We start from the raw sequence: 244,031 nt of genomic DNA, 5'->3' as shown, positions 1-244,031 counted from the left end.
TATGACGCATGTCCCGCCCCTCCTCCCTGAAACAGCCAATCATCTGCCAAACCGGGAAATGTATCAAAATCCCATCGGCTTTTCGTCGAGGGAACCTGGGTGATGCTAACTTCCGGGTTGGCCTAAAAAACACGTCATCCCCGCAGCATTCTGTTGAGTTTCACGACAGTTTTAAGGTTCTCTGATTGGTTGAACTGACGGTGTTACATCACGTCACGGCATTCTGAATCGTAAACAAGGCTGGCGTTGTGAAACTTTGTGAAAAGATAGTAGACGTTTACCTGCAGGGAAAAGGGTGTTTTAAACCTTATTTTGGGGCAAAGTCACCAAACCTTTACAGCAGTTTTTGTCAGATTTGTCTGGTGATTCTATACATTAAGTTTTATGTCCTGGTGACAGTTGACAACACAGTAATGACCATTCTACCCATTCAATTAGAGTGGAGCTGATGGCTGCCGAGTGGTGAGACTTGCTTAGAAGGACTTTAGTGTGTTGGGTTAGCATGCTAGCCAGCTAGCCCTGGGTTCATTCCCTCCTGTAATACCTCTTTGTACCTCAAGATGCAACAGTGAGTCAGTGTAATGTCCAGTCTGCCCTGAGTCCAACATATGACAGGATGAAGATGTAGCGCTGCCCAAAGGACAAGAAACCATGTTCAGCAACAAAGAAAAGAAGTGGTAGAAATACAAGCAAAACTTCTAGACTGAAAGTAAACAGTTGTTAATGCTAACGTTAGCTATGTAGCAAAACTCACATATGCAGTAGCACTTTTAATGGATCAGCCATTTAACCCAAACCACCACATTTCCTCAAATCTTTCGTTTCTTATGCTTGAATGTGTTTTTGCAGCATCCGAACACATAAATCTAAACTTTGATCACAACCTGATAAACATGAGGAAGTCTTCCCTAAACTGATCAGGAGAAACACTGAGCTCACAGCGTTACAGTGGCTCACCTATAGATAAACTGACAGCTTATACAGATGGAGCCTCCTGGAGTTCAGAGGACTGACTGTGAGTTAAACAGCTGCTGGTTGCTATAGTTGCCAGACTGAATGCTGTGCTGCTTTGTGTTGGGCAACACAGGCAACCACTCCTCACATTCCTCTGTACTGGAGCTGTGAACACACCCAGCAGCAGGTTATACTATGGAGTCACACACAAATGTACACATGCATTCAAATGGCACTTAGTTTTATCTGATTAACATCTTTTGTTGTTATGTAAGGGAAGTTTGTTGTTTGTGTAATGACTTAAATGAATAAATTAGAATATAAATAAGTGACTGTTTGTCTGAAAGTCTTAAGTTTCAGGTTTCAGGCCGGTCTGACTGACCTGAGGAGGCTTTTAGGAAATCTTTGTCTCAGTCTGAGCTGATAAAAATGCAGCACGTGGCATTTTATCAAGAACAAACCACTGCACACGCCTGCACATGAGATTGATAGGTGAGGACTGAGACAATAGGCAGTCCAGTCATGGAATCCTCTATAAGGTGTTGCTGTAGATTTTTTCCAAACTGATTACTATTAAAATCAGTTGTAACCCACATAAATCTAGTCTAAACACAACACTGAATTAATGTCATGTTTCAGTCTACATGGGATGAGCGTTTAATCCTCTAAAACAGCGCTGAAACACTTGGTCAGCCGATTTTATGTTCAGAAAATCAATTTAGATAATCGACAAAAGTTACATATCAAGCAAAAATAATCAAAAATTGTTTCTGTGTATATAGTCCTGTTTATATTGTTCATAATTCTTTATATATCATCTTGTTTATATCTTATTTAATTGATGCTGATTTAATTTCCCTGCTGTGGGTAAAATAAGAGAATATCTTATCTTGTCTTATCTCTTCTTATTTTATCTTGTTTTTTTATTGTACTTTCCACCACTAATTACTAAGCAATAAAATGTGAACTTTTGCAGTTTATTGCAACATGTATGGTGAAAGTATTTTTTAAATATCAAGGTGACTGGTGGATGTTTTCCTCCACAAAAAAATATGAGAAAAATCTGAGATATGATCACACCATCAGGCCCCTGCTGGAGTCCTACTGAAGTGTCCTTGAGTAAGAAACAAATTGTGACAAAGTAAAAAGGAGTGAGACATTATCTCTGTCACAGTCAGTGAGTTTCCATTCCACCTGTTTAACGTCCATTTGCCCTCTTCTTCTTCTTCTTCTTCTTCTTCTATGGTTTAATGGCACCTGGTTGGAGAATTTAGGTTCACCAGTTGTTTATCTTGATGCAGCCATTTCCTACTAAGTACATGACGGCAGTGGTCGGTATTTCCTTTGACAGATTTTCTGGAATTTCAGTTGAAATCTGGCCTGAATTAAGATGGAAACATCACTAGGCTGTTTCAGTGCCATATCTATTTCCCACTGGAGACCTCCAAAGTGCAGTCTTACTCAGCTTCCTCAGAGTTTGTGTCATCTTACATGGAAATTTTTCTTTCAAGAAATTTCGTCGGAAATCAGCCCTGTCAGAGTTAAACATTAAAATCTTCTTGTAGTACAGACACAAATAAAAGCCTATGAAGAATGTAACATGACTAAAATTTGGCTTAAATTGTATTATACTATTCCTATTTAATAGAATGTTACGGCCATAAAAAAACAGGGGTTTTTTGGTTTTAGTTTTACCCCCTGTTAACATGATAAACACACGTGATACTGTCAGAGACAGTGTGGGATTAGATGATTTTTCCAACCTTAAAACTCCACGTGGAGCACATTATTAAGTTAATTTCATCACCGCATACGTCTGCTCTGTCTTCCATGGCTGTGAATCACCCAGTAAAGAGCTGTACTCGGTCTGTTGTGTCACCTGTAGTTCAGGGTGTGACTGCAGTTAGAAGAAACGCTGCATATAGGAGCGTCCTGGTGAGACAACCTTTACTCACACTCTGATAACTCCCACTGTTGCAATAACTTACATAAGGCATCTGAGGTGATGTACTGCTATAGTTATGCAGCTAAATCACAAGTCAGCATTATTCTTGTAAACAATTTCTTAATGTATTATTGCGTTAATAGATTTTTCCTTTTTTCATCTCGTTTGGGTACATGACTAAAACTTTTAATTTTACTGTATCTTACATGTGACAGTTAACAAATTTGAATGTAATCCAGGTCTTTTTAATTCTCTAGGTAAAGGATAAAACCTGAAGATGTTATGTTTCTGCAGTGAGGCAGATTCTGCACGTTCAAAATCTAAGGCTTGGTTTACATGACAACAGTTTTTGCGTAGAATAATAAACGTTTGTTGTGGTTTGGCCTTTATTCACACAACAATGGGTGGCCTGAAAATGCCAAACTTTTGAAAGCAGGTTCCAGAGTGTAATCTTTTGAAAACGCCTATCTCACCAACTAGTTCTGATCAGGTTTACTGATTTAGAGTCTCTGTGAAGCTGTACATTGAGCCAACTTGACTGATCTTTATCATGTTTATCAAGTCATGATAATCCACTCAGAAGGCAAAGGTCATCTTGGTGGACCCTCAACACCGTTGTCATGCAGATTTCAGACTCCTGCCATCAGGGAGGAGGTACACATTTCCTCAGAAATCCAAATCAAACAGATACCTGAGATCATTTGTTAGCTTAGCTGTTGGGTTCTTGAACAAGCTGTAGGTCTTAACTGCCATCACATGTACTTTAACAAAGGTCAGATAGACTTGGTTTTATTTATTCTTATGTGTACAAGTTGAGGTAATGTTTGCAGACCAATTTCCCCAAAAAGCCAACACTGCAAACTGGTCTACTTGTCTTCTTCCATGACTGTACAAAATTTCATAGGAATTTTTGTGGTGGACCCAACGACCAACAGACAGACAATCACTGTCATCCCTAGAGCCATACTGCTAGAAACATCCAAGCTGAAACTGACCCCTCTGTGGAGGGATTTTCTGTCTTCAACCTTTATTTAACCAGGTGCCTCAGATGAAAACAGATTTTTCAGGAATGATGAAATAAGCAAAAAAGCATAATCCTGAGACTAACGTGGAGGCTGACATGAATATTGCAAAATACCCCCATTCAGCAATGTACGAGGACAAGAAATGCTATCATAAACAAATAAGAAGGGAGTGTGACGGTGAAGGAGCAGAGGCAAATAGATGATTTGTTCTGGGTTTATTCTTATCTGCAGGTGAGTTCACAGAAAAGTCTCAGTATCACAGTGGAGACACTGAGACGCTGTAACTCTGTGTAGGGTCACAGAGATACAACAGATACATTAGTTTTATTCTATTATAATCAATACATAGAGAGAGAAAATGTTTTGATGAGTTTCTTTTACTGAAATACCGAATGAAATGCAGATAACTACAGCTGCAAACAGTTAGGAATATCTCTACAGTCCCAGTTTAGAATAACTTAAGGTCGTCTGTTTGAATGGATTTAAATGTCCTATATTATGATCAGCGTTGATTGGAATTCTCATGGTTTAAGGTGGTACTGAGGAGGGTGGGGAGGGTAAATGGACATACAAAGGTGTTTGCCTTAAAGATCTGAGATTAGATAAAACTATTGTCCCATCTCTGACAGGCAGTCAACACTAGTTTCCTTATAGAGGTATATGCCTTGAGTGCCATTATAGTTTCAAATAAATGGCTGTTTTTTATTTAACATAACCAGAATGTAACGATACTGTAAATGCAACAGCTCCTCTTTGCCTTATAAAATGTTTTTTATAGTTTTTTCCTGATCTGACACCTCTATAGTGAGTAATTAAGGGAAGACAAAAGTCAATGGGATTAATTCTCTAGGAACCATGAATATTAGGACCAAAGTTTATGGTGATCCATCCTATAGTTGTTGGACATTTCACTTAAAACAAACAAAAACAATGTCAGCCTCATTAAAGTCATTGGGAAACATCCTCTGGGAACCTTGAATGTCTGTACCAAACGTCATAGTTATCCATCCGATAGCGGATACTGACATGGGATGCAAAAGCCTCGTTTGGGACGAGAATATTCAGGATTAGGAATAAATCATTTTAAAATACTGCAACTGAGAGTTATGTGGTTTGTTTGGAAAGTTGGTTGTAAATTGAATTCTAGCTATTCATCCTAAAGAAAACATTTATGCCAAATTATTTTGACAGTTACGTAATCCCTGAAAATTCATATTTCATGTAGCTGATAACATTCAGCCCAAACACAACAACCAGAGAAACATGCTGGAAGATAATCTGTGTTGACATCAGTGCAGCTTCTGGAAAACATCCACCAGCCACACCTGATGATTTGTGACAGAAAACCTTGTAACTCTGCCAGATTCAGGTGAAAGAATTCAGCAGAAACTCAGCAGTCCTGGAAAAAACCCATCAGATGAACAGCAGCAGAGACCTGGTCAGTGTTTACAGGGGAGACGAGGTCGGACCTCCACCCTGAGGTGATTTACTGAGCTCTTTTTCCCCCCTCAGTAAAAACAGAAATTGAAAGTCCAGGCTTAGCACAAATCTGAACTTTGGACTTCAAAACCAAGCTAAAGGCTAAATAATGCAGAACTGGGATGAGTTTAGCCCACACTTTACTCTATATTTAACTCATAGAAAAACTGAAGTACAAAAATGATAAGTTGTATTTTCATGGAGGGTTACGTGCCATAGTTTATAGATGGTGAAACTAAAATCTATAGATGAAGGTAACAACAGGAACAAAGGAACAAAACTGTAAAAAGCAGAGATTCAGGTACAAGTTACAAAAGTACTGAAAGCTGCTGATTATGTTATAATCATTATCAATAACAAAGAATAAAGAAAATAGCACAGTTTCTCTCGTATTGTCTGCACATCCACAAACTATCAGAGACTTATTTAGTTAGAATTTCTGACCATAAATAAACATCTTAATAAACCTCTTTACAGCTCCACACCTGCAGAAAAACTAAATAAGACTCTGATTTCTGTGTGGTCTTTACACCTTGGTTTTCATATGGATTCTGAACACAGAAATATAATCCATATATTGCTGACATCCGGGGCTCTAGAAAAAAAGTCTGACTGACAGATGCAGGTGAGGTTGACTCATTGGTACAAAAGCTGAACAACTGTGTGAGAAAATACCAAGTTCCTGGATAAGAGTCAAAGCTATGAACCAGTGAAATATAAACGTAAGGAGAGAAGATGACTACAGCTCCCAATGTGCATTTCAGTCCAATCAGAGAGCTTAAAATGATTATACATGTTAAAAAAAATCCTGTGTGGAAATCTGATGTAAGTGGTTCATTTTAAGATTCTGAGTCAGTTTTAAGTTAATTCAGTAGCAGTGATGATGAAGAACTTGGATTTTCCTACAGCTCTGATTCACTTCTCTAGCTACAGCAGCAGAGGCTCATGGGTATTATAGTGTTTAGCACCACCTAACAGAAAAACATGCACTTGATGCTTATTTCCGGAGAAGAAGTCATGTTCCTCTGATATGTTTTGTGGTGAACCCTTTTTCAAATGGCCTTGATTATCCTCTTGTGGCCTTTATTTGAAAAAATTGACTGATGTCTAACCTACTTTCCCTTCGATATGAGGTGAACTGACATCACTCTCTTTTGCTTGTAGGCAGAAAGAGATGAAACTACCTCGATGAGTCAAAACAAAGTGTCACCCTGAGCTGAAAAGAGGGTTTTTATTGCAGAGGAATCATCGGCTCAGGAGGCAATCCCTCCAACTGAACAACCAGTTCCCCTAAACTCATGATGTGATGTGTAACCTGTCCAGGCTTGCTGCAGCAGGCTGGTAGCATAAAGCCTGTAAACACCAGGGATTAGTGTCAAGTGGGGACTTCATTTATTCTCGGAATTAAACAGGAATGACCAGAGGCACAGAAAAAGCTGTAGAAGGACTGAAGATGAAAAAGAGGATTGTGGAAAATGTGGATTTTCACAGCTGTTATTGCAAACCACTGGATATCTACAAATAATAATCATCCATCTAAATTGAAACTGAAATTAGTTGTCCACTTTATGATGTTCTCAACCTGTTCAGGGACACAAAAGACCTGCAGCTTATCCCAGCATGCACTGGGTAAATTGACTTATAAAGATACATTGACACTTACAGTCATGACTTTGGTGAAAATGTCCGTCCATTTGAAGACCAGGAGGAAACTGGAGCATCCGCAGAAAACCTGCACAGACAAAATTAGCTTGTAATCAGAAAATGTCATCCTGACTGAAAACAAGGCGAAACAGCTAGCCTGGGCCTGTCCAAAAAAATAACCAATATCTCTAAAGTTCATTCATTAATACACTGTATGTCGTTTGTTTAACCTGTACATAACTTGTAGGTTTAGGGGGAGTTACCAGAGGGGCAGTGGTGGGTATACACAGGTGTACAACATACCTGTGGCCTGAGGAAGTTATTTTACAATATTACTATTATTTTAAAATAACTTCTTTAAAGTACTAGTACTAGTACTTAGTCATATGATCACATTGTTTACATTTCATCATGCTTAATAAGACTTCTGGACGTTCGTGTAACTGAATTAACCTGCAGGTGTCAGTGTTTCTTCTCGTGCCATATTAGGTACTTTATTTATCCTTCTGACAACGTTGCTTATAATTAATAACTCCGCCTCTAAATGTGATGGTTGATTGGGAAAATTCTAGGTTGACTTACCGAGCTGCTGTTGTTAGGTTTAGTGAAGCCAGATAACGGAAAGATATCCTGAGCTTGTTGAACTTGCTTCAGGCCTCTGAGCTGACAAAGGAACAAAGGAAGGGCAGGTTGATTGTGGAATTAGGTGCAGGTGTGCAGAGACCAGGTGACTGCAGGACTGATTGGAGAACAGGTGAGGGGATCAACCACTGGAGGGAAAAACACACAGGAACAGGAAGCAAAACGATAACAGGACAGAACAAGGAAAGTAATTTCAAAATAAAACAGGAAATAACTAAAGAGTCTAGAGAGTTACACAGGCCTGTAGTAATATGTGATGTATTGTTAACTGAAGTAGTTAAAAGCTCCGCCTTAGCCAGATATATCTTGCTCAGGCTTCAGGAATCCGGTAATATAACTCCTTAAAGGCCCTATGAATGTTAAATTCAATATATGTAACACAAGAATATTTTTTTCAGAGTTTCAACTTTCTGATTTTTGATTTTACAGAATAACTGTTGCTTCCTGTTACCTAAGTAAAACTATTAATGTCGGACTTTCACACGTCATTACCCCTCCATGGCTGTGAAGACTAAAAAGAAAGAGGCATTCAAAGCACTGCGTTATAAAAATGGCACATTTATTGCTACAGAACGGTCATGAACATGAACGTCATTGAATCACTACAAGATGAGAACCAACAGGCAAAGAACGGCCGACTGTTGGGGCTGGTACGAGGAAGAGTAAAACCCTCAGCACAGAAACCGAAAAGAACCCGTTCCCCAACATCTCCAATGATCTGCAATCAAAACAACATCAACAATAACGGCAACCATAAGGACAATTATAACTATAGAACATAAAAAAAGTAAAAGAATACAACATTAACCGTAAATAATTAAGAAAATGGAAATGTAGAAAAAAACACTTGCACTGAAAAATACACTGAAATAAAGAAACGAGGCACTCAGCCACACACTGGGAAAAAAGTGTAACTGTTTTTGTTATGTGTTTTTATTTTTTCTGATATTTGTATCGTCATCTGTTGCCGTCTGCAATAGGACGTCCCACACTGTGACCTCTTAACCGTGACCCATCACACACAGGAAACCCCGCAGGCTCGTCTTCAGTAACACATGGTTCAAATAAAACATCTTTAAATATAATAAAATAAAGTAACAACTTATTTTTAACAGTCACGTTTGAATATTTTCAAAACACTTACAAAGTCGAATACTTTATTGTAGTTGCTCTGTTTTCATACAGTAATCTAGCTTTCATTTTTCTCCACTTATTCTTTTAAGTATTCTTGGTATAAAACGATTGCCTCTGCAACATAATAATAATTCATATATGATTAATTTAGTTTAAATTTTGCTTTTATAATAGGGTCTGCCCCATGGCAAAAGAGCACAAGACAAAAGAAGCTTAAGCAAAAAGCCCAGGCAACAGGGTGCTTTGTATTTTTTTCTTCACTGAATTGCATCACAAAGAACAAGAAGAAAGCAAAAGGCCACCGTTGTTTTCACCTTCACTTAATGAGTGTAATACTGAATAATGAGGCATGTCCTTGAAAATGACAAACGATACTTACAGAGAGATAAAGACTGACTCAATACGCAGATGATGCACCGTCATCTCAGTCAGATATTTAGTTGTGCTTGTTTATACTGTGGCTGGAAACTACTTTAATAATTTATCAATTATTGAATCATACCCTAGTCCAGAACATCTGAATCGCTGCCCACATCACAGATCTGTTTAGTTGTTGTTCTCATTGAAGGCTGCTTTAGCCAGCTGGAAATGCAATTGACCAATCAGAACTTAAATGGATGGATTACAACCCTTAGATTTCTATAAAATGAAATCTAAATTTTATTCATCTTTGTGAAAAAAAGGCGTCTTCCGGTAAAAAACAAGCCCAAGCCTGTCTGTCCAAGCAGGTTATTACACTCCATAGTTACATTTTATAGGCAACCTCAAGTTGCATGATTATAACAGCAACAAAAGAGGAAGTCAGGTGAAGAAGAAGTGGATAGATGGGTTGAACAAAACAGAAGACTGTTGTGGAGGTGGCTGTTGTTTATTTCCTGGTTAGAAACCAATGTCACTGAGTCATCTTCTACAACCTTAAACACTGTTAATTATTGTAATCATGACGATGAAAGTCCTCTAACCTTAGTGAAGTACTTATTTTATATTTTAAGCCAAACCATGATCTTTTCCCTAAATTAAGACCAGATTAAACCTTACTGTTCTTTTTTGGAGTTATCTTTCACCACCCAAATACAATGGAAGGTTTGATTTCCATGTTGTACCTTGTTTATTGAACATGTGTAGAAATGAAAATGTAAAAATTGAGACGTGACTTTAGCAGTCTGCGCTCTGTCCTAATTCTACTGTCGAAATTACACAGCTGACTAACAGGACTGATTGGTGACTAGATTGCTAGTTATCAAAATACAACATGTATTCCAGTCAGCTTTCAAGTTGTTGAAAGGTGTATTATTTTTATGGTTTCCCCCTGCTTTCAGTCTTTGTGCTAAGTTAGACTAAACACATCATGGACCCCTTTCTGCCACTGGACACACACAGATAAAACTGATACCCAACTTCTGATCTGACTCTAGATGAGAATGTATGGAATAACTGGTTGAAAAACAATGGCACTAATAAACCAATAATCCAGAATTTACTGAAATGCAAAATGTGTAAAACTCATTAGTGTTGACTATGGCTTTTACTGAACACTGATAGCACATCATTTAATGAATTTGAACTTCAAATACTACTTCATAAAACAGAGTTGCTTAGGACACAAAAATGATATTATTTCTGGCTTGTACATTTCAGGTCTCAGACCCAGACCTGTGAACTTTACAATTTATTAACTGTCAGCTTTGTCAGGACAACTTAATAAAAACTCAAATACTTGTGTGGTTCAGTAATCTGAGTTGGAGTTTTCCCCAATTAAGACATATACTTCAGTATAAATAATTGGTACTGATTCATGAATATGAAACTGGAAAAGACATACTGATCAAGAAAAGACTAAAAATACTGGGAGGAGTTTTAACTTATTTTAGCTTCTGGCAGGAACTATGGTAATTGTATGTAAAAGAAGTGGCACATCAACATCCATACTGATCATTTGTATGATTGTAAAATGTTTTTAAAATTTGTTTGTGTGGAAAAATACAAATCTGAACTTACCATTACGTAAATGTGCCTAATTTCAGATTTGTTGTGCTACTGATGTTAGGTAGTGCTCATCTCTGGTGTATGCTGAAATGCATTTGTTCATTTAAATGGGGTTAGCTGGGGTTAGGAAGAAATACATCCTGTTTCTAACATTGCTCAGAAAACAAAGGACAGGAGTGGCCATTTTGAATTCAACTCATTATTGCAGTAAAACTGGTACAGAGTAACAGATTACAAAGCTCATGGCACAGTCACTGAAAAAGAGAAATGAGGTGTGTATGTACAACAAGGAGGGAAAAGAAAAAAAGTTAACATTTTGGCTAATAGAAACATCAGGGGTAACATAAAAATGAAGATACTGTAATTCGGGAGATGACTCGATTATACAACAAAGAGAAAATATGAAATGAAGCATCGTAAAAATAACATTACTTAAAAAATACATTTAGCACTTACACTGACAGATTCAATCCTAGTGTTTAACCAAGGTCCAATTCAAAGCAGCTTTTCCTTTTGACAAAAAGCTCAATTTTAATGGCAAACACTGAAGAGAAATGACTGAAACTGTCTTGCACATTATCTGATATCTTTTTGGGGAAATAGCTGATAAGATTGTTTGCTGACGACCTGCTGTTTTATATTAGCAACACTCCAATCCTTTACAGAATTTTCATATATTAATCTTGAATCAGGTGCTGAGGGTCTTTCATTTAATCAACATTTACAAGCCATTTTGAGGGAAATAAATGCACAGGAGTCAGAGCCAGCCCACAGCCACTAAGGGTGACAAAGTGAATTGAACACGAGCAATCTTTGGGTTCCTCAGTTTAGCTGTTGTCATAACATTACGTATTGTTTTGAGTTATGGTATCCTGTGTTTTTGATTAATATTTATTTTACAGAACAGTTAGTCTTTAGGTTTATTTTTTTTCATAAATGTTTTTTTTATTTTATTTTGTATTAAATCAAAAGAAATCCTTCACAAAACCCCAAAAATGGCTCGTGCTGGCTCTGACAGGAGTGATTGTTGGTGCAAGCAAAGACAATAATTTGACTTACACCTCAGATGTTCGGCAACCAAAACCACATACAGTACTGAGCACCACTGACTGAAACTAAAAGTTGGCACCTGGCTACTGTAACCAGACGAATACAACCTCACTAAAACTCAAAACAAGTTCATCATCATCATCATCATCGCCTCTCACTGGCAAGCCCTCACCCCACAGAAACCCCACAGAAAGTGTTTTATGACTATTTACACATTTCTCTGCAAAAAATACAATTAAAAATGGTAATGTCATGAGGCATGAAGAATTAAACGAATATCAGATATCTTTTATGATTTATGATTCCTCCCTTACACCCTCAAAAATGTTCCCCACAGATATAAACAAATGTTAAAAAAAAAAAAAAAAAGATTTCGGAACTTTTGACCTCACTACATTTTCAATGTGACACATTTTTTCAACACACACTGAATTTTACTTTTTCATCTTTTAACAAAAAAACCAATACAACATATTTCTAAAACACAAAATAACAACAGTCTACATGTAAAAATATAACTTTTACATACACAATTTCAAAATAATGGTAAAGTTTGCCATTTTGTTGCATACAATTTACAAACGTCTGTGTGTTGTTGCCTTGGATAGATAGCAGTGAATGGAGCTGATGGAACTCCAGTCCCATTTTGTCCTGCGCAGGGTGCCGTACTAGTCAAGAGGGTGTTGTCATGGCAACAACAGAGAACACAACAAAGTCAGTTGAAAATTTATAACACTGAGGGGCCTCGCCAACTTCTGCCAGTTCAGTCTTTGAGAAAATAATTCCTCCCCAAGCAAACACTCCTTTGCAACAGAAAATAAAAAAATAACAGAAAACGGCACCCTCCTTATATATTGTATATATTTTTTGTACATTTATATATAGATTGATTTATTCAAATAGATTCTTTTCCAGTTTCCGTGCCTTCCTGTTGATTGGGTAAGATTTTAACCGCGTCAAAATGACCACCGACAGAGAACAATGCTGTCGGATAGAGAATTGTATTGTATTTTTTTGTTTTGTTTTTGTTTTTATTTTGTTTTTTACATTTTCTGTAATAGACATGTAAACCAGAACAGACAAAGAAAAAGTAATAAGAGAAAAGATTTGTCTTAAAAAACAGAGAGAGAGAGAGAGAGAGAAAAAAGAAAATCTTTTACAACATACAACCACACACTTTGTACTGAAGACTACATTGGCTTATGGACAAGCCGATCAAATATTGATAAAAAGCTGATAAGCTATAATACAAGAAGAGACGCGTTGTTCACCATGGAAACAGGGCTGGGGCTTGGAACAGGAAAGTGAGGTTGGGGGGTTATGGAGGACTTTGGGGGGACTGGGAAGGGGGGGGGACTGGGACTGGGGGGGGGGCTCGTTTTGCTAAATCAAGCGTCTGTCCCATTGGCTTAAAGCCAGAACACGCTGTCTACTTACATATAAGCGTACAGTACATTAAATACAGTTTTGTTTTTTGTTTTTTTTTATCCAAAAAATACTTTTTTTTCCTTTTTAGCTTTTTTTAAATTCCCAGGTCTGGTAAAAAACCTGACTGCATAGAACCTAATGACTAAGAACAGGTTTCCCTAAGCTTGCATCCTATTAAAAGACCAGGTAAATCTCCTCCTCTGGTAACTCGAATGATATGAACTCTAAAAAGGCACATTGGTAGAAGTGTGAATGTTCAAATTGCATCTGTGGGACTGCTTAGGAGGGGCGAGAGGCTGGGGAGGGGGGCTAGGACTCTCATTCAGGGCTAATAAGGCTAGGGTCAGCAGAGAAGACAGTACTGGGACTGGGGATTAAACATAGGCCTAGATTGAGAAGGGTTTACATTGGGGTGAATGTGAAACAGGGCTTTCAGATTGACACCACAAAACAATGGACGTTCTTGCAGGTATTCCAACTAGCCTTAAAGTTATCCTGTGCTGATTTATTTAGTCCTGTTTCTACCTGGTTGCAGTCATGACTTTTGTCACCTTGTCCTGATCCTGTCACTTTCTTTCCCAAACTTGTATCACTCAGAATTCAAAGGGATCATTGAGCATCTATGCAGGAAAACTGGGTAAGTCCAAGTACAAGAGGCAACACTTTGAAATTCTGAGGGAATATTATTGGCTCGGCCTCTGGATTGAACCTCTCTCAGATGTATACTACTCATCTTGTTTCAGCTGATTCAATTAAGCATATTGGTAACAAAAATTCATGCATCTTGAGCAAACCATGATGATCAAAAGGACTGGGCCCAATTGTGGTCTACCTCAGGCATGTCTGGTTGTTAAGTTCATACCAAACTTATGATGAATGCTTGATTCTGGGGACCACCCCTGGCCCAAAGAAGCTGAAAGCTGCTAGTTTGAAACCCTAAAACCATGCCTAATCTGGCTGTCATATATGAGCCAGAGTCCGCTGACATTTGGCCTGCTTCACATGGGAGCACCAATTGTTCTTTTGCTCATCTGCAAGCCTGACTAATCTAGCTGCCCAAACCTGAAACCAGAGCAGCATTATGCACCAACTTCTTCCTAACATTCCTCCCAACTCCTGTCCAACACTGACATGTAGTTTTCCAGTACCAACCTCTTCTCTAACATGAATCCCACTGGAACTGAGACGTTGATGATAGTTGCAGCAACAGTCACCTCAACAATGACTTTGATTTGTCCGCTATTTTGCCAAACACCTAGTGTCGATCAGAAAGCCCCATCAAGGTTGGTACATGGGGCAGAGGAGAAATCTGAAGTTGGGGTTAGAGGTTTAGAGTTATGATTGGACAGACACCGAACCAGGAAATGAGGGAATCTAATGAATCCAATACAGGAATGCTTTGACTACAGCTGCTTGGCCCCCAGAAAAAAATTAGACACCCGTCACCCCAATGATTGTTCCCTTGCTTCCCCTGCACCGTCATCACCATTTAGACCTCTGGATTCTCTGTTTTTCTTTGTCTCCCTCGACCTCCAACTCCTTGGGATGATGGCCCATCTCAATCCTGCTTTCCCCTTCCATGACTCCCCCCCACCTCCTGTACTTCAGGCCTTCAGGACATCGGGAGCACTCGATTCAAGTAGAGCGATTGTGATTCAGGGAATGTGCTAAATGTGGAATAGAATTCACTTCAGTGCTCAGTCCAGCCCTCTTCCCTCTATCTGTCTTTTCTTTCATGTGTCCATCCTCTCAACCATCTGCCCAGTCATAATTTCATTTCAGGATCAGTTTGAACACCAGTCTCAAACTCTGCCTGCTCTGCAGATGCTGCTGAATATCCGACAAAGAACTCTGATTCGGGATGTTTGCTAGAGCTTTCTGTTTGTTATTGTTTTTGCATCAGCACTAGAAACGTTTGACAACAACCTCAGATGAAGATGTCAAGAAAAGCCTTGCCTTTCTGCCGCATTTAGAAGTACACTTTTACATTACTGCATGATTCTTGCTCCCTGTCTCTCTCCTGTTATTCCTCTACCATCAACAATTTAAACACCCCAAACCCTCTGGAGTCACTCACTGATTGATTGATTAATTGATTGATTCTCTTAGTACTCTCTTCCTCCCAGTAGATACACACGGGCCATTTGGGTACAACAACTGTTGAGGGTTTCTGTATTTGTAAAAACTTTTCAGTTGTACAATTTTGCAGTCTGAAGAAAGTCAACGTGGCTATTAGCATGAAACATAAATGTTTGTATTTATTTTACACTTACAATCTAAATGTTAAGGAGGGAATGCGTCAGAGGGGGAAGAACGTGTTGCCCCTTTTTCTTGTTGTTGTCTTGTCTCTTTCTTAGCAACCTTAATAAGTCAAAAAGCATTTGTGAACTTTTTGTTCAGATCACTCAGCCATCCAAGCACCTCCGAAAATCAATAGGGTCACAACAGATTTTACTTCCTGATCTCTTCTTCATGTTAATTTATACTTGAGGATGTGTGGTTTGTAAGGGGATGTATGAGTGTGCAGCCTGCTTCTGGTGATACTTCCTGGAAAGTTCCTGTTCTATTTCTTTCTTTTTTTAAGTTGTGTTTGCTTTGCTTCTCCGTGTGTATCTATCTGACTGGTTTGCATCCAAGAGGAGATCAGGCACAGCTTCATCCACAGTGTGGCGTTAGATTGCCATTCAGTCAGAGATGCGCTGAGGCTGCGTTCAACAACAGCTGCGCAATGTTGCTTTAAAAAAAAACAAAAACAAAAATCTCTTTAAACACTTTGTGATATGTTTTGTTCCATTCTGAACAACCCTATCCAACCCCTAGCCTCCTCATTGCCCGCATCCAGTTGCACTTTTTTTTTAAACGAGTTTTTCATCATTTTTTCCTTTTCTCATATATATATACTATATATATTTTTATATAGAACCCTTTTGTTCTTTAAAACTGGGAATGCTGATAAAACAAGTAGTACAAGAAGAATTTCTTGGATGATGTGATTCCAAAGACTTTTGTCCATAGCTGTCACTTCGCTTGAAAAGCTCCCACAAACTTCCACTTTGTAGCAGCCATGTTACAGCGGCCATTTTAACGTCTCCACAAAGTAGCATCCAGTTCACTTCAGCTGGAGATGCAAAGTGACGAAAGCGACTAATGTGACTCTGCAGTTTGTGTTCTTGACAGAGGAGGGAGACAAAGGCGAAGAGGACGATCAGAGACGACAGACGAGAGGAGAGAAAGAGGCTGATCTGATTGGTCAGGCTGAAGCAACAACGGGTTTGATCGATTGCTGGGTTGTCATGGAAACGCCGTCAGAGGAAGTGGTCACTCATCATCTTGATGAACTCTGGCACCTTAGACCTAGAAGGGACAAAGAGAACAATAAAGGAAAGGAGGATTAGTAAGGAGATTAATACGCTGCACACACAAACATGCACATGGAAAAAAAATGGTTGACTTTAACTCTAAAGCCTGACTAGTGCCCCCTAGTGGCTGCAGTTTTTATTACATTCCCACAACAAGAATAGAGCTAAAAATATTATATTTGTGCTATCATAAGTGAAAAAAACTCATGGAGTGCCTTGCCAAGAACCACCAATTAATTTGGAATTATCCTCTGGTGACAATGATTTTCAGCAGTGAATTTCATGATATTCTGGACAGTAGTTCTTGAGATAACTTTCTTTGGACCAGTCTTAGTTGGACTAGTGATAGAAAGATTGTTTTGAAAACACTCCTTGTTGGTGCATTCAAGGACCCTCCAAAATCATTTGAAGAGTCCACCACATTTGTTGGTGCCATAGTCATGTGATACAAATGTCTGAAAATGGCCCAAAATTGTGTCACATATCTGAAGTTTGTGGATTTTTTCCAACAACAGATCGATACATTCTGGATGTTTGAGTTTGTGAATGCACCACCAAAGAGCATTTCCAAGTTCTTGCATTATCTGTGACTGTAATATAAAACACAGTTATTTTCCTAGAAATTAGCATGTTTAGCAAAAAAGAAGCTTTACTACATTAACAGTCAAATCTACAGATACTTAAGGCATTCAGCTATGTTACAGTAGAACGAGGAAGCCGGCTTGTGGCACAAATACCAATAAATCTACAACAATTTGGGTCTTTTGGTCATAAAAGTGTTGAGAAATGATCTGAAACCATGAGTGGTTTTGTCTTCAGTCCCTCCCACTCCTTATCAAAGGATCTTTTGACACCTCAAGACTACAGAACATTAGCAAACAAGCACATTTAAGTTGCTACATGACTCACATGCAAACACAAATACAAATCTGACTGTTGAGAGAAAGCAAAGTTGTAGGGCCAAGAACACAAAGGACACATTTCCAGTAAAAAGCATCGACAAACACAGTCACACATTACACACATTAAAATCACACTTACTGCCAATCTGTTGTTAAAATGTACCCAGACCAGACAGAAACTAACTCATGTTCTGGCTTCTGTGTTTTTTCTTTTGCCAGCCACAGTATAATCAGCTTTGCCAGACTTTTAACTGTCAGGAACTGAACAACGTTTCTCTACAAATTAATTCAACTAATCGGTGACATTTTTTTTTTTTTATCTACAAGACATGTTGTCTGTGTAGGTTTTAACTCCCTTTCTTGGCATTACAGTGACAGTAGCATAAATGACAACACAATGGGGTGATTTTGTTTATTTGGCATCTTTTACATCAAGATACCAACAAAAGAGTGAAATGTAAATCTGCTTTACTTTATAGTCACAAGGTCACAAGAGAAAAGAGGATTTATTTACTATCTGTATAACTAGAGTTTGTACCAATAAAAATCACCTAAAATTAAAGCTACTCATAAAATGAAGTAAATCAAATCAGAGCTCTCACTTTTTGGAGGCAATGCTTAAATATATATATATATATCTACGAACCTTTATTTTCTAGTGAAGTTTTTCTTGGTGCTTTTGCACTTTTATTTTAACAGTTGGACACCAAACAGGAAGTCTGTGTTCTAAACCAATGCTTTGACCCTGGTAAAATGTATATTTTGGTTTTGTGATAAGAACTGAATAAGATTTCCAATTGTGTTGTCATTCTGCTCTAATCCTAGTGGTTAAAACGTACACAAACAACATATCAATGGATACCAGACAACTGATGGACAGTTGATAACCTATCGATCTTTTGAGATAACAGTTGACCCTGAAATCAGGGTCACTGGAAGCCAAACTGTGACAGTATAAAAGTTCATATTTTCTAGTAACCTAAACTTATTTATGGAAGGCATGTTTTGTTTGCCTGTGATTTCCAATTTCACAGCAACTGATCGGATTTACAAAATGATCAAAGTTTCTGAACTGGTTTCTGAATCAGAATTCTTTGGTTTTGACTTAAAGGTACAACAGCAGATTAGTTTATAAGTGAAATCTTCTGACCATTCAGGGGGGAGGAGATGTTGCTGCGTTTTACATTTGTCCCATGGGGTTCGACCCATCGCCCATGGCGGCGGCGGCATGGTGCGCGGCAGCCAGCGAGAGGGGGGTCCCGTCCGACGTCACGGTCACCTTCTCCTCCTCGCGGCGCTTCAGACAGGCTGCCTTGGGGTTCAGGTTTCGCTCTGGAGGGAGAAAGAAAGAGAAGAGACTTCTTATTGCTAATGTTTCTGGTGTTTCCTGTCTGTGTTTTGAGTCTTTTTCTTTTTTCAGAGAGGTGTTTCTTCCAGCTGGATCACTAAGAGTGAGACTAAAGCCAGAAAGTTCAGCCTGGTTCAACACAATCAACAGGTGCCACTGCTGCCCTCTTCTGGACCTGCTGGAGCACTACAGGAGCTGGCAGTCTAATTTAACCTCTTGAACCATGATCTTCACCATAATCTTTGCTTTAACAGGTTTAAAATTTGAATAAACTTCATGACACTGTTCTGGCTCTTCATTAAGGCTCTGTGATGCCTCCATGAAATCAAGACCCATGTTTTTAGTGGCTACATCATTCCATCAAATGGAGATATTCAAGATTTGTTATGGATCATTTTAGACACACTTCCTCAATGTGGTAAATATGGCTGGTTCTTTGAAACGTTCAAAACCTCTACTAGAATTTTAAATAGTTTCAACAAAGGTTATCTGTTCAGAATGGGCTTGTGAAGACGAAGAAAGCTGTGACTGAGACAAAAGCCTGTATATTTTAGCAGGCATAATATTTTCATGTTGTAAAACATGTAAAACATGTTATTTTATCATTTTTAATTAATGATGCTGTCTTCATCCTACAGTTTTCTCATTATCAACAAATAGACAAGAGAAAAATCTATTTTCAGTGGTGCTAAAAAGTAGCAAATCAGAAGTCCTGTGTCTGTATCTGAAACTGACCTCGGACTTGTTGCTCCAGACTGAGGATGACGGCCACGGCCTGGTGCAGGATCAGTAACTTGGTCTGAGGTTTGTCACTCTTCAGGTGCAGCTGGACCATCCTGCCCAGCTCTTTGAACGCCTCGTTGATGTCGCGGACGCGCAGGCGCTCCCGTGCGTTGTTGGCCATCCTCCGCTCCCTCTCTCTCTCCATCTTCTGCTCCGGAGACAGGTCCTCGTCGTCGTTGTTGCTACATTGGCCAACGAGGAGGATGAGGGGGAAGAAGAGGAGAGAGGAGAGAGGACACAGGGGATGAAGACAGGAGAGGAGGAGGAAGGGAAGGATGTGAGGATGAAACCTCACCTCGTACGTCATGCTAACACAGTGACACCTGAAGACTCTTTAAATTAAAAACAAATTATATGCGGTGTTTCACAAAGAGCAAGCTTAAATTGTCCACTTTTTAAATGGAGTTTGGTGACTTTCTCTACAGATAAGAAAGAGTGAACTACAGTTGCCAAAGTGTAAGAGATGCAAACATTAATTTTAGTCTTAATTATTGGATTAAAATGGCTGAAAAAAACTTTTATCAGAGTTTAGACTGTTTTTAGAAATATAGCTGAAGTTTTAAAACCTATTGGATTATGGGTCTTTACCCAGTCAGTTAATGCTGGTTTCTGAGGCCCAACACCTCCTCCTCTCACTTATTCTATGGTCAGTTGTAAATTGAGACACAATTTTAGCATGTTGACAGTCTATGTAACAATGCAGTATCATAGCAGAGATCTGAATGTGTTCAAAATGTGGTAATGTAATATTTCTTCATCCCAAACAGAGACTCACACTGGAGACTCATTTGGTTTTAATCATACTATTACGCTGTGCAGGATTTTCTATGGAGCAGATTGGTATTACGATATGGAACGGGCTGGGGCTAGCTGGTTAGCATGCTAACTTCAGTAGGAGAAAATAAGTGATAGAAATAGAGGGAAAACAAGAGTTAACATTGGTGTTGCTTTCCACCTCTGAAGACAGGAAAAAAATTTGATGCTGAACTTGCAACTTTTCTTCTAGACTGGTAAGTAAACAGCTGTTAATGCTAATGTTAGCTACGTAGCGATAGCAAAAACTTGCATATAGCACCTTTATCTAAAGCTGGTGATTGTGACTAGAAGAGAAAATGCAGAAAAAAGACGTGTTGCACGAGGTCAGAAAGACGAAGAAAACATTTCCAAACCCTGCACCACAGCACATCATCATCATCATCATTATCAACATCATCAACATGACCGCCACCATCATGTCTGGGTTTGGGATCCAAATGTTTCTGATTTCAGTCGACCTCCAGGTGAAAACTAAACCTGATAAACTGTCTGTTTATCGTTGGAGGGATGAAGGCGGCTCAGCTGCAGACAGGACGGGAAATCAACACTGGGACCAAAAGCTGACACTTCTGATGTTTCCGTTATTTCAAATCGAGTGCTCATAAAATGTGGAATTAACTCCATTTGGTCCTCTCTTTTTTTTCACTAACGATCATTTCCAGCGTTTCTATCAGTGTTTATTTCCCCGTCCTGACCGTGAGGCGGCACCTCTTTGAGAATATTGACTGTGGGCTCTACTCTCTTGTGTGAGAAACAGTTAAAACCAGGCTCAAGACCATGGAGAGACTTTTGGGATCAACCAGGACCTTCAGTGTGTCCACCAGGAATCTCCTCTTTTTTTCATTAATAAGGATCAAAAGCAGCCATGTTATGAAAGGAGAGACGCCCTGGCTGGACAGTTATTTCATGTACAAGAAGTCTCTGTATTAACTCATGTATTTAGCTGCTTCTCATCACAATTGGTCACTTCATCAAAGTCCAGAGGCTGGCTCCCAAAACACTGATGAGTTAAAGTCCTTCCTTGTGTCCTCTCTCTCCACAAACTGCTGATTTTTACTTTGTCGTATGCGAGCATGTGGCTGTATTTATTTACTTTAAGTCAGAGAAGCAATCGAAAATACTCCATTACAAGGTTTATCGTGGAACAAGGAAGGTCTCTGAACCCAGAGGTGTTTTGGGAAGATGCGTCCCAGCCCAGCTGAGGGTTTTGATGGAAGCGAACGTCTGAAGGGTGGGCGGGGTTACCTAGATCTTGACCTCTCAATAGCTTTTAACTCCTTGCCGTCGACGTCCTCCTTCTTGGGGTCCAGGGGCTTCGAGTCCTGTAGGAGGTTCTCGTCCCCCTCGTCCTCAGACTTGATCTCTGAGCTGACGGAGGAGGTGCTCTGGCCCTGAAGGCCTCCGGACAGAGCTGCAGGAGGAGAAAAGAGAGGAGGGGTTAAACATTAATTTGAACGTTTTTATTTATTTATTTAGCTGCTGTTCGTCCCTTCATGTGCAAGTTGCAGCTGAGATGCAGACTTGTAGCAGAAGGTGCTGCTAGTCTGAAACCCAGGCAGGAGTTAATTGTTGTTATTTGCTCATTTTAATTGTCATTAACTGTTAGTTTCTTCTGTTTTTCCTCTTATCCACAGCTAATTCTCCAGTCGAGCCCCAAGATGGCGGCATGGCAGAGCTGCGGTGCAAACGTAAAGCGTCAGTACCCTCTGCCTGCCTCCCTCCTCAGCCGAACAGTGCAGTCTTTATTTGACGTCTGTATGGATCCGTCACTGGGACGCTGCCAACATCTCAGTCAACACAAAACACACACACACGCACACATCTGTCGGCCATTTTGGATCTCCGTTTGCCTGACTGGAGGCATTTTGTGTGCAGCTTTGAGTGACGGCCTGTGTTTGGTTTGTGTGTGTGTGTCTCTTTCCATACAATCGCTGTGTGTTTGTGCATAAATAGCTGCATTTAAATGGACTTAAAAACTGTGAAAAGTGACTTTGTGCCTCTGAACGTCTGAGTGAAACCAGACAGAGGCAAACTGACATCGAGAGGAGACTGAACACAAAAATCTGGGGATACACCTCAGTTCGAATTAACGCAGCTTTCCCACTTCGTCTTTCCTCTGTCAGTCTCTACACTTCCTCCTCGGTACTTCCTGGATTTCTCTGCAGCTAAACACAGCTCTCAGTGTGTTTTAAATCAGACTGAATCAGGTTATTTTGCATTTGCTGGCAATGAACTTTTGTCCCACAATGCATTGCACAAAGGAAACAGAGGAGCTGCACAAATCTGCAAACAATTTAAGGCCATGAGACACATTTTTTTTTTTAGTTTATTTAGCAAATTAATACCATTATAGTTTCTAATTTTAATGTTGTTGTATCATTACAGTGACTACTAGTTATTTTTAATGCTGTTCTTGCTTTTGTTGTTTACTCTTCTGTAATCCTTAGTGTATTACTTTTCTTTATGTTTACTCCATCGTAAATAAAAATCTGTTAGAAACAGAATAAGATTCTGATCATTTATAAAAGGAAAGACAAGTTTTGTTTACTTCAGCTGAGATTCTGGTCTGTGTTGTTTTTCTCTGTGCTCTTATTCCTGGTTTAAAGTGGGAAAAGGTGACACACTGTCAAACCACAGCCACACAATCCTGATGAAGCAGATTAGCGGAGTTTTTAAGCATTTAAATGAATAAATAATGCCTAAAAGAACAAAAAAATTCAATCAGGAGCTTCAAAAATATTTTGTGTATGGATGCAGAAGTATTAAATCTTTCTCTTCTTGTTAAATGTTATTTGATTTTCCAAAGTTGTAGTTTATGTGTTGATGATTGTGGATCATGTCATCAAACATTAGAGTCGATTTCTCATTCATAAAAAAAATTAAAAATATAAAAGGGAAAAGTATTTGACAATTCAGCCGCCAAGGACCCCAAGAATTACACTGGATTATTCTGCACCTCGTGATTTATGTTCGACTTTTAGTGCTTTGTACAATTTGTGTAAACCAACCCTTTAAATTATGTATGAACAGTAAATCTACATTCACTTAAAATCCCCCCACATTCCCCTAGAGAGATAAAATCTGTTTGAGTATAAATGTAATGCAAATCTGAACATATTACAGTATCAAATTAATACAAATGTTTACTGATCAGAATTGTTTTAAAATTCAGAGAGAGCTCAGGAAACTGCAGCTCTGCCAACGAATCAGCTTCTGCTGCCAAAAACATTTTAATATCCTTTATTTACAGTCTCCACACACGATGAAATGTGTGTGTGTGAGTTATGGACGGATGCAGGAGTAACTTCTTCTGGCTGAGTGTGTGTGTGTGTGTGTGTGTGTGTGTGTCTCTCACCTCATTACACACTTGGCTGTGGTTTGCTGCCGGCTGAACTTTGCTGCCAGCAGACTCATTTTCAGCCTTTAAAAAACGAGCTCAGGGCTAATTTTCTCCGCAGCTCGCTCATATACACTTCTGCTGCTCCACATCCATATCACACCGTGCTGTATATTTGTTTACCCTCCTCGTTAAAGTCTTTTTTTTTTTTTTTTAAACGGCTCGGGTGGCAAAGTCGAGGCTCGCGAGCTGAGGTCTGACTTTCTCAACTTTCTGGGACCATTTCCTCATCTTCACCTGTTTCTTTTCCCTTCATTTCTCATCTTTTTCTTTTGTTTCTTCTTAATTTCCCCCCATTTCTTTTTATCTCGTCTTTCCCCTGCATCGTTTTTCATCTGCAACTTGTTTGTCTTCATCTCTTCTGTCATTACTGCCTTTCCAACTCAGCCTCTTTTTCCTTTTTGATCTTTTTCTTCTCACATATTTTCCATCTGCTCTTCTTTTACTCATCTTTCTCAGCTGTGTCCTTCTTAACATAATTTTCTTCCTCTTCCTTTACACTATATCTTTTTCTCTTTCTCTTCATTTTCCTGCATGTCATCACTTTTTTTTATCTGTCTCTTCTCTTGTTTTCATCTTCTTTGTTTTATTTCATGACCTTTTAATCTTCATCCATCCCTGGAAATTTCATGTTTACTTTTTCTTGACTTCCTTTTCTCTTTTTTACCATCTTTTCTGTCCTCCTCATCCCTTCTTTTTCTTTCCTACACTCCTTTTTTGTCCTCATTCTCTCCCTCTTGCTCACACATACATATATCTTATACATACTCACTTTCTTTTTACCTCTTGCTCTTCTATTTCTCACTATAACTGTATTATTATCAATAACAACAATAATAAATGTTGTTTTTTAGTGTTTGTGTGAGTGTGTGTGTGCACAAGTGCATGATGGGATACCAGCCTGTGCCTTCATGGAAACACACACACACACACATGTCCATGAACAAAAACAACAGATGTCAGTACAGTGTGTCCATCACCGACTCTTTGTTTTTGTGTTTCTGGTTGTTGTTCACGAAATAAAACTTCTGCTACAAAAGGCAAAGACAACACACGACCGCCGCCACTTCCTGTCGTCAGCGTACGTTTGAATTGAAGTAACAAACAGTATTTTTTTGGAGGGGGTGGGGCTTACCGCGGTAGGGGTCGGGCTGGCTGAGGTCTGGCGAGGTGGCTGACTGAACGGGCAGCTGAGGCACTGGCACCTGACCCGCCATCGAGTGTCCGCCGCGCAAACCGCCCACGCCGCCACCACCGCCGCCGTCTTCTCTGTGAGAGCCCACCTGGGAAACAGAGGGAGGAGAAGAAGAAGAAGAAGAAGATGTGAGAGGGAGGTTTTCATGCGAACAAGCAGCTGCTCTGATTCTGTCTGAAGAATAAAAAAAACAATTTAAAAAAATGGAACCTGTTTCAGATCTGAACTGATGGGTTCAGGCTGCTTTGGGCTTTAATTTCTCTGAACTCTCTGGGACTCGTTGTGTTTAATTATATTTATTATTTTTGACTGTGTTTATTTTTTAAAACAGCTCAAGAAATATGACATTTTATTTTGTTATTGTAAAGGTCCAGTAGTTTCTAATAAGAAGAATAAATTGTGCATTTATTAGGGTCTATTTTTAGCGGCGGATTAATCCACACTTGGTGCTTTAATGAGTATTTACAGCAGCAGGACAGTGTGCGTGGGAATGAGTCAAAATAAACTGCAGCGTGTGTTCGTGGTGAAGAAGGGAACACGTCACCCGGCGCAACAGTCTGACTCACTGATGTGTTTTTAATAGTTTTTGAAAACAATGGAAGCTCTGACGTTGGATTTATACTGCAGTTGATCAGATGATTGCATTCTGTTATTGGAGGTTAATTAGCTACGTGAGCATGTATTTTGGTTGTATAACATGTATATGTTATATATTATGTTTCTCTTCTTGTGATTAAACCTGTTAAATTATTCTTTTAACTTTATATTTTCACTTGAAATGTATTAAAATAAGTGAGATTTTGTTTTATATTTATATTCTGCTCATGTACTTTCCCTCACAGTGGCACTTTTATCATTTAGAAATCATTTAATTGATCCCATAATTACACCAAGTATTTAAACTATTAATTATTTATGTATTCTAGCTTTTAATTTATGTTTTATTGACGATAATGCACTGTATTTTAAACACTAACACTAACAGAGCGTTATATGACCACAACCAAGTATTACTGAATTTCTTTACATTAATTTTGTATAAGTGGAAAATGGAGAGGATGAAAAACCTCCTGTTTTCAACATTACACAATTATAAAAGTAAAAAAAATGACACTGTAATTGTTCTTTCTTTCTTTGCTCCTACAGATGTTGTAGTTTTATCTTTGGCCTGTTGAGGGCATCCTCTACCTTTCCAAGTCACTGAAGATCTCCATCTGTCACACACACACACACACACACACACACACACACACCATTCCTCAAGATGTTTTTTTTTTCTTCTCCATTTTGTCCTGTACAGTTCAGCTCAGGTAGTAAAACTGTGCTCAGACTGACTTGTACTTGTGTGTACCTGTGTACCTGTGTGTGTGTGTGTGTGTGTGTGTGTGTGTGTGTATCTGTCCAAATTCATATCTGCATGTCTGACATGTATATTTACTGTTTTTCTTACTTGAGTGTCTCCTTGTTTTTCATGTGCGTTTTCAATGAAATACTGTAGAGTGCATGGCTGTGTGTGTGTGTGTGTGTGTGTGTGTGTGTGTGTGTGTGGTTGGCTGAATCCTATCCATCTGTCTGCCACACACACACACACACACACACACGACAGCACAACAACTGACAATTATCTTAATGCCCATATGTTTAATTGTGGGATTTCTAATTCCCAGAGCACCGAGCAGCTTCCAGCAGGGACTCACTGTTTTGGCACGAGATGGGCTCGCTTTATATATGTGTGTGTGTGTGTGTGTGTGTGTGTGTGTGTGTGTGTGAGATGCCAGCTTTCTCCTTGCATCCCGTGGTTCAGAGTAGTCTCTCTCTCTCTCTCACCCTCCTTCTCCTGAGCTTTGTTTTACTTTGAACATATCAGCAGGACAGTTGCTCGATATGAATCCTGACATATATTTAGATCTGTTGTACTGTAAACAGTAAATAAATAAATACCGCGTCAAAGTTCTCAACAATAGGAGGCCGAGCGACAGCGGGGACGCAGTGTGTGTGGGTCCTTAATAGCGTGATAATCAGCCTGAATTGCCATTTCATTTCAATCCATTATTCAGCTTGACATTGTGCTCATGCTAGCTGTTTTCTGTTAAGGAATGGGGGGGGGGTTGTTTTGCTCTGACCAATTAGCATTGAGTGACATATCCTTTCAGCTGATGGTGGTGGTTGCTAGGAGGGAATAACTCAATATTTGCCCCATCGATCAAATAAATTTGATGATTTAACAGTGATTATTTCTGGAAACTGACTTACAACCGCCTATGCTAAGTTTCTGGCTCTGGGTCTTCATTCTTCAAAGAGCACTTCACCAATTTAGCAGAAATTGTTGGACTCATGATGGAGAGGGAAGAAGAAAATATAAAAATCCCTGCACAGCCTGAGATACTGAGTTTTTTATTCCACATATTCTTCTTCCTCTGTCAAAACCTGGCACCTGAAGTGTCCACAAGGCAACTCAGCCGCAGACTCAGGTGGGTTAGGCTAGTAGCGGCTAATGCTACGCTAGCGGCTCAAGTCTCTGGAGTAGAGATGAGGCTACAGACATCTAGGTAAACTCATGTCTTTCAAAATCCACACCTACAGATTATTATTTATTTTGAAAACTTGTAGCCCTTAAACCCAACTGACGTTGACTCAAGTGACATCACTTAAGGCAATCTATAAGACGTCACACAGCTCCCTCTGGAGGCACAGAAGGTACAAACGTCTTGTAGACTCACAACTTTCTAACCACACAACACCTGCTAGATATAGCTAGACATCATTAAACATGGAAATAGTGAAGCATTTTAAAACTAAAATATATTTGTGTGGCATGTAGTCGTACCTGTAAACACTCGCCTACAAAGCTATCAATCGGATCAACTGCTTTTCCTACTAGAGGATGCAGCTTCCACCGGGCCCCAGGTTATCTCTTAAAGTAATTTAATTACGCACATCCTCATTTAGGGATTTTCCACCATATTTGTACCAGAGTTCAAATAGAGCAACAACTTCAGTCAGTGTAGACCCTGCCTTAGTTGATATGTGTGCAAATTGCCTAACAAATCTGTAATTAATCACATTATTAAAACCAATTGACAGACAGTGAGCTGGGGAATTATGGGGCCCATGGGGGTCTAGGGCCTTTAGGCAGTTATTTGATTTCCTAATCAGCCTCAGAAGGATAGTTTGACTGTAAAACAACAGAGAATATCTTGTTTAGAAGCAAATAATTTCAGGATTTTTAATTTTTGCAGCAGATTAAAACTGGTATAATTCAAAATTGTTTTTTTATACATGAGGCAAAACTGTTACTCTGATACAACTAAATTTTCTTCTAGATGACAACATGCTTATATTGTGTTCATGTTTTCTTATTTCATCACGCACTTATTTTAAATGTCATGTATAACGTTCGTCTTCACTGTTAATAACTGTAGTGTAAATAAGGTTGTTTTGAAAATGAAATCCCTCTGTCTGTCTGTTAATCCAGCTGGCTGACGGCGAGGTCGTGCCCACCGCATGCTCTCGCTCCGTGCAAATATCACAAAATGTCGACCTGTTTGTCAGTTGTGTGTCTTTGTGTGCGAGTCTGTCCACATGTCTGTTTGCTCCCTTATTTATCATTTGCCTCTTGTCTTTCTTTCTGTCTTTTCTTTCCGTTCTTCTGCCTTTCATCACCGCCCGGATTCCCAAATGTAAAATGGCAGCAGAGAGGGGAGACAGAGAGGGGCGGCGTACATTTTTAATGGAGGGCTTTTATATTTTAACGAGCCTTCCTTCTTCTCTTCCTTAATTTAGTTCAACGAGGAGGGAAAATGAGGAGACAGACGGAGGAGAAAAATATAAATAAATCAGACAGAAACTGATCTGCTGCCGGTGTGGCGCCAATATTTGCTGCCACGCCTACTTACCCCACCAGGTTCAAGGCATCTGATTGGACGGATAGATAAACCTCATCATGCAGTGAAATGCTTTGATTTTTACTGTCAACAAGTAAATTTTGTTGATTTTTTCTTTTAGCTGTGGCCATGAAAAAGTTAGCAAGACGACCCAGAGTTGAGATTATTTTGTTCACATTTGTTTTGGTTTGTTCAGATTTTTGTCAGAGCTGCGTTCAAGGACACTCAGACATCTGTGATTCGAGACAAGAAAAAAATACTGTGAAAAGACTAAAGTCAATATTGTTTTCTATTCTTTCTTGCCTTCAAAAAAAAAAGAAGTTGCTGTTGCAGCGGCCAACTCTCAAAACTTAAGATGTCACAGTGTCCTTGAATGCACCAACTGCTCTTAACTGTATTATCAAAGCTCCAACAACACAACAAAACAAACAGTCTTGAAAACTTTCCTTGTTGTTGTGTTCAAGGACCATCCTCTGTAAGCTGATTTTAGTAGAAAGTTATTTGTATTTGTAATAAAGCAAATAAAACACACAAAAGGTAAAATTAGACATCATGTGTCCGGTGGTGTGTCTGGGTCTGATTCTGGTTCAATACTGGCCACAAAGAGATGAAGAAAAAGGCAGAAAGAAAGAAAAGAAACTCTGGACCGACATAAAACATTTCCTGCTGTTAGAAGAGAGAGCAACACAATATGTGCACGTTTCATCAGGGTCACTTGTGCAAAACACGTTGCTCCGTCTTTCACTTGCAGAATATGTTTAAATAAATACCAAGAAGTTTAAAGCTTCTTTGTTTTATTTTGTTTTACTTTTTGTATGTTTGTCTTCATTGCTGAACACTTTTCAATATTTTAGTCTGGGAGATATAAACATCTTTTATGCCAGAGTGCGTCAAAGAATTGTGCTTTAAAACTTTCCTTGTTTAGACAGTGGATATTGTTAGTCAGTGAATAAATATACATTTTGACCAAGAATTAGCAGATTTTGAAAAGTTTTGATGCTCAAAAAGTACTGATGTTTATATGCACAAATATACCAAATAAAAACAAAATATATTTTGTCTATTTGTCACTTTTTCTATTCTTTTATCTGCTGTTTTTTGTCTCTGTTTGTGTGGCACAGATGTATATAAATGTCATTTCAATAAAGCAGATAGAAAAAAAAAATAGAAAGCGCCAGAGCAGGAGATAGAGGAGGAGGTGCTGAGTAACTGTCATCTGCAATGTTGTTGATCAGTGCGAAGTGTGTTCATTTAAAATGCGTGTGTGTGTGTGTTTGTGTACCAGTGCACTGATTACACAGGAAGAAGAGAAAGAGGGAAATTTCTGGGTCAAGAGACAACACACACACACACACACACACACACACACACACACACACACACACACACAGAGAGATTTGTCATGCAGTTGTAAACAGTTGGGACAAGTCTGTGTCTGTGTCTGAGAGAAGAAGAATAAACTCTGTCAATTTACTAACTCTGCAAATTGTAATATTTCACCCCGCATTAGATGGATTTCTGCAATTTCCATTTGTCGTTTTCGATTATTGTCGCAGTCTGTGAAAGAAAAAAAAACCCACACACCTCTGTGAAAAGAAAATTTCAGAGGAGGAGGAGAGGAGGAGTCCACTTTGGATTCTCATCTAAGATGCCATATTTGCTCAATTTCATTATGTTACAGAGCAGACTCAGGGTGATGCTACATGCAAGATGTCAATCTTGTCCTGAAAGGTCAGGGTGTATCCTCTGAGGAGCAGGAAAATTTCACAAAATTACATTTTTATATATGAACAAACACATAGGTTGTTTGCTCCTACCCTACCATGGCGCACCTTTGTCGCCATGGTCCTGCGTTTTGTCGACTCGTCCAACCACTCCAACCTCCTCCTAACACAAACTTTGTTGCTCTTGATACTACGTCACCTGACTTCCTACTTTGCTCCTGTTATAATCACTATGGCCACTAGGGGTTTCCTGACAGCTAAACGCAACCACAGGTCGTAATAAGCTGCTGCACAGACGACCTATGGGCTCGTTTAACACATTAATTTAATATGTATTTTACCTCTTATTCCCTGACATTGGAAGAGCTGAAAATTTCTATGATGAACAGACTAGTTTTGGCTTCAAAGACAGTTGGAGAACCCTCCTAACAGCTTGTAACGGCTTGTAACTTGTAAAAAAAAATGGAACAACGCACGGACATATGGACTGACAGTGAGGTCCAGGATTTATTGAGTGCATCGTGGGAAATATGAGATTTTGACGTTGCTTTACCCACCGCCGGCTGGCTAACGTCACTTCAACACTCCTATTTGCAGGCAGGAGCTCCCCAGATCTGTTTGGTCCGAAAAACACTTAACGAGACAAGCGAAAGTCGTAACTACCAAGAGGACCTCTCAGTTTTGTTCTCTGTAGTGAATGCAGTGCATTCCTGCAGATGTACATTATATATTTAAACTGGAGTCTACATTGGTCTGACTTTATAACACACACATGGTGGAACAGTCTCAGAGCTGTACAGTCTCTCCTCTGTGCAAACTGAACACTTGACAGAAAGCACCTGCTGCAGCAACGTCAACACACACACACACACACACACACACACACACACACACACACAGAGCTCAGTGTTGAGGTTGGACTTCCATGGGAGGAAAAGTACAGCAACATTTTCCAGAAGTGGGATACGTATGTATGTTTTTTTTTTTTTTTTTTTGGTAATTTTCCGTGTAATGAACAGAGTGAAGAACGACAGACTCCTCTGTCGTGTATAATGTCAATTTTAAAAAAAGAAAGAAAAAGGAAGAGAAAGAAATGAAACAGAGGAAAATGGAGGGAAGGGAAAGAAAGAGGTCTGAGGAAATATGTCATTTGGAAAAATGTTCTTCTGAGGTGAAAATGTTTTTGTCAGAGCAAAATCCATCTGGATAATCTGACAATGGTAAATGAAGAAGAACTGAGGTTTTATTCTTGTGTCCTGTGGCTTGCTTTGTTGTGACAAATTTAAAATATTATACTGAAAGTTTAAAGTTGAAAATTAAAGAATGTTTATTTACAGTATTATGTCATGTTTATATTTTTATTAAAAGTCAACTCAGCGTCTTCTTACTGGCCTTTTTCGGGAGCTTTCAGCTGCACCTAAAGAATTGTAAGATGAAAGCTCCAGAAAAAGGTGAGTAGGTGGAACTTAATAATCTTTTGATAGTTATTCAATAATAATTCAAATATCTTTAGAGTTATGTAACTATACGTGCATGCTAAAAGACATTTTGCATCCATTTGATCTATATTTTATGAGCTTTTTTGTCCCAGTTTTTCGCATTTCCATCTCTCGACCTGAGACCCAGACCCATGTTGTATTAAGCAATTATCAAGGCTGTTAAAGTTTATTTATCTGCTCATCTTCATGAACACGAGGCTGCACACAAATGCCCAATGATCACAACCTCTTTTTCCGCATAAATATTCAGATCACACGGCTTTTGAATACAAACAGTGAAGGCAACCTGCACTGAAACATCATTACCATACTATAGGGCTGTAGATTAGCATAAAGACCTGTAATTTATTCCATCAGGAACATATATGTTGAGTGGAAACACAGTGGTGTGTTTATTAAATGAATGGTAACTATATATTGAGAGCTTTTCTGAGAACATTATGTTTTTTTCTTCGTATTTATGGTTGTTTTCTCTGTGATTATCACCAGTTAAGCATTAAGTTTTGCTCACTGAATAAATTGGGAGCATAGCAATCTAATTAGAACATAAACCTGAATAAACAGAATAAACCTACACGTTGTATGTAGTGCTACAAATAAATAAAATCATTTTAGGAAATGCAAAGAAACTGTCGCTGCTCCTGTTTGTTTCCTACCTGTTTCCACCGGCTATTATGCAACATGGCCACAAATATTTGGACGTCCTGTGATAACTGAACGTGTCTTTCCAAACCTGAGGCATTAATCTGATGCTTTAGCAGCCTCTGTTTTACTGAGAAGGCTTTTCACAAGAATATACAAGCATTATTGTACTGGACGTAAACGGAGAGCGGTAGATTTCCATCAGCTTATAGGAGTGAATTTAGTGAAAGAGAAAAGAGAGGAGATGCAGAGTATTAAAAGGCATTAGTGTGTTTTACGGAAAAGTGATGCAGATTATGATCCATTACACGTAATGTAACTCTGCTTAATGGGGAGAGGGAGGGAGGGAGAAACATTTCTCTCCCTTAACCTTTCCCCTCGTTTCAGGAGTCACCATCCACACTGAGCTGAGATGCAGTAAAATAACTGGCGTGACTTAAACACATCATCAGCAGCAGACAGCAGAACAGAAAACACATTTTAAAACCTTCACAGAGAGTCTGGACGTTCGTATATTATCCTCCTCTTCAGTTTGTTTTAAAGCAGATCACAGTTAGTTAAATGTCACGTCACTTTTTACCTCTGCTGTTCCTCTGTTTTCTGGTGTTTGCAGGGATCAGACTCCTTAAAGTGGCAACAGAAAACTTTCCCTTCTAACATTTCCAAGTGAAATTAATGTTGCTGCAAAGAATACCACCAGGAAAACATAGCATTAGCAACATGGCTAACCCTAGCAGCCTGGCTACTGGTGAGTCCAAAGCCAGAAACAACCAAAAGTACACCAGAAACTTTCAATTTATAAAACATTTTCTTTCAGTTTCTGGTTGTTCAGTTTCCTCTGGCTTAATTTGTGGTGGTTGTGAGGTTTAAACAGCTCATAAAACTTGTGGAAATACATTTCATTATTAATTATTTGCCTTTTTTTAATGCTTTAAAGGCAAAAAAATTGCACAGGGAATAAAATTAGGTTAGAAAATACAACTTCCAAGACAACTTCTGGTATTAACTTGTGGTACTTCAGCTGAATACAGATAATTTTGTTGGTGACAAAATGACGTTTCTTAAACTTCTAATGAAAGCAAGGCTTACAGGGAAACCTGTCCATTGCCACTTTAGTTTTAGCTTCAAAACTGTAACCGCTGTATCAGTGTGTTGTATTATTTATGTATTTGGTTGTGTGTGCGATGCATTCCTGTCTATGTACGCTGTATGTCTCTCTCCCCCCTCTCCCTCGCTCTCTCTCCTTCTCTCCCACATCAGTCTACCACCTGTTTTCCCAGAGTTATGACCTCAGCCTGCAGGCGTCTCTGCCTAACACTGCCAAACTACATACAGCTGTGTGTGAAAGACAGAGAGAGAGAGAGAGAAGTACATGAGGATGAAAACAAAAGTGACAGAAAATATATAATGAAGTAAATATGTAATAAAATGTGTGTCAATAAGAGAGAAGACAGAAAACAGAAGAGGGAGAGAGAGTGAGTAGTCACAGCCATGAGGAAGTAAATGGAAAAAAAGACATAAAAAGAAAAGAAACAAGAAGTCAGAGAGAGAAGGCAAAGAAAAGAAAGAAAAAACAAGTAGAGAGGGGCTGAAGAAAGGAAGTCTGGAAAGTGAATGAATAAAAAAATGACAAAGAGAAGAATGTGGTGGAAAAGAAAGAAAGAAAGAAAGAAAGAAAGAAAGAAAGAAAGAAAAAGAAGTGACTGTGCATGGGAAATACACAAATAAGTCTGCAAACACAATGGCTTCATTTTAGAGATGACATCACTCCTTCCTCTCGGTCTATTTTTTCTATTTTCCACTCTTTTTTTTAGTCTTTCTATTGAGTCTCATCTTTTCTTTTGGTTCAGACTTCCTGTTTCAAATTCAAACAAGCTTTATTGGTATGACAGAACAAGGAAAATTATTAACACTGACAGATTATAAGCAATACGTCTATAATTTAGTTTATACTGTTTGTTAAACAAAGTACAAACATGCTACACATTCTATACTATGAACTGTATCCAGACCTGGATATATATCAACCTTCAATACTACTTAAACTACTAGTACTACACAGTAAAATACCAAAAACATGGCAGTGAACATCTCATCTCTTCTTCTTTGATCATATTTTACACTGAACCAATTTGTAACCAAGTGTTTTAGTCGCTGTTAACCACAGTTTATTTGCCGTGACCACCCTCTTTCCTTCACATTAATCACGCTGTAATTGCCATAAAAGAAAACAATAATTTAAAAAACACTGACACATGACGTAAAAAGAAAAACAGTGTTTAATGTTACTGAGGTTTTATAGATTCGTCCACAACTGACGTACTAGCCTGGTGAGAGTTGAGAGGAAAAGTATAATTTTGGTTTAGCACCAAGACTTTTCTTCTTCTCCACACCATCATTAGCTGAGGCTCATGGGTATTGTAGTACTTGGGTCATCCTCAAAACCTCTCTTGCATTTTTATGTTGAGGAACATAGAGGAGATCCTGAAAACAAAACTTCAAAATGGGAATCTATAAGTAGGGAAAAATACTTCAAATTTTACTGCACAATGGAGGTGAGGCCCCACAATGTGAGTGATCTGCCTGGGTCCCCACAATGTCAGTGAACCGTCTGGGTCCCCACAATCTGACATTAACCAGCGCCATACACTCATCCAGGATATTTATAAGTCAGTGTATATGAGTGAGAGCAGTTATAGGGCTGGTGTGTTTTCAGAGTTACAGTAATGAGTCTGTTTTTCTATCAGCCAATAATCCACAGCCCAAATAAACACACACACACACACACACCACACACACACACACGAGTCCTAATGACAACACAAGCAGCTATTTATGAGAGCCTGCATATGTGTGTGTGTGTGTGTGTGTGTGTGTGTTTTTAAAGAGTCCATAAGTAAACCGTGGTTTTCAGCACACATCCTTCACTCCACTTTATTCTCTTTTTCCACTGGTCGCATACGTATGAAAACAAGTCGTAAAAAGTATTTGGAATCATTTCAAGATTAAACTGAAAAGTAGTTAATAAAAACATTACCTTTAGCAAGAGGTAAACTTTAAATGTTTTCTTGGGCTAAACCTCCAAGTCACTTCATTAAGTTTAATGCCAAATTTGTATCTGAGGGGGGATGAGAAGAAGTGTTTAGAACGACCTACAAATGAAGCTGAAAAGTAGTTCTCAAGTATTTCCCCTCAAATTTTAAGCATTTTCTTTGCCGCAGACTTGAAATCACATCATAAATCCAAACACATAGCTCTCTTTATTCAACACCTTTTAAATCTGTGTTAAAAGTTTTGAATATTAACTAAAGACTAACTAATAAAACAAGAAATCTTCTTTCCTGAAATGCTGGAATGTGTCCTATCAAACTTAAGGCAAAGTGAGGAGTTTTCTTGAGCCAAATTTTTTTCCTGAAGTTTGGTTACCTTAACTCTAAGTGCTGTATTTCCTTATGTAACTGACTTTTCTTTTCCTCCTTTATATAGCATCTGAAAAAGCAGATATCTGTTATGTAACTTCTCAAGCTAAAGCCTTTCTTATTTCTTTAAACTCCCTTTAAATCACTTAAATATTTCCCAGGGAACTCTTAATAACTATAAAATATTTTCAAAAACGGAGACCTTCAAATTACTACAAATTACTCGTTTGGTCTCCACCAACGCCAAAATACTAACACTGCAAAAAAAAGTAGACAAGTTGATGCATCAGTCGAGAGGACAAGAAGTTGATTCACGTTTTGTCAGTTGAACTGCTGAGTCATTGTAGACAAAGCACATCACAGCAGGCTGTAAACTACACAAACCGAGTGCTGTCTCAAGCCACAAAACTCAGTGGTGATGCTGTCAGCAGCCCGGCAGGCGAGGCACTGCGGGGTGCACTAGAATTTTAATAACTGAGACCTGAACAGGACGCACACTTTTACCTCCACTGACTGGGCAAAAATCAGATGCTTTCACACGTCAGACGATGAACAAGGACGTTAAAAAGTGAGTCTTACAAGTAAAGCATGAACCAATGAACCCCAAGCACCAAAACTACTACTAACTATGAGCTAAAAGCGGCTAAAACACTGCTACAGAGTTAGAAATACAACAAAGACATGCAGGCAAGAAAGGACGATGACGAACACGGTGAGAGAAATATTCATGTGTTTATCCAAGACAATGATGCAGCACTGACCTCCAGGAGAGAGGGAGATGGACAGATGTGCGTGAGAAGACGATAATCTCAGTGGGAGCTGGCCAACGCACACACAACACACACAAAACTACACACACACACATACACAACCACTCCCGTCTACCACAGGTGCTCTCCATTTAGAAAATAACACTTCAAAGTAAATACTTTAACAAAAAACAGCGAGAGCGGTGCAAAGCTCCTGAACTACTGTCATGAGGAAGAGTGTAGAGCTGCTGGTGCCCCCTACAGGCTGCACCACTTATTGCAGCCTTAGTACAAAACGTTTGGACAGAACAAAAAGTGGACTGAGGGGAGGGGAGAGAGGTGTGAGGTGGTCTTGTGTGTTAGTTTGAATGAACATCTGGTGTGTGAGCACACATGTGAATATGGACAACACAAATAAACAAAGTAGGTCTGACTGAACATTTTCAGGCATCTGAATGTGTTTATACTGGTTTTATAATGCTCTCTCTCTCTCTCTCACCCTCCTACATCTCCTTATGTCACACAGCTGTTTGGTTCTTTATGTTTATTGTTTCAAGTTGACAAAAAAAAGCCAAAAGCTTTAAATATGGAAAACATTACTGCCGTCTTACTTCATGTTTTCAATTCAGCCTCCTCTCCACTTGTTTCCTCTCCTTTCTCCTTTCCTCAGGGCTGAGTATGAATATTGTGTTTTTGTAAATGACCTTGATATGTTTCGGAGGATGTGGGGTGTAGATGGGTCTGTTTGTAGTTTTGACTGATTATTTGTCTATGATAAGTATTTTAAATGTTCTGCTTTGATGCAGGATGGACTGGATTTCTCTTAATCTTCTTAAAATACTAAATTCTTGCCACTACACAAATCACCACGACACAAAAACAAGCTCTCGGGGTCCTACCATGAGGGAGTGTCTGTTGGCCGACAGCAGTCCCGTCCCGTACCCGCTGCCCAGAGCACCCATGGCACCATTGTGCGTATGTGCGGCCCCGATGAGGCTGTGCATGTCGCCATGCCCGCTGGTCATACCCGTAGATGGTCCCACCGCGTGGCTCCGCAGGACGTGGATGGCGTCATCCAAACGCTCCAGGCGGTCCTCGATACGACTTTGCTGCAGAACAAACGGGCACAGAAGAACGTCAGAAACCTGTTTTCTTTCTTGTGTAAACTGATGTAGCAGAAGTTTTATTTAGAGACAGTAGCACGTACACTTTTCTGCTGTCATTAATACTTTCTAAAGCACCAAATGTGTATGAATCAAGCCCTGAAATGCTCAGGGCCATGGAGTGGTGCAAAGAACTGGAAGGTTGTGGACTGTTTTAAGGAAAAAACTATCACACTGTTACTGTGTGTTTATGGCTTGTTTACGTTTAATAAATTGAGCAGACTCTGTGATCAGCACTTTGGTGATCAGTGTTAGTGACAGCTCGAGGTGCAGACTGACGGTTTTGGATTGAAAATGCGTCACATTATTATGGTCTTAATTTTTTAAAAATTAAGAAAATCACAAACAGATGTGAGGACTCTCTTCTCAGGATCCTGTGTGGCTGATTTATTAATACTTAATAAATCATGTATTGACAGTTTGTTTGTCAGATCTCGACATGAACACAGTGGTTTTGTGTGTGCAAATACCAGCGAGTGCAGCGGAGCCTCGTAGTTTGGCGATGATGCTCCCTGTCCACCGTTCCTCGACCAGACAGCTGAACTGGCAGCTAGGAGAGAGGAGACAAGGAGACATCGTAAGGAAAAGAGACCAGGGAGGGGAGATGTTTAGTAAATTCTACGGCCATGGCGTCACCTGCGTCTCATCCACTACATGCTGGGATTCGCTCCAGCCTCCTGTGACCCTGCACAAGATGGATGTCTGAGAGTGGATTAGAGCCAAAAACCTCCTCTCCTCTTTTATATGTCGAAAAAAAAAAAAAGGAAACCACTCGACGTACGGCGCCAAACACAACACAAAACGTCTTTACACATGAGGAGTCTTTCATCGTATCCACTCATGGTGCTCGGACATAATAGGCACAGAGATGAGGCAGAAAAGACAAAAACAAACCAACTCATATCTCGTAGCAGAAATGCTAATATCAGGCTTTTGTTTTTGAAAAGGTACAAGTGGTTGATTAGCATGGGCCCTCTGCAGAATAAACAAGCTTTGTGTCTCTGTTCTTTTCTGCTTTTGTTGTTAGACGGCGCTCTGAAGGGTTGTATCTGAATCGACAGGTCTCATTAGCTGGTAGACAGAAGAGAGACGGCGACTTATGTGAATTTACATTAATATGAGGCTCTGAGAGACGACGGGCTGGTGCATGGAGACAGTCCGACAACGTTTAACTTTCAGGTTAGAGACAGAGATATTTTTGTAGTCCAATCTGGGAGTTAGCAACACCCTGGTTTCCTTGACAAAAAGCCAACTACGATCATCAGATAATCTTTACTGTTCTGTTGTTTGAAGCCTAGATACAATCTCCAGGAAGAAAAAGCTAATGTTAAGCTAACGAACTTCACCACTAAGCTTCCAACTGGTCATTTCATTTAGCTCTGAGCTCTTCTACAAAAGCCTTTCTTAGAAAGTTAGTGATAGTTTGAAAGAGCGTGAGTAGAAACACAACGAGGCTGTAAAGGTGGACTGATGAGTAGATGGGTTTTCATGTTAACGTCCCCGACAACCTCTGTAGTCTCATTTAGCCACTCGTTAGCAACCGCCTTTTTTAAGACACGTAAAAGCTTCAAACATCAGGAGTGGGGGATTTACTGACCGAGTTTTATGTCGGAGAATAAAACCTGAAAATGTCTTGAGCTTGTGTTAAAACCACAGACCTTATTTCAGACATTTAACCAAAAACTAATTGACTTTGGGACGAGGGAACAGGAAGTGCTAAAATGCTAACATGCTAACTTACTTCCTGGATTTAGGACCCATTCCTTTCTTCTCTTTCTTATCTCTTTTTTCTCTTCTTTCTCTCTCCTTCCTCACGGTGCTCCTCTCTCCCTTTGTTCCCTCTCCTCCCCTCCTTTCCTTTATTCCCTTATACCTCCGAGCATCTTTCTGAGGCCCTCCGTCCTTGCTCCTTCCTCTTTTTTTGCCCTCACCAGCTGCTCTCCCCCTTGTAACTCTGATCTCATCTCATTAGCTCATGTTTCTCCTTTTTTTATTGTCTTCTCATTTTGTCTCACAGTCTTTTCTCTCCCCTCTCTCCTTTATTCATATTACATGCTCATTTCCATATGCTAATTAATGAATAATCACCTGGGTACATTCATGTGCAAATACAAATATATGTATTAAACGGCGGGGTAAATTATTCTGAGTCCAACACTGTAAAACACCCTCGCAGAATTAGCCTCGGATATCAATTTGCATGTAGTTTGCTCTAATAGGCTTCATTTCTAATTTGTAAAAAGTGGAGTAACTCTGACACAATGATAAACACCAATTATGGTTTAGCAGGCAATATCCCAGGCAGCTATAATGACGAGGAGGAGAGGAGGAAGAGGAGGGGGGGTGTTCGTGTTCGCAGAGCCGGTAGGTTTGTGAACAATTTGTCGAAGTGGTGCTCGTAATTAAAGCTATCAGTCACAAGGCGTGGCAGAGAAATATCAAACGGTGTGTGTAGCAGCGACAATTAGAGACAAATTCGACACAACTATTATTAGGAAAAGTCATTTTTCACTTTAAGGAGCGGGAGAGTTTACAACATCAGCCGGGAGGAGAAGTAAGAGGAGGAGGAGGAGGACGGAGAGGAGACATAACGATTATTAATGTGTCTTTATGGTTTTCTATTGACGCTAAACGATTAGCTTCTGATAAAAAACTAAATTCACTTTAATTTTTTTTTGTTTCTTTTCTGTCTTTATCTTAAGAGCTGTGTCCAAGTCTCAAGTCATTTGAAACCAGTTCAAGTCTCAGTTGATTTTAAATAAGTCCCAGTGAAGACTCATTCATTTGAGAGAAGTTCGAGTCAAGTCTCAAGTTACTCAAGACAAGGTCAAGTCAAATCTCAAGTTATTTCAGTTCGAGTCAAGTCTTAAATCGTTTGCAAACCAGTTCGAGTCTCAATTGATTCTGAACAAGTCCAAATCAAGTCTCCAGTCATTTGAGACACATCCAAGTCAAGTCTCCAGTCTCCAGTCAGTCAGGTCAAGTCTCAAGTCATTTGAGAGCAGTTTAAGTCAGGTCTGAGAAACAGTCGAGTCTCAAGTCCTCGTCCTAGTCTTAAATCAGCTCTGCTTCTTGCTTCTGTGTTGGTTTTGTTTGTGCAGGTGAACGCCTCGTGTTTACCTGTGAGGGAGGGCGGGGAGCCAACTGGGGTGGAGGGATTGGACGAGAAGCTGTTGTTCGTGTGGTCTGGAGAGTAAATCTGGAAAAAACAAAAGAACAGTCAGCGACAAGTGAAGCTGTGAATCAACATTAATCATTATTAGTTATTCTCAGATAGAGACGTTTAATCTTAGAGCTAGTTTTGTGCATCACAGCTCTCATGTAACGTGTGAGATGCTAACTATGCTAACAAGATGTGGAAAAAGTCGAACATCTGGACTAACTTACAATTTGAGAAGATGATCCCCAAAAATTCGAGTGCCAGATACACCAGAGGACACGAATCTACGACAAATTTATCACTTAAAACTGGCTAATGTTAGCCTTAGGTTACCAACTGTAGCTAATTATGATGTTATTGTAGGTGCATGGACTGAACCAGCCCCTCACAAAAAACACTGATTTGTTTATAGGCCTACATATGAGCAAATGATTTTTTATGAGCTCTGGCTGTGATTTATTTTACTGCACATTTTTTAGCTGATTCATCCAATTTTTTGTCCTCGTCTCCCCTTCGCCGAAGCTTTGAAGCCTCAAAGACGGTATTTAGGACGTCCCCTGATTCAAGGACTGAGCAGGTCTCTAAAACCTGTATGTGTGAATGTGCTGTACTTACCGATGCGAGCGCTTTCCCTAAGGCGTCTCCTGTCTGAGAGCTGCTGGCTGCTCCGCTCTGTGCTCGGTTAGCTGTGACACACACACAAAGGAAAAAATTGGACGTATTCTTGTAAATAAGGATGTTGTTGACTACATATTTTAATTATTCTGTCTATTGTGCGCCATCAGTCCACGCTCAGACCGGCAACACGTGCTCATTAAAACTGGAAATTACACCTTTAGCTTGGAAGCTGTAAAACTCCAGCTTATTTTCATGAGTTCATTTTGTCTTAGACGGCAGGAAAAGCTCATGGTGTTGCTTTCTGGACATGCATTCAACTCAAGAGGCCTCTCTGTATCGTGGACTCCTGACGACTGGCTGCAGTCCCCTGATGCATCTCTTCTGCGGAGCTGTTTCAAGAGAGTGGTTACGTAAAAATTGTCGAGCGTCCTCTCTTTTTCGGACTCTGTGTTCCCTCAAAAGGTCGGTCAGCACTGCGAGGGCAGTTTTCCGAGTGGAGCAAAGTTCACCCGAGCTGAACGTTACACACAGACGGCAGCGATTCTACTCAAACGAGCAGAATCCAGTAGAAACCGACATTCATTGTCTACATTTATACACATTTTTAACTGATTGACGGCATGTGTGTGTGTGAATGCTGGAGCTAAATACGACTAAATCTGTTTCACACACTTGAAGAGCGCTGAGGCCAGAGAGGAAGGAAGTGACCTCACAGGACCAGATGAGCGCCCACACACACAAACACCCCCCCCCCCACACACACACACACACACACACACACACTCTGACATGCTTACAGCTCATCCCTCCTGATAGCAGATCCCAGATGGAAAGTTTACGCTCGCACACACACACACACACACACACACACATATAAAGCAGCAAAAACAACATCCTTTCATGGCAAATGAATCCATTACATAGATTGGCAGGACTGGACTTCTTTAAGCAGTTAGAGAGGGAGACAGGTAAAGAGAGAGAGAGACAGGAAGCAGCATATGTTTTGGGGTTAAAGCCTCACGCCACTCCACTGGCCTAGTAAACCATCCAAGGGATTACTGTTATACTCACACACACACACACACACACACACATATGGACACACAAACACACACAAACTCAGATCCTGACTTGATGCATAATTTAGAACATATGCAGGAGAAAATCTTTTTCATAAATGAGAGCTTACAGTCGCAAAGGAGGGGAGCATTCAGAAGATGAAACAGATTTTTATGTTGTTTTTTTTTTATGTCCGCGTCCATCACCTCTTCAGAAAGAAAAAAAAAACCTATGTATTGTTATTTTTCCTGAAATATACTGTGACATTCATGCTAGTAATACACTCACCGAGCACTTTATTAGGAACACCTGCAAATTTTTGCAATTAACCAATCAGTCGAAGCAGCAAAATCCCTGCAGATACAGGTCAGGAGCTTCAGTTAATGTTCACACCAAACATCAGAACAGGCAGGAAAAAATGTGTCTGTTTGATGCCAGACTGGCTGGTTTGAGTTTTTAAGAAACGGCTGATTTCCTGGTATTTTCACGCACGGCAGTCTCTGTAGAGTTTACTGAGAATGATGGAAAAAAAACATCCAGTGAACGCCTCGTTGATGAGAAAGGTCAGAGGAGAATGGCCAGACTGGCTGGAGTTGGATCATCAGTTGAAGACTGGAAAAACAATCCTGACAAAGACTATTGTGAGTACTTAATAATGTGCTCAATGAGTGTGTACACTGAGTACTACATACTGATTTTCATACCATAAGTTTTTGCAGTTAGTATTCGCGTTGTGTGCAAACAAATGTTGCAACAGTGAAGAAAATACTTATTTTTCTTTCTGAAGCCGTCTCATCGCCTTTTTCATTTCTTTTCTGGTAGCTCCTCCATTTCCTCTGAGCATTGCATCATGGGAACATCAACAGCACAGTAATATTTATATTTTAGTTTGCATACTTTTGACTTTCTGAATAATCATAATGACATAAGTTAATGGTCTTTTTTCAAGAGTGAACACACAATAGAGTCAAAATCAAATTCGGGAGTTGCTGGTGCAGTAACTAGGCCATGATCCCTCAACAGCTTCCCACCAATTGTAATAAATGGAAGGTGAGACCGAGCCGGTAAAGGGGATGTGGTTGTACCCTTAAATTATCCATTTATATTTAATTATGCAGACTTAAAATGATATTACAGCCTCTCCAAGGTGACAAAGAACAGTGGCTGTGATTCATGTCATTTACAATCGACTCTAACGGTCACCGTGGACAAAAATTCACATGTAATCAAAGACAAAGAAAAGCAGCAAATAACTGTAACTGACATGAATCTAGTGACCACAGATGCTTCTCTCTGTCTCTGGGAGAAGAACTTACTCACTTGTTTACTAGTCCAAAATCAAGACTGAGGCAGAAAAAGGGCTGTAAACACTGCGAGTCTGTGTTTGACTGTTCATGTGTGTGCACACGTCTGTCATATGTTTATATTTAAACAACAGCGTCATGTTTTTTATTAGGTTCATCTTGTGTTTACACTCATCTACTCTGGCTCATATGTGTGTGTGTGTGTGTGTGATCTCTTTGAGGAATGTTGGAGATGTCTTCCCATGAAAACAAACTTTCAATCTGTTTCTTATTGCTGTCCTATTTGTTCTACGGGACTCAAAGCAAGGGGTCCATATGGCATGCTGTGTGTGTGTCAGCGATGTCAAGGTCGAGCCAAAATGGAGTACAAGTGCTTCTCTCAATTCAGTTATACTCAGTTTCTGACCGCCTGCCTTCTCCTCTGACACCGAAATTTACTTTTAAAGTGGTTTGAATCATCTGAGACAAATCACAGCAGGAACAGTTACAACTGGTTATGTGACAGTAAATTAAAAATGTGGTCTCCTGACTGACTGGAAAGGACTGGTAATGTTGTCTTTCAAGTGATAACTGTGAGTCAATCATCTGTGGATTCTTCCAGAGTCAAAACATAAACACACAGCAGTGAGTGCACCCAGGCCGGCAGTCTGAGACGACAAAAAATCAGTTTAACAATCTTGTCTGTTCACAAACAGCCAGTAAAAGTTGCTGCAGAAGGTTAATGGTTAGAATTAAGTCTTAAACACAGCAGAGCTTTTTAAAGTCAGTGTCAGTCCAAATTATAAATTGCCAAGCTGCAGGTCTGTCAGGTCTCTGATTTTACCAGGTCAAGATGTGAGACTTGAAGTCAAGTTGTTAGGAAGTCAGGTGTCAAGTCTCTCGGTCAAGTCCAGGTCAAGTCCAAGTCTTTATTGTCATGATTTATGTCTCTTTAAGTCCATGTCTGAAGTCTTAAGTCTACAGCTCTGACACAAGAAATTATTAAAGACATTCAAACAAGCAAAAAATATCTTGATGTGAATATGAATTCACATTAATAATCACATGCTATTAGCTGTTATGCTAACAGCTCTGTGAGGCTGTGAAGCTCAGTGCTAAGTGCATGCTAACATGCTGATGTTAAACAGTTAGCTTAATGATTAACAAGAGTAGTAGAAGAGTAGCTAGCATAGACTATAAGCAGCTAGCAGTAGGCTAGCTAATGATGCATGCTGACATATAAGACTGAGACTGATAGTCTAACATGCTAGCAGTGGAGTGCATGCTAACGTCCTGCAATGAACAGGTAATGTTTACCATGTTTATAATTTTGTTAGCATGTTAGCATTTGTTAATTGGCACTGAACTCAAAGCATAGCTGAAGCTGATGGGAACGTCATTGGTTGACGATGGTGAATAGAAAGTTAAGATCCCAAATTTAATGGCAATCCAACAACAGTTTTTAAGGTATATCAGTCTGGACTGTGCTGATAGCATGACTGAAACTGTGACGAATACTGAATATATTCCCACCAGCGTTTTGGAAGCAAATTAAACACTAAAAGTTAACATGTTAATCTCTTAAGTAAAACAAACACCTTATGTGATCCCAGCTGTTTTTATTTTCTGTCCAATCAGACAGAAAGAAAGGCGGTTCCCTTCTTCATTTAAGTCTGTATGGACATCATTAAACTTGGAATGTCACAAATGAAATGGATGCTTTTCTTCTTCACTTAATTAATGACATCAGCTAATGTGATTAGCTACACCGCCTGCTGATTGACAGCAGATGACTCTGCAGTTGCCAAACACCTTAAGACGAAGCCATCGACGCCTCAATTTCAGTTTTAGAGCTTAGCAGCGACCCTTTGCTTCGAAAGTAAAAACACACACAGGTGTCTTACCCATGATGCTGTCTGTGCCGTTGGTGGGGGCGGTGCAAGAGGCAGTGCTGTAGTGATTGGCTCCACCTCCGCTCCCTCCCCCTCGGTGGAAGCTGGACATGGGAGGAAGGCTGGAGCTGATATCTGCAGACGAGTGCGACGGGTAGCTCTGCAGAGGAGACGAACAGACTGAGATGAAACTACAACATAAACATGACAAACTACTGCAAAACAGGAAACATTACATAAGAATAAAATAAAAGGCAGCGGTGGTTTTGTAAACATAAATTACACAAAGCTCTTGTTAGTTTAAAGGAATTACCTTCTATTGACCTTTGGCAGATTTAGAACTTTACATTTGGGGAGAATTTATAAATGTATTTCATGTGACTAAATGTTTAAGCTCACAGACAGTAAACCACAACACAGCCAACTGAAGATAAGTGGAAAAATACAGCATGTTGAATACATTCTGCAGGGAGCCCATACAAGAGTTTAATACATTATTGACCACTGATTGACTTAACAGATGTTTGTTGCTTATAAATCTATGTCTTTACCAGAGTTGTGGCCATGATTTTAAAATTCCATAACTTTCAATTACTAGAACTTTCAATTACTTGGGCTTTAAAGTTTGTTTTCATCAGTCTGGTTTCCCATGTCACTGGTCTGACAAACCACCATCAACAAATGATTCAACATTTCCCCGTGTACTCGTTTCATTAAACAAGGATCCGGTTTAAGTTTTTTCATCCAAAGAAAACCATGGTCTGAATTAGCTCCTTCTTTAACTGTTATGTGAGGGTATTTTCAGGAATGCCCTGAGCTTTTTATGCCCATTACTGAAACGTAAGCCAACACAAGTGTCACAGAAGGTCTAGCTTTTTTCTGGTCATTTTATGCTCTCAATGTAAAAGCTTTGAAAAAAGCTTTGAAAAACTACCATTTTCAAGGTTAAGAAAGAACCTTTAAACCTCCATATTCAACATGCAGTATACAAAATATCTTAATGTTTTTTTTCCATACATCACCATAAAACTCTTCTATCTAATTCTAAGAAAAATGGATGGATATGTGTGGAAATTCATGGATTTAAGGGGAAATCAAGAGAACTGAAAACCAGTTTTGTTGTCTCTAATCTTCTTAACTGGGCTATATGTAAGTTTCTCTGCTGCTTTTACAATACAAGAGGTTGGAATACGCCCTCTGAGCAGTGCTACTTCTTAAGGACAGTCTGGATGCTACAGTGAGCTGTTATCGGAAAGTAACGAGACAAGTTGGCTGGGCTGGTGCTAGCTGACTAGCATGCTAACTCCAGTGTTGGTGTTACTTTCCTCCACTTGGCGAGTAAAGGAATAAAATTTGGTGCTGAACGTGCAACTTTTCCACTAGACTGGTTCGTAAAGAGCTATTAATTCTTAGGTTAGCTATGTAGCGATAGCAAAAGCTAGCATATAACACCTTTAAAGGCCTTTAAAAGTTATAACCTGTGTCACAAACCACACAGACCCTGGTGTTGGTGTAAACTGTGATTGACGGCTCTGCTCACCAGTCTGTCGTGAGGGTGAATCCCGCAGTAGGAGGAGCTCTGGGCGGGGCCGTGGGCTGAGTTCCCGCCCCCCAGCATGCTGCCATGGTAACCTTGTTGGCTCATACTGCTACTACTGCTGCTCCAGGGATCCCCACTGTGGTGACCATCTAACAGAGACACAGAAAGAGAGATGATTTCAGATCAGTTTAATTTTGATGCAGTTTTCTTTCTATCTGGGAGTTTAGTATTCTGACCCACTTTGGGGAGTAACCTCATTTTGGAAAACATCTGTTAAATGGGACACCTGTTTCCTTTCTTCAAGTTTAAGCATAACCCGGTTAACACAGATCTGAGCTGGACAAACTTGTATAATATAACGGGACCTGGTTCTGGTCAAAAGCTTAACTGCAGATATCCACAGAAATTATTCTTCAGACACAGACCCAACCAAACAAACCATAAATAAACATTAAAATGAAAGTTTGACACTTTTGTTTCCACCTGAAATATAAAAATGTCAAACTCAAAGAAGCAAATGCATCAGCCTGGTGCGTTATTCATATGTTACAACAACATTTCTTTTGACGATTCTGCTCAAAAAAAAAAAAAACATGCATGAAAAGGATTGTACAGAATTGTCTGGAGTTCAGAGATGCACAAAATTAACTCTGATAACTTCTACTTCCTGTCAAATGGAGCGCTACTGTGGGAGTCTGTATTTAAAATGCTGGCAAAGCTGCACTTGCACATTCAGTGTGAAGGGAGGGTTTATCTGACAGCTGCAAAGTTAAAAAAGAACAACCTACTGACATCTCTGTTGTCACCTACAGCACCTGCCAGATCAGTACAGTATCTGGGAGGATATTACAACAACCGCTAAGATGTACGACTCAAATCTTCAGCTGATTTCCATCTAAGAACATCTTTTAGCTTTGGCTCGGGGACTTTAAGCTCATTTCATCTGTGATCCAGTATCAACAGCGAGCTCAGGAATCTAGTGGTGGGAGTTTTGATGAGGGACAGACCCTGTGTGTGTGTGTCTGTGTGTGAGTACCTGGCATAAAGAATGAGCTTGGGAAGCCAGCACTGGGAGGTTTGGAGGAGGGATAACCCGGTGAGTCCCTGTTGTAGTCGGCTGTACTGGCAGACGGAGCGTACACCTGCAACGCAAACACAGAAACACAGAAACACATCGTCATTCAGAAGTCTGCACACAGATCAAAATACAACTTGTTCTCATCAAAAGAAGAAAAAAAAAAATCACAGTCAAACACAAACCCAAAACTTCCATTCTCTCATTTTCCTCTGAGACTCTGCAGGAATCACAGCGAACTCTCTGAGCTGCCGGTCTTTCTCAAACTGGAGAAAATACGACAGCTGCTCCGCAAACTTTGCCTAACAACCACTAAAACCAGTTTTGGAATAATAAACAAACAAGTCTGCAATATTCTTTCATTTGTTAAATATATAAAAAAAAGGATTAGTAAGTTAAAAGACTGTAAAAATTAGCTTAATTTAAAGTAAATGTTTGAATTATTTTACAACATTATTTTAATTTAGCAGATTTTTAAAAGTTAAAAATTATTTTCAAACCTTAAAGTAAAAAAAAATATTTTTTTAATAAAAAAAATCTGCATATTGATAAACATCCTAGGCTAAGCTTAGATTCTTTGTTTGTAAAAAAATTGCTTAATTTTAAACCTTTGAAACTTCAAAAGAAACTACATTTTTATTAACATATATACACGCTACATTTTGTAAAATTAGTACATTTTTAAACTTTTATATCAGATTGAAAATATGTAAATATGTTGTTTTCTCAAATGTGATGATGACATAAAAAAAGCTTTAATCATAACAAATAAACTACATTTTAAAGTTTTTATGTTGTTTTTTTTTACGTTTAATGTAACATTTAAAAACATACATTTAGTTTTATGAGTTTAAAACTAAAGTAGTAGCCATGGTAACCACATCAGCTGTATCTACAGTCTCAACCTAATGCTGCAACAACTACAACATATTTCCCGACACATACAGCAGCCACAGCCCATCCTCTCCCATTCTCACTCAGACTATAGTTTGATGACTAACAAGAGGAACAGCGGGGGAGCGGCCGTCATGCAGCAAACATGCAGTAAAATGTGAGAGCGCGAGCAGAACCAGCAGAACCCATCATCACTCAAAACAGGTGACGTTCCTGCTCGGCTGCATGAGAATGCGATGCCTGTGTTTGGTCATGCCTTCGACTGGGGGTCCCCACAGCATGCCTCAGTGTGTATGTGTGTGTGTGTGTGTGTGTGTGTATGCATAGCGTGCGAACACTCAGCCATGACGCTAGCTCGCGCCGCATGACGCAAACCCTGGAACAGCTGTTGAAAGTGCTCCTCTCTCTCTCTCCTCTATCTCCCCCACTGACTCACATTAAAATAAAGAAGAAAAAAAAAAGCCCCACTCCACACAGCTACACCTAATCTACCTCGATCCCCAGAAAAAAAGACATGAGTTGCTTTGTTAACTTTAGAGTATTTGCATATGAATGGATCACAGATGTGGTACAAAAATCTCATGATAAAGCACAGAGAGAAGAAATAAAAGGAAAAGACTTGGGGGCATTATAAAAAACATCATCTCACTTCCCACACTCCCTAAGAGAAATTATTAAAAACAGAAAACAGCCTAAAACTCTTTCAGTCAAACAAAAACCTCCTGAGTTTTTCCTTCAGATCCTTAAAAAGGTTGCTGGTTTGCAGAGGCTTTCAGCTCTTACTTGTGAGGGGTGGGGGAGGAACTGGCACTGATTTACATTTGTGTTTATTGTCCTTTGCTCTTAAAAGTAAAGGACATGATGTGACCACACTGAGGGGGAATCAAAGGAGGAATCTGAGAGACTCGAGACTCATATGTGCAGGACCATGATTCAAGACTGTGTGGATTTAAATGTCGACCCCCTACACTACATCCTCTGACCTCTATGGTGTACCAAACATCCCAGCTAACAGCACAGCAACAGCCTTGGTGTAGCTGCTCATTAAAGCAACACAACGTAACTTTGCCGAGCAACAGCGCCCTCTGCAGCCACGAGTGGGAATTAACTCTTTTGGGCTCTGAGTCTGAGCGGTTAAGTGGTTTTCATGTACAGAGAACCAACCGGAGCTCCGACTTTCGCTGAACTGAAACACTGCAAATGGTGTATATTACCCATGATCCCCTGCTTCTGGAGCAGGAAGTGCTGTTGCTATAACAAACACACCAAACTCCATTCAGGATTCTTGATATTTTCAAAGTTTCCTGGCTGGATATCCGAGATGAACGCTGGTTTCTAGTGACTTTTAAGTCTTTTTAACACATGGCAAGCACTGTTGCGACTTAACTGCCTGTAAATTATTTTCAGTAGATTGTTTATTGATTTATTATTACATATTTATCAATCAGTGTGACCACCAGCGTTTCACCCATCAGTCTCACCTATCGATACATTATCCAACCTTTTCTGGGAGTAGATTTTTGCCTGAAATGACCACACCAGGGGATTTGCATGTTTTGTCTTAGCCCATTTGTGATCAACACCACATCCTAAAAAATTACATTCATATTGGATTAATCTGCACCTCATGATTTCCATCCAATGGTAGCATTCAGTGCCAGTGCCCTACAAGTAATAAGGTGGAAAGTGAGGGTTTTTTCCCTTGTCATAGACAATTAAAGTCCACCCTTTTATTTTATAAGACATGGACCTAAAAAAACACATCAGATTTTTTCAGATCTTTCAAATTAAATTGCACTTTAACTGCATTGAGTTTCAGCCAGTAACAATAGTAGAAGAAGATACATCCAAGAACCTACAACCACACAGCGTGAGTTTGAAAATATTCACCAGATTAAACGTATAGGCTAAAGTAACTTGCAGTTAAGGAGCTAAAACTCGAAAACACACAAGTATTGTCCTTTAAGTCTAATTTCAAACCCTCCATGTGTTCATTCTGTATTTTGTGGCTTGCAATAATTGTTCAGCTGTCAAGTAAAAGTGAGGTAAAAGTCGTGCTCCAGAGCGTAGCCTGGTGTCGGCTCTGTTTACTTCCTGAAATCGACTGATCGTGGAAAGACGCCCACGCAGCGATAAAACGCCACAACAATCAGGATGTCGGACGAACAGAGAACACTGGGAACTGTGGGAATGAGGGGCTGAGGTCAGGAAACACCCACCCACATCTCACACATACACACACACACACACATACACAAACTTGCAAATACACAGACACTAACACACAGATGTAAGGTGCTAAAAGAATCTAATCAACTGGGAGAGGTCGGTAGCTTCCCACAATGCACCTTGCATGAGTTTAAGGAGCCATATCCTTCAGTCTCCACATTCTCACACAAACACACACACAAACACACCCACAAGCGCACACACAGAGTCTGTAGATGTCATTAGAGCTAAACTAAAATCCCCTCAAACTTCCTCCTCCTCCTCCTCTTCCCCTCTGAGAACTGAGTTTGTGCTCTGATCATAAAACCACATTTATTGACCCAAAGCCTGTACAACAAAACACACACACACACACACACATGCACACACTGAAGCATACACACACAGGCGCACGCAAACGCACATGCTTGTGTTGTTCTTGTTGAAAATATTTAGATTTATGTCTCATGTTGAGCAGAAGGCATATTTTCCCATTGAATCCTGTTAGACTGGTGACGAAAGACAGTGATTTGTGTGTGTGTGTCTATGTGTGTGTGTGTGCATGTGTATTTAAGTGAGAGTGTGTGTGTTTGTGTGTGTGTGTTTCAGACAGACAGAAACAGGTGCAGAGTGTGTTCAAGTCTGAAGAATGTCGAGAGACACAATAACAACCTCACTTCCTGCAGTCTGTAACACACACACACACACACACACACACACACACACACACACACACGGCAGTATCAGTATTCCCACAGTTAGGAAGCAGACCTTGAGCTAATCAGAGAAACCCTCGACCGTGTTGTCATTTCAGCGACGACTGGCAAACCACAAACCAGAGAACAATAATGTGAACCACAATAAAAACCCCAGTGTATGTCCAATCAATAACCTTCATATGGAGCCATTTTCCATAACACGTCTCAGTCGGATATTCCCACAAAAACCTTGTGTAATGTCTTAGGTCAAATACTTAACTGTGTGGATATAATCAGTTGAAAATACAAGGATTTCTATTGCCAGTCGAACCAGGTGTGGAAACATGCAGTGATATAGAGTATAAACCAGCCACACCGGAGCTGTGTGCCGCAGTAGAGTCATAATAGAAACCAGTGTGACCAGGTGTGCAAATGTACAATTTGAATCACAGAAGAACAAGTTTTCAGTGCCGCAATAGAGAAAAGTTGAACCCATTGGACATAGTTCTTGATGTAGAATAGAAAACCAATAGAGACAAGTGGAACCACTTCTGCAAAATCCCTGTTACACTCATTCTGTGATAGAAACATAGTGTGAACGAGCAGAACCAGTCTAAGTCTGAGTTACAAAAGAAGAGACTGAGTTGAGTCAAAGTTGAGTCTCCATTACGAGAGTCCAAGTCGTTAAGGTTGGGTCTTAGCAGTGATGGTTACTGACGGTTGAATAATGTGGTCAATGCTTGAGTCCAAGTCCAAGTTAGTAGCGCTCAAGTCATGAGTGCAGTTTGAGTCCAGAGCTCAAGCCACAACTAAAACTCTGTATTAAAGCACAAACACCAGTGGAACCAGTAGAATATAAGCTCCATTGAAACCAGTAGAACTAATTGACTGTGTGATGATATAATGGGGCCTTGTACAGTATGAACAGTGACCTGTATCCCAATAGAAACAGCAGAAACAAGCTGTTTGCACTACACAAGTCTCAGAGCCAGTTCCTTATTAAATGTAACTACATAACATATCACAATAGAATCCAAATTGAAACTAGTCAGACAACTCCTGAAATACAACAGAAACAATAGAAATCAGTGGAGCCAGTTGTGTCCAATAGCATGCAGAAATCAGTCAAACCAAGTCTGTATGAAATAACAGAAAGACAATAGAAACCAGCAGAAGCTGCTTTGTACAATGGTTCTTGTATCACCACAGAAACCAGTAGATACAAACCAGTTGAACCTGTTGCATTCTACGACAGAATAAGGACAGATGACCCCTAATAGAGACCAGTGGAGCCTGCTGTGTAGAAAACCCTGAGAGAACCCAGTAGAGGCGGGTTGTGTAACCCTCCCCGCTGTGGTGTGACATTTGACGGATCTTCACAGAACACGAAACATCACAGATTTCATCAAAGCTTCGCCGTGCGTCGCCCCTGGCAACAACACGAGAAAATAAAGACGCATTCCACTGAAAACTGATTCCTCATGGAGCTAACAGCGCACACAACCAGCTGTGCAACTCGCTGACCCGAACCACAGGTAGAAAGACAAAAATAAAATGTATTAAATTACTGAATAATAATCGAGAAAAAAGAGAGTGCAATAATGTTGTGACAATAAAGGAAAAAGAGAGAAAAGAAACTTTACTTTCTCTGCTGTGTTTCAGTTCTAACTTGTTGACAGTGATGGAAATGCTGCCGGGCCCTGAAGGATTTTGTTAGAAAGAGACTGGAAAAAAACAATAGAACTAAATGAAATGCTAAAAGTTGGACAGAGATGAAAAGACAGCAAACGGAAACAAAAGGGAGAAAATGGAAAGAGTAAAGAAAAGAAGAAAAGGAGGGAATTTTTTGTCTTTGTTTAGTGTTTGATGCTTCTTCTCTCAAGTTATTGCCTCCAAATGTGGGGAGCATCTGTCCAACCTCTCTCGTCCATTAGCTTCCTCCACTCTGACAGAAGAAAGGAGGGATGGATATGAGGAAGAGGAGAAGGAGCAGGAGGAAGAGAAGGAGCTCTTTCTGTTCTTCATCCTCCTTTTCTTCAGTTCCTTTGACTATACTGAATGTTTGTACCAAATTCCACAGCAATCCATCAAATGTCAACCTCATGGTGACACTAGAAGAAAAGTACAAAGATCACCAAAGTTATTGGGGTTCATCTTCTGGGTACCCTGAACGTCTGCACCAAATTTTATGACAATATACCCAAAAGTTGCTGAGATATGAACAATCAACCAAACACTAGACGCAGCCATGAAGCTAGAATGGTTAAAAAATGGCAGCAACTTATGTTTACATCTTCCAGACAAGGATTTCTAGAGGTGGAGGTTCACATTTCACTTTTAGTCAGTGATGGTTTTACCCATGACGGCAATCTGTTCAACCTTAACCAAGTAGTTTCTGGTGCCTAAACCTAACCAAGCGTTAACCATAATCATGACTCCAATGCGTCATTTTGGAAGGCAGTGACAAAGCTTGTTGAAAATGGCGCTTAGTAACAAACTACCAATGACTTTTCACCAACAGACTTCAACAGGACGAGCCCACATCTGACTATTCGGCTCCTGACTTTTTCACACGATGTCAGGATGTTACAGTTATAAAATCTTCATCGGAGCGGAGAGTATCAGAGCAGCCGACAGAAACTAGTTGCACCGGCCTGCCTCATGCTGTCCATTGGAGTTTTAAGTCTTGTGACAAGATATTTTGAGACAAGACTCGATTGTAAATTTTACAGCCTGCCACACTGTTGCACCTGCATTACTCTGTGTGTGTCATGAGTCAATTGACATTTTGTGAGTCGACTCGGGGTCTTCTTGACGGATGCTTTAGGGTGCAACCCTCGTAGGAAATTACAACCAATATTTTTCAAGATTTTCAACATTTTATACACATGTGCCAACTAACCTGAGGGAGCAGATTTGTGGGAAACAAAGGAAAACCAATTACTTTTGAAACTTCAACATCAACTGAAAATTAAAACTAAAATCATAACGTCCATGTTGATGACCAACAGATTTGTGTTTCGGAAAACGGAACAAGAAACAAATCAGCATTTTGTTCAGTAGAAGACTTAAAAAAATGTTCCCGACTTGTTTCTCTCTCTCACACACACTCACACACACAGTTTACCACGCTTCATCCAAAGCAGATGTGCTGGAATGTGAACACTCAAAGGAGCAGTCACGAAACCTCTTGACAGACACACACACACACACACACACACACACTCTCTCTCTCTCGCGCACACACACACACTCACACACACACACACACACACACACACAGTCGGCTGCACCTGTGCCTGTCCAATTTTTTCTCTCTTTGTTTCGCTCCCTCCCTCCTCCTCCTCCTCCTCCTCCTCTCTGTCCTCTGCCTCTCTCATTTCCAACAGGCTGGTTTCACTTTCATCTCGTCTTTATTCACCTTCACACAAACAGTTTAACACCGCGGGAACCGAGAACAGGCGCGGGAAAAAAAGAAAATAAAAGTCTGCAACAACACACAATTTTAATAATTCACGAATAACCGAAGTCATTTATCATGTCGAACGTTATCTGGTTCCAGTGGTTATCAGGGTTTTTTCCTGCTGCAGTATTACTAACATCCCGTCTGTCCGTCCACTGTATCCATCTCCTCCTCTCTCGTTTCATCTCCGTTTACCAACTCACGCCGCTGCTGCGCTCCGAGCCGAGCACCGTCCAGAAGGCAGACGTGGGAAAGCAAATCAAACGCGCCGCAGACAGATCAAACATTTTTTTTTTTTTTTGGGGAAGTGGACAGGGTGGGGGGGGGGGTTCTGTTTTTTAGATGTATTTTTATAGCGGGAGATCTGAGTCGCGGCCCCTGAATCCTCTGAAGGTTAATTATGCTCCTGATTCAAAACACATGGAGGGAAAAACTGTGCGTGTGCATGTGTGTGTGTGTGTGTGTGTGTGTGTGAAAGCGGAAGGAAATCCCACCCACCACCTCCGAGCCGAGCCCTTTATTCTACCAACCTGCAATTGCACTAATGTGAACCAGATGTACACACACACACACATATATATGCACACAAACACACACAGAGGTTTGAGCATGGCTGCCTAATTGACTCCATATGATGCAGCAGAGAGAGAGAGAGAGAGGGAGAAATTAGGAACGAGGGAGGGAGAAAGAACGTAAATAAAGAGAGTGAGGAAAGAAACAGAAGCAGACGGAGAGAGAGAAAGAATAAGACTTTTAAAACGCGTCACAGCGTCTTAAAAATAACGCAAACATTTTTTAAAAAGTGTAAGAAAAAATAGAAAAGTGACAGAACGAGAGAAGCTCGTGTAAAGACACACACACACACACACACACACACACACCTGCAGAAATACTTGTGTGTGTAATTGAAAACATGCAAAGCCTTCACACACTCGCAGCTGAGTTTCATGGACCGAAACACATTCTTCAACTCACTTGTAACTGAACACACACACACACGCACACACACTCCCTGTGGAGCTCAGGCTTCCTGTGGCTTGATTAGAGCCCCCTATGTGAAGACAAGTGGACTCAGCGTGTGTGTGTGTGTGTCTGTGTGTGTGTGTGTGTGTGTGTCTCTTAGCGTGGTGCACCTGTGACTGAAGGGGGGTCGAGTTACTCAGACAGAAAACACTGGGGGGCCGGACAAAGAGAGAGAGAGAGAGAGAGAGAGGTGCGACACATGAGTGAGTGTTAGCGGCTGTGAATTTTTTTGCATTAAAAAAGTGTGTGTGCAAGTGTGTGTGTTATTGGAGAATGAAGAGTGTGTAAGTGAGAACAGGAAAAGGATAAATTGGCCTAAGTGTGTGTGTGTGTGCAGAATAATACTTCAAGGCGGAAAAAGGCGATTCATGACTTCCGCACACACACACACACATTTACAACACTTTGGTTTCAACAATCAAACAAAATTTCCATTATTTCTAATAGAAAATCTATTTTTCTGTCCACTCCTCCTCCTCCTCCTCCTCCTCCTCCTCCTCAGGCAGCAGACTGTTTATCTATTATTTACCACTATTCTCCATCAACAGTAACCCAGTTAGCAGCTCCTCTTCTCTTCAGCTTCGCACAAACACATCGTCGTCGTATTACTCTGCAGCTTTTTATCTATTTCGTGACTTTTTTACGCTCGACCTCGGCCTGTGACTCAAACTGCTGAATCAGCTTTAGTTCCTGTAACATCTCAACCAACAGAAAAAGGATGTTTGATGTGTGTTTTTTTACTCAGGTCTGATAATGATGGTTTCCAGGAAAGTATGGTGAGACACAGGGTATGTTTTTTTTACTTGAGAGGCAAACACTTAAAGTGAGTCATTTTATAGAGCTTAGTCCTGAATCAGAAAGAAGAGTAGAATAATGTAGACGTCTAGAATAGAAAAGGAAGAAATGGAGAATCATACAGAAGTAAAGAAACTGAAGTAGAAAAACAGTAAAGAGCAAAAAATAAAATGCAAAAGGAGAGAAATACATTTCAAAAAGAAAATCAGTAACTTTCCATTTTCTAGTTTTTCCATTTTGCAGCTAATTGTGTGAAAGAAAAAAACAGAAAAAAATAAAGACAGAGTAAAGAAAATAAAGCAAAAACAGGTGAAAAAGAAAAGAGCTACAAATTAAAAAAAGCAAAGGAGATCGAGAAGCTGCGTTCACACAAACAAAAAAAGAGAAAGAAAGAAGTGAAATTTGCAAATTAAAGAAAAACAAATAAACAAATCAGTAAAATAAAGTAAAGAAGCAGGAAAAGAGAAAAAGAAAAGGAGTAGCAGTCCGGCTGTGTGGCGTGTTTACACTGTGGCCTGTAAATGAATTCAAGATGGCGTCTGGTCTCACTAGGAGCCACAGCATCAAAGAGTCAGACAGCCAGTGAAGTCCCAGCACTTTAATTGACCACTAATTACCCTGAATTAACTCTAAGACTCTGTGTGTGTTGTGTGTGTGTGTGTGTTTTCTAGGGGCTTGTCTATATATATTTTCTGATAATGTAACTGTATATATACAGTGTATGTGTATATTCACTGAGCTCAAAATATGATTTCTGCAGACGACAAACAACTTTCACTTGAGTTTTTCTTTTTTCTTTTTCCACATCTCCGTCCGTCCGAACACCAGGACAGGAGCGTTTGTTTTATAGCACGGAGCCTCCCTGCGTTCACGCTGCACGAGTACTGACTTACACTACTCTCACACACTATTATAGATTCTCCAACTGTTTAAAATACTTCTTCTTTCATTGAAGACTTTAAGATGAAGAGAGAGAACAACCGATTTCATTTTCATCACAATCAACCACCCTCGACTCCTTAAATAACTGACTGACCACAAATATTTAGCGTGGAATAGCTTTAAGTTTGATCTCAAATTGTCACTAAATTAGCCGAATAAAGAGGCTAAATTGCTATTATGTTTGTTTGGTGCAACCGTCCTGTTGATTTAAGAGTTGTTATTTCTGTACAAGGACCTCTCGTTCACCACTCTGCTGCCATATGCTTCAGGAATGTAGCTAGCTACGCAACAAGACGATAACCATTCATAATCCCACTGACTAAGACAGTTCTTCCAGCTGTAGGTGTTAACACCAGGCGTGAATGTCGATTCAGAGGTCTGGAACCAGGCTGCTGCTGGTTTCCCGTGTCTGGACCTGATTGCTGCAGCATTTTCAGGACCAACAGCAGGATATTCTCACTTTGACAAGACTGTTTGTGGAGTCAATTATGAACTCAGCGGGAGAAAATACCCCAGCAGCAAACGACAAATTCTTTGATATGAGCAGAGCGCAAAAAACTGGAGACAACACAAAACAACAACAGGTCAGAAACTGCTGCGACAATCCTGGCTTTTAAAAAGAGAAGCAGTTGTCTGGGTCAAGGTTATCGAAGAAAGGCTGAACCAAAGGCAGCTGGACTTATACTTGAAAACATTTCACCTGTCGTCCAGGGAGCTTCCTGAGCTCTGGGACTGAGGGTTTCCTCAAACAGAAGAAGCTTTTTGATCCAGTTTTGTTCGATTCAACCCGTCTTGGATGAGAGCATTCTCTAATCTGCCACCTCTAAGGTTCGGCTTTGTTTAACTCCTTGGTTCAGGTGGTCTCTGCGGCGTTTTAAGCTCATACAGGTGCACCTCTAAACTTCCTCATGTACCTGACGTCACTTATCAGGTGGAAAACATTTGTCGCTTTAAGCAGAATCGCACACGTCAACAACAGAGATGGAGACGAATGACGACGTAGAAAAAGGCAAGAGAAGTTATTAAATTCCATCTACAAGACCCGTTTCCTGACGATTCCTCTAACTGATACAAAAAGCGATCGATAAATCAGTAAATCAATACTTTCCTGATCGTCTGCAGCTCGTCTATATGTTCTGTTTGTTTCTGTTTCAGTGTTTCATCCAGATTGATGATCAAACTAATCCAATCTATGTGTGTGTGTGTGTGTGTGTGTCTGTGTGTGTAATATCACAGCCTTTCACATCTCCTTTCCCAGGAAATTGAGTAGGCTCACACACACACACACACACACACACACACACACACACACGGGATGATTTCAGTGATGGGGGAATATGGAGGCTCATAGCGAACATAATGTGGCTTTATAATGTCCCCCCTGACACAGGAAATGGCCAGAGGTCTGGGACAGAGTGTGTGTGTCTGTGTGTGTGTGTGTTTTTGTGAGTGCGTGTGTGTGTGTGTGTGTGTGAAAGGAGAAATACCCATCAGAGGAAGGAAATAACGAATCGCACTGCGGCTTTTCAGAACACCGAGGGCTCCATGAATGTGCACTTCGACACACACACACAACACACACACACACACACACACACAGCTGTGTATTCACATCACCACTGATCCTATGAACCACATATTTTCATATGATTTCCTCGAGGCAGCATGAAAGTTTCAACGTCAACTTTTCTATTGTTAATAAAGTTATTCTTCTTCTTCTTCTTGTTATTGTTAGTAGTAGCAGCAGCAGCAGTAGGAGTAGTATTATGTCAGAATCCTGGCTGGATTATAAACTGGTTGAGTAGCACCTGACCCCACTGTTTCAGACTGTGACGATTTAACTTTATTTATGAATAAACTGAAATAATAACAGCTTTAAAACTGGACTTTGACACAGGAATCGTCTACAGTGCACAATGGAAGTTTCCTCACAACACAGCAACTGACCAAACAGCAGCTGCCCTGCCTTTAAAACTCCATCCTGGTCTCTTCTTCCCTTATAATTTAATGATTTTCATATTAATAAAGATGATTTTTGCTGCGACATCACACACCACAGACAACCACAAAGAACCAGCAGCTGCTTCAGGGACAAAAACTGTCATTAAACAGAGAGTTTAAATAAAGAATCGCTTTGTAAAGAATGTAAAATTAAAATTAGTTATGAGGCTGCACGTCAAAGTTTCAACTTTGATTTTTAAAACAATAAAAGAAATGATAATAAAAATGAAAATAATAGATGTTGGTCTGTTTTGTGTACATGTGTGTGTGCAGTCCAGCCTCAGTGTGTGTGTGTGTGTTTTCCCCATCTGTGCAAGTGACAAACGAGGCGGTTTGTGCACGCCTGTCGGCACACGTGAGGACCATCACTGTGTGTGTGTGTGTGTATACAAGGTTGTGTGAACTATGTGTGTGTGTGTGTGATTGCATGCAGGTTTTCAGGCCGGAGAACAAAAAAACATTTCTCTACAGGTGACGGCTCTTTACGAGTCTCTTCCACACTCATTTTATTAGCCTCCCATTTTCCTTTCAACCACCAGGACGTTTTTGGGTTTTTTTTTTCCGTTCTGGCAAAATCACCACACACATTTTCCTCCTCTTTCTCTTTCTCTTTCTCTCTTTCTCTTTTTCACCAATTTCCTTTGATTTAATTACTGCCACATGCTGCCGACTGCCAGCGATCGTTAGCGAAAGAAACCGTCTCGACCAACGCAGAGTCCCGACAGGCCGAGGAGGGAGGACGACGCACGGAAATAGAAAACACACACAACACGGAGGCCTGGTTATGAACAAACACAGACGTGAAAAAGAAAAGACAGATACACAAATAGTTCTAAATTATTACACTTCTGACAGCTCAATCCTTTAGAAGTTTAATTTGAGTCCAGTGGCTGTTGGTCAACAAAAAGCTGTTGCCAATTCAGACCATCATTCCTCTCTTTCTTTTGGCTTTTTCATGTCTGAACTGAAACAACATGTACATCTGAGAGTTGTTGGATTGTTAGCATTAGCTAAGCTAGCAGCCCCCTGCTAATAGCCTTTGTGCTAAGCTAGGTCAGGAATGTGCACACACGCTGGTAAACTCAACATGATGAAGTCTGAGACCCCACACAGCGAGAGAGACCATTACAAAACCTGATCCAGACTGAATCATCTCCTTATCCCACATGTCTGTTCCTGTTTGGCGAGGACACGAGGAAAAAGTGTCTCTGTGTGTTTATGTGTGTGTGTGTGTGTGTGTGTGTGCATTTTGTCCAACTAACGCTTTCGTTCTTGCGGCAGGTCAGAGGTCAAAGGTCAAGCCACCTGCTGCAGCCGACAGAGATTCAGCAGTCTCGTTCAAGGGCAGTACGGCGAGACAGATGCTGGGTGGAATTAGGAATCTGAACCTGCACCCTGCTGCTTCATCATCAGAGACTGACACTGTGAGTTTTACACAAGAAAGAAGGAAAGAAAGAAAGAAAAAGAAAGAAAGAAAGCATCTTCTTTGTCGCAGGGAGACAACTGCCGGACGTTAGACAAGCAGAGGAGAGACGAAAAAAAAAAAAAACACCACAGAGGTAAAGAGTTGGTGTTGAGCCAGTTGGCCGTCTGACAGCTCATTAAGTGCTTCTATAAATAATCAATTGATGAAGTAATTAACAACAATCTCTAAGTTTCAGAGAGACGCACAGAGAGAGAACGTTTCACTGTCCAACAAACACATAAACACAGCTCCAGGTTCGACACGACGTTCGAGTCCCGGACCTGCAGCACGTGTCCCTGAAGTGTAACCTGCATTTAAACACATCACAGTTTGTGTCTTATTCACGCAAGGAGCAGGCCGAGCCATTAGGGAGCAACTTGAGGGGCGCGATGTCTTGCTCAAGGGCACTTTGACACAGGTATAGACTAAGCACAGTGCTGCTACACATCGGAGAACACTTTAAACACTGTAACTGGTCCTGAAACCAGTGATTTCCCGACCCTTGACCTTTAATCCCTGATCACTTCGCAGTGCACGAAACAATCCTGCTGAGAAATCTCGATTTTTAAAAGTAATTCACAACTTCACAACAAATTTTTAGAGGTTCAACGAGATCTAAAGCATCTGATACTTCACAGGCCAAAGGCAGAAATTAGATAATAACAAGATATTTTTCTCTTTTTTGTCCCTTTAATCATCTTGGGAGATGATTTACCCTGAGATCCCGAGATGTGAAAGAGGAAGAAAGAAAAAAATGGTTAAAAGGCCAAAAAACACAAAAGAAGAGACAAACACAAAGGGAAGGAGCCACAGAGAGAAACCGTCATTTTGATTGGTTGTTTGCTGCCACCATAACAAACACACTCGTCACACACACACAGGCACGTACAAACATGTTCTCTCAGCTGGCATGATGGCAGGCGGCCCGACAGCCAATCGAAACGCCCGTTGCAGGGCACGCGGCCAATGAGACCTCTGCTCTCTGCGGCAGCCAAGCTGTCAGGGTGAGAACGAGAGTGTAGGAGGCAGCAAGTGTGTGTGTGTGTGTGTGTGCGCTGTACAGCACACACACACACACGTTTATACTTCTGATCACGCCGTCAATCACTTTATATTTTCCGGTCGTCTGAGTGAGTTCAGGGGGAAAAACGTTTCTGGTTTTCGTTTCAATTCAAAGACGTTATTTTTTGAAATTAAGGTTTATTGTTTTATTCTTGTTTTATTCTTGTCTGTTTATAATTTAGTTTTTTTTCCTTTAATCACAATCCGACTGCTTCTACATTTATTCATGCTGTTTTCTTTTACCTGTGATGAATTAAAGTTGCATCTTATTTTTACTCTGTGTTTCATTTTCGTGTAATTTTTCTGTTTGATGTCACTTGGCGGTCGTCCACACTCAACCTGCCCCCCCCCCCACACACACCCCACTCATTATAAAGCTTCATAAATAAATAATCGCTGTGTAAATAAATTAAACTGATGTCATGTACAGTCATGAAGGTCGGGAGTCGAACACGTGTGCATCACCCTGGATACACATGGGACGTCCAGTCTGCTGAACACACTAAAAATACTGCACACGGTAAAAAATAAACCTCATATAATTTTATATTTCTATTGTTTCTATTTTTAACTCAGGACTCGTTTGTGATCGAATGTGTGTGTAAAATCTGAGGTGTGTGTGTGCTTGTGTGTGTCTTCATTATCTCCCTCTAAGATGGCTGCCGTGGCATCTCAATCAGACTCCAACTCAGAAAGTTGGGAGCGCTACAGTGCGACCGGCGTCACCGGAGCACTGGGTCACAGGGACCCCGTTGCCGAGGCAACGCGCCGGCAGGCACCTAAACCGAGCCAAAAAGCTAAGATGGCTGCCGTGGCGTGTTAATTATTGAAGAGGGTGCAGACGGAGAGAGAGAGAGAGAGAGTCGGGAGCTGAGCTGAGAGCACGGCTCGCTTCGTGGGATGCTGGGTCACTGTGATCCCGTTGCCACGGTGACGCAGGCTGGCGACAAGGCGCCAGAGTCTCAATCCAACCACCGCCGATGTTAACTGTGGCTGGCAACACGGGAGCATCCGGCACGAGCCACCAAACCAAAAACCAAAGCAAACAGCTAAGATGGCTGCCGCAGGAAGTGAGTGACGACCAGAGACTCAGGTCACATGACAGGAAACATTCACCACAAACATATAATGTCAGTCTTTAATATACTTAATTTAATTTAAACCTATAACAACGAGTTATAGTAACGTATACGAGGCTGTTAAGTCCTTTAAATGTCCTCATTAACTTCAGTTTTAACAGTAAAATAACATCACAGGCTTTTAAAATGAAAATTAAACTTCTAATGTCGACTTTGAGGGTCACGACCATTTTCAGTTTTAATAATCCAAACAAAAACAAATCTTAAAATTGAGTAAAAATGCATCTGCTCTGATTTTTTCATGATCATAAATCTACAGTAAAAGCAGAGTACAGCAGATACAGTTACAGAGATCGAGCCCTGCTGCACTAAACACACCGACATACATTATCACATTTAATCCTTCATCTTCGTCATTTTGGCTCGCCGGGGATTTTAACCTTGACCTCTTCGTGTTGAGAGAGGCCGTGCAGCCATTAGACCAATCCGGCTGCTGGCGGCATTACATCACTGGATCTTGTCTTCATCGTACCGCATTCACGTGGAATAATTTTAAAGGGGATTTCAGCTCAGTTTGATAGCGCTGACAGACGTTAACCTGCCGACCTGGAGCAAACAAAATAAAAACGTCCTCTGTGTGATGTTGGACGGATTCAAAGTTAGGAGAAAGTTATTTTTAAAGGTTTTTTGGGAAGAGATCAAGGTCAGAAACCTGCTTCAGAGGTGCTTGAATGTTTCCTGATGCTCAGCAAATCTAGAAAAATTAACTATGACAGCAAGTTTATGCTGAATAAATCACAGAAAATGAGGCTATTTTCCTGCATGGAAAGTTGTTCTGCATGTCACGCTTCAGCAACAATTTACACAATATAAACATAGTTCAAATCTAATTAAGAGAGTTAAGAAAAACAAGATGATTAAACACAATGAAATTATGCAAGATGAAGTTAAAAATGCAACAGAGACCTGAACTGTGTCCCACAGATGGGACTGTCAGTTCTTTACAGCAAAGCTCCATTGCTTTACGTCTGCTTGACCCCCGGTTCTGAATCAAAAAGGGACAGAAATTCAAGCTGATGTATAAAACAGTAAATCAGTAAATAGAAGCCAGAGGATGCGAAGCCGCTCGATACTTTTCCCTGAGATGTTACTGGCTTCTCAGAGGCCTCGTTCCAAGAGGCCTGACAGCTTAAATCAAGCGCACCTTAACCGGTTCAAACGGAACGGACGGTTCACTCCGAACATCTGATTCTGATCCCGTTCAGCCCGGTGATCCATAAAAATGTTAATAAGGATTAGAGTATCGGCCTCCTGTGTGGACTGACTCACTGCGCTCTGGTCCTGTTTCCACTGGGCCTGAAAACTGACTCAGTCATCTCGATATTATCTGTGCCTGTCTGGGGCTGAAACAACACTGAATCGACAAAAAGAGGGATAACACAAGGGGAAAAAGAACATGGGGTTCATCCTCTGGGGAGCAGGATAGTGATCAGTAAATGTTAAAATCCAGTTGTCCTCTTAAAGATTGATGATTAAGCAATGGTTACTCCAGTCTGATGGTGGCACGAGAGGAAAAGTGTTCAAATAACTTGGTTCAACCTCTGGAGAGAAGGAATACTCCTGATTTTATTGTTAACAGTTGGATATCTCTTTGTGTCAAACTGTAGGATGAGCTAGTGGACTTGTTAAAGGATTTGGAAACTCTGATTGGTTAGCTTCAGTTATCATCTTGCAAAAACCAGGTCCTCTTCAAACCGTCTGCTCACCAGGGACCACTACTTTCAATCAGCAGATGCCTTTGTTCAAAGCGATTTACATTGAGTGCAGAAAAGCTGAAAGTGGTGATTACAAGAACAAGAGCATAAACACAGCTTGTGCGCAACTAATGCCAGATGAATCGACGTAACCTACGCCGAAGGATTACGGCAGGACGGCTGTAACCGCTACCCATAACCCCTCACGTCGAGTATAAATCCAGTTTAGATTAGAAACTGAGCGGTCTTTCAGGGAGGAATGAAACGCTGACTATCAACCCAGCTTAAATTAATCAACCAAAAGAGGGAGCCCAGAGGAAGAGGGTGTAGCTTTGTGCTAGGTTAGCTTACTAGCATACTGAGAAGTCTTTTAACGGTTCGACACATGTTGTTAGAAATCTAGTCAGTGATTGGACGCTGCGGCTGATTGGACTTAATCACAACGTCACAGCAGGTTTATACTGAAGAGAATACAGGCAAAAATGTGTTGAATCATTTCTACAAAACACTCGAGATCTGATATCCGACTGAGAGGTGATCCAGCTGTGTCGGACATCGCTTCCAAGAAACGGTCGTCTCATTTCTCTGAAAAATAACATATTTGCTGGTGTCTTTTGTTGCAGATTTTCCTTGTATCACTCCTCACACTTCTTTAGTGCAAGTGTAGGAAACATTCAATCGAGGGAATTGAGATCTTCCCTTTGTGATCATCAAACCGGATGGAGCCGCCATTACAATGTCCAAACCAGGAGCAGGCCTCTTCCTCTAGTTTCAACCCCTATAAATCACATTTGCTGACAACTACAACTGCAACTGAGTATTATTTTCATTATTATGTCTGAGCAACAGTCCCAAAACCAAAGACCTTCCAATTTAAGAAAAGAAACAAATCTGCACATCTGACAAGTTAGAAACAGCCTAAGTTTGGCATTTTTGCTTTAAAAAACACCAAATAAGACTTTTAAAAACTGCTTAAATCCAATCTAAAACCACCTCTTCACTGCTTTCCATTCACTTGAAATCACCTCAGAAGAGAAATACTGTCGGTATTCAAAGAAATTAATAGAAAAAAATCTATAACGTGGACCTGTGACCCCTTGAAAACCACCACAGGAGAGGCAGTTTTCAGCAGCAGAGTGGAGACGCAGCCGGTAAGAGTCTCTAATAGCCAACATATGGAAGCTCGCTGGTTGCCAGCAACACAATCAGGACTGCATTATTTGGCCCACACTGGAATAATAAAGGAGCTAGATCAAAGAGCTGATTACTTCAGCACTCCAGAGCTGCAGGATCCTTTTCTGTTTGTTCTTTCTTTATGTCATCTTTTATTTCTCTTTGTTGTCTTTGACTCATTCTTCCTCTTTTCTTTTTCTCTCTACGACCAGGTACAACCCTTCCACTTTTTTTCTTTTTCTTTTTTATGTGAAAACGAGCACCGTATGGAAGCTGCAGAGCATCTATCATCATGGTTATTGATAGAGAGATGTGTGTGTGTTGGCTGGAGACGTATCTGAGGACAAACAGCAGCATGAAAATCAAATTTAAATCAACGGGGAGAGAGAACAGACAACGTCATGTCGACCAGATGTTTGATCGCATGTCCAACCTTTTCCTTAGATAGATATACAGATAGATAGATAGATAGATGCCGCTATTAGCGTCATTATTAAAATGCACATCTAAAAAGCTCAGTCTTTTTGTTCAGAAGATGCAGAGCCGAGCGTTAACATAGTGACAGCAGGGGTTGGAGCTCCAAACTGTTTCTCAGGCTCTGTTATTATGTGTGTGTTTGTGTGTGTTTGTCGGTGACCTATTTGCATGCAGCCTGGCAGCACCAGCACAGGACAAAATGGGCATCAAACCAACGGTCCTCTCAGCGTGGCACACCGACGATCAGTGTCTGTGTGTGTGGCCTGTTTCTCACACACACACACACACACACACACACTGAACCACTTTGACTCCAACATGAAACAAAACGCATTCTTCAAAAATAAAATTAGATCATGTTGCTTTTTGGTGTCAGTCGTAATTTAACACAGGGAGAGGTGGTAACACTGCAGGAGCAGGAACACAACGTCCTGAACAAGTTAGATTTCATAAATTATATGATAGAATCCAAGGAAATTAGTGGATGATTTGTGGACACACAGGAAGGGCAGTTTTAGGATTGAAGATATTTACTTGCTCTCTGATGTTAAGCTCCATAAAAGTTACAAGTTTAGAATAAACAACAAGATAAAACAGGCAGAGTAACACAAATCCCTTTATAGCACAGTAGTAGATTTATGTTAGAATAAAAATGAGGGTGGTTTGATTTGCAATTGTGCGGCAAAAAATTTAAACAGACAAGTTTTAGCTGAAAATACAAACTGTAAATTCAGATAAAAGACAGTTTACAGCCTCATGTTTGTAAAAGTGAACTAATTTTATGATTAAGGAGCTGATACCTGGAGGAGGTTTGTGATGAATAGTGTCAACTGTTAAATATTAAAGACGTCAACACTGACAGCTCATAATGCTGCTTTCAAGTACGACTCCTGAAGTCACATTTTCAACAAGAAAAGACAAAAAAAGATTGTCAGTAGATAAGTGACAATAAAAATGGACTTTGCCTTTTTCTGTTTTCACAAATTATTCTCTGTTTCCTGCTTTTCAGCATCAGATTTGGAGTTAAAAAAGGTTGGCAGAAAACTACAGTAATAAATTAAAAACTTAATTTTAACTTCACTGTGTTTTGATGTTTTTGTTAAATCTCTGTAACTGTGTCAGAAAAATTACATTTCCACTCATAAAATCATGGATGCAACATCAGTGAGTTTCAAGTGGAAGCTGCACCTGAAGGCACCACACAAGATGGAGAGCGAACCTGCAGGCCTCCAGCACCACAAACAAACAAAACCACTGATTTCTGTGTCGCTGCCACTGGAGCTAAACTGCTAACGGAGCAGCTACGTGTTAGCGGTTTGAGCTAACTGCCATTCAGCTGCACTGTGCCGCATTGTGTCACAGTTTTGTTGTCTTGTTGTTTAAAGTGTGACAGCTGTCCAGTGTTTATCAGCAAGTCCATGCAGCCTCCCTAACAGCTCACCACAGCATGACTGACCCACTAAAACACACACACACACACACCCTTAACAAAATGACAACCGCCCTATTTTCCACTTTGATAATGAAGACTGGGTGGGTTTTATGTTATGTGTGTGCAGAGGGGCTCTATACTGCAAATAAGTGTGTCCGCCCTGGTTTAGAGTGGTGTGTTATATGCACACACACACACACACACACACACACACACACACACAACACAGCTTTTCTTTATTCTCTCGCCAAAAATGTTAACTTCCTTAAGCTTGCCTTTCTGCTGTGAAGCCTGTGCTTAGAACATATGAGAATAGGCTTTAGTGCACACACACACACACACACACACACACACACACACACACACACACACATGGAAGAAGAAAATCCAGCATTGAAAATCACCAGTGTTCCCAGCGAACAGTAACAGGAGTGAAGGTCTGAGCGGCGGCGAACTCCTGATCACAGATGAACGACGTACACAGCAGGAAGAGAAATAAGAGCTGAGGTGATAAATGTGGCACAGACAGTGTTTAACAACAGGGCAGGACATAAATACCCCAGCTGGGGGGAGAGGAGATTGTTATGTTTTAGAAAATTTAAGCAGAGTGAGTAAAACTGAAGTCACGTCGCTAAAACTGGATCTGATCTTTTTTTTAATGCCCCTCACTTCAGTCTAAAAGATTTTTTTTCCCTGGGTTTTTCCTCTCAGGCTACACCACATTAATTTGATGAAAGTCTGATGAGAGGAACACCTGCAGCAACTACTGAGGGCTGCAAAAAGTCAACTTTGCACACAAGAATTCACATGTCCTCCTGCTGCAGCATATTCAGGACGTTTATTCGCTGTAATCAGGAACAAAACTCTGCGACACAGCTGCTGAACTGATCCAGAATTAGTCTAAAACCCAAAGGTTAAACTCCTTCTTCACCTCAGCCTTGAACGCATCGCAACAACCCGAAGCTCTCTCGTCGTTTCCTACAGAGAAACAAGCCAATAAATCTCGCTGATGCTAGCGTTAGCTTTACTAGCTTCATGTAGCGAGCATTTAGTCTCTACGCCTGTCAGATGGATTGAAAGAGATGTACGGCCAAATCAGCCACAGTCATGGCCGCCTAGAAATCCAACATGGCTGCCAGAGGGTTTGTTCTGTGCAGAGAAAAGGCCTCTACACCCTGATGGTCAGTGTGGAGCAGTCAGCCGACCACACACACCTCCCATCACCCCAGTCTGTCTGCCAGCTGACCTCCACCTTCACAGGTTTGATCAGGAATCAAACCTGCAACCTAAGCGGCTGAGAGCCTCCGTTTCCCCCCTCAGGCTCGCGGACAGGTCAGCGTGGAAATTCCCAGCTATCCAAAGAATGCCGAGCCATTCCTCTCCGCTATCTGCTGCACACACACACACACACACGCACAGATGACTCACTGTTCGACTATGTGTGTGTGCGCACATCATTTTGGCAGCCGAGACCTTCCACATGAAGGTCAAGGATTTATAAAGACGGAGAGAGAAAAACTGACCAGAGCCTCTGTTACGCAACCTGCATATTATCAACGAAAGGCAGACGATTGAATGTTTATTTTCACTGTTTTGGACGATTTCCATGTGTTCATCAGCAAAGGTCTGGGTTATAAAAGCTCACAAAGACCAAATATTAAAACATTTAACTGATTTTTGGAGAAAGGAAGCAGGAACAGGGTTAAAAACGAGGCTTTACTGTGAATATAAACACATGCATCAGTGGATCAATCAGTGCAGAGAAGAATTAAAAATAAAGGGAACACCAAAAAAATCCTCTCCTGAATCTTCTGCTGCAAACTGAAAAATAAAATCTTGCAGTTTTGATGTTTATAAAATGAATTGAATGAACCTGTAAAAGCACCACTTCCTCAACAAGCTGCACTCTCAGCTCACTCCTCTCTCCTTCAGCTAAAAATAAAACACCACAAAACAAATAAAAAGAAAATAAAATGGACCTGATGCTGCATGTGTTTCCCCCTCCTCTCCCTTCCCTTTTTATTTCCTCTGATAACCACGAACATCACGCATCATTTAAAGCTCACAGCCACACAGAGCGAAGCTGCATTAACCCCCCGACCCTAAAACCACACGTTAAAAACACACACAAAACAGGAAGCAAACAGTAAGTTTTTTTTTAAGAACTTGCAGGCAAACGAACCAGAACGAACCAAACAACGTTCACTGCTGGTAATGAACATAATCTCACACCTTTATGCAAGATTAACCAAGAAAACGTCTCATTATCACACGACACATCAGCTCCTCATCTGACGTTTATACATCAAACATGTGACAGCGATGACATCACTAATGACCCGCTAATTAGCCTTTCCCCCTTCGTTAGCGACCAAGAGCGGGAAGAACACAAGACGCCACGAAGGAGAGAAGAATATCACACGTCTGCAACACGATCCTGAGCAGGTAAAATAAATCAGGGAAACGTCTCAGCTCTTCATCTGCATTTCTGTTTCACAAAATGACAACAACTACGATAAATTCGTCTTATCATCAACATTTTTTTGTTATTTGTTTAATTAATTATTTAAAATAAATGGCTGCAATTATATTTTATATTTCTTACACAGGTTTGTAAGATTTTCTCAGAAAAAACCCAAAATATCAGAAGATAAAAAGAGATTTTAGCTCAATAATGACAAACTATCAACTGGGAATTATTAGTTTTGTGTTGTGTAAAAATAATGTTGTATAATACAGTTTAAATATTATTTAAAAAATAGAAAAACAGAAGCAGAAATGACACAACTTGATGATCAGAGGTGTGTTTGAATGCATCACACACCTCTGTGAGGATGACTACCTCGACTTACAGGTGGTCAGTGAACGCATCAGTACAGTTTTGTGGTATAAAATTGTACAAAAACACAGTTTGTTGTGTGAGGATGACAGTGTGTGTCTGTGTAGAGTGTAGTGTGTGTGTCAGTGTGTGTGTCAGCAGCATCAGTGTCAGATAATCTGATGCAGAAGGATTAAAGTTTAAGCCTGAACGGTGTGTGTCCAGCTTTAAATCAGCCGGACGACACACACACACACACACACAGAGACACACACACACACAGAGACACCCAAAGAGACCAGAGACAAACTGAATGACCTCTCTGACAGGGCAGCACTTTACACACACAGACACACACTCACATTTTGAAGCATAAATGTGTCATTGTCGAACACAAAGAAAAGTTGTGGAGATAAAACACTGATTTTTGTCCTCCAGCACAGGATGGAGGGTAACACACACACACACACACACACACACACACACACACACACACAAACACACACACACTGAGAGAAACTGACTGTTTAATAAACTACAAACACACAACGTCAGAAACTTGTGTGCTCACCATCTACAAAGATTTTTTTTTACACACATATTAACAAATTCAGACACACACACACACTCATACACACAAACACACACACACAACAAAGTTTATGCTTGTACAACAACAGCAGGGACACATGACCACACACACAAAAACACACAAACACACTCAATAAAATCATCTTTTTTTTTTTTTTGAGTTGTTCAAACAGAAAAACTCCAGCAGATGGAAACACAGGCCTGCACACACACACACACACACACACACACACACAATGCGTCTATTTATAAAGTTATAATTGCGTAACACGCTGTGCTCTAATTCCAGCCTACTGAGCACACAGGATGTCCACACACACACACACACACACACACACACATTTACTACTAAACCTGTGCTCCTCAAACTCAGAACGACACGAACACCATAAAGAAAAAATAACACACACACACACACACACACACACACACACACACACACTCTGCTTCCTTCTGTGGTTTGAGTCGTGTTGATTTTTAAATGTCGGAGCATCGTTACACAACACTGCAAATATTTAATAATGTCTGTCAATTAAATTAAATCCTCGTTATTTATTATGTGAAAATACTGAAACTGATTCTTTACACGTCGATTTAAAACATCCTCCTTAAATCATTTTACTTTTTCTTTAATGTTTTGCGGTCGGACTTTATTCTCATTTAAAAGACGTTAATTTATTTAGACTTAAATACGACAAATATTCCTGATCAGTTTTTACAAAGGCAGTTTGACCTTTGACCTCAGCTTGCCTGGTTCACACTGTCCAACAGCTAAAGGACTGAAACAGAAGATTAAAAGGAAAAACATAAATGTAATTAAATTCAGTGACTGAAGCTGAAAATCCACTAAAATAAACAGAAATATTTTCATTTTACATTCGTTTAAAAATACAGAATAAGAAATATAATTTTACATCCCCAAAAAAAAACATGACTCTATTTTTAAAATTCATTCTTGAAGTGTTTGGTTGTTTTTTTTTGACCCAGAGAAGCAGCTCACGCTAAATAAACTGCAGACAAACAGAATCGTTAGTTTAAAGTGTTTAAAGTGTGTGTTTCCTGTAGCTGCACACTGAGAGCGGACCGCAGGATTTTGGCAGGCGGCTTCAGGACTCTCCTAATTAAAACTTACTGAATATTCAAATGCAGCGTTAGCATAACAATAGCCGGCTGGCCGGGCCGGCTTTAAATGAGGCCTTTTGTTTTAGCCGAGCTTTCTGCTGCCTCATTAAGCCGCTGGAGCTTAAGTTAGCGAGCCGACAGCAGCTAACCGAAGCTCAGGCCTCGGCCCTCGCCCTCCTCCTCCTCCTCCTCCCTCTCTCTCCACCTCCACCCTCCCCCCACGAACCAAAGCCCCGATTCAGCCTCTGTTTGGTCTCGCCGGGGCTGAGGCTCGCTGCTGCTGCTGCTGCTGCAGATCTGTCCGAGCGTTTCTGTCTCCTCTCTAAAACCTCCACCACTCTGCCCCAGTTTCCACTCGCTCCACTCCTCCGCCTTTGCCTCTGTAACACACTCCCGACTTGGCCTGAATCTGCCTCCACACAACCGCAGCGCCACAGCCACCAAACAGCCACAAAAAAAAAAAAAACACAGGACAGGAGAAGACGAGGGACGCCGTTTTATCATCGTGATTCCCTCTTCCCGCCAGTGGAGGACGGGTGTAAACAAGCTGTGACACAGACAGACAGAGTGAGACAGGGGGGTTAAAGTGAAGATAGAAAGGAGCTTGGCACCGGATCAACACCGTCGGCACAATGTGCCATCCAGCAGCCGGAGCCACCAAACAAAGCGGCGGTGCCACGCCGAGCCCCCGCAGCATCGCCCGACTAAAGAACCCCGAGCTCCGAGCAAAAGCACGCCGGGATACAAAGAAGGCCCTGAGCTCGGCTACGGCAAGAGAGCGGATTCAAAAAATAAAAATAAAAATGCACAAGGGTCCAGGGCCAATGGCTGACAGCGCGGAGGAGCGTTTGGATGGACGGACAGTCGAAGGCCGGAGACCCGACAGGCGACGAGCAGACAGAGGACGACTGTTGGAGAAGGTCAGCGGCGGTTTGCAAACAACAGAGGCTCTGTTTAAAAACCATCTGAACACGTCACTGTTAGTTTTACCTTTAAAACTCTGATCTAAGGTTAAAGAAACGTCAAGAAAATTTTTAAAAAAGTGTGAATCTTCTGTGTTTAATGACAAAAATAAAACGTAAATATGGAGGATGTTTGAAAGAGCTGAGATGGAATCAGACGTCGTTTACAGATCGAGGTCATGGGTCAATAAAAACGACACAAAATACACAAATAAAAAATCTAATCCTGCGTTTTCTCTCCAAAATTAAACTAATTCAAAGTGTCCATGTTGTTTTTTAAACGTCTGATTGATGAATCATGTCAGAGGGCCTTTAACCTGCAACTTCACACCTCCTCCTCTTCTTCTTTTTATTAATTAAAACCCTGTTTAACTGGATTATTGTTCACATAATATAAAATATTGAAATGATTCTTTATTCGATGGTTTTTCCTGCTGTTCCTGTCATCCTCCTCCCTCCGTCCTCGCTGTCATCTCCTCTTTACTCCCCCCTTCTCTTCCCTTTCAGCTCCTCTACAGCGACTCAGAGTCAAAGGTGAGACAAAGAACACTTCACTGACAGGTGAATGTGTAGGAAATCCCAGCCCTTCCATCTTCATTTCCACCTGCGGCTCGCAGACATTCCTGCTTTTTTCTTTTATTCTCTTTTTTTTTTTTAAGTCGAGGAAAACCAGTGAAATTCATTCGCTCCTCGCTTCGCTTTTACACCCTGTTTCCTCACCCTCCTCACCCTCCTCACCCACCACAAGTCTCTCTAAATCACTTCCCCCTGTTAGTGGTATTTTACAGGTGGGGGTTAGTGGGAGACAGACAGACAGACAGACAGGTTCATAGGAGGTCAGACAGCTTCAGACTTTCTCAGACGTGTTTTTCTTTTTCTGTTTTATAATTTGTCTTTTTTAATCTTTTATTTTTTTAACCCGACATGTAAGAATTACACGACCTGTAACTTTCCCTCCATTTAGTAGAATTTATAGAGTTTTAAAGGCATAAAAAGAGGCTGAAAAATAAAAGAAATGATGAGAGAATTTCACTGATATTAAACTAAACTCTCTTATTTTCCAGCTTTGCTTTAAATCCACGTATTTCCTCGGTTAAAGGTAAAATTACTGAGCGTAAGAAGAAATCTGGAGCTAAATTATGAGACTAAAATTTACTGTTTTTGTAAGAGAGAAATGAGAAATATAAAAGGCCTAAAACCCCACGTGTGCCAGAGCGAGAAAAACATGAATCCAATTCAGCAGCAGGGTTTTTATTTCTGCTGCTTTCACGTCCGTTTAGAAAAATTAGAAACAAGCGATTTTGATTTTACAGCTGAGTGTGGAAGCAGCGGACACAGAGGTTTGATCTGGGAATATTTTTTTTCTAATAGCTGAGGTGTGGGTGTAGCGGAGACACACACACACACACACACACACATACACACACATATATACACGCGCGCGCGTTTGTAAACACACATTCATCATCACATTTCAGAGTCTGTCCAACGTATTTATCCAAACGCAACACACACACACTCTCTCCCTGACACACACACACTTTTATTCCCCTCGATAAACAACAGCCACCTTTTCCAAAAATAAACCCCGACACACACACACACACACACACACACACACACACAGAGCGAGTCACACTCCGTTCGCGCTTTGACGCGCGGCGGCGGCGGCGGCGAACCGACGCGCTGTTAAGTTGGTGCGTAAAAAGCGACACTCTTCACCTTCACACCTCCTCTCCCTCTCTCTCTCTCTCCTCTTTTCTTTCCCCCCTCTCTCCCTCTCTCTCTCTCTTCAGCACACACACACTCTCTCTCCCTCTCTCTCTCCTATGTCTCCGTCTGACTCCCAAACCGAACCGGAGGAAAAAGAAAGGAGGGATGGACGCGTGTGTCTCTTACCGCTTTGCCGTTGTAGTAGTACATCAGTGAGCTGCCTGTCATCCCAGGGATGGTGTACGCACAATACATCGTTCCTCTCCTCCGCAGAAAGACGGAAAACTCTATTTCTCCCTTCTTCTCTCCGCGTGCCTCTCTCTCTCTCTCTCTCTTGGTTTTTACGCTCCCCCCGCCCCTTCTCTTTATTTCTTCTTCTCTTTCTTCTTCTCGAACTTTTTTTTGTTTTCCTTCCTCCCTCTCTTCGCGGGGATTTGTTATGATCTCAAACTCTCGCCGCTCCGTTCGCGTGCTCCTGCCTGCGCGTTTTTTTTCCCCGCCGACAATTCCTTCAGTTGCATTTTCCCATATGGCCGAGCCGAGGCACGCGGAATATGCAAAGTAGGCAGAGAGAGAGAGAGAGCAGTGCCCCTCCCCTTCTCTCTCTCTCTCTCTCTCTCTCTCTCTCTCTCTCTCTCTCTCTCTGTGAAGCGCACGCACGGAAAATGTACGGAAAGAGAGAGAGAGAGAGGGAGGCTGGAACGTGGAGTGCGCGCGCGCTCACACACTCAAACACACGGTACAGATGCTCGCGGACACGCTCGCGGTCGCCGACACTCTTTCAACTTTCCACAGTAAATCTGGAAGCCATCCCTCCCCTCCTCGCGCGGAGCTGCAGTTCGCCGCGCGCCTTTGAACTGAGCCGAATATTCACTTTTTCCACCGCTGTCAGACCCCGGCGCGTGCGCACACGTGTGCGCGCGCACGCGCTCATACACCCCTCCTTCTCTTTGCTCCTCTTTCTCCTCCTCCTTTTTTCTCCCCTCTCATCTCTTCTTCTCAGCTCCTCCCTTGTTTCCTCCTCTCATCTCCTTCTTCATCTCCTCTCCTACTCTCCCTTCTTCCCTTGTTTCCTTCTCTCCTCCCTTGTTTTTCCCCCTTCTTTCTCGTTTCCTCCCTTCCTACTTACTCTCCTCATTTGTTCCCTCGTCTCCTCCCCTCTCATTTCCTCCTCTCCTCCCTTGTTTCACCTCCTTGTTGCTTCCTCCTCTTCTTTCCCGCTTCCTTCCCTTGTTTCCTTCTCTCCTCCCTTGTTTTTTCCTCTCCTCTCCTTCTTCCTTCCTTGTTTCTTTCCTCCTTTTCTTCCTTGTTTCCTCTCCTCTCAGTCTCAATTCAATTAAAACAGAATTTCATTTAAATATTGTGATGAGGTGATATTGTGTGGATTTACAGGTGATGCTGTAATGGTAGCACAGTTTGCTTTTTTACTAGACTACAGCTTATTTTTTAAATTGAAACAAACAAACAAACAAACAAATATTCTACCGACAGAATCTGACAAACAGATCTGCTGCATAAAATATTAAAGTCCCGTTCTGCTCTTTACACCCATTTCCTTTCCTTTTTTCTCTTATATAACTAATGCAACTTCTTCTTCTCTTTATTTTTCTCCTCCCTTCTTCTTCTGTGGTATTTTGTGTTGTATTCAAATCCCTGACGTGTTAAATGTGAAATTTAAAAAGTCAAATTAAACTCCTGAATTTAACTCCGCTAACTTTCCTTTATAACTCTGTAAAGTTGAGCTCATTTTCTTTAAAGGAGTTTAAAAACCTCACTTCCCTGAATAACAAAGTGCAGGTTGCCACGGCGACCAATCTACCTGCCACCACCTGACGGCGGAGCTATAACCGAACGTTATACACGAAATGTCTGATTGACTGGTAGGCTCAGTCAGAAACAGGGAGTTCATCATCAGTTACAATGAATTTTAATAGACAATGGTAAAATCAACTGAACCTGGCCAGTAGGAGGCGCCATAAACACCTCCAGTTTACTCATCTGAGTGACTGTCTGAGGAGATTTGCTTTGCTGTGGCCTTTTATCTCAACACATTGTGTTTGTGGAGCTGCTCGGCTGTTTATTTGCAACGCGAGAAGAGAAAATGAAAAGTAAACTTTAAAAACAGCTCAGATCCTCTGACACTTCAAGTTGGCTGTTACGATAAGCTTTAACATTTCTGGATCTGCCTGCAACAAGATGCACACAGAGAGGCGTATATATTACCCATGATCCTCTGCTTCTGGAGCACAGGACGTGCTGTCGTTGTGACAAACACACCAAACTCCATTTAAAATTCTTTACATTTTAAAAAAACTCACTGGATATCAGAGATAAACGCTGGTTTTCAATGACTTCTACGTCTTTTTAACTCGTCCACAGTTCGGCTTTACTCTTGCTCTCGCTGCGCCTACATTTCCCATAATGCAACTCAATTTAAAATCCTGCCTGGTGAACAAACACGTCTTTTAAAACTGCAGTTCAGAGTCCGATCTCTGAGCGCGTGCCGAGATAACCCTGATGACATTAACGTGTGTGCAACATGTGTAGAATTGGTGGAATGCTCCTTTAAAAAAAACGCACTGAAAGAAAGGGGGGAGGAGGAGAAGGGGGGAGGGAGGAGGGAGGAGGGGGAGAGAGCAGGCAGTTACCAAAACAGTCAGACAGACAGTGGTTCAGTCTTCCAAATTTCATATTAACATCGTCATCATTCATCCTATTCAAACAAATAATAGACTCCAAAACAAGCAAGCAGACCTCCCAAAACTCTCTCTCTGTCTCCCCCACTCTCTCCCCCTCTCTCTCTCCTCTTTCGGCTTTAATTTGATTAAAAAGCGAGCTGCAGGAAGGGGAGGGAGGGCTGATGCACATCTAATAAGTGGACCATCTGTCTGCAGCGCTGGCTGGCTCCCAGCATTGTACCCAGCCAGACTGCATGGGAAATGAAGGGAGAGATGGAGAGATGGAGGGAGGGGAGTGGAGGAGAGGGGAGGGGAGGGATGGAGGGAGGAAAAGGAGTGCAAGTTTGGGGGGAAAAAATATAGAACCCAAAAAGAGTGACCCGGTTGAGGCAGAAGAAGCAGAGACAGCATTTTTAATTTTGTCTGACGCTTGCTTGGTCAACAAACCTGCAGAGGAGACGAAGAAGAATGAAGAGAGGAGGAGGAGAGGAGGAGAGGGAGGAGAGGAGGAGAGGGAGGAAGGAGTCTTGAAAGGAGAGCATTAGAGGAGGAGGAGGAAAGGAAAAAAGTGAGGAGAAGAGAAGAAAAGAAGAGAGGAGAGATGAGTGAGGAGATGGAAGAGTGGAAGAAAAGGGGAGGAAAAAAGAAGGGAGAGGGGGAGATAAGAAAAGGAGGGAGGAAGGAGAGAAGAGGAGATGAGAAGGGAGGAGAAAAAGGTGGGGAGGAAATGAGAGGAGAGATGAGAAGAGGAAGAGTGGAAGAAAGTGGGTGAGGAAGGGAGAGGGGGAGAAAAGAGGAGAAAAGAAAAAGAGGGAGAGGAGAGGGAAAAGGAGGGAGAGCAGGAGGGATTGAGGGAAGGAAGAAGAGGAGAGGGAAGGGAGGAGAAAAAGGTGGGGAGGAAAGAAGAACAAGGAGATGAAGAAGGAAGAGTGTAAGAAGGGAGGCAACAAGAAAAGGAGGGAGGAAGGAGAGGGGAGGGAAAAGGGAGGGAGGAAAGGAAAGAAAGAAAGAGAGTCAGAGTGGAGGAGGGGGAGGAGGGAGGCGGGGGTGAGACAGCGAGGGAGGAGGAGAAGAAGAAGAAACTCACTCACGCTGACCTTTGACCTTAAGGTAGCGCAGTCTATTCACAGAGCTCAGCTTTACACCTCCTCGCGATTTAAGGTGGACCGGAGACATAAATAGGACAACAGCCACTGCTTTCACAAACCACCACCTTGAACCGCCTTAAATTATAAATACTATAAAGCACAGAGGTCAGAGGTCAAAGGTCCTCTTCCTCTTCCTCCCTCACCTCCTACTTCCTCTTTCATCTCCTTTATTCTACCTTCTCCTCTTCCTTCCTTCTTCCCCCCAAACCTCCCCCTGCTCCTCACCCTCAACACCCTCCTCCTCCTCTCCATCTCCTCCTTCCCATCACTTGTTTCCCCTTCCTTCTTTCCTTCCTTCCTTCCTTCTTCCACTAACCTCCTTTTCTTCCCCCTCCCTCCCTCCCTCCTCCCTCCTCCTCTCTGCGGGTGAGACGTCAGTTAATTCGTGGTTGAATTATAATCTCACATTTCATCCTGATTTCACACTGACAGGATTTTCCTTCACATTAAGACGCTCAGTTGTCAATCTCTCTCTCTCTCTGCTCCTCCTGTCTTTCTCGGTGTCTCTCGCCCTTTCTATACATCTCTCTTTTGGTTTCACAGTTCACTTTTTCCCCCGTTTTCTCAGCATCTTCTCTTTCTCCGTCTTTCCCTCCTTTTGTTCATTTTTTATCTCTTAATTTCTAATTCTTCTCTCCCTCATTTTACTCTTAATATTCTTCCTCTTTCTTTTCTTTTTTTCAGACACGGAGGAACACAAGTCATCACGATTAGACACTTTCATCAGCACCAACATAGTCCAGGTGACTGTTGCCTGTATCCATGGTAACTGTTGGGTTTCTGCCCAGAAGTTCGCATCGCCCTGGTTCCTTCGACAAAAAGCAAATGGGATTTTCCCACTGGGTTTCATAGTTTATTAAGTTTATGACACACATTTAGTTCATCAGATAATCTTCACAGATGAACACTGTTGTGTTGTTCGAAGCCTAAATCCAATCTCCAGAAGTAAAAAGCTAATGTTAAGCTAACAAATTTCACCACTAAGCTTCCAACTTGTCATTTCATTTATCTCTGAGCTCTTCTACAACCTGCAGCTTGTGTTAAAACCACAGACCTTATTTCAGACATTTAACCAAAAACTAATTCACTTTGGGACGAGGGAACTGTTAGCGCTAACATGCTAACTTACTTCCTGGTTTTAGTATCATTCCTGCACCACTCTATCCCTGTGACTCAAACTGCTAGTAGCCACTGAAAGCGACTTTTCCTGCTGCAGATTCACCCAGATATTATATTACAGGTGTAACTGGAGGCTCAGGTGTGGCCCACACCTGGCTCACTTACATTACATCACCCAAAGCATGATGGGAACCCTGACCCAGCAAGAAATCACAGACGAGTGACAAAATAAATGAGTGATTGTTAGCTGTATCAGAGCCAGAATGTCCCACCAACATGGTTCTTACTGTAAATCACACTCTCCTCTGCTCATTCATATACAGATACTTCTACTGTGTTTCTATTTTTAATAGAAATCTGTCACAGGGGATGTCCTAACAAGTAAACCACAGCATCTTCTAATGTTTCCTAATTCAGTAGAGAAGACGTGTCACGTGACTGCTGAGGCTACAGAGGTGTTGTAAAGAGTAATGTAACTAATTACTTCTCTTGAGTAGTTCTTAGAGTTATGTAATTACTTTTTATGAGCAATCAATAATAATCGATTACATTTTTGCCATTTTTGAATAGATAGATAGATGAGAGAGAGAATGAGAAAAGAAAGAAAAGGAGTACTTCCTTCTCTCTCTGGTGTAATCAAGATAAAAAACCTGACATGACCTCAATTCTGACGTAGAAAATCAGACGCTAATTTTCCTCCGAAATACAAACTGAGAGAGAGAGAGGGAGAGAGAGTTTGGAGAGGGTGTGTGTGAGCGTCTGAAGAAGGTGTGTGTTTGTCTGTGTGTGTTTGTGGGAAACGAACGAACGAACGAGCGCTGCTGCACGCTAATTATGTATGCATGATTTAATCTGCGACTCAATAATATGCAAATATATTCATATGTTAGTTTCTTAATTAAAAATGCAAAGCAGCCCTTATGGTGATTTTTCTGTGATTTTTCTTTTCAGCCTAACAAACGGAACATTTTGAGAAATTCAACAAATTGGGAGGGAAGCGCGACGGCGGGGGGCCGAACAGAAAAAAATAAAATAAAGAAGAAAAAAACAACAAAAAATACGTCCTACTTCAACTTCCTGTAGCTGGAGAGTAAAGGGAGTTGGAGGAGGAGGAGGAGGAGGAGGGAGGGGGGGTTAACTTGTTGAATGGAGGCGAACTTTCTCATACCACCTTAAGAACATTTCAAAGACGATTACAGAGAAGTTTCCAACTTGTAAATAGTGCTCATGGTGTAATAACAACCCATCTCATGTCAGCTAAAGTCTGAGTTAATTAAACATCAATTGATTGGATATAGACCCACACTGACAATACACAGTGTTGCATTCAAATCACAGCCACTCATCTGCTTTACATACACGTGTCCAGTTACGCTGGGTCTGTCATGGTCATGCTAAGCTAACATTAGCTAACCACCTGTTGGCTTTTCTCTCTTTTTCAAACTTTACATCTGACAGTAAAGTGCAAATGATCTTCTAAAAAGACTGAAATATCTTTGTGCTTTTTGACTACAAGCTCTTAGTTTTGTGAAACATCAGTGTCACTGGTTTCAAGGAGACTTAAGAGACTGAATTTATCTAATTTTTTAAAAATGTATTTCATTATTTTAACTTAACATACATGTTTGCTAATGTGCTAAATATTCTGTGTTTAAAAATAAACTACCTTCACATTTCCGATTATGATGAAGCATATTTGCACATATTTGAAGTTTAAATCTTAAGTTCATCTGGTGACACAGGTCTAGGTGGAAAGTTGTCAAACACTGTTCAGACCTGAGATCAGTTTCTCGGTCGTGGACCTGGTGTGAAACCCGCTGAGCGCCTCATCCAGCGCAGAGAAAGGCCGGCTCAGTGCTTTGTGTTCAGGTATACTTTACACAGAGCGTGCTCTGAATGAAAACAGTGATTAAAGATGAAGCTAATCCGCACCACCAGCGTTCGTTACAGTCACATGACAGCGTGTGTGTGTGTGTGTGTGTGTGTGCTGATATTTGGATCACTAAAGCTTTGTTGAAGCCTCATTAAAACATGTTGATTTTTTCTTCTTTCTTGTCACAAACACTCCTCTTTATTCTTTTATCCTCTGTTTCAGTTACTGCTGAGTGATTCTCAAGACCTCCTTAACCCCTGTGCAGAAACTTTAAAACCAGCTCTTCAAGCTTTAAAAAAAAAGAAGAAAAACATCATCAAGATGCAGAAACTGCACGATAAGAAGTGAGGAATAAAATGGTTTTGACAGCTTGTCGTGTTAAGATCACAGAGCAATTAGCTGTCAGCAGGTACCGCTCCCTAAATAGTGTTTGGTGTTGTATTCAAGGAAGCTCAGACATCTGAGAACTGATGAACAACTACAAAAATGCACAAAAACAATAAAGAAAATATTATATTCTGAGCAGAAAATAATAATATCAAAGATAACTTCACTCCGAAGGAGGAAAAAATAAAAAGCAGGACTGAGTTTGACATTTCGCTGCAGCTGACAAGGACAACTGAGAAATATTTAACACATTATCAACAACTTAAAGCCGTTTTGTCACCACAAGTACAGACTAATGTGTGTGTGTGTGTGAGACAACATGTGATATTCATCGTAGCCTTGGAGCAAATCAGAGTGTCGCTCTCTCTCTCTCTGCTGCCTGTTACTGCAGCCAAATATTTGGGCTCAGGAATGCACAAGGGAACATTCACATCTGCAGCAGGCATTTGTGTGTCTGTGTGTGTGTGTGTGTGTGAAAGAGAGAGAGAGAGGTCTTTGTAGAAGCCAAATGTCCTCACAAGGACAGAAAGGCAGCAGACATCTTCGGGCTGAGGTCATTTCATTGACAAGAAACCTTTGAAGGGCTGAGGCAGTTGCAAAAAGGAAAACTCAAATCCCTTTATTGAAGTAAAGGTCAGATGCTGAGTATCCACAACGAACTGGCCAACTTGGCAAGGACATGTCTCCACCAGTTTGTTAGAGTGGCCTGTTGTGGGGGGGGGGGCTGCTGCTGGTGGAGTACAAATGATTAAAAAATTGCCTCACCAGCTCTGTCAGCTAAGAGGGTCAGCAGTAATTAGTTTCACTGTGATAAGCTAACTATAAGAGCAAGCTAGCATGATGTCGATGGGGCTAGGATATAAGCAATCCAGCAGAAGTGAACAAACTGTATCTGTGGAGGTAGCATGCTAATCAAACAACAGCTAACAGAGAACATACCTAGCATAACATTAACAAGATTTGTGTATTACTGATCCGACAGCAGCTAACAGGAAATAAACCTAGCAAAACATTAGCAAGGTTGGGTATCTCTGATTCAATAGAAGCTAACAGGTAACAAGCTAGCATACATTAGCGAGGTTAGCATATCACTGATCAACAAACCTAGCATAACATTGGCAGCTGGGTATCACTGATCCAATAGCATAAAAAAATCACAGAATCAGTGACTTGAAATTATAACTGAAGCAAATGTGAGTTTTTTAATCTACCATTTGTCTAAAACATTTTAGCAATTTAGCATAAGCAAGCTACTCAACATCAGTTAAAAGGAAACAAACTTTGATCGCAGCAATCCAAAATACAGTACAATGTTAGCATAACATTTGTGTTGCTAAGCTAACCTCAGTCCAACATCAGCTAACAGACCACAGAAGCTAGCATAACATTAGCAAAGCAAGAAACTTAATCCAAATGGGCACAAAGCTAACATAGAGTTAGCATGGCTAAGCTATCACAGCAGCAGCTAAAAAAAAAAAAAAACAGACCTTGCACTACAGAAAAGACCAAGTTAATCAAAACTGTTATAATATTTAAATGACTTCTAGGCTCAGGTTTTAGTTGGGTTAAAATCTATTAAAATCAATTTAAGTGAACTAAATGTCCAGATGTTATAACTAATGTGAGCTTCTCTGCATGTATATATCCATGTACTTTGGGCCTAAACATGGATATACCGTGTACATTATGTGATTATCTTGTTTTGTGGCCAACAAAAATTCTCTTTGGGGAAAAGAGGCTCTGCACAAACAACACGTACACAGCAATACACACAAACGGACGCCTTGTAATTCAATTAGCAGTTTCCCATCTGACACAAAATGGCGGCTGTGGTGCAGCAGTGTGGGACATTGTGGGGCTGAGAGTGAATAGCTTATACTGTATGAACACGACACGCTATCATTGTTATATATCAGAACAGAGTGTATTACAGTGTTATATTATTACAGTTTAAGTCCTTCATGTTTTTGCAGCCTCTAGGTTTCACTTGTCACCTGTAGCACGAAGCATCGGTGCTGCTGTTAAGGTTGCAGGACAACAACAACAACAACAAACAAAAACAACAACAACAAAATAAACACAACATTTTCTTTCTTTTTTTTCCGAATACATGTCAAAGCTGCCTCTCATCCGTCCCTGTAGCCTCTTCCTCATTTCATCCTCTGCCAAAGCCCAGTACAACACTGCTAATTTGGGCAGCATGCTAACACACAAACACACACACACACACACACACATTTTCAGCACCATTCACACGAGGAGATGAGGTCATTGTGTGTTTTTATGTTCTTCAGATGGTCGTTTATATAAAACTGAAGTCAGTTTGATAATTCACTTTTATTCAACTATTGTTAAACAATAATAGAAGAAAGTGATAAAAGTGACCTTCTTCATCTTTATCACTGTGTGTGTGTGATTTATTTAATTTATAGGAAACAAAAGAGAAGACACACACATAAGATTTAATCAAAATCAAACTTTCTGTTGCTGTTAAAGGTTTGTTTACATCTGTAATTCCTATTTTATGTATTTATACACTGTGAGCATGTGGACAGAGGTGGTTTGTTTAAGGCTCTTTGGTTTTTAATGAAGGGAAAACTTTAAGAACAACATCCCTAAAGAAACGGTGTTGAAGAACTTGATTGGTCCGAGCTGAAGCTGAATGGAAAAAAATCCCTGCAGCCACATTTTTTTTAAATTAAATGTTTAGTGAGGCAGATTAATGCATGTGTTTTAAATGACACAACTTTAAGATAAAGCTGAAATTTTGGGGGTGTCCACATACTTTTTTATTGAACCTCACATATTGAAAATCAAACAAGTTAAAGACTGCAGCTTAAAAAAAAGAGTCTTATCTATCAAAGACAAATCAAACTCATCTGCTCAGAGTAGAAACACTTCACAGTGGTTGACTGGTGGCTCCTCTGTGCTACCTGTGGCCGCCTGAAGGGGGCAGTATGGCTCACCAAACCGCTTCCCTGGACCCCCCACCACCACCACCACCCTCCATCCTCCTACCCCCCATCCCTCCTCCACCCGCGGCCCACCGGGGACTGCCGGCTCTCCTACTGTGCCTTCTGCAAGACCTGGCTTAATTTAATTAACGCTGTCGACTTTAAACAAAACCACATCTGAGCCGAGGAGAGAGAGAGAGAGAGAGAGAGAGAGAGGGAGAAGAAAGCAGGAAATAGCCAGAGATGGGAGCACAGATCGGCCCCGGTCAGATCGCTGAGAGGATTTAATCGGCTCAGGGTCTGAAAATATTTCACCTTCGAGGAGTCTGGGTTTCAAATGCAAGACCTTAGATGAAAAAAAAAGTTTTTAAAAGACTTCCAAGGATTTAAATGACCAATATCAAAGGAAATCAAGGTCTAGGGAGCTGAGGATGAGACTCGTCACACTCTGGATCCTCTAAAGTAAAAACTAAAATACTAACTGATCAGCTTCAGGTAAAAACAAAAAAACCACATGATTTTATGGTTGTTTGGTTTGAAAGTCAAGTCTTTCATCACTGGGTTTGATTTAACAAGCTCAAACAGACACTTGGCACAATGATCTGTGTTTGAGAGATGATGATAAACTATTTACAGAAATTAAAAATGATGTTGAATTGGGAGGAGGTGATGGTAAATTTTTAAAGCACTTTAACAACCTGGATCCTGCAAAATTTGTGTTTTGTTTTCAGGATATTTTGTAAATAAAGTACCTGAAACAGTAATTTGTTAAAGATAATAAAATACTACACTGCAGGTAAAGATATTTAGAGAATTATTGATTGATTTTAAAGCAAATTGAGGAACTTCAGAGCTTCTTTGACTAAATAAAACACAGATTTTTCCCCCAAATCACACACTATAAAAATCAATAAAAGCTGCACATATTTGCCTTTGATGCACTGAATTATCCACAATAAAGGCATAATTTATCTTATATCAAGTCTCCTAGTTATTTTTTGCAGAATACATGCTTGATAAAAATGGACACATTGCAAATTTAATGAGGAAATTTCCTGCTTTATATCAATTTTAGAGCCAAAAACATCAAACAAAAAACAATAAACCTAACATTTTAGATTAATGTCACATAAACAGGTTCCAGTTGATTAAAAATATAAAATAAAACTTTTTCTTCAGCTGTGTGGTGGAGTTATTTCATATTTAATCAGCTTCACATGTAAACTCTCCCTGAGCATCAATCAATCACATTCACAAACCAGTTTAATGACTGGTCCCAGTGTCACCATGAGAGAGACACACACTCATGCTGACACATACGTATCATCTTATTTCTTTCTCCTTTAATGGCTTCATTTTCATGGTTTCATTACGGCCATTTTTGAGGATAATCTTGATACGTATGAGTGTGTGTTTTGTTTATTCAGTGGGCATTAGCAAAGCTCTGAGGACGAGCTGGAGACTCTATCAGCCCGAACAACAAATTAACTAAAACAATGATATCTAAAGGAAAAAAAAGAAGAAAAAAGGCTGTTATACTCCCAACACCAACAAAGACAAACAACAGCGAGACGGCACTCTGCAACCTGCTAATGTTAGCAACTGATGCCTAATTTCCTTTTGATTACAAAGACGTCCCACGCTCTCCTCTCAAGTGACGTTTAATTGTTTCTCAAAGTAAATCATCAACTCAGCAAACTAAATTTGACAAATAACAATAACAAACTTGCAGCGCAGGGAGACAAGAGGGAGGGAGGTGGAGTGGGGGTGGGGGGTGAGGTGGAGGGAGGGAGGGGGGAGAGAGAGAGAGAAGAGAAATGAATTAATTAAAAAAAAAAAGACCCATCGCCCGCAGTGGATGTGAAAGAGAGATGAAAGCAAACAGACAAGACTTTTTGCCTTAAATGAAGTGTGTTCATAAGCCGGAGCATATGGGAGGGCAGCAGCACAACAGCAAGAAAAACAAGTTGAAACGCACTGAAATCTGAAATCCATCACAAAGAGTGTAAACGACAATCAAAACACACAATAAGAGAAATGAAGAGAACTGTTTGAAATCTAGAGCAACAATAAAATATGTAAAAATGGCAACAAAATCAAGTGAAAGACACTAAAATTACACCAAAGATTTTGCAGAGAAAATTTAAAAATTGGTGCTTCTGTCCCTAGTGGCCACAAGTAGTCACTGCAGCTTCAATCTCACTACATTGAATACACAAAGCGCAGAAAGTAAAACGTGATTTCATGATGTTTCATACTAATACCTCACCACTTTCAAGACTTTTTGCATGTTATTTTATGCACTTTTGGTTAACGTTAAAAAAAAACTTGGTGCGAATTGACTTGTGTGTTATTTATACAATATTTCATGACTATGTACGGCAGCACATGTGCAATGCGCTAAAGTATCTCCCTTTGTGGTTATAAAAAGATTTCAAAACTGATAGCGAGGACATTTTGCTCTAACCTCACTTCACTTCAAAGGGCTGTTTGAGGGTTTAGGTTAAAGGACAGGTTCAGATTTCCTCTAATATTCAAACAATACCAATCAATCGATCAAAGTTTATCGGTATGGCTCCTTTCATACAGGTTAGTGCAGTTCAGATGACAATAAAACAGACTAAAAATACAAAACAAATAAAAATGCTGACAATTAAATGATTAAATAATGACAATTAAAAAAAGTTGGACGATAAATAAACGAATAAATGTGTAAATTGTACTTAATCAAGAGGTAGGTCCATACTGATTGTTAAGTCGTGAGATTAAATTGTGATGGATAAAGTCTGTTAAAATTAGCCAAAGCAAACATGAGTTTTCATCAGTCGGTTTAGCCAAATCAGCTGGGTATCATCCTCCTCCTGGTTGTTGAGTGTAGGTTTACTGTCCATCCTAAATCAAACTAAAAGGGCGAGTCCCTGGAGTCCAGAGAGAGGAGATAGCGATCAGACTGCTGAGGCCTCGTATTATCCTCGCATGTTCGGACTTATAAGAGTCTGAGAACGGTGTTTACGTGAAGCTATTTCTCTCACAAAGAGAACTTTTGTTTTTGGCCTCTTGTGTGTCGCACACACACACTCACGCCGACACACACTTACATTACAGGCATTCCTATGTGAAGCTGTGTTTGTACTCAGAGCAGGTGCAGGCAGAGAGAGAGAGAGAGAGAGAGAGAGAGAGAGAGAGAGAGAGAGAGAGAGAGAGAGAGAGGTGTGTGTGTGTTATTTCATATCTGTGGTTACACTCTCAGTGTGTGTTGATCTACAAACCAGTGACGTCCACCATCCTTGATTAAACAACAATATGAGACGGTTCTGCTTTATATATTTGATCCTTTTTCCAGTTACTCTCTGGTATTTCTTCTTTTTCTTTATTTAAATTCCATCAGTCTGCTTTTTATTATAAACTGGTTCAAACTGCAGCTCATGTTGTGTTATTGTAGATTTCACTACTTAAATCCAATGAAATGTTCATGGCAATGTCAATAAATATGACCTTTGACCTTTCTGCATTTTGAATTTGAACATTATAGCAGCTTTGCTTTAATGTCCAGTAAATACTCACACAGACTAAATACTAATTACTACCACAAAAAATAAGAATTTAACTAATAGTTAAATAAAATAAATATAAATTAAAATTTGCTTCAAGCACTCCCAAAATTAAAAAACCTTTAAGATCTGTCTCGTATATAAAAATGCTTATTAAACATATGTACATGCATTATAAAGTGATTTTATGGGTATTTTATTCTCTATCCAGCAGTATTTACTCATTAATTGAATCTAAATTCATTGCAAACATTATAATAAGTAGTATCAATGCGATATTTGTTAAATTATCCTGTGTATTCTGGATTAATGTGACTACTGCATTTATAACCCCTATTGTTAATATTTATGTCAAAATGAACAGGCTGTAAATGAAGCAGAAGAAGGAACAGAAACTGTAGTAAATAATATGATTGAAAACATAAATTAGAGAGTGAATGTTTAACATGTAAAAACTGATGACTGACAGCAGATAATGTGTTGAATTCATTTGTTCATTACAGATTAAATACTGAACCGACAGCAGCGTCCAGTTAGATCAATATCAGAGCTCCAATAAAAGCTTTAGAGGACAAACATTCAGATTATTATCTCACTCCATAAATCAACTTACTACTGTCGTCAATTCAAAACTACATTTGAAGACAAAAGGATTTCAATAAGCTTAACTGATGTTTGACTTACACAAGTGCTGCCTGCAGAATTAACACACATGAAATCCCCCAGAGTATTTCTAAAAATGTAAGAGAGGCAAAAGCAAGAGAATTGAAATAAATCAAATGAATGAAGAGTTAAAAGTTTCTGCATTAAAGAGTCGAGAGGAAAAAAAAGGACGACGACAAACAGCTCTGTCGGCTGCTGGAGGCAGGAATGAAAACACGATTCAGCCTCGTTGTTGGTTGTTGGCAGCAGGTTTGGAGGCCGGACCATCCAAAAGAAAAAAAAAAAAAAACTCACAGAGGAGCAGGAATGTCCAAACAGATACTTGAATGCTGAGCATTAAAAGACAAATGGAAAACTTGGGACTGATCTGAGTTAAAAAACAAGCAGCTGACAGAGGTTATGTGTTCAATCCCTTCACTGAGGCACAACAGTGAATTTCATATGTGAAATTTTATGAGATTCTGATTAACAAATACAAAACAAATCATCAATATTCACTGTTGGATTCATGCACACGAACATTACACAAACACCACAGGCAGTAAAACTCTTTTAACTCAACAAAATAATCTTAACTTACACTGCATCATCATTTACTTAACTACAGGTATTACTTTGGTTTACTCAGGTGCTTTTAGTCCAGGACTGGGCGATAAAACAATAACGGTAATTATCACGATATAATTTTATATCGTGACATAACATCATAGAATTTTCCTCAACAGAAATATAGCAAATGGTCGATATGATTTATTTCATGCGTAGATACCACTGTATGCATTGGACAAGCTAAGACTTTATCGTTATAATTGTTTTTCTACGTCAGATTTGCGAAATGTTTCACGTTTTATCATGTTCTGACCATAAAGAATAGTTTAAAAGTTTCTTCCATTTTCCTTTTAAACTCTGACAGAAATAACATTTTGACATTTATTGTGGTTAATATTGGTATTGATTGACATAAAAAATTTAATTGCGATAACATTTTTCGCCAATAATTATTTAAGTCCACGTAAAATATGGCGTTATCTACCTACAGTATGTTGTTATTTTCAGGATAAACTACCCTGAAATGCCATAAAAATGTCATATCCGTAGTTCGTGGTGTGTTTGGGGACAGTTTTTTATAAGAAAAAGGAACATTAAAAATTTTATCGCAATCACTGTTTTGGCCACATTGCCTAGCCTAATTTTAATCCATGCAAAATATGGTATTACAGTATTTTGTCATTTTCAGGATAAACAACTCAGAAATGCTGTATTAAATGTCACATCAGTGGTATGTTTGAGAACAGTTTTTTATAAGAAAAAGAACCAAAAATGTTTTTGTCACAATATTTTTGGCCATCAATATGCCCAGCGCCTATTATTTTCAGGATAAACTACTATGTAATTTGAAATTGTTAATATTTCATATCATACATACAACATATGAACAGACATAGGAGGGTGTCATGCTAATGAGACATTTTGAGCCTTTGTAATGTAAAAAATATAAAATTGTTTTTTATATTTCCATTTGGATTATCTGTATTTTTTTCCACAAGGGGACTGAATTGGCTACTAGCACTTCCTGTTTGCGTGTTATAACCCTGCATGTACAAACAACAATACAGAGCTGGTAATACTACAGTTTTTATTGTCTAGCACTCAAAGTGTGTTGCAGTCATTTGGTCCTCGGGCAGCAAAGTTTAGAGTTCCTCTTCTCCGACTAAAAAGAAAAACCCTGAACTAAAACCAAAACCAAAACAGAAGCGATTATGAAAATGAACACCTGTCAGCAATCTGATGCTTTTTCGGAATAAAAGCCAGAAACTGCAAACAAGGCCTCGATGCTCAAACTGACTCATGACACGACAGAACCTGGGCCGCCGCCGCTGCCACCGCCAATGCTGCTATTCAAAGACACCTAAACTAAAAATGGAACGAATTTAAACCCACAAAGCTCTCGGTTCAGTTTCTGCTCTCTGTCATAACTGATACTGGTGCCAAAAAAACTGCCTGTGAATTTATTTTTTAATTTTTTTCTTTTTCCCTGCTGCAGTCAAACCACTTCTCCATTTCACAGGCAGCAGGTCCTCTCCTCGTTCCTTTTTCTCTTGATGCGAACGGGAGGAAGCAGCGAGGATTACTCACATCACAGGGGTGGAAACAGAGAGGGTTACAGCAAAGAGAGAGAGAGACGGAGATGGCTCAGAGTCCCCACGGACATGAAGGCAGCACGAGTACATGCAGATCCAAAACCTGGTATCACATGACTGTCAACAACCTTTTACATACATAGCTACTGGTCGGTCGGTCATATGGAGGTGTGACCGTCTTGTGTGGCACAGAAGTCAAAACTCGGACCAGGCTTCTAAACCTGCTGGTTTTGATTAAGCTAAACTGAAGTCAGCATCCCTGCATTCAGCGCTAACTTTTTCAATATTTAACCGAGACCACCATCTTGCAAAAAATTACCCAAAACCACAAGAGAAAATCTGTGAAAGTGTGGCTGGAAATGCACCAGGAAATCTAAAAAATAACCTAGTAAACACAAAAGACAAGTTTTTTATTCCTCTTTAGAGATGAAGATGTCAAAGCCTGGCCACAGCCAGCGTTTAGTAAAAGTTTCATAATCACACAGTTGGTGGAATTCTGAAACTGAGGACGCTATTTTAGCTTATTAGCCGTGTAGCGCCATCCACTTCTAATTTAACTGCTATACAAAAGAGACACACAGTTACAAGGCTTTTGAATAACAGTTTAAACAGTTCGTTTCAAGGGCTTTTTATCCTCTTTATTGATTGAAAACGATGCAAAATCCCAACAGGAGCGACTGTGTGAGCGACTAGCGTTAGCATGTTACTGGCTGGTTGGTGTGTTTAGCAGTGAGTCGTCCAGTGGGTCACTTTTTAACATGACTGGACCTTAAGAAATGAATAATTATGAAGAGTTTGGAAAGATGTGCTGTTAATTTGTATCAGCAGTGCCACATAATAATTAATAATGAACATATTTCATTAGTTTTCCATCCTGTTACAGCATCAGGAACATTTCGGTGAACTCAAAACATCTTGTTCAGGAAACTACCATTGTTTCTTAATCTAAATCCAACCATGGATGCATGATGTGAGCCCTGATGTCTTTGTATAATCACCACCCACCCCAACCAGTTACAAGAACATGGCACTTTATGGACTTAAAAATGCTGTTTCCTTCCAGAGAGTGTGTTTCCATGCAGGTGTACGTGAATGTAATTTCTAGGAGACAGTATAGGAAGTATAGGAATGTTCAGTATTTAGTCACTTTGCAGTTGTGTTGATGGTTATTTCAGATTAAAATAAAGATCATGTTTCTTTTCTCCACAGGAAACGTCTTCACACAACAACAACCTGTCAAACAAACCACACTTCTTCCTCCCTGCCTTTTCTCACCTCTCTTGCTTTCTCTTCAACCCTCACCCTCCCCTCCTTAACCCCACCCCGCCGAGGAAAAAGGGGAGGAAGTGAAGGGTGGGTGGGGGGGACACAAAGCGAGCCGAGGCCACAGAAAGGCGGACTCCTGCCGAGCCAAAGACGACGGCCGACACACCGTACATTCAGCCGTCGTTAACTGGCCATTAGGGAGGTCAGCATGAGAGAAAAAGACTCTCCACATGTAAAACAGCTTATGGGCAAAACGTGAAATAAATCTAATGACACACGAGATCTGCTACTGAGCTTTATCCTCATTATCAGTTTCACTATAAGGACAGAAATACACCTTCTACCTGTCGCCAACATAAATATTGATTCAACTCTTAACTGATCAAACTGCAGACGAGTAAAAAACCAGGAAATAAAAAGTTAAATATGTGAAAAATCAGCCAACGTTTGACCAGAACTAAAAGATGTTCAGTGTGTGATGATATAAAACGGAGAAAATCAGCTCGTTTCAGAGGACGGACCGAGCAAATGTTTGGTGTTTGTTGTGGTAAATCCCTGCAAAGATCGGCCATTAATTTCCTGCCGACTGTCGTCATCGTCGCAGCATTTTTTTTTTTTTTATTTGGTCGACTAATGTCCCTGGATCTTCCTCCTTGATCTGACTGAACTGAGGCTGAGTGTTAGTCCTCCATCAGCTGGTGAGAGTTTCTCTTCTGGTACCCATATTTGACATTTCAAAGCCGCATATAAACATGTAATAAATGGTTTATATCACATTATAATGCGGCTGTAACTTCTCCTGTGGGTGTGGACGAGTAAAACACACTTTTATGTATTAACGTGTGTCTAATGCTAAACATGAGGATGTGAAGTTGAATAGATTTCTTTTTAGTTCCCCTTTTTAAATTTAGAAGAGTATTCTTTGTGTTTTAAATGCTGGGTTATTTATTCTGGCTTGAAACTCTTCCAGCTGATTCCCTAAAAACAGGAGCCGACAGCTGTTTGTGTCCAGCTCGCCTCCGACAGGATCATCGTCGTCTTCGTCTCTGGAGTCACAAAAACCCGGGCGACGTTTGCTGTTTTTCTTTTTCTACAACTTTGTGTTTTCTCAGGGCTTTTTCCCTTTCAAACTGAAAATAAAACCTCACACAGACCCGAGACTATTGACAGAACCAACCAAATAACTGATAAATGAATCAACTAATCAATCAAAAAAAAAGAAAAGTAAGCTCTGAAAACCAAAGCTGATGTTTTTATATGTTCGTAGAGATATCTGTGCAGCCAGTCATGAGATAAAAAGATGTCTAAGTTTCTTTATATTTAGAAGAACAGATGAATATTTCAATGCTGGATTGTTTATTCTGGCATGAAACTCGTCTCCAGTTGACTCTATAAAACCAGGAAGCGACAACAACAAAGCCGACAGCTGTTTGTGTCCGGCATTTTCAAATTCACCTTCCCCCTTCCACCTTTCCTGCGACAAAACCAGCTCAAACACACACACACAGGAGCCTTTTCTCCAGCCAGCGACACACACTCGAAGCATCACAAACACTAATAATAATGATAATAATAAAAAGGGGAATAAGGGAGTGTTATCACTTACTGAGGACGGCAAGCCGGGAGGGACCTTCCGCACTTTTTTTGTGTGAATGTCTGAAAGAGAAGAAAACAAAACAATACACGAGTGTTTAACAGGACATTGCTCTCTTTTTTAAAAAAGGAAACGCTCTGGTTCTGGTTTTGTTTGAATTTAATCGACCACCCAAAAAGGAAAAAAAAACAACAAAAAGAGCGAGGCCACTTTTCCCACCGCCGTCGATGCATATATATATATCTTTACAAAAGAAAAGCTTTTCACCACAAAACAAGCGACACAATAAGATGCAGAAAATAAAAACAGAATTAGAAAATAAAAAAAAAGGACAGGGCTGATGTTTTTCTGTTTGGTTTGATAAAAGGAAGCAGGGCAGCTTTTGACATGTTTATATTACTTTTCAGGGTTTCTCTCAAGGGGAGCGAGGGAGCGGTCTATTAACTGGGAAGGTGAGACTTTGATGGAAAAAATGAAAGAGCTTTTTTTTCGGGGGGGGGGGTGGAAATTGGCCCCGAGTCGTCGAAATGTGTCTGTGTGTGTGTGTGTGTGTGTGTTTGTGTGTGTGTGGTGTGTGTGTGTGTGTGTGTGTTTGTGTCCTCTCAAGGCTAACGCTACCAAGGCTACATGGCAGCCACTATTGTCCTGCTTTTTAAAAGACTTCCCTGTATTTTCTTTTTTCTTAAACTCCCTCCGTTTGAAAACACACACACTCACACACACACACGGACAAACAGGATGGTCACGCAGTCACATGGACACACACACTCACAATGTTCGGCCTTCTGAACAGCCATGTTTCAGAAACAACACACACACACACACACACACACGGCCGCTGTGAACTGGGATTTTACCGTTCAACAAAGTTTCTGTTTGAATCTGAATCTAATTCTTTATTCCAGCTGTTTTCAGCAAAGATCTGCAGCTTATTATTAAAAATACCAAGATTATAAATAAACGAGTATTAAAAACAGGTCTCTCTTTAAGAGGAAATTAAAGGTTTGGGCCTCTAAACCTAAAAGAAGAACGACTGTTAGCTCACGACCTGAACGTCAGGATTCATTATTCAGCAAAAAAACACTAAAAATTAAAATAAAAACATCTTAACGAGGCAGTTTTATTCACTAATTCAGGCTGAATTTAGCAAAAGTGTGTATCCAGAAAGACGACAAAAGAAGGCGACACATTATCAGGATCATTATGGTTCTTATTTGTGAGAAAACAACACAAGTTTTAATAAGTCTCATTTAACTTAAGTCTCGTTTAAGTTTAAGGAGAAATTGTTGTTTATTAAGTGACTGAAAGAACCTGAACTTTGACACCTCATTCAGCACTGTGTGTCTCCTTCAGCTTACATTTTGCTAAATAAATGTCAAACTGTTTCTCTTTATGCACAAATACAAAGTTAAACACTCAAATTTGAACCAAGATCAAATAAATCTGAATTTACACCACCTTCACTATCACTTCTAGTTTCTAAGGAATGAGTGTTCATTAAATTTATTTTAAAAATGCACCTGAGACTAAACTAAACTGCAGGTAACTACTTATATTAACAGTAGTGATGTTTCAGGTTGTGGTTAGCAGAGATGAAACTAAATACTCGAGGCCTCACGTACACACAAAATAACTGTTTTAATTATATAATAATAATAATTGCGACACTATTTTTCGTCAGTATGGAGGCTGTACTTTGTTGTGCTGTTTAATTGTGTGATTTTATTACATTAGAGGCGTTCCTAATATTTTGATCACCTCTTCTACTCACTGTTAAGGTCTATTATTTTCAGTCACTCATTATGAGAATGTATAATGTGAGTGTGTTGGCGGCGGCGGCGGGGTCTCACCCATGGTGTCCATATGCAGCGTTCTCCTCCGCGGGTTGGAGCCGTAGTGCTGGTAGTACTGACCGGCTGGCTTGGTGGGCGACGCCGCGCCCGGACTCCCCAGACCCAACTCGCCACCCAGTATCGACTGGTCGGGAGACACAGAAACAGACAGAGACACAGAGAGAGAGAGAGAGAGAGTGTTAATCTAACAGTGATCTGGCAGAATCATGTGATCTTTGGTGGAAAGACGAAGCAGAAAATAAGAAAACAGCAACAACCAAACATTTCTCTGGGTTTCTGAAGATGCCAAGACAACAGTTATAAATATTTGTCACTGTAGTAATGAAACTAATCAACACACAAATAATTTCATCACAAATAAAAAACTAAAATACTGGCCAGTCTGTTTGACAATAGACAGTTTTTAGCTTGTCGGGGACTATTTTCTGCGGCGAATTTATCCACATTTCATCCTCTAGTGACTGTTTTCGCTGTAGTAAAGTGTATAATATCAGCTGATAACACCAAAATGTTAAAGATAATAAGAAAAAAGAAAAACTGAGATGATTTGACTCAATGTGGAAGTTCAAGAAGTTGATTAAAGTAAATTTCAGCTGTTTGATAATTTCAGTAATCTCTATTGGATTTACTTTTTATTTATTATCCAAAATAAATCAGGGCGAAAAGTTGGAAGGACGTGGTTTTGAATTAAGTCAGAGCATTAAAAGCATCTGAAATATTGATGATCAAACACATTATTGATCTGTGGATTGTCTATTAACACTTGAAATGTTGTTGTGGATCAAGGGAAACTCAAATGTTGAAGACAACTGGTCGTCAGCTAATATAAGAAGAGATGGTATCTGATATATTGATGACTGGATATTGATCGCTGGAGTGGAGGTTTGACAGGGATAATCCGGAAACCTCGTCTGGATGTTCAGGTAAGTAGGATGTAAAGTAAAGTACCTCTAATACTGAGTTTAGTCAATCAGAATATTGATCACTGATTTGTAAATGGAAGCTGTGAACACTGACAACAACAGCAGGTTACACAGGAGTTACTGTAACAACCAGTTTCTCTCTTAAAAGCAGCGTTTACATCAAAATCAAAGCTGAAATTCCCAGTGGGAAACTCCATATCTGCTCAAACATATCTGATAAAGGTGTGAATAAGAACATGGAGCCTGAAAAACCGCCCATCCCATGTGAAGATAAGATGTTACTTCAGGTGGGAAAACTTTAAAAAATGTAAATATTTACCAGTCACTGTTGGAAAAATGTTCAAATGTCTGAAATCTAATGCTAATTTCCCACCTTGGTGCATGTGTGTGTGTCTATGTTACTGCCCTAAACAGTGAGTAATTAGTTAGTGTAGTGTAAGCAGGTGGGTATGTATGGAAGTCCAAGTGTGCCAAGGTTAAAATAAAATAATTTATTCAGATGAAAATGATGTTTTCCATTAAAAACATAAGCTAACTCATGTTTTATGAATTAAAAAATAGAACTCCAAAGCTAAAATAAGACACTTAAAGTTCAACATGAATAAAAATAATAATAAACGCCTGCCCTTTAAATGTGACCTCCAGGAACAGATCCTACCTCCGACGCCTCAAACCGAGCCGATAAATGAGAAACGAACCCGCGGGTCGCGACGGTGTTTTACCTCCATGAGCGCGACCTCATGCTGCTCAGCGTGGGGGGACGACCTGACGGCTCCACAGCTACAGACTCTAACTCCTCCACCTCCTCCTTCCTCCTCCTAACTCTGTTTACGGCTCAAACTTTGCAAACCGCTCACACATTGTCCCGCTAATTAAGTTCAATGATTTCGGCTGCAACAAGTGGCGTCTGGGTCTCAGACTCGGAGAGAGAAAGAGAGAGGGAGAGACGGGGAGAAGGATGGAGGAGAGGGTCATTTTTTTCTTTTAAGTGGCACAAAAAGTTAGCAAGGAGGAAAGAGGTGAAAAGACCCCCCCACACACCTCCTCCCTCCTCCTTTAAATAGACTCCACCACCACTCCGTTAAGGATTTTTTTCCCAGCTTTCTCGTTAAGTAATTAGTGTGCAGTGTATTTAAAGCCGAGGGTGGAGGGTGCTGGATGTTTTTCAAGCTAATCTGAATTCAGATCAGCGCGTCCCATCCCCTCTCACTCTCTCTCTGCGGCTGAAAACAAGAGTTAGCTTGGCAGTGCCGGGCCAAAGGAAGGCTTTTCTCATGCTAAACAGGGCCTAAGTAGGCCAATTACAGGGCCAGCCTCGGTCTCGGAGCCATTCTCCGGCTTAAAACAAAAGGGCCCTTGTCTTAAATAAAGTCAGTCACACACACACAGAAAGAGAGGGAGAGGGAGTCAGACACAAAAGCACACACACACTATCACACACCAATTCAGTGTTTGTGCATTTGTGTGTGTGTGTCAGTGTGTGTCGTCCGTCGGGGGGTAAAAGGGGGTTCCCACTAAAACAAAAAGGGTCTCATTGATTGTGGCGCTTTTCTTTCTTTTCTTTTCTTTTTTCTTTTTCTTCCAGGACTCGAGCATCGAGCCAGGCCGGACGGTCGCCCCGGCAACTAGACGAGGGCGGAGGAGAGACAAAGTGCCCCCATCTGTCTGTCTCTCTCTGTCTGTCTGTCTGTCTGTCTGTCTGTCCCGTCTTTCTACCTGTTTGTCTCACCGTCTCCGTCAGTTTCACTTCATTACACACCGTTGTTCGCACCGAGATGGAGGTGATAAACAGGGTGTTCCAGCAACGTAAGGTCGCACAAAGTTTTGAAGAAGCTGCAAGAGTGAAGACGTGAGACTGTGTGAATCAGATGGACGGGGACCTTAAACTGTACAAAGTCCAGGTGAGGTGAGCAGAGCAGGTTGTTCAGAGAATTCACAGTGAGCGTCTAAACCTAAACCAAAGAAATTAACGGAAATAAACTGGAAATTATAAATTATAGGTTAGCCTTTAACAGAAAACGTAAATTTAGTTTGGAAAAAAAACCCATCTTGTAGCATAATCTTGGTCAAAACAACCAGATTTCATGCAAATTCAGTTGAGTTCCTCCATCACATGCACAGATCATTTATAAAATCCTGCTCACTACAGCATCTGAGCCCACAGATTAAATCCAGTCAGTCAGTCTGGATCAGATTAGGGCCATAAATATATTTAGCTGGAAAATCTGCGATGCTAAGTATAAGCTAGCTAACATCATTTCACTGACAAGAGAATATGTTTTATTCAACATTGTTTTTTTCTTGTTCAATGTAAGAATCTATTGAAGTTCAGAAATAAAATCAAAAAGATCATTTTAAAATGTGTAAACAAAATGTTTATATTTATGTTAAATTACCTTAATTCCCTTAAATTCTTGTTAATTCCAATATATTCCTGTTAATTCCCATGGAAAGTTTCCAGATTCAAATATTTATAATTCCCCATCTGAAATTCCAGTGAAAAAATTCTCTTTGCATCCCTGATTTTCAGCAGGTGAGAACATGTTGATTGTGGGAAATCGAAGCAGCAGAGGCCGAAATATCGAGTTTTACTCTGCGTTCCTTTTACATCGGAGGTCGGAAGTTGAGAAGTTGGAAAAACATGGACGCTTTGTTGTTGTTGCTCTTTCGAGGTACTTCAGAGGATCGAGTAAATTTGTTGAAACGTTTGAGAGAACGGTGGCATAATCTTTTTATAATGTGACCAAAATGATATAGAAGTCTGCATGAACACGTAGGAACTAATCAAGACTTTGACCCGTCGGTGGCGCTAGAGGAAGTCAGAAGATCGCTAAAGTCCATGAACGTCTACGCAAAATCTCACATCAACCCCTCCAATAATTTCTGAGATATTTGAGTTTAGAGTGGCGAACTGTACCTTTCTGATTCCTTTCTTGTTTTCTCTCTGTCTCAATCTTTCTTTCTTTCTTTATTTTTCTCTCTCGCTCACTGAGACACAACCAGAGGTCTGTTTCCTCACAGAGCTGACTCTGCCTCGGATCCCAGCTGCTCACAGAGACCATATTAACTAAGATAGATTACCAGAGAGAGAAAGAGGGGGAGAGAGAAACTCAAAGGAAGAGAGAGATGAAAAGAGAGAGGAGGAACAAAAAGATGAAAATGGAAGATTGAGTGATGTATATACAGTATAGGTGGTGGTGGTGGTTGGGGGGGGGGGGTGAGTAGCTCCCCTTTAAAAGACAAATTCGTCGTCATGGTGATGTCGATGTCGTTTTTATGTTTACGTCTGTACAGATTAAACAAACAACATGCTCATTTGTGACTTTTAAATGTGTTGACAGGTGTGTTTTTGAAGCAGGCTAGCAGTTTCCCTCCGCTTCCAGTCTTTATGCTAAGCTAAGCTAACCTCCTCCTAACTCCACCCTTGCAGACGATCGATGCTCTCATCATCACGATCAGAAAGACAATATCTCTTATCAATACAGTGTAATGGTTTTATCTGTTCCCACTCCCCATTACTGCCCCCCACCCCCCACCCCACCCCTCCAACTCCACCCCCACCCCCCACCCCTTGTTTCCTCTCTCCTCATTCTCTCCTTCTCCCACTCGACCCTCTGTCCTCATGTGACTGAAAAAGCAAATGCTCACATGTCATCAATTTCCTCCATCGCAAATATGAGAGACGGAGAGAAGGGGGGGAGAGAGGGGGAGAGAGGGAGAGAAGGGGGGGTGGGGAGAGAGAGAGAGGTAGAGGCAGGAAGAAGTCATTAATTACCAGGAAGTGCTGGCGAGGCAGCGGCGCACCTGTATGCCAGCTTCGCTCCAGCTGACACACACACACACACGTACACACTACCTAACACACACTGTCACTCCTGAGGGAGCGAGGCCCTGAGGCTGCTACCTGAAACAGTAAAAACCAGCAGAGACTACGAGTAGAACTGGACTCACAGGACCAGAACATCAGGCATGATTCACATCCAGTGGTTTACTCCAGTAAACGCCTGGTTTACAGTAACTATGCAAGTTCTTATTGATCCATTTTATGTTGATCAACTTATATCCTCAGCAATTACCATATTCATAGCATCTATGGTGACATTAAACTGTATTCAGGGTCTGATTAATCCACTCAAGGGGAGAAAATGAGCTGTGGACGAAACCTAAAACATCAGTCGTCTGTTCAGTGCTGCTACGTTATGAACCATCCAGCCCTCCTCAGGTCGTCCAGTGACAGGTCTGCTCTCTGTCCCCAGAGTCAAAACTAAACATGGAGGAAGCAGCATCTCTGGAACAAACTCCCAGAGAGCTGCAGACCTGCTGAGACTCTCAGTTCTTTTAAATCAAGGCAGGAAACCTTTCTGTTTCCCCTTTGCCTTTTATTCTTATTTTCATTTTCCATTTCACTCTTGTATTTCTTATATTTATTTTCCATTTTTCATGCTTGTACTTATTTTTAAATTTCCATTTGACATGTTTTTATTTTCCTTTTAACTCTAGTAATTATTTATTTCCTATCTTTTCCATTTAATTCTCCTTTTTCTTATTTTTATTTTCCAATTAACTTTACAAATAAACTTGCCTTGTGTTGTGTTAACAATCACATGACAAAGATTACAGCGCAGTAAGAAGACAGGGAAGACATTAGGTAGGTTTATGTCCAAATGAAGCACAAACAGAATTTGAAGATAATCTGCAAAAGAAAATGCAGAATAATGTCCATCCACTACCTATAAGGTGAATGTTAGGAGTTAGCTGGTTGAGATAAACAGCTGGAAGCTCTGATTGGAGAGTCAGGTGCCATTAAACCACCACAGAAGAAGAAGTTAAACACCTGAGGGTCAGCAAAAATCAGATTTCCAGTTGCTCTTTAAATAAATGTAAACCCTTAAAATGAAATATAGTCCTTTCTGCAAGATGAAACCTCAACATTAAGGTCTTTATCTTTTCAGTTTACATTGTGTTTCAGTGGTGGATACACCTTTACCTTTACCTGTGTGTAATTTATCATATTACCACATCCTAATTGCAGCAGAGTGAACAATGAGCGTTGCCGCCCTCCTCAGGGTCCGGGGCCCAGGATTGCCCAGTTGGTACGAAGTGCAGTAATAACATAATTTGTATATTGGCTCATATATTTATCTTTGCCAAAACCTTCAAAGTGATACAACAATACAGTCATTCTTTTTCTTTAAAGAACAGGTTGAAGTTACTTTTAATGGAATAAATGCAGATTTGATTGGCAGAAAGCAGCGACACATGCAGGGAGAGATTTCCTGCAGAGTTTTCCTCTTTTTCTTCTTCTTTCTGGGCCTAAACTTGAACATAACGGCAAATTAAAAACTAAATTTTTAATATGTGGTTGTTGTGTTTTTTTCATGCCATCTGCTGGATATGATCAGATGAAGGGGAGTTTTAAAAGGGACAAAAATGTTTAAATAAATGTTGTTTTTTCTCTGATTGTTTCATGATGACAGCTGAGAGGGAGCGTCAGCTCTGCATCTCTGTCCAAAGACGGTTAAAAACAACTGTGTTCGCCGTTCAGTTTTCTTGAGCAAGGCACCAACACTGCTCAGGGTTAGAGGTTCAATTCCCTCCAGAGTGATAAGGAGCGTAAAATTGTGCAAAGATGGCAATTTAAATGCGGTTAAAGACGGTCGAGTACACGACATTATCAAAGTTAAAGATGGAGATGGCCAATCACGTCGCAGAACCGCCACAAGAACACAAACATACAAACAGAGCGGCCATTCACATCCGCAACACTGGAGTCTCTGAAACACCTGCTGCTGTGGTTGTGTGTCTGTGTGTGTGTGTGAGTGTGTGTTAGAGTGATGTCAGAGCATGAAAAACCACAGGGACAGATCACAGCAAAAATGAACACACACTCACACACATCTGCAGTAGCACTCGCAAGCAGCGAGGGATCGACTAGCCAATGACAACTTCCTCCATCTTCTAACTCAACAACACACACACACGCTCACACACGATAACACACAAACACACACACACAAAGCAGTTCAAAGCATTTTTCCTTAATTAGCGTTCAACGCTTGGCTTGACAAATAAATAGCGATCATTTAAGAACACTTAGAGAGGAATCAGACAGCACATTACACCTCACAATATCTGGCAGCTTCCTGCACGCAGTTAGAGCTGGGAGGGAGGGGAGGGAGGGGGAGAGGGGGAGGATGAGGGGAGAGTGGGGAGGAAAGAGGAAGGGAGGGGAAACTGTATTTCAGAGGGGAGGAAATAGAGAGAGGTGGGATGGAAAGGATGGGAGTCGAATCGGGGAGACAGGTAAGTGAGGAGCAGAGGGGAGAAAAAGGGGGGAGAAAGGGGGAGGGAGGAATGGGAGGGAATGAGTGAAAGAGGTAAGGAAGAGGTTAGAAGTAAAGAGACGTAGGGATGGAGAGAGAGAGGGAGAGAATGAAAGATGAGAGGGATAAAAAGATGGAGGAAAAGAGGTGACAGGGAAGGGAAGGAAGGTGAGGAGAAGGAGGGATGAGAGGAAGGAGACGAAGAAGTGGGGAGGGAAGGAGTGAAATAGGAAGGGATGAAAAGGAAAAAGGTAGGAGACATGTAGCTGAAAGCAGGGAAAGATACAGAGGGGGAGAATGAACAAGGGAGAGGGATGAAAGAAGAGAAGTAGAAAGGGAGAGAAAAAAGGAAAGAAAAGAGGAACAGGGTGAAGAGGAGGAGGAGGAGGAGGAGGGGGAGAGAGAGAGTAAAAGAAAACAGAATCAACAGATGAAGACAGGAGGAGGAGAGGCGACAGAAAAAAAGATGGAGGGATGGAAGAAGAGGGAAGGGTGGATGAAAAAGAGAGAAAGAAAAGAAGAAAAAGAAGAGAAGACAGGGATCACCATGGAAGAAAAAGGAGGAGACAGGAAGTGAGTGAATGATAGACAGAGAGACAGATTTATATGTAGAGAGATGAAAAGGGAATGAAAAATAGACTTCCCCCCGTGGTGCCATCTTGAACTGATCACTCCCATCATGCATCAGTCCCCAGCTGACTTCACTTTGTAGTTCTGGAGACATTTGAGTCATTAGAACCAGAAACAAAACCACAGGCAGGAGCATAGAAATAAAACGCCCGAAACCTTACACGATATATTAAACACATCTTTAAAGTGTGTTCGGCTGCAGTTCCTCCACTGTCCACTAGATGTCCCTTCACGAAAACTGAGACTGTGTTGAAGTAAATGGAAAAAAACTCTCAATTATTTATTTCCACATTAAGTTTGTTACCTTGAACATTACTTTCACATCTTAAATGGGATTTTTAAATATATTGGTCCTTTAAGACGATATTAAGGCCTAACGCTGCGTGACAGTCGTGGGAAACACTTCGGAATTATGACATCTGTGCTGACGTGAATTCGGGAAAACAGAATTAGGATAAAAATGGACGTAAACAAAGCTGGATTTTTGAAGAAGGAAACGCTCTCGACGCTTTAGCTAGATGTCAAAGATAAAGTGTTTTTAGTACAACTCCAAGAGATAAGACGAAAGACGATTACATTATGTATCATGTTGCAGACTGAAACAGTCCGAATGGTCGCATGGATGCATTTTCGGTTTGTTTTTTTTCTTGTAACGTTTAATTACATTTTTTTTTCTTTCCTTTAAAAAAAGTTCAAGACCTGTGGGTTCCAGGAAGTTGTTTCTTCATCTGTCAGAGCTAAGAATCCAACAGAAGGAAACACACATGAAAAATATCAGTCTGCGTTCCCACATCTCACAGATCAAGCCTGGATTACTCATCCATCTCATATATATGTGTGTGAGTGTGTGTGTCGCATCAGTACAGGAACATAGAGCGTGTGCATGCGTACAAGTGTGTTAAAGTTTTCTGAACGTGTGTGTGGTAATATTGTGTATGTGTGTGTGTGTGTGTCAGCTCTGTAGTGTAGGCGTGACAGCTCAGCTCTGCTCTGTGTCTGTTACCAGCTGTTGTACTTCACTCGCAGTTTCTGTGTGTGTGTGTGTGTGTGTGTGTGTGTGTGTGTGTGTGTGTGTGAGACAGCACAGTGTTTGATGTTCGACACATCAGAGCAGGGAGAGGGTTAACTTCACTGCCAGAGATAGAGAGTCGCTCCCTGTTCTGCCTCCATCGTGAAACCCGACGACAGTCAGTGATGGAATATGTTTTCAAATCCTTAGGGTCAAACAAGCAACATCGTAGTGTGGAAAAACTCCATCAGCACCTGGACAAAAGGTCTGAATCCGCAATAAAAAGAAAGATAAAATGGTTTGCCAGCTAACGGGAAGACCACAGGAGTGAGGGGCATCCCTCCCTTTGATACCACAAGTATAAATAAGTATAGTACAAGTAGAAAAGAGACGGAGTTTTACTTCTTTCTTGTGTCTGTGATAAAGATACAAGACATGTTCAAGTACTACTGGGTAAATATGACTTGTAGCATCTTAGCATTAGCAAGATGTGAAACTAGACTAAAGGCCTTTTCACACGGAGGATGTTTTTTTTGTGCAATTAATTCACGTCGATTAATTACTCGAACTGTTTTTTTTTTTTTACACAGAACGCACTTATGGCAACAACGCAATGTAATTTTTTTTTCTTAAGGAGGTCAATTTTTTCAAGCTTTTGTACCACGAGTAAAGGCGTCACAACCAGGCTGCTCTGGCTCAAAGGATCCTGGTAGTTGGTCCTAGCGTCCCCGACAGGACCTCAAACTGTCCCACTAACATCCTAAAAATATGTCAGCAAGGTGGAGCTTCTGTGGGCGAGTATTTCGCACTTTTGCGTTCTTTATTCACGTCACACTGAATAAAGAAAACACCTTAAGAGTCCACAGCCATGTTGGCATCTCTGTGAGGCACAGACGCATCCTTGTGTAAAACCATTGCACTTTCCCACAAGGATTACTGAAGAACCAGCACTGAAACTCTTAATGATTTAGGTTATGTTATTTTACTAGACATTCAGACTCATTTTAACCTTAATATTCAGCTGTAACTGTGTCATTTATCTGAGAGAAGCCAAACTGTGTGATTAAAAATATATGTTTCTCTACGACTGAAGGAACCCAGTAGCTCCATCATAACGTAGAGACACCGGGTGGTCCTGACAGTCTCTCACACACACACACACACACACCGTCTGCTGTCATAGCTGAAGTATTAACGTACACACAGTGTGCGTAAGCCCAGCAGTGTGTGTGTTTGTGATCGATAGTAAAATAAAATAAAGTGTCGATCTGTGCGGCCAGCAGATGAGACTAAACGACGGACGAGAGTCTCCTGAGAGCAACCAGCAGCTGGATCTGTGTGTGTGTGTGTGTGTGTGTGTGTGTGTGTGTTCAGAGCTGGAAAGCAGCTGTGAGTGAAACATCTCACCACACACAAAGATGGATGGATGTAATGTGAGTTATTTATGATGTATTAAGATTATTCAAAATGATCTAAAAATATTATTTAAAGCAACATGATGTGATTATTTTACCTTATGATAACAGCTTCAAGAGTAAAGCCGAACTGTAGATGAATTAAAAAGACGTAGAAGTTATTAAAAATCAGCGTTCACCTCTGATGTCCAGCCAGGAAACTTTAAAATATCAAGAATTCTGAATGGAATTTGGTGTGTTTGTTGCAGCAACAGCACTTCCTGCTCCAGAAGCAGGGGATCATGGGTAATATATACACTGTTACAGCTGCGTTTGAATTCAGTGAAAGTCGGAGTTGGATAGGTTTTGATTTCTGTACATAAAACCACTTAATAATCACTTGTGGCTGCAGAAAATTACATTTTGTTGCTTTAAAATAAATACAGTTTCAATCGACTTTTATTGCTTCTCTTTCTTCTTCCTCCTAAAAAGTCTCATATTTAACACTTTTTCTGTGTTTTATTTGACATTTTAATCAGCAGAAGAGGATGTATTTGTGGTTTTAAGTATGAAAAACCATCTCAGTATAGTTTTACATCTCTCTCTCGCTTATTTCTGGAGCTTTAGCAGGAACAGGGCATTTTATGTCTTCTCTTCTGATTGGCTGACTGATTTCTGAGTGACACACAGCCTGGCCAATCACAGGTGACAGACTATAGTCACCTGTAGCTTAGTAAAAATCACAGCTAAATGCAAATGGCGGCTACAGCTGAGGAAAGTTGGAGCTGAAATGAGCCGAACAGACGTCAAATTCAGACGAAAACGTTCTGGTTTTTCAGAAAAAATAAATTTTAGTCACTGGACTCTAATGTTTCTATCTTGTGTTTTGTTTGCATTAGATACAGGTGCATATAATAAACTGCTACACAATGATTATCATACAAACTATGGTCTGGGCAGCTTTATTAATATTTCTGTCCATATAAACAGTCTTTGACTCGCCCTTGTTTTTTCTTCCTACATGGACTTCAGACCAGCTGTTAGTGGGGTGGGGGTGGGCTGGGGGGGTTTGTACTTCCTGCTGCTACCCCATTGGTCAGAAAACAGCCAATGGGGACGGGGCTCGAGAGGACAGGACAGAATGAAGTGATGATGAACGCACACATACGCCCTCGGTAACCAGATTCCACTGTAAAGCCCACGCACAGGAACTGTCGGTCCTTCCAGAGGGGATGAGGACTGTTATTCACACAATCACACACACACACACACACACACACACACACACACAGATGCCTGGCCTCCATACTGACACATTCCACAGATCTGTAGGGGAATTGCATCTCGACAAGAGAGTGAGTGAGCGAGAGAGAAAAAGCAAAGCAACGAGGAAAAACAGGATTGACAGAAAATGAGAGCTGAAATCAGACGATGATTTATTTTACATCGTGATGTAAACTAACACACTCAACAAGTGAACACTGAAGGCTTTTTTTAATCTTTGTAAATCACCTGTTTCAGCTCTATTTGTGAGAGGAGGCACGAGAAAACCAGCAGAGAAGACGACGACACATTTAGCAGCCTCAGTAAAAAACAGATCTGAAACATTAATAGGACGACGTGTCATCAAAGCAGAGCTGTATTAACATGTAAATACTGTAAAGGTTAAAGGACTTTTCATTGGGTTTAGATTATTATCTTCACAACAATCCTAAACACAATCTCCAGAAGTAAAAAGCTAACGTTAAGCTAACGAATTTCACCATTGGTCACATGACGTCAACGTCTCCACCACTAAGCTTCCAACTGGTCATTTCATTTAGCTCTGAGCTCTTCTACAAAAGCCTTTCTTCTTAGAAAGTTAGTGAGAGTTTGAAAGAGCGTGAGTAGAAACACAACGAGGCTGTAAAGGTGGACTGATGAGTAGATGGGTTTTCATGTTAACGTCCCCGACAACCTCTGTAGTCTCATTTAGACACTCGTTAGCAACCGCCTTTTTTAAGACACGGAAAAGCTTCAAACATCAGGAGTGGGGGATTTACTGACCGATTTTATGTCGGAGAATAAAACCTGAAAATGTCTTGATCTTGTGTTAAAACCACAGACCTTATTTCAGACATTTAACCAGAAACACATTGACTTTGGGACGAAGGAACCGGGAGCTAACATGCTAACTCACTTCCTCGTTTTAGAACCCATTGCCGAAAACATCCTGAGCTGAAACATGCCAATAAAAATGATATCTTAAGAAAATACAGTAATTTCATATTACATTTAAACTCCAAATCATTCAGATTAAGTGTTTATTTTCTGCAGAAACAGTAGCTACAAATTGAACAACAAACCAGTACAACAACAACGTGCCACAGTGGCCACATGCAAGAGCTTTTCCCTCCTCTGCCACTGCATGAAGAAATAACCTCAGGTCACCTCCACAGGGACGATCAAACACTCCCGTATAACCACTCAGACGTATTAAAACTGAAGAGGATATGCTGGAAAGCAGAGCTTCAAAGGATGCATTGTGTTTTCACACCTCAAAGACAGTGTACCTTTATATATATATATATATATATATATGTACACAGGGAGAGAGAAATGACAAGCAGAGATAATGACAGACAGACTCTCCCTCTCCCCAGTCTCTTGACCCATCAGAGAGGTGCGGAGGTCAGAGGTCAGTGTGTTTCGAGAGCCCTCAGAGCGTTTAAAGGACCAGTTCAGCTTGTTAAGGACTGATGAAGAGCGAGCAGGAAGCCGAGGACGGCGCACCTGCTGCCACTGTTTCAGCAGGTGATGGAAACTCGACTCTGTAGTGTAGATTTTCAGTCGTGTTGCTGAAGCCAAGTGGAGCTGCAGAGCTTTAATTACTAACACTACTACTGATATATGACTTATAATGTATATGATTTATATTTATTTATTATTTCTTTAATTTTAATGCTGTTAAATCACACGCACGCTCGCTTGTGTGCGTCTGAGCGAGAGCAGATATGTGGTATGTGCATATTTACATACCTGTGCTTTCATGCAAGTGTGTGTGTGGGTGAGTGTGTGTGTCTTCTTTAGTAGGTAAATGCAGCTTCTAAGCTCCTCTGAAACCTCGCAGAGCTTCAAAACGAAGCCTTCAGCACTTTCCACTGACTGATTTAGGTGAGGGTGTGTGTGTGTGTGTGTGTGTGTGTGTGTGTGTGTGTGCAGGGTTACAGGCTTTTTTCATGTTGCATTCCACCAGAACCTCACATTCAGACCGCTGCTGCTGCCTCAGCTGTAGCTGCCGGCCCACGACTAACCTACTGATCTGTGAGGCGATAACTGGATGACAGGCATGCTTTGGTGTGGCTGCGAGTGTGTGTGTGTGTGTGTGTGCAGCCAATACAGTGGCTTTGGCTTGGGTTGAACGACAGAGTGAAGAAGGAGGGAGAAACTGAGAGGAAAAAAACGATGAAAAACGGCAAGATAAGAAGATATACAGTGAGTGAGAGAGAGAGAGGGTGATAAGGGAGGATCATCTTCTCCCATCCCTTCGTTCTGATGATGTGGGTTTTTCTGCTTATGTAGACAGACTGTCCCTTTAGATGGCTTTAGATAGCGACGCCAGGCCATGTGTGTGTACCAGCTATATATTATACTACCCATGAGGGTGGTTGTGCTGTGGTTATGGGAGTTCAGGTGATACTCTCAGCAGCTGTGAAGCCACAGAAATCCCCATAAAGCGAGGGAAGAGCAAACAACATGCTGATAATTTAGCTGCTCTCTGAGCCTGTAAGGCCAGAGCTAAACATGTAGAGTTTGTCCTGAGGGGGGCGCTAGAGAAAATCTCCTGGGGAGGAAAAATGAGCGTACTCTTACGATGAGGAAAATGATCATTTGTGGAATGAATCGAGTGCCACTTTAAGCAGCTATCAAGCTGGAGTCAGAACACAGTTAGCGTAGCTTATCTTAGCTTAGCATAAAGAGTGGGAGCAGGGGGAAACAGCCCCCTGGTGGCTACTAATGTGCATTCAAGTGTTAAATTTTCTGATGAAGTTTGGTCTTAATTTGTTATTTGATGCTCTAAAAAGGGGGTGTGGCTTCATGATCGACAGCTGCGATTGGCTTGTGATTGGGTCAGGCAGGTGTATGGTCGCACAAGATGTTCTCATCTAACTCTCAGAAAGAAAGCAAATAAACATACTTCCAAAAATACCGAACTATTCCTTGAGTATTTAGGACAACTACCCAACTGAGGTTTGTCAAAAGATCGTAGCTAAAAGAAACTATCTTTGCCCTTTGGATGGAAGACAAGAACACAAGTCTCTGCAGTGAAAGTCAGAGACTTGATGAAACTACCAAAGTCAGACTGTATCTCTAATAAAAGCCATTTCACTCTTGCGAAATTGCTGACTACTGTATCTCCCTGACAGGTGTAAAAATGCTCGTGGCATGTGATAACTAAGCTTTAAAGTAACTGTCAAGTCAATTACAGTGCGAAACTCAGCGGTGTCAGTCACCACAGAAAGCCCACGACTCTTAACAAAGCATCAGCAAAAGAGAGGTGAGAATCATGACAAGTGAACTCCGCCTAATGAAGAAGACCATGTGATTTGATCAAAACTGCTTTATTACTGTTAATGGACCTTGATTAGTCTTTAGCTCAACCTTTACGCTCTAGTGCTCAGGAGAAAAATGGAAATATGTACACCCACAAATTCAGGGCAACAGAACAAACTCCATCTTCTTGATGGAGATCATGTGGTATGATCAAAAAGCTACTAAATGGACCTTGTGGGGAAGATGTTTCATATTTGAATCCTCAAGTAAAATAAACATTAAATGGTGAATGACAATGAAAAGTAGCTTAAATGATCATGTTTGGCATCTAGTCCATACAGCAACTACATTAAAATATGTTTGCATTAGTGTAGTTTCACTTGCAACTTAAATAAGATCAAATTAAGTAGAAATTTTAAAGATATATTAATGAAGTTACACCCATGATGTTGCACAGTCAAACAACAGACTCGGTCCCTCTCCATCCCTGCAGTTCTCAGTGTATTCATGCCACCTTCTGCCAGCAGACGATGGGTTTTTGGAGGGGGTTTGGATGTTTTTTAGGGGAGTAGGGGCTGGCTGTTTGGGGGGAGGGGGGTTGGGCTCATACTTTGGCAGGAAGCCATGTTTTCCCAGCCCCCACCACTTGTATAGAGCTAGGGCAGAGATTCTCTATGAACCTGACAGGTTCCTGGTTTGCACAGCTAGTGCAAACAGCCAGTTCAGTCCAAATACAACCACTACTGCTAAAGACAAAACAGGTATGTTGTGCAGAAGGTATACTGTTTTTCAGACCATTAGACACTGCTGGACTATCACTCCATCCAATATAAAATAAGAAATAAATGAAAATTAAAAACAGCATTTAGCTCAAACCATATGTTAATGAACCTGTTTAATAAAACCAGAACTGCTAGAATTACCTGAGATGTTAGTGAAACCACTTGTAAAGAGAATAAAATCTCTGCACCAAACTGAACTAAAACCACTTAAAACTCCAGGACTGGGTGACATCGGAAACTTCCCAATCAAGGCCAAGACTGCAACCACTCATCACCAATTGTGCTACATTCAGGCCACAAATCCTAAAGTCTCAAAGTTGTGGGTTTCAATCATCAGATATATTCCCATGAGATACATTCATGATCCTCAGAGAATGAATCATTACGTCTTTGGCGATCCCCTGACTTCTTATCTAGCACTATAAAGAGGTCAAACTTCATTTTTTCTTCCAACTCTTTGGTTTATGAGTAAATAGGGAACCAAATATGGTTTTAGACCTTTGAAATTCTGACCATTGGTGGTTGTGTCCATGGTCAAGTCAAGTAACCCATCATCCCAAACAGAAAACAAACAATTTTAACCTGATGAAATTAAAATAAAATGGCAGTTCTGTAAAATTATCAGACTAAATGTTCTGGAGCTACAGCTGGAAGAAATTTGCAGATCTGTGGTTGCTACTGAGCTCACAAACAAAATTACAACGTGTAAATGTAAAACTTCCCTGCTCTAAATAAAACAAAAACTGGAGCCAAAACGTGGAACCAAAAACCTAAATTATCTCAAAACGCCAATGGTGGAAACGGTTTGGTCAGAGATTGGTGGAATAAACTGGGGTCACTGGAAATCTTCCTGCTGTTAGCATGAGCTCATCCTCCCCTCTAAGTGTTTTTTTTCCCTCTCTCTTTCACTAACAGCCGAGGATGAAGCCAGAGGATTTTGGACTTCAGCCCAGCATGTAAATTTATCTGCCATTTCCAAACAATTTCCATCAGGAGCCATTCAGACTGTGTAGCAGGATAATTTGACAGCAGCCCAGTAGGAAAATGGCCAGTGAGGCAGTAATGTTTGATTTATTTCATATTTTTGTCCTCTATGGTTTTCTGTAGCTTCGTACAAAGGCCACAGCTGGATATGAGAGGTGGTTATAAATAAAAGATCAGCGAGTCGCTGATAAATGGATGGTTGGATGGATGGATGGATGGATGGATGGATGGATGAGAGAGCGATCAAGTCAACAAATGGACTGCCAGATGAACAAATGAATAGAACAAGGAATGAGTGAGTGATCAAATGGATAAATTAGTCAGAGGGTGATTAGAAGAAGAAATTGGCAACAACAAAAGGACTGATGAATGGACACATGAATGAGTGAATGAATGAGGGTTTGATAGCAGGCTGAAATTTGTCAGTGGTCTGTTACTAAACCACCTAACGGATGAAAAATGGAATGAATGAATGGATGGATATGGGGTGAATAACTGGATAAACCACCTAATGAGTGAGCGATTAAATATTAACATACTACCCCAAAGATATATAAGTAAATGAATGAATGAATCCAACACCTGATGAATGAATTAATGTATGAGTGAATGAATGAAGCTGCGATTGAATGAGTAATCATGTGGCCCAATGGAATGATAGTTGTACAGCGTAAATTGTAAATTGATATATCAACTCCCTAATGGATATATGGGTAAATGAATGAAAGGGTGAAATGGGTCCGAGGATGAAATGATGGGTGGATGAATATGTAGAGTAATAAATGGACAAATTATCTATTGAATGAATGAATGACTGAATGAATGAATGAATAGATAAGCTGTCAAATGAATTACCTCAGGAGATTATGAATGAATGAATGAGCAGATACATAAACACAAATGAACACACACAACCCATGAAACCTACGCATACATTAACGAATGAATGAAAAATGGTGCAGAATAAATGATGAAATTTAAGTTATAGCAACAAGAGAACTGACTACATGAATCAAATGAAAAAAGCAGTAAATGAGTGAATAAAACTAATGAATAAGTGAATCTATAGAGGCTCAGAGGACAATTCAGACTCAATCACAACCAGCAGCTATATTTAAGTCAACCAGTGGAAAGACGTCTGTATGAAAACTATTCCAGTACAACTGACACATTTGGCATGAGGCAGATATGACTGGCATGTTGTTTCTCTTTGTGTGTCTATGTACGTTCACAAGACTTTCGAGGCCAAATCACGTCCTCATGACAGAAAAGAAGAGACCAAAACTAAAAAAAGGGAAGAAGGTCTTTTTACTTCTTAAATCCAAAAACTACCACAAGTCCTTCGGATGCCACAGTGGGATTTTTCCTTCACTTTACTTTTTACTGCATTCTCTTCATTCACAAGGCTTGACAGTAACGACCGCCCAGCTGCCCAGGGCGACCACGTCTGGGACCACTGTCAATCTTTCTGTTTGGTTTGATCGCCCTTGTTGCCAACCACTTCTCCAGTTATTAGACAGAGCCTCTCTAACCACCACTGCTGGTGTTCAACTCCAAATCACAAAGACAGACCCTCATGCTTGCCCTTCAAGTCAAGACCAATCATAGCTTGTCACTTTTCACTACATGAGTGATGCCTTTTTCACTCTTTCTCCGTCCCAGTCTATAGAAACAGGATCAGTGGTGTGGATGTGCAGCTTATATACATGTGTAGAGAGGTATAATGCTCTGTCCATTTTAAGGTCTAAACTGTGCTATGCTAGCAAGTTTAACTGGATGATTGATCGTAACGTAATCTTGTGTGAAGGTGGATGTAGTATTCTCCTTTTAATTAAGCCTAAATTCAGACTAGAGTGTGCAGACACAACCTTTGCAGTGGAAGCGTCAATTTTGAATTTTCCTCAAAAAATATTTTTAGAAATGATATCTCAAATTTGAATAAGTCTTCCTTTATATAAACTTTATATACAACTTTTGTTGCTGTTACCCTATTGTCCATGTCAAAGTACCAATGTAACAATCTTCATATAGGCATAATGATCTGTAATATCTTTTAGCACAACTTTGCAATGAAATGCACTTGTTTGATAAGCTGTAATTAACAGATGCTGGAGACTAAAAGAAAAATAAATCCATAACATCAGACTCAATCGACAGGTCCAACAGCCTGTGCTGGAATGGAACGTATGTGATTTTTATAATTTCAAAAACCAAAAGGTGGTTTCATCAAATTACAGCGAGCACATCAAGCCTCTCTCTCTGTTTAATATGCCACCAGCAGAATCAAACGCCAACATCTGTATAGTTTTTTAATCATCGACATGCATCCTCTCATGGATGCATATGGTCCAACGCAAGAGAACCGAGCAGGAAAGATTTCAGTGCAGATTCTAATCCCATCTATTACCAAAGTCCTCGCAAAACACCTGGTGCCACCACTGATGATAATATATTCCATTTAAAAGAATTAATCCTTACTGTTAAAATTAAAATAATTTGCTTTATGAAGTTGGGAATATGTGATGAAGTTAGACGTCTCTCTGGAAAACAAAAAAAATGTTTAAAAAAACTTTTAACAGCTGTTGTTTATATTAGTCATGAAGATGATTGACACATAAGACGCTGAGAGTGCTCTGTAGTTTTTATTATGTGAACTTTGAATAACTGATGATAATAAAGCAACTAAATTGCCTGTTGTTGCCGCTACCCGAATGACTTAAAGACACGAGAAAAGTTGAGAGGAGGTGATGGTAACTTTTCGGGAGAGGGATTGGCAAATGACCCAAAAACAAGAGGGTGATTTGTGTCAATCCCAATGCAGTTTTCTACTCTACAAAACAATGAATAATAATAAGAAAGAAAATGTCTAATGAAATGTGATTTGGGATGCCACGCTAACTGTTAATAAAACCCCATGTTTGCTTGAAGGTTGTAGCAGCTAGCTGCGCAGTGGGAGTTGTTTGAATGTAAAGACTTTATTTACATCAGGATTATACTCTGTTTATTCCTTTCCACATTCTCTTTTTCTTGGTCTAACAATGCAAGTACGGAGGGATGGTTGGACACCAACAATCATCTGTGTTTTCAGGGCCACGCCCACTTTCCAATGATCCAATCAAATTTAAGGGTTTGGGTTTTATTCAAATCCCGACCCAAACCTCATGTTTCACTGGAAGATACATCACACTGCAAACTTTCACTCTAACTTTAAGAACACAAATTTGACCACATTATCTACTTTCACTGAGGAAACTACAAATGGCTAAGCTAACAAGCTAATTCAATCAGGACAATGTAGGCAGTCAGCCACATGCTAAATGCTACTCTACTCTGACCTTAGAGCTTTTTCAGTCTGTCCTTGATGCTTCTAATTGTTGTAGAGGTATTTAAACATACCAGAGTTAGTTTTAATCAACAGGACGTCAGTGCTTTTCACCTAAACAAGTATTAAGTCTCTGGGACTGAGCATCCTCTAATGACCTCAGATCAAAACCCAAACAGTTTCCTCTGTTTTCCTTGGTATGTTTCCAGCTTTGACACATACACACAAAAACAGCACTAAATCAGAGCAACATACTCACTCTGCTTTGAAAATAAATAAAAATTTACAGTGAGACTGACCTGGTGGCAGTGCGGGTTTGACTCTCTGCCGTACAAGTACGAACTCCTCTCCGTTTTACCTGCAGCAGGAAGAGAAGAAAAGAAAGGACAGGGGGCAGTTAGCAAAGACAAATCTGTATCTATACAAACAATTTCATTCACTACAGTGGAAAAGAATTCATCCGCTCATTTAACACTTAACTCTGTGCAGCCAATGAAATTACAAACAATCATCTGTCCATCCATTTATCCATTCATAACTTCATTCTTTCATTTTTCACTTCAGTTTAAATCACTGTCAGTGCTGACTGAACTTCATTCATTCATACATTCATTTAGTAGATACTGGATAATTTAATCATTAGCTGCGTTCAACAACCAAATAAGCAGTCAGTTTGATCATTCATTCATTCATCCATCTATATTTATTCATTCATTCATTAACTTACATACATTTAAGGTAGTATCTTAATATTCATTCAGTATCTTCAGTCCTCCATTGGCCTACCTGATCACTCACTCAATTCTAAGGTTATTTAAGGTTAGTTTAAACCACTATCAATGTGTTTAAAGTTAAAATTAAATCACTGTCGATGTCGATTGAACTTTTATTCTTGTATTTCTTCATTAAATTCATTCAATCGCTGATATTTGCATTTATTCTGATAGAAGATAAAATGTTGAAACTGATATTTAAATTATTGATTGATCAATTGATTCATTTTCTAAGTATTATTCACCCACATTAAAATAAAACAGCATGAATTTTGATCTGTTTATCCAGTAGGAACATACAGTAGTTTCCCTCACACAGTAAAAGTGTATTTTAATTTTTCTTCCAAAGAAAAGAAACATTCACAGTCAAAGGATTTTCAGTAGAAAACAGCCAAAGCCAGTTTCCCTGATCAGAGTCTTCACAGTGTGAGTGTGTGTTCTGTATGTTTTCTGCTCCCAGCTCAACGACACCGACATCTGCTCTGCCTGCGATGCATAGATCCATATACAGGAAGAAAAACTCCTCGTGTGTTACAAGATGGAGCTTTGAAAACAGAATCCGCACTTTCATTCTCCACTTTCTTTTAGGTGCAGATTTTGTTACTTTGCATGTATGAGACAAAACAAACCAAGTCTGAGGCGAGGTATACAAAATGTAATCTGTCTTAGATCACCTTTCATGTTATAACATTTATCATTTTGTAAAATTTTAAGGCATCTCTTTCTGGAGGCGATCTAGAGGAGGAAATTCACCTTCAGGGTTGATGAGATATCTTTCCTCCCCTTCTCCCATCCCACTGGATAATTATTGGTCCATAAATAGAGACTACTGAAAAACCATCTAGACCCTCCGAACAGAAAACATCCAGTTCTCGATCATGTTGCTCGTGGCAAAGTTTGACGATTACGAGCTGAAGTCCCTGCTCAGACTCTCCGGACACCGCATTCCGAGGACTGTACTTTTTCCGCATAAATTTCACACTGAGGGTTCAGACACTTACATAAATAGCGACCAGTAAATATAGTTCACTATAAGAGGTGTGATCGAAAAGCTGAGAGACTGTTCCTGTTGCAAAAGAATGACGGTAATATGCAGGCAGCAGGTGGAAGCGGTAACTTTCTTGGATCTATGGCTATGACCCAAAGACCAAACAACAGTCTTCGCGATCTAGACAGAAGACTATGCGTAATGCTTGCCTTTTTTTCCGACATTCATGGGGTTGTGCTTCCAAGAATTCGTTCCCCAGGGTCAGATGGTCAACGCCAGGTTAGAATTAGGCACAATTTGTGCTTGTTATAAGCGCAGTCTCAGAACTTTTTGATCGCACCTCATATGGTAAAGAACAGTCATTTCAGACATGACCCAAGTGCCCTACCGACTGCCTTGAAGCAAAGACGATGTAAGGAACATTGGAAGATCCTCAAACACCATAGCAGCCATCTAACAACCACCCAAAATGCTCTGAGAGATACTTGCTAACCATGCTACGCAATCACCTAGTAGCAACATAGTGCAGGAGTAGGTGAAATATCATTTTATATCTAATTACATATCCATGTATGTCATAATATAATACATTTTCAGGATAATCGCTAGCAAAACTTTATGATGACAAGACAGAAATGTTGGTTTCTGGGTACTTCATTACAATAATATAAAAATCCTTAACTCCCAGAACGTTTCCAATTTTTTTAATCATGTGACTTTCAGTTTTAGAGCTGGTGTACAGGAGGTTAAACTCTGCTCAGACCATCTAAACAGTGCACACCATAGATACCTTGGTGAACAGAAGATAAGGACATGAAAGCTCTTGATTAGTTCTTAGATATATTTCCTAGTGTTGATTCTTTCCTTTAGAGAGAGCAGGTGTCTTAAACCCTAACCTATGGTACGTCTGATATACAGTTTATGGCAGCGAGAACAAAGAGCACAGACGTCCGCACCTTCCCAACTGTCTTTACAGAACATCTTTTGGTCAAACATGTTTAAACATGTGTTTGACTAAAAAAAAAAAAAAATCAGACATCAGAGCTCTTTAAACGCAGGCCAAGAATTGATCAGTGCACGACAAGAAGGTGAAGCCTCTTTGGCAGGTAAACCGACCATCGTTTTTTTTAATTCACGAACTGAGCGTGTCTGGCTGTGAAAGAGGTGTCTGATGATTTTTTTCGGAAAAAAATGCAGCGGCCCCGTCACTGCGTGTAGACAACAAAGCTAATTTCCTCTCCAGCTTCTGAACAAGCATTCCTCTCCTATCCTCTCCTCTCCTTTCCGAGCCGAGCCACCGGGACCGCTTCGATGCCTATTTTTACCACACAGACCTTCTTTTTTGGATAAAACCTTAAATCTCCAGCCAGTCTAAATATCAAACCACGGTTAGTGTGTAATTACATTCTGCGGTCGGTGCAGCCGTACGAAATGAAATGGAGGGGTTTCATAGCGAGCGTATGTGGAGGAAAATGAAGCGTGTACGTGGTGAAGGGTTTGAATCAGGCGTGTATAGACCAGCACTGAATACATGCCAACATGGTAGTCGATGCAGAAGAGGTTGATAATTACAGGCGTACAGAATGGGAATGTGGTCGACTGTGTATGTGTGTGTGTGCGTGTGTTTTTGTGTGTGACCGATGCAGCGGCCTCGGCTTCAGCTACGACTGATGCCAGCTGGACCGGTTTGGCACGTATACAAAGACTCCCCCACACACACACACACACACACACCACACCACAACACACACACAAAGTACTGGAAATCACTGGCACAGATGCACACACACTCACATACGTACAAATGTGTACAATATACATATATATAGCCCTGTATACACACACACATGCAAATGTACTTTTGCATGGTACCGAAATACACAGAAGCACATGTGTTTAAAAATACTAATTCAGGACCGCACACACACACTCTCACTCTCACACAAAGATCCATTTAGATTTGACATTGCATACACGTCTGCAAATTACCACATCCTGCACAATTAAAATGCACAATTTCTTGTCAAAATTCTAAATATGGGGATAAATGTTGTATTCGACATGAATGAACAGTCTAATATAATCTGCTGTAATTTTATCATTTTTAATTTTTTTGCGTGTCAAAAGGTTATAACTTTACAGAAAAATGTGACAGATGCTACAAAAAAAGGTAAATTGTTTTTCATCTTATGGGCAAAATAATTTATTTGTTTTTTCTTCATTATCCGACACTTAAATAAAAAAATTAAATAAATGTTTTAATATTTTGTATGGAAATTGGTGATACATTCATTCTGTCATGCAAAACCTTATTCTTTTGCAAATAGAAAATGGTATTACGTCATATGTCTTGGGGACAATAAACTACAAAACATTACACAGCATGATTTACCATTAATTCATTGATTGTTCACTACATTAACACTGAGTACTCAGATATATTTTTTCTCTATCAATGGGAAATAGGGCCACAGAAAATCAGCAGGAGGAGCAATTATCAACCTCATTCATTCATACCTTCTTTTGTTTGTTGATTCATCCACTAACCTACTTATCTATCTCTTAAAATGCCTTAAAAGTCCCTTAATACCTTACAATAATACATAAATAACAAGAATATAAAATTACTTTGTCTAAGCACAGACTAAAAAAAATTAGAGAGATTACAATCTGTGCACATATATATATATATATATGCTTCTTAAGGCCTGTAATAACATTTCTATGTGTTTTTTTCTTTAAAAATATTTTTTTTATTTTTTGAATTCCTGTTGGCAGCCACAACAACAGATGCACTGCCTTTAAAATAATAATAATAATAAAATACAAGTATATTATTAATTACAATTAAATTGTAACCTATATTTAAGTTAGACAATATCAACATTTTACCATTTATGTTTACCTGAATCATTGGGCATATTATTCTTACATTTATAAACCAGGATAATTTTTCTGTAGATAAGTGTTAATCAGATGTATGGACGTGTGTGTGGCTCCTGATACTTTACCTAATAATTTCCATAATCATTTACACAATTATATATGTCTTGTGTGTAATTACATTTCATTGTCAATGCAACAATGGATAGACTTGTAGAACGTATACAATATCTCTCCCTGTAATTGTCATTAAGGTCGCATACATAATTATTTTTAATTAAATCTGAAGCAAAATAAGCAACACAGTGAGATTTAAATTAAATGCTTGTAATGTTCTTTGTAAATTTTAGGATTAAAGTAAAGTAAAAAAAAACAAAAACAGCATTATGTGGTTTTGTTTTGTAAATACTGTAAATACTGCAGTGTGTTGTGGTGCAAGTACAGTAAGATAACAATGATCCAGCTACAGAAGCTGCAAATATACAGATACCACAAAAAAAAATGAAGGAATTGAGGCTTTAACAACTGTACAACCCCAGTTCTTTACTTCTGTCCAAAAGCGTTGACCTTTTCACCTACAATGTCTCTGCAGCTGAGCTCGTGTATTACACACACACAAACAAAAATCCCTGGTATTTCAATTTGGCTGTTAAAGAGAGCAGCATTAAAGAGAGAGGAAAAAAAACAGGCAGGGACGGAGCAAAGCAGGATGGGAAGGGTCAGCCTCAAGATCATACACCCTGTCACAGTACGCAGTGAATGGACACACAAACACACACACACACACATATTTCCCTGCCTCAAACTGGAAAAGGCCATTACTATATCACAACAGAAGAGTTTATCAGTAATAATTTTTTTAAAATGTCACTGATGGATATTCATTTTCTCCTCAATCATAGCCACATAATTGAGTTTTATATTTTTCAGCGGAAAAACCTGCTGTGATCTATTTTTAGACACTTAGACACAGGAAAACAAGCTACTAGGATAAAATCTGACCTTTTTCTTACCATAAAAATTAGATTAATTGCCTCATTTTGCTTGTTCTTTGTCAAATATCATTTAAAATCCAGTGTAGTAAGGCTGATGTTAATGTATTTGGTCATTTAGTAAACAGTTTTGTCTCAGTTTAAATCAGACAACACACCATATCATGATCTTTACCCAATATTTTCACCTTTTTAACACAAAAACATGCAACACATAAAAGATAAGGAGAATGCAGTGAAAAAAATCTTCATCTGGGAAAATTTAATTAATTACACTTAAAATGACAAAATATATTCAGCAGTCCAGCTCCGGTCTGTTTAAGGACACAGTGTTCTCCGATGCTATCAGACTACCTTGGATCAAATCCCAGCAGAACCTCTTCTTGTCACCCTCCCTACTCTCCAAAATAAAAACACTTAAAGGGACTTCTCTGGGTTCATCAACCTCAGAGGCCTCTTTTACGAGCTGCTTTTTGATCTGATGTCAGATTAATTTGATCTGACAGTACTTCAAGGGCCTCTTATCAAAGTTTTTAGACATCAGAGAGAGTACCTTCAAGAACAACTTGTTAAAGGGACATTTTAACGCACACAAAGATGTGAGCAAGGGCTATGCAACACCGGAGGAATCGTCCAAAACCCTACTTGAAGGGGGTGAAGTTCTCAAACAACAACAATGCTTCAAATAAAACTGAAGCAATAGGGGTTGTTTGACGATCTGTATAATCTATTCTTGAAAATCCGGCTGTTTTGAGGAACCTCAAACCAATTATATACTTTAGCCTTTGTTAATTAAAGGACTCAACAGTGCCTCTTTCAACAAAAATGGTAGTCCAGGTACGTTCTTCATCCAACAGCTTCATAAAGGACCATAAAAGAACCCTGCTTCCCTCAAACCTCATCAACCTCATGAGACTTATTGCCGCAACTGTTTTCTAAAAGTTTGATTGAACTAGATGATACTTACAGGAAGTCATATTAAGGTTTGGGGAATCAAACATGTTGACAAGGACCCACTAATGTGGGAAACCGCAGCACATTCTTAGAAAACCTTACTTAAAAGGGTTCTCAAACCAAGACAGCGCTTCCTGGAACTTTTGACATTTGGTTGTTCTTTGAAAACTGCCTTTGTGAAACCACAACAGAACAGGGGTTCTTCAACCTCAGAAGGTTCATTAGAAAACTGAAACCTGACATTTTCTACAAGCTTTTAAGAAATATTCTAAAGACTTTCAAGTCTCTTTGATCCACACATTTCTAACATTAAAACAGTCACCTACCCTTGATATGTCCTTTGTGCAACCGGTTTCAAGGGCTTATGAATCCTGGAGGTATGTTTAGATTGAACACAAAGAAAATTACAGATCAGGTGATTACATTTAACTTGACTGCAAAGATTTGAATTAGCTAAACTCATTTTCTAGTAAAAATACCAGATCATTTGTTTGTTACAGCTTCTCAATACAAAGATGTTTGTAATTTCCTGCATTTTATATCGTCACTACCTGATAAGCCTGGGGATTTTGGACTGATGGTGGAATAAAATCTAGGAAACCGCTGATACTGATGACCAAAGTAAGTGCTAATTAGCTGCCATGTAACCACATAAGCATACTGGGTTTGAACCAGATGTAGGATTATTGCTGCTGTCACCTTTTTATCTCCACTCTCAGCTGTCAGACAAAGGCCTCAAAATAACCTAAACACAAACACTGGACTGTCTCAACTCTCAAAAGAACCCCCTGAAAAGACCGTTTCCTAACCTCGACTCCATTTCCGCCAATCTCTACATCTCTGTGAGGAACCCCCCGCAGTGACATTTTTTCTCCCCGAGACGACGAACCTAAACAGGCTCATTGGCTGTGAGGGGGACCCCCAGACGAACCGCCATTTGTTAGAGTGTGCTGGCTGCAGAGGTACAAAAGGTGGAGGAGGGGAGGTCAGCCCCACTCTCCGCTGTATAAAGCCCATAGAGAAGTCGGTGAGCCAGGAGGACCAAATCTCTGCTAATCCACAACACCAAGAGACAGAGAGGAAACACAAATCAGCTCCATTACAAGCTGAGAGCTAAGAGGAACCAGGACGCTCTGACATTACACAACTTATCAAAAGACCCATAACTTTCTTTTATTAACCCAATCTTAATTTTCATCCAAGAAAAACCTTGAACAAATATTTTACCCATTTTAAAACAAATTTAAGGTGGCAGATCATAAAACACGGACCTTGTAGAAATCATATGACGCCATAAGAATTTTGTCCAGACAATTTTTTAACAGATGTGGACTGAAATTTAAAACTACGCTTGGATTCAGGAGCTAAAACAATAAAAATCTAGTCTGTCGACAAAATAAAAAGGGACAGATTTATATTCCAGAGCGATCATGAATTCCATCATCACCAACCAGGTCAAAATGAATGTTTGCAATTTCTTAAAATAGGTGGAAGTCCCCTCTAATATTCACCATCTCAGCTAAATCACTAAAATGACCTTGTGTTCCTCAACAGCTAAAATTCCCAAAGTAAAACCAGACTACTGACAAATAAATAAATTAAATTGATACTCAAGGTGCAACTTTTTCACTTGCTTTTCTAAGGCTTTTAATTGCAGTTTCTTTACAAGGCTGTTTGATTTAAGACACTTGCTGTGGTCACCGTTTAGTGTATTAAATCAGTGAGTGATTAAAGGTAGGAAGGATTTAAGGATTTTTTTTTAATCTCCACGGCCACATTATGACATCATGTTGGTGGATGTAAACATTCAAAACATATATATACACTGAGAGCTGAGAGCTGAGAGCGGTTCCTCGGAACATGATGCTTCAGACTCTTCTAAGCACAAAAAAACGACGTTCAGTAAATGAGAGTAAATGTAACTTATTACTTCCACCCCTGAGACTTACAGAAGACAAAACCCAATACAAAACCAGAGAGAGCAAACACTCATAACACATGATCCAAACCCAGAGACACACTTACAGTGTGTTTGTGTGTATAAATAGTGGATTCTGTTGGCCTCGCCTACACAGCAGAAGCCCACAAACCAACATCACTTTGTACTCTGGTCAAGTCTGCCTCCTCGAAGCCTAGAGCGACACTCAGACCTTTAGTGTTACAGTTTTCTTTTGTCACACTGTTGCAACATAAAGTGTTTTATTGTTGTTTCTTTTCTATTTTACATTTCTGATTATTTTCTCTCACTTTTCTTTTTTCAGTTCATCATCATAGGGTTTCTTACAGATGGGTTCCAGTAACTGTTTTCATTTCAAACCCTCTGTGGAAAACAAATCACTTTTTTCGAATCTTCACTTGCTTATTTCAGACAAAAGAGACAAAAAGTCAGTGTTAACTCACAGTTGTTAACAAGACTAACATGGCCAACTGCCTTAACTTAAATGTTCTAACTTGTAGATAAAGGGGTCAATGACAAGTCCTCTGCTGTCCATCAGTAAGAACTTGTGTAATGTTTTATAACTTGAGAAGGACGAATAGAACAATGGATTCGATAAATGGATTTAGAACTGGGTACAGATCCTATCAAGGCCCATCTCTAGGGACACTCCAATTATCTAGAATTATATTTTCATGAAGTTGAGGGACTTACAAGAGATGGATAAAAAAAAAGTAAACAGTCAAAATCTGTGCAGCAGACTCACGATTTCTAGTTCTATAGGACAAAATCCATAAGCCACCGGATCCTACTTCTCCTGTCTTTTACATGAGGTGGTCAGGGTGGATGCTGAGCATATAAAGACACCAAAGACCAGAGTTAAACTTCTATGTTCCATGTGTTGTTAGATGTAGGCTATTAACACACTTAATTAAAGTGCGGAAAAGATGGTAGCTTTGGTTGAATCTGACTACAAATGAAGGAATCTCTGTCTGTCTGTCCACTGATTTCTTCGGCAGCAGCTCGTCCGATCAACTTCAAATGTTGCAGGTGTGTCGCTGAGGGCCTGAGAAAGTGTCGTGTTGATTGTGAGGTTTTTTGGATGAACAGTTCTTGAGAAAAAGGGGGAACTACTTTACAACGGCAGTGCGGCACCCAAACAATTTAGAGCATACACAGGCCAGGGTTTTAAGAAAGGCTGAACTCTACTATGACAACACTTTCAACGGCATCACCAAGACACTACGGTAGTGGAGTGAAGCAGTCAAATTCAGCAGTGTAATGCTCAGGACCTAAGAAATGACAAGTATGAAGTTGTTTAGTTTATGCTCTCAAGAAAGCTACAAGGAAGAAGGAAGCTTCTTTCCCTTTCCAGAGACAGACAGAAGAATCAATTACACTCCGAATATTACAGTAATATCTCCTTATCAAGACAAGGCAAGAGTGTATTTTCTTCCTCATTAATTAGTTCTTCCATGATAATGTTAATCTTAATTAGTTAAATAAAGTTTCATTAACTGCAACACAACAACAAAGTGATTACACGAGTAAATGCAACAACACAGAGCCACAGATCATCAGTTGCTCACATCAGTTAGAGATAAGGAGGAAAGGAAAGGAAGAAAGGAAACAAGTAAAAATAGGGATCAAGAAAAGAGGGATGACAAAATGACAAGAGGAAGACTAAGGAAGTAGAGCAGAAAAAAAATGAGCAAGATAAATAAAGTTAAAGAGAGGATTATATTTGATTTAACTGACTGACAAGAAAAACACAAAACAAACAAAAAAAAAAGATAATGGACCATCTCTGTCTGCAGGCTAACACCGATCTCACAGTTCAGATGAATTAAAAAATATAACAGCACATTATTCTGCTGCATTATTACATAACTACATTTCACTTGTTAACAGGAGGTCAGTGAGTGTTTGATGCAGTTTAATCCATTGATAATTGTGTGTTTATCCACTTCCTGAGAGATGTGACTGATGACAACAATAAAATTAACAAAATAAAACTGTTAAGCTTTTCATTTTACACATTTTTCACTTTGCCATTTTTCACTCCATCCAGACATAGTTTTTATTTACTTTTTTCTTTAAATATTATTTCTCTGTTTGACGTGCTGTTTTCAATTAAGATTCACTGAGAGAAAATATATGTTTTATGAGTCAGTGCCAGTGTCTACTAATTTGACATCTATTAAATCCAATTCCATTTATTTCATTTTTAATTCAGATTTACCAAGAAGAAGAAATAAAGACAGGGGGTTGCTCTAAGAATCATAATTGAAGTCCATTAGTTTATCCTGGTAGTTATTTATTTATTGACTTATTCTTACATGATTTATTCAAAGTCACAAAGAAATTTATCTGAAAGTGTTTTTTTGTATTAATTCAGTTATTTCTTCATTTGTTTGTGTTTTACGCAGATTCAACTTGATAAAGAACAAATAAAACACAAGCTAAAGTTGTTCTATGACATCTTGACACTTTGTTTTGATCGGTTTTGTCCATCACATTCAATTGGGGATTTTTAATTAGAGTTCATTCCAGTAAATTTCTTTTATTGTTTTTATTTTTATTTATTTAGAGGTGGAGCTGCTCTAAATGCCAACATCTGTGTTTTTCTTTTGATTGAGTTTTGTCCATCACGACATCTATCACTCCATCAGGTCCTCATTCAGATTCATCAGGAGGAAGGGGGAAAAAAAGAAAAACAACGAGATGGAGTTGTTGAGGAACTCGCTTGTCGACGTCTAGACTCTTTCTTTCAGGAGCTGAGAGACACGTCGAGTCTTTCTGCGCGTGAAAGGAAACACTCGGAAGACGTGATCTCCTCTGACATCCATATAATGAGTCCATTTTAATAAACTATGTGACTAATAGTGCGATTTGACGAGGATGGCGAGATGATGAGAGGGAAGAAAGGGAAGAGAGAGGAGAGAAAGAGAGGTGGGGAGGGGTGGAGGAAGATGGATAGAAGAAGGGTTAAACTCCCTCTTCCTGCATGCTATGTGTGTGTGTGTGTGTGTGTGTGTGTGTGTGTGTGATGGGGGGGGGGGTTGGACTGTGCAGACATGAATCATTCTGAGCGATTCAAGCGTTTCCATGACACCGCCGGGCACCGGTCCAGAAGTTTCTACAAAGTCTGAAAGGTACCCACACACATTAACACACACACATTAACACACACTAACACACACACACTCTGAAATGATCCTGCCAGCGCTGAATTTGAAATAATCTATATATTTATTCATGCCGTTGTCTTCACATGTAAAGCGTAACATTTTTTGGGATCAACATTAATTTAACAGACGATGGTCGATGAGTAACCATCGTCTACTCCCCCCCCCATCCCTTCCTCAATCCCAGCAGGCATTGATTTCTTGGCACTGGAGCGAGTGAATACATCAAACAACAGATGAACGTATACGAGCGACAAGGACGACTCGAGAGACGCGGCATCCAGCTCACATCTGTCGGCTTCTACCTTCAGCCATATCAGAGACTGACTGGACCTCGACTCGGAGCTGAGTCTGATTCTGGAAATTAGATGCTGTCTTAGTTTCATTTTTATACATGAAAAGTATCTTTAATTTAATTTTAATTCTCTTTAAAATTCATTTAAATAAGTAAAAATAGTGGAAATAAATTGGAAAACACTGCTACACATAAACATAGAGAGTACTGCTTTTTTTGATAAGTATAAGAACAAATTTTATCTTATTTTCTGCACAAAAAAACATTTAGGTTTTAGTTTACACCTCAAGCAAAACACACAACTGTTGTTGTTTACACACAACTGGTGGTGTTTATCTTTAAAAATCTACTTTGTAAAAATTAAAATTTTGTAAAAGAAGCACTAAAGTTATGTGGTGATACAGAGATTTAACCTTTTACTTTAATATTTTAAAAAAGGTGGTCTGAACTTGTTTTCATCGAGTTCATGAACCTCGAGGGGAGTAATCCATGTTTAATATAGTTATACTGCATCCTGTCCTGCAAGTGCAGTGCATTCTGGTCTACAGCGAAGCTGCTGCAGTGCATTCTGGTCTACCGAGGCTGCTGCATGGCACTGTAAAGTGCTGTAGTTCCTGTTCTTATGGCATTAAAACTAGTAGATTTTTAACTGAAAGAATACAGAGTTTTCTAAAAGCGATCAAAAAAATGTGATATTAAGAAATGACTTTTCACACTTTCAGATTTTTAGGTAAATATCAAATCTAATCTCTCTGGTTTGAAACAAACAAATGAATCTGTTTTTTTAACATCAGGAACTGCAGAGTATTTTGTGCAGACCGTTTCTAAAAAATGTTGAAAGTACTGTTTCAACTGAAGAAACTATAAAAGTAATATATTGTGGACAGTTGTTGTTGATTATTTGTGTATAATACAGGCACTGTGTCCAGCCCACACTGGCTTATGAAAGAACAAATACACGTTTCAGTGGTGAAACAACATTTGTCACAAAAGAACCTAAATTACAACACAAACTCTAAAAAGCTGAACAGAATAGTTTGTTCTCCACAGAAACCAAAAACAACATCTGCCAGAAAAAAACAACAAAACACAAAACAAAACACACAAGTCCAGTGTTTTAAACTCATCCAGCCAGAGAAACCTGCTGAGACGTATTTCAGATTTATTTCGCAAATGCTGGAGTTTGTTTTCAACCTCACGCAAACCTTTTCCTCACCTGGGGAAACGTTAAACCTCAATGTGTCTGAAACATAATGGTGCTAATGCTAAAGCACCTGCACATACGCGTCACCTGTATCCATATTCAAGATTTTATTCTGATTCTGAGCAGATTTTAGTGTTTTGTACACCAAATACTATCGACATTTAATATGTAGTAAACACTGCGTACTATTAGTATGTGATGCAGAACTGTGGCACAGTTAGAAAGTGTCCATTTATCTCCAAAATGTTCAACTTTTTAGAAAAACTAAAGCTTGTTTTCAGTTATGTGGCCACGAATCTTTGCAAATATCTAACTTAGTTAACCCTTAAAAGAGGAAACATACACTGTATTTGATAACATAAAGAAAAACCTGAATTTTGAAGTTGTATTTTTCTAGAAGACCCTAGTTTTGCATGTATGTGTGGTTGTGAAGCTGCAGACGGATTAAAATTCAGCAGCAGCCATGACACTTGTTCCCCGTTCATGTGAATGAGACCCAAAGAACAGTCCCCCCACTCCTTCGCCCCCCTCCCTCATTACCAAACAGCCTTCATTATCCAACACCCCCCCCCAATCACTCACACACACACACACACACACACACACACACACACACCCCTCCTCCACCCTGGAATCAATAGACAAACAACACAAACAACAATGAGGCAACAAACAGGGCGACCACCAAACCCTCCAAACAGCAGGACTTCAACTATATTTCAAATTAATATTCTAAAACAGCGTGGTGTGTTCATGGCACTGCAAAAAAAAAGAGGGAAAAAAGAAAACTCTTGTTCAAGCTGCAAAGACGAAAAATAATTCCTTTGATTTGAGATGTCAAATTTGACCTTTTTTTAAAATATTATTTTCTTGCGCAAAGCTTTGGTTTTTCGTGAAATAAAAACGTCAGCGATTTGCAGAACGGAGTGTGTACGCGAGTGTGTCGCTGTGCGTTTTTCTATATATGTGTGTGTGTCTGTGTGTTTGTCTCAGACAAAACAGGGGCTGCTGAAATGCGGCAGGCACTGCAGATTTTTGTTGGCTGGCTGACAGCGCCGAGCCGGTGCCAAGCCCCGACGGCGGAAACGACTAAAAGACGCATAAGGCTGGCATTAGAGCCCCAAATCTTCTCCCCCCTCACCACCGCCGCCGCCACCTCCCCTCTCTTCCATCCCCTCCTCCTCTTTTCTCCTTCTCTTTTCTCGCTCCGTGGCACGGCGTTTACTTTGGTCGGGGTCTGACTTGATTTGGCAACATTCACATCCATCCGTGAATTTATCAATCTGTCTTTATTTCGCTCTGATCTGATGGGTAAAAAGGGGGGAGGCAGCAGAAAACATGGCACCTGAAATATCGCAGGAGGTTGCCGCGTTGCCGCGTAGTTTTTTGGACATCACCTTGTTTCGTGCTCCAGTTTAACCCCCCATCCTTCTTTTTATAAGTGTCGCTGAATGAGAATTTCAGAGGATTTGATTCTTTCCAGGGTTTATATTTTTTCTCCCCCACCCCAATCCCACCACCACCATATCTGCTGCCTTTGTCTTAAGGATTTCGGGCAACACTTCCACAAATACCTCGGACACAATAGCATCTGGAGTTACATCCATGAGGCACTGAGCCCATGTTCCTCCTAAAACCTAAAACAAATGAAGGAAACAACATACTCCAATTATGCTCCCAAGACAATAAAAAAGACACAGCTAAAAGAAAGAAAAAAATCTCCTGTAAAACATTCAGGATTACCTAAAAACTACAAGCCTGATTCTGTGTTTGGAGTCCATTATTGATGGAACAATATTTAGCGGCAGAGGAAACAAAGGCGGGATGCTCCAGTCGTAGCTGTAAATTGTGTTTGGGTATTGTTGGGCAGACAGATGACGACTGCTAATGTTGAATTAAAAAGGTTCTTAGAGGTGGATTTAACACATTTCCCTCTTGTCTTCGGGGTTGAAATAGAAGGTGAACGACGGCGGGGAGACAAAGAGAGAGTTAGAACGAGAGAAAAGGTGTGAAATTCTGAATTAGCGGCACAATATGGAAGTATTAAAGTGCGGCACAATGAGCGGCGAGAAGCGAGTGTTGTTCACTGACGCTGACTGACTAGATAAAGACAACGTTCAGGCTCACAAGGTTTTCATGTGTCAAACGGGAACAGGCCAGAAAAAAAAAAGAAGGTTTAACACCTACGTGGCTCGTTTCTATAATGTAAAAATAGAGGTACATGCTTCCTGACCCTTTTTTTTCTTCAAGGAAACACTCTCACTCTCACACTAACCACTGAAATATTATAAAGTCTCACCTATGTTCATGTGAAGATGTTTTTGCTTGGTTTGCAGTCACAGGTTCTTAGCAGAGTCTGAGTCAAACATACCAATATATTGCTATTTTCAGGATGAGTTTGGCTGTGAATTGATGGCATTTTTTGCCTGTATGTCCTCAGGTTTTCAACACATGGGAAATATCTGCTTATGAATGGATAGAGGAGAGTGTGAATGTTTCAGAGATGTATGAATCATAGTTAATTAAAAAACTGATCAATAATGTGTATTTATGTATATTTTCATTCATATTCTCATTCCTTTCTTTTCCTATAAGGCTATGTTAGTCTGATGTTGCCATGGAGCCTACATTTGTTTACATTTTAGTTAATTTGTACCACTAAAAACTAGCAATTAGCATTTCCTTAGCAGTCCACAATGTAGGAAGGAAGCTAATGGAGCTACCAATGGCACAAGAGCTAATAGAGCTAATAGAGCTAACGGGGCCAAGGAAGCTAATGGAGCTACCAGTTGTGTAAGAGCTAACAGAACTAATGCAGCTAAGAAATCTGAGCACTAACAGAGCTAACGGCTAATAAGGAAGCTAAATAACTGAAGCTACCAGTTGTACAAGAGCTAACAGAGCTAATCAATCTGCAAGAGCTAAAAGAGCTAATAGGGTTAACACAGCTAAGGAAGCTAAAGGAGCTACAAGTTGTACAAGTGATAATGGAGCTAATAAATTTGAGAAGTTCGCTTTCAAAACTATGAGGGCTAAGGAAGCTAATGGAGCTACTAGTGGCACAAGAGAAGCTAACAGACACAGATCTAAGATATATATATATATATATATATATATATATTATTTGTTTGTTTGTTCTGATTTTCAGCAGTTTTGACTCAGTAAATAGAAGCTTTCCAAAATGGAGTGACTAATTTAACGCTTAAGAGTTTTTTGATGTGGTTTAGCGATTTAAACGGACGGAATAGAAACTGTGACAGTGTTTTTCCTGCCTCGTTCAACCACTTTGTCTCTTTCTCTCTCTGTGGGAGGAGGGGGAGGAGGAGGGCGACCCCGGAGAGATGGATGATGGGTCAGGTGCTGTCAGACTGGCGGGGTCAAGGGTCAAAGGATCCCGGGGTTCAGCATCACATTCTGATTTTCTCCTGTCACTGTCATGGCTGCCTGTCTCTCATCATCTCTGCTCCTCTCCTCTTTCCCTTTTATCCCCTCTCTTCCCTCCTTCTTGGCCTTTATTCTATTTTCTCTCCTTGTTTTTTTTTTTTTAATTTATTGTATTTGGAAGCTTTTTATATTAGGTCCATTTTGTTTCTTCCTTCCATTACTGTACGACTGGGGAGAATACAGAAAAGATAAGCAGCCATCTTCCTTCCCTGAAGCAAAAGAAATCTAACTTTAAGGTTTTAAAGAAAAAAAAAACCCTAAAAGTAAAATGTAAAATCTTACAAAAACATTTTTTCCTCCCCCGTTTTCTCTCTCCTGCCATCAGTGACAGACCTATTCCTCCTCTTCCCCCCACCCTCGCTCCCAACTTAATACCTGTATTTAGACAAATGCAACAGTGCTTCGAAACACCTGGACGGCTGTAATGTGAGGGGTAACCTATAGCTGTGTAGATCTGGGAGTCGCTGATCTGCTCTGTGTGATTTCGCCGCGACCACCTGGCTGCAGAAATAATGACATATCTGCTCCCACACGCTGTTCGGGAGCCGGTGATCAGAGCGGGCTCCATCGCAGCGGGGCAGACCCCACCTGACACCATCACACGGCGAGGGAGAGGAGGAGGAGGAGGGTTGGAAATAGATGGACAGCAGGAGAAAAGATGGGGGACGGACGGATGGACGGACGGACGGAGGGAGACATCTGAGCGCCTACGTAGAAACTAAGAGATTGCTGTCATCTGCTTTTCCAAAGCAAACTGCGCACAAACAAAAATCTAAAAAGTTAATACCCATATCAGCTATGATAACAATGAGACTTCCACTGTGAGCTTCATTAGGCTTTATTACAATTTGCTCACCACAGGTCAGAAATTAAAATCAGTGGCAACCTTATTAGCTCAAAAGAGCGTGTCATCATTATTTCATTGGCACCTGCAGAAAGGCAAAGAAACAAAAAGTAGAAGAAGAATAAAATCTCTAATTGGCTGAGACCTTAATTCAACTTTTCTTAACCTTAACCAAAAGAATTATTACGTGATTAAAGAGCTGAGTTTCACCATCTTGCCCCGGCACAGGAAGATGACATCAACATTCTAATCCCGCCCACAAAGATCTGATTGGTTGATTCATCGTCCAATCAGGGACGCAGCCGTTAATAGCACAACAACAGGACTATTTAAACTGCTGAAAAAATAAGAAACCTGCTGTTTTAAAGCTGAAGCTGACCCATTGCTGCCTTGCTCCACCTGCTGAGGGCAGAGCGGGATTTGAACCGGTCACCCTGGTGTTAGATTTGGGGCAGTTTAACACTGACAGAGTGGGGGTTTTTTTCAGTTCTTTGTCAGCTCTGTTCCCATTCAGTGTGTGCCAGCAGAGACTCTGCCTGCTGCTTTCACATGGCACTGCCCTGGAAGCGTGGGAAAAAAAAATGGGGGAAAAGCTACCACTTTACCCTCGTCTGCTGCCATGGAAACCAACCAACCGTCAGGATATTAAGGCAGGGAAAAAGTTTGTAGGGCACCCTCCCGTTTCCCCTTGCACCACCACTCCTCCTGTAGCTCTGTCTTTATTTGTTAGCCTTTTGCTCCTCACTCTGGTCCTCCTCCATCACTAGTCCTCCAACCTTGATGACCATTCGTTCGCCCCTACCGTCACATAGGACCTGTAGGAGCGCTTTGTTGTCAAAGTTAAGGTTGGGGAACTAGGGGTGGGCATTTGAATAAATATCCTTGATCAATCATCAGAGAAATTAACGGTCAATTATTGATCAGTCATTATTTTTTAGACTGAAAATGCCTGAATCAGAAAATAGGCTACTAGAAGAAGTAGTAGCCCAACAACAATCCTCTTAAACAAAGTTGAACTGACAGAAATCAAAATAAAAAAGTTCAGTGGCGAACAAATTAACAAACCACAGCTATGACGCTTGTCATAAACACAACTGAGAGTCTGTTTGCGACAATACACACTTACACGATACATAATTATGTATCTAATATTATTAAATATTACAGTTTGAGTTGAAATAAATCCTTTATTAAGGGTAGAAGACTTTTGTCATGGTTACAATAATAAATGTGGTTAAGGCTGCCAAACGGTCACAAATAAATGAAACAACGCTGATGATTGGTTTCATAATCCCGTCGTAATCACTACAGCCACTAGAGGGCGCTTGACAACAGGACGTAGCTATGGGGCCTAATAAGACGCTTGCGTAGACGTTCCTTTATTTCTCATATTATTTACTTTTTCCTAAATGTTTGCGTAGAAATTTGGACATTTAACATTGTCTTAAAAACAGAATAAAATAATGCGGAACAGTGGCTGCGACTAGGGATTGTTTTCATTGTTCGTTAATGATTGTTTTTGTTTTGTTTGGATTATTTCACTGATTTTTGAAACTATAAAATGTTCGTAAAGTGAGAAAAATGCCCATCATGGTCTCCCAGAGCAAATCCTCACATTTGAAAAGCCAAAACCAGAAAACGTGTGATGGCTTTCTGATGACTAATGATCATCACAACTGCTGTCAATTGATTAATCGCTTATTAATTGATACATATCTATTCAGTCATATTGGATCTAACATCACATGAGTCTTGATTCAAAGAAATCGACCATAAGAGTGCATCAAAATGAAGGAATAATCAATCAAGCAATTAATAAATTAATGTATTGATTGGTCAGCGTCTGTTCTTTGGGTTTTCTTTGCTCATCCCCTGATTTTCGTTTATTCCTGTGTTGAAATGGATCTCCAGCCAGCGCCCTGTCTCCTATAATTATACTGTCTGTGTGTGTGTGTGTGTGTGTGTGTGTGTGTGTGTGGCAGGGGGAGCAGGTGATTGGTTGGCAACAGCTGGAGAGAAAAAGGAGAACACAGCTGCAGGGGGAGAGGAGAGGAGGAAAGGAGGAAGGAGGGAAGGAAGCGGGAGAGGAGAGAATCTCAGTCTCTAACTCACACTGATCAGCTGCAGGTTAATATTGATCCAGCTTATTAAGAGTGTATGTTGTCACTTAAATTAACTGAAAAATGCTTTGATTTTGAGTAACTACATTTAAAAAGAACATTTCTTCAATCTTCATTTTAAGCATTGAATCAGAAATGTCCCACAAATCAACACAACAGTGAACACGGTAACTACTGCATTCAGCCTGTAAACGTCTGACTGAAATCCTGTAGACCATGTGCTGAGCTAATATCATGACACAATGAAGAATTTCATGAACATGGGCCAGATCTGTTGTGAATCAATAAAGTTTCAGTGTCAGTCTCTAAACTCCTACATTGTGCATATTTGCTAATTTAGACTGAAAACAGACTGGAGGTTAAAACATTGCAAGAACTTGAACTTACTGTTCAATTAGCGACCAAGCTAAGCTAACAAGACATAGTTGGCAAGCTTGTTAGCCTGGAGAGCTTTATTTTCTCTGTTAAATAAGTTTTTACTGAATGAAAAGGTGTATAATGGAAAAACAAAATGGTGGAGACTAGCGCTGGTGAGTTAGCGGTTAGCCGCAAGTAGTTTCCACGTCACAGAATCTCTAGAGCTAAATATTTCGCAGTGACATGCAGTCATTTCTCTGCTACTTTCAGTAGTGACCAGATCTTAACCTAGGAAGAAACGCAACAGTGCCACAGAAACCACACCACCCCCTAGTGTTTTGGAGGTGTAATTGCAGAGCAACATTTGTGTTTGAACAGTGAGTTCTTCCTTAAAAAACAAGTTGTAGCTTCAATGCTAACAGAGTAACAGTAATAGTATAACCAGCAACAGCTCCAGTTCTCTCCGAGGTGATGGGTATTAGGAGTTTGGCGCAACATGTGCTGCCTGCAAGATTTCTACATAAGAGTTAATCATCCTGTTCCACATTTTTCTGCATTTGTGCTACATCCTCAATACAATCTGAACAGACACGTTGTGCTCTGCAGGAATTAAAGCACCTTCTCATATTAACACACAATCACTGTCTCTTGTCTCGAGTCTTTGTTCCTGCTTTTCACCCAGTGGATGCAGGAAGGATGATGAGGAGGACGAGGGGAGGAGGAGGAGGAGGAAGAGACTTCCTGTTCCTGTACTCTGCCCTTTCTCCTAAACTCGGCTCTGCTCGTCGTTTTTGTTTCTGATAATGATTTCTGAGGATGATGGGAGACGCTGCCAGGGATTAACTGAGGGGTTCGGATACTGCGTGAAAGGGAAGAGGCTCCCGGATCTGTTCACCGATTGGCTGGGGGGGGGGCTACGACGCTCTGCATCGTGACCCGAGCTTTTCGGATACTAATATCTCAAATATCGGAAGTGGTTTAGGATGAAAAATAAACACAAGAAGAAGAAGAAACAAGCTTTTGAAAGCCAATAAAGTGACTGCGACGTCGTCCAGGATGAACGAGGCTAAGTGTGTGTGTTCAGCTCATGTAAGGGCTGATTTTGCTTCATGATCCCTCATCCCACAGCCGAAAGCATCGGCAGCCATTGTCCAACACACACACACTCACACACAGAAAGACAGCAAGCAGCAAGCTAGCGCTTAAAGCAAAACTGGGCTTCCATGGCCATCCATTATCACTGACAAGCTAAATGTACCATGGTACACCATATGGTACAGAGAGAGAGAGAGAGAGGAGAGAGAGAGAGAGAGAGCAAAGTGAACTAGAAGTATTGGCTGGGAGAGAGAGAAGAGGAGGAACTGGAAGAATAAGGAAAGAAAAGAGAGAAAATGAAAAGAAGGGAGGATGGAGTGCATTACAATTAAGGTGAGGTTTTTTTTAAAGCAGCATTTCTGTGGTCTGTTTAAGTAATAATCTACAAAACCATGTTTTCTGTCTTTCTGTTATTTGTACTTTTAATTTCATGAAACCTATTTTTTTAATTTGCTGCCTGCCTCCATTCAACCCCCAGTAAACCCCACAACAAAGAAAGTTTGACGAGCTGCTAATAAAGTTTTTTGAAACATGTTTACCACTTTGTTTTTACTCATTTAACTTTTTAAATGTATATCCTTTAATGGTCTGGATCATGTCTCAGTTACCCCATTTACACATGGGCAGAAATATGTAAACATATGTGACTGTTGTTAAGGAGAGCGTTACCGTCTACTTCCTCTTCTTCTATCTTATTTTTGTTGTTGTTTGGGTCCACGCAAACTTAAGGAGGAAGTGATGTGAGTGAGACAGTGGGATCAGATCTCAATTTGAACACTAGAGACACGTATAAAAATGCAGGTGGAAATGTAATCAGATTAAAATCAGATCTAGATACAACCTGGATGCATCTTAATGTCACGTGTGAATGAAGGTTTTCTTGTTTTTACACCACAATTCAATCAGAATCTGTCTTTCCTTTGGTCATGTTAGGGTTGGAAACTAATGCTGATTCTGTGGAGATAATTTCATTGTAGGTGATTCATATAGAGCATTATTTGTTTCTCTGTGGATCCAAAAAACAACAGCACCACGACCAAATACATGTGTTTGTTGTATGAAACGAGTTATTTCTACTTGTTAAATCTCAGTTCAGTCGTCTTAAAGGCCACATCCTCTTAGTCCACGTCCAACAGAGGAGGAAGGACGAGGTGTCATGGCCGCCGCCTTGACAGACTCTCCAACCAACCAATCAGAGAGCAGCACCTGAACGTCTCAATGAAAACAGAAAAATCTGCAACGACGAGAACGACGACTGTGTGTGACACTTCAGTTTTTCTTCTTACCTGTGTGTGTCTGTAACACACACACAGACAGACACACACACACACACACACAGTTGTGAGGCTGTTACCTAAAAGCTTTGCCACAGGAAACATCTGTTCAGACGAAACAGTTCAGTTTAGACAAAACCGCAAAGAGGGCACCAGCGCGCACACACACACACACACACACACACCACACACACACACACAGTTACAGTAGATATAATGCAGTAGCTGTGATACACTGAATAATTGCCGTAGTGACACATCAGAGATATTTATGTAATTTCTTATGCAACACTGACTTCACAGGATTTCATTACTTTTTCACAGCGATAACAAAAACACACACAAGATACACGACACAAAAAATCTGGTTTTAAGATTCATTCAGTCTCCAAGAAAAAGGAAAACTGCTCAGGTTAGAGGTCAGAGGTCAACTGCAGAGCAGCGCCCCCTAAAGGTGGCAGGGAGTCCGTGTTTTCTTGCTCGAAAGCACTAAAATGCAAAGGACATTTTCACAAGCACAAGGTGGAAAAAGAAAGGAAAAGACAGAGAGAGAGGAAAAGGGGGAAGAGGAGGAGATATAAAGGAGAGAGGGATGGAGGGAGGAAAAGACAAAGGAAATGAAAGAAAGAAGGACTGAAGAGGGGTGAAGGAAAGGAAGGAAATCAGCAGAACGGGCTGAAAACAAGAGGAGAGAGCAGGAGGAAGAAATGAAGGGAGGAATAAAAGGAGGGCAGAGAAGGATAGAAAGAGGAGTGGAGGAATAAAAGCTGCAGGGAGGTAATGAGGGAATGAAAAAAGGAAGGAGGAGAAGAGGGAGTAAACAAAGGAGTGAAGGAGTGAGGAGGAGAGATATGGAGAGAGGAAGGAGGAAAGAAGCGATGTAAAGATCGACAAAGATGGAGGGATGAAAGGCGTTTAGCCCCACCCGGCTCTGCGTTTGAAGACATAGAAATCTAACACACCGAAACAAACTGAGCGATACAAATGACGTGAATGCATCTAAAACGAAAAGAAAAAGAAAAGAAAAACAGGATCTGCCAAAATCAACAAAACCAACGCAACACACACACACACACACACACACACACACACACACACAGAGGACACATCATGTTTTCACTTTCCAACATCCAAATGTTGAGTTTCCTCTGAACAAACGACTGGTTTGTTTCAACATTTTCACTTTTTTTTAATTCCTCTGTTGGTTCTTTTTGGATACCTCTATTTCCAGGGTGCACACACACACACACACACACACACACATATACACAAAATAACACACACTCACACACACAGCCAGTTTCACAACAAAGACAGAGACTGTGCCATGCTGCTGCAGAGGGGGCAGTGCCACGTTGGCAAAGCCCAGGGGGCAACTACTATCTCGTGCCAACACTTCATACACACACACACACACACACACACACACACACACAGACAGACACACACTCTCACACATGCAGAACACACACACAACATATCAGTATTCCAGCATCGTTGCAGAGTCGACTCCTCCGTCTGCTTTGTGTGGCTTCATGTTCGACGCTGCGTTTGTTTTTCCTGCAAAAAACTACGTTAAAATGTTTAAAGCTTTTGACGCGATTCATCAGCTCAAACGCACCTTCACGTGTTCGTTTCCACACGTGTGCATCCAGAGTCTTTGTGTTTCGACAGTCTGAAAAAACGTCATTAGTGTCGTCACTGCATTAAATGTATTTTTTGAGCGTTTACTTAACTTTAACCAGACATTATCAGGAGGTCGAAAGCCGACGTACAAACAGCACTTTACAGAGATTATCCTGCTTTAACCTGAACTAAACCGTCTAATCTGTAGAGTTTTATTCTTCCTATGAATTAATGTGCACGCTCCCTCTCTCCCTCTATCGCTCTCTCTCTACTGAACTCTACATTCTCTACTATTTAAACCTGACTTAATATTGCTGCAAGATACAAATTCACTCCACATTTTAGTTCGAATATGCTTCCTTCATATATTCAAATAATGTATTAAAATCCATGGCAGGTCTAGACAATGCAACAAGTCCAACAACTTAATAACAGCTTAATGTTCCTTATTTACAAATTAAGCACTGGACTTAAAGGAAAACTCTGGTATTTTTGAACCTGGGCCTTATTTTCCCACGTTTGGGTGTAAATGATTGATAGGGACAAAAATCTTTGCTCAGATTGTTATTTTAAGTGTCTGACAACATTATAGATAGGATTCCTACAGAGACAGAGCTTTTTATTGAAGCGTAAGATCCTTTTTCTGTAACCATCGTTATATATCAGTACCAGACTCCATTGACAAAAATAGTGATTTTAGCGAGCAGAACACAGGAGCTGCTGGAATACCACTGCCTCTATTTGTTGGTTGGTTTGTGTTATTGTGTGGTACTTTTACTCATGAAAAGGCTCTGAATACTTCTTCCATCACTGAAAGTCACACAATAACACAAACACACTAACAGATGGAGGCAGCAGCATTCCAGCAGCTCCTGTGTTCTGCTCGCTAAAATCACTGCTTTTGTCAATGGAGTCTGGTATTGAAATAGAGTGATGTTTCTAGTTTAACAAAAATACCTGAGTTATCTTTTTAAGCAACCTGACCTTGATGACACTGACACTGTTAACCAGGACTACGACTGAACAAACCTGATCGAGTATGATGGGGTTTTTCAGCTACCATAGTGACGGGGCACAACAACCACATAATTACCACAAAACCTGTGAGACAGACCTGCAGATCACACTGACAGCGTGTTGTTGAATATTGTTATTATAGAAGCTGGGGACAATTACAAGCTGCTGCAGAGTGAAGAGCAAAATATCACCATTAAGCTGTGTTCAGGTGCCAAACCACAGATACTGTTATCTGTCAGTATCATCACAAACACACACACACAAATTAACTGACTTTTACAAAACTTTAGTCAGAAGTCAGAAAAAGATGCATTGTCTGAAATGGAAAACTTGTCTACTAAGTACAGGAGGAAGACATTATGTTAGTCTTTCTCTTGTTCTTTTTCCACCCACTGTTAGAGACAAAAGTATGTGTATGTGGACTGAGGAGAAAATTCACTGATTGATTAAAAATAAAAAATAAAAAAGAAGCAGATAACTTAACATTCTTCAAGAGACATGTAAAAGAAACTTCTGTCTGAGGACTTACAGTAACTACTTTTCTACCGTTCTGACCATATTGCCATTTTTCTGTCGCTATTTTTCAAGAATAGCTTCGCTAGCTAGCTATAAAGAGGAAGTAAGTTAGCACGTTAGCACTCCCATTTCCTTTGTTCCAAAGTCAATTAGTTTTTGGTTAAATGTCTGAAATAAGGTCTGTGGTTTAAACACAAGATCAAGACATTTTCAGGTTTTATTCTCCGACATAAACTCAGTCAGTAAATCCCCCGCTCCTGATGTTTGAAGCTTTTACGTGTCTTAAAAAAGGCGGTTGCTAACGAGTGTCTAAATGAGACTACAGAGGTTGTCGGAGACGTTAACATGAAAACCCATCTACTCACCAGTCCACCTTTACAGCCTCATTTTGTTTCTACTCACGCTCTTTCAAACTATCACTAACTTTCTAATAAGAAAGGCTTTTGTAGAAGAGCTCAGAGCTAAATGAAATGACCAGTTGGAAATTCGTTAGCTTAATGTTAGCTTTTTACTTCTGGAGATTGTGTTTAGGCCTCAAACATCGTAAGAGTTGTGTTCATTTGTGAAACTTATACATCTAAGATTTATATGTAAGAAAACAAATGCATCCATCCATTAGCTATACCTCCTTAAGTGAATAAAAAGCTAAAAAACATAACATGCAGAGGACGTATAAGTGCTCAAACAACCTCCATCAGTGAGGCAGGATGAGGTGTTTGCTGCCTGGGAGGCAAAAATGACTCATTATATTGAGTTTGTAGTAGTTTAACAGGTATCATTCCTTCTAGAATAAAGCTAACTTTTAAATTTTATTATTAATTAATACATTTTTAATGCAACATTTCTTTTTTCCTCTGCTCTTTCTCTTTTCGTACTCTATTTCCTCACATCCTTTCTTTCTTTATCGCTCTCTCTCTCTTTCTATCTCACTCTGCAAGCTTTTCTGTAACTTTCTGCATCAATACTTTATTCCTCCACATCTCTCTCTCTCCTCTCTGTTTATCTGTCTCTCTCTCTTTCTCACTGCCTGTCTTCCTTTCATCTCTCTCGCCATCTGCCTTCCTCCATCTCCATTTTCCTCTCTCTTTCCCCTCTCTCTCCTCGTCTCACCCTCTCTCTATGTCTCTCGCCCCTCCCGCTCGTCTCCCTAAAAACTTGGCAGTGATCCCCGTCATGTTTTTTTTTTTTTTTTTCCCTTCCACTCCTCGTTTGGGGGATTGCGAATGAATGCGATCCAATCTAGACCTCGGCTAAGAGACATGAATTTTCATTAATTACAACCTTGTCAGCAAAAGCATTATGGGAGCTGAATATGAAAATGCTAATGAGGGGAGCTCATTTGCATATTTTTCTTTGTTGGAATGTCATTAATTATTACGTTTTATGATGATGAATGCAGCTGTCGATGGCTGGCGCTCCATGCCTAATTAGCTATCAGAAAATCCTCCGATCAAAAAAATGGATAGGGATCCCAAACTTTACTTTTCATTCTACACCTCTTTCACGTCCTCTCTTTGTCACTCTATCACTGTTGTTCATTCACAGTTTTTCTTTCCATCATAAAATACACCTCCTTGCATTTATGCTCGTTCTTTCCTATTTTATTTACATCTTCTGCCTGTATTTGCTGCTGGAAATGTAATTCCCGAGGAGTCATCCAAAGGGATCAATAAAGTCCGTCTAAGTCTAAGTCTAAGTCTAAGTCATTACATCCCTCCCTTTCTCCTTGTTTCACTTTCTCTAAATTACAATTTTCTTTCTTTGCCTTCACTTTTTATCGTCTCTTCTTTCTTTTCCCCCTTTAACCACCTTCTCTGTTTCTTCCTGATTTTTGATGCTGGATTTTTTTAGCTTCCCAAGATCTAATTCTTTCAAAGGATGTGTCTTACAGTGCAATTTTGGATTGATGACCAAGTTTCTCTTGCCATTGTTGGCCTTGATCTAGCACAGCCCAGAATCACAGAGTTTACAGTGATATCAGACATAGCTCATGTAGTCGTAGTCCTGTTAGTCCTTGACCTTTAACCATTAAGTCCTTGCAGATCCTTGCTTCTTTAAGTTTTTTCTTTTAGTTCTATTTTTATACCCAGCTTCTTTAGCCCTTTAGCTTTTAGCGCTGGTGTTGTCATCTTTCAACCTTAGCTCCTTGTGTTTTCAGTCCATATTTGCTCAGTCTTACTTTTTTGTTCCTGCCACCTTTAGATATAGTCCTTCAGTTCCTTTGACCTTCAGTCATAGCTCGTGTCTCTAGCTTCTTTAGCTCCACTCCTTGGGTGTAGCTCGTTTAGCATTCTGCAGCACTAGCCTTCCATTTCTGGTCAATCATCTCTTACTAATTTCCCCTGTAGTCACAGGTCCTTTATGTCTGCTTGCTTTGGCTTACAATTATACAGGCTTAGCTTCTTTGTCCTGGGACCTTTAGCTCTATAGCACTGGTTGCCTTAGTTCCAGTTCATTTAGCCCTGATCATTTGGTTGTAGATCCTTTAATCCTAATACTTTTAGTTCTCATTATTAACCTTAGCTTCATCTTATCTGAGACATTTGGTACTTCAGTCATAGCTTCTGTTTTCCCTTGTTTGGGAGTTAGCTAGCTTGCCTAGCCCTTCAGCTACCTCAGAACTGGTTCATTATAGCGATACCTGCTCTTTAATGGTGTCTACTCTGGAAGCCTGAGTTGCACTAGACAAATCAGCTTGACAATCTCAAGCTACAAAGTGTTAGCTTGCTAGTTAGTTAGCAGGATAGCAATGACATTCTTGCTGAACAGCTAAAAGTGTAAAATTGCAGTTAGCTAATCAGATGTGTTTGTAATTATCTCTTGATTATCTGAGGAAAAATCCAATCAGATGAATCATTCATTAAATGATCAGTTTTTAATCAGAAATTTGTTGTCTCTGTCCAGTTCTGAGATGGAAAAGTTTGACAATCAGCTGACCACAGCTACTGTTGCTCACAAGCTGCGACATCCAATATGGCTACCAGAGACCACATGCTACATCACCTGAACGTCCTGTACTGGTGTCCATGTCTCTCCTCAGGTCTCCCTTTTGTTGTTCTTCTATCTCTTCTTTCTCTATTGTCCAAAAAGAGCAACAATGAGGACTTAACAAATCCCCCCCTTCCCAAAAAAAAAAAAAAAAAAAGCCACTAACGAACACCCCCCCCCCCCCCCTTCTCTCTTGGCTTAATGAATGCCAGACTTAATTAGAGCACCATGATGTCAGAGGCATTAATTATCAGTTGGCTTCGTTTCAGAAAACACACACTGTCTCTCTTTCTGTCTTTCTCCCTGTCTGTCTCTCGGCCGTAGTTTCTCTCTGCATCTCCTTTTCTTTATTCTCTTTATCTTCCTCTTGTTCTTCTTAGTTCTATCTTTTCTACGTTAACTAAGTTTGCTGTCCCTCGAGTTTAACTCTGACATTTTCTTGGCGGGAAACACAGTGACGGTTACTCCCGCAACTGCATCGGTTTGGTATCTTAGTGACTTGCTGTGCAGCCCAAGAGGGAAAAAAGAGGTACAGAAAAGGGTGTGGTGATGCAAAAATCCAGTGGTGCACTGCAATACTAGTGCCAAGAATTAGCAACGTTATGCCTGGCTCACCGCCTGCATCCTCGGAGCAGGTCAATTGCCCAGAGCACACTTATTCAGTCAAATCACACCCATGTAAACATCCCTAAAATCATGCAACCCCCTTGTTCACTTGTCTTTCCACTTTTCTTTCATGTTTATCAAATGTGTAAATCCTAATTTCTTCTCGATGTCCAAGGTAACTTCATATTGTGATGAAGTTCTCTTGGATTCCCAGTGGGTCACAATGGGGAGAGTCCTGTGTTTACGGGGGTGAAAGTAGAGAACACAATTGGCCAACACACCACATAATGTATGATAATGTATTCTTTCTGATCCCAGCCCATTTCCAAGTTCTCCACAGGTGCACCAGGTGCTCCTGGCTACAAAAATACCAAAGTGCATTTGCCCCTGGTGCACAGGGTGAGGTGCATTTGACTGCACTGTGCGCCGTACCGACAGGTTCACGAACGCAGGGCCCCTGGTGGGTAATCCATTTTGATTTACACCAGTTTTTGAAGTGGTTCTAAATCTGATACACATATGATTTGTGGCAATAACACGCCAGTCTGAATAGTCACTTTTACAAAGCATTAGTGGTTTACTGCTGATGAATTCTGAAGGACAGCTTAAAGAGCTGAAGGCGTCCAATGGATACTGACATACTACTATATTTAAGTGCTTGTTTTAAGCTGGATTCCACCAACTCCTGAGGGAAATATCTGTCTCTTTAGCTGCTAAATGCTCCACTGTGCCCACCAGCTAGTCTCTAACTGTGTGTCTACAGTTGAACAGGTAGTGTTCAGCCGCTTTATCAGAACTTGTTTGCTGAAAACTGTTTCTATGGAGAGACTGAACCAAAACAGTAAATGTGCTGCAGAACCAATACTATGAACTATCTCCTGGAAGTTGGCACTCACTACTGTTATTTTAATTAATAATGTTTTTCCTCTGCTGCTCACACACTCCTTATAGCAGCTTAGTAAGCCACTCTTTATGATTCTGGTGCCTCGGTGGAATGGACACCTGTGATGAAGGGTGGCATCAACACAATGACAATGAGTGTCTAAGCTGAAGGAAATAATAAATAAGAAGGTCCAACAGTTTCTTTTGTTTGTCTGCAAAATCTTCTCCCAACATGTTTAATCTCATCTTCTTTGTATTGACGTGCCAATGTTTGCCCCTAAGCCAAAATAATAATAAAAAATACAAACTGTGCTTCTATTTAGGTTCTTTTTTAATTGCAAAAATTCAGAAGGGGTGGATTAAAATGTTACGGGGGAGAAGAACTGAACAATAATACAGAGCCAAACGTTCGTGGACACCCACATTTGATTACTGCACATGTCAATCCAAAACAATGTGCATTAATCTGCTGCTATAATAACCTCCACTCTTCTGGGGAAGCTGTCAAGACTGAGCCACGAGATCAGTGGCACTGCAACGATTTCACGAATATTACATAGGTGAAAAAGCAATGTCATATTTTTCAAAAGGAGGTAGGTTTCTCTGAGCAGGGAGCTCAGGCAGGACCTCAAACTGTCCAACTTATGTCCTAAAAATATGTCCACAACCAGCTGTAATGGAGAGCTTCTGTATATTTGCAAGCGAGTATTTCACATTTCCGTGTTCTTCATTTGTGTTGCGTTGTACATGAAAAACCTTTACCATCATACCATGTAGAAAATTTGTGAGACAAATAATGTCAGATTTCGCAGTTTTGTTCTTATAGTGTGTGATGTGCAACGAGAGGACCAACAGAGCCACACCACACACTAACAGATTCACCACCATCAACCAGAGTCTGAACTCTCAGAACTCCAAATCTTGCAACTTTAGAATAAACAAACATGGCGGACGACGATGTCTCGTTTGTTGTGTTTCTGTCTTCAGTCAGCTTGCTTCCTAATTGGCTATCGTTCACGATGACAATCTACAAAGTGTGCTCGCCTTTCCTCAGTGTTCAACAGGATTTTCGTAAACACTGAACATGTTTAATATTTATCGGAGCAGATCGGGGAGGGTAAAATAACTCTTAATATAATAATTGAGCTGAATATCTTTAGGTGTGTATCCTGCTTAATATCCCTGCGCAAATAGAAGAATAACAATGGCAAACTGTCGAGCTGTGTTTGTGCTGCAGACTCATCAAGTTACGTTGCCATCTATTGGCCTGGCATGCATACTGCAGCGTAGGAAAAACACAAACTTCATCCCAAAGGTGTTGGATGCAGCTCAGGGCTGTGTGCAGGTCGGTCAAGTTCTCCCACACCAAAGTGGAAAAACCATTTCTTTCAGTGACATGTTGAAACAGGAAAAGACCTTCCTCTGACTGTTGCCACAGCTGGAAACACACCATTGTCTGAAATATTATTGTGTGCTGTAGCATTAAGAGCGCCGAAAAAAACACACCATGGCCCACCATTTCTGAAAACGAGGTTCTAGGTTCTTTAAGGCTGTGGATGTAGCTCCTGCCTCTCGCTCTCAGATGATAAAATACAGTTCATCTTTGGCCTCTGGGAGCCACAGTTATAACTGAAGAGCTCTGCCTCTCTCTCTCGCTCTCACAATAAACATACTGTTTCATGCTGCACATCTCTATCTCACTCTCTCTCACCTCTTCCACACAAACAAGCACTCTCTCTCTCTACCATACAAACACACACACACACACACACACCGTAGCGTGGCTGGCCAGATGGGACTCTTCCACATGACCAAGCCGATCAATCAACACTGAAGGGCCCAGGTGCTACTACGCACCATTTCACAGTCTGTCACACACACACACACACACACACACACACAAGTTGTACACACACATAGCAGCAGAGACATGCAGAGATAGAAAGATAAAGGACACACACACACACACACACACGAGGAGGAGGAGGAGGGAAAACACACACACAGTGCAACATGACTGACCCGAGCTTGGTCTCTAGAGGCCTCATCTGGATGGATGACAGAAGATGGAGAAGGAAGGTAGATAGATAGATAGATAGATAGATAGATAGATAGATAGATAGATAGATTTTAAGTCGATATGTGATTGACAGCACAACAATTTTGACGACTAATTAATCAAAATATGCCAGAGTTTAACTAACACCAGCTTCTCAAATGCGAATATTTTCTAGTTTTCCCTTTGTTTTATATTAGACTCAACACCTTGGGATTTTATGAGTGTGGGTCACACAAAACCAAAAAAATTAATATGTTAATATGTTGTTTTTCACTGTTTTCTGATCATTTACCTGCTAAGAGATCAATCAGATACTACAAAAATCATTTTAAAGATGTATTAATAATGAAAATAATCCTTGGTCACCAGCTGACCTAACCTGCTTGTCCTGGGCCTTATTTTCCCATTTTTACGTCAAAGTGTGTCCACTAAAGCACTCAGACATTATAAGTGTCTGAGAACATTATGAATATGATTCCTACAGAGTAAGATCCTTTTTGTTTAACCAGAAATATTACTTTATAACAATACCAGACTCCATTGACAAAAACAGGAATTTTACCGCGCAGAACACAGGGAGCTGCTGGAATACCACTGCCTCCATCTGTTTGTCTGTTTGTGCTATTGTGTGGTACTTTTACTTATGTAAAGTATCTGAATACTTCTTCTGCCACTGAAAGTCACACAATAACACAAACACTGACAGATCAAGGCAGTGGTACTCCAGCAGCTCCCTGTGCTAGGCTCTGTAAAATTCCTGTTTTTGTCAATGGAGTCTGGTGTGCCGCCACAAGACTAGATTTTGACCAGTTGGAGGGCCTGTGTGACCCTTTTCAAGAAGAGATAATTACCTCTGACACTTCTTCAAGGAACCTTAAAAGTGATCCCCCACCCCACCCTGATCAGGAACCTGATTCGCTCCCCGATGATGAACGTTTTACATTTCCAGCCCTCTGCCCTCTCGCCTTGACGAGACCCATTATTACTACGTGAGATCTAATTACACAGACAATTTACACGTGATACGCAGCCCCTTCAAAACAATAATATACTAAATGCTCCACAGTGGCTCGCATTGTGCGTCCGCCGGCAACGCAACTGAAGTCAGCGCGGAGCTAATCAATGCACGACATCCATTCAAACGTACTGAGAGAGTGAGACGATGGAGACAATAGAAACAAAGACGCTGAGGGCAGAGCAGGAAATAAGAGACAACGCTTTATTTTAATCTATTTCATTTATTCTTATCTGTTTTAATTCATTGTATTTACTGTTGTATTTTAGCTTTCACAGCTTTCGACTGCGTCTCATGGTCTTCATCTGGTTAATGGAGCTGGTTCAGGTCTGAGCTGTGATAACAGGTTTTCTATTTGACCCAAAGATCGTTTTTGATTTAATTAATTTTATTGTTCATCATTTAAGTCATTTATCAAAAAGCTTTCCTCTTTTCCTTTCCTCCCTTCCTATCTCCTCCCCTCTCTTCTCTCTTCCCTTCCTCCCCTCCTTTCCTCCTCTCTCCTCTTGTCTTCTCCTCTCCTCCCCTCTCTCCTCACCTCCCTTCCTCTCTCCTCCCCCCTCCTCCTCCTCTCCCTTTAAACATTCTGAGCACAGAGATCCAGACCCAGGAGGGAGAGACAGGGGGACGACCTTGGCACCACACCCAGCTGAGGTGAGGGGCTCCTGGGGTAGGAAGGGAGATGACGGGGGGTGGAGGAGGTCTGGTCTCCATGGGGAAAGGATATTCAAAAAGAGAGAGAGAGAGAGGGAGGGAGAGAGGGAGGGAGCAGAGGACAGGAAAAGGAGAGATGAAGAAGAGGAAGAGGAAGACAGAAATGATATGATGAGTCGAGTGCATGTAGTGAAGTGAAAGGAGAAAAAGACTTGAGAGAGAGACAGAAGAAAAGAGAGAGAGAGAGAGAGAGAGAGATGTATTTCTATATAAAGTGTCCAGATGTGACCTCCTCAGAGGGGGTCCAGCCTCGTGGCTCAACACTCATTAATAAGGTCACACGGAGGTGAGACAGACGGCTGACTCACTGCATTTCAACAAAAACAACAAGAGCAGGAGGAGGAGGCTCAAGATCATCAGGTTTTTATTCACTGTATGTTTTTATTTATTTCTACCTCTTTGCAATAACCTTTTCAGACCACAACTCGACAACCCCCTGCTAGAACTTACATTTCCTTAAAAAATAAAGTCACACTGAACGTGGGATTCCAGTTTTGGATGATTTCTACAGTGGCCGGACATTAAAACGTTTTCAGCCGACTAATTTATTATTGTTTCGAGTCCTGACACTGTCAATTTTTATAAGGTTTTAGCTAAAATCTTAAACCAGATGAAGGATGAAGGTCTGGATCTCAGAGGAATGATGTCCTGGTTCTCTCAAACTCCAAGAGCGTCACAGAGAACCTGTTTTATTCAGTGTTTTTACTGATTCTAATCAGCAGGTCTATTTGTTTTGAATAATTCGGCTCCCAGTAAAAACTTCCTGAATGAAGAACACTGACGGGAATCTGAACCTAAAAACAGTTAGCAACAGTTCAGCTAACAGCCTCTTACTGACATCCTGGTCTCAGAAAAACACAGATTTTTAACATGAAACTACTTTATTCAGTATTTTTACTAGTTTTAATCATCAGGTCTGTTTGTTTTAGAGGAGGAGACCTCTCAGGATAATTCAAGTCCCAGTAAAAATCTCCTGAACTATCAACACTGAACGTATCCTAACCTAAAAACAAGCTGAGCTAATGTTCTTGCCTGTGCAGAAAAGCACCAGAAAAACACTGGTTTTTCCATGAAACTGTTTTATTCAGTGTTTTTACTGATTCTAATCAGCAGGTCTGTTTGTTTTGGATAATTCGGCTCCTGGTAAAAACCACTGAAGGAATCTGAACCTAAAAACAAGCTGAGCTAACGTTAGCAGCCGCTCAGCTAACACTGAAGGAATCTGAACCCTACAAACCAACTGCCTCCGTCTCCCAGCTGGACAAACCCCGTCCTCTGTCGCGTCTCCTCGGACAAATAGTGTCTTTAAAAAGCTGCAGAAGCTGCTTTGCATCGGAATCAGACTGAAGCCCCATCAGATCGTTTATTTATAACAGAGGAGAATGTGCTTACAGGCTGAAACCACTGAGCCTCTCATTTACTATGTAGGTGACAGTTACAGTGGGGGTGAGCGGGGGAGGAAGGGGGGAGGGTAACAGGGTGGTGCACCTGCTCTGGATTGCAACTAAACACAGGTACGCACACACAACCTACACACACACATGAAAAGCTGCCTCAAAGTTCACACGTCAGCACACACACACACACACACACCCATCTACATGTACCGTCATTCATACACACATGAAAGGCAGCGTCACACACTCGTTAACAGACATGAAGACAAAAATGACGCACACACACACAGTACATTTTACACAGAAGAACACACACACATTTAACCACATGAAACGAAACACACACAAAAGCTCACGTCACACACTCAGATACCGACACAGTAACACACACACATTTATCCATCAAAGACCTATATGTAAGTGCACACAATTACACATTAAGCGCACACACATCTTCTGAGTGCTGGATCACAATGTTTTTTTCAGTGTGTGTGTGTGTGTGTGTGTGTGTGTGTGTGTGGTGGCAGATTAATCTAGTGGGGTCGCTGAGATGACACTAATCCCTTCGCTGATTATCTAGAGCATAACATCACTCTAATCCGATGGTGGGGGGGGTTAAGAAAGACAGACAAGGTTAGAGAGAGAGAGGGAGAGGGTGAGGGAGAGGGTGAGGGGGATGGAGGCTGCGTTCACACTCAACATGTTCAGGTTGGGCTCATTAAACTCAGTGTTTCTTTCCTCTTTTATCACGAGTTCACTTCAGGTGAGAGCCGAGTCTCCTGCCTGAGAATAATCTGAAACAACTACACTTAATTCACCACAAACTGCAAGGGATTATGGGTAGAACGCAGTCAAGTCCAGGACGACGGTCTTGCTCGGATGTATCAGGCGACGTGTGAGACCGTAAACCACCGTAAAATGTTACCAAAACTTTCCTTTCAGCTGACCGTAAACAGACAAGAAGCTGTAAAAAACCCAACCGAGATGCATAATGTGCGAAGACATTATCTTAATTGGAAAATGTTAAGAGTAGCTCGACTGGAAACATAAATAAAATGTTTGGAAACTCACTAGCGACATCTGTTGGTTAAAACATGGACGCACTATAAGATAACAGCAGGTGTGAGATCAGTGTTTTTTACCCTCATTGTGCATAAGAGTCACATTCAACATGTAGCAACCTTAGCTAGCTAGCTAAACAGTCAGTAACACAGATTCTTCTGTTGAGACATTTTGGGATAATGTCAAGGACGACAAAAAAAACTTAGACCTTTTTTTTCAGAAGTCCAAATGTGATGCTAACATTTGCAGCTCCATCGAGTCAACAACATGAGCACGGCATGATTTACAAAACCTGTGCAGGCCATACAAAGGTGAAGTGTTTTCAAACAGTATGTTTCAGTTTCCAAAAAGGATTAACTCATCAGTTGGGCAAACTCACCAAGCATCAAAGACTGACTCCCAAATGGGGGCTAGTAACACCCTAACAACAAGGACAACAAACAAGCAACCACCTAACAACGCATCCGCAATGAGCTAGAAAGCCACCACGTAACAATGCCTTGCTAACCACAATCACCTAAAACACCTTCACAGGAAACTATAAAGCCTTTGACAAACACTTTCAACCTCTTAGCAGCACGTTAACAACCTGTAACCACCTAATAATGCCTTAGCAACACTCTAGCAACCAACCAGTCAAAGCTACTACTGAGAATAACATCTTCGTTAGTGTGTTTTTGTTTGTACAAGAAGTCCAAACTTGATTATTTTCTGTTTACCTGTTTGTGTGGTCAACATTTGTGAAAATATATAAGGTCGGCTTAATCTCTGACGCCTACAACATGGCAACAGAACCATCACTGATGTTAATGAAAGCTCTGAGGGATTAGTTTTGATACTCAATCACCACATTTTTCCATTAGGAAGTGAAAACAGAAAAGCCGACTGACAAAGGCAACAATCTGTTTAACCAAAACAGTCACAGGTAGAAAGTGAGGAGGATGTTTTCTACAACCCTGATGGCGATGGTGAAGCTGTGTGTGCTCCATATCCCCGGCTGTCTCTGTCTCTTAGCGTTATCATTATCAAAGTAAATTGCAGCTCCTGTGTGCCAGATGAAGAATACAGTATTTCCATTTCTGACTCTGCGTCGTCTCTTCCCTCTCCTGCCTCTGCAGCTACACGCCATAATCACAACACTGTCACAACACATCGCGCACACGATGGATCATCCCAACCTCGCAACTCCGAAATTTTACATTTCTTTCATTTCCATGTATATATGTTTTCTTAGCATCCATTCATAACTTAACAAGAATTAGCTCGATTTCTACGATTCAGGGTCTCATTCTTGAAATGTTTGTGCAAACAGGATTAAAAGGACAATAAAATTCCCTGTCGAAAACACAAATCTGGATGATGTTAAAATCAGCTTTCATCCACCAAACACCTACAGTACATGGATGAACAGGAACAACATCCTCACTCATGATCATGTGGCTAAACAGGAGCTAATCCCTGCAGCCTGGTTTAGAAAATCCTGGGCGAATCACACACATACAACTATAGTTTGTCTTTTTTGTCAAAATACTGTATAATTGATTTAAAACACATGCTCACACACAAAAATATACATGAAGCACACACCTGTTTTAATGTCTCGTGCCTTTGAAATATAAAGGTTAAGATCTGATGTGATGAACATTAAAAAAACAAGAATTCAGAGAGAGAGAGCAGGTAGAGCTGACATCCTCCATATTTGATGCATCCAGTCAAAGGTAATTAAGCTCAGTGTAGTGTGTGTGTGTGTGTGTGTTTGTACATCTGCATGTGTGTGTTGTAGTGATTATATGTCTGTGTGACTGTGTGCATGCATTCATGTGTGTGTGTGAGTGAGAGAGGCAGATTATCTGTGTCAGTGGCCATTTGCTCACAACTGGCGCCACATCGGAGAGAGCCAGAGGCAGAGAGCATCATGGGTAAATGAGCGCACGCTGCCTGGCCTGGCACTCTCTCTCTCTCTCTCCGAAAGAGAGGAAGATAAAGAGGGAGGAATTGCATGGCAGATGACCTGTCTCCTCCAGTGTACGTATGTTTTGCTAACAAACACACAACGTCACATCAGAACCTAACAACGCAGTGAATCCAAACTTGAAGTAAAGTAATAACAAAACATTAATAACAACAACACACACACTCGGTTTGCACTGTACCTGCTAGCCTGGAGTTGGCGTACGGAGGTGAGAGGCTGTCGTGTGACGCCATGTACTGAGACCCATCTGCATAACTCTGGAGACAGAGACGCACAATCAAATTACTGTTACACAATTAACAGTGCTGTTAGCAATCGTATTAGCGGTAGCTTCCCCTGCAGAGAAATGAGAACCACTGGATGCCACTCATATGTCAGTTAGCTAAATATGAAGCTACAGGTAGTTAGCATAGCTTAGCATAAAAGCTGGAAACAGGGGGAAACAGCTAGCCTGTACCTGTCCAAAGCTCCAGCAACTTAACACAAGTTTTGGTAAAAGATTTAACATATTAATTGATGAATGTTTGCACAGAGCCAGGCTAGCAGTTTCCCCCCGTTTCCAGTCTTTGTGCTAAGCTAAGCTAATTCCCCGCAGGCCTGTAGCTAGAGTGATATCAATCTAACTCTCTGCAAGAAAACAAGTGTATTTCAATACTGTGCTTTTGTATTTAAAAAAAGGGGGTATTATGATCCATAGCAACCTATGCTTGTTTATTATATTCTTAGGTGACCACCACAGGAAACCAGTGTTCATTTCCTGTGGTGGTTTAGGGGTTAGGTACGTGACATGTAAACAGCCATGTCCCTGGTTTAAATTAGTGCAAATTAAACGCAAAAAAATGTCAAAAAATAATCTTAAAATATGTTTGTTACAGATGCCTCAAACATTTACCCCATTTATCACTTCTTCTAAATGAGTGTAAATGCAGCAAATACATATTAGAGATGATGATTTTATGAATTTCATCATGAAATAGCCATCTGAATAAAGGCGTTTTTGCTTTTGATAGAAGACTGTCTTGGATTTTGCTTTTTTGAACTTCTGTGTTTTTCTCTGAATACACCTTAAATACTTTTTTCTGTGGTGAAAACTTATTTTAAGCACTTCTGTTGCTGCAAATCTGAGATTTAAGTGTATTAGTTAGAGGGCCGGTAACACCAGAAGGTAGCAGGTAGTGTTGTTGTTGTTACCTTGGAAGAACGACTTCCACTCGCCCATGACCCTGCACTCGTCCTCTCCTCCATATCTGTGTAGAAGGGAGAAAAAAAACAGATTAATATTCAAATAACAGGAAACTGGCGTCCAACCGTGCCCCTACACCACTGACATACATATCAGTTGTTTTGATTAACATTTTCTGCCACGCTAAGCATCTTCAATCCTCAAAACTGTATTTTTAATCACTCACATCATCAATATCTTTCATCACTTCCAACATAAACACGCACAATCGTTTAATACTCTATATACTATTACTGTACTGCGTCTATAATCAACTACAGCGACGTATATCACTGTCTCTCCGCTCTCCATGTCATTAAACATTATTGATTATGATTGTAGGGCCTTTAATGTGTCTCTGTGAAATTTAATGGTCCTTTAAGCCTCCTGCAGACCACTAATCCGGCACTGTCATTGCACTGGATCCAGGATGCTGGATCTGTGAAAGGTCGCGGGTGACCTGATAACGGTGGCAGGGGAATCAAGGAGTCTTAAGCGGAGTTTAATTATATCGGTGGCGGATCAGGACGTAGACATTTTTGTAGCAGCTCTGTGACAGAAACAACCTGCTTTGTTGTTTAAATATGAGGCGAGCAAAGGTCAAGAGACACTGACATCAACAGAGAGAGAGAGAGAGGACGACAGGTAGATCGGTTCACCCAGGTCGAACGAAATGTGCAAACGCAGCAGTGAACGTACACTCCAACACACACTCCAACACACACACTCGCAGAGATAAGCTGACATTCCAAATGACTCGACAATGAATGTAAGCTGCTCGCTATACACACACTGACACAATGGAGGGTCTATTGAAGAGAGATTTGTGCATTACAATGCATGAGACGACTGAGTGTATGTGTGTGAGTGCGCACAATAGAAATGAACTGTTTCAGTTACAAAACGCCTTTTGGAGTCAAACCAAAAGTCGCTATCTCTAAAAAAAAAGAAAAAAAAGTACCTTTGGGCTACCTATTTATAGAATACAATAGAATACAATAGAATTTATGCAGGTTTAGTGGAGATTACACGAAAATGCTTGATGGTAAATTGGATTTATGAAGCATAGGCTGCGTTTGAGGAGCAGAAACACACATTCAACAGTTATTTAGGTTGAGGAAATGGATATTTATTGACCAGGTGGTTGGTGGTTTTTAAGCAAACAACTTCTAAACACCTGGATTAGGGAACAGACACTTAAAATTTAAGGAACACACGTTAGATTAAGTGGATTCAGAGATTAAACAGTTGATCTGAAGACTGGATTTAGGGAACTTTTACGAAACATGCATTTGATTAGATGGATTTAGGGATGAATTATTTGGAGTGAATTTAGTGACCACACTTGGATTTAGGGAACACACAGCTAATAAGTCAGATTTAGGGAACTAATTACAATCACTTGAATTGAGGATTTAGGAAACACAAACAACTGATCAGTTTGATTTAAGGACTCTACACCTAATTGCTCAGATTTAGGGAACACAAACTAGATCAGATGTATTAAGGGAACACACACGGGATCGCGTGGATTTAGGGAACACAGACCTGATTGCTCAGATTTGGGAAACACAGACAATTGAACAGTTTGGTTTAGAGAACACGCATAGGATCAGGAGGACTTGGGGAACACTCTTGATCGGTTTGATTTTGGGAACATACACTTGTTCAGATATATTTGGGGAACACACAGGATTGGGTGGATTTAGAGAGAACAATCAATTTGATTTAGGGAACATAATCCTGATATCTTAAATTTTAGGGAACACAGACTTGATCAGGTATATTTAGGGAACACACACAGATTGATTTAGGGAACATACACTAGATTTCTCAGATTTAGGGAATACACACTTGTTCAGATTAATTAAGGGAACACGCACAGGATCAGGTGGACTCAGGGAACACACTAGATCAGTTTGATTTGGAGACAAACTTGATCATATGTATTTAGGGAACACACATCTAATTTATCAGATTAAAGGAACACACATGAGGAGAGTTTGATCTAAGGAACACATTTGATTGCTCAGGTTTAGGGAACAGATACTTGATCAGATGGATTTAGGCAACAAATATGATGATTGTGTACAATGAGAATATTCACAGATATTTTGTCCACAAAATAAAGTCCATTTGAAAACAGGAGAAGAGAAAAAAGGGGAAATGAATTAAAAGTAGAAGAGGAGAGTTTGATGAAAGCTGGTCCAGATACAGGAGAAGTGGAAGTGCCGACGGGAGGGAGAGGATGGAGGAGGGGCGGGGAGGGCAATTAAAGGAAGTATCCTTCAGTATTGAAAAGCAAGAGGAGAGGAGCGAGATTGGAAGAGAGAGAGAAGGGGGAAAAGGGAGGAGAGAAAAATACAAGTCGGTGTGCGGGAGTTTAAAGATGTGGAGGAGGAGGAGGAGAAGAAGGAGGAGAGAAGGAGGTGTCCATGTGTCCTGCACCTGATAAGGCCTCCGATTGAGGGCTATAAATTACACCAGAGGGAAAGAGAGAGAAAATTTACACACAAGCAGGAAAACACACTCTTAAAAGCGCACATACATACCTCAATCACACACACACACACACACACACACTAACACACAAACACACACATGCACATTGCAGGTTATCTATCATCAGTTAATGAACTTAGACTGACAGACAGCTCCATGTCTCTCACACTGATCCTATTAAGACTTGCCTGACACAAAACAGACTCCTATTAATACAGTTAGCCTCTGTGTGTGTGTGTGTGTGTGTGTGTGTGTGTTCACCGAGGACAAAAACAGGCCTGTGCCCTAGTATGACCATTGAGCCGCTCTTTAAAATGAGAAATTTGTTTGCGTACGTGTGTTTGTGTATGACGACCAGTGAGAAAAATTACTGTTACATTCATTACTGTGCGAGTGCCGTGCAGATTTCAGACAAAACAATGCAGATAAAGTCTCTCGCTCCATTTTACCACAATGCAGCAAGAGAAAGATCCTAAACACGTAGAAAAGGCACGAGAGTACGATCTTAACTGCTAGTTTGAATCGGTGCAGTATCGGTGAAACCAGAGCTGCTAAAACTGCTGTTGTAATGTAAACAAACAAGTGCATCACTATGTATCAGTACCAAACTCCATTGACAAAAACAGCAATTTTACAGAGCAGAACACAGGAGCTGCTGGAGTACCTACTTTTCTGTTATCGTGCGACTTTCAGTGGTGGAAAAAGTATCCAGATTCTTTACAGAAGTAAAAGTACCACACAATAACACAAACAAACTAACAGACTGAGGCAGTGGTATTCCAGCAACTCCCTGTTTTGTGCTCAGTAAAATTACTGTTTTTGTCAATGGAGTCTGGTACTGATACATAGCGATGTTTCTTGTCACGACATTCCAGCGCTAACAAACAAAACTTCAGCCAACTCCTGGAAAGACGAAAACTCAGTCCACTGTTATTTTCATTAATACCTGGATGAGAAGCACATTCAGTTCTGATCTATTCTGAGCTCTCACTGACTTATTAGAGCTATTATTCTATTCATCGTCCAATGTTATGCAGCATGTTATTGCACCTTATCCATTTATTTGTCTTCTCAAGTGTCACATTCGGGGCAGGAAGAAATTACTGATTATGAGAATTATTAGTCCAGACTACAACTGCCCATCATCAGCTATAAATAACAGGTATGAACAGGATGAAAAACAGTTGTCTTCACCATATAATTATGGGGAGATAGTTAATGTATAGTTGCTACACTCACGCCTCTAATTGCTTTTCACTTTCTGATTCATCAGGAACAATCCCATCACTTGACTGCTGATGCTCATACGTTATTATGGTTATGGGATGACACTACATATTTATAAGCACACTGCTAATGTTTGGGATAAGAGAAAACGACAGCAGGAAATGTTAAAGAAAACTAGAGCAGCAACGTTAGTGAAGACGACGCCCCAACGGACACAACCGTCAAAAGACGAGGAGGTTGGTGAAAAGAACGGTCTGAGGAATTTAGTACATGGAGATATTTTAGAGTTTATCTTAAAGTCCGACAAGAAGCAGAGTAACATGCACTGCAAATGTTCCCACAAAGATGGGTAATACCACTAATATCTTTTTACCATCTGAAGCAATGCAATCCGTTGTGGTGCATTTCATTTACATCAGAGGTTGAGAAGTCAGAAAAACATGGACGCTCGCAAGAAAGCCTTTATAGACAACTTCAAAACAAATCCACACCCCACCTGAAGAACACCTCAACGTTTTATTTTAAAGAAAACACTTCAGAACGTCCTTAAAAAGCAGTTAAAATGTAATTGTTTGGAAAAAACACAACGTTAAGCCATGAACGTGAACCGATTCAAACGTATCCCGGAGTTCCAGTTGAAAACTTCTGACTATAAACTCAGAAGTTCCAACTTACAACGTACAACTGGAACGCAACATTAGAACGCGCACAATGCAAGACTTTAAAACCAAAGCAAGTGCTGCTGATCCCCCTAAAACAACCAGTGACACCTGCACAACAACAAAGCAGTTTCTCCAGCGCCATGCCGTACGACTAAAAAACCGACTTTCATCATCTTACTTAGGAGTAAAGAGGAACCTTTTAAGTTCGACAGAGATATGGTAATAAATGGTCTCTGATTGACAGCCAGTCACACTGCGAGAGCATCAAGCATGTGTGTGTGCACCTGTGTGAGCTCTATAGCCCCACTGTTCTTATCTGGTCTCCAACCAAACACTATAATTAACTGTACCACATACACACTCACGCCCACGTCAAACAACATGTGGCGATCAGAAAGATCTGTTTAGACATTTTTTTACTCGCTCAAACATTTCTAGCTGAATGAAATGCCCCTGAAAATTAACAGAAATAAAAGTAAAATTGTTTTTATTCTTTGTTTTGAGAGAAAATCATCAGCAGAAGTCGACATATGTTGCTCCGCTCTCAACAGGTGAATCACAATAATGGTAGAAAATAAAAAAGAACATGAAGAGGCGGCTTTGGTGGTTCCTGAACCTTCATATTAACTAAGTGAAGATGCTCTAAAAGACTCTTTTCCAGCCAAACTCTGCAGAGAAATCAAACGTTTTTTACACCTTCCCAACTGGGAACGTTTCAGAGGTTTTAACAACCTCGAAGATGACGTTTATTGGAAACGACTTGAAACATGAGATCTGTGCTGCCGAATGGAAACCAAACCAAACTCCCTGGTGGCTGATTTTGTGAATGTCCCGTTTGGTTTGGAACAAGTTGGACCTCGCCAAGTCAGACCTGAAGCTGCAGTTTCTCTTACGGCCACTAGGCTGCTCCAAGAAAACTAAAGAAAAGAATGGTTGTGATGGATTTCATCAGCAGCGAAGTAGTGTAAAGGATTACAGTTACTAACCCCTGTAACCTTTCCTTACTTTGACATTTCAGCGCTTGTTTGATTTCTGACTGAAACAGAGAAAATGAGAGGGGGAGCAGAAGGAAACGAGGGAAGGGATGAGGAGAGGAAATAAGGAGAGAGGGCAGAAAAGGATGATGGGAGGAAACGAGAAGGAGGTAAATAAGGAGAGGACAAGAGAGGAATAAAGGAGAGGACCAAGAGAGGATGAAGGAGAGGAACAAAGAGAGTGAGAGGAAACAAGGATAGTGAGAGGAAACAAGGACAGGAATCAAGGACAGGAACAAGGAGGAGAGAGGAAACAAGGACAGGAACAAGGAGGGGAGAGGAAACAAGGAAAGGAACAAGGAGAGAAAACAAGGGAAGGGAAAATAAGGAGGCAAAAGGGAAAAAACGAGAGGAAAGAAAGGACAAGAAGACAAGAAAAGAAGGAGAGACAGACAAAAAGAAAAGTAAATGTGGATGGGAAAAAAAGTTTATTTAAATAAAAACATGTTGACAAAAGTATCAGTGTGTGTTTTAAAGGAAAAGACAAAGGGCGACAGAGACACAAAGATCTGATGCATTTTATCTAAGACGAAGCCTTTGGTACTTTCACTGGACTACATTCATGTTATTATCCTGGGTAATCTCACACACACACACACACACACACACACACACACACAAACACACACACACACTCTAAAATGAGACAGTAAGAATTAAGAGTCAGATTACGTCTTTGTATCTTCTCCTTTAAAGCTGCTTAAACTGTCTAACACCACCAATCCCACTGTGTGTGTGTGTGTGTGTGTGTTGTGTGGTGTGTGTGTGTTGTGTGTGTGTGTCTGGACAAGCAGAGGAAGTGATGTAATGATCACATTCAGGAAGTCGACCACGTCCTGTTTTGTTACACGATTCTCTCTCTCTCTTGTTGTCTCCTTTCTGTCCTTCCCTTGCTTCCTTCTTTTCTTTCCTCCTCCTCCTTCCTTTTCTACATCTCTCCCTCTCTCCCTTCTTTTTTCTTCTGTCGTTTATTTCTCTCCCTCTCATTCCTCTTCTTCCTCCTTCAATCCTTCCTTCCTCCCTCCCTTCTTTCTTTCCTTCACCCTGTCTCCTCCTTTCCCTCCTTCTCATTTCTCACTGCTATTCATTCTGTCTCTCCTTTTATCTCCTTCCTCCCTTCCTCACCTTCCTTTTTCTTGCCTCCTTCCTCTTCTCCTGTCTCGTTTCCTTCCTCTTTCATCCCTCCTTCCTTTAACCCCTTCCTTCCCTCTGAACCTGAGCCTTTGAGCAAGGCACGGCAGCAGACGGCTCCTCCATCTGAACCGCGACACACACACACACACACAGAGTTTATCCATCCGTCGGTCTCCGTGGTAACGAGGCTCCGATCGAGAGGACAGTTGGAGACGAGGATGGAGATGCCACATCGATTGACATCTTGTTACCATAGTAACAAGGAGGAGAGAGGAGAGAGAGAGAGAGAGAGAGAGAGAGAGAGAGAGAGAGAGAGATGACAGGAATGACCAGCATCAAGGCTGCGACTGAATAAACTTGAATTCCTCTCATTCCTTCCGTGATTGATTATTATCATTTATGGATTTTTATTTATTTGAATTTTTTTTCTCCAAAACATTCATGAAGAACGAGAAAGAAAAAAAAATCACTAAGTCGCAAAAAACAAAATGAGACGAGAAGATGAAACTGCGATTGAGTCGCAAATAACGCAACCTCCACAGATGTACACGGGACACACGTACGCAACCTCTTAAAACTTACTCACCACAGTCAACTGATATAAACTGACAAGAATATTTAGCAGGAAACTTAAAGCAGCTTGAATGTTTTTTTATCAATATCATCCTGAAATCTCTCGCCAACGCTGGGTACCGATTCTCAAGACTTACCAAGATGAGTCTTACTAGAATCGAAGGCAGTTAGACTTCTTTTAGGTTCTATGCAGACGTTTCATTTCTAATCCAAAAGGTTTCTGAAGTTCTGAACCAATGAGAGGTGACATGTCCTCGAGGAACACACCTTTAGACACCTGACTACCATGACACCAATTAACCTGCGTGTCTTTGGACTGAGGGAGGAAGCCGGAGGAAAACCGGGTGAACTGACGTTTGAACCCGGAACCTTTTAGCGGTGAGGCGACCGTGCACCGTGACGCCGATTACAGGAAATATTGTCAAAATCTCCACTTCTATGTCATTGAATGGGCCTAAAGAGTGTTTTACCAGAACATTACCATATGGTGGTGAAGTTGTCCTTTGACCTTGTGGATATAAAACGTCACAATGTGAAATTTTGTCATAATTAACATCAAAAATACGTTCAACCATCGAGATCTAATCAGTTCATCCTGAGTCCACGAGAACGTTTTCCCCCCGAGGCCAAAAACATCCATTTTGAGAGGTCACAGTGACCTTGACCTTTGACCTTTGATCTTTGACCACCAAATCATAATCAGTTCAACCTCGAGTCCAAGTGAAGGTTTGCACCAAATTTCAAGGGATTCTTTCAAGGCGTTACTGAGATGGTGCGTTCAAGAGAATGGGTTGTACGTTAGATTTATCAAACTCAGGTAAGAAAAAAAGCATTGATTTTATTCTCTCATTTTTTTGTCACTAGAGGAGAGAAATTTTAAATAATTTATAGCCCTGTAGGTAGCTAACGCAGACGTCAACAGTGAACATGATCCACGCTGCATAAAAATTTACAAGGTTTTCTCGAACTTAAGGAAGAATTTAAGGGGGAAATCGGGGTTCAGGAGGTTAATGACAAGAATTTCATTCATGTTTCTGTCTCACACACGTTCAGTCAGTATGTCAGTGTGCAGCATTTCCTGTCATTAGGCAGCAAAGCCGTTCTATAATTAGAACATCTGGACCCAAGTAAGTTTAGAGCCAGTGCCCTCACACACACATATACTTTTCTATAAGCATGCAAACACACACACAGGGAAACATTTGCACACCACACAACCACACACATACATGTACACGCTTTATATTTCAGTCACTCGTGTCTTTTTGTTTCTATTTTTTTCTTTATTCGTTGCTTTTTGTGGAAAAAAAAAACACATTAAAGCAAGAAAACAAACAACAGCTTGGAGAGCTAATGGCACACTAAATGAAGAGAGAGAATAGCTCATGTAGACGGAGTGAGAGAGAAAAAGTAAGAGAGGAAAAAAACATTAGCAAGTTCAAACATGGCTTTCTTGAATCAGCCGTGTTGTGTGTGTTTTAAAGACAGCCGAGCTCAGAGCCTACAGATGCCTTTCCAAAAAGAGAGATTAATATTGATAATAAGAAGGCCGGTCCTTTTTGTTTTGTTTTTGTTTTTTTTTCCATCTCTGTGGTGGAGGAAGAATAAGCGGCGCAGGCGATTCCTTTGACAAAACCCCCTCGTCTCTCTCCACACACACACACAGACCCATGTGAAGCCGAGCCAACTGTGGCTTAGATCTCTACACACCATCGCAAACCAGAGGAACAAAAGGAAACTCAAAAAAAAAAGAGGAAAAAAAATCTGTGTGCAAACTGGTCGGAAGCTAAAAAGCAGCAGAGTTAGCAAAACTTTTATAAAGACTAAGTGAGAACAATGCAGATGAAGGCACACAGCCAAAGGCTGGCTAGAAACTAGTTATAATCAGGAAGAAAAAAAAAAAAGGAAAGTGGGTTTATTGAAGTGGTTACTGATTTAATACTGACGTGACTCTGGAGTAATGACTGGAGCATTTCACACTTTAGTAGCTGGAATCAAAACAATAATGTACAAATAAATGAAGGAAAAGTGACACCAAACAATTTATAACAAACCTATAGGTCAGGACAAATCACCAAAACCTCCTGATGCTCCTAATCATGCACACCTGATATTGACAGAAACCTTTGCTCTTCAGTTTTTCAGGTACGATCTCCCTCTAACTGAGTGACAGTTGCTGGAATCAGGCCCAGCAAGTTCAAGAGTAATGCTGAACTGTAGATCAGTTAAAAAGACTTAGAAGTCAATAAAAACCAGCGTTCATCTCTGATATCCAGCCAGGAAACTTTCAAATATCAAGAATTCTGAATGGAGTTTGGTGCTTTTGTTACAGCGACAGCAGTTCCTGCTCCAGAAGCCGGGAATTATGGGTAATATATACACCGTTTAGTGAAGGGCCAGTCAAGCAGTCGATAGATTTAGTTTTAGTTTTTGTACATGAGCTGTTAGCTTCCAGGGATACGCTGCTTCCAGGACCTTTAACGGCTCGGACTCAGAGTCCAACAGAACTGAAAAAAAAAAAATTACATCGTTTTGAAGAACAGAAGCAAATGGATGTTATGAATGGAAGCACTGAGGAGCGGGACAAAAGTTTTGGTGGTGTCTCATCTCCAGATAGAATCCAGATGTGATTTAACACAGGTCTGTTTACACTGGATGCTTCTACGTTTGGGCCAGATCACAAATCTGATTGCGGTCTGTCTCGGTTTTGGCTCGTTCCTTGTCCAGACTCCCTCTTTCGAACTTGCCAAAACTGCCACAATAAGAATAACTGTTGCACTGTAAGCTAACGGACAAGTGATCACACGCTAACACAAACACAAGGATCCTCCGCTGGGATGGACTGCAAACATTTCATCATCTTCATGGGCTCTCACAGATCATTTAGGGGTTGGACTAAGAGGAGACAGATGCATTTACACCTTTTCAAAAACACCAATTCTCAGATTTTAATCTCTGGGATGTTTACACTGCTTTTTTGATATCTGGTAGCAATCCAAATTACCCAAATAACCGTAGATAGCACTTATAGGAACATAAATAAATACACGTTTAAGCGTTTGTCGAATGATGTTTTCTCTGAGGCAGCACGCAACAAAATCTAAATGCTTTGAGCTACATGCTGGTCGTAAACCTTACAGCCTCTTAAAATTTTGATAATGACAACAGAAATTATCACAACACAAAGTTTACATTTTAAGAGCTTGTCATAAATGTCTTAAAAATACTTCAAATACTAAAAAAAAAAAAAAAAAAGACATACTCCCTTGAGGCAAACACCTGTGTCATGCCTCGTTTTTCTTTTTCTATGACCTGTCCTGAGTTTGCCCTTGAACTGACTCAGACAGATAGACAGATAGATAGACAGACAATGAGGCAGAGAGACAGGCAGACAGAGTTTTGGATGAGGGTTTTTTTTTGTCAAAGTGAGTCTCTGGGTAGATTTGTGTTTGACAATTCAATTAAGGCCTCGTTCTCTCTGAGGAGGTTTTTGTGTTTGTTGGCTTTATAAAAACTCTATCTCATAGACACCTGCCAGCTTAGAGCTAATGCAAGCAGAGGGACGAGCGAGCACAATCACACACACAGAGGAAAAAGAGAGAAAGAGAGAGAGATTTTTGAAACTGGAGGAAGTCCAGTGGGTTGGATGAGGAGAAGTGAAATGGTCTCTCAACAAGTGCAGAGAAGCCTAGAAAGTAAATCAGGAAACAGTTGTGCAGCGTTAAACAAGCTCAGAGAGTTGTACCTTGACATCTGCTTTTAATTAGCGGGGAAAATAAAAAACAGCGCTCCCGTCTTGTTTTCTTCCTTTTTCCTTCCAAAGTGGCTAATTCCTCCGTCTATATACACAAAACCAGGTGGATACTACCTGTCTCGCCTTACTAATGACGGCGTAGGAGCTGATATTCACCTGCTGGTCACGTGGTTTGAAGGGTGGTGAATTAACCTTTGCTTGTACAAGGTGTTTCTGAGAGGCACCACGCTTTGCATCTGAAGCTATTTCCCTATCGCCTGAATGATAAAAGACAAAAACACCTACACAAGTATTTTCACGTATCCTGGCTTCACTAGACAATACGTAATGTGGACCATTAAGAGCACACCTGATGAAGGTGTAGGCCTGAGTTTGTCCCACCCTGGTAGACGCAACAAAGCTAAGCTAGAAGAACTTCGGAAAAAACAAGCTAAATGCTAACACCAGCATGCTAACATGTTCACAACGACAATGCTAACATTCACAACCTTTGTCACAACCAGTGACTGATTATAAAGATAGACGACAACAGTTCCACAAAAGTGAAGCCAGAAGATAGATCGCCCCGTGGTGGCTGGCTGCAGTATAGGTCACAAGCTTAGCCCCCTCGAAGCTAGCAGTGATGCTAAAGACTCCAGTTGTCGGGGGCGTTAACATGAAAACCCATCTACTCACCAGTCCACCTTTACAGCCTCGTTAAATTTCTACTCACGCTCTTAAGCTCTTAAGTGGAGAAGTTGACGCTTTATAGTCAAACCTTAGCTTTTTACTTCTGGAGATTGTAAAATGTGAAAGAATCACAAACTTTTGTTTGTCACAGTTTAGTTTCTACAATAATCCAAACTCAGTGAAAAAATCCTGTTGGCTTTTTGTCGAGGGAACCAGGGTGATGCTAACCTTCGGGCTGGCTTACAAAAACATTTATAAATGGATGATATCTTTAATTACATCTGACGGCTCAGTGCTGATGTTATGAAACTCCACTGTTGACTGTGCTTCAGTGCTTGTCATGTGTGTATTGTTTATAAAGAATGCTAAAAATGCTAACAGGGCCTCTGATGAAGCTCTAGCATGAGGCTTTCAGGTTAAATTTGTCGTCGAGTGTCACACTGACACCGTTCATCCTGAATCACACCTTTATCTGATTTCATTAACACTAAAAACAACCTTTCCTCCTTTTATTCCTCCTCTTTTCCCTTTCTTCTCCCCACCCATACCCTCCCTTCTACCTCCTCCTCCCTCCCTCTCTTCACTTTTCTTTCTTCTTCCCTTTTATCTCCCGCCTCTCCTCGCTCTTTCATGGTGTCCTGTCGTCAAGTGTAAACATGACTGAGCAGCCAAGCCAGAGGGGTTCGACTCCTATCAGCTCTTCCTCTGCTCTCGTCCTCCAGTCACGCCCCCCTCCTGCTGATACCACAGAGGAAAACGGCGAGAGTCACTCCAAAATAAGAAAAATCAGCCGCTGGGAAATGTGACAACTGCTTTTATGAAACAAACAGCAGAGAGAAATATGAGGAGGATCTGCTGCTCAAACCTTTACAAACTGAAACTGCTTATTACATAGAAATCACTCATCATTACAATCTTCATATGTGTTTTTTTATCCTCTTTTAGCTCGTCATTTTGGGTTTAATGGGACATTTACTGTACGTTTCACTCAGCTCTCTCATCAACCAACCTTATGGGAGTAGCCTGTTTATCTTAACCCAAACCACCAGTAGTTTTTGTGCCTAAACTGAACCAAACCATGACCGTTCCACAACCCTGACCCTATGTTTAAGGCCCAGTAGGTCCAGAGAAAGGATGACTAACCCGTATGGTTAGCGGAAACTACCAGCGTTACAGAGAGTTAACACTGTCAGCAGCCCGGCAGGAAGAGACATTCTACATGCCTATAAATGCTCCAGCTATGTTCAAGGTTCTGATACTTAGGGTCAACGTCCAAACTCCTGGCTGGAAAATCAACACATTTGATTGGTGATTTGATTGGCGAACAAACGCACACTGGATCCCTGCAGTGTAGCTAAGTTACAGCTACCTGGCTAACCTCCGCTTGTTTGCTAGTAACATTGTCGCCATGGTCCGATTTCGACTCGTGCACCCCCAAACAAGTACACAGTGATGGCTGGTAAAGAGACTGACCAAGGTCGAACTTTTGGATGCTCGTGCCCGCCTACTAATGGAGTATAAGTACACAAAGTGACAGGACGCAGGGTGCAGTTCACTTAATGGCCACAGGTGTCAGTAATAACAAGGGTTTTTGGATTTCTCTGTACAAAACATTTAACTGCTTGTGACCCTCATTACAGACTAAGGTTTTCTAAATTGGCTTCAAGAGTGTCTTAAGGTTCCCTGGATTTACTGAATTTACGAACTCAAATCATGCTTCATACACGGTGCTACCAAACAGCACAAGTCAATAAATAACCCCTCCTATGTCTCCACTACATCTATGCTGATGGGTAAAGAAGATTTTCCTGATTATTTCATCTCAGACTGGAGCAGCAGTGAAGCTCTGGTCTAGTAAATGTGCAGAAAAATGTGCTGCTGCTGCTGCAGTGGCTACCACAGTCTGACATGATGAATTTAGGTGTCGTGAATCTTTGCGGTTGGGATGGGATTAAAAATAGCTGCACACGCACACTCACAAACACTCACGCCACATGCACCTGTACAGGAAGAGCCCTGTGCATTAGTTATGTAGCAGTTGGTTTGCGGCGGTGATGGGGAAGTGAGAGCGGGGGCTCAGGTGAATTCCATCAGATCTGGTCCAATCCAGCTAATAATAGATGACCACTGAAACCAACACAGCATTAGCAGCCACTTACTGAGAAATCAGTCACACAGTCACTTTGCAGAAACACCTACAACCTGCACACACACCTGAAACCTTTGGAGCAGTTGATTCAGACTGTTTCCTCCCTCCCACCACTTTATCCCTCCTGAGGATGATGACTGTGTGTCCTCGGAGCAGTTCACTGGGAGCCCGTCATGCTAAATGTACACTTGCTTGAAATGACTTGATAAGGTTTCAGTTTCAGAGCGCTGACAGGACACTGTGCAGCAACCACTACACTGTGATTTTTATTTCACATGGGTAAAAAAGACACTTTAATTACAGGTAAAGTGAGTTTACAATAAATAAACTGGCAAAACGACACAAAGAAGACTAATGCTGGTCCTTTCACGATGGTCATCGTGTCAGATTAGCCAATCATAGCACAATAAATTCTTGCTGTATCTCAGGCAGGAAACTGGCAACACAAAAAGTTTGATTTCCACCAATCATCATTCATATCTACGCCACATTTACGCCAAGGAACGTATCAGGAAAATGCAAAAAAATTCGGACATGCTAGATTTTGCGTTGGGAAGTCTTGGGACATTCCTGAAGCCATATGTCACACTACAAGTGTTTAACAGGTAGAATGTTTTCACCGTCTTAGCTTAACGTGCTAATATGCAAACATCTACTAAAAGGCCATTTTCACAGCAGATATTTTGACTTGTCTTCGGGAAAATACAGGTGAAACAAATTTAACGACGATCCCCGTAAACCTCAAAATCAGAACCATAGAACTGGCTCACCTAAATGGAATGCAGTCGTTCTATTATTGTCAATTACACCTGTGCCTTTCCTGCTATGACTAGTCAAAAAAGTACAGCAGAGGGTGATAAAAGGTCACTAGTGACGCAGTTATTTGGTCATGAAGTTTTGGACAAGCTAGAAAGACCGCAACTTCCCTGGTTCGATTCATACCAAAGGACATTTGTTCAATCTGAATTCCCCCCCAGGGAATCATCCTCTGGGGACCACGAACATAATTTAACTGCTGAGATATTTTAAGTATCGACCAACTGGTAGACATCACTAGCGTCAAGTCATTTAGAAATCAATGCAGGTAACTGAAAAATGCCACATTACAAAAAAAAAAAAAACATGGAGACCTAGCGTCTTGCTCAAGGACACTCTGACAGGAAGAAGATGGATGCTGATGGACGCAGAAGAGCGAGACAGGAATTGTACCAGTGACCTCTCACTTCCAGAACAGTTAATCTAGCAGCAGGTTACCACTGACCAACCTGTCAGCCACGCTACAGATGGGTTCGGGTTGTTGTCCATCACAGTCTCCACAGGCTGGAAACCAAAGCTGCTGCTGATAAATTTACTGTTAATCTAATTTAAACGATCAATCAACTAATTGATTCGGCGCTGATAAAGATAAGTCAGTTTCTGCAGATTGTTTCCGCTGATCAGAGATGAAAATCAGCACAAACACTGAGCGTAGGACTTCGTCTGTGTGGTTAACAAAGTACTGACACTGCTAATTTTGGCGACACACTCTTTTTTCCCTTCCTCACTCTCACACACAAACACACAGGCACACACAGTGATTATAAGTGAGACTGAAACTAATGTGTTTGTTTCTCTTTTCCAGTAATTATTTAGAAGTCTGTCAACAGAGACTTTGGGAGGGAGAATCTGCACCTCCTCCTCCTCCTGTGCTACATGGCCAAAAGTATGTGGACACTAGAAACATCATCAAACAGCTGCAGGGATTACTGTGGTTCTGGATCAGGTTATGGTTCTTTCCAAGGTACTGAACCTGGTTTTGTGCACAAGTATGTTATTGTATTAAGTAATAATACATCTTTATTCTTTCAGGTTTGTTCCTCTGTATATTCTGAAGATGGATTTCTTCATTTATCATTCATAACCTGATTTATGTGACATTTTATTCCTAAAAACAAGGCGAAAATTGCTTTTTTAAATAGTTATTGACAGTATTTTCTGATTTATGGAGCAATAAAAAGAGAAAACCTTTTACTCTAGTATGTCAACAGCATGAAATTTTAAATTTTGAACCTGGTTTTATCCGAATTTATGCTAATTGGTGCATTTTTAATTAGGCTATGTCTCATTTGTGTATTTAAACATTGAATTTCAGAAAACTTTTAATACAAAAAAGACTTCTCTTGATGTGAGCAAGCACTTAAAAGATTAAAATTACTATTAATATTGTTATTATTTCCATATTAAATGTATATTTCCCTGTAATTCAGCCTGTTAAATGAAGAATTCTAGATAATTCTGATCAGAAATAAGCTGATAATCGCTCACGATTAAGCACCGATCAGTTTGATATTTATTAGTGATTATTGAAAAGTGACACTGAGGAGATAAAGGTGCGACGCCCCTCTTTAAAATGCAGATTCCCTGTTTTCTCCCCTGACAAGCCTGTTACCAACGGCGACCGTTAACGCCGACTGGGGAGAGGTGCATCGTGGGATTGCCACCTGGATGGCACCTCCTTTTCTGGAAACGAGGAGTGAGAAGCCGTTAACGAGTTAGCATGTCTGCATGGGTGCAAGGCTGCAGGGACACACACACACACACACACACACACACACACTAATACACACTGACACACACACGCACAGTGAGACACACAACCAGCATGGCATGCACACACACACACGCTCAGACTGAAACAGAAAAACACACCCACACAGAGCAAGAAAAACAACACACACTCAGAGACGAGCAACAAAACACACTCTATCTCTCTCTCACACACACACACACACACACACACACACACAGATATCGCCTGCAGACATTCTCTCAGTCTCTCTACACTTGTTGATTGGATTTCTGCAGAAGAAGAAGAAGAGGAAGACGACGACTGTGTTCACGTCCATCAGAGCGACATCAAAACGCTGCGTTCAGGGACATTTTAAAAGTCAGTTCTGCCCCACGCAGAGGGAGAAATTATTAGGATTTCTACTCTGTCCTGTAGCACACAGCAGGTTTAACGGGTTGTTCGTCGTATCGAACGCCTTACCGGCTGCTGAAAATTCAGAAATCACGTTCTGACCTGTCACTCTGCTCTTCACACCCCGAGGAGCCTCTTCCAAATTCCTCCCCAGATGGACCACACTCCAGATTAGTTCATATTTAAAGGAATATTACACTGAAAAACTGCTCGGAGAATCAAACACTGACCCCTCACAGGCTTGGAGGATGACCCAGAGGATCCACCTCGCCACTGTTCATCCTCACTGAGGATGAAACGGCTAAAGACGACCTTTAGAGGTGCTGGATGTTACAGTGGAAATCAGGATTTCCTGCTCACAACTGAACCTAACCTAAAGAAGATTCACTAACTCTACAAAAACGAATGGTTCTCTTGTTGAACTTGAACTTGAGAACACACTGATGTCTCATTTATAAACAGTCATTAACTGAAAATCAGCAGTTTCCAGGTGTTATGTGTCTTTTTACTGCGAGCAGTTGAATCAAACTGATTTTCCTTCTCAGATGGTTTGATAAACTGTCAAATATTTGCCAATAATTTAAAAAAAAAAGATCAGAAACAGTCACGTGCTACAGAAACACAGCAGATTTTGATTCTTAGACGTTAATTTCATACACCTACAATCTTTAAATTAGCTAGTTGTGATAGTTGATAGTTGTGATATTTGACAGGCTTTTATCCTGATCAGTTACATTTTTGGGGGCTTCAAAGCTTCGCGACAGAATAACTAATAATAATTAATGTTGAGGCCTGATGAATAACATTGGATTGCTGTTTGATATTTGTGGCGGTGGAACTTTTATCGTGAAACCATTCAAATACTCAGTTGGATGTCAGTTACCATAGCGACAGGCGAAGCTTTGGTTTTCGGTAAAATGTTTTCATATCGTTATGTATTAACAGTATAGGGGATAATGTGCTACAAAGTAACGTGTTAAAATGTTCCGATTACTTTTTTGTTAACATGAGTAACATAACGTGCTACAAATGATCGCATTAGAGTACCATGATTACTTTTTTTGCTGAAATGACGCAAAAATACCCTAATGAGTTGCTTTTCTCAGCAGGTAACTAACATAGCGAATTACTTTTTTAACAAGTAATGTATCGTTAACGTTAAGGAACACTGTCTATTAAGTTACTTTGAATGATTTGTTTCTTATCAGTGTTTTAGAGGAATATTTTTACGAGTTCCTGGTTTGTTTATATCGTGCGTGTGTGTCCTCGTGCGCACAAAAAACAAATATAAACAGTACACATTCCTGCCACAGCTGATCAGAAACCTATTCACATTAAAAATAAATATATTTACAGATGAATTAGGGGGAAGGAAACAAGTTCAGCAAGTTAGGAAACAGTAAGAAGAAAAACAGTAAGAAACAATGAATGTAAACACATTTTTTTTTTTGCAGGTATCTGGTGCTACATGGGAACATTACTCTTTAAATACTTGTCGCAGCTTTCATTAAAAACAGGCAGCAGCTTCGTGCCATGCAATAATGATACAACAACAAACAATAAAAATAAAGCATAAATTATTTTTCTCGCTAAGTGAGCTTTTATTTTGAAACAGCAGAAATAGAAAATAACCTGTGAAAAATGACATCTGCCTGGTGTTAAAATCACATCGCCAGTGTTTCTGTCTTTCTTATATTCTTTATCGGTCTCTCTGAAGCCCCCCCCCGACCCTCCATACTTCCACCTCTCTCCCCCTTTCTCTCTCTCTCTCTCTGAATAGTTAATCATGCTCTGTTTTTGCCTTATTAAGACTTAATGCAGAGAACAACAGCTCTGGTTTAAATCAGCGGCTGTGACTAAAATCAATAAATAAAAACCAGCCTCATCTCTCTCTCTCTCTCTCTCTCCCCCTCCCTCGCTCTCTCCCCCCTCCTCACCCGCCCCGTGTTTGCTGCAAAATTGTATCCCATGTCTTTCACTAACTACATTAGAGAGCAATTACAGCTTAATGGCTGTCGAGATCCATTATCAACATTCATCTAACCTTTAAATATTTCAAGATAATACCGCTTTAATTTGTGAAATTTAATGGAGAGACAGAGAGAGAGACAGTTTTCTATTCCCTCAGTGACAACTGTCTGTCTCTCTACCTCCTTCCTTTTTATCCCACACCTCTTCCTGTCTTCTCTATTTTTTATTTCCTCTTCACCTCTTCCTTTTCAACATTAACATCTGAGGAGAACTTAAAATTTTTAGCTTTTGCAGCATCTGATTCTGATTCACGAATCACACCAAAATAATAGAAATATAAGAAATACATGGCTTTATAGTTGATTTAAAACATGAGTATATGGGTAACTGTATTTAGTTACAGTTACAATTTAAATAGGTTGTAATCAGAATATGATTACATTCTTAAAATTAACAGATTACCTAAAGGGATTACTTTTTTAAGTCTACATTACTCACTCTGAAATTTAAAAGTAGTTTAGTTGAATGCTTGCTACTTAGCAAGCTAACTATTTAGCCGAATAGCTAGCTAGCCATTAGGTTGTTAGCATAGTAGCTAGCTTGCAAGCAGTGTAGGCCAGTCTATTTACAACACGCTGCTATATTTTGATGAATTATTTCTGTCCAGTTAATGTACATACATGATCGTAAATGTCTGAGAACATCTGAACAATCGATTGAGAGGTACAACTTTTTGGTAGTGAGCTAGCTTCCTCGCTCTGTGCAGCTGTGGGAAAACAAGATAAAAACTGTTGTTTTTTTCTGGTGCTAATTTTACTCCAAGTAGATTGGTTAGCAAAATGACAAAATGAGAACAAAATGTTCTTATGGAACTGTAAATTCAGTTTTACTTTCATCTAGTTTTCTGGTTTTCACTCTAACATAACACTGTGAAAAATACAACACAAAGAAAAAACTGTGTCTTTATCATTTTAGCCAGACAGACCTTGGCTGAGTTTACAGGCAATAATAGCTAATGAAGGACGATGTCTAAGTAATCCAAAATATTTAAAATACATTACTTAGTTTGCGTAATCTAATAGAATATTATATTTAAGAGCGTCTATTCTGTAATCTGTAGAGAAATATATTTTGAAAGTAACCCTCCCAACTCTGATGATGATATATGGGTAATGAGAAGTACAACTGATCTGTTTTGTCTCTACTCTGTGGATTGTGGAGACCAGAATGTGATAAAAATAAAGACAAACAACCACATTCTCTCACTTTCCAAAGACGCTGTTCCTCATTTTGTCTGCAGGTCCCTTGGAAACCCCTGAAGGACCCCTGGGACGTCTGAAAACCCCTCTCTCTGAAAAACAACCGTGTGACTGAAGCTAAACAAGAGGCTACTGTGGATTTCATGAAATTTAGAGCCGACAAAAGGAAGTATAAGGTCTTCAGAGAAACAGTGAGAGAAATGTTCTTCCCCTGTAGGAAAAGATCAGGTGGAGCTGACGTGAAGAGAAACAGGAAGTACGTACATAGTTGTACGAGGGTGGCGGAAATTTCTTGATGCCTGACTTGACTCGGACTCAAACCGCTGAAGCTTTTTATAAACCTGATCCTGATGTGAAAAAAGACAATTCACCTGTTGCTAATAATGAATTTGTTTATGCTACGGACGACTGAAGTGATGGTAAAGATTGTTTCCATTCCTGATTTCATAAGTTGTCTGGAAAATAGTAGAAAAATGTCAGATTTTATTTTCCATTTAGCTCAAGGTGACGACTCAAAACCTAAAGAAAACAGAAATAAATCTGAAAAAGGTATAAATGACTTAAACACTTATTATCAGAATTGTTGTCAACTGCTGTTACTTTATTTCCTGTCTCATCTTTAATGCATTAAAATTTTAGGAATTTACTTAATTGTCATCATAGAAATCAATAAAATCTCAACATACCAAAAGAAAATATAAATAAATTAATAAGTGTGATGGACGAATAAAGTTCTATTCAGCTGTCAGGACCTGTTGCGAGGACCTCTCATCACATCACATGGTTGTTTACTAAAGTCCTGCTAAACGCTAGGACATTTGTCAGTGAACGCACCATTCTGGGACTAACTGACATTTCCATTTTGTCAACAGTTACAACGTAAGTCGAGCTCCTCAGCCAAAGTGCCAACTTAACATTAGCATTAGCCTCTGGTTGTTACGTTTTCATCATGCTAGGATAATATTAGCAAGGCTAATGCTGTCATAACCGCAATAAAACAGCTGCTCACTAATGTTAGCTAGCTTAGTTTTGCCTACACCTAAGCGTCAAAAAACGTCAAGTAAAAAGCTAATGTTAGGCTATAAACCAACTACACCACGGTCACATGACGTCAACATCTCCACCACTAAGCTTCCAACTGGTCATTTCATTTAGCTCTGAGCTCTTCTACAAAGCAACCGCCTTTTTTAAGACACGTAAAAGCTTCAAACGTCAGGAGTGGAGGATTTACTGACCGATTTTATGTCTGAGAATCAAACCTGAAAATATCTTGAGCTTGTGTTAAAACCACAGACCTTATTTCAGACATTTAACCAAAAACACATTGACTTTGAGACGAGAAAACAGGAAGAGCTAACATGCTAACTTACTTCCTGGTTTTAGGAATTGGCTGCTAAACTCTTTCATTTTCCAAAGTTAAAAATATAATGTATATTAAGTTGTGTTGACAACCAACAGTCCTGACTTCATCTCAAGTTTGTAAGTTTCACTGTTTTCCCTGCACACACACACACACAGTTACACAACACGGCAAACACAGTTCCAGCGGTGTAATAAGAACAACACTCCCACACTCGGGAGGACGACACAGTTTAAGTCTGTTTGAGTCTGCAGAGAGAATCAGTGGCAGCCTCGGCAGAGTGAGAACGCAGCTTGTTAAGGAAACAGGTAAACATTTTCAGTGCTAATTTGCTCCAGTTTGTTTGCCATCAGGCCAATTTGTATTGTTGCGAACCAAACTCCACATCCTCAACCGCAGATGAGATTCATAAAGTGTGGCTGAAAACAGCAGCAATCCAATTAATTCACACTTAACATGCTACACATGTGTGTGAGAGAGTTTTTCATCCTCTGAGAGCCTGCTGTTACTTCACTGGGCGGCACTTTTTTTTTTTTTTTTGAATATCCACAGTGAGGAAAGTGCCGCAGAAAAATGAATCCCCAGGACGACACTTTTCGGCGTGATTGCTGGTAAAAACAGTGATGTGGGGAGGAAGTACGAGAACACAGTCGAGGTCCCAGTCCTCCCATTAATCCCAGTAAACAGCAGCCCTCCAGGGTATTTACTCTGGCTTTTATGTGACGGTTACCAATGTGTACACTGTTTAAAATGTTTTTTTGTTTTTTTTTTGTGGAATATAAATATGGAAATATGTGGAATATAAAAGCTATCTGTTACACCAGGTGGTTTTTACTCGCGTGGTGCAGGGAATCCAGCAGAGCATGTAGCTTTCTGCAAGGAATTTATCACCGTTTAGCATCTTTATCGCCTGATAAACCTTCGCTGGACGTGCTGGTTTTGTGTTTACCACTAGGTCGCAAGTGTTCGGACGCTTTGCATCGACTCCTACGAGGAATCTCCTGCGTGATCCACACAATCAAGTTCCTCTGGTGCAGCAGCAGCAACAACGCTCAGGAAAGGGAGGAGGTTGGTTTACAATGAGTACAAGTGTATTGGCAAGGGCTGTCACACAGACAGGGAATGGTTAGTTAATCAAACACAGACATGTGCATGGACTGCAACACACACATATAAACACACACACACCACGGACTCCAGAGGTTTCGGGGACCAGATGTCAGAAGGGCAGAGCGTGACACTTGACTAAGAACAGGCCTCACAGGCTCGTGTGTGTGTTAGTGTGTATGTGTGGAGTCAAAAGCCGCTGCACTCTATAACTGCATTGATCTCAAGAAAACACCCACACCCACTTGCACACACACACATGCGCACACACTAAAGTGAAGGCTTCCCCTTTGAAAACCACATAATACATGTCTGGGCACGCAGGAAGGAGAGCTCTGCTGCTCCCTCTAAACACATTAAAGCATGTCCACGTGTGTGTGTGTGTGTGTGTGTGTGTGTGTGTGTGTGTGTGTGTGTGTGTGTTACATTGTGTGTGTGTGAGTGTGTGTTCAAAATGACAACAGCAGCAATCATCTAAAGACAAAACTGAGTTAAGCTCCAAACAGAGCGCTGGTCTTCCTGAAGGTTTTCAGCTCATCAAACACTGCATGTAGAGTGTGTTTTGGTTGCACAACCTAGGACCCTGCACTATAAACATGGCTCTCCTGTGGCACAAAAAGAAAACCAACCCCTGTAAAACTGTTCACAGGATAAATCTGCATCGCTGTCCTGTGAATTTTAAAAGCTTGACGGTTTAATATTTGCGTAATTGTAAGAAGAAAAGAAGACGTAGAGTGGGAAAAAACAACCGGGACAACTTCAGCTAGCACGCTAGGTGGCTAACTAGCCAAGACACCATCTTTTATAAAAGGCAAAAAAGAAAGAAGGAGAAGAAAAAGCAATTAACACAAGTTTTCTTTTAGTGAAATGATAAAATGACGTATCAGCTGTCACTAATTAACTCGATGAATTAAACCTAAATCTGCTGTGTCTGTGTGCCCTCTTCAGCCAAAGATCATCTATTGAGGGAAGAGGCACCACTCTGTAACACCACTGCACAATCAGGAGTAGAATTAAAGGGGCTTGTACCAGGATCAGGCTGTTTAAATGAAGGTAGATTTCACACTAAATGCTATGAAAAATACTATTGTTAGGGAGTTTTTTTTCCAGCTAATTTGATAAGATTGTGTTGTTTTGTTACCACAAAACAGGGTGTGAGTTCGAGTGAAAATACAGAGTGCGTGTGTGAGTGTTTGTGTGTGTAGTATGTGTGTGTGTGTGTGTGTGTGTGTGTGTGTGCGTGGCTGTCAGACTCTATAACTCCAGTCATTATGTTAACAGAGAACAGGACCTGCTGCTTCACATTTCACATTATTACTATTAAGAGAACCGCGGCCTGGTCTACACACTACAACACACACACACACACACACACACACACACACACACACACACACACAAGGGAAAATACAAATGACGGCACTGAACAAAAAACGCATTCATGTAGCTCACAAACACACACACACACACAAAGACAAGAAAAGAAATCATGGTGGAAATAGTACGAGGTTGGAGGAGATTTGAAGAAACAGTGATCAAGCAGCAGAGACTGAAACCAAACAAACAGCAGATTCAGAAAAACGAATGAACAGCTCAGGCTAGTTTCTGAGGAAATTTTCTGTTCTCAGTTCAAACTAACACAAGTGTGTTCTTTAGAAATTAGACGGCGGTCTGAAACACAAACTGAGTCACAGCTCAGCGATGCATGCAGCTGGATCACACTGCAGGAACACACATGACGCAGGAAGCACCAGAGTCATATATGAAAATCTGCAGAGGGCTGTTATTAGTTTGAGTTTCAGCTCAGCTCTCTGTTTCTACTGCTCTCAGTATTTCCAGTTCAAGTCCTCTGAGAAAACTTATCAAACAGCTGATGAACTGTTGTATTACTTTTGTTAGACTTGGGTTATTTTAGTGAGTACTGAAGAGAAGTTTCCTGGGCTCATACACAGTTAAAAACTGTGGAGGCTAACATCAAAAACAAATCATTGCTGCAAATTTGCTGATAATTAAAGGTGCTATATGTGAGTTTTTGCTATTGCTGTGTCGCTAACATTAGCATTAGCAGCTGTTTAGAAGAAACGTTGGAAATTCAGCTTTGTTACTCACCAAGGGCGGTCTCCAGAGGTGGAAAGCAACACCAGCATTAACTCTTCATTTGCTTCTACTGCAGTTAGCATGCTAGCAAGTTAGCCTCCTGGCCTGTCCCATCTTGTAATACCACAAATCCTCAAAACAACAAGACAGAGTGAAGAAGTAGCACTGCCTAGAGGAGGTACTCTAATCTCTGTTTTGTAAATGCAACAATGGCTGAAGGTTTTGTTAAGTAAACAAACAAGTAAGTAGCCTAAACGGCTAGCTGGCTAGCATGCTAAGTGCTGTAGAAGCTAGGTAGAGTAAACGCTGGCGTTGCTTTCCACCTCTGGAGACAGTACTTGCCAATTAACAATACGGAATTTCTTCGTAACGTCTCCTCCAGACTTGTGAGTAAACAGATGCCAATGCTAGTGTTAGCTACGTTAGCTAAACAATACACCTCAAGGTAACCTCACCTTTAAAAAACATTTATGTCCCTGCCTTAATGAATACAGAGTTCACCTTCAACACAGGGATTTATGCAAGATGGCTGCCGCTGCACACACACTTCAAACATGCAGAGCTACAAATTAGAAAGAGCTGAGTAAATGCGGAGCAAGGCTGGTTGGGGGGGTGGGGGAGGGGGGTCTGCCGCCGCGAGAGCGTGGGCCGTGTTCGGGACGGAGAACAGTCACTACTTGTTTTATTGCTCATGATGAACACCTGCAACGACTGAGGAGGAAAAAAAGAAAAAAAAACAAAAAAGAGGTCGAGGGCAGACAAAAGGCTTACATCTGAGGAAAGAGAGAGGTACTGTGGGAACGCCTGAGTGAGGCTCAGGTTACATTCTTACAGAAGAGCTGCCAAATGAGACCGTCTGTGCACATGCAGCTCGCATGCTGTGACGCACACGTCTACATATAGGATAGTAGGCTGAAAAACATGTTTGCTTTAGGCTTAACGCGCCTGAAAACACCCCAAGTACATACACTAAAGAGTCCGAGGACACCCCCCTCGAACGAAAAGAAGTCTTAATGCTACTCATAACTAAATTAACTTGATGTCAACCCCACTCAACACCTTGGGGATGAACTGGAACACCAGACCTGATCACCCAACATCAGTTCTGGGTGATAGAAACATGCTCTTGTGGCTAAATGGGAGCAAACCTCTTTTGTCAATAGATCCTCTTGATCTTTGTCTAAGGAGAACATAGAGATCCAGGGTGTGTTTAGCTTAACTTAGCACACTCATCACAGCTTCTATTAACTCTAAATATGTCAGATTAAAATGTTGTTTCTTGTTTACTGAACAGATATAGACCTAGAAATGTTAAAAAGAAGACATTGCGGTTTTTGCAGCAGCTAGCAACAGAGCTATCTGGCAATTAGCAACCACTTAGCGCCGTGACTTAGTTAGCATGCTAGCTGTGTATTAGTCAAAGAGTCAATGGTGTTTTGAGAACAGGACATTTGAGATGCACAGTTGTTTCCAGGGGACAACAGACTAGAAATGTGTGTTATTTTTTTGACAAAGTTAGGCTAGCAGTTTCCCTCTGCTCACAGTCATTAAGCTAAGCTAGGCTAACTACTTTAAGCACGACCCTCTCAAAAACACGTTTTTGACCCTCAGCGTGTCGTTCTCGAGTTCAAATAAAGGCTGGATCCAAATTTACGTCTGAAATTCGGGGACTGTCCCATTCACCAGAAAAGGTAAAGTCTCCACGACTCTCACAGCTCAAACACTCCCCCAGTGAAGGAAATGGTTTATTGAGGAAACAGGGAGTGGAGCGGCTGTTTTCCTGAAAATATGGCCGTGCCTCATCGTGAAGATTTACTGATCTCTGCTCCAGATTCCTGCCTCCAAGACACAGATCATACCTTTATCCAGAGGGTTACCAGGAATGATTAATTTAGGGTCAACAAGGTGTTGTCTTGATCAAATTTCACTGCTCAAACACACACAGAAGTGCAGTCAGTTCATGCACACGGTTATTTTACGACACACACATACACACACTTGCTGAAGTGACGGACCCCCGGTTTCGCCTTGCCTCCCCTCTTACAGAGTCACTGAAGCAATTAGTTCTGCTTCCTCAGTCCGGACTGAAGTATTTAAAACTTCTGGCCGCACCCAGAGCCTTCTGTCTGAAAGAAGTACACCAGTGGAAAAACAAAAAAAGACATCTCTTACATGCTCATCCTTAGTGTAGGTTTAATTAGGTCTCAATAAGAAGCTGTTGCTCTTAAAAAACAACAAAAACACAGGTGAACGAGCAGAGTTCACAGGTAAAGGAGCTGAAGCTAAGTGGACTAAATATGTAAAAAGTGGGAAATAATCACCACCTGAAGATTTTTATCTGGAGCCGAATTATCCTCAGAGGTCTCCTCCTCTCCAAAACATACAAACAATAATTAAATGTGGTTAAAAACACTAAATAAAGAAGCTTCAATTTAAAAATCTGTGTTTTTCCAGTGCTCTTTGGTGGACACAAGGTGACAGGAGGGGCTAAGCTGCAGCTAGCGTTAGCTCAGCTTGTTTTTAGGTTAGGATTCCTTCAGTGTTCATCGTTCAGGAGGTTTTTACCAGCAGCTGAATTATCCTCAGAGGTCTCCTCCTCTCCAAAACAAATAGAAACAATAATTAAATGTGGTAAAAACACTGAGCAGTTTCACATTAAAAATCAGTGTTTTTCTGTTTAGTGCTTATCATTCAGGAGCTTTTTACCAGGAGCTGAATTATCCTCAGAGGTCTCCTCCTCTCCAAAACAAACTGACCAGGTGATTGTAACAGGTAAAAACACTAAATAAAGCAGTTTAATGTTCAAAATCAGTGTTTTTCAGTCACACTCTGGGCAGACACAGCTGGGAGGCTGATAACCTCAGATCCAGATGTCCAAAAATCCTCCATTTGGTTAAAAATTAGACTCATAACTTTATAAAAAGTGACTGTGACGTGACTTGAAACAGTATTAAAGTAACTGGCTGAAAATGCTTGCCATCCGTTTCCTGCCAAACTCTCTATGTGGCAAAGTATGTCCACAATGACCTTCGGTTGGAAGTTCAGGAAAGGCCCTTTAGTGCCAAATAAGGGAACTCTTAATGCTCCAGCATACAATGATATTTAGACAATAGTGCTCTTCCAGCTTTGTTGGGAACATTACGGGGAAGCCCCTGCACACAAAGCCAGGTCTGTTGTGCTACAACACCAACTGTGAGTCAAGCCTTATCACTTAGCATCAGTTGGACCTCACTGATGCTCTTGTGGCTGCAGCCAGGTTCAGAAATCTGGTGGAAAAGCCTGAAACCAGACGAGCAGAGGCTGTTGCAGCACCAGATTAAAGCCCTTTCATTTCAAATCTTTAGTTTCCAACCACTTTCTTTCAGTTCTGGATCGTCAAACCGAGATAATAAAGCACAATAATGCAAATGTGTTTGTGTTTGTTTTTGCAGAAGTAGGTGTCACATCCTCCCCAAATGGCGACTATTTCTTTTAAAGCTTCCAGTGTTGTAAATCTTGTTGATATACACCTATGCCTTCCAAGAACACAGCAGCAGGGAAACAACTTCATAAAGCCGCATTTATTGGATAATTGGTCCTTCAAATGGCTTCAAGCTGTCGAAGGATGGCCATCCAACAGGCAGCAGGCCGGAAAATGAGAGAAAAGAGGAAAAGTCGAGGGGAGAAAAAAACCCAAAAAACGAACTAATGTCCTTTTTTACATCCTCTTAACCACAGGCTAAAAGCACTGTGAGGAAGTGGAGGTTTCAGCCTGAAGTTATTGCAAACACAAAGCTGTCAAATTGTCTTATTTGAAATACACAACAGTAATTCACAACTTTTCCTATTAACATTCCATGTTGGTGTTTAGATAATTCAGAGTAGAGGAGCAGCTGGAAGGAAAAAAAGTCTGAGTCTGATCCGCTGAGGCAAGGCCAAGTCAGGTCTCGAGTCATCCAGGACAGGTGCAAGTCGTGTTTTTAGGTCCAAGTCAGGTTTGCACTGCAACACAAGTCTGAAGTTTGTCAAAGCAATTCTCTCTAGTCTAAAGTCAAGCCTGAGAAAAGTTCAATCAGATGTCAAGTCTTTTACGGCATGTACGAGTCAAATCTCAAGTTATTTAGAGTAAGTTCACGTCACACAAGTCTTAAGTTTGTCAACATAAGTCTAAAGTCAGGTCTGAAGTAATTTGAGACAAGTTCGAATCAGATGTCAAGTCCTTTTGGATATGTACAAGTCAACTCTCAGGTTCTTTAGGTTAAGTCCAAGTCACGTTTGTACTGCAACACAAGTTTGAAGTTTGTCAAAGGACGTCTCAAGTCCAAGTCCAGTCTTAGGTTTGCCAGAGCAGGTATCAAGTCCAAGTCTAAAGTCAAGTCCGAAGTAATCGGAGACAAGTTCCAATCAGATGTCAAGTCCTTTTGGGTTACTTTAAGTCAAGTTTCAAGTTTGTCACACCAAAACTCTGACTGAGTCTAAAGTCAAGACTCAAATCATTTAGGACATGCACAGTCAAGTTTCAAGTCTCTCTAATTTGAGACAAGTCCAAGTCATATCTCAAGTCCTTTAGGTTAAGTCCATGTCAAATTTGCACTGCAACACAAGCCTCAAGTTTGTCAAAGTAAGTCTCTAGTCCAAGTCTAAAGTCTGAAGTAATTTGAAGTTCAAATTAGCTGTCAAGTCCTTCAGGATGTGCACAACTCAAGTCTCAAGTCTCACATAATTTGTGACAAGTCCAAGTCATATCTTTAGTTCTTTAAGTCAAGTCTCAAGTTTTAATAATCAAATAGAAATTTCATCTTCCTTTCAAGTGCACAGGTCTAATTATAACTATTCAAGGTCAGTGGCTCTGCCTCAGCAAAGTCTCCAGTCATCATTGGTCAAGTTCAAGTCCAAGTCTCAGGTTTGCTCAAAATATGTTCACAGTTTTAGCGTCCAGTGTGACACTTTCCATTTACAGTGCTGCATCAGACCATGACCAATCACAGAGCAACAGGCAACCTGCATGTCCTGCTTTAAACTTTTATTTTTTCTGCTTTGCCACATGCAGTGATGGTTGTTATTATTAGCAAGTCCTGAACTAGTCTGGTCCTGGATTCGAGTTTTCAGCCCACCAACCTATATGAAGCCTGGAAGAAGACATTCAGTGTCTCACGTAGGAAATATGAATGAATATGAACTAAAAACTGGTGGATTATTTCATCTTTGGACATTTAAATAAAGTTTTGTTTATAGGTTTACAAAGTGGAATATGAATGAGATGAAAGTTTGGCCTCAGGAGAGAGAGCGAGAGAAGGAAGGAATGAAAGAATTGAAAAAGTGAGGGAGAGAGAGAGACAAATGTTTGGAGTGAGGAGTTCTTGCTATTCAGAGTCCTGACAGTGTGGAATGTGAGAGGGGAGATCAATGTGGTATCTCACACACACACACACACAGACAGACACACACTTCTGAACACACACAGACCGCCAGATGTTCTTTAGCCAATGAGGAAGAAGCGGTCTGGTCTCCTCAGGTCAACCCGCATGTGTCTCAGACACACAACACTCACTCAGAAAGAGAAAGAGAAAGAGAGAGGAAACTTCCTGTCGTCAGCTTTCAGTCTTTTTGACCATTTTATCAATGAAGCTGTCACAGTTCGCAGCTCAGTTCCCTTGAGCAAGGCACTCAGGTTGCCAGACACTGAGGTTAAAATCCTCAGGGCAAAGCACCGATGCTGCAGGAGTTCGAGGATCTCAGGCCTGTTCAGTCAAAACTCGACTGATCACAACACAAATGCACAAAATCAGAGGTCAAAGGTCAGGATCTGCTCAGTCAAAGCTGTTCTATTGCTGTTCTGTTGACAACTGCACATCTCCCCCCCGCTGCCATGCAGAACTCCATTAGAAAAACGACTAAAACAAGAGGAAAACACACACTGGGACTTTGTGAAATAAACTAGATTCACACTGGACCAAAACGCCAATTAAACGTCAGGGAAGAACATCCAAATTAACACAAACACAGCCAGAGACGGTGGCATAAATTTACTGCTGATATTGTTGTGAGAGTGTGTGTGTGAGAGAGAGAGAAAGTGTGTGTTGGAAAGTGTATTTTTCTTTTTTTTACTTTTACATGGATGAACAAAAACACAATAACACACACACACACGCCTCACCCCAACACGCATGCACTTTCTGTTTTTTCTTTTTTTTTTTCTCCCCCATTTTCTCTCCACATGCACACACACTTACTGTACACACACACACACTTTGACACACACATACACTCTGTCTGGCCCGTCACAAGACCAGATGGCACTAGGGGTGTTCCAGACAATTTACAGTCTGTGTGTATGTGTTGGTGCATGTATGTCAGTTTGTGTGTTTCAAGTGTGTTTCGTGTGTGTGTGTGTGTGTGTGTGTGTGTGAGGGTGGGGGGGGTTGGAAAATATATCTCCTTCACACACACACACAAACACACGCGCACAGAGACTTGGCAGTGCCACTCTGGTGCCAGGGCTGCCAAAGCCCGAGAATAAAACAAAAGCTGGGGCGAACCATCGCGCTGCCTCCCTCCCTCCATCTACCCCACCACCCCCCCTACACTTTGAAACAGATGGTTTAACCCGCTGATCTCTGCGGTGCGAAGGTTCAGCGTGTCTCTGGCGACTCACGTCACATTTTGTCCCCTGAACGCAATTCGAACCATCGACGAAGAGAATATATGTGGAAAAAGTTGCAGCGGTGAACGACTGTTGAGATGGAAAAATGGAGGAAGAGAAAGATGGAGGGATGAGGGGAGCGGAGAGACGGAAAAGGATGTTTTTAATTTAGAATAAAGCCAAGATAACCTCGATAAATTCCTGTTATATCACATAAAGGAGCTGTTTAGAAATTTGAAAAACAATGCATTATTGTATTATAGCATCTCTTTCCTCCTCTCCTCCCTCCATCTCTTCCTGCTGTATTTCCCCCTCTTCCTTTTCCAAATCCTCCTCTCAGATGATGCAGAATAATTAACCCTTTGAACCCCGGTGCAGTTTCTGCTCGGTTTTCATTCCCTTTACTTACAGGCTGATTCCACGTGTATTTATCTGTTCTAAATGTTCCTAAGTTTTTAATCCTCTTATCAACACGGGAGTGGACAAACATGCTTTCTTTATGTAAATGTGTTTTTATTATCATTACAACAATCCAAAAAAAGGACAAATGCTGTCCAGATTATTCTAAAGAATAAGAATAATCTCACACAATGTAAGTGTGTCTAACCTCACGAGGGAAAATAAAGGTTCAAAAAAAGAAACAATAAAATACAAACAATAAATAAAGTGTGCTTTTAACGGGGGGGGTGACACAGGAACTTTTTTATTCATTTCTGCTCAAGCAGGTTTGTTTCTGCTCGCCATCTACAACTTTCCTGCTGCGTTGCTTCCTGATTTCCCAAACTACGGGGCGGGCCGAGGGTCATAATCACAGAACTTGAGTCAAAAAAAATGAGGGACTTTGCGTTAACTTTGACAGCCAAACACGATGATATGAAACAAGTTAAAATAAGTGTCTTTTGTATGATTTCAGCAGGTTATCTGACATGGATCTGTCACCAGTGGAGAGAGTTAGCACATGGAGTCAGTATATATGGTGATGGAGTTAAAAGTAATCGATTACACGGTAAACATGTTGGGAGATACCCACAGTCGCGTTCTGGTTCTTTTCACTGAGAGGACTGATACAACTCTCATATCTGTCTGTTAAATTTGATGATACAGATTTTAGCTGTTTAGAGCTAGGCTAGCTGTTTCCCCCTGTTTCCAGTCTTTGTGCTAAGCTAAGCTAACTGGCTGCAGCCTTGTACTTGAACAAGCATATTTCCCAAAATGTCAGAGTTAAAATAAAACTTCATCAAGGCCGTTTTGTGAGATTCTTGATAAAAAGTATTCTTCGTTTTGCTTCTTTCAACACAACCAGCCTGGAGGTCAGATTTGAGTTTCCATGTAGACTGTTGGTGTTTTTGTGTTGCGGTCAGAGAGGAGGAAGTGGAGGAGGAAACGTGGAATAAGAGCAGGAAGAAAACCGTGAATGTTGAAGGTTGGAAGGAAACACAATGAAAAGGCAAAACAACAACAAACAAATGATATAACCACAGGATGTTCTGCACTGAAAGGACCCAAAGACTCTCGATAGGAGGCTAATTTTAGAGAAAAAAAAAACAACTTTGTCTCCAGCGAAACGGCAACAACACGAGTCAACGACAGTTCACTGGTTCAGCTGAATCTCAGAGGAGGAGGAGGAGAAAGAACGACAGAAAGAGAAGAAAAAGAGAGGAAAATAAGGAAGAATGTAAATGGGGAAGGAGTGAGGGATGGAGCAAAAAGAGGAGTGACAAAAGTAGTCCAAAAAAAAGCAAAAAAGGGGGAAAGAGAAGAAAAATGGAGAGGTTGAAGAGAGAAAGAAGGGAGTAGGAAGTGATGAAGATGTTGAGGAGGAGGAGGGAAAGGAGGATGATGGGTAGGGAGGAAGAAAGATGGAGGGGATAACAGGAAAATGAGGTAGAGCAGGAAGAGAGGAAGAGGTTGGATTCAGAGGAAGACGAGTTGGGGAGGAGACAAAAATGAGGAGGAGGAAGAAGAGCAGGGGTTAGGATGAAGAAGGGGAGCAGAAAGTGGGTGAGGAGGAAGAGGAGGATGAAGAGAGGCCAGAGGATGATTGGTAGGGAGATGAGGAGCAGGCGAAGGAGTAAATGAGGAGGAGGAAGGAAGAGGAGAAGGGTTAGGATGAAGAAGAGGAGGAGGAGGAGGAGGAGTAGTGCTAGGGCAGAAACAGCAGGGAGGAAGAGGAGGGTAAGAAGCTGAAGACGTGGGTGGGATCAGCTGCTCCGACTGTGTCAATTCGATTCCCAAACCTTCATCTTCTCAATTAACAGCCGCCATTTTTTTTCCACCACACACCTTCATTTTAGCCACACACACACACACACACACACACACACACACACACACAGCCCTCATGTGCCGCACACAAAACACACAAGTTTTTCGACATTAAACTCCCAAAACAATTTAGCCTGTCACACACAAAAGCATAAACACACACTCACACACACTCTGCCGCCTCCCAGAATAAGTTGGCTGCTTCTAATTGGAGTGGTGTTTGTTGCGGAGAGGTGTTGAGCGCCGCTGTAATTGCCAGGCAGGCTGGTTGACGTTCTCTGTCTCTTTATTTTTTAAGGACTGGGTAATTAGGCTCGGTGACTGCGATTGTGCCGCCGCCGCCGTTCACCACCCGAGCCCGAGCGAACAGGTGCGGGGGAGCGAAGAGACACCTCCTCGCCGGCCGACGTCACAGACCCACCGCGGAGCGAGGAGAACGGCTGCTGACGAGGAGGCCCCCCGAGCCAGGAGGTTTCACCAAAAGATGAGGGGGGGGCAGGTATTCAGGTATTCAGACGCCTTCGGCTGATTGGAGGAGAGGAAACGAGCCAATTGTGTGAAGAAAAGACGCTGATAAACTCAGGACTGAGCTGCCACACGTGCAGAGAGGTGCGCTGAGCTAAATGCTAACATTAGCATGATGATGTAAAGCAAGTTAGCGTGTTAGCATGCTAACATTCACTGTCCAAAAATCATCAAATCAATGGGAAACATAACCAAAAAACTAAAACTAAACTAAAATCTTATATATAAGTTTTATAAAAGTTAGTTTTTTAGATGACTAGTTACATCTAAGTTTATTTTGTATATTATATATATTTGAAACAGCTTTATGATGCCCAAGGCTGCAGGACTTTTAATCTGAAAATCCCCTTAATAAAGCTTTGGCCTTGGTGGCACTACTTCAGGTGTGTTTTGATCTGTACCAGACCTAATTTTCACACAACCTTGACAAATTATGTTATTTGAAAGGTCTAAATCTCCTGGTTATTATTGTAATTCTTAAATTATTGCAGTGCAACAGCTGTTAACAGAAAACTGGTTAAAACACGCAGCTTCAAAGTGGTTTCCACACAAAAGCTGCAACCACAGGCCTTTTATTTCCTTTTTCATGATAAAAATAAACACAAAATTTACAATTCTAGACATATTTATGCCTCTGTAGCTCTGGTTCAGTGTTTCTACTACTAATTCTCACTTTTTGGTTGTAAAAAAAATCAGGTTTGACTGTTAGCAAAGGGTTGAAGAGTGGTAACCCCAAGCTGACTGGGAAGAAAAAACTAAACTTAAACAGATCTGGGTTTAGAAATCTACACAATTTCAGTTCAGGTTTAACCAAGAAATCTGCTCGTCTTCTGGACCACAAACCAACCTTACACCATGAAATAAACTAAACATAAACAAAACCAGACCTGTCCAAACAAACTCAATAAACTCCAACTAAACAAACTAATCTAAACTCAACAGCCCAGCCCGGCCCAGCTCATCTCAGCATCATCATCTTTGGGGAAAACATATGGAGCTCCCGACTCGGTAGCGAGCCAGCCCACCGAAGCAAGCGGCATGTCAATCTCCTGAGCTTTGGAAAAAGAGAAAAAAAAAACACAAATCCACGCCGAGTTCTCACAGACTTTAACCTTGAAATCACTGCCATTATTAGCAGAGTCATTATTAGCATTAGAAAAGCAAATGGGGCTAATAATATTTGCCATTATAGCTAAAAACGCCTATTAATCCCTAATCCGCGCCACAATTAAGAGCATGGTTGGATGTTTTTGTGAGTCATTCTGCCTTGACAGGGAAACGAGACAATTTAACAGCCTCAGAGGCAGAGAGAAGGTGGGAGGGTGAGGTATTAAAGCGACTGGCTCCTTGCTCTCCATCTCTATTTTGAAAGCGATCAGCCGGGGTGTCTTTTTTTTTTTTTTTTTTTTTGAGTGACGGGCGTAACGGAGGCAGATTTGACTGAATAGAGACAAGAGGGTGGCGGGTGGGGGCGTCGCTCGCCGCGTTGAAGCGCGTTATCTGTCTCGGTACAAGTGCATCAAATCAAACGGGAGAGAGGGGATATTATTAAAGCAACCCCCTCTCTCTCTCTTTTTTTTTTCCCTCTCTCCGCTGTGAACTGTGACTTAATAAGCTATGCCAATTAAGGGAACAAAAATCAGGCGTGCCATCGGGGCTGTATCTGCCCTCGCCCCAAATTTCTCTGCTAATGCATGAAGCTCGCTGGCAGAGGCGACAGCGCTGTTGTGTTTGTCTTTGGGTTTGACAAGAAGAAGAAGAAGAAGAGGTGGAAGGTGGGCCAAAAATAAAATAAAACAGGATAAAACTTATTGATTTGTTCTCCCCTGAGAATTCGCAGTTTCCTCTTTGACCCTTTAAAATGACCTACCTACTAAAACCTACTTAGATTGGACATAATATAACTATGAGCATCTCAGATTGTTGCATTTTAGTATTTAAGGACAGAAGAAAACTGTAAACTGTCTGGTAACTCACAAATAAAGCTAATACTTACTTTTTTCTTCAGAAAGTATTCAGACCCCTTCACTTTTTACACACTGAAAAATCAAAAACTGAAAACTCAGTATTCAAAACCCTTAATTCAGAGCTTTGAATCTTCTTGGTTAAGTCTCTATGACCTTTGCTCACCTGGATTTGGATGGTTCATCCCAGTCTTCCTGGCAGATCCTCTAAACCTCTGTCAGATCGGATCAGTAAAATCTGTGAACCTCCATTCAGGTTTCTCCACAGATGCTTTTTTTTTTTAGGGGTTTAAGTCTGGACTTTGGTTGGACCACAATCAGAGACTTGTCCTAAAGCCTCTCCAATAATGTCTTCAAGGACCTCTCTAAATCTGGCTGCAGTCAATGCTTCCTTCAGTTCTGACCAGTTGTCCTGGTTCTGCTGCCACCATCAAGCTTCACTGTAGGTCTCAGACTTTGAGGCTTGGCTTTTGTCTTGACATTCAGTGTGAATTGTGGGTCCTCATATACAGGTGCGTGCCTTTCGGAACTGCATCCAATCAGTTCAATTTGACACAGGTGGACTCCAATCAAGTGCTCATGGATAGTTAAAGAAAACAGTGGGCACTTTTATCCATTTAAAAATGAACTAAATCACAATAAATTGCACTAAAACTGAAGAGGTTTGAAGACTCTCTGAGGCCACTGTGTCTTGAAACTAGGTTGAGAGCTACTGCTGTAGTTTTTGAGTCAAGATCACAGCCTGATACAAGATCCTGCTGCACTGAACATATGTTAGTCCGCCAGTTAAAATAGTCCCCAACAAATGAACTATTTCCTGTGACCAGCTGTTTTCCTTCCATCCTTCCACTTTTTTTCTTCCTTTTCCTTCTTTGTTTTGGTCTTTCATTTCCTTCCTTCTTTGTTTGCTTTCCTTCTTTCCTTCCTTTTCTTTTATTTCCTTTACCTCTTCCTTCCCTTCATTTCCTTTCTGTTATTTCTTCCTTCCTTTTCTCCCTGTCCTCATTTCCCTTCTCTCTTTCCTTCTTTCCTTTCCTTTCTTTGTCCCTTCCTTTCTTCCTCTATTTCCCTGTCTTTTCTCCCTCCATCGTTTCTTTCCTCCCCCCTTCCTCTCCTTTCCTTCTCTACTTCCACCCTTTCCCTTTTTCCCCTTCCTTTCTTTCTTTCTTCCTTCCTTCCTTTCCTTTCTTTATTCCTTCCTTCCTTTCCTTTTCCCCTTGTCTTTGTTTCTTTCTGCTGACACTTCAGGAAACATTTCCTCCATCTCTCGTTGCCAACTTTATGTTCCATGGCAACGACAGGGGGTGAGGGGTGAGGGGGGGGTGATGATGATTTGCCCTCCCACCCCCAAACCTCCCTCCCCCTCCTCCCCTCACCCCTCCAACCACACACACACATGCACACTTGTTCACACACATTCAAAATCTCCTCAAATCTCTCAGACACACATTTTTATGCTAAGCGCTCATTCTCCTATGAACATACGCATTTAAACACTCACCTTCCAACACCACTGACAGGGAGACAAACGGCAGATCTGAGAGGTTATAACAGCGTTAAAAAAAAAAAAGAGGAAAAACACTGAAACCAGCCAAGACCTGAAATAGACGAGTGGCATCGGCAGTGGTGGTTTTGACAGGCAGAGTGAAGCCGCTCGCTGAACGGCTTCATCCAGGAGGAGATTAGAAACACACACAGAGTTTGAAGTGTGCATTATCTTTCCAGGGATGATCCCAAAATAAACAACAACAACGGCGAAATCTCCCAATAATTAAAACGCCTAATCCACTTCCTGGTTGGTGATGACCGTGGGCTGAGCGTGTCAGCTGGGACTCGTGGAGGGAATTGTGCCGGCGTTTATGTTTAGACGCTTTCTTTTTTTTTTTTCCTGTGTGTTTTGAGGTGAATCTGTCGCCAAAAATACGAGGACTCGCGTCAAACGTGGAGGGGGGCTTCAGAGCTCGAATTTATTCACAGCATTGTGTGAAGGTTGTCATTTCAAAATTCAAACCTCTACAAGAAGACATGCTTTGCAAAAAAGAATGTCACTCCTTATCCTTTAAAAGCATCAGATAAACCGAATCCTAAAACCTGTATTTATTCCTCTGCCTCTCTGTCATGTTATTTTTACACAACACATCTCTGTTTCCTGCTTTTATCCAAGCTCTTGTCTCCTTTATGCCCTAATTTTTGCTGTTTACGTTGTCGTCTTTAGCCCTGTTTGGCAACCTCCAGCTATTTTCCAAAAGAATCTGGGGATAAACTGTCATCTGCAGGTTTTTTTCTTCTTCTCTCTTCAACAGAAGCTTCAGTGACATTTAAGTCGCATGCTTCACGTGCACCGTGATTTATTCTCTAAGTCTGTTTCTATTGCACTTTGTCGCATTTTGCTTTTATCAGCGCACCAACTTTTCCATCCTTCAGCCAAGTGTTTGGCCAGATTTCAGCTCGGATTTCTGGTGTTTCCACTTAATTTGGACATAATCCAACTACAGATGGGTGACACATTAAAGGAAAAACCAACATTAAGTGGTTTAGTAAGGTGCTGGTCCACGACAAAGCACCGGAACAGCTTCAATGCTTCTTGGCATTGATTCTCCAAGTCGCTGGATCTCTTCTGGAGCGATGGAGCATCGCTCTTCTGAAGGATATTCCCTCATTTGGGTAATTTTCAGACGGAATTGAACCATTCAGTGACCTGTTGTTGGAGGCGTTTTCATCCTGTTTCTCTAAATTTTTCCTTACACCTATTTTCTTAGCCACATGAATACTTTCCAGCCTGCTATCACAATGAAACGAAACTGTTCTTGACTGCACTTATACAGGTCAATTGAAGCATTTTTAGTGATTATATTCGACCAGTAAATTCAAGTAATTAAAGTACAAGTGAGTTAAATTGGTTCCCTTTCCTTTAATGGCCGCTCATAAAACTACACAAAAATACTGTAAGAGTTATTTATAATTTCAGAAAGTATATACTTCTTCTTTGGTAGACACAATTTCTAACCTCTTAAAGTCACAAAGCTTTCTTCAGATAGTGACAAGAAACAACCAGCTAGAATAAAAACATTCATAGTCCATGACAGGTTGACAGTTCAGAGGGTTTTTTCACCTTTTAATTTGCCAGTTTTCTGGCCCCTGAACAGTTGCTAAGTCAAACTTGGGAGTTGAGCCAACTCTGCTGTGCTCTGACGTTTATAGATAAGATAAGATAAGAGATCTCAGAGGGGGAAATTAAAGTGTTGAGCATGAATGACGAGTTTCCTGCCTCATAAGATGCTCTTTTTTTTTTCAGCTTCTCTGATACGTAATCTGAAGTCATAACCTGACAGTAAACAGACCCCGCTCAGTGCCGGCATGTCCCATCCTCTGGCCCTCACCCCAGCCTTTGGAAACCACTGCTCTCTCATGGTTGTGTAGGTCTATAGAGTTCTAATTAGCTGCATTCACAAACAGCGGCGGGCTCATCAAAATGCCGAGGCCTGCAGAAAGCCACAGCAGGGGTGAGCAGAGCATGTGTGTGTGAGAGTGTGTGATTTGTGTACAGCAATGAGTGTATGCGAGTGTGTGACACCAGTATCAAAAGAGAAAGGAAAAAAAACCAACAATCCCAAAATGAAGATACAAATCGAAGCAGCAAACCGAGGCTTAACAACTGCTACAAATTCTACAAAAGCTGAGCCTCGTCTTCTTTTTTTTTCCCCCCTTCCTCAAAATCGTAACATTTGTCGTCCTTCCTCGCTATTTGTATGCACGGCACGGGAGCAAACGACATCACCGAAACCGCAGAGCACAAACAACAACAAGAAGCACACAACGAAGCAGTAAACAAAGAAGACGGCGTCGTCTCGGCATCTCTCTGTTTTCGAGCCAAGTAACAAAATGGCTTCCCGGACGCCGTTTAGAGGCAAATAACACGAGCATGAGCAACAGAAACGACCCGGCTGTTTTCCTGTGAAAACCTTGCAGAAAAAGAGATTCTGAACAGAAAGAGGACTCCTGGTCTGAGAGACCAGAACGTTTGGCTTTGTCAGAAAACAAATAACAGTAGAGAACATTAAAACACTGGGAGGTACATGAGGGGAAAGCAGCAGAAACTAAGGTCTGTTTTCCTGTTACCTGACCATACAGGACTCAAGGTGTAGTATTCCTGTAGGTACTGCAGTATTCATTTCCATAATATGTGCTTTGCAAATACAGTCTGTGTATGAAGGACGGTCTCAGCCATCAAACAAGACATCCAACATAAGCAACGGGCCCTTCATTAGCAGCATTTTAAAGATATTTCTTTAAAGATCACAGATAAAAATTGTAAGTGTTATAATTGAAGTATCCGATTTGAGAGGCAGCCATATTGGAGGCTATATACCTCGCTAACTTGACTGAACAACTGGACCCATTCCAAGCTTCACTTAGCCACTGATCTGATCAATAATTTGATCACAATTAATTTGGGTCGGCTCTACTTCAAGCTGTTTACTAACTGACAAAAACACCAGAAGAAGAAAAATATGCAGTTTATCCAATTAGCCACAACAATTAGCAGCTAGCAATACCAGCTAGCTAAGCTAAAAACAACCCACACAAGCTCGCACTGCTTCTTCTGTACGACTAAACGTGTTGAAAAAGCTTTAATGAGACACAGAGAGCGGCAGCATAGCATTAGCTAAAACTGCACTAGCATTAGCTGATTTTCGTTCATGCATCACAGTCATTGGCTGTGTGTCTGCCAGCTGATCAGTAACATCCAATCATATTCATGCAGGTGTGTGTAATGTGCTGCTGTTCAGATTCACTGAGATCTCCCCAGCGAATACAGCAAGTGACTGACTGTACAGAGCTGTGAGTGAATGAGTGAATGAATTATACATTAGGAATGTAACTCACTAACGAACCAGGTGGATGAATGAATCAATAACGTGATTGTGAATGAATGAAACACAAACTCAATAACTGATTAATTAAATCACTGAATGACTGAATTACAAACTGCACATTCAGACACTTGAACGCAACATTTTAAAGCCAAAAACCTCCATGTTCCAACCAAACTGGTGCCTGCAACACTGCTGTGTAGAAAAACACAGTGACCTGATCTCCACAACACACACACACACACACCACACACACACTCACAGAGGCAGGAAAGAATGAGAGCAGCAAATCAGAAAAACAGGAAGTCTCCTTCAGGAATGAACTTGAGCAGCTGAAAAACAAATGTGTTGCCTTAAAATCACAACCTTATCACCTCAACCTTTACCAGGCTACAGAAAACATGAATCAAACTCATTGTGTGTTAATCCGCTGCAGAAAGTAGTCCCTAATAAAAGCTCTATTTCCTCCTGTTTGAGACTATAGTGTCCAGCTTTGTTGGGAAATTACTGAGCATCTTTTACAAGTAAAACAAGATATTTTTGAATCTCTCTTCTAAGATTTATGTCTTCAGCAATGATGAATCAATATTAAACAATGGACAAAATTAGATGAATAAAGAAATATTTTAGTGCAAAAAATACCAAGAAGCTCAACAACAAAGCCAACCAGAGTGTCCACAGCAAGTTATATTTTAAAAAAATGCAATTATTCAAGTGTCATTTTAAAAATAAAGTGATCCACAAAGCAAAACAGCATAAAAGCCCCAAAACTGCATCTGCATGTACAGAACATGGTTTCATTCAAACAGCAAGCGAAGCAGCAGCGAGCAGGTGTAAGAGGAAGAAGAGGAGAGGACTGAAGGAAAAGAGGTGAGGAGGAAGAAGAAGAAGAAGAGAGAGGAGGAGGAAAAAATAGAGAGAGAGAGAAGGCTGACGTACTTGAGCCGGAGAAATGTCCGCTCCCCAGGGAAGTCGGCCCGTTCTTTCCACTGCTAACAGGAGGGGAAAACATCTACAAGACAAACAGAGTGCACATTACCTCCGAGAGGCACTGACACCGCAGACAGCAAGACACATCTCTACAGAAACAATCACTGCAGCTACACATGAAAAGCTTCATTCCAAAACGTCAGGGCAACATTTGGCTGGAAAAAGAAATAAATAAAGTGTCGCCAGATTCTCATCACATTACGATATCAGTAGGAAATGTCAGAAATTTCACGTTCACTCTGTGTTCTTTGTTTTTATCTTAACCTTTTTTTTGTTCTGCTTTTCAAATAGTAGATATGTTGTTTTGGAAGGAAACTCTTCGGGAATTTTCAACATTTTCCATCCTGACGAGGGCTGAGTATCGTTTTAATTTTTCTTTAAACAAGAAAACTTGAAATCTGATTTTTTTTTTAATTGAATTTTACAAAAATCTGATCAAAAATATTACAAATTTGAGTGAGGATTTAAGAAAGTCACTGTTTTTGCAAGTTGCATGTAAGTCTAAACATACTTGCAAACAAGTCACAAGTCATGACATGCAAGTACTGCATCGAGTCCCACATCAAGTCCAGAGTCGTGACAGCTAAGTCCAGAGAGAAGTCGCAAAAGACGTCCAAAAGGTTCCAAAATTGCAATCGATAAGTCCAGAGTCGAGTCCCATGTAAGTCAAGACAGGCATATCCTAACCAAGTCACAAGTCAAGACAGGCAAGTCCTGAGGTGAGTCCAACATAAAAACAGGGAAATCCTGAGTCCTGTTCCAAGTCAAGACCAACAAGTCCCATTAGAAGAAAGGAAAATCCCAAATCAAAACATGGAGGTTCCAAGACGAGTCCAACAAGTCCCCAATCAAGGCTAACAAGTCAGTCAAGACAATCAAGCCTAACATCTAGAGAGGTAAATCCTGGTTCTAAGTCAACACTAGCAAGTCACAAGTCAAGTTCAACAAGTCCCAAATAAAGACCTAACAAGTCCAACAACAAGACAGTCAGGTTCCAAGTAAAAAAACAAAAAATCCCATGTCAAGTCCCACACGAAGAGAGGAAAATCCCAAGTCAGGTCCAGCAAGTCCCAGTTCAAGACTATCAAGTCAGTCAAGACTGTTGAGTCTCACTTAAACAGGCAAATCCCAAGTCGGTCTAAGTCAAACAACAAGTCCATGTCAAGTCCATGGTAGAAGGAATCCCAAGTCAGGTCCCAAGTCAAGTCCAACAAGTCCCAGATGAAGACTAACAAGTCCAACATGAAGACAGACAAATCCTGTTGAGTTCCAAGTTAAAACAGTGTTGGGTCAAGTCCAAGAATCTCAAGTCAGAGTCCGAGTGAAGACCATCAAGTCCTAAATAAAAGTCCCATGACAAAACATTTTTTTTTCAAATTTGCATTTATTTCTCTTTTAAAATCAAACTCATCAATCAAACACGTTACTCTTCTTTGTGAAACCTGATTGGCTGCACACAGATAAATTAATAGATATTTAATCGTTGAGCTTGAGGAGCACAAGTCATTCCAAGTCAAATGACTGGAGCCTGAGTCACGAGCTACCTGTGTTACAGACAAAGTCAATCAGCAAGTTGGTCTGGATTTAAAGTCAAGTTTAAAGTCGTCAAGTTCAGGGCTCGAGTCCAGCTTTAGTCCAGGTCACGTGACTCGAGTCCACACCTCTATATGAACACATTTTGATCTGAGGTTTGATACCCAGCCCTGACGATCAGCACAGACTCTCAGCTGCAGAGCTGAACACAGATATGAAGAGTTCATTTTCCAAAACACTGTGGGAACATGTTTTTTTTTTTCTTTGAAAAGCAGAAAGAAAATCAAATTCCTCATTCAGCATCTGGTGAAAAATAAACAGGATCCAATCACTCGAATCACCTGCTCACCTTTGAGGAAAATGTGTTTTCACTCTTAAGTGTCATAATTTATTTTTTCTGCCATAATGTTGGTCGGCTCATTTTGGAATGAAACACTTCATATCTACTTCATATCTGACTTAAACATATGAGATAATCATCAGAACTAGATGCCATCTGCTCTACACATCTACAGGAAAATCAAGCCCATATTAAGACAGAGACTGAGGCTGAATTGCTGGTTCCTGCTGTGTTACTGTACAGGCTACTGTAAAGCTTTACAGCAGAACAGTTCACGGTATCAAAGTGAGACATCTGACCCCGACAGATAACCTCTCTGGGTAAACATCAGGCCTGTGTGTCGGTGTGTTTGATGGTGAGATCTCACTGAACACACTCTGAGCTTCCACACTTTCAGATGCTGAAAGGTTTTTTTTTTTTTAACGTTTTGAGGTTTAGTTTTATTTATAAATACTTCATCTATCGTCGTCTTTACTGCAGCCTGTTGGGCCTGTTAAGTCTGCGTGTCGGGAGGTTGCTCGTATGTATTCAATCTCTCCCTCACAGCTGCAACGAATAAAGACAAAACAAACGTTTGCGGGGGGGTAAGGGATCTAATTCTGATCGTTAGCAGGTCTATCGATATCCCGGTCGAACCATTTTGAGCTGCTGGTCTCAGCTTGTGGGCGTGTAAAGACAGATGATTGCATAAATTAATGTTCGGCCTGCGTTTATAATGAGAGGAGACACGTTTTAGCTGCTGGTGCCCTCCTTTGTTAGATTTTTCTTTTCAAGAAATACAATTTAAAACAGGCTGATTGATATCTTTGTTGAGAATCTAACATGTGGAACAATCTTTATAATTCATATTTTTTATTATAATCCTATAATATTCCTATGTAACAGCTACTTGAGAGGATGTGTGTGAATTTATAGAATTTTATTGGAGTTTATTGTATTTTTTCCACCTGTAATATTACTACAGTGATTTTTACAGTACTTATAGTACACACAGGCTACTGTATGTACAAATACATACATACTGTATATTTGAGCCATTAAAATGTTTCTACAGAGGCCAATTAGGTCTCTATAGTTTGCATTAATTAATGAATCTAATAAAAAGTGGCTATAATATTCCTTTCAGAGATTGGCATGTGTTTCTGGTGCTGAAATATGAATTTAATGATCTTATTGTCAGCAATTTGAAAATAAATGTCACTGTAACATTCCTTTAATATCACTACAGTGACTTCAAAATATGTGTGTGCCACAAAATTAAAAGTTAGAAGTGATTTTATTGGACTTTTGCAACATATATTATCACTATAAGGACTTTCAACTGCTCCTGTATTTATGGTGCACACACATGTGATGTATCACTATAATATTGATAAAGAGGCATAATATGTGTGTCTACTGGTTCTTAATTTTGACATTAAAGTCTGTGTTTTAGTAAAAATTTCACAATAAAAGCCCTGTAATATTCCTACACCATACAGAGATTGTTAAGTTTATGGTATGGTGAGTTCAGGTGTCCCTATAATATTTCTGTAATACTGAAAATTCAGTGTTAGTGCAGCTGTAGGAGGTTACAGTGTGTGTTGGAATCCAGTGGTTAAAGCTTTTAATACGATAGGACTCCTCACTAACAGTGAGTGTACAGGCCTCAGCTGTCACATCATTTATTAACTGCATTATTATTATTATATTATTATAAGTGATTTTCTCTGCCTATATTTACACCTAAAGCAGCATCACAAGCCTCCTCATATCTTCTGATGTCTACGACTCATAACTGGATTAATAGAAGTCAGTTTCTTCTCCTCATTTAGGGGTGTTTCTGATTTTTTTTCTTCCTCCTCTCCTCCTCTTCAGGCCAAAGTTGCTCCCAGAGGAGGAGGAGGAGGAGGAGGAGGAGGTGCAGCAGAGAAAACATGGCCGAGAGCGGAGGGGTGGGGTGGGGGGGGGCCACACTATTTCCTGTCCGTCAAGTTCACAACACAGGCTGTTCTTTAAAAATAAAATAAATAAATAAAAAACAGAGAGAGATGCTAAGTTTGAAAACGGAGTCATGAGTTTTTAACAGCCTGCTGCAGGAACATTTAAACAGCAGAGAGAGACAGTGTGACACATTTCTCTCTCTGTGCCTGTCTATCATGCAGGTTCATGATTCAACATCGAGCCTTTTCTTTTTCTTTTTTTTTTTTGCAGAGTGCATGAAGCAGCAGCCTGTATTTACATATATAAATACTCACACAGACAAAAAGAAGAAACATTTCTAATATCCTATCATGGGCAAAAAAAATCAGGCTACACATGAAGGAAAAAAGGACTTAAATGAGATATACTACCATGGATGTTGGGAACATTTTCAAATCGCTGTTTCGCATCTATAAGACAACAAAATTACTAATGCAGCATCACAATTCTCTGCACACACACACACACACACACACACACACACATAAACAAAAATGAAATATACAAAAACAATATGCACTGACTTTTCTGCAAGTTACTCTACATGAACTTTTTGTGCAAAGGCTAAAAGATATGCAGGTTATATGTGCCGTGCAACTCATACATTAAAAATGTAAACAGTGGTCGCTGTATGTAGCCTACACAGGACGCGTTTATTCCCCTCTCGGGTTCCTACTGTCATTATACTAAGTCATTAAATCCATATTAACAAGAAGAAGAAAAAGAAAGAGGAGAAGCAGCAGCAGCAGAAGAAGAAGGTGGATTTACTTACCGCGCTGAAATCCAGTAAGTCACTCAGTTCCTTGTCTGTTCCCAAAGCTGCCATCCGCTGTTGATGATGCATTTTAGCAAAATCGCACGGACCTATAAACATGGAAACAAACGGAGAAGATAGATAGATAGAAGAGGATAGGTAGACAGATTGATAGATTGAGAGATAGAGGGAGGGAAGAGGATAGAAAGAGAGGAGGAAGACCTCGGCTTTTTTTTTGCGCTGCGCACCGCTCCGGCTCCCCGGATCTCTCTCTTCTCCTCCACAGCGAAATAAATCCAGTAAAAAAAAACAAAACAAAAAAAAAAAAAAAAAGAAAAAAGAAAAAACAACAACCCGTAAAAGCCTCGATCACAAATCTAGTTTTCTTTCATCCTCGGAGCAGGGTAGACTCAGTCCCGGGGGTTCCTGGTTTTTTGCAGCAGGAAATAAATCGCAAGTCAAAAAAACTGACAGGAAATAAAAAAGGAAGGGGGGCGACAGGGACGGGAGTCTTTTCGCGTGTGTTTTTTCTTTTCGGTGTGTTTTTTTTTTTCGTCCCCTCAAAAACAACACACACACACACGCACAACACACGCACAACACACACAAGCCCGAAGAAGAAGAAGTCCGACCTCTCCGCGTTAAGACGCAGTTTGTCCGCCGCGGCTGACTGTCAGGCTCACACACGATATAAATAAATAACACGCGCCGTGTCTCCGCGAGCCTCTCGCGGGGTGGAGGTGGTGGGGGGGGGGGGGGGGGGGAAGGAAAAAAGAAAGAAAAGATCACCTCAGAAATGTGTGTTTTTTGCGCGTGTGAGTTGTGTCAAAGGGAGGAGGTGGTGGAGGTGGAAGGAGAGCGCTGCTCCTGACCGGGCTCGGGGTCTCCCTCCGCTCGGGCTGCCGGTGCTGAAGATCCCCGGGTACACGCAGGGACGGATCCCATGTGCGTCTGGCACAGCCTCGGTGTAATAAATGTGTTCGTGCGGCCACCTAGCTTCTACATCCTCGTCTAACACCGCCGAGCTGCTGCTGCTGCTGCCGCTACTGCCGCTGCTGCGGGAGGAGAGAGCGGGAAATCTGACGGAAAAATAAATAAATTTTAAAGAAAAATTGGGTTTGTTGGTTTGATTGATTGGCTGATTGGTGCCGTGATTGGCTGGTTTGATTTGGATTGGGTTAATTGGGCTAATTGGGGAAGGGAAAGGTGATTTTTGTTTTCTTCCAGAGTTTAGGTGCTAGAATATAGACAAAATAAAACTTTTAAATAATATTTTTAATAATTATTGATGTTTATACATTTCTGTCATTATTTCTTCAAGCAGACGCTTAGTTTTTCATATTAGTCCATATTTTATATCCATCTTTTTACGCGTTTTATCCTCCTCTACTTCTTTTTTATTGATGATATTATAAAGTGCAGTGCTTGACCTGCATGGTAACCCCCTATGGGTCACCACTTAAACCACAACCCGCCTCCTCTCTGGAAATACTTTGCAATACTTTGCTTTTTTTCTCTCTCTCTGTGAATGTGTGTGTGTGCAGCCCACAGCCTGCAGGTATGAAATGACTGGCCTATTTCTGCAAATTACACCCTGCATGTGCGGGTTTTTCTCATGGAGGAAAACACACACACACACACACACACACACACAGGTGCAGGCAGGACATAAAGGCTTAGTTGTTGCTGTATGAAGTGGTCCTGCCTGTTGGCCCCTTTGCTCTTTTAGAAACAAACTAAAAAAGCCACGTAACAGTTTATAACATTAAAAAACACTGCTCCTTGATCTGAGGTGAATTTAAACACCTGACAGACGCTGCACACGGGGGGGCCGGACTTAGGAGTCAGCACCAAGCAAGCAAAGCCAGAAGAGTCCACGCTGGACCCCCTAAAACTGCCAAGTACACCCAGGATGCAGTCAAGGGTTTCTAACTGAGTGGACTGACCCGAAAGTATCTGAACGGCAGCCATGATGCTGGTTGATTACTCTAGATGCTCAGGGTTCTCCACAATGTCCAGGTGAGTGGAAACAGTAGGCGTGGGATTGTGGAAGCGGTCATTTTCGTCGTTAAATGACCCATGTAACTCATTGCGTTTTATTTTGTAGGTGAAGGATTCCTCCGTTGTTTATCGTTCTGGAGGTTTTTACCAGGAGCCGAATCATCCACACAGGTCTGTTCCTCTAAAAAACAAAGAGACCAGGTGATTAAAACGGCTAAAAACGCAGAATAAAACAGTTTCACGTTAAAAATCTGTGTTTTTTCAGTGGACCCAGGTTGTCAGGGAGGGGGCTGTTTGCTCAGCTTGTTTCTCTGATTACTTAAGATCCAGACGTCCGATGAGACTGGTTTGAGATTAAAGTGGTACGATTATAAAAAGTGACGGTGACGTGACTTTAAACAGTGAGAACATAAATGTTTTTATGTCCAACCAACTGTGAAAACTCCTCTCACGTCTCCTTTAGCGTAAGGTTCCTTTACAAACAGACAGGAGAGAATTTGGTGTTTATGACAGTAAATCACAGTCAATATATAAAAGTCAAATACAAACTAATACAGAGGTGAGTAACAGATAAATCAGAGCAACAGGAGTTGAAGCCAGTGGCTGTCTGGAGGCTGGGGAGGGAAATCCAGAACATCAGCATGTAAAGTTATGCAAGTTTGAAGTGGACGCCATGCAAAACTCTCAGACAGACACAACGCCGCTCCTGAATGACAGAAGTCATTTGTTGACACGACACAGTAGAGGTTTATCACAGCAGCACAGTTCACATGTTTCAGCGACTAAACCTACAACTTCATGGTTAAAAGCAGCTTTAGCAAGAACAGACACTTCCAACCACAACACATGCTCTAATCAATAATTTACATTAACAACAGATCAATTTATAATGTGTAATGTGAGAGGTGCTGCTTTTAGCCTCCTTTAGCTCATAGTTTTGGTTCTGCAGTAGCAGCAGGCTCTGATATAAACCCTCTGTACATGGCTACATTAGCGATTAGCTTGGTGAAAGTCCAGCGAGACAATAATAAGGTCATAATGTGATTGTTATGGTGAGGACAGAGTTAAAAGAGAGACTGGAGACTGTTCATTCTGCTCTTTGAGACTCCTTTAAACAACAAGCCCTTAGCTTGTCGCAGCCTATCATGACTCATAGTTACATTTTACTGTGGGCGACCTCTAGTGGCCACAGTAATTATGACAAAGAGATGTCTGCTTATTACAGCCGCTTATTACAGCCCACAATTACGACTTCTTGTTTAGCGACCTCTAGTGGCCGTAGTTGTTACGACATCTAATAAGTAGATGTCATCGCAAAAAAAGTCCTAGCTAGGAGGTGGTGGTTGGTGCAGATGGCTGGGTCAATCAAACACAGGACTATCACAAAGAAAACTTGAGTAAAGTTCTCGTTTGAATCCGATCGTTATTGCCGTTTCAATTTTAGCCAAAACTACGATCTTTTCCTAAACCTAACGTGATACTTTTTATGCCAAAACCTAAACAAACAAGAGACTGTTCCGTAACACTGATTTATTATTGCGAGCAAGAGGACGAAGCTCCAATAGGAGACCACTCCACAATGCTAACCAATGCTAACTGTGTGTTTATTGTTGTTACCATGACGATGACAGTCCAGTACGAGACCATTCCACAACGTTAGCCACATATTATTATTGTTACCATGGCAACAAAACTTTGGTACAAGACTGTTCTGCGTAATTAACCGCGTGTTTATTATTGCTAGCATGATGATAAAGCTCCAGTACGAGAGGGTGGGCAAATACGACTTTTATCGGCGTTTAACACATCTTTCTAGCATACAGCTGAGCGAGTGAACGTTAGCGAATGTAGCACGATGAGGAAGGGATAAGAGAAGTTTAAAAATGAGTATGTTTTCATCATTTCCTCGGCTGTAATGATGATTTTTTTGTCATTTGTGCACTGTTATATTTTACATAGGCTCATTATATAGGCTGCAATAAGGAGTGATATTGATTAACTGTCAGTTACGATCAGTTGGTGTCAGTTAAGCTGCTTGTAAGGTTCAATTTCACAAATTTAAATCTAAAAACATTATATAAATAATTTAAAAAAGCAGCTGTAAGTAGGAGGGTTTGTTGATTAGTTCATAGTGACCTTAAGCCAGATCTGTCAACTGCTTTCTGCTTCTCTTTCATTATCAATATGTGAACTCAGGGAAAAGTTACATAACATTAAAACAACATATCCTGGTTTAGTCTCGGGTGTTTTAACCTTGAGGCGGAGCAGGAACACACAGTTATGGTCTGACACAGAACGTGTGGGACAAAACTAAGCTGCAAAAATCAGCCTTGATAGATAGAAGTGATTACATAATGAGCTGGGAGCATGAGGAGGGGAGTCCCACTGTATTTCCTGGTGTGATTTAGTCAGTGGACTAACTGGAAATTACAAAAATCATATTAATACATAAAATACTTCTTAAAAAATATACTGTAAAAAGTCAAATTATACCTCTATTCTTTGGCATAAGTGAGGAGCTGTTATTAAAATACTTAAATATGATATATTAGCATATTCTTGCTTTAAAACAAACCTTTTAAGCACAAGGCAGCACTATTTCTACTTGAGAAGTACACTGAAGTTCTGTTTCAGACATTAATAAGAAACCTGCGGAGGTAAGCTAGTTTTTAGCCATGCTTGTGGCTTGGTTCACCACTTTGGTCCAGACTGAAGTATCGGTTACTGGACTGGTCATCAAGTTTGGGTCAGACATTCATGGTGCCCTCAGGATGAATTCTTAAGACTCTGGTAATAAACTGACTTTTCCACAAGCAAGACATTAAGTTTAAATTGTAGTTTTTAATTTGATCTATACTTCTGCACATCAGAAAATACCCCAATTGTGATTTTTTTAAAAAGCTTTTACATGTCTTAAAAAAGGCGGTTGCTAACAAGTGTCTAAATGGAGGTTGTCGGGGATGTTAACATGAAAACCCATCTACTCACCAGTCCACCTTTACAGCCTCGTTGTGTTTCTACTCACGCTCTTTCAAACTCTCACTAACTTTCTAAGAAGAAAGGCTTTTGTAGAAGAGCTCAGAGCTAAATGAAATGACCAGTTGGAAGCTTAGTGGTGGAGACGTTGATGTCATGTGACCGTGGTGTAGTTGGTTTATAACCTAACATTAGCTTTTTACCTCTGTAGTCTCATTTAGACACTCATTAGCAACCACCTTTTTTAAGACACGTAAAAGCTTCAAACATCAGGAGCGGGGGATTTACTGACCGATTTTATGTCAGGAGAATAAAAAAAATGTCTTGAGCTTGGGCTTGTGCTGTTGACTTTGGGACGAGGGAAACAGGAAGCGCTAACATGCTAACTTACTTCCTGGTTTTAGGACTCATTCCTGCACCGCTCTATCAACTTCCAGCGTTCTCTGCTGCGTTGAAAGTTGACGCATGAGTCAAGCTAGTCGCCAACCCAACCTGATCTGACTGACAGGTAACACAGGTAACACAGGTAACACGCCCTGGCAGCCATATTTGAAGTCCTCAGCTCTGGACTAACACAGAGAAAGAAAACTGAATGAAGACTTGGAGAGAGGCGGGATGGGAGTGAATTTAAAATGTGGTGATGATGATGATGGTGGTGGAGGTGGTGGTGGTGGTCAAGGAAATAGCAGGGCTGAGTCACTCTGAGAGGAATTAATGGCATAAACACACACACATGAACACACATTCCTGCAGGGAAGCAGTGCAAGTAGACACACACTAAATGCATGCAACCACACATGCATATTCATTTTTTTCCTCCCTCTCTCTCTCTCTCTCTCTCTCTCTCTCTCTCTCTCTCACACACACACACACACACACACACACACACACACACACACACTCAGCTCCTCTGCGGTCTCTAACAGTGTGTTTTTGCCAAACACCTGTGTAATCGTACAGCTGTGGAGAATGCTGGGAAAGGACCGGGGGAACTGAACACCGCACAGCTAATACCCTTTGATTCCACCCGGATCACTGAGTGTGTGTGTGTGTGTGTGTGTGCGTGTGTGCGTGCACGCAAGTGTGTGTGTTAGAATATCAGTGTGTAAAACTGTGAGTGCTTTTGGAGATTGCAGAGAGGGAGGGAGGAAAAGCGAGAGTGGATGAGTGTTGGTTCAAGTTTGTTTTGTGTGTTTTTGTGGTGTGTGTTTGCATGTGTGTGTGTGTTTATAATCTGTCCCCAGTATCAGCATTCTGGAACATTCCCCCATCATCATCCTCCTCCTCCTCCTCCAGCTGAACTCATCGAGCGCCCTCTTTCTAAAAACACTCAAACCATCCACCACAGAGGAAGAAGAGGCTGCTGTCACTTTTTTTTTCTCTAGAGTCGTTTCTGAAACTGAAAATTTCAGCGTCTCTCACATCAGTCACTTCTGTCTCTGTGTTACGTGATCCCGAAACACTTTAAAAAAAGAGCTTTGCAGTTGGTTTAAATTAAGTAATAAACCCCAGATTAAAGGATAACCCCATGTTTTTTGGGTGTAAATGATTGATAGGGACACAAATCTTTGGATTCGGTGCAGTGTTGAGCAAGAACGGTGAACAGCTGCTGCGATTTAATCCAATGGACAATCGTGTCTGCCACTGACAGGCTCAGATTGTTATTATTAGTGTCTGACAACATTATGGATAGGATTCCTACAGATATGGAGCTTTAAAGAGTAAAATCCTTTTAAATTAAGCAGAAACATCACTTTATATCACTACCAGACTCCACTGACAAAAGCAGGAATTTTACCGAGCAGAACACAGGAGCTAGGGCTGAACAATTTATAGAATTTTAACCGAAAACGTAATTCGAACTAATGCGATTTGTAAACCACAAAGACTACCTGCTGAGAACTGCATGCTAGTCACGAGAACGGACACAGCTAAAGCAGAAAGTACCGGTGTTATGACAAGTTAAAACCGGCTGACAGTGTCAGCAGCCCGGCCTGGTCAGAATATCATCTTAAGACGTTTACTGTTGTAGCTTATACCAGACTCATTTGTAGTATTATTTGGACAGCACACCAGACTCCATTGACAAAAACAGCAATTTTACAGATCAGAACATGGGAGTTGTCTGGTACTGATATTTAGCGATATACCTGGTTGAACAAAAAGGCTCTACGACCCTGATTGATCAGACAGTGAAAAGCAGTTAAAACAGTAACTAACTGCGACCTAGGTTAAGTCGGTGCACATTTCCGACCCCGACTGGAATATGGCTGAGCGAAGCCCCCACCCCGACCCCCCTCACCTGTTCGCTCACAGGTAAAAAAGCAATGATTATTAACGGTTAAAGACCCGGAGAGCAACTGAGGCTCTTTTCATTTGGAGAAACTCAGCAGGTGTCACATCTCACATGTTTAAAAAAGCCTCCCTCTCCCTCTGCAGAAGTCTTGGTCTGTGTGTGTGTGTGTGTGTGTGTGTGTGTGTGTGTGTGTATGGGAGTGTGAGGGTGGATGTTTCCAGAAGGTGGTGTGTACATGTGTGTGTGTGTGTTATCCCGAGCCTGGCTGTTTTTTTGGGATAAGGAGGCGGGTGCCAAGCAGATGGTAGCAGTGGTTTACACAGGTGTCTCCAGTATGTATGTAATGTATGTGTGTGTGAGGGGGAGGGTGAGAGAGAAAGGGGGAGGTGGAGGGAGGAGGTGGTGGTGGTGGTGGGGGTTTGAAGGAGGCAGCTGGGGTCAAGTTCAGGCCACTTCCTTCTGTTTATAAAGTAAAAGTTGTTCTCTCAGTGCAGTTTCTAGGCAGCGGTGTTTAAGTGCTTGTTGAATTTACCAATAAAGACTTCTGCTAGAAAGATGGAGAAACGTCTGTATGTCACTTTAAAAAGAAAAAGAAAGATCTTACAGTGTTTGGCTGAGGTGGAAAAGTTGGCATATGGATTAAAGAACCATCACGGTGAGAAACAGAGCGTCTGCTCTTCATCAGCCACATTTATAATCGCTCAACAGGCAGATACACTGTGTATGTTTTTGCCTGGATTGAATATGACAACCTTTGCTGCTTCAGACCTCCTCTGTCATCATTCATTTCAGATGTCAGTGTTAGCTAATATCACTGTGCACCTCATGTGATTCAAGGATAGCTCTGGGATATTCGAATTTAAGAAAACCAGGTCACAGAACGTCCACTAAAGTGTTTGTTTTAGGGGGAAAGATCCTTTTTGTTTAGCCAGAAACATTGCTATATACCAATACCAGACTCCATTGAAAAAAGCAGTATTTTTTACCAAGTAGATTACAAGAGCTGCTGGAATACAGCTGCTTCAATCGATTAGTTTGTTTGTGTTAATGTGCAGCTTTCAGTGGTGGAAAGAAGGACTCAGATCCTTTATATAAGGAAAAGTACAACACAATAACACAAACAAACTCACAGATGAAGGCAGTGGTATCCCTGTGCTGCTCAGAGGTAAAATTCCTGTTTTTGTCAATGGAGGCTGGTGGCTTTGAGCTGTTTCCGGTCAGTTTCATCAACAACCTAATCAGAGGTTTGTCATTATCATTATTATCATAATAATCATCATCTTCATCATCAGTCAGATGATGCTAATGTAATGTAAATATCATCATCAATTTCATCAGCTTCATCTTCACCACCTTTACTAGCTTCATTATCATCATCATCACCACCGATGCAGATGATGCATTTATTGATAATATTGCCGTTATTATATCACCCTGTCTGTCTCCTCCATCTTTCTCATCAGCTGAATCCACTCTAACAAAAGCAGAAATCCCCCAAAAATGATCTTAAACAAGAATAACGCTTCATTATTTTTACCCTTCTTTTGATTTATTAACCTCAAATGTAGGTTGCCGTGTTCGACTCCAACTTCTGCTGACTGGACGTGGACGACTCACAGCAGCCATGTGGGAGCGCATTTGAATATAACTATTGTACTTAAGTGCAGTGTTGAGAGAGTGTGTGTCTGTATATGTGTGTGTTGAGAGGTTTAAAAGGAAGGCAGAGGTGCAGAGTCAGCAAACAGAAAGGGGGGAGAGAGGGGAAAGTTGAGAGATATTCTGGGAGAGAGCGAGCGAGGGAAAGAATGACCTACAGCTAGAGAGAGAGAGAGAGAGAGAGAAAGGCAGGAAAAGTAAAAATAGAGAAGAAGAAGAAGAGAGAGGAGGAAGAAGGGGAGAAGCCTAAACCAGGGATTTGCTGGTTTCTACCAAACTCGAGTCATTTTGCCACCACATGCAGCTCGGCCACGGCTGCAGCTGAGGTCTGCTGTTTGTGGTGTGTGTGCGTCAGTGTGCGTCTGTATGTGTGTGTGCAGATGCTATATAAAAATAACAGAACCACTTCAGTCGCAAAAGCTTGTGCTCGACATCTTCAGTTGATACAAGGAGTGTGTTTCTCAGAGCCGCAACACACACATACACTCGGTGCTCCCTTTTATATTTGATGCTTTGAACTACAACCATTCTGATGATATTCACTACATCCCTGCAAAAACACAGCTGTCAGCAGTGAGAGTAAATGTGGGGATCACAGTTTTTAAAGTTTAGGCCTTAGGTAAATCTGCATGAATCATTTTATTTGAGTTCAGCTTTGGTGAACTTTAAAATGGGGTCTACCAGGCAAAGGCACAGGGGCCCAAGTGGTCAGGGGGTCAAGCAGCTTTCACATGTCCAGACATTATCCAGAGTTCATTTGTGAAAACAGCCTATGAAGTGACAGCTAATGTTACTAAGAGATGACATGAATATGAGACGTTAACTGTCTTATCAGTCTGTAGCTACTGCTCTTATGTTGGAAGGATGAGCAGCCATTCTGACCAGTAAACTGTCTTGACAGTGAGAGCTGGAGAGTCCCAAACTGGAGGAAGCTATTATAGTGGTCATTGATCACCAAAACTCAGACTAAAACTACATGTAGAACCTCTTCAATAACCATTTAAAGCTTATAAACAACCCCTAGAACAACCTAAGGCACCTCTAAAAACTTCTCATCGACCCCTAGAAACTCCTCACTGACCACTACAACCTCTTTAAAGACCTCCATAACCTTCTAAAAGGACTGCTAGAGCCTTTTTTATGACAACTAAACCTCCTAAAACTATCTGTAGAACCTCTACAATGAACCTTTTCTAAACAACCCCTACAACAAACTAAAGGACCTCTAGAAACTTGTCATTGACCACTAAAACTCAGACCAAAACTACAAGTAGAACAAACTACAAGTAGAACCTTTAAGGACCTCCATAACCCTCTAAAGGAAAACCAGAACCAGAACCTTCGTAATGACAACTAAAACCTCCTAAAACCAACCATAGAACATCTTCAATGACCAGTTAAACCTATAAACAATCCCTACAACAACCTAAAGGACGTCTAGGACCACTAAAAAATATCCAAAACTACATGTAGACCCTTCTCAATGACCTTAAGAGCACTCCTAGAAACTCTTTATGGAGTTTAATAACTCTTACAGGACCTCTAGAACCTTTTTAATGACAACTTAAACCTCCTAAAACCATCCATACAGTCTCGGTGACCCTTAAACTTTTGGAAGAAGAAATTTGGAAAGGTTGGTTTTAATTGGTTACAAATGTAAAAACCAGTGAAATTGAAGCCCATCCTCCTCTCTCCTGCTTTTCTATTTCATTAAAAAAAATCTCATGCCGTAATAACTTCTAAATTCGCTGTGTTGTGTAGTGAGTTAGTACGGTTTATTCTGGGTTTAGTTCGCACCTTGTACTGTTGGACCACCAGGGGAAAATCTTTATTTTTAGCTCATCTCTCTTATAATGAACACACACATCTTAATGAACGGACTCAGATTTTTGGCAGCCATGAGCCTGAGCACCTTCTGTGTGTTGATATTTAAACAAAAGGTCATTTATTGTTGGAAAGCTTAGCTTCCAAATTCTAATCAGAATATGTGTGCGCTTGTATCGATATATATGTGTGTTCTCATTGAGCAGATTGCTGTATAATCTCCTGTTGATCCTTTTTTTTCTGACCGTTAGTTCCCAATGAACCACAGTCTCTTGAATGATAATACACTGTTTATTATGTAAAACTGTGTTATAAAGGTACCAGAGGTGTAGATCCACGTGTAAATACGCAACTATCTGCTAAAATAATTGTAATGTCAACTTAAAAGTTAAGAACATCAGTGATTTTCACACTCGCTACTCAATTTTAACGTCTAGAACTTTTACAACCCTGTCTACAAAAAATTATGTTTACATGCAATTTTCCAAGTATTTTTTTTTAAAGAAATGCACTTGATTGCAGTGTCTGTATTCACTGGCAGGATAACTTCAAACCTCATTATATTGATAAGAAATATTTTGATTTCTATATTAATGTATGTTTTATTTCTTTTATTGAGAGTTTACATGTGTCCTTAAAGGACCAGTGATTGTATATAATGTACCTAGATATGTTTTTATTAGTGTATAATCATCTAAAACTAACAACTGTTGTTAGTATATATAATGATTTTCATTAGGTAGCAGGGACCAGCAGGAGGCACTATTAAAATTTAAACTATAATTTCTACTATAAATTCTTAGAATAAAGATTTCATTGAAGTGACTTTTTTTTAGTCATCACTTTTCAGTATAAAAATGAATGATTATTCGATAATTAATCGTTAATTAGCCTTTGTTTTCCCAGGAGTTATGCGGTGATGAAGTAAGACAAAAAAACTTCTGGTTTCAGGGTCACTCTCAAGGTGTAGATCTGTAATTGGACCTCGCAAGGATCAGAGGTACAAGGGGACACACACTCCTTCAGTTCGAGGTGAATCTGAACCAATTATCTTCCTTCATGAAAAAACACACAACTGACCTTCTGACACACACACATATAATGTTTCTGTTTTTGTCGCCCACTGACACCTGTGGAATCAGCCACAGTAGTTGGTCCGTCCTCTTCCAGAACGTTCTGTCTTACAGTCAGCATGAACCCAGCACTCTCACACACACAAACACACACAGACAAAACATTCATTATGTAACACAGTTGTACAGAGAACGTGTGTCGTCTCAGCGGCAGAAAAACCAAGAAAGTGTCATGTCACAGGTGGAAAGTGAAGCTTCTTAAAGATAAGAACAATGTTGTGTTTTTACAGGAGGCTGCACCTGAAAACTGTGGAGCTACAGCAAAACATTTTCACACTGTTACAACAACAAAAGATACTTACTTTCTATGTGGGTTGCTGATTATCCTCACCACAACTCTAAATGGAAATTCAGCACAAACTGCCCAAGACTCAGCCCTATTTCTGGGGGGTTGTTTCACTGATCAAAGCTTCTATTATCATTTTATATCATATAATATCAATATATGATGTATTATGAAGTACATTTTCTCGAGTGGAATGAATACAACTTCAAAGCGAAAGCAGTCATGATGCTGAACCACAAATCCAAACCAGCTTTTTACTCCAGATTTAGTAAATAAAGAAACAATGAAAAGAGAAAAAAAACGAAGGCAGAAACAGCAAGAGAGGATGTGTGTGTGATTGTGTGTGTTTAAGCCCTACAGATGTTCAGGTCTGAACTCAGAGAGGATCATTAGCATCATATCGACTAAACATCAGGGAGCTGAAACACAAAGAGTCACTGCAGACAAAACAACATCAATGGGTTTTATTGTAAGTCATTTTCTTTTCTTCTCTCGGTTTAATTCATCCGCAGAGAGAGAAAGAGAGAGAGAAAGACGGCTGGGAAAAAGTCTGTTTTTAAAGTGAGTTATAAATCCAGAAATTACACAGATTCACATCTCAGAGCTGAGCAGTAAATCCTGAGTCTGCACAGGTTTAGTTTCACTGACCTGTAGAGACGGTGATACCTGGATTTCTACCATCTATAACTTGTTGAATATGCCACTGTAATGACTTTTACTGACTTTACAGCAGGTAAAGTTCATTTAATAGTTTAGACAAGACTAAGACTCTGCTGCGTCTCCCATCCAGACTGACCTTCAACCTGATTACATTTACACCTGGTGTTAAAATGTCTCTCCAAGTGTCCACCACCTGTGCAGCTTCACATCACTTCCTCCACTCGTGTTAGGTCCAAAAAAACAACAAACAACAAAACAAAACGAAACAGAAGAAGATGGCAGCCAATCCAATCACCAGGTGTAAATGCCATATAAGAGTTTACGCCCATGCTAGTGGCTACAGGAGGCTACATTTAGGAGCCAAATGCTAATGTTAGCGTGCTTAAATGTCCACAGTGACAGTGCTAACATGCTGATGTTTAGCAGGTACACTGCTTACCACTTTCATTGTCCTAGTTTAGCGTGCTAGCATGCTATCACTTGCTAATTGGAGTCAAGCACAAAGAAAAGCTGAGGCTAGAAGATTCAGCTACAAAGTGGTGCTGCTAGCATGGCTAAAAACTGTATATATAAGTAATTATGCAAAAAAAAGGTGGATTCTGCGTTACTTTTTAAAGCCTACTCTAAACAAGTTGCTTTACTCCAAATGTGCAGCAAGAGCTCAACTACAGTGTCTGCTCCTCATTAACCTTTTACTTTTATAGGTTAACATGTGCATTCCTTTGTGCTGGTCAGAACAGAAACACACATACTGTACACAGACACACACACACACACACACACTGCTCTAGGGCAGAAGAAAAGCCTTGTTTCACATCAACTAATGGTTTTAATAATGTGTGTTTGTACGAGTTGGTGTGTGTGTGAGAGAGAGACACCAAAGCAGAGATTGCAGGCAGCTGCTGGGAAAATACCTTCACACACACACACACACACACACACACACGTCGGGGCCTTTGAACAACCAGATGTGGCTGTGCGGCAGGTTGTGAGCATCAGTGCACCAAAAACAGGGGGAGACGAGGGCCGGGTCTGAAGCTAAACCAGTTAATGGAATACAGATTTCCTCAACCTGCTTCAGCCCTGAGGACACACACACACACACACATCCTGAAGGTAGAGAGCTGATCTTAAATTGATCTTAATTCCACTTTGTCATAACTTTAATCTTATTTTTGCAGCTTTATCCATTGTTTCTATCAGTGCTAATGATACTGGGCTAAGCGAACTGCTGATGCTGCATTCATGCAACATCAACAAGATGGGAAAAAACTGGAAAAACCATCAGTTATTCCAACTTTAGAGTGTCCATGCATTATTCCTCATGCTAACATTGCAGCTCACCAGATAAACAGCATAAATAAAGCTTTTTTTGTTGTACTAGTTCATTAACAAGTGAAACTTTTCAACCTCTAATGTGGGGGTCATGGGACCAATGGGGACAGCCGAGCAAGTACTACTGCTAGCAAGCTAATAAACTAGCACGATTACTGCTAGTTAATATGCTAGCATGCTTACAGCAAGCTAATACACTAGCATGTTTACTCTAGGTTAATATGCTAGCATGTTTACAGCAACTTAATATGCTAGCATGTCTACAACAAGCTAATATGTTAGCATGTTTACATCAAGTTCATACGCGAGTATGTTTATGGCAAGCTAATATGCTATCATGTTTACAGCTAGTTAATACACTAGCATGTCTACAGCAAGCTAGTATGCAGGAATATTTAATTTATTTGATCTCATAATGGTTGGTTTTTCTAAAAGAAAATGTATAAATGAACAGATTTCAGTGGAAAAAGATGAAGAATATTTTTCAGTAGAATGATATTGAGGTGTGTCCTCTTCATTATCAGCTGTTTCTCCAGCCAGGAAGTATTTTAATGGGACACAGCCCCACATTGAAGAATTTGAGGCAAAACTCTATGACAAAACAACTGTAAAAGAGAAACTTATGTTGAAGGGTTCTTTATATAATACAGCTTCTGAAGTCTGATTAAGCAGAAGTTCTGTTTGCATGAATATTCATGGGGGGTAATGCTATGCTTTAGAGGGCGTCCAGCTTTGCTACAAGTCTCTGTTTAGTTTGTTTCTCTCTCATATTAATCATTCCCACATTTTAAAGTTTTGCATTGATTGCACAGTGATAAAGTGCTGCTCTGTCCAAACTGAATAGAATTAAAAGAATAAAGAATACAGCAGTTTTCCAGTTGTGTTGTGCAATTCGGCACTGATTGCTTTAAAAAAAGCTTTCAAGGCAACTGTCACATTCCAGATCAAACAAGAATAGCCAGTGAGTTTAAAGACCACAGTTGTGCACACGCTATTTTGCACAATGACGATTTAATAGCAGCATTTTCAGTAGTTTTACCTTCAGTAAAGTGGATAATCTGGAACCTGTTGGCTTGTTTCCAGCCTGTCCGGTCATCTGATTGTTCGTGTTTTAGCCTCATGCAGGAACGTTTTCATATTTTTACTCTACTTCTCTTTCTTTTTCTCTCATATTAAATATTAAAGTTTCATTGTGAAGTTTCACTGAATTTCATTCTGCTTCATGTATCAACATGTTTTGGAATGACAATAACGGATCCTCCATCCAAATTTCACTGCCCGCCCTCAGCCAACTCCCCTTTACACAGGGTTTAAATAAACTAGTGTAAAATAATGTAATCAGTGGGACTTTGAATAGAAAATAAAAACACTGTTTGATCTGGAAATGATTTACAGTACATTAGAATCTTTAATTAATGAAGCTGTTAAATTTCAGTCTTTTCTCAGATTAAATAGTGACACTGAGTCAGGTAACATGCCATGAGTATCTACTGTATTTTGTCTCACACACACACACACACACACACACACCTCTTTGTCTGCGTAGAGGAACACGTATGTCTCGTCTCACGCTTCACCTTTCAGCTGAGAACAAAGCAGCGTAATTAAAAGTCTGCACAGTCAATTAAGACTTATTCTGAGGTGTGTGTTCACAGAGCTCGTTCTGTCAGTGTGGGAGGGAGGAGGGAGGGAGGATGAGGTGTCGGTGGACTGAGCTCCGCTCTGCGCTGCAGGAAACAACACGCTGCACAGGTGATTTTTTTAAAATCTTCCTCCTCATCCTTCTCTCAGCGTTCATTAACCTCATCTTCAACTTTCAGCCTCCTCCTTCTGACTTTCTTTTTCTGTCCTCGTGCACGAGTGTTTCAGTCGGCCAACCGAACACATCAAGTTGACTGAAGTTTGTCCGTCTTTTAGGATTCAGTAGGAGTGAACAAGAGTCTGAGCAATTATTTTGTAGGATGGAAATGTGTCCATGACTGAAGTCCTTATAGGCAAGTGTCATCACTCGGCAGCCATCTTGGCAACGCCCCAGGGCAGTTATTTCAGAATAAGACCAGGCTCCACTCCACATGAACAGGGAGAGAGCCACAACTTGGTTTTCAATGATACATGTGGCATAAAAACTACATGTATTGAATCACCAGTCAAATGTCTGTAACAACACCACAGAGAGAATCAAACTCCCACTGACATAAAGTATTAACAAAAGCGAACAATGCAACAACAGCAGCGTGAGACGAGAGGAAGACAAAGGCTGTGAAAGTGACATTTTCTCACCTCAACAGCTTCTTTTTTTAACAAAAATTATTTTTAAAAATCACACGTTAAATTGTCTATCAAACTATAAATGATCAGTCAAAACGTCATGGCTGATTACACAGCTGAGCAGAGAGTGAAAAAAAAATTGAGACAACTCAGATTTGTGTTTTCAGACAACAGAATCTACAGAAGTTTGCCTTTGCAGGTATTCGAACTTCTGATTTAATTAAACAGCTAGAAAGTATAAAGAACAATAAACATGTGAGTCCTTAAACAAAATGTGTTAGCTTCTAAGAAACAAACAGTTTGAACAGGCGATAAAATTTTCTTTTAAGCTTGTTATCCTTTCCTGCAGCAAGTCAGCGAGCTGCAGCACACCTTTGGGGGAAAAATTGGCAGAACCGATGGGGAAGGTGTGAAGACGAGAGGAGGAGAGAGGGAAGAGAGAAAAGAGATACTCCCTTTGGGTAAATTTTCACCTCTGATGAGGGAGGAGGGTGAGAAAAGAAGAGGGAGAAACTCAGCGAGAGAGAAAGAGCTGGAACGAGCGCACAAACATCCAAAGACTTAGCAGAGTAAGAGGCTGTGACGTGAGCTGATAATTTGATCTCTACCAGGGAAGTATTTATTTCCCCTCCATTGCAGTGTTGTTGTGAAGTTGTCAGAGAATAAACGTCCACACTGATCACCTGAGTGGAAAACTGTTTATTAGACTCTAATAAGAAGGTGGCACGACGTTTGCACAAATAACCAGATTTCTCAGCTTCTGGCTGTGAATTGTTCAGTATGTTTCTGCCATTTACAAATGTGTCTGCTGCACTGATCCACTGAAGTTTGTAAGATGAAAAACCTCCTGCAAGTATTATATAGCAACGCATTAGAATGGTATTATAGACTGGTAGTCAAACTTTACTTGTCATTGAACATTAAAGTTTAAATATTCTTAACTCAAGGTCCACAAAAGAGCTTTTGTCAGAGATTTCGACCACATTTCACTCAATGGAAAAGCAGATAGTTTGCCTCATTTGTCAGGGAGATGGCTGAAACATGGTCTTTGGTTCCATACATTGGTGACAATAATAATAATAATGTAGTTTTATGGTATAATATGATGATATGGAATAATAATAATGCACTTGTACATTCTGATATTGTAGCTCCATAGTATAAGTCTTCTCGGTATGACAATAATGTCTATGTAATGTCACATTATGATTTTAAGGTATGACAAAGCATTTTTATAGCACGACAGTATGATTCTACATTATGATAATGTAGCTCTACAGAATGACAATGTATCGTTTTATGTTGTGATGATGAAGTTCTATGCTATGACAAAGCAGCTGTGAGGTATGACAATGTAGTTCTAGAGTATGGTGTTGTCATTCTAGAACATGATGATGTCAATCTATGGTATGACAATATACTTCTATAGTACAACAATGTGTTTCTACATTATGATATGATGATGATGATTTTATGCTGCGATAATGACGTTCTATGCTATAAAAGTTTAGTTCTATGGTATGAAGATTCAGTTTGGCTGTATAACAGTCTACTTCTGATAATTATGCAGTTCTATGGTATAACAATATAGTTCTAGAGTATAATAATGCAGTTCTACCGTATGACTAGTTCTAATTCTATGTTACAATAATGTAGTTCCATGGTGTGATAATGTTGTTTTATTCTATGATAATGTAGTTCTGTAGCATGGCAGTGTAGTTCTATGGTATAACAATGGAGTTGTGGAGTAAGGTAATGTAAAGTTGTATCATGATGCAGTGTTGTGGCATGACTATGCAGAACTACAAGATCCTAATGTAATCCATGGGGTAAAGTAGTTCAATTCCACACTAATGTCACTCTGTAGTATTACAACGTAGTTCTACAAGGTAATAATGTAGGTTTGTGGCATACTAATATAATTTTAGACTGTGATAATATAGCTCCACAGTGTTTTCATGTGGTTCAGTGGTATATTAATGAACCTCTACATTATCATAATGTCTCTTTAAAGAATAATGTGGTTCAATAATAAGACAACGTCAATCTGTGGTGTTATAATGAATAATATGATCTATCTGTCCACCTCACAGCTCAGTTCATCGCTGACTCAGTCTGTCTTACACAACTTTATTAAACCACAGACAAATTACAGGCTACAGACCATCTCGTGTGTGTGTGTGTGTGTCTGAGTGTGTGTGATGTGTGTGATGTGAAGTCCATATGAGAGCTCTAATAGAGTAGAGTGTAGGATCAAAGGGCTCTGCAGCTGCTGTGGTCTGGTTCACCACGAATACTGAAGTCAACACACAGGGAGAGAGAGACGGGTGAGAGAGGTGAGAGAGGGGATAGGACAGGTGAGGACTACCCAGTCACTTCATCAAAACGCACACACACTCACATTTTTAGCCTATATAACTCTTAATTTCTCCTGTGTATCTCATTCGCAATGCATGGTGGGTTTCTTCTTCTGGTTTTGGTTTGGAGGCTGCATGTGGAACAGTTGAGTTTGTACGAACATCTGGAGGACTGAATGACCAGTAACCCACCCTTCCCAAATAAGGGGAAACCAGAGAGAGTTGAGGGGGGAGGAGGAGGAGGAGGAGGAGGAGGGCGGCAAAACATGACAACATCCACTAAAACAGACAAAAATGTAAAAACGAAAAACCACACAGTGAGATTTCCAATGGAAACACAGGGTGATTCACACTCACATATACACTCAGTGCTGTCCACAGGTGGCTGCCTGGAACCAGAAAAAAGCTGCTTATTTTAGATCCTGTCAACCCCAGGCGCACACACATACACACACACACACACACACACACACACACACACACACATCCAAACATTAATGAATTCTTGTTGAGGGAAAGAAGAGAGTTTAAAGGTTTTAAATGTGTAAAAACACATTAATTGACTCACTGGCTTCATTCACATGCAGATAATATTCTAATTATCATACTAAACCGTACTACGGTTTTGTTTCTGTAGGTCTCTTCCACTTTATGAGCCAAAGACCCATTGCATGTTTTGTCTAGCTGAAGCACGGGACACTGTTAGCCATGAGAAGTGAAATAATACACCTTCAAATCCCAAATCTGTCAAACAAGCGAGAGATTAACTGTAATATTCCAGCTGCTTGTTAGCTAACAAGCTAACATGTCAACTGGATAATATTAGCTAAGAAACATAAATATACTTTCAGTAACAAGAAAACAATCTGTACACGATGAGTTCACTGAGCTACCATGCTACAACAAACAACAAACATTTTGTGAAACTACTGTGTCGGAAAATGACAATGCTAGGCTAGCAGTTTCCTCCTGATTCCAGTCCTTGCATTAAAGGGGCTATTTGTAAGTGTGCGAAGCTTGAAAAGGGCTTCAGCCATCTTTGAGTTTACAATACAAGAGGATAGAGTGCACTCTCTGAGCAGCGCTACTTCGTCAGGGCAGTTTGGACACTATCGGAAAGTGATGAGACAGTTCAGCCCGGCTGGAGCTAGCTAGTTAGCATAAGTAAAATAACTTAAGTAGAGGAAATGAATCACTGGCATTGTTTTCCACCGCTGGAGACAGCTCTTGGCAAGTAAAGGAATGAAGTTTGAAGCTGAACTTGCAACGTCTCTTCTGGATTTGTAAGTAAACAGCTGTTAATGCTAACACTGGCTATGTAGCCATAGTAAAACATTACATATAGCACAGTATCGGAAAATGGTGAGACAGTTCGGCCAGGCTGGCACTAGCTGGTTAGCATGCTGATGTCTGTAGAGGAAAAGAAGTGATAGAACTAGAACCAAAACAGCTAGTAATTAAACAGCTGTTGATGCTAACGTTGGCTATATAGCAGTAGCAGAAGCCTTCATATAGCACCTTTAAACTAGGCTATATAGATCCCAGATATCTGTGTGTACTGGATGCACAGAGAGGAAACTGATTCATCCCCTTATCTGACTTTCCTTTTAATATTCCAGGAGTTTTCCAACATTTCTTAAGTTCAACCAAGTGCAAGGTCTATGAAATAATTCAGCTAATGTTGATGCAGTTCCTACTAGCCACCGACAGAGGTCACTGAAGGTCAAAGATCAATAAGTGAACCTTTACAGGACGGAGCCGACTGAGGGTTGTGAGAGTGTTCGCTTCGACGAACAGCAACAGAGAGAGCATGCATCCTGCTGAATGGTGACCAGATGGGGACAAAAATGTGTGTGTGTATGTGTGTGTGTGTGTGTCGGCCACAAGTTGAGCTCTAGTTGCCATGAATGTCTCTTTGAAGAAATAAATTGCTTTGAAAAGAATTCAAATGGGAGCGAGGGAGGATGATGGTGCTGTACTGTACAGCGTTGCTCAGGGGTGTTTTGTGTGTTTGGTCATGTATTTACATCCTGTATGTGTGTGTTGACCACAAGGGTGTGTGTGTGTGTGTGTCTCAGTGGGGTTGACGTCAGGTGCAGCGCAGGTGGGCAGCAGGGGGAAGGGATGAAAAGGTCTACAAAATAAACACACCTGATCTCATTGGACACGTAACAGCAGCAGCAGCAGCAGGAGACAGTACAGTCGCAGTGATGCTCGAATGTTTATTTTTCACAATAAAACACTGAAACTGTACGTAAAATGCACTTTAAAGCACTGCAAGCGCCCCCTAGAGGCTGCAGTGTTCATTGCAGCCGCAGTAAAGAAGAATGTTAGGTTATAGGAAAGGTACTTTGTCACTGTTTGTATTACATCACCTGACTTCCATGTAATTCTGGCCACGGCCACTAGAGGTCACCCAACAATAAAACATAACTATAGTTCGTAATAAGCTGCTGCACATGCGACTGATGGGCTCGTTTTTTTTTTTGTTGTTGTTGTTGTTGTTGTTTTTTACAGAAGAACAGTGTCAATTTAGCTCAAGTACTTAGACGCAGCTTTAGCCTCAAAAAGCCACAAGCACAGTTGAAAACTAAATATTTATGGTGTATTATAAATATATAATAATAATTTAAGTTTACGTATGTTATACATACTCTTATTTACTGTATATTCATTCTTACTGTCTTGCCAGTGATGGAATGTAACTAAGTACATTTACTCAAGTATCATATGTAGTGGAACTTCACGTGAGTATTTGCATTTTATGTTACTTTATACTTCTATTTCACTACATTTCAGAAGCAAATATTGTACTTTTAAAGAATTTTAATTCATGTGTAACTTTAATAAACTATGGTGGATCCTCCTTGATTTATCGACCAGTAAAGTAGTTCCACAGGAACAAATCACAACAGTAAAATGCTACTTAATCATTCATTCACATGCAGGTTTATTTCCTACCATTTTAACGGCTTAGGTGCCAAATTAATCACTGCAAAAAATCAATGTGGAGAGCAAAACGAAATGACTTTTTCCAGCATCTAATGGTTGTAGTTGGTTGTCTGTGTCTTAAAGCGTTTTGGGTGTTGTTTCTTTATTATCTGCTCTATCAATTCCAAATTTTTGTACACAGATATTGTTATAATGACAGTCCAAAATGATGTCAAACTGCATTTCTTTAATTGAAAAAATATACTTAGGTGATGACCCTTAAACTTAGGAAACCCTGATATGAAATGCTTGAGTCTGTATACATGTAAAGGTAATATTCTCTTTACATTCAGCCTCCTCAGTTTCTATTTAAATTCTTCACACTCAGAACAGCTGTGGAGTTTTTCAGACTTAATAAACTCTGACTGGTTTGAGTTTTTTCACTCGGTGTGTAAACAACTCAACGACAAGAAACAATGAACCGAGTTGAGAGACAAATAACTGTTTTTTGACCAAAGTTATTTATCACTTATGTTTTTCTTCTCCTCCTCTTGTGTGGGTCTGTGTTCAGCTTTTCGTTTTCCTGCAAGGACAAACAGTGCCCCCTGGGGATGAGTCTCCTTCTAGTCTCCTCTCCTGCTTTTTTCCCCCCTCTCCTTCCCTTCTCAGCTTCTCATCTTTTCTCTCTCTCCTCCTCTTGTTTCGCCCTCTCATCCCCCTTTTATCCTCCTCTCGTACCCTCTCTGCCCCTTTTCCACTTGTGCTCGCCAACAGAATGGGAGGGAGGAGGGAGGGAGGAGGGTGACACAGTGAGGTTGAGACGCCGAGTGAGGACGACACTCAGGGAAAGAGAGAGACATCATCTCATTCCTCCCTTCGCTCGTTTTTTCCGCCACTTCTCCGATTTCCACCTCATTTTTACACCTCCTCCTCCCCTGTCCCTCATGTAGTGAATGTATGTGCAGGTACGAGTGTTGGGGGGAGTAAATGGAGGAGGGGTGGAGATAGGGGTTGAGCAAATTTCCTTAAAATTGACATTGGTTTTAATATATCGAACACATGGAGCATGTGCACACGCTTGTGCACACACACAAACATGATTAAAAGCAGCTGAACAATTTGAGAGACGCCAGAAGAGGGTCAAAGACGCGGAAAATGACTTAAAAAACATGAGAAACATTTAGTTTTCTGATTTAAAATACACTCAGCAGCAATAAATTTTCATACAGAGAGCAGAGAGTGAGGAGAGGGATGGAGGAAAGATGTTAGAAATGTACTGACAAACAGAGGGAGCAACTAAAGGTGGAGATATGGAGTCATGGAGTGATGAAAGGAAATGACAGTACTGACATGCAAACTTAAATATTACAGTTTAAAGTGTTTTCTTTTAAAGCAAGCAAACAAATTAGACGATACAGACACAGTATGTAAAAGGAAAAAAAATCTCAGAGGAAAAGTATATTTAACAAAGATCGATAGAGGACGGAGGGAGAAAAAAAAAACAGAAATATGCAAGAAAAAGATAAATAATAATCCAAAGTTAAAGCAGGAAGAGAGGAGAGGAGGTAAAGTTACTTTTGCTTGTTTTAAACAATTGAAGAGAGAAAGAGGCAAAACTGTATTAAAGTAAGTGAAGTGTCAAGTGAAACCTGAAACCTCCATCTGCTGGAGGAAGCAACAACTAAAAAAACAAACAACCACAAATGAAAAAAGTTGGAATAGTCCTTTAAAAAGAGGACGAGAGTGGCTGAATGAAAGACAAAATTCAACAACTAGAGTGTACAGATATTACTGCACACCAGGTCTATATTTATCTTTATTCTAAATCATCATTCACTGGTGGTGTGTTGGGGTGCTGCTCCACCCACTGGAGCCCGGGACAACAGGTGTATTACTTTGCTAAAATGCTGTGGATCTTGAGGTGTTTCACAGCCATGAAGATCCCGGCCATAGATCCACACAAGAGGCTGAGTGCACTGGTCATTACTGTGTGCATGAAGTTCAAACAACAAAGTTACTACGAGGTTACAACTCACTCTTCAAAAAGAAAACCGCTGTGCTGGGTAGAAACTAAGCGTTTTGTGTGCGAGTGTGAAGAATGTGAGGCTATTTGATGTATTCATGCATGTTGCACCTGCCGCGATATTCATAGCCTTTTTATTTATTCTTGGTCATTTTTGTTCAGTTGTATGAGTTTGGCCTGTTTTCTGATTAATTCCACTAAGGCTGCACTGAACAAGGCGGGTGTCTGTTGTATGAATAGACTGAGCCACATGTATAGGAGAGAAATTAACATTTGGGTTTGGACGTGTAGCTTGGAGACAGTTAGCGGGTAAATGTGATGCTGTTACGTGGATGTGTATGAATGTTTTTGTTTCATCAATCACAAGAATTTTCCTCCCTCCCAATTTACTACTTCAGTGCTGTCTTTCACTTTCACGTTACTTTGGATAAAAGCGTATTCTAAATGAACAAATGTAAAGGCAAAGGTAAAGGTATATGTAAAGGTGAAGGTAAATGTAAAATTTAAATCTAACAGTAAACGTAAATCTAAAGGTGAATGTAAAGATAGATGTAAAGGTAATAGTTAACGTAAAGATAAATGTAAAAGATAAATATAAAAAATAGATGTAAAGGTAAAGATAAATGTAAATATTAAGATAACAGTAAAAGTAAATGTAAATGTACTTTCAAGATTTACTGTCAACTATTTACTTGTGTGTCTAGTAAGTATGTGTAAAGGTTTTGCAGCAGTGCCCTGAAGTAGAACAAAAACTCTACATTTTCTAACAAAACAATGCAACTTCTGCTTTTAACAGATGTATAAATCACAACTATACAACAATACATCTGTTAGAGATGGTGCAAAATGACAACAGACTCACTATAGAGTAAACTACTGATTGTTTATTATATGTACAGCTGTAGTTTCCAGGCTTTGCTGCTTGTGACCCTTTTTTTAGTTTAATTTGAATGTATTTTTAGGGGATTGAAGATGTTTATTTTACAGCGCACGGATTAGAGAAAAGCCTGGAAATAAAAACATAATAAAAAAGCCTGAGCTGAGTTTTAGATTTTCTTACTTCTTACTCCCAAAAACAAAACAAAAACTCACAAACCACAGAGGGAAGCAGCGATGCAGTGATAGGGACAGTGCAGATGATGGAGAAGGTTGTGACACATTTTGGGCAATGAGGGAGAAAGGGAGTGATGGAGGGAGATGAGGTGAGAGGGTGGAGAGGAGGTGCAGGGAGGAGGAGTACCACCCCTCACCCCAAACCACCCCCCCTCTTCTCATGCCCTTAAATAAATTCCACTGGCGTCTTGTAAATTTTTATTTTTGTGGTGCTGCCGCTGCTGCTTTTTTGGCTGCAGGCCCCATCTGTTGGCCAGCTGCTAGATGTTTGGGAGGAGGTGGAGGAGGAGGAGGTGTGTATATGTGTGTGTGTGTGTGTGTGTGTGAGGGAGAGAGGGGGAGGGAGGGTGAGAGAGAAAAGGGTTAAAGGGAGAAAACACGTACACACTAATACAGGGAGGGATTAAACGCTATTGGATGGGAATGTTTGCAGGTTTATGAATATGCATAACAGGTGAGAGAGGTTTAAATGGGTAGAAAAAAGGAGGAGAGAGGGAGAGAGGGAAGAGGTGGAGGGAGAGTGGGAGAGAGAGGGGGGAGGGGGAGGGATGAGGGATGAGTAAGAGATGCTAGGTAAGGAGAGAGAGGGAAAAAAGGAGGGAAAGGAGGGAGGGAAGAAGGAGGAGAGATTATTTCAGGAGAAGACAAGGTACGAGGAAGGATGGATGGAAGAGGGAAAGAGAAGAAGAGAAAGAAAAAGAGAATGAAAAGGTGAGAAGAGGAGTGGGAAAAGAAGAGGAGGAGATTAGGAAGAAGAGAAGAAAGGAAGGAGAGAAAAGATGTTGAGGATGAGGGGGTGAGGAGAAGAGGGAGGGGAGGAAAAAGAGGGAATGGGGCAAGGAAGGGGTGAGAGAAGAGGGAGATGAGAAGGAGAAGAGGAGAAGGGAAGAGAAAGGGAGAGGGAAGGGGAGGAAGGGGTGAGGAAGGGGAGGAGAAGAAAGGAGATAAGAGGAGAAACAGAGAGAGGATGCAAGGAAGGCGAGGAAGGGAGGATGGAAAGGGAGGGAGAAGGGGGAGAGCGGGATGAAGGGGGAGGATACAAGAGGGAGGAAACAAAGGAGGGGTGAGGAGGAGGAAGAGTGAGAGAGGGGAGAGAAAAAGAGATAAGAGGAAAAGATGAGGAGGAAGTAAGATAAGAAAGGGAGTGGGTATGGGGGAAGGGGGGTGTTTTGGATGGATGTGTTTGGGCGTGGTGCCAGTCCCAGGATGGGGGTGGGGGGGTGGGGGGGGCCTTTGGGCAAGGCATCAGGGGCAAAGAGAAACAGATGGTTTGTGAACCTTTTATTAGGCGTTGGTAAATTAAAAAAAAAAAATCAACCAAAAAAAAAAAACATTAATCAAACGCGCCCTGGAAACGGCTGCTGTTTTCTGTTGCTGTGCAGTTTTGTGGAGGTGCGTTTGATTTTTCAGGTATTTTTCTCTAATTTTACCTGATTTTTCTTTTGAAAGTTGTGGACAAAAACACAGATTAAAACACACACACACACACACACACACACACATATACTTGGATTGTTACTGGTGAAAAAAAAAACATAATCTGCTGCTTTCGAACCATTTCCATAATCCAGATTAAATTCCTTAAAGAGGAGGAAAAAGAAGCAGCAGAGGTCGAGATATCCTGACTTTTTCCTCAATCCCAAAACACTGGGTCCTACATTTCCCATAATGCAACGTGATACTCAACAGTCTTGGTCATTCTGCATCTTCTTGTAGCTGTTGTGCATCTGTTTCTACTCGTTTTATGTCTCTGTTGTATTACTGACGGTCCATTAAATTAAATGTTAACACTCACTTCATAAAGAGGTTCTGGTCCAGGGGCCCAGGACCCCCTGGGACCCCCATCAGTGTGTAAACCTGAAACTGGCATAAACATACACAGATATAGATACATATACACACACTTACACAGTTTGTAGCATGCAGTGGAAAAAAAAATAAATCCTTTAATAATAATGTGTACCTGCACACACACACACACACACACACACATTTCCTATATGTGCATGTACTGTAAGTGTGTGTTCACTGTGTGTGTAGTGGTTATTTTCTGGTTCAGGTTGGTCACTGTTGAGCGACCTACTTTTTACTGAACGGACATCCTAAAACACAACATCCTCTTTCTCTCTCTCAGTGGGTTGATAAATCCGTTTGGGGTGAGTCTGTATTTTTTTTATTTGTTTGTTGCTCTGTTGTTGCTTCAGACAGCAGTGGACGTTGTGTGTGTGTGTGTGTGTGTTTGTGTGTGTGTGTGTTTGTGTGCACATGAGGGTGCTTGGTCCTATTTACAGGACAAAAGCCTTCAGTGACCCAATAAGGGAAATAGAAATCAGAGCGTTTTATTGTGAAACAGCTCTGCTGCTTTTATCTACAAACCTTGTTTACCCCAACAAACAGAAACAGCCCTGACACCATTTTTCACAAATTACCCACATGTATTTTAGTCTCATCTGATACATAAGAAGGCTGAATATAGTTCACACTGAAACAGCATTAAAGTACAGTAAGAATAGAGATGTGACATTTAATACAGTTTCAACTAATTCTGCTGTGCTCCTGTTACTTTTAATGATCTATATTTTCTTGTATTTCTTTCTTGATTGTGTGTTGTGCTGATGCTGTAGATGCAAAAAGAGAATAAAATATAAGGGATCAAATTAGCATAATTTTAAAATATTGCATTGCATGTCCTCTTCTTACTTTCCTACAGTGTCGTCACTCCCTAAAGTGTCCTCACTTTCCCAAAATCCAGTCAAAGTTTCCTGACTTTCCAAAAAATGTTGTCACTCATCATAAATATCCTCTTTCCAAAATGTCCTTACTTTCCCAAATCGTGTCTCTCCCCAAAAAATGTCCATGCTTCCCAAAAATGTCCCAACTTTGAGGAAGTATCCTCTTTCCAAATGTTTTTCCTACAAGGCCATCATTCCCCAATAACTGTCCTCACCTTCCTACACTTTCCAAAAATGACTTCAAGAAAATGCCCCCATTCCAATACATCGCGGCTTTCCAAAAATATTTTTACTTTTCTACAACGTCGTCACTCCCTAAATGTCCTTACTTAACAAAATCTTGATCTCCTGACTGTGAGAAAATGTTCTTGCTTTCCAAAATGTTTGCAAAAATGTTCTTATATTCCTTCATGGTATCAACCCCCAAATATGCCCTCAGTTATCTTAAACAGTCCTCTTTCTAAAAAATAAAAAAATTATCACTTTCCAAAAGTCCTGTCACTCCCCCCAAAAAAAATCCACACTGTCCAAAGGATGCTGTCACTCCTCAAAAATGTTCTCACTTTAAAAAACGCTTCTCTCGCCAACAACCTCCACATTTTCCATTTCCTCTGCTCACTTTTTTGCAGTGTCCAAGCCAAATATCGGTACTTTGCAACCTGATTTTAAAAAATCGATTTAAGAAACCGTGCAATCTGAGTCTGGCGTGGGAGAAACCGAGCACTAAATGTGTCTCAGGATTTGAACATTTGGACAAACCAATTCTTGATCCCCTTGTGTGGTTACTGCAGGTAGAAGTGTGCACTGACTGAAAAGCCTCCATGTTTGATTCAGCAGACGTTACATTAGAGACTCTTTCGGGCTTTGGCACAGAAACACAGCAGGTTCTCTGGCTGCAGAATGATTTAACATAATGTAGTTCACCCCGTCCTTTGTAAATGGCTGCCTTAAGCAACACCTCCACACACATACAGGTACCTTTACCAGCAGCCCCCCTTTTTACATTTCCTCCATATTTTGTTTGAACGTTTGGACTTTCAGCCTCGTTTTAATTAGTGATTTCCTCCGAGAAGAGCTTAAATGAATCATTAGTCAGAAATCCATCCGCATTGCCAGTTTTTTTTTTTTTTTTTTTTTCACTAAAATAAAAACCCTGGGGGTGCACCAACCTGGCATTACCTGTACAGTCATTTTATGCTAGTTTTCTCCCTTTTTTTCCCCTGCTTCTCTTTCACTTAACACAACTCCCCTGATTGAACGGGAGACAGGCCCTAATTGGTGGAATATTAGAAACTATTATTCCTAATTAAACATCACAGAACACACTGTCAGAGTTGGACTGGCGGAGTGATTTAAGAAGCGCTGAACCTCTGGCATCGTAACAAAGTCTATTAGCAGAGACGGACGAGGGACGCTTCAAACTGGCAAGCAGACGAACGGGCACAACAAAATCTCTGCCAGGGTTTTACTAACAGGTGTGACTGTGTTTGTGTGTAACGTACCTGACAAAACACACACATCCACACCTTCCTTCATTCCTAACTGTGATAAGAAGATGTAAAGAGATGTTATATATTAATATATTATTAAATCTGTGCATCTTTTAGCTCATTGTGTTTACTGTATGGTTCAGTCTCTGCTCTCTAATCAAGCTTGTTTTCAGCAGCAGTAGCAGCAGCTGTTTGCAGCGAAACAAGCTCTGATAATCCCACTGTACACTACCTGTCCAACACCGAACGGCTGACAGAAGAAGTTAGAGACTAGCTGGCGGGGAAAAAGTGGAGCATTTTGTAGCTAAAGAATCAGGAGTTAGTGAAGCAAAAACAGAAGAGGAGAGTGATGGTAACAGTGACAAATATTAAGTGTTTGCCTTAGTTTTTTCACAGTAAAAGCCACTGTGAGTGTTGCTGTATGAAAGCTTTTAATGTGAAGCAGCAACAGCAGGATGTATGTTTGTATTAAGCTGTAACTTAACACACGTCTGACACAGTGTAAAGACTAATATTAATGAGATTAAACTGCACGTGCATTATTTCCATGTGTGTCCTTCCTTACTTCTGAAGGAAATATATAATACAGCAGAGGAAATACAGACTCCACCACTAACACTGAATGAAAAACTAGATGAAGAGGCAAAAGCTGAATGTAAATAAAGTTGTAAGAATAGTTGTTGCAGAACAATGCAACCATAAAGCTGCAGTCAGTCAATTAGAACCTGAACCTCCAGCGCAGATTAGACACCATAGTCAGCCACTTCCAGTTGCTAGCTAACAACATAAACAAGTAAAAGATGCTAACAACACATAGCTTTCTGCACAGGGCTCAAACATGCATGACTGAATCCTTCTGATGTTTCTGCTAATGGCGGCCATCTTGATGCTCACTGCTCTTTCATCGGTCAACCTAACGCAAGCGTTGGTGGTGGCTACTTTTACACAACCTTTTCAAGACAGGAACACTGTTATTCCACCTCGCCGTTTTGTATAAAATGTACAGAGAATATATCCGATCTGAAGATATACTTCATGGTGGAAAGTATGTGGACAAATACGGTGGTTGGTCATGTCATTTCAAGGCTATGTTCTCTCCTTTGGGATAAACAGAAGTACCTGGGTGCTCCAGACTGAAAGAGACCGACACTGTGCAATAACTGAGCCGATGTTGCTCCAGTGTTGGTGATTACAAACTCTCCACGTCTCTCAGTCCCAGCGTGGCCCCTTCTTGATGATTTCAGGTTCGGGTTTATTGGTGCTTTACGGCCTCAGACCTGCTGTCACACACATTAAACAAACACACACACACACACACCTCTCAGTGCTACACATTTACATGTGAATCAGGCGAGTGCACACACAACCAGGTACCACACAGGCTTCGTTACCATTCTGCACCACAGTCCCTTTAATGACACTTGCAACAACACAAAAACGCAACTGCAGAGTGACTGACAGCTTCATTGCAACATGGATACCAAACATGTCAAATCAGAAAGAAACAAATATCTAGCAAGGGATGTTATCTTCTGCAGGTTATTGCTGCTTAGTGCAAAAGTGTGAAAGAGCTTCTTGACACGTCAAACCCAACGTCATAACATCCACTAGCTGTCAATCCGACAGAGCTGTCTCGCTCAACCACCTTTTCCCTTCTCCCAGTTATTTATTAATAGCTCCACGCCAATTAACACTAATGAGCAGTAGCACTAACAAGCATCCACACTGACGGGAGCTCGGTACAAAAATGCTGTGAACACAACCTGTGTAAGAGGCTGTGGAGAGAGGAGTGTAAATATGTTGAGTTGGTTTGACGGAAGATGGAGTTTAGTTGTTGTGGAGCGTCAATCAAACGATGGACCTGATCACATGGTTCACCACTGTGGCTTTTTAAGCCAACATCACTGAATGTAATCCAGGCAAAGAGTAGAAATATCATAAAGTACATGCCAATGTGTGAGTGTCGTGTTAGCTAGCTCGAACCAACAGGAAAAGGTTCGGCAAGGTGAGTGGTATTCCAGCAGCTCCTGTTTTCTGCGAAGTAAAATCCCTGGTTTTTGTCAATGGAGTCTGGTAGTGACAAAAAGGATCTTACTCTTTAATAAAAGGTCTGTCTCTGTAGGAATTCTATCCATAACAATCTGAGCCTGTCAATGGCAAAAACAAGCACTTGTGGATGTACTTTGGATTACAATGCAGCAGCTGTTGATGGTGGCCGGGTACAATGTTATTGCTCAAAGATTTCTGTCCCTATTGACCATTTACATCCAATAACATGGGGATATAAGGAACAGGTTGAAAAGTACTAAAGTTATCCTTTAAGGAACGGTCAGAATTATGGGTAAAAGAAACCAGATATCAGTAAAACTACTAAGATCACATTGAATAATCATTTTATCTGTTCGTTAATGTTGATAGTTTACACAGCTAATGTTTGGCCAACAGTTGACATATTAGCAGACTAGCTTGCTGCTTCCCTAGCTGCCATTTTACTTTTTCTGTAACTCAGTGGATGCTCTTCTAGCAGGTTGTTTGCTCAGTGACTAATTTATCTTCCAGAAAACCTGATGTTTCATCTTTAAAGGAAGGAACGAAGGAACAACAGAAGCTAATGGAACCAGAGGTAGCTTGGAGAGGTGGCAGGGTTTCGATGTAGTGCTAAGAAAAAATGTTTCATCTGTGTGTGTGTGTGTGTGTGTTGGGAATGCATGCACAAACACACATGTAGACACACTCTGCTGCCAACCATTCAACAGGTGCAGGTTTGTGGTGGAAATGACGGGGGCGTTTGAGTAGGAATGTTAATTTCCTGTCTTCTTTTTTTTTTTTTTTTTTGGTAAAATTGCTTGCTGCGAGCCAGACAGCTGATGTCACACACACACACACACACACACACACACTTATAAACATACACAAACACACAATCACAAACCCCACTCACATGTTTTCTCCACACATCATATTATAAACACAGGCCTCTCGTATGAATCTGGCATTTCTCTCTGATGTATACACAAACTTAGCATAAACATAAACTACCTGCTCTCTCACACACACACTCACACACACACAGACTGACCACTCTCATGCCAAAAAGCCAATTACCCAGTCTGCTTTTTAAACAGAGCGTGCTGCATTAGCGTCGAGGCTGTGTGTTTAAACAGGACTAATAGTTGAAAGGTTAATTACTGATGCAGCAGTAAGCAGTCTGTAGTAATCACCAGCTATTACCTCACGCTGTAATTACTCACTGCAACACCAAGAAACTGGAGCAAGACCACTAAATATATTTATATTTGACTGAGAAAATGTGACGAGATGCTCCACACTACTGAAGTTGTATTTATTACTGGCAACAGTAGCACAGTATTAGAAGTAATGGTAGTGTATTCATGTTGACACAGAGCATGAGGCGTATTTTAGAGAGGGTTTGACTGCACACAAAGTCGATATAAATACAGAAATGGACGTGATTAAATGCAACAAATATCAAACGACTGTATATAAAGACAGATGTTGCATCTCCACTTCCTCCTGTTGTAATGAAGTCAAAATATCCAAGATACAAGGGTTTGCACAGTAGTGATCAGGTGACCTGACGGATGGACTTAGACTTGGACTGCAGTCTGACTTTTTGTAATTTGTTTGTAGTTTGTGAATTGTTTTGTTTAAAGAAAACTACCAAACGATCCACCAGGACAATGGGACGCCTTGCTGTGTCTGTGTGTGTTGTTACAGTGTAGTAACCACGCCGAGAGTCGATGTACACACAATACCTTCATAATCACTTACTTCCTATGTGTTAAAACATATGTCTTTACATAGCACATGCACACAAACACTGTCATTGCCAAGAGGAAATCAATAGGTGGTGTGATGTGAATTTCTTCATGTGACTAAAATATGTTTTCTTGGCTGCGAGAAACACAACTGAGAGATTCACATGTTACAGTACAGGCATAAAGGTGAGAATAAAGAGGGGTGAGGAGGGTGGGTGTATCAGCTCCTGAACATCAGAGGGAATAAAGGGAAATGGTTTTACTCATTAAAGGTTGATGAATTAAAAGAAAAGGTTTTTAAAGTAAAAGCTATTCTACTTTTGCTAATGCTACCATTTCTGGCGAGACTGTCCTCCTGATTGTTATTGTTGTTTCTTACATAAGCAATTTTAGCCAAAACTGCAACTTTCCTAAACCTATCCAAGTACTTTTTATGCCTAAATGGGACCAAACTGTTTATAATCATTAGCATGACAACGAACAATCCTAGTGCTGGTGCGCTCTTGTGAGTCGTATCTATGGGACAGGAAGAAGCAACTTGTATGGTAGTTTAGGTTGGAGGACTTGTTGCTATGGTGCTGCTAGTACTTCTACTACTTGCTGCTACTGTTTCTATTACCACTACTACCAACGTTACCATTGCTCCAACAAAAAAATATTCCTTCTAGGAATCAAATAAGTTTACTCAAGTGACAACCGGAGATAGGCAAAGTCCAATGCAAAGAATTTATTGAAATATCACAAACAGTAATATCAATAAACCTGCAACAAGAAGCTGCAAAACAGACAAAAGACAGACTGCCCCAGATATTTTCCATTTACCTCCCTGCCTAATGAGGCCTTTCAGCTTATTTTTACTTCATTAGCTACATTTACTCACCTCGCAATTATTTAAAACTATTTAATTTCTTTATAAAGCAGTTTGTGCTTTAAAATTAAATTAGTCTGACTTTACTATTACTGGGAGTAGCTGCATATTTAATCTAATTATGGTGGTTGAAGCTACACTTTTAAAAGAGAGGGATTACAGGGGAAGGGACTGAGTGTGAAGGAGTGAGAGGAGGAGGTCAAGGAAGTGATCGAGCTGGGAGGAATGAGAGAGAGAGGGGGATTCGGAGTGAAAGAGAGAGGAAGAGCGAGCAAGAATTAAGAGGAGGCAGAGGAGAGGAGGATGGAGAGCAAGGGATGACAGAATGAAAGAGGGAGATTAATAGACGACGGAGGTAGTTCAGAGAGGAATGCTGACAAGTCTCTTTCAAGTGCCGGAGACCGACACACACTCGCAAACACTCTCACACACTCAGGTCCCAGTGGAGGGCAGGTGTAGACAGCACCACCATCTGTGTATCAAAGCTTCAAATATTACTACTGACACACACACACACACACATTTTAATATAGGGGTGTGTGTGTGTGTGTGATGTACGTAAACAACATCTTATAGACATCCTCCATCCTTCAACTCCTCCTCTCTGAGATGCTTCTTATTATGAAGCATCTCAAACTTGCTGTTTTCAAATTTATCTGTTGAAGGAGGGAAACATTTTCTGTGTTCGCTGGAAATCTGAGTTTAAGGCCGTTTACCTGAACGCCATGATTTCGGATTTTCACAGCTTGTTCGGAACGCAATCGTACACTGACAAAGGTCTTTCAGTGATGCTGCAGAAGATTAGATATTGGTTTTTCCAAAGCGTGAGGAGGCATTTTCTAACCAGGTGATTTAACTTCGTATTAATTATTATCCGAAGCAGAGAATCTTTACATATCTTCAAACATGCCTGAAGAGGAGATTATTTATGGTTTATTAATTCTGCAGAGGCTAAACAGCGCAGTCATAAAACTGTAAAAGGTTGGGTGATGAGTTCACCATTTATATCTCTGTTCACTCATCACATTCACTGTAATAAACTAAGTAGAGTTCATTAACCAGAGCTAATTAAGATACATAAGGTTATTTTATTCATCCTGTAATTACCCGGGAAAGTCCCACCGAAATACAAGATCTCTTCTTGCAGGGAGTCCTGGTCCAAAGGCAGCTCAGGAGGTTACAAAAAGAGACAATCAATTATGCTAAAAACACGAGTAAAAGAAGAGAAATATAGGATGGAAATGACGTTGGAGTCGTATCATCATCGAGGACTTTACAGCTTTTTAAAATGGGGAGACTCCTACAGAGAGTTTGATTATGGGTTGTTTGTAGCCTTGGTGTTGCTAGGCTAGTGAGTTTACAGAGTCATTTAGCATGTTTTGCAGCTAGCCAACAGCCTATATCAGGGTTACCCACTTTTACCAGCAAGTGCAATGTGATAGTCCAGTTTCATGGATTATCACGTTACAATTTACTGTATTATACAGAACAACTGACTGCCTTAATTTATTGTTTATATCACTTGTTTACACCACAAACTACGACAGTTAAAGAGACATGAGTGGTTCAGTTCAGAGTCTCCTCACTGCAGGTAAGAGATGCTGAAGTTAAGGTCAAAATAAAATGCAAATACATCAAGTGTCCTGCAAGAAACCTTTCATGCTTAATGCTAAATATTTGACAGTGTGTGTGTGTGTGTTTCGAACTCCATAAATTACAATGAGATGAATAGTTAAATATGAAAATATGACAGGCCGGTCGTTTGACGCTTGTTCACATTGACAAGAGACATCTGCTCTGGCCTGTGGAGAGAATGAGCTGTGTGCGTGTGTGTGTGTGTGTGTGTGTGCATGTGTGTGTGTTTAGAGTTGGGTGGGATGGGTGCACAGAAAACTTCTCATTTACATTTATTCCTGGGCATTTAGCCGACACTCTTGTATGTGTGCAGTTGCATAACTGTGTGTATTTGTGTGTGTGTGTGTGTGTGTGTGTGTGTGCACGCCAGCTTCTGTCAGAAAAGGGGATGAAAGGATGAGGAAGTCTCATGAGAACAAACGGATGAGCAGACAGCGGATGATGGCGAGGGAGGGACGGAGCGCGACACTCGGCTGTACGAACGCTGTCGCCGCAGCAGCAGCATCCCTCTGATTAAAACACACGTTCTTCTATCTAATACTTTAATGAAATATTAACACAGTTAACTGTAATTAAATTAAAAAGAGAGCCGGCAGTGAGATTAGCGGCCATGTCGGAACAACCTTAGGAGGATAACCTCCCTCCAAATTAATACCAGAGCATTAGCTTAGCCCCTCTGCTGTCACACACACACAGGCTTATAGTCAGTAAAGCAGCTGAACATATACAAACAAAACCAGAATCACACATTTACATACATGTACAGAAACTAGGATTTTCATTAATTGTGATGGAAAAGTCAAAAGAGAAAGGAGCCGCTGGGTCCACAAGTATTTTTACTTGTTATAACCTCCCCAATCTGCGAGACATTTTTATGCTAACTACAAGTTTAATCATGTTGTATATGGTGGGTACTTATAAATACAACGACAATCATGAGCCTCAGCTGCAACGGTGAAAAAGCAGGTCAAAGGTCGCGAACAAAGCACTGACAGAACGAGAGGGTTCACTAATAATAGCTTTTAAAAGTGCCGTCTTTAGCTTTAGTTTAATGTTTGCAACACACTCAAGAATGGACGTCTGTTGCATTCAAGCCCCTGCTGCCAAACCAGTTCACACAATGCTAAGCCCATGAACACAGACCAACTGGCCGGCTGTTTTAGGGCCAGTGTCGAAAAGAAAAGTGAAAAGATATTAACCCAAGCAAAAAAAAAGTGCACTTACCTTGAAGCTGAATGAGTCCGCATGATGAAAAAGGAGATAATCTGGAGGAAAATAACAAAAACATCACTCAAAGATGACAGGCATTCATCTTCTTATCAGTCCAAGCTATGATTATTTCCTTACATCAAGTCTATTTGTGTGTGGGCTGTTTGACACTCACCATGAGTTGGTATCAGTGGCTAGGTCGAAGCAGCAGCTAGCATCAACGTCCTCCTCATTCATGTTTTAGTGTTGAGATCTGTCCAAAGAAAAGAATAAATGTAAGGCAGTCAGTGTAGCAGCTCTCTCTTTAAAAAGAAAAAAAGGCCAGTACAGTAACAGACAACATAGCTGCAACACATGAGCAATTAACACACCTGTTCTCTGGGCTAACTGATTAGCCCCGACCTCTAACAGCCAGACAAACAGGATGAGGGACAATTATAATATAAACCTACAATTTACACAGTGTATGATTTGCCTCCACCCAAACATAACAGAGGTGAATTAAATTTCATTTGTGGTACTTAAATGATTGGGAAATTATCATTTTACAACAGGAACGTCTCATTCCAGCAAATAATGTCTTTGTTAGTATGAACAATCCACATGTTTTGAGAGTAAAATAGAGCTGCCCAGATTATGTTTTTATCAATATAATGGGACATTTTTTAAATAAATCTGTCTGCAAAGCATTTTCCAGTAACCACATCTAAAAACTAAAACATTTAGCGAGAAACAATTTAACAGTTCACAAGACAAGCTTTAATATTACAACTTCCAGCTTCCCTGTTCATCTACATCAATTTTACAACTGACTTTAAATGAAACCACTCCCACTTCCATATAAGGAAAGCCTTGATGAAAGGACGGAAGCCTTGGTGGCTATGTTCCCATGGAAACCACAGTCACAAATTAGCTAGCTAGCATGCTACCCCTAACTTTGACAACATTATATGCTATTATATACTAGCAAAAGTCTGGCAGGCTAAAAATGATATGCTAGTAGCGTTCTTTTAACTTAAAACCGTGGTGAATGAACATTAACAGATCAGCTCTGTATAACTGTGATCGTCAGCCATCTTTGAATAGCAGCCGTTTTTCTAGCTACTGTAGATACCACACTTCGCCGGTTGCCATGGAACGCAGCCGTGAAGGCTTTCGTCATACGTGCGTGGGCATGGTTTCATTTAAAAGAAGATGGACGCTCCCTTTACCATGAACGCACCATAAGAGCTAACAGAAAGATGAAATAAAGATAAATACATCACCATCCTCTTCTGTCATCACACGTTTTTACATAAGCTCTAGAAAATTTAATACTATTTATTATTAAGTTTAATTAAGTTATTTCCAGCCACGAAATACCACGAATTAAACTCCTGTTAACTCAATGACGATGCCTAATACAGTGTTAAAAAATTATCTTATTAAACCAAAAAGAAATATTTAAATAACCACCCTTTAAATTCCCTGCCGTTAATGTAGTCAGCGCGTCGGCATAAACTATAGCATTTTAGCTAGCTTACACCATCTAATTTATATCTCCGAAAACTACCAGAAAAATCACAACAAGGTTACACAAAACACAAAATTAAACACACACCAACCTTGTGTCTCCATCAAGGATTTGCTGAGTGAAACAAAAATAACAAAACTTCCCGTAAACTACCAGGTACGATGTTAGCGTGTCCTCAGTTTGTTTTGGAGTTTTTTTCACATTACCGTCTTCTCGCTACCGTCAGTATACTTCAAAATAAAAGCACCACCTTCACAATAAAATAAGCCCACAGGTTTAAGTAGGAAATACCTACAAAGTGACTAAATAAAGGTTATGAAATAATATTGGACCACACTAAAGGTCATTTACATGAAGAGCTTCAACCATTGTTTAGTTTACAATACAAGCAGTTAGAACACTTATTCAGGGCAGTCGCTATCGGAAAGTATCGAGACAAGCTGGCCGGACCAGGGCTAGCTGGTTAGCATGCTAACTTCAGTAGAAGAAGAGGAAATAGAAGCAAAACACTGGCATTTCTCCCAACTGCTGGAGATAACTCTTGGCGAATAAAGGAATGAAGTTTGATGCTGAAACACTAGATGCTAACGTTAGCTATGTAGAGATAGCAGAACCTACAAATAGCTCCATTAAGGGAAACCCACACAGGTAATCTCACTTAATCTCAGAGGTTTGCCCAGACTATCAGCCAGAACAACTAAAATACAGGGCTGGGTGTGCAGAGCTTTATATTTGAAGAAATATTTGACAGCTTTCTTTATATGACATAACCACTGGGCAACATGTGGTTCCAATCAAAACAGACTCACAGGTGGATGGGAGGTAAAACTGACAACATCCAAAAAAACAGGTAATCTAAACAACTGATGAACTGACACTGAGCGGGGGACAAAAGACTGGTGGTTCAGGGGAGCTGATGAGGGAAATGACAACAGGTGAGGCAAGTCTGGTGATTGGGAATGGTGAACAGGTGTGCAGGTGGGCGTGGGGGAGTCAGGTGACTGGGACAGGAGGAAAAGTCCAGGGACATCTGGTGGCCAGATGGAAGGATGGCAGGGGAGAGGGGTCAAAGGTCATGACACACAAAAATAACACATGAAAGTACATTACATTACATACAACTTCCTGTCTTACACACACACACACACACACACACACACACAGTACATTGTGTGTACTGCTTTCACAGTTAATCATTACGGGTATAAGGCTCAATTAATGGCTAAATAGATTTTGAATGACATGTAATAACATTAAGTGTGTGTGTGTGTGTGTGTGTGTGTGTGTGTGTGTGTGTGTCTGTGTTGTGTATTTGGGGGGGGGGGATTAAGTCATCCTGATGCTGAATTAAATCTCCCAATTAGCCGGAAATGTTTGATCTGCATTCACCAGGCCTGACCCAACACACACACACACACACATACACACTTCTGACAGCATGTTTACATTTGTGTGTGTGTCAGAGAGAGAGAGACAAGTAGAAACATGTGTATTATGGTAAAGAGAGACGAGACATAAACGCCTGGATAAATGAAAAATTATAATTATTATGTAATTAATTATGTAAATCCATGAATTTCAGTGGCATTCACATGTGAATTATAGTGGTAAAGGGCAAGCGAGGAGAAGAGAGAGAGTGTGTGTGTGTGTGTGTGTGTGTGTGTGTGTTCGCCTGGTTTAACAACATTATCATAATTAATCAGATAACACTGACATTATTGGTGTAGCAGTTGCTGTTGTGGTTATCTGTCGCCTGCTGCTTGTTATTGTCCTTTCATTGTGTCTGTAATCATGACCATCATCATCATCATCCTTTATGTGCTGATTATTAAACTGACAATTAATTTACTCTCTGTAATATTTAAGTCATATGTCACTGAACCCTGATCTGAGCTGCTGGTGTGAAACATTTTACAGTGTGTTTTCCTTCTGGTTAAAGTACTAATGTGTCTTTACTTTCTGACTTTATCCACCCTGTCTGTGGCTTCCTCCTTACGTTTAATGTGATTTTTAAGGTACTTTTTTTTCTTAAAGGCTCAGTAAAACACCTGCGATGATGAACCAAAATGTCTGCCATGAAAACATCTGTCTGCGCTGTATTTTAGTTTGAGAAAACTGCTCGTGGAGACTGGAAGAACAGCATCCACCACAGCTCTAATGCTAAACGTGTTTATTCGTAAAATAAAAATGAGTAGAATCCAACTTGGAGAACACACTCATGCAACTTTTTCTACTTTTTCTTTAGCAGCCTAAAAGTTTTTCATTTCTACTTCTTATTTTTTGACCCAATTCGAATATTCACCATCTTAGTTTAGCGTGACAGCACACCATCCATCCGTTACCTATATCACTTATCCTTAAGGATCGTGGAGGGGCTGGAGCTAATCCTGTATATTTCATAAATGCATGTTAGTAACTCCCATCCTCTCCTCTCCTTGTGCTCTCTCTCCCTCCCTCTCCTCCTTCCTTAGCTGCTGTGTTCAGTATCGATCAGAGAAAACACGTATTGAAGTGAACGTCAGCCATGTCTGTGGTCCTGCTGTTGTCAGAGAGCATTCTGGGAAACCACTGACTGAAACACAGTGTGGTCAGAGACGGAGGAAAACATTTTTTTCCCCTTTGTGTCCAGATGGACCTGCAGGAA

The 244,031-nt window shown here is 40.6% G+C and overlaps 1 protein-coding gene across 14 annotated transcripts; it reads right to left on the bottom strand.

The window, feature by feature from the left end:
* Positions 1-10,986: 10,986 nt before the first annotated feature.
* LOC108901150 (transcription factor 4) lies at positions 10,987-239,914 on the bottom strand. Of its 14 annotated transcripts, none has more exons than XM_051072763.1 (21): positions 239,890-239,914; positions 203,321-203,412; positions 202,920-202,958; positions 198,663-198,735; positions 156,986-157,041; positions 155,976-156,051; positions 117,893-117,951; positions 97,691-97,817; positions 95,853-95,902; positions 48,756-48,861; positions 47,720-47,868; positions 46,192-46,339; positions 41,943-42,013; positions 41,288-41,366; positions 38,638-38,717; positions 37,904-38,113; positions 25,028-25,175; positions 21,741-21,906; positions 19,632-19,861; positions 18,733-18,880; positions 10,987-16,641 (listed from the first exon to the last, which is right to left on the bottom strand). In XM_051072763.1, the coding sequence occupies exons 2-21, from the start codon at positions 203,390-203,392 to the stop codon at positions 16,593-16,595; spliced, it is 2,136 nt and encodes a 711-aa protein (XP_050928720.1). In that variant the 5' UTR covers positions 203,393-203,412; positions 239,890-239,914; the 3' UTR covers positions 10,987-16,592. The 14 variants fall into 14 exon arrangements, with proteins under 14 accessions (XP_050928720.1, XP_018558076.1, XP_018558075.1 ...); XM_018702560.2 differs by lacking the exon at positions 239,890-239,914 and adding an exon at positions 204,092-204,423; XM_018702559.2 differs by lacking the exon at positions 239,890-239,914 and adding an exon at positions 203,525-204,046.
* Between the last annotated feature and the right edge of the window lie 4,117 nt (positions 239,915-244,031).

The sequence above is a fragment of the Lates calcarifer genome, linkage group LG9, assembly GCF_001640805.2.
Source record: "Lates calcarifer isolate ASB-BC8 linkage group LG9, TLL_Latcal_v3, whole genome shotgun sequence".
NCBI classification, from domain to species: Eukaryota; Metazoa; Chordata; class Actinopteri; family Centropomidae; genus Lates; species Lates calcarifer.
This window is presented reverse-complemented; position numbering and strand designations above follow the sequence as displayed.

Coding starts and splice junctions, on each gene's coding strand:
- LOC108901150 (XM_018702557.2), bottom strand. CDS start 203,422: ATGTTTATAGGTCCGTGCGATTTTGCTAAAATGCATCATCAACAGCGG. Junction 46,340..47,719: donor TTCACCCTCACGACAGACTG/GTGAGCAGAGCC, acceptor TCTCCTCTGCAG/AGCTACCCGTCGCACTCGTC. Junction 25,176..37,903: donor CCAACAGACACTCCCTCATG/GTAGGACCCCGA, acceptor TCTGTTTCCCAG/GTGGGCTCTCACAGAGAAGA.